General features: G+C 45.7%; 36 protein-coding genes, 2 long non-coding RNA genes, 1 other non-coding gene and 2 pseudogenes across 57 annotated transcripts; 25 read left to right on the forward strand and 16 right to left on the reverse strand.

Annotated features, from left to right (window-relative positions):
* Positions 1-8,771: 8,771 nt before the first annotated feature.
* On the forward strand, positions 8,772-12,901 carry LOC4325802 (uncharacterized). Its single transcript, XM_015770499.3, has 3 exons — positions 8,772-11,265; positions 11,632-11,761; positions 11,929-12,901. Exons 1-3 carry the CDS (start codon positions 9,424-9,426, stop codon positions 12,612-12,614), a joined length of 2,658 nt encoding a protein of 885 aa, XP_015625985.1. The 5' UTR covers positions 8,772-9,423; the 3' UTR covers positions 12,615-12,901.
* Positions 12,902-13,482: 581 nt separating this feature from the next.
* LOC4325803 (uncharacterized) lies at positions 13,483-14,401 on the reverse strand. The gene has a single exon (XM_015788761.3). It carries the CDS (start codon positions 14,307-14,309, stop codon positions 13,725-13,727), a length of 585 nt encoding a protein of 194 aa, XP_015644247.1. The 5' UTR covers positions 14,310-14,401; the 3' UTR covers positions 13,483-13,724.
* A 4,670-nt stretch (positions 14,402-19,071) lies between these two features.
* On the forward strand, positions 19,072-24,307 carry LOC4325804 (plastidic glucose transporter 4). 6 transcript variants are annotated; one of them, XM_066310833.1, is made up of 14 exons: positions 19,072-19,273; positions 19,389-19,712; positions 20,786-20,897; positions 21,044-21,111; positions 21,368-21,500; positions 21,607-21,706; positions 21,813-21,925; positions 22,298-22,391; positions 22,476-22,629; positions 22,800-22,946; positions 23,022-23,095; positions 23,188-23,276; positions 23,364-23,478; positions 23,772-24,307. In XM_066310833.1, the coding sequence occupies exons 2-14, from the start codon at positions 19,415-19,417 to the stop codon at positions 23,952-23,954; spliced, it is 1,680 nt and encodes a 559-aa protein (XP_066166930.1). In that variant the 5' UTR covers positions 19,072-19,273; positions 19,389-19,414; the 3' UTR covers positions 23,955-24,307. The 6 variants fall into 6 exon arrangements, with proteins under 6 accessions (XP_066166930.1, XP_066166931.1, XP_066166932.1 ...); XM_066310834.1 differs by having other exon boundaries at positions 19,411-19,712; XM_066310835.1 differs by having other exon boundaries at positions 19,422-19,712.
* Positions 24,308-25,089: 782 nt separating this feature from the next.
* On the forward strand, positions 25,090-31,464 carry LOC4325805 (uncharacterized). 5 transcript variants are annotated; one of them, XR_010741607.1, is made up of 14 exons: positions 25,090-25,454; positions 25,622-25,769; positions 25,841-25,992; positions 26,349-26,531; positions 26,893-26,968; positions 27,159-27,236; positions 27,787-27,872; positions 28,883-28,956; positions 29,123-29,168; positions 29,414-29,523; positions 29,803-29,977; positions 30,361-30,718; positions 30,782-30,967; positions 31,237-31,464. XR_010741607.1 is itself a non-coding variant. In XM_015766316.3 (13 exons), exons 1-12 carry the CDS (start codon positions 25,173-25,175, stop codon positions 30,950-30,952), a joined length of 1,581 nt encoding a protein of 526 aa, XP_015621802.1. In that variant the 5' UTR covers positions 25,090-25,172; the 3' UTR covers positions 30,953-30,967; positions 31,237-31,464. The 5 variants fall into 5 exon arrangements, 2 of the variants coding, with proteins under 2 accessions (XP_015621802.1, XP_015621804.1); XR_010741608.1 differs by having other exon boundaries at positions 30,361-30,642; positions 30,782-31,464; XM_015766316.3 differs by lacking the exon at positions 30,361-30,718.
* A 321-nt stretch (positions 31,465-31,785) lies between these two features.
* On the forward strand, positions 31,786-33,852 carry LOC107277037 (glycosyltransferase BC10-like). Its single transcript, XM_015766322.3, has 2 exons — positions 31,786-32,903; positions 33,017-33,852. The coding sequence occupies exons 1-2, from the start codon at positions 32,286-32,288 to the stop codon at positions 33,653-33,655; spliced, it is 1,257 nt and encodes a 418-aa protein (XP_015621808.1). The 5' UTR covers positions 31,786-32,285; the 3' UTR covers positions 33,656-33,852.
* Positions 33,853-39,636: 5,784 nt separating this feature from the next.
* On the forward strand, positions 39,637-41,496 carry LOC4325806 (glycosyltransferase BC10-like). The gene is made up of 2 exons (XM_066304425.1): positions 39,637-40,245; positions 40,549-41,496. The coding sequence occupies exons 1-2, from the start codon at positions 39,637-39,639 to the stop codon at positions 41,311-41,313; spliced, it is 1,374 nt and encodes a 457-aa protein (XP_066160522.1). The 3' UTR covers positions 41,314-41,496.
* TRNAF-GAA (transfer RNA phenylalanine (anticodon GAA)) lies at positions 40,439-40,511 on the reverse strand. Its single transcript has one exon. It is a non-coding gene; the product is annotated as a tRNA-Phe (tRNA).
* Positions 41,497-43,130: 1,634 nt separating the features above from the next.
* On the forward strand, positions 43,131-45,628 carry LOC4325808 (probable leucine-rich repeat receptor-like protein kinase At1g68400). The gene is made up of 2 exons (XM_015779316.3): positions 43,131-44,597; positions 44,669-45,628. The coding sequence occupies exons 1-2, from the start codon at positions 43,193-43,195 to the stop codon at positions 45,355-45,357; spliced, it is 2,094 nt and encodes a 697-aa protein (XP_015634802.1). The 5' UTR covers positions 43,131-43,192; the 3' UTR covers positions 45,358-45,628.
* A 6,377-nt stretch (positions 45,629-52,005) lies between these two features.
* Positions 52,006-55,093, forward strand: LOC9268840 (uncharacterized). Its single transcript, XM_026022575.2, has one exon. The coding sequence runs from the start codon at positions 52,676-52,678 to the stop codon at positions 54,959-54,961; it is 2,286 nt and encodes a 761-aa protein (XP_025878360.1). The 5' UTR covers positions 52,006-52,675; the 3' UTR covers positions 54,962-55,093.
* Positions 55,094-63,728: 8,635 nt separating this feature from the next.
* On the forward strand, positions 63,729-67,464 carry LOC4325687 (delta(7)-sterol-C5(6)-desaturase). Its single transcript, XM_015765414.3, has 3 exons — positions 63,729-64,042; positions 66,162-66,467; positions 66,835-67,464. The coding sequence occupies exons 1-3, from the start codon at positions 63,814-63,816 to the stop codon at positions 67,122-67,124; spliced, it is 825 nt and encodes a 274-aa protein (XP_015620900.1). The 5' UTR covers positions 63,729-63,813; the 3' UTR covers positions 67,125-67,464.
* A 10,480-nt stretch (positions 67,465-77,944) lies between these two features.
* LOC4325688 (protein SAR DEFICIENT 1) lies at positions 77,945-80,445 on the forward strand. Its single transcript, XM_015769934.3, has 7 exons — positions 77,945-78,187; positions 78,283-78,358; positions 78,460-78,512; positions 78,604-79,091; positions 79,187-79,347; positions 79,438-79,735; positions 79,823-80,445. Exons 1-7 carry the CDS (start codon positions 78,102-78,104, stop codon positions 79,975-79,977), a joined length of 1,317 nt encoding a protein of 438 aa, XP_015625420.1. The 5' UTR covers positions 77,945-78,101; the 3' UTR covers positions 79,978-80,445.
* Positions 80,446-81,919: 1,474 nt separating this feature from the next.
* Positions 81,920-84,982, reverse strand: LOC4325689 (endo-1,4-beta-xylanase 3). The gene is made up of 3 exons (XM_015786160.3): positions 84,857-84,982; positions 83,693-84,274; positions 81,920-83,288 (listed from the first exon to the last, which is right to left on the reverse strand). Exons 1-3 carry the CDS (start codon positions 84,869-84,871, stop codon positions 82,182-82,184), a joined length of 1,704 nt encoding a protein of 567 aa, XP_015641646.1. The 5' UTR covers positions 84,872-84,982; the 3' UTR covers positions 81,920-82,181.
* Positions 84,983-87,819: 2,837 nt separating this feature from the next.
* On the reverse strand, positions 87,820-102,776 carry LOC4325690 (endo-1,4-beta-xylanase 1). The gene is made up of 4 exons (XM_015771242.3): positions 102,298-102,776; positions 90,214-92,406; positions 89,549-90,097; positions 87,820-89,133 (listed from the first exon to the last, which is right to left on the reverse strand). The coding sequence occupies exons 2-4, from the start codon at positions 90,226-90,228 to the stop codon at positions 88,024-88,026; spliced, it is 1,674 nt and encodes a 557-aa protein (XP_015626728.1). The 5' UTR covers positions 90,229-92,406; positions 102,298-102,776; the 3' UTR covers positions 87,820-88,023.
* A 3,439-nt stretch (positions 102,777-106,215) lies between these two features.
* Positions 106,216-107,107, reverse strand: LOC4325693 (probable calcium-binding protein CML16). Its single transcript, NM_001409787.1, has one exon. The coding sequence runs from the start codon at positions 107,022-107,024 to the stop codon at positions 106,479-106,481; it is 546 nt and encodes a 181-aa protein (NP_001396716.1). The 5' UTR covers positions 107,025-107,107; the 3' UTR covers positions 106,216-106,478.
* Positions 107,108-109,323: 2,216 nt separating this feature from the next.
* LOC4325694 (16.6 kDa heat shock protein-like) lies at positions 109,324-110,251 on the forward strand. Its single transcript, NM_001401474.1, has one exon. The coding sequence runs from the start codon at positions 109,450-109,452 to the stop codon at positions 109,900-109,902; it is 453 nt and encodes a 150-aa protein (NP_001388403.1). The 5' UTR covers positions 109,324-109,449; the 3' UTR covers positions 109,903-110,251.
* Positions 110,252-116,214: 5,963 nt separating this feature from the next.
* Positions 116,215-117,130, forward strand: LOC4325695 (17.9 kDa heat shock protein 2-like). The gene has a single exon (NM_001401475.1). It carries the CDS (start codon positions 116,352-116,354, stop codon positions 116,850-116,852), a length of 501 nt encoding a protein of 166 aa, NP_001388404.1. The 5' UTR covers positions 116,215-116,351; the 3' UTR covers positions 116,853-117,130.
* A 2,331-nt stretch (positions 117,131-119,461) lies between these two features.
* On the reverse strand, positions 119,462-120,238 carry LOC4325696 (16.9 kDa class I heat shock protein 3-like). Its single transcript, NM_001401476.1, has one exon. It carries the CDS (start codon positions 120,123-120,125, stop codon positions 119,676-119,678), a length of 450 nt encoding a protein of 149 aa, NP_001388405.1. The 5' UTR covers positions 120,126-120,238; the 3' UTR covers positions 119,462-119,675.
* Positions 120,239-123,967: 3,729 nt separating this feature from the next.
* On the reverse strand, positions 123,968-124,790 carry LOC4325697 (16.9 kDa class I heat shock protein 1-like). Its single transcript, NM_001401477.1, has one exon. The coding sequence runs from the start codon at positions 124,658-124,660 to the stop codon at positions 124,208-124,210; it is 453 nt and encodes a 150-aa protein (NP_001388406.1). The 5' UTR covers positions 124,661-124,790; the 3' UTR covers positions 123,968-124,207.
* Positions 124,791-127,133: 2,343 nt separating this feature from the next.
* On the forward strand, positions 127,134-127,888 carry LOC4325698 (16.9 kDa class I heat shock protein 2-like). Its single transcript, NM_001401478.1, has one exon. It carries the CDS (start codon positions 127,251-127,253, stop codon positions 127,701-127,703), a length of 453 nt encoding a protein of 150 aa, NP_001388407.1. The 5' UTR covers positions 127,134-127,250; the 3' UTR covers positions 127,704-127,888.
* Positions 127,889-130,404: 2,516 nt separating this feature from the next.
* Positions 130,405-131,118, reverse strand: LOC4325699 (uncharacterized). The gene has a single exon (XM_015787029.3). It carries the CDS (start codon positions 131,086-131,088, stop codon positions 130,618-130,620), a length of 471 nt encoding a protein of 156 aa, XP_015642515.1. The 5' UTR covers positions 131,089-131,118; the 3' UTR covers positions 130,405-130,617.
* Positions 131,119-133,215: 2,097 nt separating this feature from the next.
* On the reverse strand, positions 133,216-150,733 carry LOC4325700 (LEAF RUST 10 DISEASE-RESISTANCE LOCUS RECEPTOR-LIKE PROTEIN KINASE-like 1.2). 6 transcript variants are annotated; one of them, XM_066308969.1, is made up of 4 exons: positions 149,822-150,733; positions 134,791-134,823; positions 134,417-134,671; positions 133,216-134,245 (listed from the first exon to the last, which is right to left on the reverse strand). In XM_066308969.1, the coding sequence occupies exons 1-4, from the start codon at positions 150,729-150,731 to the stop codon at positions 133,308-133,310; spliced, it is 2,136 nt and encodes a 711-aa protein (XP_066165066.1). In that variant the 5' UTR covers positions 150,732-150,733; the 3' UTR covers positions 133,216-133,307. The 6 variants fall into 6 exon arrangements, with proteins under 6 accessions (XP_066165066.1, XP_066165071.1, XP_015642171.1 ...); XM_066308974.1 differs by lacking the exon at positions 149,822-150,733 and adding an exon at positions 143,624-144,476; XM_015786685.3 differs by lacking the exon at positions 149,822-150,733 and adding an exon at positions 141,749-142,704.
* An 810-nt stretch (positions 150,734-151,543) lies between these two features.
* LOC107280788 (LEAF RUST 10 DISEASE-RESISTANCE LOCUS RECEPTOR-LIKE PROTEIN KINASE-like 1.2) lies at positions 151,544-152,458 on the reverse strand. Its single transcript, XM_026022607.2, has one exon. It carries the CDS (start codon positions 152,393-152,395, stop codon positions 151,544-151,546), a length of 852 nt encoding a protein of 283 aa, XP_025878392.1. The 5' UTR covers positions 152,396-152,458.
* A 113-nt stretch (positions 152,459-152,571) lies between these two features.
* Positions 152,572-162,312, reverse strand: LOC4325670 (LEAF RUST 10 DISEASE-RESISTANCE LOCUS RECEPTOR-LIKE PROTEIN KINASE-like 1.2). 2 transcript variants are annotated; one of them, XM_026022596.2, is made up of 8 exons: positions 161,997-162,312; positions 160,467-160,582; positions 158,508-158,617; positions 158,316-158,437; positions 156,760-157,802; positions 154,447-154,479; positions 153,853-154,113; positions 152,572-153,765 (listed from the first exon to the last, which is right to left on the reverse strand). In XM_026022596.2, exons 5-8 carry the CDS (start codon positions 157,547-157,549, stop codon positions 152,849-152,851), a joined length of 2,001 nt encoding a protein of 666 aa, XP_025878381.1. In that variant the 5' UTR covers positions 157,550-157,802; positions 158,316-158,437; positions 158,508-158,617; positions 160,467-160,582; positions 161,997-162,312; the 3' UTR covers positions 152,572-152,848. The 2 variants fall into 2 exon arrangements, with proteins under 2 accessions (XP_025878381.1, XP_015642222.1); XM_015786736.3 differs by having other exon boundaries at positions 160,461-160,582.
* On the forward strand, positions 159,365-161,755 carry LOC107276391 (LEAF RUST 10 DISEASE-RESISTANCE LOCUS RECEPTOR-LIKE PROTEIN KINASE-like 2.5). The gene is made up of 3 exons (XM_015786748.3): positions 159,365-160,212; positions 160,352-160,384; positions 160,484-161,755. Exons 1-3 carry the CDS (start codon positions 159,471-159,473, stop codon positions 161,596-161,598), a joined length of 1,890 nt encoding a protein of 629 aa, XP_015642234.1. The 5' UTR covers positions 159,365-159,470; the 3' UTR covers positions 161,599-161,755.
* Positions 162,313-163,776: 1,464 nt separating the features above from the next.
* LOC107278584 (uncharacterized) lies at positions 163,777-172,234 on the forward strand. The gene is made up of 4 exons (XM_026022519.2): positions 163,777-164,621; positions 168,751-169,435; positions 170,815-170,853; positions 171,010-172,234. Exons 1-4 carry the CDS (start codon positions 163,920-163,922, stop codon positions 172,059-172,061), a joined length of 2,478 nt encoding a protein of 825 aa, XP_025878304.1. The 5' UTR covers positions 163,777-163,919; the 3' UTR covers positions 172,062-172,234.
* Positions 172,235-174,060: 1,826 nt separating this feature from the next.
* Positions 174,061-178,360, forward strand: LOC4325673 (LEAF RUST 10 DISEASE-RESISTANCE LOCUS RECEPTOR-LIKE PROTEIN KINASE-like 2.1). Its single transcript, XM_026022592.2, has 4 exons — positions 174,061-174,784; positions 176,403-176,438; positions 176,990-178,055; positions 178,144-178,360. Exons 1-4 carry the CDS (start codon positions 174,076-174,078, stop codon positions 178,265-178,267), a joined length of 1,935 nt encoding a protein of 644 aa, XP_025878377.2. The 5' UTR covers positions 174,061-174,075; the 3' UTR covers positions 178,268-178,360.
* On the reverse strand, positions 175,898-179,120 carry LOC107281247 (uncharacterized). The gene is made up of 2 exons (XR_003240397.2): positions 178,787-179,120; positions 175,898-176,061 (listed from the first exon to the last, which is right to left on the reverse strand). It is a non-coding gene; the product is annotated as an uncharacterized lncRNA (long non-coding RNA).
* A 10,799-nt stretch (positions 179,121-189,919) lies between these two features.
* Positions 189,920-193,475, forward strand: LOC4325676 (LEAF RUST 10 DISEASE-RESISTANCE LOCUS RECEPTOR-LIKE PROTEIN KINASE-like 2.1; annotated as a pseudogene). The gene is made up of 3 exons (XR_010738940.1): positions 189,920-190,875; positions 191,951-191,992; positions 192,282-193,475. The product of XR_010738940.1 is annotated as an LEAF RUST 10 DISEASE-RESISTANCE proteinUS RECEPTOR-LIKE PROTEIN KINASE-like 2.1 (transcript).
* Positions 190,996-194,033, reverse strand: LOC9269282 (uncharacterized). The gene is made up of 3 exons (XR_010738941.1): positions 193,890-194,033; positions 193,625-193,739; positions 190,996-191,635 (listed from the first exon to the last, which is right to left on the reverse strand). It is a non-coding gene; the product is annotated as an uncharacterized lncRNA (long non-coding RNA).
* Positions 194,034-196,660: 2,627 nt separating this feature from the next.
* Positions 196,661-197,371, forward strand: LOC107276971 (uncharacterized). Its single transcript, XM_026022520.2, has one exon. The coding sequence runs from the start codon at positions 196,661-196,663 to the stop codon at positions 197,369-197,371; it is 711 nt and encodes a 236-aa protein (XP_025878305.2).
* Positions 197,372-199,075: 1,704 nt separating this feature from the next.
* On the forward strand, positions 199,076-213,393 carry LOC4325677 (LEAF RUST 10 DISEASE-RESISTANCE LOCUS RECEPTOR-LIKE PROTEIN KINASE-like 2.4; annotated as a pseudogene).
* Positions 213,394-217,218: 3,825 nt separating this feature from the next.
* On the forward strand, positions 217,219-217,974 carry LOC107280790 (LEAF RUST 10 DISEASE-RESISTANCE LOCUS RECEPTOR-LIKE PROTEIN KINASE-like 1.2). Its single transcript, XM_015780903.1, has one exon. The coding sequence runs from the start codon at positions 217,219-217,221 to the stop codon at positions 217,972-217,974; it is 756 nt and encodes a 251-aa protein (XP_015636389.1).
* Positions 217,975-223,872: 5,898 nt separating this feature from the next.
* LOC4325680 (LEAF RUST 10 DISEASE-RESISTANCE LOCUS RECEPTOR-LIKE PROTEIN KINASE-like 2.1) lies at positions 223,873-227,771 on the forward strand. Its single transcript, XM_015766257.3, has 4 exons — positions 223,873-224,765; positions 226,065-226,100; positions 226,272-227,337; positions 227,419-227,771. Exons 1-4 carry the CDS (start codon positions 223,997-223,999, stop codon positions 227,570-227,572), a joined length of 2,025 nt encoding a protein of 674 aa, XP_015621743.1. The 5' UTR covers positions 223,873-223,996; the 3' UTR covers positions 227,573-227,771.
* A 950-nt stretch (positions 227,772-228,721) lies between these two features.
* On the forward strand, positions 228,722-232,842 carry LOC4325681 (LEAF RUST 10 DISEASE-RESISTANCE LOCUS RECEPTOR-LIKE PROTEIN KINASE-like 2.4). The gene is made up of 4 exons (XM_015766255.3): positions 228,722-229,562; positions 231,017-231,052; positions 231,251-232,472; positions 232,585-232,842. The coding sequence occupies exons 1-4, from the start codon at positions 228,803-228,805 to the stop codon at positions 232,616-232,618; spliced, it is 2,052 nt and encodes a 683-aa protein (XP_015621741.1). The 5' UTR covers positions 228,722-228,802; the 3' UTR covers positions 232,619-232,842.
* Positions 232,843-234,514: 1,672 nt separating this feature from the next.
* Positions 234,515-237,449, forward strand: LOC4325682 (uncharacterized). The gene is made up of 6 exons (XM_015777421.3): positions 234,515-234,769; positions 235,074-235,291; positions 236,166-236,412; positions 236,507-236,592; positions 236,703-236,794; positions 236,901-237,449. The coding sequence occupies exons 1-6, from the start codon at positions 234,647-234,649 to the stop codon at positions 237,140-237,142; spliced, it is 1,008 nt and encodes a 335-aa protein (XP_015632907.1). The 5' UTR covers positions 234,515-234,646; the 3' UTR covers positions 237,143-237,449.
* Positions 237,450-238,817: 1,368 nt separating this feature from the next.
* Positions 238,818-241,307, reverse strand: LOC4325683 (uncharacterized). The gene is made up of 8 exons (XM_015777366.3): positions 241,086-241,307; positions 240,914-240,980; positions 240,705-240,762; positions 240,511-240,572; positions 240,049-240,281; positions 239,907-239,940; positions 239,714-239,842; positions 238,818-239,253 (listed from the first exon to the last, which is right to left on the reverse strand). The coding sequence occupies exons 1-8, from the start codon at positions 241,131-241,133 to the stop codon at positions 239,072-239,074; spliced, it is 813 nt and encodes a 270-aa protein (XP_015632852.1). The 5' UTR covers positions 241,134-241,307; the 3' UTR covers positions 238,818-239,071.
* Positions 241,308-246,930: 5,623 nt separating this feature from the next.
* On the forward strand, positions 246,931-248,795 carry LOC4325684 (putative glutamine amidotransferase GAT1_2.1). 2 transcript variants are annotated; one of them, XM_015765491.3, is made up of 3 exons: positions 246,931-247,268; positions 247,373-248,322; positions 248,425-248,795. In XM_015765491.3, the coding sequence occupies exons 1-3, from the start codon at positions 247,175-247,177 to the stop codon at positions 248,671-248,673; spliced, it is 1,293 nt and encodes a 430-aa protein (XP_015620977.1). In that variant the 5' UTR covers positions 246,931-247,174; the 3' UTR covers positions 248,674-248,795. The 2 variants fall into 2 exon arrangements, with proteins under 2 accessions (XP_015620977.1, XP_015620976.1); XM_015765490.3 differs by having other exon boundaries at positions 246,981-247,268; positions 248,422-248,795.
* A 1,161-nt stretch (positions 248,796-249,956) lies between these two features.
* On the reverse strand, positions 249,957-253,331 carry LOC4325471 (L-Ala-D/L-amino acid epimerase). Its single transcript, XM_015765488.2, has 7 exons — positions 252,509-253,331; positions 251,780-251,890; positions 251,476-251,692; positions 250,995-251,328; positions 250,777-250,838; positions 250,594-250,667; positions 249,957-250,305 (listed from the first exon to the last, which is right to left on the reverse strand). Exons 1-7 carry the CDS (start codon positions 253,295-253,297, stop codon positions 250,300-250,302), a joined length of 1,593 nt encoding a protein of 530 aa, XP_015620974.2. The 5' UTR covers positions 253,298-253,331; the 3' UTR covers positions 249,957-250,299.
* Positions 253,332-255,227: 1,896 nt separating this feature from the next.
* LOC4325472 (reticulon-like protein B9) lies at positions 255,228-256,731 on the forward strand. Its single transcript, XM_015786824.3, has 5 exons — positions 255,228-255,401; positions 255,539-255,719; positions 255,917-256,058; positions 256,139-256,208; positions 256,345-256,731. Exons 1-5 carry the CDS (start codon positions 255,317-255,319, stop codon positions 256,506-256,508), a joined length of 642 nt encoding a protein of 213 aa, XP_015642310.1. The 5' UTR covers positions 255,228-255,316; the 3' UTR covers positions 256,509-256,731.
* Positions 256,732-259,694: 2,963 nt separating this feature from the next.
* LOC4325473 (leucine-rich repeat extensin-like protein 2) lies at positions 259,695-262,372 on the reverse strand. Its single transcript, XM_015760918.3, has 2 exons — positions 261,127-262,372; positions 259,695-261,021 (listed from the first exon to the last, which is right to left on the reverse strand). The coding sequence occupies exons 1-2, from the start codon at positions 262,296-262,298 to the stop codon at positions 260,178-260,180; spliced, it is 2,016 nt and encodes a 671-aa protein (XP_015616404.1). The 5' UTR covers positions 262,299-262,372; the 3' UTR covers positions 259,695-260,177.
* A 10,168-nt stretch (positions 262,373-272,540) lies between these two features.
* On the forward strand, positions 272,541-275,900 carry LOC4325474 (putative lipid phosphate phosphatase 3, chloroplastic). Of its 2 annotated transcripts, none has more exons than XM_015777344.3 (9): positions 272,541-272,577; positions 272,731-272,899; positions 273,765-274,002; positions 274,094-274,181; positions 274,285-274,394; positions 274,504-274,597; positions 274,991-275,179; positions 275,266-275,325; positions 275,436-275,900. In XM_015777344.3, the coding sequence occupies exons 3-9, from the start codon at positions 273,943-273,945 to the stop codon at positions 275,594-275,596; spliced, it is 762 nt and encodes a 253-aa protein (XP_015632830.1). In that variant the 5' UTR covers positions 272,541-272,577; positions 272,731-272,899; positions 273,765-273,942; the 3' UTR covers positions 275,597-275,900. The 2 variants fall into 2 exon arrangements, with proteins under 2 accessions (XP_015632830.1, XP_015632821.1); XM_015777335.3 differs by having other exon boundaries at positions 273,781-274,002.
* The last annotated feature ends 690 nt before the right edge of the window (positions 275,901-276,590 follow it).

A 276,590-nucleotide genomic window follows, 5' to 3' on the forward strand; every position in this document is an offset into this window, starting at 1 on the left:
CGGCGGCGGCGCGCGGCGGCCGCGGCGTGGCGAGCTCGAGGCGGTGGCGGCGGAGTGGCAGGGGCGACGGCGTGGCGTCGCAGCGGCGTGGCGTAGCAGCCCGGCGGCGTGGCGAGCTCGAGGCGGGGGTGGCGTTCGTGGTAGTGGCGACGGCGTCGTCGGCAGTGGCGGCCGCGTCGAAGTCGGTCGTCGGCCGTGGAGAGACAGGGAGATCAAGATCGAGATCGAGAGAGAGAGAGAGAGAGAGGCAGCGACGGCTCTCACCCAATTGATGCGGCGGCGGCGTCTGCGGCGGAGGCGGCGAGGACCGCCAAGCGACGGCGAGAAACGACGGCGGTGTCGGCGCGGGGTTGCCCTAGGCACGGTGGCGGCGAAGGAGAAGCCGAGATCGAAAAACGTCTAAGTGTTGGTGGAGAAGACGAGGGCGCACCAGGAATATATATACCCCCGGATCTTTAGTCCCGGTTGGTGAGAACAACCGGGAGTACAAATATCTTTATTCCCGGTTGATAACAACAACCGGGACTAAAGAATCTAGTCCCGGTTGTTGTTACCAACCGGGAGTAAAGATATTTTTACTCCCGGTTGTTCTCACCAACCGGGACTAAAGATCTTTTCCCGCTATTTCCAAATTCTTTTTAAACCCGGTTAGGGTTAGGAACCGGGACTAAAGATAATAGCAGCTGTGTCTTGAATTTCATTGCATATGTGTTTCTAAAATAGTAAATAATACATTACAATTATTTAAAGTCAAACAATTCATGATAAAACCTTCGAAAAATTATTGTTATACGTAGTAGAATACGTGGATAATATATAATAAGCACATGAATGATTTAAAATTGTTAAAAATTCTAATAATCATATATAATTAGCATATGCATGATATTAAATTGTTGAAAATTCTAATTAACATATGTAAATAGCACATGCATGATTTAAAATTAATACAAAATCTAATATCATATATAATTAGCATATCATGATATTAAATTGTTAAAAATTCTAATTAACATATGTAAATAGCACATGCATGATTTAAAATTAATACAAAATCTAATAATCATATATAATTAGCATATCATGATATTAAATTGTTGAAAATTCTAATTAACATATGTAAATACCACATGCATTATTTTAATAAAAAATCTAATAATCATATATAACTAGCATATCATGATATTAAATTGTTGAAAATTATAATTAACATATGTAAATACCACGTGCATGATTTAAAACCTTTAAAAATTCTAATAATCATATATAACTAGCATATGGATGATTTCAATTTGATTAAAATTCTAATAATCGTACATAATTAACAAAAAAATCTAATAATCATATATAACTAGCATATGGATGATTTCAATTTGATAAAAATTCTAATAATCATACATATTTAACATATGCCATATAACAATTGATTTGTATGGATATTCAGTACATCCAACATAGTTTATATCGTGTACAGAACAATTACGGCAATACATCGGCGGTGACGGTTGACCGCACGTACTTTCTCCTCACTATTGTTCCTTCCTTGTGATCGCTACATGAGTAAGGGGTGTCTTCATTTGATAGGAGGATGCTAGGGTCAATCGTCACCGTGAAAGGGGGTTGCCCATCAAACTGATCGTAATCCTCGTTAGTCTTGTCCTCTACTCCGACGATTTTTCTTTTTCCTGGGAGAACCACGTGGCGCTTCGGCTCGTCAGGCCCTTTGCCCTTTTTTCCTTTGCTAGACATGTCATTGACGTAAAAAACTTGGGTTACATCATTGGCAAGGACAAAAGGTTCGTCCGAGTATCCAACCTTGTTAAGGTCAACCGTTTTCATCCCACTGTCATCAATCGTTATGTATCCACCAGTCAACCTAACCCATTAGCACCGGAACAGAGGGACCTTGAGAGGTCCATAGTCAAGTTCCCCATATGTCTTCGATTGCACCGTAATACGTGCCAGTTATACCATCGTGTCCCATGGCATCGATACGAACAACATTGTTCTGGTTCGTGCTTTTCATGTCTTGGGCCCTCGTGTAGAATGTGTACCCATTGATTTTATATCCCTGGAATGTCGCGATCGAGCCAGATGGTCCCCTCGCCAGGAAGGCCAGTTGTTGGTTAATCGTCTCGTTACCCATGAGATGTTGTCGCAGCCACGTGGAGAAAGTATCAATGTTATGCCTTGTAATCCATGCATCGGACTTACTGATGTTTCTGACGCGAACTAGAGCCAAGTGCTCCTCGATGTAGGGAGCCACCAATGAAGATTGTTGCAGAACCGTGAAATGGGTTTTACGGAATAAATTGTTGTCTACCGTCATTATTGCTTTCCTTCCGAGAGTCCCCTTTCCCCGTAGTCTCCCTTTATGGCGTGATTCAGGTACCCCGATTGGGCGAAGGTCTTCGATAAATTCTACGCAGAATTCAATGACCTCCTCTGTTCCATACCCCTTGGCGATGCTTGCCTCTGGACGAGCACGGTTACGAACGTACTTCTTCAGAACGCCCATGTACCTCTCGAAAGGAAACATGTTGTGTAGGTACACAGGACCGAGAATACCGATCTCTTTGACAAGGTGACAAAGCAGATGCGTCATTATATTGAAAAATGAAGATGGAAATATCAACTCAAAGCTGACAAGACATTGCACCACATCATTCTGCAGGGCTTCTAATCTATCAGGATCGATGACCTTCTGCGAAATTGCGTTCATGAAAGCACATAGCTTTGTTATTGTTGCCTAGACATTGTTTGGGAGGATACCCCTTATTACAACTGGTAGCAGCTGTGTCATCAACACGTGACAGTCATGAGACTTTAGATTTGTGAACTTCTTCTCCTTCGTGCTTATTATTCGCTTTATATTCGTGGAGTATCCAAACGGTACCTTGATGCTCTCCAAGCATTCAAACATACTTTCCTTCTCTGCCTTGCTAAGAGTGTAGCTGGCTGGACTCAAGTAATGGCTTCCTTTCTCCTTTGTTTCCGGGTGAAGGTCACCGCGTTGTTCCATATACTTCAGATCATTACGTGCTTCCAGTGTATCTTTCGACTTTCTATATACACCTAGGAAGCCAAGAAGGTTTACGCAAAGATTCTTAGTGAGGTGCATCACGTCGATTGCGTGGCGGACGTCCAAGAATTCCCAATAGGGTAACTCCCAAAATATAGAATTATTTTTCCACATCGCCGCATGACCATCTTCGCTCTCTATAGGTTGGCTGCCAGGCCCCTTTCCAAACACTACTTTAAGATCTTTAACCATAGCAAACACTATTTTCCTGCTGCAATGTTTAGGATTCGTACGGTGGTCCGCCTTATGTTCAAAGTGCTTGCCTTTCTTCCGTACCGAGTGGTTTGCTGCAAGGAATCGACGATGACCCATGTAAATAACCTTCCTACAGTGCTTAAGATACGTACTTTCTGTTTCATCCATACAGTGGGTGCAAGCCTTGTACCCCTTGTTGCACTGCCCGGATAGGTTGCTAAGTGCAGGCCAATCGTTGATGGTTACGAACAGCAGCGCTCGTAAGTTAAACTCCTCCTGTTTGTCCTCATCCCACACGGGGACACCTTCCTTCTTCCACAACAGTTTAAGATCTTCGACCAGTGGTCTTAGGTACACATCGATGTCATTACCAGGTTGCTTGGGGCCTTGAATTATAATCGGCATTATTATGTACTTCCTCTTCATGCATAGCCACGGGGGGAGGTTGTAGATACACATCGTAACGGGCCAAGTGCTATGGCCGCTGCTCATCTCTCCAAAAGGATTCATGCCATCCGTACTTAAACCAAACCGTATGTTTCGTGTGTCCTTTCCAAAGTCTTTAAATTTTCTGTCGATGTTTCGCCACTGCGAACCATCGGCGGGGTGTCTCAGCATCCCGTCCTGTTGACGCTCTTCAGCGTGCCATCGCATCATTCTAGCATTCTCCTTGTTCCTAAACAAACGCCTTAGCCGTGGTATTATAGGGAAATATCACATCACCTTAGCAGGAATTCTCTTCTTCGTTAGCTGCCCGTCAACTTCTCCTGGATCATCTCGTCTAATCTTGTATCGTAGTGCTTTGCAAACAGGACATGCTTCTAGGTTCTCGTACTCCTCACCGTGATATAGGATACAATCATTCGGACATGCGTCAATCTTCTGAACTTCCAGTCCTAGAGGGCAGACTATCTTCTTAGCCTCGTACGTTGTCTCGGGCAACTTGTTTCCCTCCGGAAGAATGTTCTTGACGAGTTTCAATAAATCGCCAAATGCCTTGTCACTAACACCATTTTTTGCCTTCCATTGCAAGAACTCCAGAGTGGTAACCAACTTTTTGTGCCCCTGCTCGCAACCTAGGTACAACGACGTTCTGTGATCCTCTGACATCTTGTCCAATTTATTGGCCCCCTTTTCACTTTTGCAATCCTCCTTGGCGTCCTGCAACATCTGACCAAGATCATCCGCAACGTTGTTACCATCAGCATCCCTTTCCTCCTCGCCCATTTGATTTCCTTCAAATCCAGCGTACTGAGCATAGTCCGGAATATTGTCGTCTTCCACTTCATCTTCTTCCATTTCAACACCTTGCTCTCCATGGGATGTCCAACAATTATAGCTTGGCATGAACCCTGACTCAAACAAGTGGAAATGAATAGTTCTGGATGCAGAATACTCCTTCTGATTCTTACACTTATTGCATGGACAACAAATAAAACCCTTTTACCTGTTAGCTTCGGCCACTCTCAAAAAATAATGCACGCCGTCAATAAACTCTTTGTACCGCCGGTCAGCGTACATCCATTGCCGATCCATCTACATGACATGAAAAAAAATCGTACACACATAATTATTCGTACAATAATAACAGTCATACAATAATTACAAAATAATTACAAACTCTTTCAACAGTAACACAATAATGACATATCATTATTCATACAAATATTATGAAATATTACACTAAATAATTATATATTTACTATTTATAAAGTTTTAAACTAATATTAATGTGTTGTACTTATTTTAATTTTTCATTTTACTTTGTTTTCTATTATTCAAGATTAACTTTCACTATATTTTCCTTCTCAACTATTTTATAAAACCTTCTTTAGCAAATAAACTAAATTTCTATATATTCTTTCTTCTCCACACAAATTTTCTCTCTCATCAACTAACAACAAAATTTTGGAGACAAAAAAGTGTGCAAAACATAGTTCCAAATGTAATATAAAAAAACATTGGAGGATGAAGTTGCTAACCTTTTAGGCATCTCCGATTTGTATATAATCACCAAAATAAATTCATTAGAAATTTGGCATGACCTCCCCTCTTTTTTGAAGAAATTTTGAAGCTTGCTCGGGCTGGAGGAGGAAGAAGACATATATATAGGGGTGGGACTTTAGTCCCGGTTGATGTTATGAACCGGGGCTAAAGATCGCCGGGATCTTTAGTCCCGATTAATAACACCAACCGCGACTAAAGATACGATCTTTAGTCGCGGTTGGTGTTATTAATCGGGACTAAAGATCCCGGGGGGGGGGGGGGCTTGACAGGCCCTGGCAGCATTTGAACCGGGACTATAGATGATCTTACCAACCGGGACTAAAGATCAAATATACCCGTTACCCTTTTTAACCGGGACTAAAGATCATCTTTAGTCCCGGTTTTTGTTGCAACCGGGACTATTGTGGAATTAGTCCGACCGACAAAAGATGGTTTCTCCACTAGTGTTTTCACTTTTAACAAGCCTAAACTTCATGCGATTATCAATGAAACCGGGATTTAATGACACAGCTAGAAATTGCAGGCTGTGGTGCCAAACACATACTTATATTAGCCCCTAATCTTTTTACTCACCAGATCGCTATCGTCGTGTGACCGTGATCAAAGTGATGACTCGTAGATTAACTAAAGATAGGCAGACTTGTCAATCACGATGACTCACTTAACGTTATTTACATATGGTTCCGTCGAGTCACCTTCAAGTATTGTCATGTTGCGCCATTCTGCTTTTAGTTCGAGCTTATATTCTACTTGTGCCGTTAATTTAGTATATACTTATTATCAACAAATTTTACTTATACAGCTAATTAAATGGGCTAGTCTAATTTAATCCTAGTAAATTCTATGAGCCCACATTTAATGTTAAGAGAATAACATCATCTTGGAAACCAATGTTGAGGGACCTCCATTTAAATAGGTTGCTAATTGAGAGCATTTGTTGATCAGTTGAGGTGGAGGTGGAACTGCCGTGAAAGGCAATAAGAGAAGGTGGCAATATTTATTGAGACTTCTAATTAATCAGATAATTAGCAAGGGTAATAATTCCTCCATCCCAAACTTATCATCATGTAAGCAAAGAACACTGAGATAAAGATTACACAACTTTTATGGTTCTGAAATTAATTGTTATCGATCAAGATGCTCTATGCTTCGTGTCCCATGGATAGTATCACTCTTTAAAGTGATGTCCATTTACTCTTTACGTAAATAAATGAAGAAACACTTAGCATATGATGATTGTGTTTGAAAGAACTATGAAAAAATCTTTTATTTTTGAAAGAACTATAATTTTTTTTTGTGATACTCAAATTGAAATGGAGGAGTAAGGTTTTAACTAACTAGAAAAATGCTCGTGCGTTACAACGGGTGAAGACTATTTTAATAATATTATTATTATATGGTTTAGTTAATGTAAAATTCATTGTGTTAAATTCGCTTTGATATATATTTTGTTAGAAAAACATGTGTTGTAATTAGGAGTCCAATCATCTCAAGCTAGGATGCGAGTTTTTTTTTAAAAAAATTCTTATACGATTTCTTCTATACTTTCAAAAGTGAACGGGTTTAAAAGCCGATCTGTGTTTACAAAAGCGAACGAACTTAAAAACCGACTCATACACGAATGACGTACCAAAGTACCGGTAAAAACATATTTAATTTTTGTAATAGTAGAGAAATGTGAAGTCATTTTGCCGGACCTGAAATGCGATGTCATGGAACTCATTTTTTTTTTGAGAAGAAGTCATGGAACTCATGAGTCATGAAGGACGGATGGAAGAATTTGGGATTGTTTTTTGACTGTGTAACAAACATTAAAATTAATTGAGTATCAACTATTACCAATTTAAAAATTAATATGTTTGATTTTGTAGGAAAATTCGGTATAAAATATTTTTTTATATGAAACGCACCACTTTAACCGTTGGAGAAATATGCTCGAAAGTAGCCGAATTCCTGTTTAGAAATCATCCGAACAAAAATAAATTACTACTACAACAACTGACCCAAGCTTCGGTCCTTTTCCATCACATTAACCTGTCATACACACGCAACTTTTCAGTCACATCATTTTCAATTTCAACCAAAATCCAAACTTTACGCTGAACTAAACACAGCCTACAAGTTGTCTCAATTTACCGAACAAACGTCACATCAAATTTTAAACACATGTATGTAGACATTAAATATAAATAAAAACAAAAACTAATTGCACAGTTTGCGAGGAAATCATGAGACGAATCTTTTGAGCCTAATCAGTCAATAATCAACCATAAGTGCTACAATAATCCACATGTGCTAATAACGGCTTAATTAGACTCAAAAATTCGTCTCGCGGTTTTCAGACAAGCTATAAAATTAGTTTTTTTCATTCATGTCAAAAACCTCTTCCGACATCGGTCAAATATTTAATGTGACACCCAGATATATTCTTTTCGCGATATAAACAGAACCTGAGATTCCCAGCTGCTGCGACTTTCACTTCCCGATCTGAAAACACAGAATGCAGAGGAGCACTGCTCCGCTGCAAAAACACTGCAAAAACATTGCTTTGCTTGCCGAGGCAGCAAACGACGGCAATGGGCCAATAGCCAGGCCAGGGGCTCGGGTAAACCACGGCAATGGGCCAATACTAGTACTAGCGGCAGCGGCCCGGTCGTCGGTGCAAAGCAAAACCCATCGATCTGAACCGACAACGAGTCGTACTGTTCGCCCGTGTCAAGACCCTGTGCGCGGCTGTCCGCCCGGCAGGCGTGCAGCGATATGATACGGCTCGACTTTGACCAATATCCCATCCACGCGGCACAGGGAGCCCGCTAGATCCCACACCTGCACGGACGTGACAGGGCGACTAGTGAAAACGCCAGCGGGGACACCGACTCCCCCACGTACGTACTCCAGTACGATCCGCCGCCCCGGTGGGAGCCTCGGCCCGTGCACACGCGGAAGCCGGAGCCCGTCTCGTAGCGCAGTCGCCGTACTCTCTCTCGTGTCGTGTCGTTTCGCGGCCGCGCGCTAGAGTAGATCTCGTCTCACCTACCACCAACCGGACACCTCTCGCCTCTCTCGTCTCTACTCCGTGGACGCTACGGCTTGTCGCGTTTCCCCAGCGACTAACCGTTGCTTAAGGAGTACAGTACGTAGAGTCCCCGGATCGATAACATCTATGCAGGCATATGCATGCAGCCATCTGCTGCCGATGATTAGCGATGGATTATTATATCGTGACAGTAGCAATGTGCACAGAGAGCGGACGAGTTTGCTCGTGTCGGTGATCCGACAGGTAGCTTTTTATCACTTGGTCAGTGGTTTTTTCTTTTCCATTTTTTTGTTGCTTTCCGAAAGAGAGATAATTTGACCGGTCACCGCACGAAGAAAAGAGAAACAGAAAATGGAGAGAGAAAAAAAAACCGCATATTTCGCACGTACTAGGCCACACACTAACCGTGCAGCGAGCTTAAATTAGCAGCTCCAAGCGTTCCACATCTTTGATCACTTCTTCCATCCATTTTGCTTCCCCCTTGGCTCCCTCCACACCGTCCGGCGAACTCCACGGCCACCTCCGGTCAAACCGCAGTGCTCACCGGAGCTACGACCACCAGCTGCCTCACCGTCGAGTGGGCCCCAGCACCAGCCACACACCGTAGCAGCCCCTCTTGCTCAGGTCCGGTCGCCTCGCTTCCCGCGCGGAGCTTTGCGAGCGGAGGAAGGCTGGCTTCCGCGCGACGCGTTCTTCCTTTCCGCGTTCGTGTGCAGCCCCACAGTCACTGACAACCGGGGCCTGCTGCCGTCGGCCCCACCTGTCATCACCTACCCCTGGTCGACAACTTTTTAACGCTCATTGACAGGCGGGACCACCGCTCGATCCTGCTGCTCCTGCCTCCTCCTGGACTGGACCTTCCTCCTCGCCGCGCGTGCCGAGGTGGAGGAGGACGACGAAGCTCTCTATAGCTAGCTGCCGTTGCGTGCCAGCTACTACAACACCCCTCCACGCCCTCGCTTTTTACTCCCAAATCGAAGCGCAGGTCGGTAAAAACAACAAGTGGATCGATCGATCGAGTAAAAGAAGCAACGATCACTAGTGTCTCTCCACGGAGGAGGAGGAGGTTTGACAAGGTGGCAGAGACGGAGGGAGGAGGAGGATGAGTAGCCTGGCCATTGTGGAGAAGAGGCCGGCGCCGTTCGTCGGCGGCGGCGGCGGGTGCGCGGGCGGCGTGCTGCTCCACCTCCTGGACTGGCACCGCCGCCTCGCCCGCAAGCGCCGCCTCTTCTCGCCGCGCAGGCTCCTCCCCACCTCGCTCCGCTCTTCCCCGCGCAGGCTCCCGTCCCCGCCTCAGGCCTCGCATCCTCCTCCCGCGCCTCGCTTGTCCTCCGCCGCAACCGCCGCCGGTGTCGCCGCTCCGGGCGTGGGCGTCGTCGCGCGCCTCATGGGTCTCGAGTCGTGGCCCGCCACTGGCCCCGTCGGCGCGCCCCCGGCGGCGCGGAGGCCGCAGAAGCAGAGGAAGGTGGAGGTGGCATCACCGACGCCGCGGGCCGACGAGCCAGACGTGGTCCTGGTGTTGCCTCCGAGCCAGCGTCCGCCGCCGCTATCGCCTGCGGCAAGGAACCATCACGGCGCCGACCTGCCGGCGAGGAGCCCGAGGCGGAGCCGACTCGTGCATGCCGCGGCGACCAAGCTGTTGGAGCCTAGCGCTCGCGCGAGCTCGAGGGCGAGTGCCAGGTTGGCCCTCGCGTACGCCTGCTCCTCCCCGCAGCATCGCATGGATGGCCATTCCAATGCGTTGCAAAGCTCAAGTATGCCTGATGACTTCCTGTCTCGCTCTGATAGCCTGCCATTAGAGCGTTCGTCCAGATTGCAGCCGGTCGTTGCCCAGCCTCCTGTTCTTCCGGCGGAGACAGAATGGGACAATGTCATTACTTCCAGTAGGCATGAGAAGCATTCCATTGACACAATAAGCAGCTCTGATGCTGCAGATGTAGTAAGTGGTGATGCAATAGTGGTGCTAAGATCGGGTTTTGATGATGCAAATGTGAGTAGAAGCAGCTCTGGTGCGGACGCCATGCCCAAGGATCACAAGGCAAGAACTGACAGACTGAGCAACTGTTCAAGAATGAGATCGAGTGGTGCTGGCGTTCGAGCTGGAGAAGAGAGGTCATTGCGCAAGCGAGGAACTCACTCTCTGCAAGATGTTGAGGGGAATATTGGATCTCGGAGCTTGGTTAGTTCCACTCATCCTGCTGCTGGTAGTGCTCGCGAACTGATGTCTGGCAGTAGGAGAGCTGCACACCATGGTTCTGGTCAAAGAAGGGAGTTGATGGGTACAATCACTCCACAAAGAAGCAGTCGCAGGGAGGTAATGGGTTCAAGCAATCCACAAAGAAACACTCGCCGAAGCTCGATTGACCGGAGTGGATTGACATCCACAACCACAAGTAGGATTGCAGTCAGTACTGTATCTGGGCAAAAAAGGGGATCACGGAAGAATGTAGGCCGTGACAATGCAGCCTGTAACAGAGAAGTTAATAATCCAGTTGCATTTGCATCTAGTTCATCTGTGAACCCAGTGACAAGGAATTCATCGCAAAGCAAAGTTTCAGAGAAGAGAGGGTGCAGAAGGACACAAGTTATTAGTACCAGTTGTAGTACAAGATTGCCGGTAGTTGAATCTTCACCTTCTGTTGTGGGTAGTTCTGAGAAAGAGGAGTTTAGCAGGCTACTGAAAGCAAAAATTAATGAGCTTGGTTTGTCTGATAGGATTGAATCAAGTGATGCTCTTTCAGGAAAATTAACTGCATCAGTGCTTCAAGAGCTCATTTCTGCCCTCACTAATGATACAAACACTTCAGATTCTCAACATAGTAACTATTCCAATGCATACAATTCTCAGCATAGCAACTACTCTGATGCAGTAGACTGTCTAAACAACAATATGAGTGCATGCAATTCCAATGATCAGTCGCATGACTTTCAGAACTGTTACCAGGTCAGTTTAAAATATCAGCATGCTGCTGCAATGTCAACTGTTAAATTTATGGTTTTTGCCATTTGCCTTTACATCATAAATGTAATCTTGTTAAATTGTAGCAACACCTCTTTCAACAATAAACATGTGATGGTTATACATAGTACCATTTTTTCAAACAGTGAACTCTGCTGCTGAATCTGTTCTATAAACCTATACCTGGTTTGCCATGAAAATCTAATGGTGAACCAAGTTGGTATCTGTCAGAAGCCATTTTTATTTTTACCACTACTTTAATGACTTGACATTCGTTGTAAGGTCGGAGTAGCTTAGTACATGCTGTTTTGTTAACCCCTGAAATTTGGACTTCTTTTGTTCTGTTTCAAGAGGGACAGAGAGGTTGAATCTTCTGCTACTTGCATGAACAATGAGCCCAACCAACCAAGTCCAACTTCAGTCCTCGAAGCATGCTTCTCGAATGATACTTCATCGTTAGGAAGTCCAACCGAAAAAAATGGTAAATTATTTGTATCATCTTGAATTCTAAACTAGAAAGTAGTTACTTATTCATACACTCAGGGATGCCTGCTGAACTTTGAAATGCATTGATCAATGGGTACTACTTTTACTTCGATAGAATGAACCATAATCGGTTCTTTATTATTGTTTTTTCTGTCCCTGCAGAGGGTAAAGAATACTTTGTGTCAATTGAAAACAAAATGGAAGATCTCTTTAATTTGGAGTCTGACATTGTGGATTTGGCAATATCTATTGACAAAACGAAGACCGATGCTGAAGAAATATTTCATGGAATTGATAAAATGTCTTCTGTACATAATTTGATGGCGCGTGATTTCAAGCTGTTAGAAGCTAGGCTCCACAGCATCGGAGAAGCCATTTCAAATGCTGAATTGCTGTTAGGCAATAGCCCCTTGTCTACCAAAACATCAAATCTATCACTCCATTGTTTTATCATTGAAATGCTTGAAGTTATTATGGATTTATTTGGTGGGTCAAAGAGCTTAGGTCTCACAGAAGAAAAGAAGTATCAACAAACCAACTTCATATTCGACTGCATTATTGAATCAGTGAATTCAAAATTCTGCGATTTCGGCAAATGCGGATACAAGGCATGGTTGAGACTGCCTCTCAGTTTGACTGAAGATCTGTTGAAGAGGGAGATATCGAAGGAGATCTGCAATTGGAGGGAAACTAGAGAAACTACACCCAATCGAGTTGCTGAGAAAGAGTTGGACCAAATGACTCCCAGGTGGGATGCATGTCAAGTGGAAGCATTTGATATCAGCATTGCAATTGAGCATGACATACTTGAGGCTCTTGTTGATGAGTTTGCATTTGACCAATGGTGAAAGGCCTGTACATGGTTCCAGTTGATCTAAAGGTCTGGACAACTTCAGAGTTCAGACTTCTGGTTCACATGATGATCACCTATAAATAATACTCTGCTGATATGTTTGTATTCCTCTCAAGGAAATTTTGTACAGACTCATGTAAGATCGTAGCGCCCCCAGACTTTCTTTTGTTGCCTAATTGAAACATGTTAAAAGTACCATCCCTATTTTCAACCCTTTGTAACCCTGCTGGACCTTGATGATGACTGAATAAAGGTGTTAGAACCTGAAGGAATTGTACGGCACAGACTTGCAACATGCAGAAAGTCACTTTTGCTGGATCTATCAAATACACATATTATACGTAGTACTTGGTACTCTAGATCGTTATGTCGTTGACATACCGAGGATTGTACTCATCCTTTGTTGTCAATGCGCGTCTTGTAGCATGTAGGTGGGTTTTCTGAATAAATTTCCTTGCGAACAACATGCAATTGTTATTTCTACATTAGCACATGTTCAACTTGTTTAAATAGTTGTACTAACTACAGCTCTGCAGGAAACATGCAAGAATTAGAGAACAAAATAGTGCCAGTTCTCGGAGCAACATTTTCCCCAAAATCCTTCCTCGATGAACTTATTTTACACTGCACGGGAGATCAGGCTCTGCCCCATGGAGTGTCTCTGAACTTTTCCATGATTTGCTCCCACCTATTGTAGCTATTCCTTGTTTATCTTTTACCAAGATTCCTTGCAATTTTGAGACAAACAAATGTAGGAACAATTCTGACAGAAACCATGGTATTACTGAATGTGCCATCAGAGTAAAAAGAAAGATAGCACAGGACAAATATTCAAGCTCAACAAGGGTAGTACACAAAACACATGGAAATGTAAAGACTGAATTGAAGCAGGGAAAAGAAAGTTCTCCCCACAGACTGATAAACAGATACAGCAGCAACGGTAAAACGATGCAACGAAGTAACAAGAACATGAAGAAGCTGCAGCTAAGATAGCGACAATTTAATCCTACCAAGAAGCTACGGCAGCAGAAGAGGCAGTGAAGCGATCCAACGCAGCGAAGGCAGAGCAGAGGCCATTGAGCAGAGCAGAGCTGGATGGCTCGATTCAGAGGAGACGCTGGACCAGAGAGCGCTGCCTCTGCAGCCTCATCTCCTCGTAGAACCTCTCGATGAACCGCTCCGCCCGGCCGTCGACCCCCTCGTCGTCCTCCTCCTCTTCCTCCTCCTCGTACTGATCACCCTCGCCGTACGCGCCGCCGCCGTCGCGGCGGCACTCTTCCCACTCCACGGCGGCGCGCGGCTCGTCGGCTCGAGGCAAGCCGTCGAGCACGGCGACGTCGAGGTCGCCGTCGCCGCCGCAGAGGAGGGAGGCGAGGATCATCCTGGCCTTGCTCCTCCGCTTCTTGGTGGCCCTCCGCCACGACGAGACGCCCGGAGGGTACGCGATGAGCGGGGAGCTGGAGGGGGAGAACTGGTACTCCCCGACGTAGTCGTAGTTGTAGTGGCGGTGCGGCTTGTACCCGTACGACGACAGCATCCGGCGAGCCTTCCCGGCGGCGCCGCGCTTCTTGAAGAGCAGCAGGTTCCTGGCGATGGGGCCCTTGGCCTTGGATATCGGGGTCAGCGGGAGCGCCAGGATCGCCATGGCCCTCCCGAGAATCGGCTTGGAGGAGGACGACGACCTCGGCATTGCCCTCTCCTGGTTGGGTTTCCCTCTCTTTCTCACATTCAAAAATGGCGTGTGCAGCAGCAGCAGCAGCGGGCCAGCGGCCGAGTCGGTTTGTGCTGGGGTGTGGAGGCGATGGGGTTTTATGGTAGTGGGGTTTGGGGCGCAGCGGCACGGGTTCGGTGCAGCCGCTGCCTGGCCTGCCTGACCGGCCGCTTGGATCGTGCAGGAAAGTAGCCGTAGATGGATGGAAAAAGGCGCGTGTACCTTTTCGATTTATTAACACGTTAAATCGCATGTAAATGCTGCTTGCTGGTGTTGTCTTTGGATCTGGAGTGGCTGGTCACTGTGATTTTATATGGGGTGTTATTAATTTTTGTGATTTTGTGCGTGTAGGAGCTCTAGTAGATGGGAGACCGTGTGACTCTGAAACGTTCTCAGTTTCTGGCCTGTGCGGCTTGTGCGTCGATCGAGTTGATCACCGTGCTCGTATCCCGCGTAGGCTCCCTTTTTGCCGTTACTATTCAACTGCCACTTGATCGTGCCCGTAGTAACGATCGAGTCAGTATACGATTTATAGTCCATGTGATGCGGTTGATCGATCTGATGATACACAGAGAGTACTGGAGTATCAATGTATCATCATGCAAATGTAGGAGACGCGCGCGCTCTTCCCCGTCTTCCGCTCCTCCGTGGACGAGACGCTGCCGCTGGTGGGCTGGTGGTGGTGGTGGGGTAGCAGCTGGAAAGCGGTCGCCGAGGTCGGTGGTTTTGTCGCTCCGTCTGAGCTGGAAAACGCCCTTTTCCCAGCTTCAAACCCAACCTAGCCGTTGGCGACTTCGCGCCCACGCATCCGCCCGCGCCTCACATCTCAACTTCTCAACCAACCCCCACGACGCGGCCACGCTAGACTGCAGCTGTGCGCAACGCGAGCACATCACCTTGTCACCCCCTCTCCTGATCCACTGTTGGGGGGCCAGCCTGTTGACTACAGTGAAGGTACGGCTGACGCAGCCACCTGACGCCATTAACTATTCCAGACCTCACTCTCACAGTGAGTACGAGTGATTTTACTGCTCGTGTGGTTATTTATTTCCTCATCAGCGGCCTGGCTATCTGCTCGATCTGCATTCATTTCTTTATCCGATCCGTCGAGTACTGCAGTGCAATACGTAGGTCTTGTTTAGTTCACGAAATCAAAATTTTTAGATATCACATTAAACGTTTGATCAGATATCGGAAGGGGTTTTTAAACACGAATAAAAATAATAATTTTATAACTCACCTAGAAACCGCGAGACAAATTTATTAAGCCTAATTAATCCATCATTAGCACATGTGTGTTACTGTAGTACTTATGGCTAATCATAGATTAATTAGGCTCAAAAGATTCGTCTCGCGATTTCTATGCAAACTGTGCAATTATTTTTTCTTTTTATCTATATTTAGTACTCCATGCATATGTCCAAAGATTCGATGTAACGTTTTTGAGAAAAAAAATTAGGAACTATCTGTACTTTGCATTTTAGGCCGGGTAGCGACCTAGGCTGTGTTTAGTTCACATCAAAATTGGAAGTTTAGTTGAAATTGGAACGATGTGACGAAAAAGTTGAAAGTTTGTGTATCTAGAAAAGTTTTGATGTGATGTAAAAGTTGGTAATTTAAAGAAAAATTTTGTAACTAAACACGGCCCTATACTAATGGAAACAATTGAGGCCATTCACTGCTACTAGCAGATGATGGATCCGATCAAATTTCCGGCCAGTGCTGTTCATGCACGCTCGCGTATTGCTACGAAGATACACCCCAGATTTGGCATCGACGGCTCAAGATTTGCTGCAGCTGGATACACTCACGATACGGCGTACAGTTTACATGCCTATACCAGCTTCCAGCTGCTAGTAGCTTGCATGTGCATTCGACGTCTACTTGCGCCGAAATGATGTGAACTGCCAGTCGGAACGATTCCTCTGTCGAAACTTCCTACTGGAATTTGCTGCCATTGAAACTTCGGCTGAGTTTAGTTCAGCGCAAAGTTTAGCGTGTGTTTGGTTTCGGGACTAGGTGGGATGGGATGAAACCATTCCTAATTTTGGGGTTGGGATGATTCCATTTACATGTTTGGTTTATAGGATGGGACAATCCCAATTTTTTGTTTGGTTGAAGGGATGAGCTACAGATGGGATGAGTGCCGTTTGCTATCACTGTCAGCGAGAAAGAGGAGAGCGAGCGGAGGTGCGACGATGGCTGGCGGCGAGGAGGAGGAGCGGCGCAATATTGCGAGCAGGCGGACGAACAGAGGAGGAGCACGGACAGGCGAGCAGGGGTGCGGTTGGAGGAGCAGGCCGGCGGCGAGCAGGCAGAGGACGCGGATCCGCCTCCAACGCCATCCCCACCACTAGATCCGCCGTCGTCGTCGCTGAGCCCTCCGCGGTCGCCGTCGCTGAGCCTCCGCCGGTCGCCGTCGTCCAGTCCCCCGCGGTCACCGAGCCGAGTCCCCCACGACCGCGGTCGCCGTCGCCGAGTCAAGCCCTCTGCGGTCGCCGTCATCGAGCCTCCACAGTCGCTGTCGCCGAGCCCCCCGCGGTCGCCGAGCCGAGCCCCCACGGCCGCGGTCGCCGTCGCCGAGCCCGCCGTGGCCGCGGCCGCCATCGCCGAGCCCGCTGCGGTCGCCGTCGACGTCGCTGAGCCCGCCACGGCCACGGTCGCTGTCATCGAGCCCGCCGGTGTCTACCGCTGCTCCTGAGGGCGAGTAGGGCGAGCACGCAGGCTGGCCTCGAGCTCGAGCGGGTCACGCTGTTCGCTCGTCCTAATTGGGACGAGTTCGTCCGCCAGAATTTGCCGGATCAGTTGGTCCGGATCTGAGAGGAATATTCCTCTCCAGGGAACAACTCATCCCACTCACCCCTCAACCAAACAACCTCAAAAATGGGTTCGTCCCATCCCATCCCATTCCATCCTTGCAACCAAACACACCTTAGATTTTGGTTGAAATTGGAGATGATGTGACTGATAAGTTGTGTGTATGACAGGTTGATGTGATGGAAAATGACTGAAGTTTGGATCCAAACTTTAGATCTAAATACAGCCTTCGTCCTACTGAACTGAACTAGCTCTCGGATTTCCATCCCAATGTCTTCTTTTCTCCTGGAGTGTTTGGCTACATGCAAATAAAAAGATATACTCCAATACGGAGTGGTAGTAGTATATTGTTTTCTTTATTTTTCCTCTAAAGATTTGGACCTGTGCGTGTCTCCTGGTGGTTTGTTTGACTATTGTCCATCGATGCCGCACTCTGACCACCGCCCAACGACCGTATCAGCAATTCAGCATTCCGAGGCAAATGCGTCGTGCAGGGACAAGCAGAGAAGAACAGGAATTTCTAGGAGAAATACGAGGGATCACGACGTCAGGCATTCAGATTTTAAATTAGGTTGTATTTAAATTAGGTTGTATTTAAATTAGGTTGTATTTAGTTCCACGTTAAAATTATTTTTTTAAAAAAAAATTAAAACGATGCGATATAAAAGTTAGAAGTTTATGTGTATAGGAAAGTTCGATGTAATAAAAGTTAAAAGTTTAAAGAAAAAAAAAGTTAGAATCTAAACCGGGCTTTAATAGAATCACTTATGTAATACTAGTAGGGCTCCCGCCTTCTTCCCGGCAGACGTATCTGAAGAATCATGCAAGACAATAGCGCTGCTTCAAATTAGATTGCAGCTGTCCTGCTTAAATTAGATTGTTACTGTCCCTTATTATGAACTCAGGCAGTACGTACCTCACTCTGACAGCCCCATTGAGCTGGGTAAATTTAATTTGCATGTTACTATCAACTTGAGACGGATACTATAAGCCATTTACCCTGAGTATCCGGAGAATAAGGATCCCAGAGCATTGCAGCAACACGCTGGCATTCATCTCAAAACACACACACACACACACACACAGGAATACATTTTCTTTTTTCAGAGAGAATTGAAGCGAAGAGCTTCATCAGTTTCTGGCATCAAAGACATGAACAGGCCTGAGCAAAAGATCCATGGGCCGACCGTTCTAAAAGTTCCGGAATGGCCCAACAGACGTGGACAATGTTGGGCCTGGCCCATTGTTTAGTCGAAAATACCTCTCACAACTATGGGCCAGAATTCGCAGACAGAGATGGGCCAGTCATTGGGTTTATTTGGGGAGCTTTATATTCTAAGAAGCAGCTGTTTGTTAGCCAGTTTCTAAGAATCTAAAAAAACTCTGAAATCCAGCTTCTCCAGCTTCTGGCTTTTTAGTTCATATTTTAGAATCTGTAACTACATATTCTCATAAGTTGTGGACTGTTTGGGACAGCTTCTATCAGAAGCAGCTTTTGAAAAAAGCTGCAGCTAAAACAAGCTCCCCAAACAGGACCATTATCTGTTTGATAACAGTGTACTCTATCAACCCGTCACCCTATCACACGTCATCGACAAAGGTGGTTCTCGCTTTTCGCCGCTTCCTATCCGAAGTGCTTTTAACTATTTGTGCTTAACGATTTGCTAATAGGCCCACATGTCATAGACACATGAGGATCCACGTGTTATAAATACAGTGTGGCAAATCGTTAATTGACATGTCAAGAGAGTGGCAAATAGTTAAATTTCCCCCTATCCGATGACACGTGGTTGCCAGCACGGCAACTTCTCCCCTCGCTTGGACGCATCCGCATCCCAAACCCAAAGTGCCCAAAAGGAAAAAAAAAGTGAAAAAAAGCGAAGAATTCCAACTAGAAATCCGATCTCATCCCGTCCCGTCATCTGCTTCCTCTCTCGGAACTATCGGATCTCGTGAAAGGCATCTTCCTCCGTACTCTTCTTCTCCTTTCCTCTTCATCTTCTTCCTCCTCCTCTCCCCCACCTGCAATAGACTAGAAGCAAAGGAGATCAAATCGAAACCTCATCCCGGAAATTTTTCAATCGAAGCTTCCACTCGAAGGTATGATGGCGAGCTCCCGGTCTCAGGTTTATTATTAAACTCGTTTTCCCAATCTCCAACTGCGAGTTTATCAGTCACATAGTCAACGCCGAATTATGACGACTTTTTTCTCTCCGGGTTTTTTTTTTGGGTCTAAAAAAGCAAGTGGTTTTGTGTGGTGGAGTGCGATGGCAGGGACGGGAGCCTCCGTTAAGATGATTCGTTGCGTTGTAAAGTGCGGCGGGCAGCAGCAGCACGTCGTCGTCGCTGCGCGCGGTGATCGGAAGTCGCCGGCGATCGCGGCGCCACCACCAGCGACCGTGCGGATGCCGGGCCGCGTGCTCTGCTGCGGCATGAGGTCGCGCGGGGCGGATCTCGCCGGCGTCGAGATGGCGGCGGGGCCGCAGCCGCAGGGCGGCGTCTCGGGGCTCTTCCGCGGCCCGCGCTCGAGCCCGCGCTACTCCCGCGTGCGCGCCACCGCCACAGGTGCGTCCTCCCTCGTCACCGATTGATTGGGGGTGGCAGTGAGCTTTTGGTTGTTGGGATGGCGTGGTAGGGTGATTCGGTTTTAGGAGAGAGGATCAATGGGGCACTGTAACTACCGGTAGATTCTGTGCAAGAGGGCGTGTTTTTGCAGGGATTATTGTGGATTTGGTCAAGGATGTTGTGTTCCATACACTGTTTTTGTGAATTACATCAGGTGTTGATGGAAATTAGATAGCATTTTGTATGATCGTGCTTGGTGGTTATTGCTGGCTGCAGACTTGTCATACTTATTGTTACATTTAGCTTGCCAAAACATCTTAATATATATGAGTGTGATGTGGTCCTTGTTACATTATTTGAGCCAAAATGTAAGTAGTGGTGAGGAACTGGCTCATTTTTACCCTCGCATTATGTACTTCAACTGGCTCCTTTTTACCCTCGCAGTATGTATTTCAGAGGTGATTAGCTGTACCAGATGACCATGATGATAGTGTATAGTTCTGTGACTATTTTGTCTAGTGTTCAGCTTCTCTTTTTGGGGTTATCAATTGGGTTTGTTGCTAACTAGCTTGGCCTTTGAATAATTTATTCAGTGTAAAGTTGTGTTATATTTGGTGCTTGACTGTTCAAAGTGCAGGAATTGCGAACATATGTTGTCATATAACCCCAACATATAACTGTGCATCAAGATATTTGTAGGAGTGTCTCAAACTAGCATTTTTCCTATAATACTTAACACAGACAGTGACATCAGAGTTGTTTGTTTTGTCCTTTCGTGACATTTTCATGTTAGTACTATGTTTGAGCTTCAATCGCAAGGGAGTATAGAGAAAATGCCAAAAAAAGAGGGGGGAAGTGATTAAAGAAAAAGTGAGCAGGAGTTTTGCTAGATGCAATTTTTTTTAATGCTCTACATTTTTTTTGAAACCTCTATATTAGCATTATCTATGATGCATGTTGTATAATTGTGGGCTTATAGTGCTCATGCGCTCATGCTTAGTTTTGCAAGCCAAAACTGGAATGTAGTTTAACTATATCTGCTGATCTTGATTTCTAATACTATTTATTTCCAGTTGATCCTGAGGATATTCCATTGGAGAAGGTTCAAGCTAAATCTTCTGGAAGTGTTCTGCCATATGTGGGCGTTGCTTGTTTGGGGGCTATTTTATTTGGTTATCATCTTGGGTATGTATTGTGTTGCTGTTTCCAATTTGTCATAATTGCATAGATTTTCTGTCACCACCCACACATTCCTTGTAACCTGAATTTAAATTGATGAATAACAATACCTGGTAAATCTGAATATCTCATTTTGAATTTGTGTTCTGCAGAGTGGTCAACGGCGCTCTTGAATATCTTGCAAAGGACCTTGGAATTTCTGAGAATGCTGTGTTACAAGGTGGGACATCCATTTACTTGGTCTATAAAATCCATGCTTTATTTTTAGTATATATTCCTTCTTTGGTCTCTGTAAAAGGCACATCTCAAATTTTAGATCAATTACTCACAAACCGTTGCCAAGGATTATCTAAATATTATTTTTGAAGGAGGAAAGGTCTAAGAAAAACAGCTAAATCAAACATAGAAAGTTGATAGTATGATTCTATGAGATATTCGTTTGCAATATTTCACAATGCATTTTGTTTGTCTCTTAGGATGGGTGGTTAGCACAACCCTGGCTGGTGCGACAGCAGGTTCTTTTACTGGAGGTGCTTTAGCTGACAAATTTGGACGAACACGGACGTTCATCCTGGATGCAATCCCTCTCGCTGTAGGTGCATTCCTGAGGTGTGTCTATAGATTCGATTAATTGTGTTTTAACTAGGAATGTACACTTGCTTAAGAAAACCGCTATTGTCATCCAACGGAAACCTAACACATGAAAGATTTGCAGTGCAACAGCTCATGATGTTCGCACAATGATTATTGGCCGATTACTTGCTGGGATTGGTATTGGCATATCTTCTGCTCTTGTGCCCCTTTACATATCTGAGGTTGTGATAACTGATAAATTCAAATTGTTGAAATGATTGTTCAGCTACTACTGGCTAGGTTCTTGAACATGCCCAACAACTGAGCTATTTACGCTTGCGCCTGCAGATTTCACCCACTGAAATACGTGGAGCACTTGGTTCTGTTAATCAGCTTTTTATCTGCATTGGAATTCTTGCTGCTCTGGTAGCTGGATTACCTCTGGCAGGAAACCCTGCTTGGTGAGTTTTTGTCCTAGTTCTTTTCTCCTGCTTCTGCTTCATTTAGTGCCTTTTACATTCTTATCTGGTTGCACAAACAATCATTTTGGTTTATCGTCTTCGCAAACCACGATTGTACTTTGGAGCAATGGCATGCTAGATTAGAAAGGGGTAATCTGTCTCTTTGGTTATTCATGAACAAAGTTAAATTACATGAGAGGAGGATGGAGGCAACAAACATGTTTTTCCAACACGTACCGTATAGATAAGTAAAAATTCAGACATGCATACCAGAACAGCATTGTGCTGAAAAAAGATGGCAACAAACTTTGTATGACATGCAGGTTGTTATATTCACATTGTTTTCATATGTATGTGTCTGTATGTAATAAGGTGGAGGACAATGTTCGGAATTTCAATTGTTCCATCCATTTTGCTTGCTCTTGGGATGGCTGTTTCACCTGAAAGCCCTCGTTGGCTATTCCAGGTTTGTACATGGCAAATCCCTTATCTATGTTTCTACCTCAAACTTAAGCCCGACACTTACTGATTCTTCTGTGATTAACTGCAGCAAGGAAAACTTTCTCAGGCAGAAACAGCTATTAAAAAACTATATGGAAGAGAAAAAGTTGCTGAAGTTATGTATGACCTAAAAGCTGCCAGCCAAGGTTCTTCTGAGCCAGATGCTGGCTGGTTGGATCTTTTCAGCAAACGCTATTGGAAAGGTAGTTTTGTTTTCTCTGTTTCAGATCTGACTATTTTGATTCCTCAAATTGCATCATGAAATCTTCCCTGATTGTTATTTCCTACTCTTGTGTTGCTAAAATAAAAACCCAACATTTAACCAAAACATCAGTTTGGTGATTTGTTGCTGACATATTTTTTCATACCGCAGTTGTTAGTGTGGGCGCAGCTATGTTCTTGTTCCAACAGCTTGCCGGTATAAATGCTGTTGTATATTACTCTACATCGGTGTTCCGCAGTGCAGGCATTGCATCTGATGTTGCAGCGAGTGCCCTTGTTGGAGCAGCCAATGTTTTTGGTTAGTCCATGCTTAGAAAGTATTCTAGAATCAATTTTGAAATGGCCTTTCTGATGGTATATATATTTCTGATAGGTACAATGATTGCATCTTCTCTGATGGACAAGCAAGGAAGGAAGAGCCTTCTGATAACAAGCTTTTCTGGCATGGTATACCATTATCTAGGATAAACCATGTTTTTGTCTTTCACAATATTGAAACGAAAGTTTGCTTAAAAGTTCACTGCTTCTCCCTTTTGAAGGCTGCCTCAATGTTACTTCTATCATTGTCCTTCACGTGGAAGGCTTTGGCACCTTATTCAGGCCCTCTTGCTGTTGCTGGCACTGTTTTGTAAGTGGTTTGTCATACGCTTTAGTCAGGCCTTTTGCTGATTGTCATTGTTAACTGTTAATATAACTTGAATATAATTTTATTTAGGTATGTGCTGTCTTTTGCTCTTGGAGCTGGCCCAGTTCCAGCATTGCTCCTTCCTGAAATATTTGCCTCCAGAATAAGGGCTAAAGCTGTTGCATTATCTCTGGGCATGCACTGGGTAAGTTATGCTTGGTGTGTTGGATGAAGTTTGACAGATTTGTGATGTGGTTAGCTATAATATTAGTTTAACTGCTTTTCTATATAATTGAAAATATTTTAATTTGTGTGAAAGTGAATATAAACAATAATTGTTTAAAGATCATAGATTTGCAATTACCAAACAAATTTCTGATGTATATAAACTCCTTTCATCTAGCTAAGGCGATCATCGTTGTAGGATAAGTGCAGTGTTGTTTTATTGCCTTACCTACTGTCACCAGTGAATCATCGTCTGCTTTTTTTTTTGGGCAGGTTTCGAACTTCTTTATTGGCCTCTACTTCTTGAGCGTCGTCAACAAATTCGGAATCAGCACTGTGTATTTGGGATTTGCATCTGTTTGCGCTCTTGCTGTTGTCTACATAGCTGGAAATGTGGTTGAGACCAAGGGGCGTTCTCTGGAAGAGATTGAGCGGGCTCTAAGTTCAGCAAGCTGATCTGCAACTCCAGCAGGTGACTGGATGGGCATTCAAGAAAACATCCTCTGGCTTTCCGTCCAGTAGATGTTCATTCTAGTCTTGAAATAAACGAGTGGCTACTTGGCAAGTGAACTTCTTCTTCTTCTTCTTCTTCTTCTTGTTTTTTTTTTTTTTTGAACTGGAGTGGCAAGTAAAGTTGGTATCTGTGAATTGGTTGGAGCTTCGAGGGTTGTGAATTCTGACATTTGTCAGAATAAAAGAAGTTCATACTGTAGCAATTAGATGCCAGTATGCCACCGCTTCTAGTGTATAGAGGAACTTTTCTTCCATCTGTTGGAAATAATAAAAGCAGCTCGTCGAATTTACAGCAATCCGTTGCTGTGTTGATACTGGTATACTACCAGTGTGTTATCTGCTCTGAATCTCTGAAATCTTATTACCGCTGTTATTCCCTTTGTTGTTTTTTCTCAAGTAAATTTCATAAAACTACATATACTTTGCACGATCTATCACAAAACTACAGATTTAAGAACTTATTTCACAAAACTACAGTTCAATATCATCGTTTATCACAAAACTATAGTTATTTTGTACAATATATCGTAAAACTACAGATTTAAGAACTTGCTTCACAAAATTACAGATTTAATATCTTCATTTATCACAAAACTATAGATTTAGTGTCTCTATTATCACAAAACTATAGGTTTTAGCATTGTTAAAATCTGTAGTTTTGTGATAATGGAGACACTAAACCTTTAGTTTTGTGATAAATGAAAACACTAAATGTGTAGTTCTGTGATAAACGAATACACTAATTCTATAGTTTTGTGAAACAAGTTCTTAAATCTATAGTTTTTTTTTATAGATTGTACAAAGTACTTATAGTTTTGTGATAAACGGACATACTAAATATGTAGTTTTATAAAACAAGCTTTTAAATCTTTAGTTTTATAATAAATTGTGTAAAATAACTATAGTTTTGTGAAATTTACTCTTTTTTTCTCTCTTGGTCCACGTGCTGATGTTTTTTCTCCATAATCACTGCACGAATTGCCGGCCGCACAAGTAGAAATCCATCGCCCTCACAGATGGCCTGTTTCGTACTGGAAGCTACTAGAGCATAAATAGGCTGGCGGCTGGCCCCTTCTGCAGCTACCCGCCTGGCGCCTAGTGCCCTGGCCAGTATACAGCGAGGACATCGTCACCTCGCAGCGCCACAACGCCGGGGCGGAGATGGGCTCCCCCTCCTACCGTCTCGCGGCGGCGATCACGATCCCTTCCACCGACGAGTTCCTCCTCGTCCGCCAGCCGCCGCCGCCGTCCCCAGCGCCCGCACCGGAGGAGGAGGAATACCTATACCGGGGCTACGTCGACAGCGAGCTCTACGACCTCCCGTCGGCACCCCTGCGGCCCCTGGCGGGTGAGCTCCGGTCGGATGTGGCCATCCGCGGCGCGGACTCCGTCGCCGGCCGGCTCGACATCTCGCGCCTCGACGTGTCCGCCTCCCTCGACCAGGTGAAGCTTCTCCGCTGCTGCAGTTCTGCATACACTTAGGTGTTGCTTACGAGAATTGCCCTCAATTCGACTGGTAGTTTTGGGGAAATTGCTGCTTACTTGTGCTAGGCTGCTAGCATCAGTTTGGCGAACCTAATAACTCTTCTAGACGATGGATTTCTCACTAGATTTGCGATCAATTCGGTTTGCCGAGTGGAATTTGCGGGGAGTGGAGGCTCCTGAAGTATGTGGAGGAAGCGGAGTTTGGCCCAGATGCTGGGCTCAACACGGTGCTCATCATCGGTTCATTGGAGTCAAAACTGGAGGCGTTGCAAGGTCAAATTCCTAGGTTCTCAGACTTCGTGCATATAGCATTTCGCTTAACCATCCTATATTGCTCGATGCAGACTCCTGGAGGTGGATGTCCAAGGAATGTGCTTCGGGATTGCTCTCTGGAGCAAAGTCCGGTGGTACTCGCATAGGGCCCTATGCGTATATTGGACTTCTGAAGCCAGAGCTGCCATCAAACTGGACAGTTGCCCCTGCATTGCCTTGCCAGGTCTCTACATTTTTCACTTGCATAAAAATAAAGCTAGTATATACTTCCTCCGTTTCATATTATAAGATGTTTAACTTTTTTTCAAGTTGAACTTGTGTAAGTTTGACCAAGTTTATAGAAAAAACATTGCAATATTTTCGACACTAAACAAAAATACTATCAAAAATATATTCAATGCTAGATTTGATGAAACAAATTTGGTATCGTAAGAGTTGCTACATTTTCCTGTGAACTTAGTCAAACTTAGAAAAATGTCAAAGCGTTTTATAATATGAAACGGAGGGAGTACTAGATTACTATCATGCCACTATGCCAGATTGTCTCCTTTTCCTTTCCTGAAATGCATAATTTGTTAGGAGTACCCTCCTGGAATAAAACTTGTGCCGATGAAGAGTAACACATTACAGCCCTTCCGTACAACTAATCTTGTGGTAGTAGTAGCAACCGATACTCCTGGTGGATCAACATGTTCTGATTGTGTTGTTTATGGGGATGCTCTACTAATAGATCCTGGATGCTGCTCACAAGTTCATGGAAAGGTATTAACTTATTCTCCAAATCGTATCATAATGTAGTGCTATAGAGTTCCATGGAAATCCTATTATCTTATTCATACATTTTTTATCTTCATCATATGTGGCTTTTTCTGGAAGGCCTCTGAACTTACCTACAAAACAGCTACATGAATAGTATTTATCTACTACTATTACAATAGAATTAGCAGGGTCTACCATAAACTGACTCTAGGGGACAAAACCATCTCAAGACTTCTTTTTAGAATTTTACTTATGCAAAAGTGTGCTTATTTTATATGCTAGTTCATACAGTAGCTATGTGTTTACATGGATTTGTTCCTCTATTCGTATGAATGACTACATCTTTAATTCTTACCATGTTCAGCTTGCAGAACTTGTTAATTCCCTTCCAAAGAAGTTAGTGGTCCTTGTTACACATCATCATCATGATCATGTTGATGGTATGGTTACAAATGTTCTTTCCAGCACTTCTTCAATTGCTATATGCTCTTACCTAGTGATTGAGATTTCATCTTGGAAGATTGAAACATGTGTTGCACTATAGTAGTTGTTTTTGGGTTAATTACTACCATACCGATTTGTTCATCAAGGACCAGCACAAGCGCTGACTGCATTTCCTTAAATATGCAGGTCTCTCTGTTGTTCAGAGATGCAACCCTGATGCTGTTCTTTTGACACACAAAAATACAATGAGTCGCATTGGGAAAGGTAATGTTCTTTTCTTGGCAATGTAAAGCTTATCATCCACTTGGGCAAAACATATCTATCTTCCCTTTTTTAAGAAGCACTTGAATCAGTTGGGCAAATGTATACTTAGCAAGTCAAGTTTCAAATCAAGTAAAAGAAAACTGTGACCTCAGCTAAAATTGACCTTCGGGATCACCTCTGCTAGATCTCCTTATATCCTGTTTGAATAGTGGGAAAATTTCGAGAAACTCCTAATCTGCAACTTGCATCAAATCCTTCAAAAGATATGGTCCCAAAGTTTCCAAGAAAAAAAGGACCAATGCATTTAACATAGAATCTTACGCTCAGATATCTTTGACCAGAATCTCTAGATTAGTAGTTCATTTTAGTTCTGGTTGTTTTACACTATTAATTTAATTTGGACTATAACTGTCGTTTATTACCTTCAACTGCTTTACACCAAGCACATTAAATTCCTAAATTTCCTTGTATTTTAAAATATATCATTATTTGTATGTATCATTTCAGAATTGCCCACACCCACCTTACTATTTTATCCGCAACTGTTCAGGAAATTGGTCAATTGGCTATACTGCAGTAGCTGGGGGAGAAAATATATGCATAGGTGACCAACAACTGCAAGTTGTTTTTGCTCCTGTAAGACTGTCTTTCCCTAGGAAGATTTGGTAGAAAGTTTCTGAAAATTTTATTTTATTTGCTGTATCAAGCTCTATTTAATGAAAGGACAACTCTAGGAAAGGTTCTTAGTAGCAGTCCAGAATAATACATCTATAATGCTTGTTGCTTGGTGGCTACAAAACATTGTTTCTTCTAGTTCAAATGTAGATACATGATAAATAGTCCATGCTGATGTTTGTGGTAGTTCAAATTTATGTCCACCGATATTTGTGATGATTGCTTGAATAAACAGCAGTGGTGATACCTGGAGCTAAAAACAGCACTTTTAAATGGAAATACATAATGTAGCCTTCCCGACTTTATTCAGAGGCAAACCAGCAGCAACACTGTGGCATGACCACGACCTGTATACTGTCTAGAAAATACTTTCTAGGAAATCTTTAATCTCATGCTGCAATTGTAGGTCTTTCTTTGAAACAGGCTACTTCCTCCATTTTATATTATAAGACTTTCTAGCATTGCCCGTATTCATATATATGTTAATGAATCTAGACATATATGTGTGTCTAGATTCATTAACATCTATATGAATGTAGGCAATGCTAGAAAGTCTTATAACCTAAAACGGAGGTAGTATATTTCTGCTAGTTGTGTCAAATCTTCCATGTAAAGTCATGATAGCCAAAACATGTCACTGGTATATTTCAATTTTTTTTCTGTGTCCACTCATTTCCTGTTATGATCTTAAGGGCAGTGCTTGTCTGATGTTCTATGCCATATACTGAGCGAAAACTATTTAGTTATGTCAAATAAAAGTGCAGCAACTACATCTGTGAATTCTGTTTACCTTTTTTTTTTTTAAAAAAAGTAGGGAGACATGTTGGTCAAATTTAGAAAAACTCTATTTGGAGAAATATAGAAAATATTTATCCCATCATAAATAGGACAAAGGTGCATCCTGTGTAATTTTAGTTTCGTTATATTCTTTCTTTAGTCCCATTTAATTTTTCTTCCTTTCTGTATCTTAGGGTCATACAGATGGTCACATGGGGGTTTTACATGTTAATACCAATGCATTAATTGTTGGAGATCACTGTGTAGGGTAAGTATTCTTCAACATATTACTGGTAGCTTATCACTTGTCAGGTACTTCATGACCTTATGTTATATAAGTTATCTGCAATTATGGGATCACACTAGTGTTAAACTGTTAGCATAATGGTACTATGTTGGCATATCTGCAATTAAGTTAGTTTTACTCTTATCAGGCAAGGAAGTGCAACATTGGACAATAGAGCTGGTGGCAACATGAAGGTAATTGTCATTCCTTTTGTTTAAAAGGCCACATAGTATTGCTCATCAAGACTCTGAAGCTCACATGGAGATTTCTCGTTTTTGGGGCTATACCTTTTTATGCGTATTTCCTCCTTTCCTCTTGTATTTCAGTCTTTAACAAGTTTTATTCTTGTTCATATGTCCAGAACAATGTTGTCTCACCTGAGTTCCATTAGCACAAGTTTGTTCTGAGTTCTGTGACTTCTGAGTTCTGACATATGCAGGACTACTTTCAAACTACATACAATTTCTTGGACATGTCACCGCACGTGCTGATTCCAATGCATGGAAGAATCAACCTATGGCCCAAACATATGCTTTGTGGATACCTCAGGTATGATACTAATTACCTCTGTAGACTTCATCTATAGATTACAATTATTAATCTGAGAAGGTGGAATCTGTACCTCAGGATTTTGTTTCTTGTCACAATTTCCTGTTCCGAAAAAAACATCTTACTACCATTTGTTTGCATTTATGCGGTCCCATCTCAAGACCATAGATGCCAACATGTGACTAAACTATACTTGTTTTTGTTCCTATATATGATTTGCCCCTTGTTTGGGGCACTGAAGACATTGATGATGCTGATTTAGTGTGTTTTACTTTTCAGGCACCGAAGGGCAAGGGAAGTGTCCATTCTACAGTCTATAGAGAATGGGGCTCGGACTCTGTTTGACATAGTTTCAAAAACTTATGCTGATGTAGATAGGAAATTATGGATTCCTGCTTCTTTCAATGTTCGCCTTCATGTTGATCATCTGAACTCCCAAAATAAACTACCTAAGGTGAGAGTTTTTTTGAATCATTTTGAGAGTATACTCCATTTGAACTTAATAGAACCTAAAGGACATATTATATGTCTGAGTGATATGTTCTCTTTAGTATTGTAGACATTTACATAAACTATCTTGGTGTATTGAAGTACTGTGGGATGAATATCAACCAAATAGCAAATCAGTATATATATAATAGATGATTTGGTTTGAATGATTGGGCTGTGGGAAGCTAGTTTGATGTCTTGGGCATATGATAAATGACATAATGACAGGACGATACTTCTTGTTATGACATTCTTGTGTAGGTTGGGGAACTACAATCATATTAGAACCAATTATTCATTATAGTGAAGATTTAGTTTAATATAAGTTTCTTGGGGATCATCTTGCAGGATTTCTCCTTACAAATGTTCAACCGAAGTTGTGATGAATTCGTTCCTAGCCTATCATGAGTTATGTCCATGAGTGGGAAAAGGCCCATCAAATGCTGCTTTGAGTTTGGATTCAGTTTAGGTGTGATTGTGATGTTTTAGCATGAAGTTAAGCAGCAGTCATGGGGTACTCATAATTGATTCGACCAAACTCCAAACATTGTAATTTATCAGATATGTGTATTAAAAGCCCTTGCCAATCTGCAATGCTTGGAATTTTTCCATCTGATGCTCAAACTGAACGCAAGTGAAATCCTTCTCGCCAGATGATTTATCATTACGTCTGGCCTTTATATATTTGTAGATTTGTTATACCAAGGTAACACTTTCTATTGCTTCATATGATATTTCTCAGATTATCGGCCTCATTTACTGTATGCAGAGCTTTTCGATGGACAAGTTTGAAGTGAGCTGTGGAACAAACTTCATGCTGTGGTGGGCGGTGGCGTATGTGCAAGCCAGGAGCTCACCAGCTATCCTTGCGGCAACTGCCCTTGCCGGTGGTTTGGCAATTGCTTACGCTCTCAAAAGGAACAGCGGCAACGAACCGTAAGGATTCTCCGATACGGTAATGTCCATCTGCGTTAACCCTTTTTTTTTCCCTAAGCTTATGTCTCCGGTATGCGGGGCCAACTTGCAACTTCCATAATTGTTACTATAGGGATTCCATTCGTGAACTTTTCCTCGTCTATACACAAGAGCGGGGGTCCAAAATAAGTAGCTTGAGTCAACGCATGATACTGGTGCAAAATTAGGACGTAATAAGTTCTTTGTTCTTGCAACTCACGCTTTCGCATAGAGTGATGATGTCTAACCTTTGCGCAATTGCTCTTGCAGACTTCAAAGCACGAAGTATCTATTTTAATGCAGAAAGGAAGCTTTTCTCAAAATAAAATAAAATAAAGTTTGATCTTATAATTAATTTTAGAGTTTCTTTGCCACTTTCAATAGGGATGAGAAGTTGTCTTTTTCCTTTTTCATGGAGGGAGTACTCCATACTGTACACTACAGTGCTACCCATTTCATTGAATATATTGACCCGGATTCTGATCCTGATGTATAAAACCAGAGGCGAGAAGTCCCCGCAAGCTATTGGTCATTGTTACTTTGTTTCTAGTGTTCTCCAGTTGACTAGGACACCAGGCTTTAGCTACGTACTCCTACTGAAGTCGAATGCAGATACTTCTGCTAAACTGAAAAACCACGTTGTAACCTCGGTTTTGGCACTGCGCACTTGTATCCATATATTGGCACAGATATCAACCGCCCTAGAATGTACACACGAAATTTGTAAAATTGCTTAGTATATACTACTAGGTATTATTTGCTTCTATACCCAGAATGTATTTGCATTTCTAGGTGCGTGTTAGGTAGGACGCATCGATTTATGTTACTGCCATTACGAATTGTCGTGTTTTGTTACTTTGATGACGATATCTTCCTAAGTATGAGTAAATCATTAAGGACCTTAATGTTTAGAACACCACCTTCGTCTCTCCTCGGGAGAGCATTGATCCTTGGTCTCTTGGATCATGCTCTAATATTTTTGTAAGATCCATACGTACATGTGGGCATTAGATTCGTATTTTTTTTACCGAGAATTTTCCACGGTACACGCCCACTTGGGTAATCTTAAACGGAACAATAGAAGAACCTACGACTAATAGATTGCTTCCTAATTACAGTTCCTAGTTCTCAGTGGTGATGAAGAAATTAATCAATAGGTACAAACTTTTGCACGAACAAGCCACATCAATTTTAAGTAGAAACCAACGCGCAGAGTTGCATGCGTGGCCTTGTAGCTTGTAACGCATGGGCTCATGTTCGAGGTAGAGGTGTAACGAGCAGCTGCATATCTCCCTCTCCAGCTTGAGGCAAGCTAGGCCATGAACAGTACGAACAAGCCCATGGCTGCCTCATCTCATTCAGGTAGTAGGCTCCTCAAAGCTGTGCTTTTCCTGCTCATCTTCTCGTTAGGATTTATCATGGGCATGATCTCCATGGCCAACTTCCCTAATTTCTACGGGTCGCCTTTACTGTCACCAATGCTGCTATCAGTATCCTCCCTTGCGCCATCATCAACGCCAATGCCAACGCCAACGGCGCCATCACCATCGCCGGAGACACCGTGCGTGTGGCCACCATCGCCGCCTAGTCCTACTGATCCGTCGGCGTCAATGCCATCACCAACGGAAAGACCGGCGGCGCCGATGGGTTTGACGGCGTTTCTTGCGCCGACCAGCGTCGTGCACACCATGACCGACGAGGAGCTCCTGTGGAGGGCGTCCATGGCGCCGAAGGTGTCTCGCACGCCGTACAGCCGCGTGCCCAAGGTGGCCTTCCTGTTCCTTGTGAGGAACCAGCTGCCACTGCGGCCACTCTGGGAGAAATTCTTCGCCGGGCACAACCAGTCTCTCTACTCCATCTACGTCCACTCGTATCCCCCTTTTGCTGCCTCGCTGCCCACTGACTCCGTCTTCTACGGCCGCATGATTCCAAGCCAGGTATACCACACCACTGTATAGATAGATTGTTTGATGTTTCTGTCACCGTGTCACGTCACGATCTGACGATGGAATTGTGCGTGCGTTGCGATGTATGTCGTCCATGCATGCAGAAGACGACCTGGGGCGACTCGAACCTGGTAGAGGCGGAGCGGCGGCTGCTGGCGAACGCGCTGCTGGACATGTCGAACGAGCGGTTCGCGCTGCTGTCCGAGTCGTGCATCCCAATCTTCGACTTCCCCACCGTGTACGCGCACCTGACGGGCTCCAACGACAGCTTCGTCGACTGCTTCGACAACAACGGCGCCATGGCGCGGTACAGGCAGGACGTGTTCGCGCCCCACAACATCACGCAGGCGCAGTGGCGCAAGGGCTCCCAGTGGTTCGAGATGGACCGCGCCCTCGCCGTCGAGGTCGTCTCCGACGAGGCCTACTTCCCGGCGTTCCGGGGATGCAGGCACTGCGTCATCGACGAGCACTACATCCCGACGCTGGTGAGCCTTCTCCGGTGGCGCCGCAACGCCAACCGGACGCTCACGTACATGGAGTGGCGGCCGAGGTCGCCGCACCCGAGGAGCCACGGCGCACGGGACGTCACCGAGGAGCTTTTGAGGAAGATGAGGAGCAGCGCCGCCAACTGCACCTACAACGGCGCGCCCAGTGATATCTGCTTCGTGTTCGCGCGCAAGTTCACGCCGGACACGCTTGGCCCGCTGCTCGACCTGGCTCCCAAGGTTATGGGCTTCGGCTGAGATACAAATTTAGATCGATCGGTCGTCTGTGGATGCATATCATGCATGATGCACGCTTCATCAGGTACATGTTACCAGTCGGAATGTCGCATGGCACATTCTAAGGTCATGTTACATTAGGATGTAGGTGAAAATCCTACGGAGCAAATGAGAAATTTTACGGCCTAAAATTTTCATTGAAGATTTTGAAATCTAAAGATAACAGGTTTTACAGTAGAAAATATAGTATCTCCTGATATCTTTTCAAGTACGGTGAAATTACCCGGAGTATACATCTCCTACCTCACCTGTACACGCTACTGTGCATGCTTGTAGCTGTGTAGTGTTCAGAAGAATTTGGTACCGAATAGTTATCGATATATTTACTTTGTGCGAAAATGCTCTCCATCGAGCATCTGACTGGAAGTAAAACATTGGATGCTTCCTCGATATGATTCACCTTTTTTTTTCCAAAGGACATGCTAATTTCTCCTCCTCTCTATGTTATGCTAAGTACTCGGGCGCTATTGTGAGATACATGGTACCCGGGTATCCAAGGAGAGGCCTTTAGGCCGTGCGGCATGGGGGTGGGCCAAGAGCCCTAGGCCCATGCGATGCACTTGTAAATTAAGTAAGAAATATTCTCAGGATAAGATATAAATCCCGAGAATCACGTATATCTTTTATAGATATAATAATGAGATCTAGTTGCAATCAACTAGATATTTTTCTTGTAATTCTCTGTTGATGTAAAAGCACGAGGCCTGGGAGATCTGCTTAACTCCAGTGCAGGTCCAAAACTTGCCTTTGGGTGTGTGAGCGTGCTAATTGATTTGATCCTGCAATCAACAAGAAACAAAGACAAAGAAACCACGATTAAATCCATAAACGATAGCCGATCGGCTAGATGCCGATGACATATCATTTATCTCTGAGCCGATGTCATAAGTAGATCGATCGACGATCATGAATAAGTGATTAAAGAACTAAATCTACTCAATCGGCTGTAGATATTAACAATATGTAATCTTTATATCGATATATACTTAAATCAAGTGGTTGGGATAGATCAGTCGCCATGCCGAGACAGTATAAATCACTTAGATCGAAATATATATTAACAATGAGACTACATATGTTCATAGCATAGCCAATCTGACGGAGCGTGGGGCTCCTCACCGGGAGACCGCGCGGGCCCCCCTTTGCCGGTTCGGCCGGGGGCGCTGGGTGAGGTTCTAAGCCCTTGATTTGTGGAATGGTTCGCGAGAGAGCAAATGCGCAAGACACGGGCGATGTAGACAGGTTCGGGCCGCTGAGAAGCGTAATACCCTACTCCTGTGTTCTGGTGGATCTGTGTATGAAGGAGTTACAAAGAGCTGGAGAGCAAGAGAGTTCAAACTCTAGAGACCCTCTCACTCCTCTTTTTTCCAGTCCCCTCTTTTTGGTAGGCATGGTCCTCCTTTTATATCTCAAGGGGATACCACATACACCATTTCTACCTACCCTTCTTTTGAGTGGGGACCCATCCTACTTTGACCAAAACTTGGCTCGTACCTTCGCCTGACACCGGGATAACCCTGTCCTCCCTCATTAATGGGCGGAGATTTGCAATGGCTGCTGTCCGAATGACCCTCCGATGGGATGGGTCATACCAACCTCCACTCCGCCGGAAGCAGGTGCAACGTGGAAACATGGTTGTTTGCTGATGACGTGACCGGCGTCAGACCAGTCACAAACTGGTCATTCTTGTCTACCACGTGTCAGTTTAGCATGCCACACGTCAGCCCTTCTTCATAAAATGACTTCCTTGTAATGGTTGCGATGAAGCCTGGTATGAATCTAGCCGGGACCGACGTGCTAACTCCAGGAGTTCCCACGCCGGCTCCGTCTAGGGACGAGTGCCTAGAGGCTCTCATCATTCCGACGGGACGGGGCGAGGCGTGCGAAAGGCCGCCTGTTGCCACCTAACCCGCGATCTGACCGGTCTGTGACCGGTCACACACTGTGACTTGTCACGGACCGAACGAGTGTGCTGCGCTGCATTAAATGCGGCGTGGGGCGCTCGTCCAACCCGCAATAAACGCGGTTAGGTGAGCGCCGCTGTGCTCACCTAACCCACACACGTGGCGCCAAACCCTCAGGGGGTCGGAGCGCCCCAGCCCTCGGGGACGAAACGGGAGCGGCCCGACCCCTCGGGGAGATAGAGGGAGGGGCGGCCTCATCACCCTCGGGCCCGCCCCCCCCCCCCCCCCCCCCGAGTGGGTCAGGCCACGTGGGTGATCGCGGCTGCCCCAAACCTCTAGTCAAGATATCCCCGGTCCCATGTCACCGACACAATCAGATAGATCTAGCGTGTATCGGCTAATACCCCGATACTACTCTATATTAAGATATCAAAACAAGTAGAATATACCAAACAAAAGCCTAATATACTTAAATGTGACGAGATCTTAACATAAATGGCAGATTTAACATGTCAATCAAGCATATAAGAAAAATGTAGTTAAATCAGGTAAGATCGGCTGAAACCCCGATACTACCCTAATCGGCAACCAAAGACAGGCTAGAGATTGAGATTCTAATCATGACTCATAAGATCAAACTCAACTGATGCAGCTATAAGTATGAAAAGAAGGACAATATCTAGACAATCAAGCCGTTGGATGTTTCATAGAGTGGTAGATATCCTATATAATTTAAGTCAACGTCGATATTTAACCTAATCGGCTGCTTTCTAGTAACAGACGTTAGCCGATTAGAAGTTAGATAGTGATATTGCCAGAAATTATATAAGATATATGATAACTCGACGAATTACATAAACGAGATTAGAGTATCATAAAGATGGAAGTACTAATCCTGAGAACGCAAGCCGCCATAACAAGTTTTACCTCTAGTTGAAGATCGGAACCGATGTAGCTCAACCCGAAAGTAAGAACTCGTCGAAACAAAACAAAAGTAAAAGGGTGGCGATGCGCCGAGATTATATTGAACGTGTGTTAGTTTGATTACATGGGGTTCGGGGTCTATTTATACCCGAGATTACAAAATATGTCCATATCAGACACGACTCTTATCTCTAACAAACTCTAAGATACCATAAGTCTTTGCGGATGCCCAAACATATCTCTAAGTAAATTACATAAAATATCCTAATTAATAGATACAATTGCCTTCTCAGGACTCTATTCATGTGTGGCAATCACCATGAAGCTTATTAACTCAACCCGACAACGTATTCCTTGTCATATTGTCGGATTTGGCTCAATCGGCTAACCCTGTCCAACTCAGACTCTGCCGATCCTGATCACAGCCGATTCGGACTTCAGCCGATTCTTGCTTTGTCTCTGAAACGATCTTGGATTTAGATTCCGCTTCGATCTGATCTCTATCTTTGATACTCAGATTACCAAATTTGGTCGTTAACATTCTCCCCTTCATCTTATATAAGAGAGGGTTAGCGGTCCCGAGATTAGGGCATCTCCACAACTCGGTTAGACATTCCATTATTCATACGCGCTGTCGGCTATCTCATTGCTGACATGCGCACACGCACACCGGCATAGATCCAATCTACACCATCTGTAGTAGGGTATTACCTTATCCTAAGGGTATGAACCAGTATAAATCTATATCACCATCTCTCCTCGATCTAGTGCACCCCGTAAATAATATTGCTGATACTAGAAATCGACACTAGGAATTGACAAAAAAGTAACTAATAGAATCCAAATCATTTATAAATTGTCTCAAATTGCCATGTATTTTTAGAGAAAAACAACAATCCATTAGCTGGGCTCTAGGTTTGTTAGTGTTTAACAATTTCTGGCCGAGCTACTATCGGTTTCCATACTATAGCTAGTAGTGTATTTACACAGATGGAGCTACTGTTAGTTTAGTTCATGGGTGAACAGTTTTTGCGTGTCACATCAGATATACTAACATATATTTAAAGTATTAAACGTAGTCTAAGAACAAAACAAATTACAAATTCCGCCTGTACAAACTACGAGATAAATTTATTTAGCCTAATTAATCCGTCATTAGTAAATGTTTACTGTAGCACCACATTGTCAAATCATGGTGCAATTAGGCTTAAAAGATTTGTCTTGCAATTTACACGTAATCTGTGTAATTAGTTTTTTTCTATATTTAATACTCTATGCATATATCTAAACATTAGATGTGATAGGGTGAAAAGTTTTTGTGTGGGAAGGTCTTACATAAGATTCTGATAGGTGATGCCTGCCTTCCTAGGCCCGCATGTCAGTCACGTACATCCGATGAACCTCTTCCGTATCACACCCTTTTGTTGAGTGTTTTGACCCGGATTCTTCTGATCCTGGTGTATTAAACCGGAGGCGAACAATCCTGGCAAGCTAAAACTATCTGTCATCGTCACTGTGCTTGTACTGTTCTCCAGTTCTACTCCTACGTTGTATTCTTAAGCTTCCAAAGTTGACCGGGACAGCACACGGCTTGAGCTACGTAAGCCGAATGCAGAAAGTTCTGCTAGACTGACGAAACCACACGCTAAGTCCCTAACCTGTCGGTGTTAAACATTCGATCAATTGTAGTTTGGAACAAAAATAGTTTTATCTGATACAAAATCCTAACTAAAATAGTGAGTATATTTCACAGGAAATGATTATACAGTATTCCAGGGAGTGAAGAATCCTTCTAATAATGTTACGCAATAGGAAGAAAAAAAATAAAACATCGTGGTGTGTCATCAGATCCAATGACAACAATGATCAAGATGATTATCTACAAGACTTCACTCATGTTGGAAATATTAAGAATCTCAAAAGCTCAATAACGAAGAAGCATTAACGAACAAGAGACGGGATTTTTTCTTAGAGAAGAATCATTAATAAATAGGAGGTGTAAATTTTCTAATTAAAAAGTTGGCTATAAATTACCCAGCATGAACAAGGATGGTGTGTCATCTAAAACATCACTAGAGATGTTAGTATAGATGTCAAAGCAGTAAACTGATCAAACTATAAGAAAGTGCAACAAAAATAATACAGATTTAGAAATCAACAAAAGAATAAAATGTGGATACCACATAACAAGTAATATCTACGCGAACAGAAATTATTAGACATAATAAAACAACCTACAAAAAAGATTTCAAACAGAGAAAGAAGGTAATGAGGAGATGATGTTGAAATAGGAGATTGAAAAATTAATCAGAGTAAGGCAGCATTTTAGCCGATATCAACATTAAGGCCCTATCTAGTATGGCTCCAACTCCTGAATTCTTTTAGAAATTAATTTCATATAGTAAACTAAAGTAGCTTTATTAATCCCCTTATTTTGGTCCAAAATATGAACACAAATGTTTCAACCTAATAACCTTAATCTACCAGCATCTGTAACTCTAATAATTACTGAAGCTAGAAAGAAAAACCAGGCAAGAGAACATTCAAGTTTGATTTGTGCTAAACAAGACCAATGTGCTAGATCTTTTGCATTGCCCACATGTTCTCTCTTATCATATTGGTACAATTTGGTTCCAAACCAAATTTTTCCTTACCACAAGTACCCTATTAAAATTTTTGCAGTGATAAAGCTTGTAGTACATCACACCAGACTAGCCCTAATAGCACTTGGTTGTGTGTATGATCTCGTAATATTATTAAGGTATTGTTGTTATAATTAAAGACACTAAAGATAAATATTTAATCGAGTTACATAGGAAGGAATACCAATCAAGAGAAACTAAAAAAAATTAAATGTCATATTGGAGGGGGAAGAAGAAAAGTGTAGTAGACACATATCACTTGTAGTACTAGTTATTAAACAGAGCAAGAGAATTCCCTCAAAAAATAAACAGAGGAAGAGAAGAATCTACAGCTAATATATATTGCTTCCTTGGTACAGTTCCTAGTTCCCACAAATGAGGAAATTAATTAATCAATCGATGCGAACTTTTGCATCTACAAGCTACGTTAATTTTAAGTAGAGATAGATCAAAGCGGTGAGTTGCATGACTCATGTTCGACACAGATCAAATCGCCACGAACAACATGAACAAGCCTATGGCTGCCACTCACTCAGGCAGCAGCCTCCTCAAAGCAGTGCCAATGCTGCTCCTCTTCTCTTCAGGATTTATCCTGGGCATGATCTCCATCGCCAACTTCCCTAAATTCTACGAATCGCCTTTGCTATCGCCGATGTTACACTCCCTTGTACCATCATCATCACGGCCAATAATGCAGCCATCGCCATCGCCGGAGACACCGTGCGTGTGGCCACCACCATTGCCGTCGTCTACTCCAACTCCGGCGCCGTCACCGCCATCGACACCGACAGGGTTGATGGGGTTCCTTGCGCCGAGCGGCGTGACGCACAACATGACCGACGAGGAGCTCCTGTGGAGGGCGTCCATGGCGCCGAGGGTGTCTCGCGCGCCGTACAGCCGCGTGCCCAAGGTGGCGTTCCTGTTCCTGGTGAGAGCGAAGCTGCCGTTGCGGCTACTGTGGGAGAAGTTCTTCGCGGGGCACGGGAAGGAGCTCTACTCCATCTACGTCCACTCCGATCCTCATTTTGCTGCCTCGCTGCCGACCGACTCTGTCTTCTATGGCCGCATGATTCCAAGCCAGGTTCGTAACACTGTAACAGAGCATGCAAATTGACCTCGATTATTTTGTTCTTCCAAGTTGATTTCGTTCTTTGCATGGAAACAATTCGTAATAGAGAGCAAAACTAATCCAGGTTCGTAATAACACAGTGACAGATCAAATTTTGTTTTATTTAGTTGTTTGCATGAATTTTTTTTTTCAAAAAATAGAATAATGCGGTGAGCGTGGATCGAACACGCGACCTTCAGATCTTCAGTCTGACGCTCTCCCAACTGAGCTATCCCCGCTTACGTTGTTTAACGTTGATTACACCTGAATCATTAGTTAATTACTTTCACTAGCCGGTTAGTTGTGGTAGGTAAATATCGTTCTGACGATCTCAAGCTAGTAACTGTGCGTGCGTTGCGATTAAAATTTTGTGCACGCGTGCATTTGCAGAGGACGACCTGGGGCGACGCGAACCTGGTGGAAGCGGAGCGTCGGCTGCTAGCGAACGCGCTGCTGGACCTATCAAACGAGCGCTTCGCGCTGCTGTCCGAGTCGTGCATCCCCATCTTCGACTTCCCCACCTTGTACGCTCACCTCACCGGATCCAACGACAGCTTCGTCGACTGCTTCGACAACGCCGGCGCCCGCGCGCGCTACAGGCCGGCGCTGTTCGCGCCGCACAACATCACGGCGGCGCAGTGGCGCAAGGGGTCCCAGTTCTTCGAGATGGACCGCGCCCTCGCCGTCGAGGTCGTCTCCGACGAGCGCTACTTCCCGGCGTTCCGCGACTCCTGCGCCGGGCGCAGGGGCTGCCTCATCGACGAGCACTACATCCCGACGCTGGTCAGCCTGCTCCGGTGGCGCCGCAACGCCAACCGGACGCTCACGTACACGGAGTGGCGGCCGAGGAGGCCTCACCCGAGGAGCCACGGCGCACGGGACGTCACCGAGGAGCTCTTCGGGAAGATGAGGGGCGGCGCCGGCAACTGCACGTACAACGGCAAGGCTAGCGACGTTTGCTTCGTGTTCGCGCGCAAGTTCTCGCCCGACGCGCTGGCGCCGCTGCTCGAGCTGGCTCCCAAGGTTATTGGCTTCGGCTGAGATGCAGAGATCGATCGGTTTTTTTCGTTCGTTTCTAGTACGTATTTTGTGGTGGATGCGTGCATATGTCTGCATGCTTCATCAGGCATCCGGTACATATACTTGTCAATTTCTACTGTCTTTCCAATTTTCAATTGTATCATTCTATTACCAAAAAAATAAATAAATAAAAACTTTGCGACCGATACTGGCGATTCTGACCATCTCGGCAATACTTGTACTGCCCAAGAAAAGAAAAGAGAAGAAACAAGCAACGCGTCATCTTTTGTTGTCCTTTGAAGTAATAGTCTTTCCACTTGTGCATCTTCGAATACGGAATTGACCCCCGAGGTTTACTGTCACATGGTGATCGCACACGTAGCTTTGGTTCGCAGTTTTGCACCGACATCATATCGAATCGTGCACGTTCGGTGATCCATGCAGCACACCCCAGCGAGCCGCGCGGCGCGGCGCCGCGCCACGGCAAGGAAACCTTGCGAGGAATTCCCTCCGTACCCAAAAAAAGGAGTTTTCGTGTCTAATTTTAATTGTCCGTCTTATATGAATTTTTTTTATAATTTGTATTTTCATTATTGTTAGATGATAAAACATGATTAATATTTCATGCGTGACTTGTGTTTTTACTTTTTTTCATAATTTTTTTAAATAAGACGGACGGTCAAACGTTGGGCACGAAAATCAGGTTTGTTTTTTTTGACGTACTCCGGCGCGTGTACGTGTTTGCCCGCGCCGCGCGACGCGAGGCGACGCACACGGTACGACGCGTACACCGAGGCCGGATCGCGCTTTTGGCACGTGTTAATGCTCGAGAGTCGTGTGGGCTTGGTGTCGAAACTGGACCGAAATTGGGGAGTCGATGATTAGGCCCATGGACGAACATATATAATCTCCCTTTTTCTTCCTCTCTCCTCAGAGAAACACTTTAAAAAAGGCCCAATTAGCAATCTGCTCCGTACGATCTCCTAAAAGAACTGCCACCCCGTACGATGGATTTGGCGCACTCACCTCTGCAGCTCTGCAAGGCTGCATATAGTATTCCCACTGACAACCTCTCATACTTGTCTCTCTCGCGCACTTCCACCCAAAGCTAAAAAACATCCATCCCCATATACTGTAGGAGTACTCCATAGGAGGAGTATGTACATAATGGAATCAAGACTCCAAAAGGTACTCCTAAATTGATAATCGTCGTGAACAAATAGCCACCGGTAATCTGAATGGAGGACTACATATATAGCCGCCGGTAATGCTAGAAATTTCATCCTCTCGGCAAATAAAATACACCCAGTCCCAAAGGTAAAACCCCAACACTCCGTTGTCACGTGCGCGTGCGCCGCTAGTATAGCTGCGGTGCGCGCCTATTCTTGGCGCCATAATGAAGCCCAGATTGCACATAATCGCCGCTAATCCTAAAAAAAGCTCACCTTCATCGCTCACATCCCGAGAGTCTCGCCAATCTATGCAGCAATAATTACAACGAGCAAAAGCCCACCCGAGTAAAAAGGGGCCCACTGAATTCCGACCGGACATGATGCCCAAACATTTCCGCATTTCCGCTCCTCTCTTTTTTACCCTTGACATGTCCCCATCAACCAGCATGGCCCCACCCGTCATCCACACCTTCACCTGCTCCCCAAATCCATCCATGGCGCCACACGTCACCACCTTCTCACACCCTCGTCTTCGCGAGAGCTCGTCACTGTCACTGAGTTGTGGGCCCCTTCTGTGTGTGAGTATCACTGTGCGTGCGGTGGTGAAGCTGTGGAGGAGGGGGAGCGTCAGACAAGAACCCCCTTCGTCTCGCCGCTGTCACGACCGTCGCCGCACACAAGCCAAACGCGAGGTCAAGCTCGAACAAAAGAAACGCATAGGGAGCAGCATGCCTCGCAACAGCGGCGGCGGCGCCAGCGCCATTCTGCTGCCGCTCTTCTTGTCGGCACTGCTGCTTCGATGCTTCGTGTGTTATGCCGACGGCGGCGGCGGCGGCTCGCTGGACGCCGACGTCGCGGCGCTGTCGGACTTCCGGCTGGCCGCCGACCGGTCAGGCGCGCTGGCGAGCTGGGACCTGGCAGCCAACCCAGCGCCGTGCGGGACGTGGCGGGGTGTCAGCTGCGCGGGTGGGCGGGTGACGAGGCTGGTGCTCGAGGGTTTCGGCCTGTCCGGCGACGCCGCGCTCCCGGCGCTCGCGAGGCTTGACGGCCTCCGCGTGCTTAGTCTCAAGGGGAACGGCCTCACCGGCGCCATTCCCGACCTCTCGCCGCTCGCGGGGCTCAAGCTGCTGTTCCTCGCCGGCAACTCGCTGTCCGGCCCGATACCGCCGTCGATTGGGGCGCTGTACCGGCTGTATCGCCTCGACCTGTCGTTCAACAACTTGTCCGGCGTCGTGCCACCGGAGCTCAACCGGCTCGACAGGTTGCTCACGCTGCGGCTGGACTCCAACCGGCTCAGCGGCGGGATTGACGGCATTGCGCTCCCTGTGCTGCAAGACTTCAATGTCTCCAACAATCTTTTGACGGGGAGGATTCCGGTGGCGATGGCCAAGTTTCCGGTTGGGGCGTTCGGCGGGAATGCTGGTCTCTGCAGCGCGCCGCTGCCGCCGTGCAAGGACGAGGCGCAGCAGCCGAACGCGTCGGCGGCTGTCAACGCGTCCGCGACGCCGCCGTGCCCACCGGCTGCGGCCATGGTGGCGTCGTCGCCGTCAGCGAAGCCAGCGGGCGCGGCAACCAGCGGCAAGGGAAAGATGAGCTGCGCGGCCGTGGTGGCAATTGTGGCCGGGGACTTCGCCGTGGTCGGGCTCGTGGCCGGGCTGCTGTTCTGCTACTTCTGGCCACGCCTCTCCGGCCGGCGAAGCGCCAGGCGTCTCCGGGAAGGGGAGAAGATCGTGTACTCCTCCAGCCCCTATGGCGCCACCGGAGTGGTCACTGCAGCTGGCGGCACGTTTGAGCGGGGGAAAATGGTGTTTCTGGAGGACGTCAGCAGCGGCGGCGGGAAGCGGTTTGAGCTCGACGACCTGCTGCGCGCATCAGCAGAGATGCTCGGCAAGGGCGGGTGCGGCACGGCGTACAAGGCCGTGCTTGGCGACGGCAGCGTCGTGGCCGTCAAGCGGCTGCGCGACGCCACGGCGGCGGCGGCGTCCAAGAAGGATTTCGAGCACCACATGGCCGTGCTTGGCCGTCTCCGTCACCCGAACATCGTGCCACTCAACGCCTACTACTACGCCCGCGACGAGAAGCTGCTCGTCTACGAGTTCATGCCCAACGGCAGCCTCTTCTCCCTCCTGCACGGTGAGTTCTCTAATTGTTGCATCTCGACATTGATTTCGTCGAACACCTGTTGCTGAAACATGTTATTATAGGTAACCGTGGCCCTGGGCGCACGCCGCTGGACTGGGCGGCGCGGATGCGCATCGCCTCCGCCGCCGCGCGCGGCCTAGCATACATCCACCACGCGAGCCGCCGGGGCAGCGGGACGCCGAGGCTGGCGCACGGCAACATCAAGAGCACGAACATACTGCTCGACAAAGCCGGCGTGGGGCGGCTCGCGGACTGCGGCCTGGCGCAGCTGGGCTCGTCCCCGGCGGCCGCCGCGGCGCGCTCGGCGGGGTACCGCGCCCCCGAGGCGCCCCCGCCGCCGCGGCCGTGGGCGTCGCAGAAGGGCGACGTGTACGCGTTCGGCGTGGTGCTACTCGAGCTGCTGACGGGGCGGTGCCCGGGCAGCGAGCTTCCCAACGGCGGCGTGGTGGTGGAGCTGCCGCGGTGGGTGCAGTCGGTGGTGAGGGAGGAGTGGACGTCGGAGGTGTTCGACCTGGAGCTGATGAAGGACAAGGGCATCGAGGAGGAGATGGTGGCGATGCTGCAGCTCGCCCTGAGCTGCGCGTCGGCGGCGCCCGACCAGCGGCCGAAGATCGGGTACGTGGTGAAGATGATCGAGGAGATCCGCGCGTGCGGGGAGGCGTCGCCGTCGCACGAGTCGATGGACGAGTCCTCCGGCGTGTCCGTGTCCGACTCGCCCGCCGTGTCAGAAGGTGGCGCCATTAGCCAGTGATTAATTTGTCTGTGCCTTTGTGATTTGCGGTTTGGTTTACTTTGGGATTGCTTTTGGTGTGCAGCCGATCTGATTAGCGTCTGCTGTTGGATGGTGTTAAGAGTTCTTTCTGTACATGCATGATTGCTCTGGTTCTGATTCGTTTTGCTGTGTTTTTTAGTAGCACCCGTTTTAGAATGATGAAACTTAGAATTTCTGCAGAGCCGTTCCCTGTGAAAGAAAAAGTCATTCTTCGAATGAATCTTTGTCTCCATTTGGACTTTCGGTGCTAGTATATTTCTTTCTTTTTTTTTCTGGCAGCAGCAGCATTGCTCTGATGCATGACTGATGCTCTGATGCATTGGAGTACTGTATGACTGTTGATTAGTACTGCATGACTGTTGATTAGTGGTACTTACACGTAGGAGAAGAAATGGGAGAGGTAGAGACCGTTGGGTCAGCGAGAGAGACCGGTACGAATGGGTGATGATGGCATGTACAGCACGGGAGGGGGAAGAGAGCCGACCGTTTGCGACGCGATATGGTCCTCGGCTCGTCCGTCGTCCTGTCGCGCCCGTGCCATGGCATCATGGCAACGGGATGCATGATCCCAGCTCGATCCGGCGCCCGCGCCACATGCCGATGGTTTTCAGGGCTGCATCTGCTCCGACGTTGGCTAGGGCAAGTGACTGCAGGAAGAGAGGAAGGCAAGTGAGAGCCTGTGCCTGTCTCGACACCGGTGTCTCGTGCTGTGTCTGTGTGGTTGTGCCAGTCCAGAGATGGAAATGCAGCGAGGCAGGCAGGCTGTGGCTCTGCACTGATCTGCATCGCCTGGGAAAAAGTTCTCCCGCCTTCATGCTGCACGACGTGGGCCTAGCGCCATTGGATTACTCGATGCTATAGCTATACTACTACTCCCCGCTGACCAACGAGTACTACCACTAGTAGTACCTTTTCTGGCTTGTCACCGTGCACGAAGCAGTTTGTCCCTTTCAGCTAGCCTCACTCGCTCTTGCGTGTAAAATTCAGATGTTTCAACTTGCTCTTTGCAGCTTTTGGAGTATCGAGATTACTGGTAAGAGTTCTATACAACCGCTCTTTGCCTTTGCACCGTGTTTAGGCTGTGACCCTGTTTAGTTCACACCAAACTCCCCTCAACTCTCAACTTTCCATCACATCCAAAATTTTTCTACACACATAGTTCTTGAAAAAAGTTAGAAGTTTACAGAAAGTTAGAAGTTTGAAAAAAAAGTTAGAAGTTTATGTGTGTAGGAAAGTTTTGGATGTGATGCGATGAGATGGAAAGTTGAAAGTTTGAGGTAGTTGGGGTGAACTAAACATGACCTTTAAGATTGTGTTTAGTTAACACTGAAGATTGGAAGTTTGGTTGAAATTGATACGATGTGATAGAAAAGTTGTGTGTATATGAAAGGTTTGATGTGATGGAAAGTTGAAAGTTTGGAAAAAAAACTTTGGAACTAAACAGGGCTCGTTCCAAAAAAAATTCTTCAAACTTCCAACTTTTCTATCACATCAAAATTTTCCCACACATATGGTTGTGTTTAGTTCACACTGAAGTTTAGAAGTTTGGTTGAAATTGGTACGATGTGATAGAAAAATTGTGTGTGTATGAAAGGTTTGATGTGATGAAAAGTTGAAAATTTGGAAAAAAAAAAACTTTGGAACTAAACAGGGCCAAACTTCCTACTTTTCCGTCTCATCGTTTCAATTTCAATCAAACACCCCGTGAACTAAGCACAGCCTTGGACGAAGGAAAAAGTAATGAACCTATATAAATTACTAGGAACTTTAATATTCGTGCAAACCCCCTCCTAAAATCTATCTTTTATTCTTTCCCTCATCAGCTAACACAATCCTCTTTCTCCTGCTGATCCTGGGACATGTGAAAACGGTACACTAGAGTCCATCCTTTCGAAGAGATCGGCTGTGTTCGTTAGCGGACGTTGCTTTTTTGGATTTGTTGGGAGTGTAGCGTGGTTCTGCCCCGTCCCATTGTTTAGAGTAGTGTTACCCGTCGTACGAGTGTTTATTTTTCTTCCTTGTTTTTGGCTTTATTTTCTTCCTTGCCCTGGCATAGGCCGGTCTACCCGAGTGCGATGTGTAACGAAAACTCTATTCTCTAATATATTGATGTGCAATATTTTCGTGTTGGTATACAATTTTTTTTGGCCGTATCGATATCGTTCCCCTAAAATTAATATAATAATATTATCTTTACTACTTTTAAATTTTAACTTTTTTATTTTCTATCAATATTGTATTGAAGTTGACACTAAAAAATTAAATTTATAAATATATTTTTTTTCTGACCATTTTATAAAAGTAATAAAAAATAATATCGTTTCCGACCATTCCCAGCCGTTTCCATCCCCCTTCCCAATTCACTGCCTCGCTAGCATCGGAAGACACTAGCAGCACTGATAATCCATGCAAGTGCTATACCAGTCTCCGCCGCTCCGAACGACAACGGCTGTGTTCGTTTGGACGTTTTCCCAGCGCGCTACAGTGTTTTGCCCCCGCGCACGCTTTTCAAACTACTACACGGTGTACTTTTTTGTAAAAAGTTTCTATACAAAAGTTGCTTAAAAAAATCAAATTAATTTATTTTTGAAAAAAAATTAGCTAATACTTAATTAATCACGTGTTAATGGACCGTTCCGTTTTCCGTGTTACTGTAGCGCGCTGTGAAAACGTCCAAACGAACACAGCCAACAAGATTCGATCTCCCGCCCGACTGTCTTCCCTGTGTTCCAGCAGCTGGTGGCCGTAGACACCGCCGTAGATCAGATGCCCTTGCCATCGATCCTGCCCACCATTCTCCTCCAACCGACGAGGCCATGGACTTGGACGGACGACGAACGAAGGGATCATCAAGGAGCTCGTCACTGGTCCGTGATGCCGCTGTTGCCAAAGAGGAGGTGCTCAGCAGATAGTAGTAGGAATTTGACTGAAACATGTTTAAATTTTAGGTGACTGAAATCTCAATTCCCATTGGTAAAATTGAGTTTTGCACTCGTGCAAACGTATCACGTGGTGATCGCTGTCCCACCGTAAAACTGGGAATAAATTGAGAAGTAGTGCCCCCCTGAAAGCCTGAACTGAACAAGCTGCGAGCCTGCACTTTACTCTGATCCAGTAATAAGGTGTGTTGCCCATTAACGCATTGATGAGTTTGATGTCGCGGACTGGATTTGGCCAAATCCAATTCACCTCAGCACAATAAATGGTTCCGGTGCCCGGGCATATGTTTTGATTGAATTAGTTAAGTACTAGTCTTAATCATTACTCCATGTTTTCGATTGCATTAGTACTGGTCTTAATGATCACATTATGTTTTCGATTGCCTTAGTACTAGTCGTAATCAACTAATCATCACAATGTATCACGATGTAATCGTATAGGACTCTAATTGCTCACAATATCTCTGTAATCATCATTAGGGTAGCATATGCAACGAAAATCGCATCACAAATAGTATATAGGTATATCGCAGTTTTATCGTCATGAATCTTGATGTTGTGTACCAGAGGGTCAATTCAAAAAAAAAATGTTGTGTACTCCGTACATGAATGAGGTAAGTAGATAAGACCGCCATAGACACACACACAGAGTAGGAGTACAGTACGACCTACCGGCCGGTAGCCGGTAGATGGAGGGATCAGTTGTGTGGACCAAACAGTAACTGCACACTGTGGCCCGGTAGATGTAGATCAGTGTCGTACGTAATAATGTACATTGGCAACTTGGCATCGCCAGTTCGCCGGCCCCCAAGTGGTCCATCGGTAGCATGCAGCAGCGCATGCAACGGCTCCATCGCTTTCGATCAATCGATCAATGAGTTGCTGCACAATGAGTTTGCTGCAGGCCATGCTGCTGGTCGTGGTGGTGGTACACATGAACGGAAAGGCGTTACAAGATGAGGTTGTATACAGTGAAGTGGTTAGGAGGAGACGACCTGATGGCAGCTATGGCCAGGCCAACACAATGGGTTGGGTACTTGGGTTGCTCCTCGCATCTGCCAAAAGGAAAAAGACTGGCTCTCCTCTGTTCATGCTGGGCGGCATCTCCTGCGCCAGTGCATCCCTGCACTTCGTTATTGCAAGTTCAGTTCCAGATGATGCATCAGTTCTAGGTAAGTATTACTACCAGCTAGGCTATGCAGTTGCATACGCACTTTACTCCTCCCGTGTGCTACACATGTCTCTGGCTGTAGTAATGGCCAGTCTAGCTACAGCAGCAGTGAATGTTCGCAAGTACTCCGTATGCGTGTACTCCCCAACACTCGATTCGATTTCGACGCAAGTTGAGGCAAAACACCCGAGATCGATGGCTGCCCTTATTCACGATAGACGAAGCATATGCACATACTATGTATGCAATCATTGAAGGCTGTGTTTAGTTTCTGAAATTGGGGAGAAGTTTGAAAAAAGTTGTTAGTTTGGAAAAAAAGTTAGGAATTTATGTGAGTAGGAAAATTTTATATGTGACGTGATGTGATGAAAAGCTGAGAGTTTGAGAAAAATTTGGTGTGAACTAAACATGGCTGAAGTATACATACGAGATTACCGGTAGCAACAGTTGAGTAGGTGACGAGTATTGATGTGCGCTTCTGTTCCTCCACATGAGGCTAAGCAGATCCCTGGCGTAGGGGGCGTAGTAGCCGGTCGGTGACATTGTGTGGAGGAGTTGCGGTGATCGGTCCCCGTCCGGGAGTGTAGCAGCTGTAGGGTGTATAGAGAGTGCACGTTGTTGCTGGCAGGTGTACAGGCGCGAAAGATAGGGGTAATCTCGCTGGCCAGGAAACGTACAGTGGCCCAAAACCCAAAAGGCGTGCGCGCTGCAGAGAAAGAGAAGTTGTGCGCTTGTGCGGAGCGGAGAGACGAGAGGCGCGCGAATTCCGATTTGGCTACGTGAGGTCCGCGCAAATCTACAGCGATGACGATTGTTCAGAGTTCGGCCGCGGAGGCGCGGAGCGCCCAACTGTGTATTTCCTAAGCGAAACAGGTCAGGGCCGGAACGGAGTGATTGGAGTACAGCTGCAGGCAATCGCCGTGTTTTTGCTAAGTTGAAATGAAGATACTGTTTTGGCTATTCACAGAGATGAGCTGCAGGCAATCGCTGTTTTTCGCTAAGTTGAAATGAAGTTATTGTTTTGGCTATTCACAGAGTTTTTGTCACAACCTTGTGACCGAAATCTGTGATAGGAGGAGAATTGGTTTGTTTTTTAGGAGCGAGGGATGCACACGACTCAGACACTTGGCCCTAAACACACGTACTAAACTTTGTGAGAGAACTCTTCTGGGTGCCAAATTGTGGTCTTCTATCTCAGCCCAATAGGCCAGAGTATGACGGATTGATGGTCTGGATAGCATTTCGAGATAAAATATCAGCCCATACATGGCGATGGGCCCAGGCTTGACAGTACTACAAGCCTAAAAAAGATGCCGATTAATTTGATGAGGAATAAGTTCACTTTGGATCCCTCTATTTGTCGTCCAGTCTAGTTTTCGTCCCTTGATCGCAAAACCGGAAACGACAGGTCCCCCAACTTACGAAACCGTTTAAATAAGGTCCCTCAGTAGTATTTGACCTAGTTTAAGTTGAGGTGACACCTACGTGGCTAATTTGACTCGGTATTCATCTGACGTGGCATTGACGTGGCGCTTACGTGGTAATTTGATCCAAAAATAGTAAAACCTATGGGACCCACATGTCAGTTTCACACACAAAATAATAAAAAATGGTGAGGCCCACGTGGACCCCACCTGTCATCCTCACTACCCTTCTCTCTATCCCCCTCCCTCTATCCTCTCTCTCCCTCTTCTCTCTCCCGCCGGACCGGCGGGCCAAGCGGTGCCGGCGGCGAAGCGGCGGGGAAGGAGAGGCGGCGGCCGGAGTGGTGCGGGAAAGAGCGGGCCGGGCACCCCGACGATGAGGCCGAAGAACAGGAGGTGCGCGGCCACGGCGACAGAGGTGGCCGCCGCGGCGTCGCACGCCACGACGAGCACGCCCGGGAGACCTTCCTGATGGCCCTCGCCACCTTCCCGTGGCTCGACTTGATGGCGTGGAGAATGGACGAGTACCTGTCGTGGATCCGCCGGAGGCTACTCCGCGTCGCCACGTCACTGAACGGGTTGCTCCGCACGGCGGCGAGCGGCGCCGCCGCCGTCATCGCCGCGGCACCACCGGTAGCGGCGACGCTGTCGGAGTTGGTGGCGAGGAAGCTGTCCATGGACAGGTAGTTGCTCTGCGCGTTCTTGATGTTTGTCAGCAGCTACTTGCAGATCTCCGACGCCTCGTCGCTGGCATTGAAGTAGCCCGCCATCGCCAGCTCGATCTCCGACGACGTCCTCCGGTGCATCATTCGCTGCAATTCCATGGGGACGACGTCTTCGGTGCAGCGTGCTGATGTACTCCTCAATGCTCATGGATTCCATGGCTGTGTTCCAATATAAACCAGAATTTCTCAGCATTTGATGGCAAAATGAACTGACACACAAGAACATACAAACAGATGACGAAAAGCTCAATGTTTGTTAGGAATTGGGCCGGCTGCACTACGACCCAACACAGTGAGTAGCCCAATCCTTGGCCCAAGCAAGCCCAACAAAGAGCTAGAAAGGAAGGGATGCTACACTCTCAGGAAAAGGAACAGAACAGAGATCAAACAGGCATCGGCGGCTTCGGCGGCGGCGGCGACTTGGTTTAGGCTGAACCTTGTCGATCTTCATCTCTTCCTCTACTACCTCTCTTGCTACTATCTCTACTGCAGCTACTAGGGCAATCCAGTCTCTCTATTAGCTTGTATCCCTATTCTTATTCTACCTTGTTCTAGTCAAACACTTCCAAGTTGTATTGAGAAGTACCGTTGTTTGATTCTAGTGAAGAAGGTTGCTAACAATCTGGTATCAGAGCTACTCGGTTCGTGGGATTTCTCATCATGGAGGTCTTAGGAAGGCAGCGGTGCAAGGTGGAGGAAGAATTGGGCAAGGGGGGTGTTCAAGAATCTAGCACACACAACCTGTTCGACAGAATGCCAAGCCAACATAAGGTGTTCAAGGATGATGAAAGGATAGCAGAGCCCGTTCCCATCAAGTCCACCATGAACAAGGAGGGAATATCCATGGACGAAGCTTTAGATCGGATTCTTGAGAGGTTTGAGTTGATGGAGGCCAACCGTAGACAAGAGGAGAAGTTCAATCAAATACTATAGAAGTTGGAGGAGGTAGAGGCTCGTAGGAGCAAGGCTGCCGAGGAGACAATTGCAGCCATCAGGGCAACCACCGCTGTCCTCAAGGCTAAATCACCTACAGCACCCATGGCACCACCTACTCCAGCGCCTACCAAGTGTTTGACTGAATGCCCCAACAACAACCTCACTTGGGCGACGGCGAGTTCAAGTCACATTACTGAGGATACTGCTCCAACAGCTGCCTGGGAGCTAGGAAACAACAAGCACAAGGGCCACGCCTCATGCGTCGTCACCAAGGACTCACCCGAGGTCACACCCACCATGTGTTCAACGAAATGCTCCGGTCCTACCGTCGAGCCTGATCTCACTGTGGCTGCAGTGGTTACGTCCGCCACCACTGTCGTGGCCTCTATGGAGTTGGTAGCTGCTGGGAACGCAATCGGTGCCACTTACATCAACAATCTTGACCACCCCAAGGTGACGCATGCTAAGTGTTCGATGTCTGGCTCCGGCGTCAAACGGGGCACTGAACAAGTTGTGCTTGCATTCCCACTCATGGCTAGCCCTGTGGAGTTCACGACATCATTGGTGGAACCATCTCCACCCACGGGGCTGAAGCTTGGTGCTGCCATCTGCGTGGGAGATCAGGTGCCTATGAAGTGTTCGATGAAATGTACTGAGAGTGACAACAAGCCACTGATGGAACACCCCAAGAGAAACCCATGGCCACCTGCTTGGTTAGGATGGAAGAAGTGGTATGTGTCCTGGACTGTAGTCAATTATTCTGATATGAGATTTTATTTCATTCCACCGTGGCCACCGCCACTTAAAGTAGGTTGGCTTGCATTGGTATTTTCTAAATTTGGAGCAGCTCATACTGACATGATGGATATAATGTTGCATTGGACTGATATGAAACCATGGCCTCCACCAAATCAAAATTTGAGAAGTATCATGGTGCATCTATTTGCTTGGAAGCATTGGAAAGTTAGTGTAGAAGTGAGTCTCTTTGCTTGGAACACTAAACAATACATGAATAGTGTGCTACTTATTACAGTTGGCACCAAATGGTTGATTCACTCTGCAGTCAAGGACTGTTTTCTCCAAGGCAAGCCATTCAAACTTGTGGACCCATTGGAACTCATGCAAGTAATTTTTGTGCTATTAGTGCGGGATCCAGATGTTGAGATGTTTCAGATTGGCAGCTACTCTCTACAACCAGAAAATTATCAATTAACTAACTACTTGGTGGCAAGACTATTGAAGCAAGGTAATCTGAAAAAGGTACTCGATGGTGTGGATCATAGCAAAAACATTAAGAAGAGTGATGTTGATGTTGGCGAGGACAATCCTGGTAATATTAGTACTGCAGCAAAAATGTTCATTGATGGTCTTGGTATCAAGGAAGATTCAGACATGCTATGTCCATCAGCCCAGTACATTGATAATTGGTCTACTAAGCTGCTGGATGAGATAAGAAACGGGTGCAATATATATCTGTTAGTAGCACTAATAGATGATGAGCTTAATCCATGGTGTTTCCTCATAGATAAGATATGGTATGATATTTTGGTGCTTCTATTTTTTACTGGGGCTACATGGAAGGTTGAAAGCTATGCACTTCCAATTAAAGATGTTATCCATATGGTTGTTTATTTTGTGCAACCTTTGCAAGGTATTCTGCTCCAAACAAGGCAAGGAAAAATAGAGAATCCTGTCATTTTGGACATAACTTCAGCAACTCAAACTGTCAAGTTTTTGCTCTGTTACAAGTCAACTATTAAGATCTACCCAAGTTGTTCTTCCATGGTACAAATTTCTGCCAGTAAATTCAGAGCTTGTGGGAAGGAGAACATATGCTACATGCTTCTATTGCTTGTATTGAATATTGGTGACTGCACTTTTCTGAGGTCCACTTCCTATATGCTACATGCTTCTATTGCTTGTGCTGAATATTGGTGCCTGCACTTCTCTGAGGTTGTCCAACATGCAATTTGTATTGGATGGATTATCAATTGGGCTATTCTTTTTTGGATGGAGCAAGCTGTATGTTCACCAAGGATTATTTTGCAAATGCCATGGGATCCAGGTGGTGGTAAACTTTTCATAGCTTCAGGCTGCCGGCTTGGGGACAAGCCGGATTCAAAGGAAGGGGTATTGTTAGGAATTGGGCCGGCTGCACTACGACCCAACACAGTGAGTAGCCCAATCCTTGGCCCAAGCAAGCCCAACAGAGAGCTAGAAAGGAAGGGATGCTGCACTCTCAGGAAAAGGAATAGAACAGAGATCAAACATGCATCGGCGGCTTCGGCCACGACGGCGGCGGCGGCGACTTGGTTCAGGCTGAACCTTGTCGATCTTCCTCTCTTCCTCTACTACCTCTCTTGCTACTATCTCTACTGCAGCTACTAGGGCAATCCAGTCTCTCTATTAGCTTGTATCCCTATTATTATTCTACCTTGCTCTAGTCAAACACTTCCAAGTTGTATTGAGAACTACCGTTGTTTGATTCTAGTGAAGAAGGTTGCTAACAATGTTCTATCTCTTTTTTTCTTCTCCCGACTGATCTCACCTTGGTGTGATGGGCACATGAATTGCCCCGATTCCAAAACTCAATTTCTTCGAGTTTCTTAATCTTTTGGGACAAGCACTGTTTCCTTTCTTGGAGTTCCTTGATCTTTTTGGGACAAGCATTGTTGAATTGCCTCTCTTATCCAGATGTGGCTTTGGGAGGCAGTCGGCGCAGATGGGTGGCTCTGGCTGCGTTGGCGGGAGCAGCGACGACGCTGGCGGCGGCAGCTAGGCATCGGCTCCGAGGTGGTCACGCGGTGCCTCGTCGGGCTTCTTGGGTCGCTGCCCCATCCTGCCCGCCAGCGAGAGGCTGTCCTGGGAGAGGCTCAAGAAGGCGATATGCGACGGCGAGGCGCTGTCATTGCCGGCGAGCGCGGAGGCATCGGCAGAGTTGTGCGGGTTCATGAAGGTGACGACGGCGGCGGCGGCAGTCGCAAGGCCGGCGAGGCGGTGACGGTCCATGACGAGGTCGTTGCTGCGGCTGCAGGAGCAGCTCGATACGGCGGCCAAGGGGACGTATGTGCTGGAGCGTGACCTCGACACGGTGAGCCACCCGCCACCCCTCTGTTCCACTCGCCGCTCGCCGCCGCCCCTCTGCACCACCCGCCGCCGCTCGCCATTCTCAGGGTAGAGAGAGAGGGGGGGATAGAGAGAGAGAAGAGGGAGAGAGAGGATAGAGAGAGAGGGGATAGAGAGAAGGGTAGTGAGATGATAGGTGGGGTCCACGTGGGCCCCACCATTTTCTATTATTGTGTGGGTGAAACTGACATGTGGGCCTCATAGGTTTTATTATTTTTGGAATCAAATTGACATGTAAGCGCCACGTCAATGCCACGTCAGATGAAGACCGAGTCAACTTAGTCACGTAGGCGCCACCTCAGCCAAAACCGGGGTCAAATACTGCCGAGGGATCCTATTTAAATGGTTTCGTAAGTTGGGGGACCTATCTTATCCGATTTTGCGATCGAGGGACGAAAATCAGATTGGACGACAAATAGAGGGAGCCAAAGTGAACTTATTCCATTTGATGATGGACTTAAATCCCAGTTACAGTGCTGAGCAGTGTGAGCTGCGCCGAAGCGGGCCAAGCTGCCACTGCATCAGTTTGTGTTCGGTTCGTCTCTCGTTAGTCGTGACTCTCCGCCTTCAACCGGGTAGTTCTAATGGGCGATCGATCGCCCTACCTACCTGGTAGCGATCGGGTAGCCCCCCTCCTCCCCCTCCCTCCCTCCATCTGGTTTCCTTTTTTGGCACCACATTACTTTTCTATTTTAGTAAATTTATGCATCTAAAGTTTATACACCTCAAGTTTACACATCTAAAGTTTAGAGACCAAAAGTTTATAAGTCAAAAGTTTATATATCCGATTCAAATTTGAATTTGAATTCAAATATTTTTTATATATATAGCATTTCTATACATCTAAAGTTTATACACCTAAAGTTTATAAGTCAAAAGTTTATATATCCGATTCAAATTTAAATTTGAATTATATCCGATTTAAATTTGAATTTGAATTCAAATATCCGATTCAAATTTGAATTTGAATTCAAATATTTTTCATATATAGTATTTCTATACATCTAAAGTTTATAGACCTAAAGTTTATATACCCGATTCAAATTTGAATTTGAATTCAAATATTTTCTATATATAGTATTTCTATACATCTAAAGTTTATACACCTAAAGTTTATAGATCCAAAATTTATAAGTCAAAAGTTTACATGCCCAATTCAAATTTGAATTTGAATTCAAATTTTTTATATATAATATTTCTATAAATAAATTTTTCTAACTTTTGTTTTTAAAAATATTTTGTGTGGTGTACTGCAGTAGAAAGAGAAGAAGGGGAGGAGGAAGGGGGAGAGGAGGGAGGAGTATATAGGATAGGAGAGAGGCATGAGGTGATCGCTGGGCAGCGATCACCCGCCCAATAGGAATTCCGCCTTCAACCATGCCGTTTAGAATCTTTCCTACACCTTCGCCAATTGCCAAACGAATATTAGCTGTACTCCATGTAGTCTGTAGAGATCAAGAAGAACGTGAGGGGTGGATCCGACGAACGCATCAATCATAGGATATTTACAAGTCCTTGGCCAATACTCGTTTGAAATAATATTGTAGGCGCATTTGGATTTGGGACGGACCCAAATGGTTGAGGCCTTCTTGTTTGGGGAGTACCGGAGTAGCATATCAGTTTGGTGTTCTCTGGTTCCGTTGCCGCCCTACAACGAGCTAATCCTAATGCTAGCATCAACCGAACAAGTGGATTATCGCGTACGAAGTTTTGTACTGTAAGACTAGATAAAAATAGAAGGGGCCAATTTGCCTACTAACATCACAAAAATCACGGAGTTGGAAGAACTAGATTTGGTCTTTTCATTCTATAAATATAATTTTAATTTATAAACAACATGTTTCTAAAGTTACATTGAATTTAATTTACGCCTCTTAACACATATTTCCATGGTACAGTCAGAGACGAATACGGTCCGACGGATGTTCATTTATGATGTTGTACCAACTGAACCATTTGACAATGATACTCCGTACCCGTAACATAAATATGGAAAATGGAAACAATTAAAAAAACAGAAACAAGAACAGAATTTTTTTTAGGAACTACTTACCGTTTCCTTATTTTATCCTATTTTGTGATAATTATCATTTCTATATCACCCCTTTTCTAAATATTCTAGTATTTGTGGCCTGGTCGATATCTCTATTTAGTTAATAGTTTAGAGAGCCATCATCAACCGAAATCGTGCATGGCTAAAGAGAGATAAATTGTAACTTACATAGTTCAACCTGAATTTATGTGGTCATATTATATTATATTATATATGGTCAAGTTAATTTACATATGTGATTTTATACTTCAATTTTTCCTTCACAAACTACCAGTTTTTTTACCGATATCAGCATGTTTCCATTTGTATAGTCATGGTTTTTATATTATTTGTCCATAAATACTATCTTATTTTTTTTCATATATCTATGTCAATTGATTTATACCATTATAATTAGATATACCATGATTGAATGGTTAATGTATTTACCCTTTTTATGGATTAATATGAGATTTTGTAGTCTTCGTAGTGAATAAGATGCATTTTCTTTAAGTAAATTAGAGTTGGTGTACAATTCTTAACTTTTAGTTACACAAATGATATTATATATATAATTTTTAGATAATGGATGAAAATCTGGTTTCTATATCCGCAGTGGATATACACAATCAGAAGTTACATAAATACTTAAGACCCTGTTTGATTCAGCTTAGAATTATTATAATCTAACTTATTAGTAGTAAGCTGAAACAAACAAATAGATTATTATAGCAGATTATTATAATCTATAAGCCAGATTATTATAATCTAATAAGCTGTTCTAGAGGAGCTTTTTTCAGATTATTGAGTGGCTAAAGACCCACTACCCCTACATACTTGAGAAAAATTACCCACCTATGCCATTAACCGAACAGATAGCTGAGGGCATTATAGACTTTAGCCTTTCAAACCTAATAATCCATACCTCCAATAATCCAGACAAACAAACAACTCACAGCTTATTATATGTCAGCTTATTATAATTCAGCTTATAGTAATCTGGTTTAATAATCTAGATTATAATAATCATAAGCTGAAACAAACAGGGCCTTAGATTCCAAATCTCATAACCGATAAACAAGAGAAAAAGATGAGGGGGAGGGGGGGGGGGCATAAAATAGAAATCTACTCCAGCTTCGAACTGCTGTTGCATCAATCCATGCCGCGTCAAAACATCTCGCATTGAGTTGATCTTGATACGCAGGCTGAACTCCTGCATCCCTGTCTCCTTTGCTACGCGGCTCCTACCTCCTACCAGTGGTGGATCCAACGTGGAGTTTATAGGGTCTCGAGACTCCACTACCTGTATTGTAACCATGAAAGACCCTACTAAAATTTTTTGTCATGCATCTATTAAAAAAAAGGCTATAATTTTATATAGTTTGTTTAAGCCCTCTTGGTAATCTTTTCTGATCCGCCCCTGCCTCCTTGCATTGGCCGGATCCAACCGAACCCAAATTGGCAACTCCAACCGCTAGAGCTAGCATTCGCTCACCGATACCATCCATTACGCACAGAAGCACCTCTAACGCAACTTGCCCCAAGCTGAAAGCATTCGAGCACAAACACATCAGATGCAACAGCGGTTGGACCATCAAGTGTCGTGCCTCAGTTATCACGGTCACTGTTGTAATCTTTATATAATACTCCATCCGTCTCAAAATATAAGTATTTTTAGCATAGTTACAAGTCAAATATCTGTAACTTTAACTTTTAATAGCAAAAATATAAAAAAGATCAATCATTAAAATTGATGTTATTAGATTTTTCATTAAACAAACTATCACAATATACAACTCTTTTTATTTAAAATATCTTGGTCAAAGACATCTCGAAAACTGTGCCGAAGTCTAAAAGTGCTTATATTTTAGTACAGAGAGAGTAGATTGCAAAATCTAATTGAATTTAATATACAACCCTTAGCATATATAGATACAATTGTTTCTTCTAAAGGTATGACTCGATTTCTTATATGACTCTCAACGTTGAAGTGTTCTGTACGGGCCAAGCAGGGGCGGAGGTAGAGTATCTCAGGGGTGCCAGCAACCCGGTTAAGAAATTTTTTTAAGTTATACCTTACTCAATATAAACTTAGGCATCCATGTCAGCTTAAACTCGATGTAAAGTAGAGTAAATTAAGCAAGTGGCACCTCTTTATATTTCGTTCTAACTCCACCCCTGGCCATGACAGCAAATCTGTTGACAAATACTCCCTCCGTTTTTTAATAGATGACACCGTTGACTTTTTCTCACATGACCATTCGTCTTATTCAAAAAACGTAATTATAATTTATTTTGTTATGAGTTGTTTTATCACTCATAGTACTTTAAGTGTGATTTATATCTTATACATATACATAAAATTTTTAAATAAGACGAATGGTCAAACATGTGAGAAAAAATTAACGGCGTCATCTATTAGAAAACGGAGGTAGTATATATCAGCATGTTGCACGCGTAGTATGGCCATGAATATAATAGGAAATTCTTGAAACCTACAGATCAGCACGCCTGTGGACAAAACTCAGGCAATTGGCATGGCGTGCACATCAGCGCACCACTGTACCGCTGCCCGTAAGTGAACAGTACCCCAACGTGCGTGTGGTACGTGCGATCGTCTGCAGATCGATAAGCATTTGCATGTCCAATAATTGTCCATGCGCCGTCGGATTACGTACGTACGTACGTACGTGCTGCTAGCCAGGGGCGGAATCAGGCATAGGGCAGCTAGGGCTTGGGCCCATACCTAGCTCCATAATTTTCATTATAATCTTGAAAAATTCTATGTAATTTATAAAACGATTTTGCTATATATTTATCGACAAATTTTCTCCCAAAAATTTGACAGGTGTAATTACAGTACAATCATAGTGTAATTACACTGTAACTTGCATATAATTACACGGTAACTATAGTGTAACTTGTATGTAACTTTTAAAAATCTCTACGTAATATGTTATTTCGGTAAAATAGAGGTTGTGGGAACAAATCCTTACACATATATGTGTGCTGTGATTTTATTTTTCTTCCTCACCAAAACAAATCTTGTAATAGATCTAAAGATTTAAAATTACATGAAACTTATATACAAGTTACACTGTATTTACGTGCAAGTTACAGTGTAATTACATATAAGAATTACATTACGATTGTACTATAATTATATCTGTCAAATTTTTAGGAGAAAATTTGTCGACAAATGTATAGGTGGTCCCTTTATAAAAATATTTGATATCCCATTAGTTAGTCTTAAGCGTGAAAATTTTGCTCCGCCACTGTGCTAGATCGTGCATATGCACTGTTCACGTACTATCCCAAATCCCAAGTACACAACTCCAAAGTCCAAACTTCCATATCATCCGGCAACAGAAATGGCTCTCGGGAGATGTAATGTTGACCCGTTGTGTTGTAACTTGTACGGAGTACGTACGTCTGTACATTTTCAGTATGCAAAACGTGACGAGATTTTGCTCCATGGTCTCGATCGGTCTTCTTACGGTGCTATTCGATCGATTCATTGGTGGTAAGGCATAATTTGCCCACAGTTTCGTACATACCATACCAGCTTGTTAAGGCCAGTTGGGTGATATGAGGTTAGGGGTATTTTAACGGGGTTGCTTGTATTTTAAGAGTGTTTTCTCTTTTTTTTTATTTTGTCAATGTGGTCCTAATAATATGATCTGGTAATACTATATTTACTGAGGCTGGACCGGCAATTGAACCGACAAGACCATCAGTTCACTGGTTTGACCGTCAGACCACTAGTTCAAAACGGTTCAATAATCCATAAATAAATAATGGATTCCATTCAATCAACATAGAGAGCATAGCCTATTGGTAGGTGTCCTTTCTTGTATGCAGACTATTTTGAAACCCAAAAAGATCCATGTGGACTGAATTAGGCTGTGTTTAATTCCTGAAAAAGTTAGAAGTTTAGGAAAAGTTAAAAATTTATGTGTGTAGGAAAGTTTTGGATGTGATGTGATGGAAAGCTGGAAGTTTAGGGTAGTTGGGGGTGAACTAAACACGGCCTTACTATTTTTCATGTACCTTTGAAAAGGAATAGATAACTTTGGTAAACAAGAGTTATACTACTTAACTATTTAATTTTTGGTGCCAGATTAAAATTTAAACGAATGAGTACTTGAGTAGAGCCGTACGTTCATGGATATATCAATACGGCAACACACCAACGTACTTCCCTAGTATAGTGCTCCATATCGGAAAAAAATGGATCATCGGGCGTTTTGATCAGGTGGAAATGTGCGATCGGATCCATGCTCGGTACTGTTTTAAATAAGCGAACTGTTTTTCTTTTCTTTTCTCAAACAGGCTGTGGCCTGTGGGGCACATACCGAAACGATGCCACTCGCATGTTGTCGCACTGAAACACTGCCCGGTTATTAGTAGAGTATACATACTTGTGCTTTTTTTTTTGTAGCAGGCGCAGGGCACAACTTGCCTATACACAGGTAAAATACGGAATGTTTGGACGTGCACGTGTTCAGTCCGTCCCAGTAATACCTACGGCGCACAACGTTTTCCCGTGTATTTTCTATATAGTCAATGGGGTCCACATGCCAGTGGGCAGAAAAAAACAGGGGTCCACGGGACCGGTAGTCAGACGTACGTACGGTCCGAGTGTAAAACTCTACTCTTTTCATCCCATAATAAACAACTATAGTAAGTAAAACGTCTATTCTTTTAATTACATAAAAAAATCTAGTACGAAATAAATATTCGTAATACTGTGGACTACAATATATCACCATCTCGTATTGTATTTGTTTTTAAGAGACGGAGGAGGTAGCGATGAGTTTTTATGGTGCGTGTGAGAAGTGATTATGCACCAATTATTTAAGGCCATAAACAAATATCTTTTTTTTTTGAAAATTGGACTTAGAAAAGTATCCTAAGAAACTTAGTTTTAATTTTTCAAAACTACTCGAGTTAATAGTTTAGAAAACGTGTACTCAGTAATGTAGTAGCTGAAAAGAACGCAGCTGAGGAGTATAAGCATAAAAAAAATCCCGTCCTAAAATTATTTTTTCCCTTGGCTACTTGCAACGATAACCTTGTTTGGAGAGTGTCTGGTAGCTGCAACTTGATTTTCTAGCTTCTCTGAAAAGCACAGGTTCTCACTTATATGCTGAGAATATATAGTCGTAGAATTAAAAAAAATAAACTATAAATCAGAAACCGATAAATCTAACTTCTCTATATTCTCCTGTGCTTACAACTCATACAGTATGCTCCTCAGAACACAAAGCCAATATCTCAGCCAAGCAGATCCCTCCCGCCAAGATGAATACACTTGTGGCTGGCTGAGCCAAAGGACCTGGTTGAAGGAACTTAAGATTCTAAAAGGCTACTGGTTTTTAGCCAGTTTTTGTGAATCTTTAAAAAAAATATTTCGTAGCTTCTAACATTTAATTGATTTTCTGAATTCTACAACGGCATCTTTTCTAAATCTGATTAAAACCGAATTATTCAGCACTCCCTCTGTCAAAAAAAACCAATCTAGTATTAGATGGGTTATTTTCTAGTACAATAAATCTGAATAAGGGTAAATATCTAATCCAATACTAAGTTATTTTTTTTGGTACGAGTGGAGTAAGCTTTTAATTCTTAGAGAAGACACATCTACCAGAAGCTCCCCTGGGCTGTGTTTAGTTCCTAAAATTAGGAAGAAGTTTGGGAAAAGTTGGTAGTTTTGAAAAAAAGTTAAGAGTTTATATGTGTAGAAAAGTTTTAGATGTGATGAATGTGATAGAAAGTTAGAAGTTAAGGGAAGTTTGGTGTGAACTAACCATGACCTTGAATAGGCCCATAGTAACTACAGCCCACTGGCCTCCACCCAAAGGCTTAAACCGGCCCGTGAATCGGTGGGTTTTAGCCCTATATATTTCCACCTGGCAGGCTGGCATTACCTGCAACTCCCCACGCACTACTGTCTGTCTCTCCTTTAAAACCCACAAACGAAGGTTGGGTCTCCCTACTCTCTCTCTCCACGCTTTACAACTCAACCCCCGCACCACCACCAGTCCACCACCACAATCCCAGGGCGGCGCCGCGGCCGGCAATGGCGGGCGGCGGCGGCGAGTACCTGCGCCAGTTCGTCGAGGAGACGGCCTGGTACAACGAGATCTTCCTCAGCCATGTGGTCCCGGGCGACTGGTGGCGCGCCCTCCCCCACCCGCTCCAGTCGTGGCTCCGCAACGGCCTCGGCGGCTACCTCATCTACTTCGCCTGCGGCTTCCTCTGGTGCTTCGTCATCTACTACTGGAAGCGCCACGCCTACATCCCCAAAGGTCCGCGCTTCTCCTATCCTCCTCCTCTGCTACTGCTTCTTGATTTTGATTTGTGGATTTTTACAGGGAGGGTTTTTCCCCCCTATGTTTAACAGGGAGGAGTTGTTGTTCCTCTCTTTTTGAGAATTTATTAGTGGAACATGCCTGATGCCATTAGAGGGAAAAGGGCATTCCAAAAAAATTGATATTTTTGGGTGTGTCTGTGTGTGACGTGAGGTTGGCCACACGGCCGCTTTCATTAATGAGGTGTAAGGGATTTGGACTTGAAGATTTTCAGTGGTTTCGGCGCTTCAGAGGGATAACGATGGCGATAGATTTGTAGCTAGTGCTGAGAACGAACGAAAGATTCCAGCTTTGCTTCCAACTGTCCGTCCTCCCTTCGGATTTTGTTTGGTGGGTTGGGGAGAAATTGCTGTACATGACACATGATCTACAATGTTTTACTGCAGCTGTGGGTATCATTCACTTCGTACTATCCGTGGGCTCGTCTACGCCTTCTATTTTGGTTGAGAATTGATTTCCCTTTGGGGATTGCCTCTCTCTTTGGATCATAGATAGTGAAGATAGATATCTGGAAATATATGCTAAGTGGGAGACTGTGGTTTATACTCCATTCTTGTGTAGATGTTTGCGGCATTCTGCTTGTTAAAATAAAATCTGCATAACCGTCTAGTGATTCTTTTCGTAAGGATTTTAGGTTTCTGCTATCACATTGTTTGAAGCATTGAGAGTTACAAACTTGGTATGACGGTTCAGTAGAAGCATATCAAGACCTTAGCGATCCCACCGAAGAGCTTTAGTAACCAAACATGACCTATTATGGGCCAACAAAAGAGAAGAAAAATAGCTAGATGAACTGACATTCTGAAAAATAAAAACATTAGATGCGCTAACAGATAAATGGAAGTGCGCATGACTGCATGTTACTCATGTATTAGATCTGTTCCAATGTCTTGTAAGGGTAGGTGCATAGTTAATTGACTAGTTTGGCTGGCTTCTGACCCCAGTCACATGTTACTAGTTAGACGTTGTTGTCAAGTTTTTTAAGAGCCAGGGGGAGATCACATGGTTCACTAAACAAACCATGATAACAAAGTTAAAACCTTAATTTGTTTTTTGGGAGCATATCATCCCACAAACGGACACATTCTCAGAGATAAGCCTGAAATCATAAGTAATCAGCCAGCATCCCGCATCCCAGAAAGAGCTTTTTTACAAAACACATTGTTTAAAATCCAGAAATCAGACTTGGATGGCCTTCTTGTTGTCATCCTTCCATTTAACTTCTTGTTCTGTTCAAGTGGTCATTATTCATTTTGCTTATGCATAAATAGTTCACACATTTCTTGTTCTTTCTATGATGTTAGGCATGCTTTCTACAACTTCAGGTACTAGATATTTAGGCAGCTTGTTCCAAAACGCACACCACACAGACACCTGTGTAGTAAATATCAAGGCCATGCAGCAAGATGCGCATGATTGTGTTATCTTTTGAGTTCATCACTTTCTGGATTTCTTGGCACAAAGCCTGAAATGGTGTCTAGCCTGTCTTCTTATGAACTGTGAACCAGTGATTGTTGACTAACCTCTCCTGTGGGACCAAGATACCTTTAGTTTGTTCCTTGTGGCTCAGGCTCAGCACAGTTGGACAAGTGGGATGGAACCTTTTGAGCTGGTTTTTTCCCCCTTGTTTTGGGATCAAGTTCCATTTTGCTGTATGACAGCTATTACATGCAAATGATGTTAGCGCAGTTTGTCACCATCATTCATGTATTCGATATGATTTGGTGTGCTGTAGCCTGAGCAGGCATTGTTTCAGCTCTAGGCCATTTGTTGAAACTAACCTGGCAGTATAGAAACTATAGCTAGATCATTGTTTTTCATGCAAACCATTTTATACCCATTAATCATGTATCAAATATTGCATATCCATACATACTAGCAGTGGAGACTCTGACCTTCCCAATAGATGTCTCTTGTTTCTTAATATAGCAATGTTGCTTATAATGGTTATTGAAATGAGTTAGTCCACGATGATGAGCACATTAAACAATGTGTATGTAATATGTGATAAGGTTTGATGGAAGCTGATGCTGAAATCTTATGACACTTGATGCAGATTCTATACCTACAATCGAAGCTATGAAGAAGCAAATAATTGTTGCATCAAAGGCTATGCCTCTCTATTGTGCCCTTCCAACCTTATCTGAGTACATGGTTGAGAATGGATGGACACAGTGTTATGTTAATATCAGTGAAGTTGGTTGGCCAATGTACCTGGTTTATCTGGCTTTATATCTTATCTTTGTTGAGTTTGGAATTTACTGGATGCACAGAGAGTTGCATGACATAAAGCCATTGTACAAGTACCTGCACACATACCACCATATTTACAACAAGGAGAATACCCTATCACCATTTGCAGGTAAGTTTTTTATGGAGCCGTTTAATATTGCAAATTCACTTTTTATGTTTCGCTGTGCATAGATATATAATGAGAACAGATTCCATATTCCGAATGCTTATTTTTACCATGCTTCCAGCTTTTTAGTATAATTCTGTGTATTAGTTATATATATTTTCCTGCTAATTAAATGTGCTTAAACACTAGGATACCTTATTTAAGGCTCCTAAACCTGTTACCCGTAGGCCATACCATAATAAAAAAAAAATGCCATGGCGCTCCAATGTACATTTTTAAACAATACAATTTTCTTTAGTTAACTCCTTTGGTGCTGAGAATTGTGTATTCTTCCACCAAGCTTCTGATTTATGCCTTGCATGCTTTCCAGGACTAGCATTCCATCCACTGGATGGGATTTTGCAAGCCATACCGCATGTGTTTGCGCTCTACCTTATCCCAACACACTTCAGGACACACATTGCTCTCTTGTTCATAGAGGCCGTGTGGACAACTAACATCCATGACTGCATTCACGGCAAGGTTTGGCCGGTCATGGGTGCTGGCTATCACACCATTCACCATACAACATACCGTCACAACTATGGCCACTACACCGTGTGGATGGACTGGATGTTCGGCACCCTTCGAGAGCCAGAAGATATCTTGAAGAAGGATTAGGATCGAATTGTTAAGCACGGCGCGACGTTCGCCTCTCGTCTTTGTAGCAGTCGGAAGAAGGGGGTTCTATGTATTTATCCTGCTCGATGCTATCTGTTATCTTTCATGTACCAATGTGCTGTTTCAGTATGCTAGGTGAACATAAAAGTGAACTTTAGTGAGTTCATCATCCCTGGAATGCAATGGAATCGAGAGATATATCCTGGGTAGGTTCCAGGTGTTTGTACCATTCCTGAATTTCTCTGTACTTCTTTGTGTCAAAGAACATGATGAACAGTTGTGGCCAGCTTTTGTACAGCAATAACTGTTTTATTGTAACTGCTGCCATCCTTTTGTATCATGAATTTTTCTCCGTTTGTTAGTCTGGTAGTAAAATTTCTTGAAAGCTTATATTGGGCTTTAGCCTTTAGAGAGTTAGAGATGAATTTTTGTGATGGGTTTAAATTAGGGCCCAATACGAACTGGCCCTGAAATTGAAGCCTTGAGGCCCAAACAGTCTGCTGGATTGCCGGCCTGTTTAAGGCAGGGAAAGAACTCAAGCAGTGCAGTGCAAAATGAAAAAAGGAGCCAGAAAATCATCTCCCAGTCAAAAATTCACCTTCTCATGACTCATGAACTGTGAAATTTCCGATCGAAACGTGTGAAACTTTCTCCAATTTAGAACTCCAAACCATTAATCCTAGGTAACCTTGTTCAGCTGTTCAAAACAAACAGCAGCCATATAATCACGTCGAGTCGCACTGCTCGTGTAAGTCGCGTTATATTACGGGAGGGAAATTTGGGCAAAGATATTGCTGTCTCGATTGATGTCTATCACTCACAATCTTTCTCTGTCGTACTAGCACGACGGTGGAGTGACATGCTTTTTCCCAGTTGCTGCTGCTTGGTCGGTCCAGTAACGTGCACACCAAAACCTCGTTAATTAGGTTGTTACACCCGACAGTCAAAATTAAATACAGGTTAATGAGTCATCAGGTCATGCAGTATGTTTGGTAAAAGTCTAGCTTTCCTGTAATTGCACGCTCGAAAGTGGCATGCCATGATTCAAGTGAATTCGTCTTTTTTGTTAATTCAGTACTACTCCCAGGAATATAATTGCTGCCGAATCCGTTGAATCAGGAAATGCTAAATATGATTAAATTGTTGTAGATTACTAGATTTGAGAGGAGTTTGTATGTTGCATCTGAATGCAAGATAATTACCGGTGGACAAACTTCATATAGGTCTAGGTCGGTCTCGTGCAAGTGACAAAATCAACGCGTTTTGTAGCGTGTCATGCATATATGATAGGATTAGGATGGGTCTGCTTGCTCGTCCTGACGAAAGAAATGAAAGAGATACATATCCAATGGCTACTGGCTAGTATTATCTCTTTTTCAAAATGCATGACGATACTATTCATTTTTCACGCAACGTTTGATTATTATCTTTTCAAAAATTTAGTTAAAGATATAAAAATATAAGTTAAGATTATATTTTATTTGATAATAAAACAAGGCACAACAAAATAAATAATATTGATATATTTTTTAATAAGACGAATGGTTAAATGTTATAGAACAACGTTATAAATTTAAAAATGGAGGGAGTATATATTTTCAGTCTAAGAGTTAACCTCTTTTGTTTCCTCTGCTTGTACCCAAAAGGAAGTTTGGCATGAACTGGTGATCATTGGTTGCTAAAGAAGCTGTAGCTTTGTTCCAAGCTATTAGTATACAAAAGTAGCGTCCTTTTCTCCTCCTGTTTTGTTGGTTACCACCAACAGTATATTCCATGCACCTTTGTTCATGCTAACCCCTCGATCGATCCGACGTGGTTGATTTGGTAGGTCTCATAAAAGAATTAACGCTAGCTTTTGATTTGTCTACATGTATGTGTCGCTGTTAATCTCAGTATTAGCAAGATCAATGGCAAGTCTACACGCGGAGATGGAGCGAATGACACCGACGTCGGCGAAGAATTAACGCTGCATGCCTTGATTTCTTCGCCTGCGTGTGACAGGGACATGAACACGATGTGCATATCCTTTTCTGAACTTTTACGCTGAGAAATACTGTAGTAAACAAGACCTGATTCGATCGGAGATATTTAACCATTTGTCACATTTAAATGTGGCAATTAACATTTTATCAATAGAACCACATATCATAGATATATGTGGATCCACATGTCATTGTGATAGAGGTGATAAATAGTTATTTGCTAAATTTAAAAGTGACAGATAGTTAAAAGCCCGATCGGATCGATCGATGGAAACGACCTACTGCATCGTCGCCGTGAGCTTTTTGCTGCGACATGTTTGGGGAAAAACTTGTCCCATCGATCAACACAAGACGACGCGTTTGTGGTTTGGTTTTTTGTATGGTTCGGTGGAATCTCGTAACACGGATTGTTCCGGTAATATTCCACTGCTAATTACAGTACAGCCGAATACACGCTTTTGAGTGTTTCTGAAAGGCCACCGTGATGCTAACAGAACATTATCTTCAGTGTTTGCCTATTTTCTTTAGATAATGAAATAAATTTCGGCTTTTCTTGTAACGGAGCTATAATCACTTATTACACAATTCGTCCGAGAGCATATATAATCTAGTAACTCACGATGTAAAGACTAATACTCCCTTCTTCCCTAAATGTTTGACGCCGTTGACTTTTTTAAACATGTTTGACCGTTCGTTTTATTCAAAAACTTTTGTGAATATTATTCAAAAACTTAGAGTAGTAGTATATTTAACAATGAATTAAATGATAAAAAAGAATTAATAATTGCTTAAATTTTTTGAATAAGACGAACGGTCAAATATATTTAAAAAAGTCAACAGTGTCAAATATTTAGGGACGGAGGGAGTACTTTATCATTTAATGAGACTAGCATTTATTCGGTGTTTGCTTATGGATCGGCGATAATTTTGTTAAGTTTGCACACTATCGCACTATGATTTGGTTCGATCTTCTTTTACCGCCGCTATTTTTAGGCTTGTTGGGAGTGTAGTGGAGCTCCGCCACCACTTTTCCTCTTTAGAGGTGTAGCGTTTTTTAAGTAATAGTTTCTTTACCTTAGCAGTCTTTTTTTTCTCCTTTTTTTTCTCCTAGGCAATTATGTTTTCTTCTAATATATTGACGTGTAGTTTTATTTACGTGTGCACAAAAGAAATGAGAATGTTCTACATGCATCAGGCCGACTTTAGTTCCAAACTTTTTCTTTAAACTTCCAACTTTTCCATCACATCGAAACTTTTCTACACACAAACTTCCAACTTTTCCATCACATCGTTTCAATTTTAGTGTGAACTAAACACATCCTCAATCATTTACTGTCTTCAAGTAGGCATAGTAATAAGCCTCCAATGGTCCAATATTCCAAGCTAGCTAGGCACATCGGCCGTATCGCGGTCGGAGAATTTGCGAGCCAGCGAAGAGAACTTTTTCTTCGTGCGATGCGATGAACTGCTGCTGCGTCGTACGTTCCGGGCCGGACAAGTACGCCTCAAGCGGATGACCAAACTGGTTAATTAGTCTTTGGACTCTAGATCCGTCCGCTCAATTTCATTTCGCCGTACAAGTCACCGCACCTTCCATGTGCAAAGTTTGATTTGAATTACGAAAAGTCGGGAGAAAACAGACCGTGGTACGTTGAATGCCGAATGAAAAAAAAAACCTATACTTTAATGGTTGATATGATATGAAGTTTTTCTTGATCTGTTTGACAATCAAGAAGCATGCCTATTTTCACCGTTGAAAGAAAAAATAATTCCTTTTACCTTTGCGTAAGGTGAGGCTTTAGTCATCTGGACTTTGTTTGTTCGGTCTGTGTGGAGGCCAGGTTTTTAATTATTTTTTAAAAAAAATACTCCCTTCATTAATAAAAATAACTCCTTTGTGGAAGCTCATTGAAACTATATCAAGACAAACATTTCTAAATGCTACTTTACTCACATTAACCATCCATCATTTTTCTTATCTCATCTTACCTTCCACTCTAACCCTCTCTAAATGAGGTGCATGATAGTCTTCTAGTTTGATCTTTATTTTTGCAGAAACCCATGAAAGTGCTTATATTTTTAACGAAGGGGAGTAGGAAGGAAGTCTACCTGTTGCATATGTGGACACCTTGTTTACCGTTTCATGAAATTTCATTACCTTTAAATATGTAAATTTTATTTATAAAGGGTGATATTTTATAATTTTTATTTATTTGATTCTCTTTCTTTGCTTGGCCCTACTCCCTTCGTCCCAAAAAGACTCAATTCCTGGGTTTCCGTGTCCAACGTTTGACCGTCCGTCCTATTTAAAAAAAATATGAAAAAAATTAAAAAGATAAGTCACACATAAAGTATTATTTATGTTTTATCATCTAACAATAATGAAAATATTAATTATAAAGAAAATTCATATAAGACGGATAGTCAAACGTTGGACACGGAAACCCATGAATTGAGTCTTTTTGGGACGGAGGGAGTAATTGGCACCTCGTCGGCTCCTTTTGAATTGATACAAACAATAGAAATATATAAAAATATATAAGTCATGTACTAAAATTATTTTTTCGGTGCTTTGATCACGTGTCTCGGCTTGAAGGTCTGTGCGGATTGTTTGACTCGATGAGTAAAAGCCTTAGGATTGCTTGAAGGAACTTCATGAGTAAAATCCTCAATGTGTGCTCTCCATTTCTAGAGATTACCATGTTATTAGTGGGATAAAAAGAGAGATAAGTAGGCATAAAACTTATCCAATGTAGGAAATAATAAAAAAAACAAAGCTATAGAAAAAGGCACAATACACATCCATACTAACTTTCATGTTTTTATATTATGTATGTTTATAGTACACTATATGTATATATTAGTTTTCACTACTACATAAATTTTAATAGGAAACACCCTTAAATGTGCCAGTTTAACTAAAACCGGCATGCATATAAGGCTTTCCCTGTCCTTTTAATTCGTCATATGGATCTAAAATTTAAAACCGACACATATAACCCACTATAAGTTTGTTTTTTTTAGAAAAACGACACCAATAATATTTCTAACATCTAGGGGATATAAGTGTCGGTTTTTTTTAAAAAAAACAACTGACACTTTAGGATGCTGAGCCGAGCCAAGAGCCAGTTGGGCCAGGTGTGGAGCACGAGAAAGAAGAGAAAAACAAATATTTTAAGTCTCGTGACTCTCATCCTTATCCTCTTTGTCCTCCCGCCTTGTTTCCTTCCCTCTGCACTTCTCTCTCCGCACCTCTCTCCCATCTTTCAACACAGCGGTGGTAGATGTGGCTCCTCGACATGGCGGCAGCACGGTGGCCATGCAGTGGCGGGCACGTCTCCTCAGCATTGTGGTGGCCACTAGCACAACGACGCAGCAGAGGCCGGGTCTCCCTGGCGCAGCGGCGGATGCCATATCCGAAGCAGTAGATTTTGATTGGATTAATCTGGGCATCTCATGTACTTGATTATTTTGTGATGATTTTGATTGGATTGGGATTTAGTTTTGTGTTAGATTTGTGATGCATCGAGTCTTATTTTTTTTCATTCCTATAACCTTAAAGGTGCTAGTTTCTAAACAAACACTCTTAATTCTTCACATCAACCTGTAAGGTGTCGATTGGGAAATGCGATAACTATGCCAGGTTTCCAATCGACATCTATGTTTATGTCGTAGTGTTTTGATGAAGAATTAAGTCAAGTGACCACTAACCAATAAACAGCAAAAACATTTTAAGATAAAAATACATATCAGTTCAAGTGGGCTGTGCTTGTACCTAAGCGTATCTGGTCAAACCCAAGAAACAAAATTTAATCGGTTACACATAGACCATACGTAGCAGGCGTATCTTGCTTGTACAGCACGCCGAGCCATCCATCAGACGTGCCGAGTGTTTGGTTACACATGTCGCCGTCGATCCTACACATGATTTGGACAATCTGAGATAGGTTAAATTCACGCACTTTACGGTCGCAAAAGCTCCCAACTTTATATCTTTGTTTCGCTGTCATTAGAGTACAGGTGTAGCACTGAAAGTACCTGCAGCCACATGTTGCTCACACTGCCGTGGCTGCTCGGCAGTTATTTCTCCCCAATTGAAAAATGGTGTACTTCTGAGTTGCTTGCCAATGGCATCATATCATATGGACTAACCTATCTGTATATTGAAAGCGACAACTAATTTGGAAGATAGTATTAAGCAGACATGGCCTATTGCCCTGCTTTATAACTTGCCATGTTTACCTTCCGTTTTCGAAGTTAAAACCGCTCCCAACCAAAATCCAACAAAACCGATCAAAATTTCATACATAAACAAGCTAAAAACAATATATTTTCATAAACCTCCAACCATCATCTGTGAACCCTGGAACTTACTAGCATTTTGGGGACGGTGGTCTATATATAAGTTGATCATGCCACTTGACCGAAGTAATGAAAAATAATTTTAATGGACATAAATTAAAAAACCTCCCCAAATTAGTTTCAAATTAGGTTTTAAAATTCAAAATTACGCAGTAAAATTAACTGGTGGATCACAGCGTTGAAGTTAAATGCTCCCGGTGCCTGCATTGCATCTGAATGTTTCGGTACTTGCGTGGGACTGAGGTGGTGGTTGCTGCATGGACAGCAATGGCGGCTTGCTGATTTTGTTCGCCGCAGGTGAGTCTCTATCGCTCAGTACTGCGTTTGGAGTGAGTGCGAGAAACTTCTTTGCAGTATTCACCATGAGTCATTAAGAAAAGTTTAACCCTTTAGTAGCAAGTCCTAATCATAGATTAGTAACCGAGCAAAGTAGTGTTTGCTTTACTACTGGCTACTGAATATTGAGCTTAAGCATACCGGGGGAATCAAGCCGTACTAACAGTACATCAAATTATGGCTGGCTACCTGTAAAGTTCAGAAAACAGGCATCAGAAAAATGGTTGTGAAATAGTATTTTGTTAGTTTAGAGGAGTATAATTAATAGTACTAGAGGATATGATTGTATTTCTCTGTATTTTTCAGTAGTGAAAACTTTACCTATATCTGAAGTGGCACATAAGTATTCAAGAACTACTCATTTCAAAATTTTGTATTTTAGAACGGAGGAAGTAACATTCATCGGTTCATCTTCGCCCTAATAGTATTCAATGAAGACGGTCTTGGGCTCTTGGCAAACAGAAGGGTCACTGAAGTACTGAACACTAGCTTCAGACCAAGACCGCTGTACCCTGCTTAGGCTTCATAATTTAATCCTACCAAATTTGCGTCCTTGCCAAATTGTTAAATGTTATCTTAAGATGACCTTAGCGTTCTCTGAAGTATCCAGATTCCTGAATTCCTCTTCTTGTTTAAATTGACCAAAAAAGCATGAGAGTTTGAATGCCTTTTTCTTGTCCTTTTTGTTGGATGGATGCGCACCTTTGAGATACCTACTTCACTAGTTTGTTTGTTTTTAATGGTGTTAGCCAAATGGTCATATTTGAGACACGAATTTTCCCCTGATTAGTTCTTGAGAAAAAGCCCAAACGTCTAATGAACCTTAAATCTAGAAATTCTCCTAACAACATATAATTTGTGGATAATACTTCTATACCTGTGTTATTCATGATTAAAAAGACATTGCTAACAAATAAACTAGGATGAAAAAATTCTAAAAGTAATTTAAAAATTAAGCTTTAAAATTAAAATTTTTACAGCGGCTTGTGAGCTGAAAGACAGACGATAGGAAGCATTCCATATGTCGCTTTTTTGCTGTTAAATGTTATCTTAAGATGACCTTAGCGTTCTCTGAAGTATCCAGATTCCTGAATTCCTCTTCTTGTTTAAATTGACCAAAAAAGCATGAGAGTTTGAATGCCTTTTTCTTGTCCTTTTTGTTGGATGGATGCGCACCTTTGAGATACCTACTTCACTAGTTTGTTTGTTTTTAATGGTGTTAGCCAAATGGTCATATTTGAGACACGAATTTTCCCCTGATTAGTTCTTGAGAAAAAGCTCAAACGTCTAATGAACCTTAAATCTAGAAATTCTCCTAACAACATATAATTTGTGGATAATACTTCTATACCTGTGTTATTCATGATTAAAAAGACATTGCTAACAAATAAACTAGGATGAAAAAATTCTAAAAGTAATTTAAAAATTAAGCTTTAAAATTAAAATTTTTACAGCGGCTTGTGAGCTGAAAGACAGACGATAGGAAGCATTCCATATGTCGCTTTTTTGCTGTTAAGTCATTTTGGATATATTTTTTTTGGACAATCATTTTGGATTTATGAATCTAACAAAACAAACAAGAGGGAAGATGTGCACACCAATGAAAATGATAGATGCCCATCAAGTCTACACGCGTCGTAAGACTGACATGGAGATTCTGAGCAAGACAGCGATCGGCATATGAGCATGGCTGCAATTTAAACTACCCCCCCCCCCCCCCCCCACCGATGAAAACGACTTTGTCACATGAATAAATCCAAACCGCAGATATGTTCACTATATGCATCCATATATTAATTTAAGAAAGAAATTGTTTAAAACTTTGGCACGATGCATTTATATATGTGATCATTTTTCAGATCTTGACTAGAGGGATATTACAAGTCTCGGTACGCGTTTTCATGACAGGAGCACCTTGGCTCTTAGATCTTCTGTTCGTTAAGAAAATATGGTTTGCTCAACAATGCCATTAACACAGACAAAATCCAAAGTTTCAGTTTTGTCACATTGGTATAGCATACTAATTGCTCCCTTCATCACTCCACAAAATTTCAAATCTAAACTCGATTTACAAATTTAGAAACCTAAATGATTTCCAACCTAAACATAGCTCACATTCGTTGGCTATGGTTAATAACGTAGAAAATAAACGAGACAACTAACAAAATTTTATGGTAGGATTTTTATATTTTTCACTATTGAAAAGCCAAATCTGTAAAAAAGATAACGACGAAAAAACAACTAGAATCATTTAAAATTTATAATTTTAGCTGTGGATCATAAACCAGCAAGCAAACAAATGATGGTTTCATCATCAAATTGATCAAGTGCAGGGCAGCACAACTGATGAACTGATGGCCAACCACACCGCGGGCTACAAAGTGGGGATCTCTAATTTCACAGCGTTAGTACGTGACTACGTGCTAACTATCTTGAGATTTGGAGCATTTGGCCCAAGTCAAGGTCTTTTCCTACGTGTAACGCGTACTCCCATGCCAATCAGCCGCCGATGCGCCATGGCAAGTAACCGCGTGGCCCACCATGCAGGTTACTACTTGTACTGATTTCATTTTTATTCTGGTCTTTCTCGAGGACTTGTATTTTATACTACCAGCAAACTACTAAAATCATTGTTGTTTAGTTAAATCCATCTTGAGAGAGAGAGAGAGAGAGAGAGGTCCATCTCTGCGATTGTCATGGCTACAGGTCTAGTCATGCTTCCAAGTTCCAACTGTAGCGTAGACTGGAGTGTTATTTTTTTTAATTAGATGATGAAGTGTTGTTTGGGGTTGTACTTGCAATGGGCTAGTTGCATTAACAAAAGACATTTCAAAGATCAAAGAGTGATCGAGATACTAAAATGGCGGTTAAAACGCGTCTTTCATGCGCCACTTGCATCACCAGAATATGAGGAAGATGCCTACCACGACATGCTTGTTCTAGATTTCAGAAATTTAAACCAAATCTCAGTATTTGATCACTATCCCTCTTTAGCACAAGTTGACACAACCACACAGCAATGATGATGGATTATGGAATATTCAGATTGTAGAGTTAGTACTCCAAATGAGTACTAACATGCTTCACTAGATCATGTTATTGCTTAAAACATGCTTTATTTTTAATGGTCATTTGTGATTCAACGGTTCAGGCATATCATACCACCGGTAGTAGTTGCATGTAGATGGAGCAGACTTTTGTGAGGCTGTCAGTTACTCCATCTTTGTCTGTTGACAAGACCATCAGTTAGTTTAGTTAAATCGGTAGCAGATCCAGAATATGCCATAATGAACCTTAATTGAAAACACTTGTTAATTTACCAGGAAATGGGTCCTGCTTCAGGAGCAGCATTTTTTGTCAACTGCTCTAGCCGAAATTCCACCTCCAAATTCAAAAGTTTTCTTGCTTGGACACCTTCTTGACAATTTACCAGTTTTGGTGTTTGTGTGCTTGGACTCATGTTTGTTATTGTCCATTTTAAATGTCGACTACATCAGCCCCTGTAATCGCCAAATTTTCAACTCTGTTTAGAGAGACAGACAGTTTGCTTCTCTGTATCACAGAAATAAGGTTCATGTATATGCAGATGTACAAATGTAGGAGTACAATGCAAGTAGCGAACAGTTTACACAAAGAGAAACATTTGTTTACCAATCATTACGATGGTTTCTTATCATATTCAACACCCAAATCCCATCGTTCTTGTATTCTCCACTAGTCTTGGGTCATCCATTCTTCAGACAGTTTTGTCAGAAAAGCAACAAAGCTAAGAACAAATACTAATGCAATCCAGAGACAAATTTAATTTTCCTAGAATCATCAATAAAAGTACATTAGGAATCCTGTTCTTTCTGTACTGTCTACATGACGGCGGACGGCCGCCTGTCACATAATCTTTCGGCGCCGGAGAGGAGCGAGACGACGACGCGACGACGGGAGAGCGACGTTGACCTCTGCGAGCCCATGACATGGCACCATTACATCACTCTCTCTCTCTCGCTCGCTCGCTACTCCAGACTGAAGCAACCTCCTTCGTCTCGCCTTCCCGGAATCTTCCTCCCAACTTCCATCCTCTCACTGTTCGAACCGCCATTGCGGCTGCAGTATAAATCGAGCCGTCCGCACACTGCAACTCCTCCTACGCAAACCACCCCAACCTGCACAACCTCTCCTCACCGAACCAAAATCTCACAGCTTCGCTTCTCTCTCGCCTCCCGAAGAAAATAGCTAGAGAAAAAATTCGCGGATCAAGAAGGAAAAAGAAAAGGAACACTTGAGCTTGTTTGGACTGACAACAATGGCGGCGAAGCGGCTTCACGACGGCTACGGACAGGAGGACCAGCCCGACGACAAGCGTGTGCGCCGCATGCCGTCCTTCTCGACGTGAGCTAGCTTTCTTCTCCTTCGCTATTGCTCTGCTTGTGATCGTTCAAGGGGAGATTGGTTCTAATTAACATGTGTTTGCTTTTCGATTCCAGGGTGATCCGTGAGGCCTTGATGGTGAAGCAGATGCAGACTCTGTTCGTCGCACTGGAGCCACTTCTCCGTAGAGTGGTAAGCAGGCAGGAGATGATCGATTTGCAGTTGCACAGAGCTTGTTCCAACTGTTCTTGGATTGCAGTGTGCTAATTGCTCTGTTTCTTTGTTACTTGCAGGTGCAGGAGGAGCTCCAGGCAGGTCTCGTGCGCAGCCCGCGTTACATCGAGAGGTGAGAATTCACAACGAAATCCGCAAGAACAGCGTCGAACAGCAGCAAGAAATCCGAATGATGTATAACATTGTTTGATCTGTATTGTCAGGATGTCGCCTGAGACGCCGCCGGCTCAGCCGCCGATGTGGAAGCTGGCGTTCCGGTTCAAGCCGCAGCTCCCGATCTTCACCGGGAGCAAGATCGAGGACGTGAACGGCAACCCACTGGAGATCATCCTCGTCGACGTCGACACCGGCGCGCCGGCGACGATCTCGCAGCCTCTGCGCGTCGAGGTCGTCCCGGTCCTGGGCGACTTCCCGCCGGACGACCGCGAGCACTGGACGGCGGAGGAGTTCCAGCAGAGGGGCATCGTGAAGGAGCGCTCCGGCAAGCGCCCGCTCCTCACCGGCGACGTCAGCCTCACCATGCGCGACGGCTGCGTCGTCGTGAACGAGCTCCAGTTCACGGACAACTCCTCCTGGGTTCGCTGCCGCAGGTTCCGCATCGGCGTCCGCGTCGTGCCGGGCAGCTACGACGGCCCAAGAATAGGCGAGGCCATGACCGAGCCCTTCGTCGTCAGAGACCACCGCGGCGAACGTACGTTTCGTCAGAGACCATCACGAGTTCACCACACTACATCTCTCTCCTCTTCTCTGAATTGTTTCCCTGACGATTTGGCGTGTGATTTGCAGTGTACAGGAAGCACTACCCTCCCGTTCTTGGCGACGATGTCTGGAGGCTTGAGAAGATTGGCAAGGAGGGTGCCTTCCACAGGAAGCTGACGCAGCACAACGTCAGGAACGTGCAGGAGTTCTTGCGGCTGCTCACGGTTAAGCCGGACGAGCTGCGCGCTGTAAGCTTCCACCGCATTTGATCTCGCAAATCACAATGCTTCTCCAACGCATGGGTGGATTCTGAACATTGCTCTGTTCTTTGTGTTCAGATCATGGGCGACGGCATGACCGATCGCATGTGGGAGGTGACGACGAGCCACGCCAAGAAGTGCGTCCCCGGCGACAAGGTGTACATGTACAGCACGCAGCACGGCACCGTCTACGTCAACTCCATCTTCGAGCTCGTGAAGGTCGAGCTCGCCGGCGTGGAGTACCAGCTGCACCAGCTGAACAGGGGTCAGAAGGCGTTCGTGCATCAGCTGCTGCTGGCGGCGTACGAGCAGCGAAACAACCTCCAAGAGGCCGACGCCATGGCGCTCCACTGCAACGACGTTCCTCTGCTGCAGAGTAAGTATCGGTTACTACAGATTTGCTCAACATCGAGCGTTAGTTTCGCAGTGTTCTCATCTGTTCTTGTGCTTGAACAATCTGCAGATGCAGCGGAGATAACTATCCCGGCGCTTGGAGACACGCAGCTGTGGATTCAGAACAGTCTCAACAGCCAAGAAATCGACTTCCAGGTCGACGAGATCCCCCAAGCTAACTTTGCGCTTCAGTGGACTGGCCAAATGTACAACATTTCAGGCTAAGAACAGTCACTGATGAACAGTAACTAAGGCTGGGGACTTTAAAAGGTTTCAGAAATAGGGTGTACATTGTCTTTTCAAGTTCGCGTCTGTATAACTGTGTTCAAGTGACACGAAGGTTAAGGGTAGGTGAACAACAGCTTGAGCGGCCCTCACTGTCTCGCAGAGAATGTGGCCAATTTGGCCAGCATCGGCGAGAGCAAGAAGAGGCGAGCAAGTTAATTCTTTGGTTTAATTGGTATCCTTTGTTGCAGTTTTTCTTCTTCGTGTTTAGTCAAGTAGTAGTGTTCTTCTCCCAAAGGTTGCATTGTTAATGTTGGGGTGTCGCAACATGGAGAAGGAGAACATGTATGATGATAATGCAGAACCTGTAAGAGCAAACCGGTCGTTCTGCGATGTTAACATTTTGCTGAAGTTTTTGTGTCTGTAACATCAAGTCCCAGTAAATAAATAACTCATTTTTTTTTTGTACACAGAGTCCACTTTGTCTTCAGATTTCTTTAGCAGTGGTGCCTGAAGCCTGAAACTGAAACACAAGCTTGACTTGCATTGCATATCTGAATCTCTTTATTTCCCCGTTTCTGAACTTAGCTTGGCATGCACATGCATAGTTTCAGTGGGTGATATACGGGGAAAAATGAACGAAACGTCTAAAACCAAAATTAATGTATGAATAAAAAAATATACCAGTATTATTAACGGTTCAAAATCTAATACTGTAAAATAGACTTACGATGAAAGAAACCACAACTCCAACTAGTTTCAAAATTTAAACTGTAACTCTAAAATTAAGTTTCAAAATTAAAATATTGATTACAATTGACAGGTCTTTGTTTTTTTTTAAAAAAAAGTTTACAATTGGCAGGTGAAAGGTAACTGTGGGGCCATCCTCTATTCCTGACCCGCCCAAAGCCCCACAAACAACAAACAATTTGGAGCAAGAAAGACTGGGTGCCAGGCGAGTAGGCGACGTGGCCTGAGAAGTCAAGTCAAGAGATAGAGAGAGAGAGAGATAGTTTGCGCGTTAAACATCAGACGTGGGCGCAAAACTGTACTGCGACAAGCAACCCTAGGAAATGAAAGCAGAGGGCAGAGCAAACTCCGGGATCTCTTCCCAACTCCGGGATTCAACAAAAGCAAACCGCGTTGCACTCTTTTTTTCTTCTTCTTTTGTTTTTTTGGCGATTGACTATACACTAGAGGACGAGGAGGAGCATAAGTAAGTCAATTGTTGTTATCTAAAACACATATTGTTCCAATTATCTTCACAATGTATCGTAGCCGATTTTTGACCGTCGGATATTTGGATCTATATCCGGCTCCTCCTTATCCTACAATTAATTAGGTATTAGCAAAAAGTTTTTTAAAAATGATTAATATGCTTTTTATAACAACTTTTCTATAGATTTTTTTTTAAAAAAATGTAGAAGTACACGTATGAAACCGTTCAAAAAAAAGTACACGTATGGAAAACAATAGAGTAGACGCTGGGAAACTGTACCATAGAATACACCCGAATCCTCGATCTTCAGTTCATCAGATCACCCACGGCCAATAATCCGGCAATTTCCTACTTTTCTGGGCTTTATCTAAACCTGATTGTCATCCCTCGAAAACGTAATTGTGCAAAAAAAAAATATTATCTTTGATGTCGATCAAATGGTGAAAAATATCGATTGGGATTACGCTAAAAGCGATAAGTATGCATTATTTATCTTTAGCAATTTTGTTATGCTTAATAGGCCGGCTCTATCAGGTCAGTTCAGATTGAAGGGACGTGCAGGCCCAGAGAAAAGTATCCAACCTCAAGGCCCGAACTTCCGATATCTCCACTGCACTGGGCCGCTCAAAGCCCAGTTCAATTTAGCACATGAAAACCCACAAAAGTAACAACAGAACGGGCCGAAATCGGTATGCTCATGCATGATCATATACACACGAGACATGGTACTTTAAATTGGTCGTTTATTTACTGCAAATCTGTAGGTAGCAAATACAAATCCAATACCCTCTTTTACGGTTTAAATTACCACACACGGACACGCCAAGGCCCTATAATCACAACATAAAACAACATCACATCTCTTCTGATCGATCTAAAAAATAATCCCAATCCCAATATAATCCGTATATATGCAATGCACTTAACCGTTCTATGTACTACACGTATGAACGTATGAATCCCCCCCGATGATGGAGTTGGCTGGCTAGAGATCCATGTCGAGCACGAGTGGGCCATCTCCCTTGCCGACGTCGAACTGCTGGTACTTCATCTCGCCGGCGCCGGTGGTGAGCTGCACGACGTACTTGCCGTGGAACCCCCTGAACTTGAAGTGGCCGCTGCCGTCGACCTGCCCCCGCGCGTGCGACGTCCACTCCTGCCGGAGACCCACGTAGCGGTGGCCGGCCTCGTTGAGCTTCCCGTCGGCGTCGACGAGGTGCGCGTGGGAGCGCCACATGTTGCCCTGCATGAACCCCCACAGCATGATCCCCTCCACCGCCGGGTGCGCGAACGCCTCCCGGAGCACGATCTCCAGGTCGTCGGCGCGCACCGCCTCGTCCGCCGCCGACACGTCCAGCTCCGTGATCCACACGGGGAGACCCGTGACGGCGAGCCTGTCCAGCGCGTCGCAGATCACGTCGCCCACCGGGTGCGTCACGTGGCCCTGCACGCCGATGCCGCCCACCGCCGCGCCGCGCTTCTGCAGGTCGGTGACCAGCTCCACGTACCGCTCCGGCGTCGCGTTCGGGTCGTTGGCGCTCTCCACGTTGTAGTCGTTGACGAACAGCGCCGGCGACGGGTCCATCTGCGCCGTCTCCCGGAACATGCGCGCGTTGATGTCGTCGCCCAGCCTCTGCTGGAAGAAGGCGCCGTGGAGCATCTCGTTGTTCACCTCGTAGTGCGGGAACCTGCCGCCGTACCGCGTCACGAGGCTGCGGAGGCGGCCCTCCACGGCGGCGCGGAGCTGATCGCCGTTGAGCGCGCGGACCCACGGCTGCACGACGTTCTCGACGGCCCAGAAGATGCAGTGGCCGCGCACGGGCTTGCCGTGGCGGTCGCAGAAGGCGATGAGCTCGTCGGCGTCGGAGTAGCTGACCTGCCCCTGCACCGCCTCGGTGTAGTACCACTTGAGCTCGTTCTCGAGCACCGCCCAGTCGAAGTGCTTGGTGAAGAAGTCCACGAACGCCGGGTTCTGGATCGCCGTCTTGTTGATGCACGCGCCGATGGGGAAGCTGTTCTCCACCTGCACCACGCGGATCGCCGTGCCGCCCGTTCGCCGCCCCAGCTTGAGCACCACATCACGCTTGCGCACCTATGTAGTAGTTTTTGCAGAAATTTCGAGTGTTATGATATTTTGTTACTATATTGGGAGAAAGAAATTCGTGTATGATTGGGTGGATCTTTGATTAGATGGGGTGAAAATTTTTGTGCTTGAGTGAGTGTGAAGCAAATGAAGCAAAGTGTAATGTTTTCCTTTCATTTTACAATGTTCCTATGCAAATTTTATGGTCATTTGCTCAACGCAATGATCATGTACGTGAATTGTCATGTGGGCCATTGCTTTTGCATGCGCTTGAGTGCAACGTACTACTCACTTTTTGTTGAGGCAGTTCATAGCTCGTCATGTTGCTTATGTCATTCATGTGATCACGTTGCGTAGTGCTAGATTTTTTTTTATGTAAAAAGTGCTATAGATTATAGTTATGTTTTTCATACCTTGTCAGTTTTCTTCCTGAGGTGCCTGAGCCTCGCGATCTTGTTCACGGCGAATACCTGCAGGTCCATCACCTTGAGATCCACCCCGGCCGGCGGTCCATGGACGAACACCTTGGCGCAGCGCGGCGGCTCGTCGTCGTCCACCCGGAAAGAGCCCATGATCTCGCCCCATTTCCCCGCTTCCGCCACGACCACGCCGCCGCCGACCGGGCGACCGTCGTCCGTGCAAACCTCGACGCGCACGGCGTGGCAGCACCCGTCCGCCGCCCCCGCGCCCTGCAGGCCGACCCACCCGGCCACGCGGTACGTGACTTTGGCCGCCGGCGCGCGCGAGAGCTCCCGGCAGAGGCCGTCCCTCTCGCCGGCACGGTGCGCCGCCAGCACGTACCGCCCGCTGGGCCTCGGCCTGGGCTCGTCGGCGTCGTCTTCCGTAGCGGACAGAGGATGCGGCGGTGGCGTCTCCGGCGCCGGGTCGTCGTGCACGGACAGTGTGCAGGAGCCAGACGGGGTCCAGCCGGCCACTGCCAGGCCGCCGCCATCCTCGCAGTGCTCGACATGGTTCATGACCAAGTGCGTTGTCTCCTGCGGGCGCCAACAACACATGGTGTACACTAGTGTCAGAGAAAGACACATGTCGCGGAACACCATTCAGAGATTGCTGGCGCGAAATGGGTGTGGTTGAAGAAGAAATCCTATAGCAGTTCGATATGGGTGACGCACTGGCTAGCTTATTGTCACTTGTCAGGATCAGACAGCTAATTTATGTGAGACATCTGTAACGAGCTACTCCAGCTCGTGTAGTTTTGCTTGGCTTTAAAGCAGAGAATTGGAATGCACCTACAAGGGCATAACTACTCTGAATTCTCAAGAGAATTGGAATGCACCTACAATGCACCTACTTTTGTGCCATGAATTCACAAGACCATTGAAGTTGCAATAAAGTTTTAATTTTCAGGTTGCCAGAGTCCCAGAGAAGAACTAAACAACAAGCAGGTTTGCCAGTGAGCTCTCAGCTCTGGCAGTAATATTGCAAACTTTGCCACCAACCACTGTAAGAATTGGTGTGTTACAATCTAGTAGAGAGCAGTCAGACATGGTAATTAAGCTCTAATTAAGCTGAGTAGCTGACAGTTGAGAACTTGCAAAGCTGAGAGCATCACATACCTCGGTGAACGCCATATGGACCGAAGGAGTGCGAGGGGAAAACTCTGAATCTGCAGCAAGTCTCAGCTAGCGTTTGTGCTTTTGGCTGCTGGGTTCCGGTGGCAAGTGAGACCGACTGTGTGAGAGATGAGACGCACGCAGGCGGGCAATTTATAAGGCTGCGTAGCTGCCGGTTTGGTCGGCAATCACACATCCATCGCGACACAGCGGAAAGGCAGAGTCACTAGCCAAAAACCGGTGTTTCATACAGCAGAGACTACTAAAACCAAGCTTAGCTACCTAACTCATATCTTTCTCCTATCTTTTGTACAAAACTGAAGATTGGGCAATGCAGATTAGTCGTCACACTGGACCGTACAAGTCGCTGACGAGTGGGGCCCGATTGTCTCGGATGATTAGTCGAGAAGATACCGTAGGTAATTCGGTCACTCTGATAAATTAGCTTCTTATTAATCTGTCATGGTAATGATCACTAGCAACATCCAAGCGTCTCCGGATCCTGACACTTTTCTTGGCTTTGGGAGGAGTAAAAGTGGATCAATCCTTCGGTCGTTGGTGGGACAATTGCATTTTATTATATTTTGCATGGATCGTTAACCTAAAGCTAAAAATGAAAGCCTGTCCATGGAAGAAAAAAAAAACAGAGATGTCCTCCTGATGGGCATGTACTTTCAACAGACAATCTTCTCGTCTCTGCTAGTACGACTCGTACTAGACAAACGTCGATGTGAACTGCAAAAGATTTCTACTAGCTTTTTTGTGAAAAAAAATGTGAACTGCATGTTTCACCATTGGAGTAGTGCTACTTGCAGCCGTCCCAACTGGATCTGTCTAGCTTTTCGGTGAACGAAGTTACAAGCCATAGCCATGGCGTCAAGCTACGAGAATCGGCCGACGCAAGATCGTGACACGTCTAGAAGAGCAGATCAGAATACAGCATATGCATATGGTTGCATCTCGTGTTCCAGACTTGCACACTTGAGCTTGCATAGCCTCATGTCTGAAGTCTGAACATCGAACGAATGGAACGAATTCAACGGATGAATCTTGACGGCACAAACAAGCCGCCGACCGGAGCAAACATTGTGAATCGTGATGCATTTTTACATGCAAATCCTTGCTTAGAAAGCATCGAAGCACGTCCACGAATTGATCACAAAAAATTATAGAAGTTAATGCGTAATGAACTTGCATATGCATGGAGATCGCACGATCTGTATATCTAGCTTTAATAAATATTTTCCTTGCAACATCCAACACATATCTTCATATCTCAAAAGACACTTAAACAGTACCTACTATTGCATTGGATAATCTAGAAGACCAATAGATCTAGAGGGATGAACTAATCTAGCAAAATACAGCGTGTGACGAAAATACGGTGATAGTAATGAATGCTATAATACTTTTTTGCAAGAACACCAGTAGGAGTATTTGTTTGGCAACAAATTTTACTCCATTTAATCGTCGCAAAAAAAAAGGTTTTGTTAAATTTCGTTGAGGGCCTTAATATATGTTGGGCCAATGCAATTTGGGCCTTTTAAGCCTTCGATCCAGAAGGCGGTGGACGCTGGTCATGTTTTCATTTGGAAGTGCCTCTGTTCAACGGTCAACCGCCATAACAATTTGTGGTTTGAATTATTTTCGAAGAGTTTTTATACCTTTTTTAAGAGATGCCATGTTTTTTTTACTCCTTTTAGGAAGTACTGTCAACCTCTCATCTCCAATCATTGACAGCGGTGGAAACAACCCCCGGACATGTTGGGGCTTCCAGAGACCTAGATAAATTGGGTGGCCACTCACGCTCTATTGTTGTCACTTTTACTATTGAGTGCTATCTATTTAAGTGAAATATTGGTCGATCATCGTGAAACGCTATTAATCGTTTAGACTTGCCGTTGGGAATTAACTGAACAAGCTCTAAATGAACCGTGTTTTAACTTTTAAGCTCTATAAAACAACAATTGAGACCATGTTTAGTACAACTCCTTGTCGCCTCCTCTAACCTCTAAACTTTACTATACGCCTGCGCGGACTATCTTTTTATCGGTTCAACACACCTAAAAGGAATATAAATGGCTGGAAATTGAGGGGGAAAAACATTTTCTGAACCTAACCAAATGTGGTAGTACAAAACATCGCATATTCGTTATATTATATTTAAAAAAAGAAAATCATGTTCTATAAAACGAGGATTAGCCCGTTTTTACCTTATTTCTTGATTAACTTTAACCAGTACAATACCTTACTTTTCTCATACAATACCCAAATGTTGAAAATGTAAAATTGTAGTTGTTGTATGTGAGGTACAAGTTGCTTTGCCCTCTGTCCGAAGTGGCCGTGCAATCTGTTCTCTGCTCTCACACAGCCAAGAGTGGAAGGAGGACTCATTCACCAGTAGACAATTAGGATGCCCAATGGTGGAGAAGCATCCACCACAGCTTCCTGGATTAGGGGCAGGCGACCACGATATGATCAATTCTCTCCTCATATTGCTCGTAGAGAACACAGAGATCCGGATGCGGTAAGCCTCTGGGGCACAGTCTGTCAGCCGTCCAACAACGCTTTAGGGCAACTAGCCAGGGGAAGTAATGACATCAAGGGGGTGCAAGAGACCTCCAGATAGGCTCTTGACTGAAAGGGGATTCGACCGAAGAAGAAAGCATTGTAGGCCGAGCTGGAAGAGTAGTGGCCAGAACTCTCCCACTTCCAGATAAAGCGATCAAGTCGATCCTCGAGCTGGATCGATTGCAACTATTTAAACTTTTAAGGTCTATTAAACAACGATTGAGACCCTGTTTAGCACAGCTCCTTGTCACCTTAGAAATATAAATAGCTGGAAACTGAAAGGAAAAAAAACATTTTCTGAACCTAATGAAATGTGGTAGTACAAAACATCGTATATATTGCACAGATAATCCCGTTATATTATATATATATATATTTTTAAAAAGATAATCATGTACTATAAAACGAGGAATAGCCCGTTTTTACTTTATTTCTTAATTAACTTTAACCAGTACAATACCTTACTTTTCTCATACAATAGTTGAAAATGTAAAATTGTAGTTGTTGTATGTGATCGAGGTAAAAGTTGCTTTGCCCTCTGTTCGATCAAATAATCATCAGTATAAACTGTATGGAGTATAAAATAATGGAAGTAATCGTCAGACGTCCATATCCAGCACAAGAGGGGTGTCCCCCTTCTCCACGGTGAACGTCTTGTGCATCTTCCCCGTCGCCGTCGCGAGCTGCACGACGTACGTGCCGTGGAAGCCCCTGAACTTGAAGTGGCCGTCGCCGTCGATGTGGCCGCGCGCGTGCGACGTCCACTCCCGCCGGAGATCTATGAACCTCTCGCCGGCGTCGTTGACGGTGCCGTCGGAGTTGACGAGGCAGGCGTCCTGGCGCCACATGTGGCCCTGCATGAAACCCCAGAACATGACGCCCTCGACGGCCGGGTGCGCGTACGCCTCCCGGAGCACCACCTCGAGGTCGTCGGCGCGGAGGTCGACGTCAGACTCGCAGACGTCGAGCTCGGTGAGCCAGACGGGGAGGTCGGTGGTGGCGAGCTTGTCGAGCGCGTCGCAGATGACCTCCCCGACGGGGTTGGTGACGTGGCCCTGGAGGCCGATGCCGCCGACGGCCGCGCCCTTCTGCTGCAGCGCGGTGATCTGCTCGATGTACTTCTCCGGCGTGGCGTTGGGGTCGTTGCCGCCCTCGACGTTGTAGTCGTTGACGAAGAGCGTGGCGCCCGGGTCGAGGCGCGCCGTCTCCCGGAACATGAAGGCGTTGATGTCGTCGCCGAGGCGGTCCTGGTAGAAGCTGCCGTGGAGCATCTCGTTGTTGACGTCGTAGTGCGGGAACCTGCCGGCGTAGCGGGTGAGGAGGCCGGTGAGGCGGCCCTGCACGGCGGCCGTCAGCTGGTCGTGGTCGAGCCCCTTGATCCACTGCTGCACCACGTTGTCGACGGCCCAGAAGATGCAGTGCCCGCGCACCGGCTTGCCGTAGCGGTCGCAGAAGTCGAGCAGCGCGTCGGCGTCGGCGTAGTTGAGCTGCCCCTGCTGCGCCTCCGTCCAGTACCACTTGAGCTCGTTCTCGAACACCGCCCAGTCGAAGTGCTTCGTGAAGAAGTCCACGAACGCCGGGTTCTGGATCACCCCGCCATTGATGCACGCCCCGAACGGGAAGCTGCTGTCCATCTGCATCACGCGTACGGACGCCCCCGATATGCTCCCCGCCCCACCGAACTTGAGAACGACGTCCCGCTTCCGCACCTGCAATTAACTCACCATCATCTCAATTAATTCACGTACGACGCATTGCATGGACTAATTAATCTTGCGTTAATTTGGCATACGTGGCCGCGAGAGTGACTTCTCGTTACGTGTCAATGATGCTCATCGATGTCACTATCTAAACAACGAATTATCCATTGTAGCCGTTTATCTACTCACTTGAAAATTCGATCATTTCGTACTGTACGTGGCACATCATGTGTCATGTGCCACGTCGAAAGTATGTTGGTCCCGCCTAATCATATATGGTATAGTAGGTGCTGATGCAATGGTGAATGGTGATTGCTCTTGAAACGTAAAAATGGAGATGAAACCAATCGCCTAGCTACTGATCGTTCTCACCAATAATAAACTGTTTTAAATTTGGTGCCCATCGGGTGATGTGAGTGCTCACCTTGTCAGTCTTCTTCCTGAGTTTCCTGAACCGTGCCCTGCGATCCGTGGCGAAGATTTGGAGATCCATCACCTTCACGTCGACGCCGTCGGGCGCGCCCTGGACGAACACCGTCGCGCCGCACGGGCTCGCCTTGAGCCGGAACGCGCCCTTGATCTCCGTCCACCTGCCGGCCTGGGCGCACACCGCGCCGCCCTCGACGACGCACTCGTCGTCGTCGTCGAGGCGGAGGTTGACGCGCACCGGGTGGCTCCCCTCGGCGCCGTCGCCGAGGCTGATCCACCCGGCCACGCGGTACGTGACGCGGGGCTTGAGCGCGCCGGCCACCGCCCGGCGCAGCCCGTCCTCCTCGCCGGCGCGGCCCGCCGCGAGGATGTACCGGCCGCTGGGCTTGTAGTCGTCGGCCACCGTGTTGATGGTCTCGGTCGGCACCTTCTCCGGCTCCTCATTGTGCACGGACAGCGCCGTGCACTCGCCGACCGCCGCCCAGCCGGCGAGCCCGTCCTCCAGCGTGCTGTTCTCGAGCAGGTTCACGTCGAAAACCACCCCCTGCAAACAAAAAGCTCAACCATAATCGATCACCGTAAATAATGCTGCTTTTGAAAAGGAGTGAGTACATAGCTGGCAAAGTGATCAATCAACCAATTTTGTTGATTGTGCCGTACCTTGGTGCAGGCCATGATCGTGGCAGCAGGAGCAGGTGATCGCCGGAGTCTGGAACGACTTGTTCGCCGTGGATTGGTGATTTGCGGTGGCGAGTCACGGCGATCGGACGAGACCGTATATAAAGGTCCGATCGGTCGGCCGTCAAAATCATTGCGACATAGTTCTAAAGCGTACCGACCGCCAAAAATATTGTGCAAACTCGAAGCAACCACCACCACAGCGAGAGACGACGACCTCTGCTTCTCCTTCTCTCTCTGGCTTTGCTGCGTTTGAGTAACAGTAAAGCTTGGGCAAGCAAGGCTGCAATTGCATGCGTGGCCGTCTCGTTGGGTCCAGGGAGCTGTGTGACTGGCAAAGTGGGACCCACATGAGACGTGCCCCACATGTCAGAGGGGGGTGCTTTGAGATAAGGTGTTCTTTTTAGTAAGCATCATTACCGGCACATCCAAGCATGTGTCAAGGCCGGGTCCGTGCTTTTCTTGGCTTTGGGAAGAGACAACTAAAAGCGATTTGTTTAGTCGCCGGTAACGCCAAACGTGGAATCATTAGGGCACAAACCAATCGGAGATTAGATTCGACATGGACTTTTTCTGTCCACGATAATCTCTCGTTTTTTTAGCACTGTTCGTTAGGAGGACTGAACTCGTCATGTACTGCTAATCTCATCATGCTACTGTGTTTGCTAATTAATTTACCGGTAATTAAGCAGAGGGCGCCTAGAGCTAGCCGGAATTGAGAACTTGGGATAAGAGGAGAGGAGAGTGCGACGGCGGCGTATCCAAGTTGCAGGCAGGCAGCCGCCCCACGACATGACTACGACGACGACGACGACGATAATGGAGGATCAATTAGGCGTAGGGAGTGGAAGTACGAAGCTTCAAGACACAAACATCGGCTACTAAAACGTGAGGTTTGGTGACGGATCGTGTGGCTGTCAATCCAATGAAGGAACTTTGTACTTCATAGCCGCAGGTCCATATGAACATGGATCCTTCTCGAATCTTTGTTTGAATCGATCGCATGATACTCTCTTTGCTACGAAAATACGCAATGGAAATGTACATGTTTACAACATTGAAAAAGTCCACTTTGACTCCCTTAATTATCGGCAGAATCTAATTCGTAACCCTCAACCGCAAAACCGGATAAGATGACTCCCCGAACTATTGAAACCGGTGCAATTTGACTCTCTCAGCGGTTTTGGAGGGCGGTTTTGCTGATGTGGCGCTGACGTGTTGATGTTGACCTAGTCTCCGTCTCACGTGGCATTCAAATTAAGAAAATATATGTGGGACCCATTTGTCATTCACACAAAGAAATATATTATGGGACCCACTGACATATGGAGCCCACATGTCATCCTCTCTCTCTCTCTTTTTCACCGGTCTGCAAGAGCGAGAGCTGGACAAGCGGCGGCGACCGACGGGAGGCAAGCGACACTAGGGATCTAGGGCAGCGGCAGCGGCGGTCGAGGGAGTGGTCGGCAGCGGCGGCGGCGAGGCCAGATCTTCCTCCTCCTTCTCTCTCCCTCATCTCTTTCTCCCCTGTTTGTGTGGCCAGCAGGAGTGGTCGGTGGCGGCGGGATGACGACGGGACGGCCGGCGGATGACGCCTCCGCCCTGCCGTGCAGCAGCCGGGCAACCTCATTGTGGCGCACCGGCAAGAAAGCCCTCGCCGCGCACGGCGACGACGCCGCAGGTGCCCATCTTGAGGTACATGATGGGCCCGTACTTGCGCGCTAGCGACGCCAGGTCGGTGTGCGGGGCCGGGCCGACGAGCGGGAGCGCGTCGAGGACAGGGACGCCCGGGGGTCCGGGGGGAGGCGGCGGCCGCCGCCAGGGGAGGGCGGGCGGTGTCACGCCCCGAACTAGTCCCGACCGGAACTAGCCCATGACGCTCCAAATTAACCTGTTAATCGATACCAGTCCCAGGAAACAGTGCTGGTATCACAGGAAGACAGATTATCACAGCAACAGAGGTCTCTTTATTATAGAGTAGGAGTACAATCAAGTCGGGCTGCGGACAGATCCCGAGCTCACAACTGCATTACAAAAGGGAGGCGGAAGCCAAGACTTGGACCAAACAACACAGGCGCGACTTGGGAACTAGGCCGAAACCCTAAAACTCATCGTAGCCGGCTTGCTCCTGGAAGAACTCCTCGTCAGCGGGATCCGCTTCATCTTCTTCAGCAACTGGGGGGATTATTTATATAGAGCAAGGGTGAGTACGGGAGTACTCAGCAAGCCATGGGAAATAAGTGTTTAATGCAGGCTTCAAAGAAAGGGCTGTTGTTTTTGCAATTGATTTTATTTGAACTCTTTTCTGAAAACAACTAAGTGAGTGCTTCTCAAACGACACGGATGAGACAGTGCGTCTCGTCCGGTCGGAGTATGTGCAATGTATCAGTCTTTAAAATTGATCAAGATTGGCACCCGGCCAACAACTTTCAAACGGCCACCCGGGCCAACAACTTTCAAACGGCCACCCGGGCCTAGCTGATCCCATCAGCTGCAGATTTTCCAAACAACGATCCCCTTTTCACGACAGCAATTTCACAAGGCAGTAGTCAAACAAAACTACGCTAGGAATCACCTCACATCCGCCCATGACCGTGGGCACGGCTGTTCGAACAGTTTGTTGACCTCTGCAGAGGGGGTACACTTTACCCACACGACATTACTAACCCGGATCACCCAGCCCGTGGGGATCAGCCACGTCGGGAGACCTCCAAGCTTTCATGACAAGGCATTTCCAAAGCCGACACAGGTTTACCATATGCCGATGAGAGGGGTCCCAGACCAACAACAGGTTAGGTCCCAGACCATACTGTGCCAAGAAGCCCAGAGGTCCTCCCCGACACCACCCCGGCGAATCCACATGTCTCTCGGCATCAAGGCTCCCCTGATAAGCTAGTTACTCAACCAGGGGTGTCCCATTCCACCCATGTGGTCGTACTTGTCTTATGTTCGGATGAAATTCCAAGGAAACGGTCCTTAAGTGCAAGAGCGGGAAACCGTACACCCGATACGTTCCCCGGTCCGCGGTTTTGGAAATTCATTTAGTTCGCAAGCACTGACCCAGGTGTCGGGTTTTCCAAGCCTTTTGTAAAACCCAAGTTTTACCCAAGAAGTTTTTCAGATTTTAAGTTTGAAGGCGACCGTCGATACTCGCATAGGGTGCACGAATATCGAGGCGCAACTAGATGGTTACAAGGGGACATGATATAACAATTAACAAAGGAAGGATCAAATGCAACAAATTAGGTAAGTCCGCCAATCTGCCTTGCAGACGGGACAAACAGATTAAGTGCGATCCTATCAATGCATAATATTTTTCAAGCAACATAATTAAATTCAAATATAGGCTCAAGATGTTCAAAGGTGGCTTGCCTTGCTCGAGATCTGGAGCTTGATCCTCGAAATCCTCGCACTGCGGGTCTTCGGACTCCAAAACTATACGCAAAACGGGACAACTCAACAAACGGCGAAAATAAAGCCCTATTAATGACCTCTAAGCGTGCCATTAGATAGATCTCGAGATTTGAGGAATTTTGGAAGTTGAACGGAGTCAAACGGACTTACGGTTGGGAAGATATTGAATTTCTAAGATTATTGGATTTTTGGTCTAAAGGAAAAGGATTTAATTAAATCCTTTTTGAAAAAGAAAAGAAAAGAAAAGAAAAGAGGGAGGGAAATTAGACTTCCCTCGGGCGGCTAGGGTGCGGCCCGGGAGAAAAGGGGCGGCTCGGCCGAGCTTAATGGGCCGGCCGGCCCAAAAGGCGGCCCAGAGCGCGCGCGGGAGGGGAGGAGAGAGGGAGCCGGTGGACCGGGCTCACCTCGCGTGGTCCCGGGTGGGACCCGCTTATCAGCGGCTCGGCTCACCGTGCGGAGGGAGTATGCAGCGTGCGCTAGGGTTTGGGGAAGGGACGCGGTGCACGCGCGCGGTTCATGGAGGACGCGGATGCGGCGGGCCCACGCGTAGCCTCACGGCTCGCGGTGGACCGCACCCGCGAGCGGGGCCGGAGGGAGCGGCTGACCGGGGTCGGCTCGACCCGGTCTTGGCCGAGCTGGCGCCGACGTGGCGCCTACGTGGCTGCCACGCGGGCCGGCGGGAGGTAGACGACGATGCCGGCCAGAACGGACGGCGGACGACAGCGGCGAGCGGCGGAGCAAACCACGGCGATACAGGCGAAAGCGAGCACACCGGGTGGTTGCACGAGACGAGGGGAGACGAGCCAACGGCTCGGATTCGCCGGAGGGAGCTTGATGGCGGCGAATTGCGGCGGCGGCAACCGGCGGCGGAAGAAGGGGGAAACAGCGACGAGGTCACGAGGGGCCGATTCCCGGCGGCAAAAGCATCTACGCGGCTACGGGAATCCGATGCTAGCGTTGGGTTAGGAGGAAACGCATCGAGGGAGGCCGGCGACGAGAGGCGCTTCCGAGCTCGGGCGGCGAGCACATGGCGAGCGGCGGCAACGGTCGGGGCGGCGCCGGCTAGCTACGGGGAGGCTACTTGTCACGACCGGAAATAACCCAACGGGCGTTCCTTACGTGCGTGCATTAATCCTTGTCCCAGGAGGCAAGGTACACCAAAAGTTAATACAATTCAGAGTTTAACAAGCGGAAGCGTAAATAGATAATTTATTACATGGGCAGCGAAGGCCCAGCACACCCAAAGACAAACGAGAAACAGCGGAAGACTAGGGCGACGACCACAGGCACTTGACGGCAGGCACGAGCTAGACACCAAAGCCTTCATCCTCCAGGAACTCCTCTTCTGGGTTTGGGAAGAATTGAGCAAGACTGAGTACAACCACCGTACTCAACAAGACACACCCACAAATGCAGAATAAATGCAAGGGAGTACAAAGGAGTTATACAATAAAGGGTTAGGGTTTGCAGTAAACAGCATTTAAAGGTAATTAGTTGCTCAAAGCTATTTTGTAAACGCGAATCTAGAACTATACCATATTGTTTATCAAGGCCGTGAACCCACACGAACCTGCCTTAACCCAAGGCCTACGATGATTCAGACCGAACTGGCAACCCGACCCTGGGTCCCAGCTCGTCCCAAGCCAACCCAGGCCAACCATTCCACATTTTAGTTGCTAAGCAGGTTTTAAGAATTAAAACACTAACTTGGGTACATTACTCGGCTTGCCCATAACCGAGGGCGCGGCTATTCGAATAGATTATACTCTGATCAGAGGTGTACATCTTTACCCACAAGACACATCTTCCTCACGTGTAACCACGTGCCACATACCACCACGGTATACAGACGGAAGACGTGACATAGTTTCCAACCCATCCTAGCCATAGACAAGAGTACCGACCCAATCCCACCTACGGCCGGAACCCCCGGGACAGGCAGGCAGGACTGAGCCCCTAGCAGCAGGACACCGGCCCTGTGCCATGACATCTCGACTACCGGGCCGCAGCTCGTGTAGCCTTCATTTGCCCTGGAGAATGTCCATCGACCCCCGACTTCATCCATCTCCATCCGTGTACTTTTGTTTATAACCAGACTGAGCCACAAACTAAGCCTTACCCACTAGACATGTGGAAGTACGGTAGTGCTTTGCAACAGAGGCCCGAAGACCGGTCCTTATATGGCCGAGGTGCTACTATCAAAACCATGCACCCCGAGCCCAGCCTAAAACCATTTTGGGGATTTTGAATAGAGGGGGCGGTGTGAATCCAATTCCACAATAATCCAACAGTTCCAAAATGTCAAGGTGATATGAATATTCCCAAAGTCTAGAGTTGTAAAACCACCTAATGTTACCTAATTAAATTGCGAAGCATCTACCTAAAATTAAACTAGTGGTGCCATGAGTAGAGTGTCCACTAGTTGGGGTTTTGTTTACTCTAGGGTGAACAAGGAAATAATAACAATAACAATAATAATAAGGTCGTAACAAAGGTAAATAGGCATGGCTAAACAAAACAATGATAACGCGGGAATTTAAATAAAGCGATAATGCGATAATTTAAATCAACATAATTTTGCAAACTGGGATTCAATATGTTCAAAGATGATGTGACTTGCCTTGCTCGCTTTCCCAAACGTCGGCTTCAACTTCCACGAAGAGCAGATCTTCCGAAGCTGCAGCGTCTACACGACCAACGGAAAAGAAAAGGCTTTTACTCTAATAAACTCCATATAACAAGCAGAAACAAAGCACAAAAATGGGTTCTTGACTTCTTAGGAAAAAATTAGAGACTTGAACGGTCCAATTCCGAGTTCAAATGGCCAAGTTATGGCCATTTGAAGTTTATATGCTCTTTAAATGAATATTTGCGAATTTCTTCATTTAAATTTTAATTTAAAATCGGATTTATTGCGTCAGCCGAGGGGAGGGGTGCGCGGACCGGGTCCACGGGAGTGGGGCCCACGTGTCAGCCTCACGGTCCACGGTGGACCGGGTGCACGCGGCTTGCGCCGGCCGGCGCCGTGGGTCCCACGCGTCAGCCGCACCCGAGGGCGCGGGCGGCTGACGGCCGGGCCCCACATGGCAGCCGCGGGGCGCGCCCGAAGACGGCCTCGCCGGCACGGCCGACGGGATGCGGCGCGCCCGCGCCCCTATGGTCGCCGGCGGCGGCCATAGGCACGGCGGAGCGGCGGCCGAGAGAGGGGAGGGAAGGGGGAAACGAAATGGGCGGTCCATGGCTCACCCCGGGTCGACGGCGACGACGGGAACGGCAACCGAAGCGGAGAGAGGCGGCGGCGCGGCTCGGGTCGACGAGGACGGCGGCGTTCCGGTGGTCGGCGGTCGAAACGAAGGGGTGGACGAGGTCGGCGAGGACGCGGCGAAGCCGAAGGAGGCGATGCCGAAGCGGGAGGAGGTCCGGTGCGACGACGGCGGCGGACCGGAGCTCGGCGGCGACGGCGGAGAGAGAGGACGACGGCGCGAGCTCGATTCCGACGGGGAGAGAGAGCGGCGAGCGGCGGAAACGGTGGAGATAGGCACGGGGAGTGTTTATATAGTGTTGGGAGTGAGAGAGGGCGACCGGATGAGGAGGAATCGGCCGCGGAAGATCCGGCCGCCATTGATGCGCCGGCGAAGTTCGCGGGAGGGTTTCCAAACGAATCCGAGGGAGAGAGAGAGGGAAAAGTGGGGGGGGAAAGAGAGAGGGAATCACGGGGAGTGATTTCCCCCTCTTTATTGCGCGCGGGGGCGGCGGGATGCGGCGAAATCTGCGGCGGCGGCGGCGCTAGGGCACGGGCGAGGCGGCGGGTGCGGCGCGAGGTAGGGGATGACGGGTGGGCCCCACCCGTCAGCGAAAAGAAAAGAAAAGAAAAGAGGGAGGGAAAATAGACTTTTCTCGGGCGGCTAGGGTGCGGCCCAGGAGAATTGGGGCGGACCGGCCGAGCTAAATGGGCCGGCCGGCCCAAGGCGGCCCAAGACGGTCGCGCGCGCGGGAGGGAGGAGAGAGAGCCGGTGGACCGGGTTCACCGCGCGCGGTCCCGGGTGGGACCCGCTTGTCGGTGACACGGTTCACCGTGCGGAGCGAGCACGCGGCGCACGCGCGCGGGCGGGGGAGGGACGCGGTGCATGTGCACGGTCTGCGGAGGAACGGATGCGGCGGGCCCACGCGCAGCCTCACGGCTCGCGGTGGAACGCGTGCACGGGAGGGGCTGACCGGGGTCGGCCCGACCCGACCTCGGCTGAGCTGGCGCCGACGTGGCGCCTACGTGGCTGCCACGTGGGCTGGCGGGAGGAAGACGAAGGCCCGGCCGCCAATGGACGGCGGGCGGCGGCGGTTTCTCCGGGGCGCCTTGCGACGATGAGGGGCGACGGGGCGTACACCGGGACGACGAGGAAGAAGGAGAGGGAGCGAGCCAACGGCTTGGATTCGCCGGAGGGAGTCTGTCGGCGGCGGATTTCGGCGGCGGCAACCGGCGGAGAGCAAAGGGGAAAACGGCGACGAGGTCACGAGGGGCCAATTCCCGGTGGTGAGAGCATCTACGCGGCCACGGGAATCCGTTGCTAGCGTCGGATTGAGCGGAGCTACGCCGAGCGAGGCCGGCGACGAGCGGGTGCTACGGAGCTCGGGCGGTGACGGCGGCGAGCACACTGCGAGCGGTGGCAACGGTCGGGGCGGCGCCGGCTAGCTACGGGGAGACTACTCGAGCTACTACCGAAAACTAAGGGGGGGAGATGGAGCGAGGAGGAAGAACGGAGGGAGGCATCACCGAGATGAGGAGGGGCGCTGTGACGAGAGGCCGACGGTGCGGGAGGGATCTCTCCGGCCTCGGGCCGGGGAAGAGGAAGGAGAGGACGCGCCCGGAGTCCCCTTCCGCGTCCTAGTGCGCACCGGCTCCTCCGGCACACACGCGACGGCTGCGGTCGGCGAGAGGGACGGCAATGGCGCGGGCGAGAAACAGGGAAGATTGGGAGGGGAAAAGGGGAAGGGAGGGCGCCTGGGTTTATAGGGGGCGGCAATGTCGGTTTGGAAACCGACTTTGGCGGTCAAGGCGCGAGCTGGCGCTCCGGCTAGCGGCCAAAATGGCGACAGGAGGGAGGGAGGATGACGCCGGCGGGAGGAAAAGGGGAAAAAGGAGGGGGAGAAAGGGGCTTGCCCCCTTGCCGATTTGGGAAAAAGGAGGAGGGGAGCGGGGGCGTCGCGGCAGAGGGAGGAGGGCTCTGCTTCCGTCCCTTGGCGGCTTGCGCGCGGAGTGGCGGGGCCGAGGCGATGACGACGGCGATGTCGGCGGGGCGGTTTGGAGCGGAGCGGTGACACGGGCGACAGGCGCGGGCAGGCGCTGACGACGGCGGCGACTAGGCGGTTGGCCACCACGGCACGCGCGCGCGGCTTGCAACAGGAGGCGCGACGGGTAGAGTGGCGCGGCTCGGGCACGCGCGCTGGCGCGGACGGCGCGTCACGGACGGCAACCACGCGGGCGCGCGCGCGCGAACGACGCGCGGGGAGCGGCAGCGAGGCAGCGGAAAGGAGGGCTCGGCTCGGCGCGGGCAGCTCACGCGCTCGCGCGCGGCAGAGCGAGGGGAAAGGGGGGGCGCTCGGCGCGAGCGGCTTACGCGCACGCGCGCGGCGCGCGGGCGGGGCGGAGCGGAGCGGAGGGGAGCGGAAGGGGAGAGCGAGAGAGAGAAAGGGAGAGCGAGCGCGGGAGGGAAGGGAGAGAGCCGGGGGAGAGGGGGAGATGGGCCGAGAGAAATTCGGCCCATCGACCCCGGGGGAGGCAAAATAGACTTTTGCGGAGGAATTTGATTTGGAAGGATTTGGATTCGGAATTGAACTCGACGATAGATTGGGGATTTGAGATCTTGAGAAGGCACGGACACTAGACGACAAGCAAAGAAACAAATTTCGCAATTAGGGTTTTTTTTTTTGGAGATAATTTTTCCGCTAGGCGCCACGACGGAACGGGCGCTACAGGGAGGAGCTTGGGTTTATAGGGGCGGCAATGTCGGTTTGGGAGAGGGGAACCGACATTGGACGGTCAAGCCGACGAGCTGGCGCTCCGGCTAGCGGCCAAAACGGCGACAGGAGGTGACGCCGGCGAGAGGGAAAAAGGGAGAAAAGGGGGAGAGAAAGGGGGCTTGTCCCTTGCCTCTTTGGGAAAAGGAGGAGGGGAGCGGGGGCGACGCGGCAGAGGGAGGAGGAGCTCTACCTCCGTCCCTTGGAGGCTAGCGCGTGGAGTGGCGGGGGCCGGGCGATGACGACGGCGATGACGGCGGGGCGGTGTGGAGCGGAGCGGCGACACGGGCGACAGGCGCGGGCAGGCGCGGCAGAGGCTGACGGCGGCAGCGACCAGGCGGTCGGCCACCACGGCGTGCGCGCGCGGGAAGCAACGGGCGGCGCGACGATTTGAGCGGCGCGGCTCGGGCACGCGTGCTGGCTCGCGGGGCTGAGCGGCTGCGCGGCTGCAGGCGCGGCAGGGCAGCGGGGCCGGGTGACGCAGACGGCGCAGGCGCGGCACGGACGGCGACTACGCGGGCGCGCGCACGCGAACAACAGCGCGCAGGGGTCGAGTCGGAGGGCTCGGCTCGGCGCCGCGCACGCGCGCGCGGCGCGCGGGCAGAGCGGAGAGTGAGCCCGGGAGGGAGAGAGAGAGAGAGAGCCGGGGAGGGAGGGGAAGATGGGCCGAGAGAGATTCGGCCCATCCAACCTGGGGGAGGCGAAATAGACTTTTGCGGAGGGACTTTCGGGAAGGATTTGGATTCGGGATTGAACTCAACAATAGATCGGGGATTTAAGATCTGAGATGACACGGACACTAGACAACAAGCAAAGAAACAGATTTCGCAAATAGGGTTTTTAAGAGATAGTTTTCCCGCTAGGCGCCACGATGGAACGGGCGCTACAGGCGGTAGGAGCAGAGGGAGAGGTGGAGGAGGAGGCAGAGGAAGGGGCCGGAGAGCACGACAGGGTCGGTGCAGAGCACGGCGAGCTCCATGGCATCTGGAGCGACGAGGCGGGGCGGCAACGGCGCCGTGGGGGAGGGATGGGCGAGGACGTCGACGACTCGCGGGGAGAGAGAAAGAGAGGCGGCGAGGGGGACTCCGCTCCGGGCTGGGTGAACTCTGGCCGGGATGGGGTTGGAGGAGGCGCCGGCCACCGCCGCTCCGGCCCCCGTCCGCCGCCGCCGACGATCTGGCCCCTGCTCCGGCCTTCGCCCGCCCGCCCTCCTGCCGCCGCTAGCCCCCATCCCACGCTCGTAAACAGAAAGAGAGAGAAAGAGAGGGGGAGGTTGAAGAAGGTAGATAAGAGGGGATGACACGTGGGCCCCACATGTCAGTGGGTCCCACAATATATTTTTGGGTGTGAATGACAGATGGGTCCCACATATTTTTTTAATTCGAATGCCACGTAAGCGCCACGTAAGATGAAGACTAGGTCAACATCGACACGTCAGCGCCACGTCAGCGAAACCGTCCTCTAAAACCACTGAGGGAGTCAAATTTCACCGGTTTCAATAGTTCGGGGAGTCGTCTTATCTGGTTTTGCGGTTGAGGGTTACGAATTAGATTCTGTCGATAATTAAGGGAGTCAAAGTGGACTTTTTCCTTACAACATCACGTATATGGAAACGATGGAATTAAAATGTAAGCCCAACCCAGCCCATCTCACACACAAAATGGAAGGGCTTTATGGGCCTGCTAATTAACTTGAGGAATAAGTTTACTACAGGTCCCTCCACTGTCAAAACCGTTGAGGATGTAAAATGAACTTGTATTGACAATTAAGGGATGTTGTATACCCGGTTTTGTTGTTGAAGGAAGTGAACCAAATTCATCAACAAGTTGAGGGACGTAATATGGATTTTCCTTCAGTTGATCGTCTGCTCTATTGGGCTAGGTCTACGTTTTACCTTGCGTTGGAAAAAGTACACCAAAGGTCACTCAACTTGTCATCGAGTTACAAAACCGTCCTCCTATCGCAAAACCAGATATCAGTCGTCTCTCAACTAATTAAAACCGGTTACAATAGGTCTGACCCGATTTTATTCTACATGGCGGCTGAGTGAGCGTGGAACCAACGTGGACCCCACATGTCAGGATGCCACATCATCTCTCTCTTCTCTTCATCGGTTCAGAGAATGCCGGGGAAGCGGAGCACGAGCACCACGCCGGTGGCCGGAGCTGGAGGAGCTCCTGCGGCTGCCTCTACATGAACTTAGTACGGGGTCATTGACTGCTTCATTTACCAATCTCCCCCCCCCCCCCCCCCCAAAACAAAAGCTGCGATGAACATTGCTACGCAAGGACATGCCGGGAAAAGGACTCATTGACCTCTAGTGAAGATGGAAAATGGTGATGAGAAATTGGAGATTGACGCTGTCTAGACATGAACTTAGTACGGGGCTACGGCGACAGTGGGCAGCCAGTACACCCGTGCAGAGGAGTAAACTGTTGCAACTCAACTTGGGTTTTTTTCGACAACAAACATCTCGTGGATTGAGAGTTCATATTGGTTTCTTGCACAGATTAATTGCAGAGCAACAAGAAGATTGGGGGAGAACATGGCACTATAATCGAATTAAAATATACCAAAAGATCAAATTAAAGAAAAGAACAGTCAAACCCACTAGATCCCTGAAAAAAAACTGAATCTCACCTAGCTGTCAGAATCTTCAGAGCCCCCTTGATTCTTCAGCTCGGCTTCTCAGACACGAGATAACTGAATCGAACCATGGAAGAAACAGGAGGAAATACGGAGAGGAAGAAAGAGTCTTGAGAGAGGAGTGGCGACGCGGAGAGAGGAAATACGGTGAGAGAGGAGTGGCGGCCGCTGAGGCAAGCCACCGCCGTCCTCGCCCGCCTCGGGACGTCGCCGAAGTCCAACTGCCTCCACGCTGAGTGCGCAAGCGCTGCTCTTCCAGCCCCCAGGACAGGAGCAAGCGAGCGGCGGCCCCGAGTCGTCGTCGTGCTCCGCGTCGCCAACCGCCGCCCGTCGCGCCAGCCCTCCTCTCAGCCGCGCTCCTCCCCTGCCGGCCGCCGGCACGCCCGCCGCGCCGGCACTCCTCCCCTGCCGAGTGCTGCTCGAGAGGAGAAAGAGAAAGAAAAGGAAGGGAAAGGAGGGGAAAGAGAGAGGATGCCGACGTGGCATCGTGACATGTGGGATATACATGGGTTTCATGACTTGGCCGTCACGTTGAATAAAATTGGTGTCAAAACCACCAAAGAATCTATTGTGACCGGTTTTGATCAGTCGAATGACGTGGGATATCTGGTTTTGTGGTTGGAGGATGATTTTGTAACTCGATAACAAGTTGAGCGACCTTCGGTGTACTTTTTCCCCTTGCGTTTGGTCTATTTTTACTAGGCCCAACTTGAGAGAGGCCCACTCAGAGTGAAGGCTAGTCTGGGCTGGGCAACCGAGTAGACAGTCCGGAATAAGTCCACTTTCCTTCCCTCAACTCATGCGCTTGGTTGAATCACATCCCTCAACTACAAAACCGGATATAACCCATCCCTAAACTCCGAAAACCGTTGCAAATCGACTCCTCGAACGGTTTTGGAGGCGGTTTTGTCCTACGTGACAGTTGACTTGCTGAGTCAACAAGCGGGTCTCACATGTCAGCAGTCTGAGTGCCCCTTGCAAGTGCCAATGATAAAAAAATAAAAAAAGGTAGGACCCACCAGTCAACCTCCTCCTCCTTCTCATTCTCCCTACCTTATCTCTCTCTATCTCTCTCTCTCGCAGGCAACGGCTGGCGAGCAGGCGGAGCCGCCGGAGTAGAAGGCTACCCGCGCGCGGCTGCCGCTGGCGACCTCCTCCCTGTTCCCGCGCACGGCCGATGACCCCCTCCACCCACGCGCGGCCGTGGCCGGCGACCTCGTCCCCACGCCTGCACCGAGGCCCGTGACAGCGGCGGCGGCCGGCGACCTCGTCCCCGCGAGCGTGCCGCGGCCGGCTACCCATTCCCCCGAGCGCGTCGTTGCTGGTGAGCTCCTAACCATGCCCGCGCGAGGCCTCCATCGGCGACCTCTTCCCCGCACCTATGCCGAGGCCAGCGACCCCTCACCCATGCGCGGTCGCGGCCAGCGACCTCCTCCCCGCGCACGTGCCGCAGCCGGCTATCCCTTTCCCCGAGCGCGCCGCTGCCGATAAGCTCCTAACCATGCTGGCGATGATCTCGTCCCCACGGCGGCGCCCATCAAGCGGAGGATGCCGGCGGAGCGATGGCGACGACAGGCTGCGGGCGGAGCAGAGGGGCGGGCGGAGCGGCGGCGGTGGAGGTGGCCAGAGGAGGAGGAGGTCGCCGGCGAGCACGGTAGCTGTGGCAGGTGCGACAGCGGTTGACGACGACGGTCTACTCCACTCCGTCGGCATGCTCCGTCCACCGCCGCTTGGCCTGCCCCGCTCTTCCCTGCCGCGGTGGGGTTCCAGACTGTGGCGAGGAGCGCGGAAGCGTGGTCGGGGAGGCCCATGGAGGAGAGGGAAAAGCTGCCGCCGCCCGCGGTTCCTCTCCTCCCACCAGCTGCCGGCGACCGCGCGCCGCTTCTGTCCCTTCTGATGCTTCCCGCGGTTCCTGTTCCACCGGCCGCCGCTCGTGTCTCCTCTCCCACCCGTCTCCGCCGCTCCTCTCCCGTCCCGGTGAGGTCAACGGGTGCGGCGACATCCTTCTTATCTGCCCGCCCTGCTCTGCCCTTCTACTTCCTCTCTCGCCGCCGCCGAAGACGACGACGGCGACGGGTTCGACAACGACCGCCCGCTGCCCTCTCCCGGCGGCAACCCGCCACTGCCCAGCTCCGCCCCTCTGCTCTGGCCACCGTCGCTCCGCCCGCCCCGCTCAGCCCCTCTGCTCCGCTCCGCCCGTGGCCTGCTGCTCCGTCCCTCTGCTCTGCTCCGCGCTTACTCAGCACCGGTGAGTTCATACTGCATAGACACTTACATGTGGGTCCCACCGTGCTGAGTCACGTCGCCAACCGAGTCAACGACGCCACGTCGGACGAAACCACCAGCCAAACCACCGAGGGGATTTGCCAAACCACCGAGGGAGGGGATTTGGTCTGGTTTTCAAAGCTGAAGGAGCCGATATACCAGGGACGTGATTTAACTAGGGACGAGAGTTGAGGGAGGTAAAGTGGACTTATCCCTTTCAGTCCAACGCAGAACAAACATTTCGGCCCAACGACAAGAGCTCAAGAAGCATTTCGGCGAACGGAAAATCATATTCCAAATTTAATTGGCACATCCGCACATGAAAGCATCTCACAACGAGGTGGTGCATTTCCCTCGTCAGCCACAGCATCTGACAGATAAGCAGATCACTTACCTGCATCACTGCATGTACATTGACAATCTGGGCAAACTGAATAAAATGTACTGGTAGTAGCTACAGATTACACTGCATCTTGAGATCAATATCTAACCAGAGAGGTTAATGACAGAAGTTATGCTGACAAGATTGCATACTACTTACTGCAGATAATTGACCAGGTACAAAACTATGTGGTTAAAGGAGTGGACGTGAAGAACCAAAATTCAGTAGTGATGGCCAGTCAAGTAGATGTAGCAGCCTTTTCTGGCCGGTGCCTGCATGCATATGCAATTGACATTGCTGCCTGAGATAGACTGAAGGTTTCAGAGGGCTAATGGATTTTGAGGCATAACAAATTGGACTCTGCTTTTTATGGTAGCCTTCTTCTAGATCATGGAAGCTGGTTGCTTTGAAAATTGTCGGATGGCGGTGATCCAACAGAGATGCAGAGTAACAGAAATCTACTCTGCCGTAGACTGTATAATCTCCCGTGTTTGTTGAACTAACTACCATATCTCAAATCTGAATGTATAATCTGCCAGTGTCAACTGCGTGCTTCCATTTCAACCCGAGGTGTAACATGTGCACACAAAAGCTCTTCTCTGAATTCCGCAAATAAACTCTGCTTAATTTGCAGATGAGTTCGTAGTTGTCACTGTTACCGCTATGAACCCCGTGTGGATGGTGGGGGAAATTGACAGGCGTCGTCACTCGTCAGTGCCGTGAAGAAGAATTAACCAAAACTCAATCTGCATGCAAGTGTCCATGGTTGCCTATTTGTTGCTCTTCTAGAAGTAGTGGCACTTGTTGCTCTTGCTTGCCAGTTGCCACCTCGATCCTCTAGTACAATGTTACTAGCATTGGTGCTTTGCTTACTTTTGAATCTTTTGTGGCTTCACAATGGCCGTCAAGATCATAAAAATAGAGGGCCGTTTTGGATTGAAGCCAAAACGGTGCCTTACCAAAATTTTAGTAATTTAAATAGTAAATATGTTAGTTTGGTTTGAAGCCAAACCCATACACAATTTGGCCATATTCTAGAATCTTCTTCACCATACTACTAAATTTTGGCTCCATGTTGGTATCAAACCAAAAGTAGGCTAATTAACTTTACCCTACCACCAAAATTTACCTAGATTTTGTCACACTACCAATAAATAGTTAGGGTACCAATAAATAGTTAGGGTAGAGAACCAAATAGGCCAAGAATCCACAAACCACACAAAGGAAATACTCAAACACAAAAACTGAAGTATGACGAGATGAGCTTTGTGGAAGAGAAGATGACCAGCAATTCTGTCATTAAAAGTTCGGCCAAATCTTAGCTGGTCCAGATCAAAGTAGCATACATCAGCAGATCGGTGTACACATAATCACATATAATAATATACACGGCGCTGCTAATTACACATGGAAGCATCAGTCATGGTCTCATGGATTCAGATCGATATTACTACCCTTTTATTACATCATTTCTAGGTCAAAATAATGACAAACAGAAGCGAGCACATCTAGATGACCTGACACTGTTTTACTCCGTCTTGGCCTTGTCAGCGCCGCCGGTTGCAGCGGCATCACGGCACATCATCTTCTTGAACTCCTCGAACCCGACGCAGCCATCGCCGTCGACGTCGACGGAGGCGATCATCCTCTCGCACTCCTCGGCGCTGCAGCCCTCGCCGATCCGGCCGAGGACCTTGCCGAGCTCGGCCGCCGTGATGCGGCCGTCGCCGTCGACGTCGTACACGTCGAACGCGGCGCGCAGCTCGGCCTCGTGCTCGGCGTCCCCGCGCCCGCGGCCGTGGAACGCCGCGAACTCGCCGAGGTCGACGAAGCCGTCGCGGTCGGTGTCGAGCTCGTTCATCATGGCGGCCACCTCGCGGCCGCCGGCGGACTCGCTGGGCGGCGGCGCGATGGCGCGCGTCACCGCGGCCAGCTCCGAGGGGGAGATCCTGCCGTCCCCGTCCGCGTCGAAGCGGGTGAAGACCCTCTCGATCTCCGCGTCCGCCGGCGCCAACGCCGTCGGCCTCTCAACCTGCTGCTGCTGCGGCATCTTCTTCTCGGTGGTGTTCGACATGGTTGCAAGACTTGCCGTAAGCAAAAGCTTGAGCTTAATTAGCTGAGTGAGCAGTGATCAGAAGTGTGGCTGTGGTGAGCTAGAGCTCGCAACAATGCAGAGGGGAGCTATTAATAGGGGTAGGTGCACGGCGCACGCGCCATTGACGCGCACCGACTTTTCATCTCTTTGGATAAAGAAATGCATAGTCGTACAGGAGAGAGTCTTTTTGTGGCCTTTCCCTGCTGCATAGGCCGGCGTGGCAAGCGCGTCTGCCACGAGTCGCCCTCGTGAACATGACACGTTGTCGGCTGATGGAAGTGGTGCGAATCTCGGGAGAATTGATGCAAATTTTTCGACCTTTTGCAGGCAGTTTCTTCGAAGGGGGTGCACATGTATGGAGAGTACGAATCACCGGCCACGTCTTCCGTGTGACCGTGCTGAAGTATGTATACTACGGAGTAGTATAGTCGGGCAACAGTTTGCTGTAGCTTTCATGGCCTATCAGTCCAGAAGAGCTGTGTACTTGGTGGATAGACTACACGTGTCCACGGAGGGAAGAAAAATGAGAGATCATAGTAGTATATAGCTAACTTTGCCATTTCAACTCAAAATGAAAAGTAAACTCATTCTCTTTTTGAATAAGTCCATTTTACCTCCCTCATCTCTTGTCCTTCGTCGAATAACATCCCTCAACCAAAAAAACCAGGTATAACGACTCACTCATCTCCGAAAACCAGTGCAAATCGACTCCCAAGACAGTATTGAGTTCAGTTTTAGCTTAGGTGCCATCTAAGTGGCATTCAAAGTAAAAAATTAGGTGGGACCCATGTGGGGCTCACCTATCACCCTTCCCCTCGCTCTTTCATCTCCTCCTCTCTCACAATCTCATGCCTTCAATCGGCTCGAGCAGCGGCGGCGGGTGTGGGGGAGGAGCTCGCCGGGAGGCCACGGCCGGCCGGGCGCAGGGGAGGAGGTCGCCGCCGGGTGGACGCGGGGGAGGAGGTCGCCGGGAGGTCACGGCCGGCGGAGCCCGGGGGAGGAGCTCGCCGGGAGGCCGCGGCCGGCCGGATGCGGGGGAGGAGGTCGCCGGGAGGCCGCGGCCGGCCGGGAGCAGGGGAGGAGGTCGCCGGGTGGTCGCGGCCGGCCGGACGCGGGGGAGGAGCTCGGCGGGTGACCGCGACTGGTCGGGAGTGCGGGACGAGGTCGCCGAGTGGCCACGGCCGGCCGGGAGCGGGGGAGGAGGTCGCCGGGTGGTCGCGGCCGGCCGGACGCGGGGGAGGAGCTCGCCGGGTGGCCGCGGCTGGTCGGGAGTGGGGGAGGAGCTCGCCGGGAGGCCATGGCCGGCTGAGCGCCGGGGAGGAGCTCGCCGGGTGGTCGCGGCGGGCCGAGCGCGTGGGAGGAGCTCGTCGGGAGGTCGCGGCCCGCCGGGCGCGGGGGAGGAGCTCGCCGGGTGGTCTTGGCCAGCCGGTCGCGAGGGGAGGACCTCGACGGGTGGTTGCGGCCGGTTGGGAGCGAGGGAGGACCTCTCCGGGAGTAGGAGTAGATGAGTCGTGTCTTCAAGCCCTCCGAGGCCCGCCCCCGACCGACGTTCGTCGCCACCGGCCGGCCGAATCAGCCTCTTGCATGTGCGGTTGCGAGAAAGAGATTGAAAGGAGGAAGAAGATAAGAAAAGGGGCTGACAAGTAGGCCCCACCATTTTTTTATTTTAGCATTTGTCACTTCCATGTGGGACCCACTTCTATTTTGGTGATATGGCCGCCACATCAGCATATTTGGACCAAGTCAACCTGCCACATCAGCATAAACCGCTTACAAAACCACCCGAGGAGTCGATTTACACCGGTTTTCGGAGATGAGGGAGTCGTTATACCTTTTGTGTGGTTGAGGGATGTTATTAGACGAAGGGCAAAAGATGAGTGAGGTAAAATGGACTTATTCCTTCTCTTTTTATACGAAGAAGAAATTCTAAGGTACTCCTTCACAAATAGTGCCAGCCCAGCAAAAGTCCAATCCAGCTCCGTGAATTGAATCCATTATCCATCTCGTATAGATTATCAGCCCATTGTGCAATCCTAACAGGCCCATTTAATTTTGAAGCCTGGTCCAGTCCACGCCACCAACGGACGCGCCGTCGATCAGCTCTAGAGATCTCGCGCCACACCCAGCACCCGCTGCTTGCCATATGCCGGTGACCTCCAGAACAAGCAGGAAACCTCATCACTCACCCACTCCTCGACCCTTCACGACGCATCCAACCCATCCTCACTTCTCAACTGATTCTCGTATAAATCCACCCCCCTCGAACACCGGATCATCGGTCGCCAAAAATCACACAAACCTGCGTGCAAAGCCATCTTGATCCAGCGAGCAAAACAAAACAAACGTTGGAATTAAACCGCGAAACCGAGAGCAACAAACTAACCAAGCAGTAACCAACAGCACAATGTCGCTAGTGCGGAGCGGCAACGTGTTGGACCCGATGTCGGTGGACTTCTGGGCGGACGCCGACCCGTTCGGCGCCGTGCGCTCCCTCGCGGAGCGGTGCCCCGTGCTCACCAACGTCCGCGTCGACTGGAAGGAGACGCCGACGGCGCACGTCTTCACGGCCGACCTCCCCGGCGTCCGGAAGGATCAGGCCAAGGTGGAGGTGGAGGACGGCGGCGTGCTCGTCATCAGCGGCGAGCGCGCCAGGGAGGAGGACGTCGACGGGAAGAACGACGAGCGGTGGCACCACGTGGAGCGCAGCAGCGGCAAGTTCCAGAGGCGGTTCCGCCTGCCGCGCGGCGCGCGGGTGGACCAGGTGAGCGCGTCCATGGACAATGGGGTGCTCACGGTCACCGTGCCCAAGGAGGAGACCAAGAAGCCGCAGCTGAAGGCTATCCCCATCTCGGGCTGATCATATCACCGTCCGTGTTCGGCTGTTTGCTGCGTGCATTTGGCATGATCACAAGGATATGCCAATAATAAACTGTGTTTCAAGCAAGGGAAAATAATATAATTGTCATATGTAGCCCGTACGTACGTGTCGCTCGTGTGTATGCATGTGTGTACTAGTAGTACGCACTACGTGTGTTACAGTATTGAACTGTCTTAATTTGTCGTTGATGATCAGTTCTTCGTCAGATATGCGATCATGTACCTGTCTACCGCGGATATGGGAATAAATCTGTATTGCTAGTCGTACAAGCTAGTTGATCGATTCATTTCACTAGTTAAAGAAATGGAGGACATGCGTGTATGGGTCAGGGGAGCGTAATGGTATTGGGACTAGCTATCCATCACACGACAGATTTTTGAGTCTAAATCACACAGATTTTAGATAGTTAGATTAGGCTCATTTAATCACTTGATTAGAAGAGTCTATGCATGTATCAACATATATTAATTATATATATTGCATATATTTTATTTATTAGATCTTTACATCGCAAAAAAAATATCACCAACTCATCTACTAAAAGTTAAAGTGTAATTACACTAACTATAATGTAATTACAGTGTAATTATAGTGTAATTACACTTACATGTCATATCAACTAAATTTACAAATGTAATTTTAGTTATATAGGACTGTAATTTTATATTTTAAAGGAAATAACAAATACACATTTACTTACACATTATTTTTTACTAAAATTATAGTACACTTATATATCGTATCAACTGAAATTACGAATGTAATTTTAGTTATATAGGATTGTATTTTTTTTCACTAATCAGCGAAATGAAAAACCACGTGTTTAGCTAAATCGAATAGGGAGGAGGAAGCGGAATAAGTGAGAAAACGGTTCCGGACACGGCGCACTAATCAAAAAATTCGCACGGAAACATGGGCCCACGCGGCCTCAACTCCCCCTTGCGCCCTAATCAGCACAAATCGTGGCGTAGATCATACGGTCGAAAAAACATCAAATACGAAGGAAAAAATCACGCGACAAATTAATATATAGCAAATTCATAATTTAAATATTTCAATTTTAGCATCACAGCGTTGGCCCGTAATGCATGCATGTTAATTTTCCTCACCCATCATCTGTGGGCCCATGTGCGAAGGGTCAGCTGGCCCATGAAAACACACAGATCTCAAAGCATATCGAACCGTCAAAAATTCTAGTGATATCTCACGAGAAATCTGTCGACAGACGTTTAGCAAAATCGAATGGTATTTTGTTTTTCTTTCTCAATTTCGCTTCGGCCCACGGGCCATGGCGAGAGAAGGCTGATCTCATACGAGGTGGTCTCCTTGTGGGAAGGCCCCAGAGTGGCTTGCATGAAGCCTTGGGTGGTCTTCGGAAAAAGTACATTGAAGATCTATCTCAACTTGTCATCGAATTACAAAATCGTCCCCCAATCGTAAAACTAGATATATGACATCTCTCAACTTACAAAATCGTTCACTTTAGATCTTTTGGTGGTTTTGACTCCGGTTTTATCCGGCGTGACGGCTAAGTCAGCATAGGACCCACGTAGGCCCCACATGTTAGGAAAGAGAGAGGGTGATGGCATGCCCTCCTAACATGTGGGGCCCACGTGGGTTCTACGCTGAGTCAGCCACCACGTTAGATAAAACCGGGGTCAAAACCATCGAAGGACATAAAGTGAACGATTTTGTAAGTTGAGAGATGTCATATATCTGGTTTTGCGGTTAGGGGGACGATTTTGTAACTCGATGACAAGTTGAGAGACCTTCGTTGAACTTTTTTCGTAACGGAATTGTCAGTAACGTGCTAGGTCGAAACCTCTCCTCCGGTAATAGCCCAAATATAGAGAAAACACCAACTAATTAGGTTTTAAGGTTAGGGTGGGTTTGGGAGGTGCTTAGGGGAAGACAGGGTTTCCCCGAACTTAATTAGAGGGATGGTTGGAGTGACGGTGGCCCATCGACAGGCAATGAAAAGGCAACGACGACAGCACCACTTGAACCATGGGCGAGGAGAGCCAGTTGGTAGGCGGGGGTCAAGTAGTTGACTAGTTAAAAGGAGAAGGAAGATGTCAACATATCCGACGACGTATGTTGTTGGAGCCGAGAAAGGCAAGACGGGGCTAGGAATGTCGCGGCTAGGGTAGGGTGGAGGAGGAAGGGAGGGGTGTAAGGAAGCTTCGGCAATGGTAGATCAGGTGAGGGATCGGGAGAAGGAAAGAGGGCTTGTGGCAGTGGCGGCGGGAGCGGGAGTGTAAGAAAGAAGTGAATGATATATCGCACAAAACTTAACTCGATCTTTGCCATTCAACATTTTATTCACTTTTTTTAAGACAATTGAGAAAAAGGTAATGAACATAAACAATGGTAAATAAGATTTGAGCCGAGTTTGAATCAGCCTTTTTGTTTGGCATTTCGAACTACTGAATGATGTTTTTTTTTTAAAAAAAAGTTATATGTAGAAATTTCTTTTTATAAATCAAATATTTTTTTCAAGTTTATTATGGTTAGCACTTAGTAATTATTAATGTGCTATTCCCTTATTGTGTGGTGCGAAAAAGCCCCGCCAGTCAGCCTTGTTTAATGAAGCCTCGGTTCTAAAAGATACTAAATCTATGTACTTTGAATCATCGTCAAATGAAACGTACGAACGAGTACTTAAAAAGGTGGTCGACCAATTGCTAAAAGCAAGTTCACAAACGAAAATTATGACCTTAACATCAGGTACGGCCGTATCCGCGTATATGGCCACTTTTAACGTCTGGTACGGCCGTTTTATTTCCTCGCACTGAACCGGTCCGGTGTTTCAAGTTTCAACACCACCCTGTCGATCTACAGTATACTGTAAGTGTGAAGATATTAACGACTTTCGATAAAATTTATGGTTAAACAACTTTTAATAAAACTTATAGACTGTGTTTAGTTCACACTAAAGTTTAAAAGTTTGGTTGAAATTGAAACGATGTGACTAAGTTGTGTGTATGAAAGGTTTAATGTGATAGAAAGTTGAAAGTTTGGAAAAAAGACTTTAGAACTAAACATGACCATAGTTAGACCCTGTGTAGATAGGACTAAAACTTTTAAGTTCCTATCACATCGAATGTTTGGACACTAATTATAAATATTAAAAGTAGACTATTAAAAAAACCCATCCATAATCTTGAACTAATTCACGAGACGAATCTATCGAACCTAATTAATCCATGATTAACCTATGTGATGCTACAGTAAACATTCTCTAATTATGGATTAATTAGGCTTAAAAAATTGTCTCGCAAATTATCTTTCATTTATGTAATTAGTTTTGTAAGTAGTTTATATTTAATACTCTAAATTAGTGTGTAAATACAGAGACTAAAGTTAATTCCCTGATCCAACCAACACCTTAAACTGTTTGTTCATAACTATAATCCGAGTACAATGCTGACTGTAGACACATGGAACGAACCAAATTTCTGAATCATCCGTCACTGACTGCTGCGTGCCACCTTCTCACTGGGTGGAGCCACCATCCACCGGTTTACTTTCACCATGCTAGCCTGATGCCCCCTAGTGCCCCGCCGCTCCACAAGTCAAACCGAAACGCCAACGCGTCTGTTCGCCGTACTGCGCGCCGACGACGTTCTCCCCTCGGTATGTTGATGGATCAAAGCACCAATGCCACGTTCGTTAGTTGCGGCCCAGTGTCGACGAAGATCGTCTATCAGCCATGCAGATGGCATCTGTTGCCGCGCGCAATTGTCATCGCAAATGGCTGTCAATCAAATCTATCAACTGACCACTCGTCGTCTTTTCTTTTTTTTTCTTTTTTTCCGTTCTGAAACTTTCACATTTTCGTGCAATGAGGTAATAAGATTGATGCTTTGTCCGGACCGTGAGGCGTCGAGGTTCAATTTTCTACTGATGATTTCCACGACTAGTATGCCGGCGCCGAAGCTAGAGTGCTAGACATCATTACACCAACCTTTTTTTTTCTCTGATCTGGTACTCACTTGTGGTGCAAAATCTGATAATTTTAGCATTGAAGTTGACATCTAGGAGAGGATATTTTGTGGATTTAAAGGTAAAGAGAGGCTCTTGGCTACTTGAGTGCTAATTATCCTGTGTCATGTTCCGCTGTTCGCTACTTCCAGAAGGAGCAGCACTATTGTCACGATAATATATCCACTTGCCCAAGAGCCTACCAAGCAGCCTCGCCAGATTGATATGCTTCCAATTGTCTGAAGTCTGAATCTTGGCCAAACAATCTTTTTCAATCGTTTTACCGCAACTCTTTCCAACCAAAGTTACAGTCACCGTATTCAATAGAGTTGTTTTCTCCGGGCAAAGCTTCTGAATTATGTCATGACTACATCATTAAGCGATGGCAAGTGATGTGACGAATTTCTTGGATAAGGCTCCATAAACCTACATCTCATCTCTTAAGTGCTAAGAAACCAACATAAAGCGCAATGAAATGGATTGACATGTGGTGGTGATAATTATTCCTTCGCGTGGCTGCCAAGTGACTTGTATGAACTAATCCGGTTTTTGCTAAGCACTGCAAAGAAGTCGAATATGGAAGTACGTTTCCTACTATCAAACTTAAATTCAGGATGTCACATTTGATCTGTCTGGCTAATGGCCACCAAGCATTCCTGAGGGCAAACCCCAACCAGAGGACTGAAAGCAAAGTCTTCACCTGCAAAACTCTAGAGTGCATTAATTAAGGAAGAAATTGAGGTCTCGACGTGCTGTCGATCGGTACCCGTCAGTGAGGAATGGTCTATTCTGCACATATTTTCATCGGAGTTTTTTTCGTGGCCCAAAACGTTTCCCCGGCACGGGGAATCTGTGATCTTTGTACCGACTTTTGTGTCCATTACAAACTTTGGTGAATCAGGGACGTACTAAACGTACGTGCCATCTGATCAAAGAATGGACAATTCGGACCGGGCACGGTGGAAAAACATGGCTGTCTGAAACCTACCGTTTTGGCTGAATTATTGGCTCTGTCTCCCTGTTTCTTTCTTGGACTCTCTAGGGCCTTCTACTACGGCTTTGTTTAGTTCAAGCTAAAGTTTAAAATTTGGTTGATATTGAAGACGATGTGACCGAAAAGTTATATGTGTATGACAGGTTGATGTGATGAAAAAAAAAGCAAAGTTTGGATCTAAACACAAACTACTACTCAGCTGCTTCCTGAGAGGGCCAGGAAGGTTCATGAATGAAAAACACATGCTACTTGCCTTACTTGCAGCTTGGACCAGCGTCGTCTTCTTTCTTCTACGAAGTATTCTCTTCTGAAAATTGTTGTTTGATTCGCATCATCTGAGTGTACTGAGTCCCTCCGATTCACCGAACAAGTCGCAATTTGCACATATCAGTCAAAACTTTGCAGCTGAACATATATTTTGCAGCGGTTTAGTACGTAACCGCAAGAGCAAGCTACTGAAACGGGGAGTTTGAAAACGATAAAGCAAGCAAGTGACGCAGATGATTACAAGACATTTACTGCTTTTCTGCCTAACACAAAATTGATGATGCACCTACCGGTCCGGTAACAATACTTTTCTGAAATGAAAGCTCCGGTAATACTACTACTCAAACAAGATAAGCTCAGAGACCAATAGCCCTAGAAATCTTCTGCAATAGTAACAAGGGAGATGTGATTGACGACGCAGGATTCAGACGCGCACGTGGTGACCGGAGCTTGCACAAGACGCCGGAGAGAAAGTGTGAACGAATTCGACATCACCCCCATCAAAACCCTTAACTGACGGAGAGCGACGCCGCAACACCACATCCATCACTTGCCTGCAGATTTGCATCTCATACTGTCCGGGGACACGAGGGGGGCACACCTATCAAATGTAGGGTAGTACTACCTTGCAGCTGAGCTACAGTACAGCGGAGATCGATATATCGCGACGTGTACGGCCACGTCACGACCGATCGATTCATCGAGAGGGCTAGATGACGCAGAAATGTGAACAAAAAACTTAATTAAACGTCGTCTTCGCGAGGGTCCAAAAGGCAGTATTTAGGTGCCGTACAGTGACTGCACGACTGTGGGGGCCTCGCTGTTTCGATCGTTTCACACGCTGGAGAAGAAGAAGGAATGGCGCCGATCGCCGCCGTCGATCGGTGGGAGGAAGGTGAAGCCGTGCCCGAGCTTTCGTCGTCTCTCGTTGGAAAGCTACTGTTTTGACCCGTTCACACCACTACGCTTCCAGCTATAGGCAGTATGTACGGTGCCACGCACGGCTCTCGTCCTTTATATAAACCAACTACCTCGCCATTGCCACCACCAGCAGCAGCTCGCCATCCAAGCATCAAAGCTTCTAAACTGAAGCTTAATCTATATATAAGGAGAGTTCATTTTGATTTTGGTGAGGAAGAAGTAGTAGAAGTGAATTAGTGATATCGATCAGAGTGTGAAGAAGATGTCTCTGGTGAAGCTGTTTGATACGTTGGCGTTCGACGCCTGGAACCCGTTCAGCATCTTTGGGACGACGGTGGCGGCGGACGCGTGGCTGGCGAGCGACACGTCGGCGTTCGCCAACACGTACATCGAGAGCCGGGAGACGGCGGAGGCGTACGTGTTCCGGGCGGACCTGCCGGCGGGGGTGAAGAAGGAGGAGGTGCGGGTGGAGGTGGACGAGGGGAACGTGCTGGTGATCACCGGCGAGCGCAGCGTCCGGCGGGAGGAGAAGGGCCAGCGGTCGCACCACATCGAGCGCAGCTGCGCCACCTTCTTCGGCAGGTTCCACCTCCCCGACGACGCCGTCGTCGACCTCGTCAGGGCGTCCATGGACGGCGGCATGCTCACCGTCACCGTGCCCAAGGTGGTCACTGACAAGCAGCCCGCCATCGCCGCCGCCGCACCCGTCCCCGCCGTCGTCGCACCCGCTGTCGAGGCGAAGGCAATCGAAGCCAGCCCGTAGTGATGCGATGAACACACACACACACACACAGACAGTCAGTCAATCCAACGATCCGTATGTATACGTTGTCGTCGATGATAAGTTCAAAGTGCTTGCGAGTAAGGTGCTTGCTGTACTTTTGGTTTAATTACCTTTGGTGTGAAATGCTTTCTCGATGTAAGACAAGAAAGCTAGTAGCAAAATCATACTATTTGCTTGATGCAATACATGTTCCATCTTAGTTCCCTTACGTATTTTGTGTGTTCCCATATGAACATTATCAATCATTCTTTTTTTTTTTTCTGAACGCGTAAAAAAATTACACGTCAACATATTAAAAGAAAAGAGTATACAGCACAATCAATCACACTGGTTTATATCAGGGAAAAAGAGAAAAAGCAAAAGAAGAAGCTTCAGCTTCTTCTTATCAATCAGGCTGCGTGGTGATCGATCAGTAGTCCCAGGTCCCCATTCTTTTCGTCTTACACGGTATTATTTTTTCAGAAAGTTTTTTAAATGAACTTTCTATACTCGAATATTTGGGAAATTTTCATGTGCCTTCGATAATATTCTAAGCTCAGTTTGATCCACGTCGGCTGTAAAGACTAAAGGAACGTGCCCGTGGGCCGTGGCTGAATAACAGTCCATGTTAGGCTGTTACTACGACCACTAATCTACTGGGGGTCAGCAATTCGGAACAGATACATCACGATTCACGAGCCCCCCAAAAAAATCTGAAGCTGCACCAGACAGACTGTTTGATGAAAAGCACTAGAGGTAGTTGGGTCGGGTCCCGTGAGGACTTGAGGTTGATGAATGGCCTCGCAACAAGTAGCACGACAATTGACAGGCTAAGGTCTGGAATTAATGGGTGAGGTAGCGACGCACAGTTGCAGACAGCAGACCATTTACACCACCAACTAGGAAGAGAGAAGCACGGATTGCCGGGGTAGCCAGCGTTGCTCCCACGAAATCTATCTATCGCACGAAACGGATTCCAGTGGCGGCAGAGACGTTTTGCCGATCGTGGGGTCAATCAATCAATCCGAACAAGTTGGGAACGAGTTGAAACACACAAGATGGGAAGAGGAGAGAGAGCCATAGAGGGGATCGTGGGTTGACCGACTGGATGCCGGCGTACTCTCCGTGGTGGCGCACCAACTTTTTGCACGCCTTGCCGGCTGTGCTCTGGCTGCAGGCGCACGGGGAGGGGGACTCGTCATCTGGCACGTCGGGGAATCATTTGGGCTGAAACTTTGATGGGCTGAATTTTGGGCCTTATTCTGGCGTAGTATTGGGTTGGGATCGCTTCGCTTAAGGATGGTTACGTTATAACCGGGCTGAAGATTTTTCGAAATTGCTAATCGGCGCAGTTGCGCTAGATAAATAACTAGCGCGCGTTTCCGTTTTGGCCCATCATTAGCCAGGCCTAAGGCCCAACCACACTTTTGACTTTTTTGTTTTTCTTCCTGAAAGCACCGACGCATGCATGTGCTAGTATAGATAGGAATTACCGCGAAGGGGCAGTTGGGCAAGTGAGACAAATCAATCTACAGCTTAATTAACGCTATAATTCTTCATTATTAGTTCTAATTTTTATTAGGTGCCGTGATTAACATGAGCACTCATATCTGAAAACTTTCAACCCATTTTTTAAAACTTTCAACTCGTTCTATCAAAAAAAAAACTTTCAACTCAAATTTGAAAATTTCAACTCTAAATTTTGAAAATTTCAACCTAAATTTTGAAACTTTCAACTCAAATTTTCGAAAACTTTCAATTAAAAATTCAAAACTTTCATCTAAAATTTTAAAACTTTCAACTCAAATTTTAAAAACTTTCAAATCAATTATTTGAAACTTTCAACATAAATTTGAAAACTTTCAATTCAAATTTTCAAAAACTTTCAACTAAAAATTAAAAACTTTCATCCGAATTTTCAAAACTTTCAAATCCAAAATTGAAAACTTTCAACTCCAATTTTTTTTTAAAAAAATCAATTCCTATTCTAGAACTTTCAAGTCCAAAATTCAAAACTTTTAGTTTCAAATTTCAAAAGTTTCAACTCCGAATCTAAAATTTAAATCTTCATGTTAGCTAGTACTGTATTTATTAGAGTTAATCATGCGATTAACTCTAATCACATTATTAGTATCAGTAGGAGGGGAGCACTTACATGGGTTGAACGTAGCAAAAGGGAAACAACTCCTAGTCAGCTCCACGCGCTCGCGACTTGATCTTCTGGCGCAAGCGCGCGCTAGGAGCCCCCAAGATTTTTTGCTGGGCCGATGATTTGGAAAACAAACAGGATGACGTACGGAGCACACACACGTCTAAAAAATTTAGCATTGTCAAACTTTGGGTTTATTTTGGCGATAAACCAAGCATACCCCATAATGAAACGGAAGTGAGGGCATATTCACTTTGATGCCATTTTTAACCTTATCAAATTTTGGTAAAGTTGCCAAAAAATATAGCTATATTTAGTTTGCTGCCAAATTTTAGTAACTATATAAAAATCCTACCAAAATTTTGATAAGTTATCAAAACTAAGGTTTTTTGGTATCAAAGTGAACAGGCCTTAAATAAAACATGCACGTCTCAGCGAAGGGAACGGAAGTGAATGACACTTGTGCAAATCGGCCGGACACTTTATTTACTCATTCATTCAGACGCCATGGGACAATTCCAAGGACCGAACCAATGTTGTGCTCCGGTCTAACCAGAATACATTACATTGGCGGAGGCCACGACACAACTGCCACACAGACACGAGACTCGCCACACATGGACCTGACACGACCGGACTCGAGCACAGCACGACGTATATAGCTTCTCTCCTTCTCAGCCAGAGATCTCAATGGCCTTCACCTCGGGCTTCTTGACCTCAGCCTTGGGCACGGTGACGGTGAGCACGCCGTTCTCCATGCTGGCCTTCACCTGGTCCACCTTGGCGTTCTCCGGCAGCCTGAACCGCCGCATGAACTGCCCGCTGCTGCGCTCCACGCGGTGCCACTTGTCGTTCTTGTCCTCCTTCTCCTTGCTGCGCTGCCCGCTGATCACCAGCACGTTGCCCTCCTCCACCTCCACCTTCACCTCCTCCTTCTTGACGCCGGGGAGGTCGGCCTTGAAGACGTGCGACTCCGGCGTCTCCTTCCAGTCGACGCGGGCGTTGGCGAAAGCGGCGGTGTCGCGGTCGGAGGTCGCCGGGACGAGGGAGCGGAAGACGCCGTCGAAGGGGTCCCAGAAGTCAGCGAAGGGGTCGAACACGTTGCTGCGCCTCACGAGCGACATTGTTGGTTTGTCGTGGATCGCTAGCTGCTTAGGTTTCTTTGTATGAAGTGGATTGGAGGAAGTTTGGAACGAGTGTTTGTTTGGAGCTCGATCAAATGCTTCAGTCTTGGCTCGATGGATGGAGGTTGGGGAATGAGGCAGGATATTTATAGGTTCACAACTAATCTGTCCTGAAATCTCTGGACTTCTCTGGTTCTTGCTCGTTTCGCTTTACAGCACACTCGATCTGCTTCGCTTCCGTCGCTCCAGTACTCCATCAGCCTCTACAAAGCGGGGCTCACCTTAATTTGCTCTAGAGTATTCATTTTTCCCCCACATATCTTGCTTCTTTGATGTAGGTTACTTTGATTGCGATCAAATCTTATCGTGTACTCCCTCAGTCTCAAAACAAAAGCAGCCATGAATTTCAGTGTTCAACTTTAATCGTCCATCTTATTTGAATTTTTTTTTATGATTAGTATTTATACTGTTATTAGATTATAAAACATGAATAGTACTTTATGCGTGACTTTTGTTTTTTAGTTTTTTAAAAAATATTTTAAATAAGACGAACGATTAAATTTGTACACGGAAACTCATTGTTGCATTTATTCTGTGATGGAGGGGATAGCGAGTATGGAATGATTGATTGAGAACGAGAAACTACGAGAACCAATTGCCCGCTAGTGTGGGCCCCAGGCAGATGGGCAGTACTGATCCTGAACCGTTTGGAAATATGTCGTGAAACTATGGAGTCCTTTTGGCATACCAAATTACACCAGTTTTGAAGTATTACTTCACTGTACATCGTAGAGTGAGTACTAGATCATTCCAGTGGGTTTCGGGAATGCTTCAATTCACTGCTTTCACTGGGAGCAGTGAGTCTCTTGCGAAACATATTTTTAACGGCAACTTGTGAAAGAAAAACACATTTGAGTTTGAATTCACAACCACGTTATTTTACAATGCAGGTCATGCCCATGACTGAAAGGTAAAAATCACTGCCAAAGCATTGCTTCGTTGGTAAGTTTTTTTTAGTGAATTACACTTTTTGGGTCACGTCTATTGCACTTTGGATCACCCCGATTTTTTTCTCTACCCATGTTCATCCTATACCGCGGCAAAGACATAGGTGGATGATTTCGCCAGCGTGTCAGAGTTGACATCCTCCAGGTCGTTTACATGTTAAAGAAGAGGTTTTGGGTGGTTCAAAGTACAACGGACGTAAATTTAGCTAGTCCAAAGTGATAAGACTGAACTAGTGATGATCCAATATAAAACTACAACAGTAACAGGTGGTCCAAAGTGTAATTCACTCTAAATTTTATATGTACTACCTTTCTTATTAGGGTTGTTTTTGGTTTGGTGCCATGAATTATATTGGTAGGGCCAATGTAATTGATGCATTTTTCTTCCTTTTCCTAACTTCTATTTTTTTTTTGAAACACAATACAATGCAGACGTCTACAACACGTACACACTGACCCGTATGAACATACACGCGAACACCCTACTCTATGAGCACCTTCAAAAGACTGGCCCTACATAAAGTCACCGTAGACATTTACGGGTATATCGTCTACCACTGAAAGAATAATTAGCCATAAATGTGAGCACCCGTATCAAATCTAGAATTTGAACTCGAGTTCCATCACAAGAAACCTAACCTAACCTGTTATGCTACGCTTATTTCACATCTCTTATAAATTTACAAAAATTGGTTGCTAAATATTCATGCATTGGTCAGAAGTGATAAAGGCCATATTTTTTTTATCCAACAATGTTTATACCGATACTAAAATTTGAATTTGAGGTTATATCGCTGTAGTTCTTTTTTCTAACATCGATATTTAAGTCATGAAGAACATATATGTATATAACGATACTAAAATTTGAATTTGAGGTTTTATCATTGTAGTTCTGTTCTAACATCGATATTTAAGTCATGAAGAACATATACATAGTTTAACCATAAATTATTTAATCGCTAATATATCGTTTGATGAATTATAAGTAAATGTAAACGGGTAAACATTTACCGCGTATCTACTAAACGTTTTTTTAAAAGGAGGGCAAAAGCTTTGCCTCGTATATTGATAGAGATGGAGAAAATACAGGGCGATAGAATTATGTACAGGGCTAGTCTAAAAAAGAACTAAGCCCGCAAAAGGTGATGGTTAAGTGATATCTCCCAAGATTCCGAACTCTTGAAGCTTATAGGCTCCTGCTTTGACCCATGCCCGACCTTCCTCTTTTATCTTGGCGAGGATGGATGCCAGTGGCGATGCAGAGTTTCGAAAAATTCTTGCATTTCGCTCACACCATATTTCCCAGGAGACCAAGATCACCAGAGTACGCAGGGGAATGCGGGGGTTGTTGAGAGAATCTACCACAAGGTTCCACCATTGTTCTACCGAGTCGCAATCGCTCCATTTGATCATTTGGAGGTTGGTTTGAGTCCACCTTTGTATTTCTGTCCAGACCCGCTTTGTAACTCTACAGTGTGCCAGCAGGTGGACTGCTGACTCGTCAATTATGCAGCACAACGGGCAAATCTTCTGGTTTTGCCATCCTCTTTTCTCAAGTCTGTCAACTGTCCAGAGCCTATTTTGGGTGGCGAGCCAGGAGAAGAATTTGCATTTTGGAGGGGCCCACGCTTTCCAGATAGTTTGATTGAAGGCAGACCTCGTGGCCCCCAGGAATTGGAGCCTGTAGGCAGACTTTGCTGAGTATTGACCATTGGCTGTCAAATCCCAGTGGATGCTATCTTGGTCTTCAGTCAGGGGGTTCATTCTTCTGATCATAGTCCATAGGCGGACGGACTGCTGAACGTGATCCGCCTCAGTGATGCGGAGGATGTCGATGTCTCTGACCCAGTTGCTTTCCTGCAGGGCATCATGGACATATCTGTTCTTTCGTTTTGAGGCCACATAGATGTCTGGGTGATTTTCTAAGGAGTTTGGTTCTCTAGCCACTTGGAGTCCCAAAAGCGAGCAGTTCTACCGTTGCCGATTGTTATGGTTGTTGCGGCCGAAAAAAGCTCCCTATCTTCCTGACTGCACGGAACCGCCGTTCCCACCCAAGGCTTCTCTGGGGCCGTCCATTCATACCATAGCCACCTAAGCCGCAAGGCGGAGGCGAAGCGCTGAAGGTCCATTATTCCTAGTCCTCCCAGGTCTTTGGGCCTGCAGACTCTTTTCCAGTTGACCTTGTATTTCCCCCTAGAAATGTTTTCCCCTCCTGCCCAGAGAAATTTCCTTCTTATTTTATCAATGTCCTCTAAGGTTCCATCCGGAAGCTTCAGGGAGGTTAAGTGGTAAATGGGCTGCGCTGTGAGAACTGTTTTGGTTAAACAGATCCTTGCGGCCGCTGACATCATTTTCCCTTGCCAGGGGGCCAGGCACGATTGACACTTGTCTAGCAGCGGTTGGAGATGGACTTTCTTCAGCCTTCCTACCACCAGTGGTAGTCCGAGATATTTCATGGGGAAATTTGTTAGCCCTGCCAAGAAGATGCTCGTGATGGTGCTGAGATCGATGGTGCTGCATCGGATTGGGATCTACTAAACGTTTCAAAATGTACTAAACGATAAGGTGTCAAAACTGATCTCTTAAAAGTTTTATGGTTGAAGTTGCATTCTAGGTATAATATGATGTTGTTTTTTGTAACTTAAACCTTATATAAATCGTGAGTTTTATTAAATTTACTTAAAAATATAGTGACCTGAAACTTATCGACTCTTATCACATTCCATTTCTTCGGCTGAAGTTTCAAATCAGACCACCGCACACCTAGGAGTATAACTGTTGTCAAAAGCTAGTATAACACAGTATATATAACATCGGAATTCAAAAACGTTTGCATGATGTTTGCAACCTGAAAAGCTCTTTATTTATTCCTCAACGAGCAAGAACTAAGAAGGCGATTACACAAGTACTCACAAAGGAATACATGAAACCGGCCGACTCAGCCACTCGGACTCCCAACGGGTACGACACACCAGCAGCAGACCATACTTGCACGACCAAACAAACACACACTGAAATACTGAATTACTGACACCAAACATGACTTCTTCCCTCACCGATCACATCTTCAGGAGCTTAACCGGAGATCTCAATGGCCTTCACCTCAGGCTTCTTGACCTCGGCCTTGGGCACGGTGACAGTGAGCACGCCGTTCTCCAGTCCGGCCTTCACCTGGTCCACCTTGGCGTTCTCCGGCAGCCTGAACCGCCGCATGAACTGCCCGCTGCTGCGCTCCACGCGGTGCCACTTGTCGTTCTTGTCCTCCTTCTCCTTGCTGCGCTGGCCGCTGATCACCAGCACGTTGCCTTCCTCCACCTCCACCTTCACCTCCTCCTTCTTGACGCCGGGGAGGTCGGCCTTGAAGACGTGCGACTCCGGCGTCTCCTTCCAGTCGATGCGGGCGTTGGCGAAGGCGGCGGTGTCGTTGTCGGAGGTGGCCGGGACGACGGAGCGGAACACGCTGTCGAAGGGGTCCCAGAGGTCGAGGGAGAATGGGTCGAACACGTTGCTGCGCCTCACCAGCGACATGGTTGCTCTATCTTTCGCTTTCTGATGCGAAGTTGTGGGCTACTGAAATGGAACGGAAGAAGCGATTGCAAAGAGGGCGATTTGGGAGTTTGGGACGTATGCAAGTCTTGTTTGTTGTGTGTTCCTCGGTGGGTTTCAGCACAAGAGCGGTGCACATATTTATAGGATTTGTCCGGGAGCTGCGCAATGGACGTTCTTGAGGCGTCTCGAGTCATCTACTTTTGTTTCGGTGCTCCTGATTTGATCTGCTCCCTTCTAGAAAAGGCTTTGCTTCCCAGTCCAGACTAGTCTCCACACTCCCAAGTGCTGGTCTGGATGAAATCAATGATTGCCTACTTAGATTTGATGTGTACTGTATTAAACTGGAGTATTTAGAAAGACCAGCCGGATTTAATTTTTGTTCCAGATTTGTCCAGTGTTAATCACATATACTTAATCAGGTAGCTGCAAGACGAGATGCTTCTGCACAACGACGAATGATTAATCAGCGACCCACTGCTTGCCAACCTATTTTTTTTTAAACACTTGCCAACCTATTCATTCAGCATGATAAATACGGACGTTTAAAGGATTTTGTATCACACCCCGTTACTACAAGCCTATAACACATTTGCAAACAGCATATTTGCCAAAAAAGAATAATTTATTAATAAAACTTGTATATACGTGTTTTTAGTGATCTTAAAGCAAAGACTGAAAAATGAATTTTGATCAAAACCCCCAAAATCAACTTCAAATTTAAAGTTGAAATTTTAAATTTTGATTGATAAATATAAGTATAAGTAAAAAGATAAGTAAACAGATATTCAACCGTGAATCGCGTAATAAGTTACTCCGTAGTATAAAATTTATTCCTCAAAAGAAAGGATAAAATTATGGCTCTGGCATAAAACAATTAGAGCAAGTTTAATAGTATAGCCCACTACTAACTTAAAATCATCTATAGCCAATGTAATAGTCAATTCATACAATAGTTGCTTACTGTACTATTAATACCTGGTCCCACCTATCATACATACATTACGTATTGAAGTCCGTGCTGCAGCTGACTACAGATCTGTAGCCCGCTGCTCTTCTCTATCTTTTTTTATCTCTTTAAAATATGTTTATAGCTGACTTAAGCTTGCTATTATACCTGCTCTTAAGGGCAAAACCATCTTTTCACCCCATAATAACGTTAGGGGTGGGCAACTGGGCATACATTTGGTTCGGTCTTGGGTCATGATCAAAATTTGAGGATACTAAAAGAAACGCAATCAACAATAAATCTTGTTTTAGGACATATTTCAAAAGTGAACAATCACAACAACAAATTATATATAACACCAAGTAACCAATATAGTGGTTTTAATTTTTTTTTTCAAGCATGATACTTCCTTCGTCTCATACATATATACCATCCCGTACTATTTTTTTTTGGGACGAAAAAATATTTATCTGAGTTTTAGCTAATGTTAATTCGGTTAAGAGACTCATGATTAAATTGACCGTATTAAATTCAGTTAGTAAGAAGGGTTAGAAAACGATAGGCAAATAAACGATAAATAGCAATAGATCAATCACATAAGACATAAGATTTAATGTGGAAAATCCTCTCAAAGCAAGAGAGAAAAAGCCACGGGTGCCAGGCAGCAAATATCTTCACTATAACGGGTTGAGGTTACAACGCCGAACGGCGGCTTACAAGAAGTATATATGAAGGTGAAACACTAAAGTGATAAGGATCCGTCCGAAGCTAGCCTTTATACATGTGGAAATGAATCCTTGAGACGAATTCCTTTTTTAGCATAAATGAATCCTTCAACCTAAACACAATAAAGAAAAATACTTTCGGTGCCAAATAACCTCTTGGGCTAAATCACTATACCAACTAAGTTTGAGCAAAAAGCAATAGAAAACTAGCTTTGTCATCATTTCCGCTTCGTTCCGGCTGAAGCCTCCGACGACGGGCCTCCGCTTCGCTCCGTTGGAAGCTAGACTTTATACGTGTGCAAATGAATTTAGATCACAACTCAACAAGAAAGAGACCGGAAATTTCGGTCTCATTTCTGTTAGTTCGGTTGGTTTTAATTTATTTTGTCCACCCCTAACTAACGTTAAATCGACGAAAACCTACTAAAACAACAAATAAATGATAAAAACAGTTCGAATGAGAGGCATTACAGCCTTACAGGAGAGTGAATTTTACAAGGGTAAATGTCTAGCTCGGTTAACTTTAGAGGATAAATAAATAATTTTCTTAAAAAGGAAAAAAGAGCACATACTAATTAATGAAAATCATAAAACAAGGAGCTCCAGGCTCCAGTAAGCGGGAGACTAGTCTAGAAAAGAGTGGGTCCTGCTGGACAGAGACAAGGGAAATAAGCTGATCTGGAAAGAAAAGAGAACATCAGAGAGTGGAGATCACTCGAGATGCTTCAAGACCAAGTTCTGAAGAACCTATAAATACGCCCACCTTGCATCGCATCTCCGCATTCAAGGCAGAGCTAGTAGTGGTCACATCGCCAATTCACAGTCGAATCAAGCAAACCATCCAAATCACACCCAACTCTTCTTCTTCCCATCCTCCAGAGATCCAAGCAGCTTAGCCATGTCGCTGGTGAGGCGCAGCAACGTGTTCGACCCCTTCTCCCTCGACCTCTGGGACCCCTTCGACAGCGTGTTCCGCTCCGTCGTCCCGGCCACCTCCGACAACGACACCGCCGCCTTCGCCAACGCCCGCATCGACTGGAAGGAGACGCCGGAGTCGCACGTCTTCAAGGCCGACCTCCCCGGCGTCAAGAAGGAGGAGGTGAAGGTGGAGGTGGAGGAAGGCAACGTGCTGGTGATCAGCGGCCAGCGCAGCAAGGAGAAGGAGGACAAGAACGACAAGTGGCACCGCGTGGAGCGCAGCAGCGGGCAGTTCATGCGGCGGTTCCGGCTGCCGGAGAACGCCAAGGTGGACCAGGTGAAGGCCGGCATGGAGAACGGCGTGCTCACCGTCACCGTGCCCAAGGCCGAGGTCAAGAAGCCCGAGGTGAAGGCCATTGAGATCTCTGGCTAAAATGGTGAAAACGGGAGTTTGTCAAGGTCAAGGCGTGTCATGCATGTTCACTCTGAACTGTTTGCGGTGTTTCACTCGGGTTTGATGGTTTTTACTAGTCCTATGAACTGTGTATTCTTTTGTACTCTGTTGTGAGCGCGTTTGCACGAAGCAATAAATAAAAATAAAATCAGCTTGTTTGTATATTGATCATGCATGTGTGCTCATGTCGATCGCCGCAGCCACGCAATGCGTGTGCACAGCTGCACAGGTCGAATAATTAGAGTGTACACGTTGCCGGCGATAACTAGCTAAACTCCAGTGGTGCGGTTATCTTCTCTGCTTGCGGTTTTATTGATCGTTGTTCTAGTGCCCTTGAAGCGGAACTGCTTGCTTGTAAGGAGGGTATTAATATGGCGCTCCAATGGACCTTACTCCCCATTATTGTTGTGGCGGATTGCTTGGTGGCTGTCTCTATGATCAGGATGCAAAGGAGGAGGCGCCAGGGGCGGAGCCAGGATTTTAGATCGATGGAGGATGCAAAGGAGGCGTCAACCAGGGGCAGAGCCAGGATATTAGATCGATGGTGTCACTATCAATGATAACAACTTAAGTAAAATAAAATTAGTGCTAATTGATAAAGTAAAATAGAATTTTCTTTTCAAAAATAATTCGACTTGTATTCATGCCAACTATCTAATTGGTGAAATTAAATTATAAAAGACTAAATTAAAATTGCTAGATATACATGTGCAAGTGAATAATAATATTCTTTCTAGGTTAATAATATTTGCCGTTTTGGATAAGAACATTGTCTCATAAAACAACTCTGACCACTAACTGTGAGTTTTAGGCTATCAAACAACTTTGACCACGAGTCAAATATTGTGAGTTTTGGGCTATCAATAGTTAATTAAGCTGCTAGCTACTGTCTGGCTGTCCATGCTCACATAGGATGGTGTCACAAAGCAAGTTAATTTGGTGTCACTCATTGCAAAGTAAAAGGAATAATGAAGACAAGACACAAGCCATTGGTGTCATGTGACACCAATGGTTGTACACTGGCTCCGCCCCTGGCGTCAGCGTTGGCTCATCTTGTCAGAGACATCGATACTCTGTTGAGAGGAAGAAGGGAGATCATACTGAAGAAAATTCATCGTTCTCAGAATTCTGTCAGTCATGTTTTAGCAAATAAAGCCCGTACTGAATATCTCACTAAGTTCTAGGCTGATGATAGTTGTAATCTTATTTTGCAACTTGTTTGTTCTGATTCTGAGTAATATATCTCCCTTTCCCCGCAAAAAAAAAAAACTAGCTAAACGCTGATGGGTTCGAAAAATAATTCTCCAACTCCCACCGGGTAAAGAAAACCGTTAGATGGAAGCCTGTGGCTAGGCTTCAAGGTTCTTCACGTAGCGTACGGCGGTACGGGCCAGGGTCCATGGCCGCGGCCCGTAGAGCCACGTCAATTTAAATCTTAGCCGCACAATCGTCTCCATCCAGCGGTTGTATTTGTCTGATTGGGGTTCGGAGAATTCTTTGCCGAACCCCTACGAGCCACTGTTTCCCAATTACGGGATAACACTACCGATCGGTGTGACTACATGTACTACTCCCTCTCTACTCTATCCACAATACATGTATGAATCTCTAATATATTTTTTTCTCCTAAACTAATTATCTCTAAAATATTTTTTCTCCTATAATTATCTGATCTACGATTCAATTACATTATTTTAATTGTTGATTTTTTCTGTCCGATTTTCTTGAGGACTCTCGATTTGGAGTTCCCTTCAAGTTTACCGGCTGCCTGGCAAATGTTCCACCTTTCCCCGCAATCTTGGACCATTTTTTTTTGTTTTGTAGCTCATATATTTGAGGCTGGAGTTGGTAGGGAGAGCTCAGAGCTCCCACGAAAGCCCATGAAAATGGGCATTTGTCTTGCATGTTAGCCTGTTAAGGCGACTCGGGTTCGGAAAAGAATTCCCCGAACCCCACTTGGTCCAAAGCAACCGTTGGATGGAGGCGCGTTTGCGGCTACGATTCAAGCTGACGCCGTAGGGTCTATGGACCGTGGGCGAGGCCCAGTTACGTGAGCCCAGTTTCCGTTTAGGCCAAATAATGTCAGCCCAACGAAACGAGGGCTGGCCATTCCAATGGTATCGTTTGTGTCACTGAAACGAACCTGGATTTGGTCTAAACGAAATCATCAGGTGAAACTGGCATTTTGTGCTAGCTGCTGCCTAATAGCTCAGTCAAGGTCCAGCCGAAAGCAGTTGGAGCATGCAGGCAAATCCAAACAGACATGACCCAGATTTCCTGCCATCCTTGGCAGTTCTCGTGCTAAAAGCAAAGCTAGCCAGCATAGCTTTTGGTTGTATAGCACATTGCCAAGGTGCCAAGGTGCTACGTCACATCATTTTGAAAATTTTAAATTCAATCTAAGAATATCTCGAGAGTATCAAAAGCTCCCAATGATCAATTGGATTTGTCAAAGACCGAGCAGCAGATCGCTTCACTGTACTTCGTTTCCTTTTTCTACGAATCTGTGCCGCGAAAAATTTTAAAATTTAGCTTCCTTTTACTTTAAAACTATCCGTAGATTTTTTTTAAAAAAAATATTTTTTAGATTTATTTCTAGAGATGCTTTCATAATTTCAACGATAAGTGAAAAACAGAGTAGCAGGGTTGCAATTTTGCTTCACAGCAAAGACACTGGACATGTTCAAGTATGCTGTTATGCACCGACATCGTTGATGATTACAGAACAGTGATAGAAGCATCAATAGCTAGTATAGTCACATACTGCAGCAAGCAACGAACAAAGAAAGAAACCGAGCAACACGCAAAGCTACACTAGAGTATATGCATACTGCAATCGATTGATTCAATTCCAACGGATTTTACCGGAATGTCATTTCTGGTTTGTCCATGCTCACTCCGGGATGGCGACGAGCACCGGCCGCCACGGTCTCCTCATCATCAGCCGCCGCCGGAGCCCGCCGAACATGAACCGCCGCCGGCACTGCACGGCCGCACCATCACGGCCGCCGCCCGACGACGTCGTCACCATGCCGTGCGCCGGCCGAGCCATCACTGGGTGATGCAGCCCCGGTGGTGGTAGCACGACCACCGGCGCCTGACCATCTTTCTTGGCGCACAGCGACGCGTTCCGGCAGGTCACGGCGGCGTCGTCGATGGCGCCGTCGTCGTCGGCGTCGTCCGACACCAGGAGCTCCTCCAAAGAGCTTCTGCTGGTCAAGAGGAGGCTGCTCTTCTCGCCGTCGTCCTCCTCCCCGGCAGCCGCATAATCCGGCCTGTAACTCTTGCGGCGGCAGCAGAGAAGGCGGCGCACGAGCACCCAGAAGCTCTTCACCCTTGGCCTGTAGAGCGTCGTCCTGGCCATCTATCCTCCAGCCTCCAGGTCGCTCCTGCTGCCGATCTCAGCTAGGACAGTACAGTTATATACTACTCCTAGCAGCTAGCTAGTAGTACTAGTATTCTCTCTCACTTAATTTTTCAGCTGGTTGGTAGCCCTGAGATACTGTTGCTCACTTGGAGATGATCTGGGATTCTGGAGCTAATCCTCGAATTGTGCTTTACCGTCTTTAAAATTTGCCATATGGAATTCTTTTATTATTCCTATGTCATCTGTCCGTGCTAGACCTCAACTTCAGGAATAATGTTATCACGCCACCCCTGAATGTATAGCTTCACACTTTCTTAGACACCTTTCTTATGCCAAGGTGAAATCTGTAAAATCAGTCATGAAATATACTGTATTCTACGTGACGATTTCATAGTTTAGGAGTGGCTTGTGAGAGCCGCAATACGCAGCAGGCTGCCATATGGAGGCTACGAGAGGAAGACGCGGGAGTTGTCTGCTGATCCAGCGTCCAAAAAGAAAGAAAGAAAAATGCGCGGGAGAGTACGTCGCATCAGCATCACCGTCAGGCGCTAACTGCCCGGGCGCTAAAAGACGCGCGAAATTTGGTGCGATACTGTTCGAATCATCGGGGGAGTCTCCCCCTCTGCTTATTACACCAGTGTATGCATGTCATCTTCGGATCCCAGTGAGATTTGGACGAAACAAAAGCATCGATTTATGCGTTGGGGGGTGATGGGGTGATTTGACGCGTTCATTCGAGCAAGTCGCTCTGTGACTTTGTTCCCATGTGACATGGGAATGGTGTGTCGTCTTAATGAAAGAACTTGTCTGATAATGTTGAAGTGGGGACCATGGAAGATGTGCTTAGTACTATTATCATTATCTACATGGATAAAATCACTGATATTTAGAGATAGAGATAATTGTACAATATCATAGTCCACTATACGTGAACAAAATCGAAAAAGGCAAGCTCGCAAGTTAGCGAAATAGTGAAAACTTTATCCTGTAATTAAGGCCCACCAATACCTCTTCTCCCATTCCCGTTCAACGTCGACGAAGTGGCTAGCCGTCACCCATCCTTGTCCATGGCCACCCTCCATCCCTCCCTCTTCATCTTCTTTTTTACTCATGCAGCGCTACCTCTAGCTCCGTCGAAGCTCCGGTATCAATAGTCGACTGATATTCCCCTTGCAGGAACTCCGTCTATTTGTTATTGTTGCTCCAGCCACCACGCGCCGCATTGGGCTCATGCTGACCTCTCTAGAGCAGGAGCAGTGGCACGGCACACACGATGTCATTGTGCCTATGGTGGTGATAGTTGATGTCGAAGGAGAAGAGAGGATTTGAGTATATAGCTAAAAGTTTTTAATTTTGAATTGGGAGGATTTATATTTGAATTGGAAGTTTTCGTAATCTCAAGGTGAAAGTTCCAGATATTCAATTGAAAATTTTGTGATTTAGAGAAGAAAGTTTTAGATTTGTATTGAAGGTCTTTGACATCTGGCTAACTTCGTCTATGATTTGCCGGCCTAGTGAAAAGGCCATAATGTTAACAGCACCTGGCCCACTTAATCGAAGGCGTTGTAATGGGCCTAGAAGTAAGTCCATCCAGCCCACGGATTACAGCAAGCGCTTCAAAGCGCCGCCGCGTCGTCTCCACGCCTCGGGCCTAGGGCACGCGCCGACTCGCCGCCGGGGAGACCGGGCGGCCGGCGAATCCCCCACCCCAAAACGGAGGCGAAATTTAGCACGGGCTGTGCGCGGTCGAGCGTCCCCGGACTCATCGGCGTGGAGAGACGAGGACGCCGCGCGCGGCGCGGCAGGTTAGATTTGGATCCGCGCCTGCCGGGGGATCAGACGAGAATCGGTTGCATCTGCCACTGCATTCTTGCAGCCAGGTACGCTTTGCCCGCAATTCCAAATGTTTGTGTTGCAAATTCGTACATGCAGTTCATAGGAAAAAGGGGAGGAATGCTTGCAAAATTGCAACCTCTAGTTAGGGTAACAATGGGATGTGTTCTCCCTGATACCACTCGCTAACCTGAAATCATGAACACACTGAACACTAGATTACACGAGATTGTTTGAACCCTGTATTTCTCCTACCGCATTCACCAATTGTCTGAATTTCTGCCAAGCTCATAGTCAAACACTTGTAGTATTAATTAGTCCATCAACCAAGAGGGGACAACTTAGTTATCCTTATTTCATCAGAATCAATACAAAGTTTCTCATCATCCGCTAGAGTTTGATGCTACCGAGTGGTTAGTAGATTGGCTATGAAATCTATGGATTACTGAGTCAGGCGAATACTGTAGGCTGTCCTTCAGCAGATGCGAATCTTCCTTTGGAGACGCATTCTTGTTCATCTTTTCCGCTGGACATTCCCCGTTCTTGATACAATTCAGGACCTCCACTACCTCCTTAATTGGTGGCCTGCTCTCTCTGTCCATCTGCAAGCACTGAAAGGCCAGCTCGGCCACCAGATCTACCATCCTCTTTGTTTCACTGTCAGTCTCATAGCCGATCTCTGGATCAACCAACTGATCAACTTCATGGTTCTGAATTCTGTTGAGAGCCATGTTAGCCAAGTTAATGTCACTGTGGCTCCTGGACATGTCCACAGCTGGTTTTGAGGAAATTAGCTCTATCAACACAACACCAAAGCTATACACATCACTCTTATCGGTTAGCTTGTAGCACTGGTGGTACACTGGGTCAACATACCCTGGTGTGCCCTGTGGAACAGTTGATACATGGGTGACTTCAAGCGGGAACAGGCGCGATAGTCCAAAGTCCGCAACTTTGACATGGAAGTTGTTGTCCAGCAATATGTTGTTGGTCTTGACATCACGGTGTATGATTTCAACTGCATGAAGGTATGCCAGTGCCTCAGCCGTTTCTATCGCAATTGTCATTCTTACAGGCCATGTGAGGCCTCGTTCTCCTGCACGGGGTCCATGTAGATGGTCTGCAACTGTCCCATTTGGGATGTACTCATAGACCAAGAGAAGGTCACGGCTAGAACGAGACGTGCAGCCATATAGGATAACAAGGTTCTGGTGCAGTAGGCGGGACAAAATGTCTACCTCATTTAGGAATTGCTCTACTCGTCTGTAGTTGTTCTTGTAAAGGCGCTTCACTGCAACTACTCTCCCATCCCGGAGCTTTCCTGAATGGCAGAAAGGAAGAATTGTAACTGCTAAGTTAATAGGGGAAGTTATCTATTATGGAACAAAGTTCAACGGAGCCCCTGTCGCATGCAATTAGGCATGCTAATGAGGAAGTGATTAGATGAGAAATCTATTAACAACAAGGGAGTTGTGCAAACATATTCTCCTACCTTTGTAAACAGTTCCAAAACCACCATCACCAAGTTCCCTCGAGGCACTAAATCCAGCAGTAGCCTCTTCAAGTTCCTCGTAAGTGAATATATGGGGAGAACCACCCAACTCAAGGTCTTTGCTGTATGATTGCATTGAAGATGAACTATGCATGAGATCTTTCAAATCTCGGGTTTGTTTCCTCTTCTTGCGTTTGTGCCAAGCAAAAATGAATATAGATACAATCAATAATATTCCGCCGCTTGATCCACATGCTGCAATAACAGAGACAGAGCACTATCAATATGTGAGAACCAAGGATCTGAAGCATATCTTCATAATTACATTTTGAATGGTTGGGGAAGTCCAAGAAACAAGAATGAATTATACTCACCTATTCCTATTATGTGACTCTTGCTTCTTGAACCTGCAGAAGAACAGACTTTTAATACCTTGCACAAATATGCCATGAACAAATAGAATGATCATTCATAATCACATTGTTAGGGTATCATTGCTCCCCTAACCCCCTGTTGAAACGAAGGACAGTGCTTATACAACTTTTCAGCCTAATTCAACAGAAATACAGATGCAATTTATGCTTTCCACATGTTTGGAACACACTAATTAAGGATTAGAAAATGAAAGGGTATTTGCTGTCAATCAGATGAGGGATTTCTTCGTCAGTCAGCAATCAGCAGAAGAAAAATTGGAACATGGTATTGGTATGATATCTTTATCAGATAGTGTAGTTGAATACTTCAAACTACACGTAACACGTTTGACTAGGATTCCATAAGCTGCCAAATGCCAATGTTCCCATCAGTGAAATAATTGTTTGATGAGAAACTAACAACCAAAACAGCAGGAACTTGAAGCAAACACTCATAATTCAAAACAAAAATATCAATATCCACTTTGCATTTTATATTCTTATGAACATTGCTGTGACAATGCTGTGTTTAATTTCTTTCCTCGATAGCAAAACTAGATGTCACGCGCATTATTATAATAAGAGTTTATCTAGTGGACATTAGGCCACAGTAGCATGGAAATCTTCCTGTATAACGAAATGATGTGTCATTCTTTTCTATATATATAAAGAAAACTATCAACTAGATGAACACACTTTGGATGCATTGAATCGGTTAGGATGGCCTAGGCTGCATGTTCACAGAACTATGTTAAAATTTTTATTCTAATTGATAATTGACTGGACAAATTTACCGTGCTCTTCCGATTTTCTGAACTCTCTACACTTGTCAGGGTGCATCCCGTCGGGGCAATTGCAGGCGAACTCCAGGTCGTCGCTGTACGTGCAATTCCCGCCGCTTACTTGACATTTGGGACAATCCCCTGAAACCACCGCCCACTCTAGTAGAAACCCACTCCTCATGCTGGCAATATAGCCGGCCATACTCCCATTGTGACGCTGAACGATCGGCACAACCGTGAAGTTACAGCCCGGTGGAATCCCATCCTCGTGTAAATGGTGGTCGCTGACGAGCCGGACGGAGGAGTTTTGGTCATCACAAGGCAGGCTATGGAAGCCGGGAGGAGCAGCCGCCGCCGGAAGTGACTTGTTACACGAGAGGAAGCGCAGCTCTGCGTTGGCTTCGCTGATGACGAACGGCGCCTGCCAGATGCCATCGGAGATGTTGAACGGCGGCGCCGGGCAGCCGGTGGCGAGCGGGAGATTCTCGTCCACCACATGGACGGTGTGGTTTCCGGTGAAGATATCAACAACGCGATACGCCTCGTAGATGGTGTGCGTGAGGTATGCGCCGGTGGCGTTGCACTTGAGCTGGAAGGGCGGCGACCCGCACGGCGGCCGGCCGGGCTCCTCCAGCCAGAACGGGTAGGAGATGGTCAGCTTGCCGCATGGCGTGGGCAAGCAGCCAGGACTAGACGAGCTCGCCGGTGCCGGCAACTCGAGGAAGGAAGCTACCAGCAGTAGCAGTATGAGCGGAGGCATATCTGGTGGACTTGGGTACGCAAATCAACTACGGAATGCAGTGGTGAAATGGATTATATGAGAGAGAAGAAGGGGACGAGAGATCGAGGGATGGGATATGAGGCGTGGGGCAAAAGGACGGTGGCGAAGCGGTTTTGACCGGTCAAAGTCTACGGATTGAACATACTGCTACATTGCTACTACTCTCTCTGCTGCTACAGCTTCTTGACGAAGTACTCCGTACTATTTTCTCCGTTTCATCACTATAGTATTTTTCACGTTTATATTGATGTTAATAAATCTAGATAGGTATATATGTCTAGATTAATTAACATCAATATTAACGTAAGAAACGCTAAAATGATTTACATCGTGAAACGAAGGGAGTATAGTTTTTGCATATATTTCTCTGATTTCGATATCCAAAGGTCGGAGATGGATTAGCGATGACGACTGCCTTATCAACCAATAAACAAGTCACTGATTGATTAACGGATTCGATAAAGTTGACACCATAAATTTTACGCATTTCCTCCTCCCGAAAGTGATGATTAAATGGATAATTTCGCGAACGAACTTACCAGATGACGGCGTCTCTTGCCATGTCAAGAGGAAGCCGTCGCGGATGAGCTGCTCATAGCTCCTCGCGTCCGTGCCCAGCACCGGCACGACGGTAGCATTGCAGCCTTCCATGTAAAACGCCGGGTAGTCGCCCGAATCACTGTAATTCCCTCCTACGCGAGCAAACGTCTTGTTGCCGCACCTCGTCTCCACGAGGTCGTCGTCTCCGTCCCGCGGCACAAGCGCCTTATTGCAACTGTACAGGAAGAGGTTGAGATTGGTGGTGCTGATGGAGAACGGGAGGCCGACCTTGGAGGAGGTGTTGGTCCTCGGAACATGGCAGGAGTATTCTTTGCTGACGCCGGAGAAGACAATGAAGTCACCGAGCTTGTGGATGTCAGAGACGAGCAATGAATTGTTGCCGTAGAAGATGTCGAGGATCTGGATCCGATATCTGGGCTTGTAGTAGCCGAGGTATGGAGTGTCGTTGTGGCAGATAACCTGGAATCCAAGCCAGCCGCATTTGCTCTCCGTTGCCTGCTCCGGCACGACGGCGAACGGCGACGAGATGGTCACCTTGCCACATACAGTACTGGCCGCGCAGCCTTCTTGTGGACGATTGTCTGCCGCCGTATTCGCTGCTTGACTCGCCCAGGCGAGGCAGGCGAACAAGAGGAACAAGGAAGGAGAGGGCATCGAAAACGAAGAGGATGAATTGGTGATGTGTTGTTGATGAGGATTGAGGAAGACATGAGAGAATTAATACTGCTACTTCTTCTTCTAGTACGATACATTTAACTTTGGGAATTCTCTGTAGTGGCCGAAAAAATTGACTGGATAATGGCTGTCTACGGCCTCATCGTCTTGCCGTATCGGTTCCAATTCCAACAGATGTGCATGGTCTTCTCAGTCATGTACCAGAACAGGATCGAAGATTGGAAGGAATGGCACCGGAGTGAGATGGAATGCGAAAGGACGGTCATGGTCCACTGCTTTGATCACTTTAATTCTAGTTTAATTCTTGCTCATCCCTGTTGCCCAGCCGCCACGATTGGGCAAGATGACGACCCTATCAGCCAATCGACAGATTCCCTGTCCTACACGCTGATGAGCGAGAACCGTATTCTACTAGTACTCGCTTGGAGATCGGAAGTATCAGGATATACAGTGGATTTTCTATACGAACTTGATCCTAATAGTTTCAGGGAGGGTGAACTTACCAGAAGATGTCACTGGCGGTGGCAGGTCCCATGTTATGAGGAAGCCTCCACCCACGAGCTCCACATACCTGCTGGCGTTCGCCTTGCCATCAGGCGGTTCCAGCACCGGCAAGAAGACGGTGCTGTTTCTGCTGCAGCCTTCCAAATAGTACTTGTCGTAGTCGCCCTCCCCGTGGAAACGCCCTCCCAGGCGAGCAAACGTGTTGTTACCGCATCTCGTCTCCACGAGCCCCAGTTGTTGCTGCTGCTCCGCCGGCGGCGCCTCGGTGCAGTTGTAGAAGACGAGGTTGTGATTGGAAGGGCTGATTGTAAACGTGATGGGCAGCTTGGCGAAGGTGTTAAACACTGGGATACTGCAGCCGGTGGAGTTATTCAGGCGAGCTAGCTTATGGACATCAAAGACGAGCATAGTACGGTCCCCATATGATATGTTGATGATATCAAACCCGCTGTCTGTAGAGCTTCGAAGAGTTGCGACGCCGGTGGAGTTGTTGCAATATACCTGGTAATCCAGAGGACCACACGGCTTATCCGCCTGGCCCTGGATGATCCAGAACGGAGAGGAGATATTCAGGTCGCCGCATTTCTGGCTGCCCAGGCAGCCTCCTCCTCCTTCCTCCTCGGCTCCCCTCGCCGCCGCGGCGAGCATCAGCGCTAGCGACCAGGCCGAGACGACGACAAAGAAGAAGCTCGGGGACATCGAGACAGAAAGAGGAGGAGGGGGATAGGGGATTTCTGAAGGAGATGGAAGTTTGTGGGGGAGATGGAAGTAAGAAACTTTGCACACGGGAACTATTCCTCTGTGTCGAAATGTTTGACCTGATACACGAACGATCGTCGTCCACGCGTGCGAGTTTCCGGGGTGCCCTATGGGCAGCTAGCTGTTATAACCGCCCTGATGTGACTGGACCAGTTTGTCCGGACTCATCGTCGTGTACTCCTATTAACCCTCTTCCAGCTAGCTAGTGCACGCTGCTGTCCACCATTGTTTTCTACCTGTTGTATAACAGGCTACTACGCCCTTTGTTCCACACCTACTCTTGCCGGTAAGCAGAGACTAGTCCACTTTCCAACCGGTCAACGCTTACCTGTACGGATGTAACTAAAACTAAAAAAAAACTCCTACAGAATACTTCATGTGTTTAATAAAAACCTACCTAATTTGACATATCCTAATATTATGAGAACTTGTAGATACATTTTTCTGAACCTAATAATATAGGACAGAAGGAGTACTTTCTGATAAAAACGTGTTAATATCTAGTATCTTCTCTCTAACCAAAAACCTAATGCAGATTGAACACATATGTGCTGCGTTGCTAGTTCCTACCACTAACCAGTACTCCCTCCGTTTTAGATTATAAGTTGTTTTGATTTTTGGTCAGTCAAACTGTCTCATGTTTAACTATGTTTATAGATAAATATAATAAAGTAATACTCAATTCATATAGTTTCAAATTTAAAACAGTTAATACTCAATTCATATAAGCTAATGACTCATCTTGTTTGTTGTATCTTCTTAATTTTCTCATTTCATCACTCAAACACAATCTAAGGATTATTAAGTGGATTGTTGTACAGATTATCTACTTGATTGTAGTTATAAATTAAACATTTAATAAATGAACTTAAAACAAGTGTGCAATACAATAGAATATTTTTTTGAGAAAATATATTTTAGGAGCGTAGAGCACAAAATTCATTTCAACAATTTGGAAAGTAATTTTGAAAAAAAAGTAAGCCTAAAAATTATGTAGGTATCTATCAACTCCTAGAATCAGAATCTTTGCAGGAAAGGCATTAGCATTTGGTACCATATTTTGCCGAAATCTATGTCATTATCAGCAAAGCTCACAATGCTCTTTTATGTAAAAGCACTTGGATAGACTCATAGACCGGAATTAGCTTAGTGGTGGCAATCTCTAGTACTATCGTTAATGGGGGCACCAAGGTAGTATATTGTTTTGCATTTTCTATATATTTTTTATTTTTATATAAGCTTTCATTCCCCATTGTATTAAAATTTCAATACAAACTACACTGATTAAAGTTCATAATTTCATATTTCTAGCACTACCGCATTTCCTGTTTTGAATTTTTCATATATTTTTTGAGGGAACAGTTTTTCATATCTGTTTATTGCATTTTAAAGTTTTCTTTTTGGAAATAGTAGCGTTTAAAAGTTGAGAAGGGCAGTGTGTACTCCTTCCAGTTTCAAAATTATTGATGTTTTGAACATGATCTCACATACCAAGAAGTGATTTACTCCATATTACAGTATCAATTTACTATTTTACCATATTAAATATAGTATTGTACTCATGGTAATCACTACACTGCTGCCGTTGGTTTGAATTAATCACCTGTATCGGTGCGAGCTAAAGGTCCAATTCCCTAGCTTTTTTACTTGGTTTTTACTTCCAAGCATGTAGGGCAAAGCGGTCCAATATAACATGCTAAGATAGAAGCATTAACAATTCGCAATCACCATTTACAAGGTTAAAACATCAAGATTTTTGTACCGGAGGGAGCAGTAACTAAGGTTAAGAAGCCAATAGATCGCACCATTATGATGTCTTATATGTTGAGCTTTCCATTGTGTTTCCAATTATGTCTGCGTATATGTTGGGCTCCAAAAATTTGAGAAACGTCCAGGGTCTTCCGGCTAGCTCCACAAGATGGTGAACGAGACGATCTGGGTTCAAAGTATCAACCCTTCTAATTATTTGATATTAGGTCTTTCCTTAATATTCGCTTCTTTCGGCTCCAAAAATTCATGGCCCGCCACTTCTAACAACTCCGATTGACCGCTTTCGAAAGATATAAAGCGTAACTTATCCCGTTAGCCTTATCAGTTCAAAGAAAGCCCCTGGTAGCGGCTGGTGCGCCGTGCACGATGCCAAATTTAGCCCGTGCCCATCTGTCCCCACTATTTTGGTACTTCTACGCAGAATGCCACTTGGTGATCATGTACTAATGATTTACATTGTCACCTACTATGAGCATTAGTTTATGGACCAGCTCAACACACTCGAAGCTTCAGGCAACTACTGCTAACGTCTTATTTGTCCTAATAATGAACCAGTTCACTAATGAGAATGGTGAATTTTCGGGGGAAAAAGAAGAGGGGGAAGCAGAAGGATCAGAAGGATCTCTGCCCTGGGAAGTTGGGAGACAGAGACAAAGGAAAGGACGGAATTCATGCGTTTACCCAAGAATCAATCACGCTGGGTGGTCAATGGAAGAACCAGTGACTAGCCGCCCATGTCAACTCCTGCCTGCAGCCTGCTTGATAAGTCGTCGTCAACGTCACCACCGAGGCAAACCCTCCCAAAATTTACCACCATCTCTGCAGCTGACTAGCCAGCCGCCCATGTAACTACCCGAGACCGCGAGCGAGCGAGAGGTTGAGTAAAATCCAAGGACATTGACGTGGGCCAGTAATTCAACTCCAAATCCACATGGGACCTACGAGAGATTGCAACTTTGGGATCGGAGTACATGGCTACCGATCGCAACGCGCCAATTTGGCCGTCCAGTTAACCGTACACCGAGCCAAAATCTTCAACTAGCTAACACATGCGTCAGATTGGGCGATAGGCAAGTGTGGTACTCACCGGGGCATGTCGAGCGGCGCAGCTTGCCGTCGGAGCAGAGGCACGCGAACGCCGCCGCGGAATCGTTGATGTACCGGCACTGACCGCCGCTCCCGTTACAGGCGTCGCAGTCGCCGAACCCGTTCTTCTGCCACTCCAACACGAACCCCTTCTTGAACTGCGGGCTGTAGTTTGTCCCCGCCGTCAAGTTCGCCGGCGAGTCCGGCCACAGCACCGGCAGGTACGAGTACGTGCAGTTCCCGGCTTTGATCGCCGGTGGATTATCACGGTCGTAGATCCCGCCGAGGTACGCGTAGATAGGCTTACTGCAGCTGGAGATGGTGGCGTTCACAAGGCCGTCGATCTCCGGTGGCTCCGTGCCGTTGCAGCTGTAGAGGAAGCAGATGGCCCGGTTGCTGCTGCTGATCGTGAACGGGCTGAGGGCTAGGCTGGACGATATGTTGAAGTCGGTGCGGCACACGCCGTCGCCGCCGTCGGCGACCCTTTTGTGTGCCGCGACGAATGAGCTGCTGTTGTAGTCGATGCTGAGGACGAGGATTTGCGAGCCCCTCAACGACGCCACGCCGCCGTTACACCACACCTCGAAAGCCGGATGGCCACAGGAGGCCAGAGCTGACGACGGCGACGACTGGTTGGACTGGTTGAAGTTGGGGCCGCCTAGCCAGAATGGGTACCTGACGGTGAGGTTGCCGCATGTCGCCGGCTCGCACTCGGCGCGCGCGCGGTGGCACAGGAGGAGCAAGGAGGCCAAGAGTGGCAAGCACAACAAGGTCGGGTGCATCTTGCCGCTCGTGGAGCTAGCTGCTACACAATGGAGGCCGGATTGGAGAGCAGCAGAATGCTGGAAAGGGAGGGGAAGGTCTAATGCTCGAGAAATGCTATTGCCATTGCCTTGTTTTTCTTGACTAGTCTTTCCGATTTGTTAGACTTTTTTTTTATCAGCAGAAATAATGGGGAAGTCAGCATCGTCTCTGACTTGTGAGGAGGGAGACAAGGACAGTTTTAATCTTCTAATCGCGATGTAAATAAACTAGTGGTGCAGGTCAATTGTCGACAGCGTTATGTCATTCATGCCGTATGAATCACTAGTGACTATTCCTTCTTTTTCTCCGGGGTAAGTGAAAACTTGGTGATGGGTCACTCATGTCGTAGTGACTAGATGGAATTATCTGAGCACCGACTTGGAAATCAATTTAGACCTTACAACTTGCAAACTACTCGTGTGCTAATTAAACTTCAGTATTTTAAAGAAACGGATGAACAACTCTGAGGGCTTCAGCTGAAAAATATTTGCACCTAACATAGCGTGTTATATATCTGTTTGAATACGACTGGAATTCCCCGAAAAAAGAAGAATACGACTAGATTTACCAGGGGATGAAAGATAAGTTAGTAGGTTAGTAATTTTAGACCAACCGTTTCTCCTGATTTTGACTTTTGCAGGGAGTAAAAAGGCCGTGATGGTAAGTAACTCTGATTAACGGACATTGGTTTGGATCAACGGTCAAGATCGGCTGGTGGAATCACCTGTCACGATTCTGTCCTCTTGTGTGGGTTGGTTCTACCGGCCTACAAGTAACCTACCACTAAAAAAGAGTTTTCGAGGAATATATTATCTGAATCCATCACTAACACGTCGATTATTTTTAGTTCCTTTTGAATTTATACTAATGACACGTGTGTGCGTACTATTGGCACTCCCCAGTTGACAATGCTAGTCAAACTGATTCGGTATGTTTTATCAACGGTTGAGCTGAAATGGTCAAACTGATCATAGTCTACTCATTTCGGCTGCTACGAGCAGATGATTTTTCGGCTGCATGCGCGGCAAAAGAAATGCAGAGGTTTCAACGAGTCGCGGGACAAATCACTCACCGCATGTCGCCGGCTGCAGGCGGCCGCCGGGGCAGGAGCACCCGAACCCCATGGCGCCGGCGTCGTAGCGGCACTCCCCGCCGCTGGCGTTGCACGCCGCGCAGTCGACCGGCACCGACGTCCACTCGAGCAGAAATCCGCGCCTCACGAGCCCCGCGTAGTCACGCGCCGATCTCAGCTCCGACCATGGCAGCACGGGCACCACCGAGTACTGGCAACCCACCGTGTCCACCGCCCGCGCGGGGCCGCCGGGATCGTACATCCGATTCAGGGACAGGAACCACTCGCCGCCGCCGCTGAAACCGGTGCAGTTCACCGGGAGCGACCCCGTCGGCGGCGTCCGCGAGCAGTTCGCGGAGAAGAGGAGGCCCGCGTTGGCGCGGCTGACGGCGAGCAGCGAGAGCGCGAGGCTGCTGGACATGTTGAACCGGGTGGCGCGGCAGGCGGAGCTCTCGACCAGGTTGGCATGGAAGGCCACGACGGAGCTGTTGCCGTAGTGGATGGCGAGGACGCGGAGGTAGGAGCCGTTCAGGCTGGGCGGCGGCGACGCGGTCGCGCCGGTGGGGTCGTCGTCGTCGTCGCAGGTGACGGCGAAGGTAGGGTGGCCGCAGTAGGCAGGCTGCCGGCCGCGCAGCCAGAACGGGTACTTGATGGTCAGGTTGCCGCATGCCGCCGGCGCGCAGCTCTCGCCGACCAGCTGCGCGTGCGTCGCGGTGGCGAATACAGCCAGGAGCACCAGTACTAGCGAGGTGTTTTGAAACATTTTCTTTTACGGTGTATGTGTATCGATACCCAAAAAGAATTCTAAATCCCCCGCGTCGCTCTCGCGCGAGCGGCTTGGGGGGCGAAACCCTAGCCGCCCATGCCGCCACTCCCCCTCCTCTTTCTTCACCCCGCCGCCGAAGGCGGCGGCGAGGCCTTCCACTGTAGCAACCCTTTCCTTGGCGCGAGGAGGACAGAGTTGGGCTGACGATGTCTACCACCACGGCCGGAGGCGACGACGGCGGGGCAGCTCGGGGTGGCGGCGGATCCGGCACTTCTTTGGCCAAATCTGGCCGCCCCACGTCCGGATCGGGAGCGCGCGACGGCCAGGGCTCGCCGGCGGCGCGCGGTCGGCCGCGGGGCGTCGCGGGCAAGCGCGGGGTGGCGGCGCGGCGCGGCCTGGTGACGGCGGCGGATCCGGTGGTGGTCGGATCTGGCCGCCCTACCCCCGGCGCGACGGCCGGGGCTCAGAGGCGGCGCGCGTGTCGCGGCTCGGCGCGGGCGGCCGTGGGACACCATGGTCCAGCACGGGGCGGCGGCCGGGGGTCGGCGCGGCGGCAGCAGCCCTCACGGAGGGCGGGGCCAACTGCATCCAGCGGCGGCCTGGGCGGATGGACGGCGGCGGCGACCCTCCCGGAGGGTGCGGCCAGATCGTGGCCCGTGGTCGGCGCGGCGCGGCATGGGCGGTCGGACGGCGGCGGTCTGGCCTTCTGGTGCAGCGGTGGTGGCGTTGGGGTGGGCATGGCGGCTCGTAGGCACTGAGGCAGGGCGTGAAGGGAGTGATGGCAGTGCTAAGGGAGCTGGCGGCAGTGGGTCGTCTTCCTCGCTGCCGGCCTGCACCCTCGCCCTTCCTGAAGCTCATCCCCTTCTCTGTGGGGAGTTTCTATGTTGGATTGAGGCGGCAGCCGGTTAGCGAGGGGAGCTCAGACCGCCAACGCGACGCCGTCCAATTCCGGGTTCTCCTTCGGCCAAAGCTGGCAAGGAGGCTGGCGGGTGGCGGGACGGAGGAGGTCTGGGCCAGTTCCCAGGGTAGCGGCAGCTCTATGCAGCAAGTGTGGTGGTCGGCCGGTGGAGGGGCGCCGGCGCGGTGTGGTGGAGGCCTCGTGCTGATCTGCTTGTGAGGTGGTTCCTGAGTTGATGGGCGACGAACCTCAAGCAAGGTTGAAAGGTTTCCGGGTGAAAGCCTCGCCTGATGATTCATCGGGCTGGCAGCGGCTACGCTTTTGGGCGTCGTAACCTCCTTGAGGGCGCTGGCAAGGATACCTTTCTCCCTTGGCGAGTTTTCTCTAGGTGAAAACCACATCTCCTTAGATGGGCGATGGCGGCATCCTTGATGTCGTGACCTCCTTGGGGGCATCGCTTTTAGAGTCTCGTCTTTGTGGTGTTGTCGTTGGCCCGGCGGCGATCGGCCACGCATAGCGGGGGTCGTCTCGGTGCTAGGTTTTTCTCTCAGTGGGTTGTGCTTGTGTGATTAGCATGTGGCTTTGGTTGTGCATTTCGATGCACCTTCGACCTCGACAGTCTCTGTCGAGTTTTTTCTTGTAACTTTATTTCTTCTTAATATACTTGGATGGCCTCCTTCGGCCTTCCCGGCGATACCCAAAAAGAGGTATAAATGTTTATTTATGGGATTTTATCATCTTAAGGTTGGAGTCTCAATCAAGTTGAATGCAGGGATGAATATGATCGATGAGGTAGCGGTACAAGAAAAGTGCCGATTTTTCTGACATCTGACACTTTCTACCATGTTCCATTTACACACTGCGTGGTCACTGGTTAGCAGGCAGCTGTTAATTAGAATCTAATTTTGATCCTTTTTATTTTCAACAAAATGATTTTGATCAATTCAGCCAGCATCTTTTACAAGCATTGCTCAGCTGACATTGATGCTTGCCGACCAAGGGGAATGTATAAAAAAATGCAGAGAGTATTCAGAGGTCTAATTAATTAAACTAATGGAGGTGGCGACTGGCGACGGCTTTGGCAGGAGCAAAATGGGTAATTGTGGGAGGATCCGTAGAGTTTTTCCCTTTTCTTTTTTTTTTAGCTCTATAGGGTTTCTTATGAAGTCTTAAAAAATTAAACTCGAAACATTTGTTTAGGAGTATCATGATGTATTCTATCAACAACATAACTGCTACATATGCGTACCATAATAAGTGCATTTCTAGCATTTAGAAATCAAAATATCTGGAAGAAAATTGACCTTTATGTTCATCATTAAGGCTGAGTTCTTTCCCCAAATTTCCCAACTCAACTCCTTCGTGTTCCACATGTATGCTTTTCAAACTGATAAATGGCGTGTTTTTTTAAAAAAAAGTTGCTTAAATCATATTGTTCTATTTTTGAAAAAAATAACTAGTTAATACTTAATTAATCACGTGCTAATGGACCGCACCATTTTCCGTATGCTGGAAATGTGTTCCCAACACACAACAACGAAAACAACCTAAATAGGGGAGTGATTGGGAGTTGAGGGTGTTTGGGGTTAAAATAGGAAGAAATCCGAACAAGATGTGATTGATAAGACAACAAATAATCTAGAACACTATTTTATGAGACGTTTGAATTCTAAAAATCAATGTTTTAAATAGCGGGCTAAGGTATTTAGCGGTTAACTTCTCAAATAGCTATAGCGGGCTAAATGGAGCTATAACGGCTAAATTGTACATGAGAGCAAATAGCTAGAACCCTTCTCAAACAGCTATAGCGGGAAATAGCGGCCGTTTAGCGGGAGATTAAAACCCTGAAAAATGCACTTATTATGGAGCGAAGGCGGTACAAAATTAATATACTAGTGTGAAAGCACTTTTTGAAGTATTATTGTACTTGTAAAATACTTACTAAACATCTTATGATTTGAACAACTGCTGAAAAAGGTGGAGTTTTTATATATAATTGTTGGATAGAGAAAACATTTTGATTGTGTTAATTTGTAGTCCGTCTAGTTTGTAGGGATATTATTGGTTGGTAAAATTAAATTGGTCGGATACATATTATAAAATGTTAATGATATGTAAAATAAAATATAGAACCACATGTGTGATAATATTCTTACTTTAGCCCGCGCCCAACCACATGAAGTTCGGGGCACTAATAAAACAACCATAGTGATGTTCTTTATATGTGGACTATAGACACATGTTAAGTTCTTTTCAAATTCATTTGCAAAAAAATCAGGTACCAAAATGTTTCTATGCAAAAATTTTCCATTTATAAAGTTCTATATGAATAAAAAAATATGTATAAACTTTTCATGTACATTTCTTTATAGGCCGAAACATTGCTCGTTGGACCGAAAGCAATATATTTGTGTTGGTGACAACTGACACACACTGCTGTGCATGCATTAGACCTATCCGATGAATATATTACACTCCAGAATTTTAGCACCAAACTAAGCTATACCATATTTATGGATGTGTGTATTATAAAATGTTAACAATACTTCAACTAAATAAAATATTGAGACATATTTAATTTGTAGTCATTTTTGTGTCAAGATTTATTCTTGTCCTAACCAAAGGTTTGGTGCTGGTATATATAGAAACCATGGTGATAGTTAATTTTTATGGGCTAAAGTGTGTCAATGATTTAGGCTACTTAACCCCTAGGAGTGTTAGACAAGAATAGCAATCTTGGTCATTGACTCAACGTTGCCACATGAACTCCCTCAATGGTAAAAAATGCCATCAGTCCTACTGACATTTTTTCTCGATAAAAAAAGTATAGCTGATAAAATCATTTGGCTAATGAGTACTCTAACGTCCCTCCAGAATTTTAGCATCTCAAATTGAGTTCTACCACGTTGATGGATGACATAAAGGTGAACACTATAATAATGCGAATTAAATTTAGAAATATACTGTTCATTCATTTTATTTTTAGAAATATTCGGAATTCAAAACTTTTTACAAAAATATACCGTCGATCTCGCACAACCGTTGCGCGAAAGTGACGTGGACGTGACATCATAGGCGGTATCGCGCTGGGAAAAAGCGAGACCGCGCGGTCTCGCGAAATGGAAGAGCGAGACCGTCCGGTCTCGCTTAACCAATCAGCGATACAAGATTTCAAAATGGTTAATTAGTGATTAATTACCATGATTAATGGTTAATTAATTATTAATTAATCGCTAATTATTATTAGTTAAATAATTAATTAGGTCATTAGTCACTAACCTAATGTAGTTTAGGATGGTGTCGCTCTCTGCTTGAGCGAGACCGCTCGTCCTTACCGCGCTCTTGCGCCGTCACCGCGCGAGACCGCACGGTCTCGCGCCCTAGCAGCACGAGTCCGCGGGGTCTCACGCTTTCTCCGCGCGATACCGTCCTCAACGTCACCTCTGCGTCATTTTCGCTCAACGGTAGAGCGAGATCGATGGTATATTTCTACAATAAAATTTACATCCCGAATATTTTTAAAAATAAATTAAATAAATAGTATATTTTTAAATTTAATTCATAATAATGCTTCCCCATTGACTGTAGAATTGCACGTGGTTATTATTCACTTATTCAGAAAACAGAGTTAGGTTCCGAGAACAAGGATAGCTTTTCCTGAACACTAACCAATGCATCACCACCGATAATATTGATTGAGCTAAGTGTACCAACTGTGATTGAGAAGAGAGATAGAGAAAAATGAGAAGATAAGTAAAACTACGAGGTAAACTATTAATACATAATTAATTAAATATGCTTATTTTAAACTTGAAAAATCTATTAATATGTTTTTTAAAACAACTTTTCTATATAAAGCTTTTTTTAAAAAACACAACGTCTAATAGTTCGGGAAACTTGTGCGTGAAAAACGATGCTCTTTCTTTCTCTCTGTACATCATTTGTTGAGTTGTGATCCAAATTCATTTGCACTTAATAAAGACCAAACTGACCCATTGGGTTGTGCACCTGGGGACGCCTAGGGGTGCGGGGGCGGAGTCCCCGCGGTACGAATCGTCATCCCTTTTAGGGTTCCACTTCATATATATACCTCTTGTAAGCTGCCGTGCAGCGCTGTAACCTCACCCCGATATAGTGAAGATATTTTGTTGGCTGGCGTCCGTGGTTTTTTTCTCACCCCGATATAGTGAAGGGTTTTCCACGTTAAATCTCGTGTCTTCTGTGATTGATATATTATTTTTTATCGTTTATTTGCATATCGTTTTCTAACATGATTCGCTGGCCAAGTCGATGTTTTGTTCGTTTTGGATAGCCTATGTAACTGTAGATGGTCAGCTAATTGGGTTGGTAAATCATGCCCGTGAACAACCATTTTTCTCCCAACAAGGGTACGATTTGTCGATATGATCATCTATCATTCCATCTCGTTAGGGCTAGCGAATCGAAATCACCGCAAAACAGAAACGAAGGGAATGCTGATGAAAAAAAAAACGGAACGGGGAAGAAATGGGATCGTAAGCGGAAACGAACTTACCACACGTGAATCCGGAGGACGTCAGGCCTTCGGGGCATTGGCACTCTAGCCCATCGTAGGTGACATTCACCCGACACCAGCCGCCGCTCCTCGAGCAATCTTCGCAATCGTCCGGCCCCGCCGCGGCCGTGTAGTCGAGAAGAAATCCACCCTTGATGAGCCGCTCGTAGTTCTTCGCCACCGCACCGTCGTACCCCAGCACCGGGATCATTGACACCGTGCAGTTCCCCGGCAGTTGTCTGAAATCGTCATCAGGCTTGTACTTCCCCGCAAGCCAGGCATACGAGTTGGACGATTCATTTTTCGCACAACTCACGGGCGCCCAAGAGATTGGAAGCTGCCGTCGACTCTGGCTGCAGTTGTAGAGGAAGACGAGCTCCCGGTTTATGGGGCTAATCTTGAACTGCGTGAGGCCGAGGTCGGAGGAGGCGTTGACAAAACTCTCGATGACGCACTGGCCGTCCGTCAGCTGCTCGTTGGTGACCATGAAGGAGCTGTTGTGGTAGAAGATGCGCTGGATTTGGTACGTCCAGATGCCGTTCTTGAGGGAAGCATTTCTATGGTCGCACGTGACCTGAAAAGTTCGGTAGCCACACTCCGGCGGATGCTTGCCGGCGAGCCAGAATGGATAGCCGATGGTAAGGTTCCCGCACCTCGCCGGCTCGCAGAACGGCGATGTGGTGTTGGTCGTGTTTATGGCATCAACGGTGGAGCTAGCTATTGGGAGAGTGATCAGCAGTAGCATGGCTAAACAGATCATGGCAGTTGCAGGAGCACGAAACGGATGCATGCTGCAGTGGAAGCGATCGATCACGCAGCAGATTTGGGCGAGACGAAGAAGGCGAGGAAATGATGATGCATGCATCGGGGAAGAAGATAACGGATTGGTCAGGCAGGCAGCGCGAAACATGTTGCTTGCCGAATGTGTTGACCATTCCTCAGTCTCCTTGTTGGACCATTCTTCTCCGGTAGCTGATGCTGCTTATTGGTCACTGATGTGGACATCAGCGAGTGCCGCCCAGTGGCACAGTGGCAGCTCACCAACATGTGGGGTCCTCGCTAAATCGGGCCCACCTTCCAGTGACCGCAGAGGATTAGGACTACCCACGGTGGAGACCTATTCGATTCAGACTTGGTTTTGGAAAATTCGGGGGTAACCCATCCGACGCGAGAAAAATAACGGTCCTTCAATTCGTTCTAACTGAAACGATGATGACTGAGCAGTAGCAGACTAGCAGTCTCACGTCGCTGGAGAAAATATGGTCTCAAGAACTCTCAGCTGGATTATTCTACGTGTTACTACGTAGTATGTGCGTGTGGATTTTTGTTACGCATTCTGAACAGTGTCCTTTTTTTTTTCTTTGAGAGAGTATGAGACCGCGTAGTAGTACGTACTTGGCTGCTAAGTTTCTGCACATCCGCGTTGTGATTTGGGTTGAGCGCACTACTCCACGAGAGAAGCGCACATCGGTAGAAACGACGGTACGACGCGTACTATTTTTCTTCTTCCAACCAATCCAGTCCGTCCAGAATAAGTTTTACCGATCCATGTCGGCTTATCCAAATTAGGTTATGGTTAATTGTACCTGGTCGCCTGATCGCGTCACTTTACGCGTGAAATTTCGTAATAAAGGTTGGGCGACAGAGGCGTATACTACGTCACGGGATTTATCATTATTGGGCTGGGAAAAACCCTGGCCTTTCTTGGGCCGGCCCAAAACATCACGAAACGGAACAAACAATGTATACGTGTACTCGAGTGGGCGTACCTGGAGATTTCGTATCAGCCCGCGCGGTGATTGTCACGGTCCGGAAGCACGCGAAGGTCCAGGGCTCGTGCGCCGCGCGCCGGCGGTGGCCGCACCAGCCGCCGGCCTTCTCGCAGTCGCCGCACTCGCCGTCCTCCAGTGGCCTCCAGCCGAGCTCGAACCCCATGTTGAGCGCCGGCACGACGGCGGCGTCGAGCGGGCTGCTGTAATTCCCTCCGAGGAGGGACCGCCTGAGCACCGGCATGCCGACGACGTCCTGGCACAGCGCCGCGTACCCGTACGGCGTGCGGTCGTCGCCGTCGCGGAAGACGTAGGAGTGGTGGCGGCCGTCGCCCTCGAGGCAGGCGACGAGGTGGGCCGGCATGCCCATGAAGGAGCAGTGGATGAAGAAGGTGAGGTTGGCGTCCCTGTCCGTCAGCGACAGCGGCGACCCCGCCGGGAGGGACAGGTTGCGGCCGACGAGCGGGCAGGTGTTCGACCGGGAGAACACCCCGAGGTCGAACAGGGACACCGTCCTGTCGCCGTACAGGATGTGCGTCACGGCGTACTCCCCCGACGGGAGCGCCAGCACCGGCGTGTCGCGGCGGCACTCCAGGCGCAGGCTCGGGTACCCGCAGTAGTAGGCGCCGCCGCCGCTCGTGTTGTCGTCGATCCAGAACGGGTACCGGATGTCGACGGCGTGGCCGCACCGGTACGACGGGCACGACGGCGTGGTGGCGTTCGGGATGATCTCTGCGGCTTCATGGGTGGTGATGAGGTTGCTTAGGAACAGCAAGAGCCAAAGAGGAGAGCTTGATGTTGGCATTGTTGCATTCTGCGAGATTGCACACTCTGCTGCACGACTTTGGTGAGAATCTTCAGTTGGTGAAACCACGCACAATTGCACATTTCAATTTTGCGTGAGTTATCCTTACGTGAATGACGGTTCATGCAAGATGTGTGAACCGTGAAGGTTGTTACTAGTTACAGAATTCTGTCAGGGGCATGCACAAAAAACTTGTTTTGTGACTGAATATGTTACACGTAGGCAAATTTTAACTTCTCTAACAGATCATCAAACTGCTTTTCTGAATGTGCCAAAGTAGCCAAACCACTGGCCAACAAGTTAACTCAGTTACAGCCAAAGACACATAAACCTCTATGTCTTTTTTCTTTTCATGGGAAACCTCTCTTTCTCTGACAAACAATAGCACACAACTCTGAATATTTACGGTGTCTGCAGTCAGTAGCCAGTATTTTCTGAACATCTTGTCAAGTCTCAGCTGCTGTTATTGGAAGTGGTGGATGGGCTAATCCACTGGTACATGACGCAGTCCGGAGAGCCGTCTCGGCTCTTCTTGACCAGCCCGGCGTCGTCCTTGACGTAGCCTACCTTGTCCATCCGCTGAGCTTCTCTCAGCGCGTCCAACACCTCACCGATCGGCGGCCTCACGTCCTGCTCCGGCTGCAAGCACCGGAACGCCACCTCGGCGACGAGATCGACCGTCCTCCTCGTCTCGCCGTCCGACGCGTACCCGAGCTGCGGGTCCACCAGCTGCTCCATCTCGTAGCTCTGGATCATGTGCACGGCCATGTTGGCCAGGTTGACGTCGCCGCCGCGCCGGTTCATGTCCACCGCCGGCTTGGAGGAGATGAGCTCGACGAGCACCACGCCGAAGCTGTACACGTCGCTCTTGTCCGTCAGCTGGTAGCACTGGTGGTACATCGGGTCGAGGTACCCCGGCGTGCCCTGCGGCGCCGTGGACACGTGCGTGGCGTCCGCCGGGAACAGCCGGGAGAGGCCGAAGTCGGCCACCTTCACGTGGAACCCTTCGTCGAGGAGGATGTTGTTCGTCTTCACGTCGCGGTGCACCACCTGCGGCTCCACCGTGTGGAGGTACTCCAGCGCGCTGGCCGTCTCGACGGCGATGCCGAGCCGCGTCGGCCAGTCGAGGGAGGACGACCGCGCCGCCGCGCCGCCGTGCAGGTGGTCGGCGAGCGTGCCGTTGGGGACGAACTCGTAGACGAGGAGCAGGTCGCGGCTGTTGGTCTGCGACGTGCAGCCGAAGAGCGTGACGAGGTTTGGGTGGCGCAGCCGCGACAGGATGCCCACCTCGTTCTGGAATTGCTCCACGCTCTTGTAGCTGTTCTTGTACAGCCGCTTCACCGCCACCGTGTCCCCATTCCGGAGTATCCCTGTAACAAGACATGTCAATGTTTTACTCTCAACTGATCAAGTCCGACATGGACAATGGGACACTGGCTTTGTGTATGATCTTGTACCTTTGTACACTGTGCCGAAGCCGCCGACGCCGAGCTCCCGGGCGTCGCTGAAGCCGTCGGTAGCCTCGTCGAGCTCCTCGTAGGTGAAGATGTGGGTATATGCCAAGCCGGCGAGGCTGAATTCTTTCGTGAGTGATGGCAATGGCGTCCCTCCATGGATGAGACCTTCAAAGGATGCAGATCTTTTCCTCTTCCTCCGGGTATACAACACAGTGGAGCCAACGCCAAGTATACCGAGACATACAACAGCCGCTGCGGTTCCTGGTTGTGACAGTGGTTGAATCACAAGAACAGATCAGGAGATGTCATATACTCCCTCTTTTTCAAAATGTTTGACACCGTTGACTTTTTAGTACGTGTTTGACTATTTGTCTTATTCAAAAAATTTAAGTAATTATTTGTTCTTTTCAAATCATTTGATTCATTGTTAAATATACTTTCATGTACACATATAGTTTTACATATTTCACAAATTTTTTGAATAAAACGAACGGTCAAACATGTGCTAAAAAGTCAACGGTGTCAAACATTTTGAAACGGAGGGATTACCATACTAGCCTATCTTGGTAAATGTTTAATTGAAATCAGCATTACCTGCGGCAATCTTGATTCCTCGATTAACCTTGCCTGCATGTAAAGAGCGCAGAGGAGGAGAATTAGCATATTATGAGAGGGAACAAATAAAGGGGGCTATAGCTTGGTTTGCTACCCTACTAAAATTTATACTTTATAAAAAAAATTGAGGTTGCACACAAATTGTTTCTTATAGGACATTATTGGCTTTATCTTGTACCTTTTCAACTCTACCCGCCAAAGTTTTGGTAGTGGACATCAAACCAAACAGACCATAAAATTTGCCCATGACGAAGAAACCAGAAATGACAAATTAGTAACCAGATGGTGTATCTTATCACTAACTAAAAATATTGACTATTTAAAGCTTGTATTTATAGTGCCACTTTAGTAAAGCTTTATCGCAACATTTAGTTTTTTTAATTATAATTTTGTATTAGTTTATCTGGATATTTTCTTTTTGTGCTCGTCTAGATTAGAGTTTGCTTGTTTTGTACTTTAAAATTCGTAGAAAAAGCTCTATTTTACTCCCCTAACTATTTCATTGGTTCACTTAACCCACAAAACTATTTTTAACTCATTTTACCCCTTAAACTATTAATAGCATTTCTCTTTATACGAGTTGTACTTTAATCTGAAATTTTATAGAGCCATAGATAACACCATTATCAAAGTTTCAAAAATACTTTCAAAAAAAAATCATGACTATCTGTTTAAAATTTAAAACCTCGATGTTTAAATCAAGCCTAGTGCTTTAAATATATGTATACAATGATAAAAGAAATTCTAAAAAATGTTGGGAGATAGGTTATGATATATCTATCAGTCCTTCCAAATTTCATTGCAAAATACAATTTATTTGGAGAGAAACAGAGAAGAGAAATACCATTAGAGAGCAAGATGATCTGTTTTCAATAATTTGGGGTGTAAAACAGTGGCTGAGCCATGTTAAAACTGTGGGGTCAGCTGACCCCACAGGTATTTGCAAGATATATATTGATAATATGAAAAATAGTGAAAAGTACATGAAACAATGAAAATTTGTATAGATTGACCCCCCACATTGTTATATATTTATGCATTTTGACCCCCACTGGGTTGAGAACCTAGCTCCGCCATTGGTGTAAAATGAGTCAAAAAAATAATTTAGAGGGTTAAGTGAACTAATGAAATAATCCGTAGGGAGTAAAATGGACCCTTTTCATTTTATTTTGAGCTATAACAATTTTTGTTTTACCCCTAAAGAAGTAAACATGTGAGCAGATAGATCTAATGGTTTAAAAAAATGATTATAGATGGGCCCAAAAGATTGGTTAGGTAATAATTAGCATAATCTATCTTATGATATGGATTAACCGAACTAATGAAAGCATAAAGTTTCACAGTAACAACAGTATGAACATTACAGGACTAACACACATCATTTTCTTCTTTTAAACAAAGAAGACTTCTAGGTCGTCCTAGTCCCTTTCACCTTTCCCCTGGATTTCATTTGTTCCTTGCCGGGTCTTAGTTCATGTGCCAGCCCCTTTCAGCTGATTAATTTACTCTATTCCCTAACATCAAAGGCATCATTTATCGACAAATGTAACTCTTATAGATGCATGCATATGCTACAATCCGATGTGGATGACATGACACATCGCACATTTTGATGAACTGAAGTAGTACTTGGCAGTTGACACAAGGTTTGCACAGACATATATGAAAACGATATGCTGTCACAACTGACTGCTCAACTTGATAGAGCGACTAACTGCTACCCTCTGCCTTTTTGTTGATTCCACTGCTAACGTTTGTTTTGAACAGTGCAGTAGGTGCTATAGGAGAACGAAAGAAAGAGGTTCAATGAAACAGTTTGCCATCAAAGATGAAACCGAAGCAATTCAAGGGAAGTTTCAGTCAAAAACAAAACGAAAGGAAGTTAAAAGAAATCAAATACACGAATTGACCATTTCAAATGATGAAAGTGCATTGTTATATTATAGTCAAGGGGAAGTGCCATTCATAGTTTCAGACCAGAGGTGGCGTCTTAATGTTAGCAGCCTTTGAATTTCTATTATCTCTACTCTTTATGAAAAACGAATAGCCAGCAATCTCTTAGCTCTAAGAAATAATGACCAACAAAATTTGCAGACTCGCAGTTTCCTAAGCTTGTTTGGAATTCTTATACGAACTTTTTCCCTCAAGGTTTGCATACAAAAAGCACAACCTAAGTGATAAGTAGGAACATGTATCTCAATGCGTGTAATATGCATAATGTATTCATTCTCACGCCAATGCAAAAGTATTTCTTCAAAAAAATTTTTTGCAAAGGTAGCAAACGCTCCTTACCTGATGGATGGCTTGACGTTGTGTTGGTACGGGTTGAATTGGAGCAGAGCAACCCGTCGGGGCAGAAGCACTGGAACGAAAGCTGTTCGAACCTGCACTCCCCGCCTCTCCTTCTGCACCCATCGCAGTCTTGATCTCCCATTACCGACCTCATCCATTCCAAGACGAACCCATCTTTGATCAATTGCTCGTAGTGTCCACTCACCGGCTTCATTCCATCATAGTACCCACGCACCGGCACGCTGACAGAGTTGCAGTTCCCTCGAACCCCGGACGGTGGTGTGCTGTTCCACTTGTCGGAGATGTAAGCTCCCATCGTCCGGTTTCCACATGGCCGTTGCAGCTGCCCAACGTGTTCAGGAATCGAGCAGTCATAGATGAATGCGAGATACTTGTTGGTGTTGCTGATGATGAACGGGTAGGGACTGAGGCTGGATGTCACGTTGAAATCCGGGACGGGGCAGTCGGCGTCGCCGGCGAAGGTGGTCTCTACGGCCGCCACCAGCGAGTTATTCTCGTAGAAAATACTGTCCACGCGAAACAGGTGGTCCCTGAACGTCCTGCTGAGGAACGCGCGGCCGGTTCGGTTGTCGCAGGTGAGGTCCAACACCGGGTAGCCGCAGGACACCGGCTGCACGCCGCTGAGCGAGAAGGGGTAACTGATGGTCAGGTTCCCGCATCTCGCCGGCGTGCAGCTTGTGTTGCCACTGGTGCTGGTCTCGTTGTGGCCAATTGCTGCCGCGGCATGCAGCAAGGAGGCGAGGGGGAGCAGTAGCAAAGCAGGATGCATCGCATCGGAGGAGAGAAAGAAGATATCAACGAGACAACAAGGAAGGAGAGGGTGGTTAAGGTTGCCGGCAGATTCTTGTTTGCATCCGTGCAAGCGGAGGGTGGAGTGGACTTTGGAGAGATGAAGAGAGCGAACCACCGCTGCTGCTGCTTCGGTCACAACTCGCGGCCATATACTTTGACCGTGAATTCATTCGCTCCCTGTTTTTGTTCGCACCTAAGCTAGCTCTCTCCATCCTCTGTGGTGAGTTTGCCTGAAACGATAGGTAAAGGTAGAAGTTAATGGACCATATTATCATTGACCGACCCTTAGAACATGGCTCGACAAATTCTAGCCAGGCACTCCAAGCTCCAAGAGAAAGTCCGACGCAAGTTCCACGGCATCAATTCTTGGTCTTCTGGTTTCCATTTCAGCATTCAACACACAGGCTGTATATGTGACCACTTTTTGAATGGATGAGTATTTGAATATGATTGATGAAAATTCTATGCTGCTACCAGTAAATTAGACCTAAAAGTTTTCGATCATATCCTTTTGCTGGCCCTTTTGCTAAAGCAAGGTACTGCTTCGAAACTAATCATTGTGAAAAACTGAAGATGCTCACAAGGCACAACTATTGTGTTCTCATCAAACTAGTCTGGAGACTTTGGTGTCGTCGGCGTCAACAGAGAAAAATGATGCACCGGAATTTCTCTTTCTGCAGATAAAATGGCTATCTGAAACTGAAAAAGGTTCAGAGGCTGAAAACTATGTACGCGAAGCTTACGTCGGAGGATGCAGTCTCCATCACTTCTTCCGTAGCTACGACGGCGCCATGGCATCGAAGTCCTTGTCCATCCATTCGCATGGCTCCATCCGCTCCAGCGAAAAATCTCTTCGCCGTGATCTCTGCAAGCGTGCATTATCCTAACTGCTACATGGAAATAATACAATAGTGTTGGATCGACTTTTTGTTTACCTGTGGAAAATCGAGCTTCGTTACAGAGAAAACTGGCATTTAGGAAGTAACTTGCATATGAGGTCACCTTCCGGCTCTGGCTTTCTTTCATGAAAGGTATACGCGTTGACCTGCTAGGCAGTGTAGTAAATTAAATAAATACCTGTATTTTCTTATTGAGCTCTTACAGGAGAGTGACACGTAAGAAGGCCTACATAAGCTAAAAAAGGAAGTACACTTGTTAATTACATAAATATTTGCCAAGCAAATAGGATAAAAACTATGCAGCAATAGGGCACACTACGGTTGCAAGTCTGGAAAGGAAGACAGATTGCCACTGAAAATACAGGCAAGTAGTGTCACAGAGTATTGAGTTGGCCACCAACCATTTCAGCTAAAAGATTGTTATTGATGAAAGGTGGAAACGGAAAATATTTCAACATAGCAAAAGGTTCATCTTTGAACTTGGTAGACTCTTACCATTAAACTACATCTAGAGCAGGCTTGAATTGTTAGAAAACGACAGGTAAACAACAAAGCTTTTTCAAGAACTAAACATGCAGATTTTTATGGTACAGAACCATTATAAGGAAAAAAAAAAGGTGCACCAACTATTCTAGTGTGGATTACATGAAGTATGCTATATATAAAGGTCTAAAACAACTAGAAGCACAGTAGGACAGTAAATTCAGGATTCCGAAGATGTGGCAACACTAGTATCTGTATCTTAGGCAAGAACAGTCTCACATGACGTCTCACTGTATGAAAACCTTGCTCAGCTATTCCCGTGTTAGAAACAAACATGTTAACGACGTATTTGTCATCAAATGCTAGAGTCCAATGCGCATGCGGCAAGACAAGTCCAAACAGCATCACATAAATTGCTAACCTTAACTTTCAAGCAGAACCAATTCACTTTCTTGTCTCAGATTTTTACAAGAAGCGTCAATTGCACAGAAGAAAAAAAGAATCCAACATTTTGCAATGCATACCAAGTTGCTCCTGTTGCCAATCTTGGCCTCTTTGCAGCTACTACCAGGCGCTGCCAATGGCGCCACCGTGGACCCAAGCTGCCCACCGGCGACATGCGGGAACCTGACTATCACCTACCCATTCTGGCTGGGCAGCCAGAACCAGTCGTCTTGCGGCCCACCGTCGTTCCAGCTCACGTGCAATGACAGAGCATCAGGTCCCTTCCTAAGAAACTCCTACATCAAGGTCCTCGGCTTCGATTATGGCCGCCGCTCCCTCGTGGCCGTGCACGCCCTCCTCGCTGCCGATGCTGCGTGCACCGTCATGTTCAACGTGTCCTCCGCCTTCGCGATCACTGACAGGTTCAGTATCAGCCAGAGCAACCGGGAGCTCTATGTGCTGTCCAGGTGCAGAGAGAGACTGCCACCGCCAGACGCTGTCCCGGTGACCAACTGCAGAGCCAACAGTAGTGGCATGTACGCCTACCTTGGGGGAAGCTATGGCACAGGCCAGACACCGGTGAACAATGGTGGTTGCGAGCTTTCAGTGTTCCTGGTGCTTGGGTCCAGCAACGCCGCCGACATGACAGCGGCAAATTACAGACAGCTTATAGCGGGCGGGTTTCTGTTGGAGTGGGAACCTGTTGGCGACTGCAACGCCTGCACAGCGAGCGGCGGGAGGTGCCGGTACGATGCCAGCACATCGGCGTTCGCATGCCTTTGCTCGGATGGTGGCATGAGACCATCGATTTGCGGTGAGCTAAGCATGCAGAAATGATAGTCTTGTGAAGCTGCATATATTCAGATTTCTGTTTTTCTTTCAGAACTAGCTAGTGACATATGCTGTGTGTGTGTGTGTGTGTGTGTGTGTTTTATAATCTTTTTGTCATGCAGATGGTAAGAACAGGGGCAAGTTGGCTTTGATAGGTAAACATTCTGCTTCATTTGTAACCTGGTTAAATTGTAGAACAGAATGCATTAACCAGAAGTTTAAGTTGCTTACCTGTACCTCTTCTTTACTTTCAGTATCTCTGTCTGCTGCGGCTGGCTTGGTTTTCGCCTTTCTTGCTTGGCTGATGTACCGTCAGAGGCAAAAGTTCAGATCAGCAATCTGCGGAGTTTACTCTGGCAATACGAAAAATGAAGAAGAAATGTTGAAAAAATGTGAATCTCTTGCTCTCAAAAGGTACAAGTACTCAGAGTTGAAGAAAATAACTAAATCATTTGAAGATAATTTAGGAGAAGGTGGCTATGGTGTAGTATTCAAGGGAAGACTACAAAATGGCAGAATGGTTGCAGTGAAGATCTTGACAGTATCAAAAGGCAATGGAGAGGATTTCCTAAATGAAGTTATGAGCATCAGTCGGACATCTCATGTTAACATTGTCACTCTACTCGGTTTTTGTTTAGAGGGACCAAAGCGAGCGCTTGTCTACGAGTACATGCCTAATGGTTCTTTGAAGAATTACATTCATTCAGAAAGTTCAAATCTAGCTACAGGATGGGAGATGCTGCTAAAAATTGTGATCGGCATCGCACGAGGACTGGAGTATCTGCACCAGGGCTGCAACACCCGCATCATCCATTTCGATATCAAGCCTCGCAACATCCTTCTTGATCATGAGTTTTGTCCAAAAATTGCAGATTTTGGATTAGCCAAGCTATGCCACCTCAACGAGAGCATCCTTTCGATGGCGGAAGCGAGAGGAACCATTGGTTTTATTGCTCCAGAAGTATTCTCCAGAGGATTCGGAGTTGTGTCAACCAAATCAGATGTCTATAGCTACGGGATGCTGCTTTTGGAAATAGTCAAAGTAAGAAAAAACATAAAAGGAATTGCAGATAATTTCAGTGAAACATTTTTCCCACATTGGGTTTATGACAGTCTGGTGAGTGAGATGCAATGTTGTGAAACGGCATATGGAACCGAAGAGATTGCAAGAAAGATGACCATAGTTGGACTGTGGTGCATACAAATGACACCTGAAACTCGTCCTTCGATGAGCAGGGTCATAGAGATGTTGGAAAGGAGTATCAGTGAACTAGAAATGCCGCCCAAACCATTCCTCTGCTCCCCCATCCACTCAACGAATGTTTCGTCTTATAAATCAGTCAATTTTACGATGTCTGCATCATCATGATATGTTGATATGCTGCATTATGCTACTATATTTGTAGTTCTTGTTTTTTAGCTGAGCACTTGTAATTATTTTCATTGTTAGTACCATATTAACATCAATGTATATATACATTCTATTTGAAAATCTAAGGATGTAAGTACGGATTCACGGTTATGAATCATGACTAGCACATAAAGGCGTTATACTGAAGAATTATCAGAGTTCAGATACTTCACTATCTCGACATCGTCAGATACAATTGGCCAAACGAACTTCACATGCAATTTCTATAAGGAACTAATTTTACAAAATGTTTAGCAGTCAATGCAACTATCTTAGAGGACAAAAAAAAAAACAAAGAAGAGTTTGCTTAAAAAAGGAACAGGGAATTCATGGCATGATAAAGATGCAGAACTTACTGGTAGTGGGCTAATCTGCAAAGCCGTCGGAGGAACACGCGCTTTCATCAGCACCCCTGCCTGCCTGCCTGGGTGGATGCCAATGCTCGTCCAGTTCCCCCGCCCCGCCGGCCACGGCAGTTCCCTTGCCCAAGGCACGACCGCATCGCCGCCACCCCAGTGCGGTTGACTTGACCAGTTTCCGCCGCGCACTCCGATGGCATAGCGCTGGAATCCGCTCAGGATTGGTCCTGCCGGTTGCCGCACTACCACCGCCGAGCCGTCACGGCGGCGGCCGGCGGCCGGGGCTGTGGCGGCGGCTCGAGGGGAGTGGAGCGAGAGAGAGAGAGAGAGAGTTGAGGCCCCGAAGAGTAGCATGACATGATACGGGCCCATGGGCCGTGGATAACCTGTAATGACGGGCCCAAACACCAAACTGAGATGGAAGAGAAGACGCTATGCAGAGATTTTTTTTCTAGTTTTAGACATTTTTAATTTTAAAAAAACTCTCTAAAAAGAATAATTAACTATTTGCCACTAGACCCACATGTCATATACACATGAGAGCCCACATATCATAGACAGCGAGTGACAAATAATCAATTGCCACAGCCCCCCCCCCCCAAAAAAAAAAGTTGATTCTAAATTTGAAGCACCACGCCAGTCTAATTGGCGGCGTCAGAAAAAACTGTCACGCCACATGATGCCGTTAACATATTTTAAAAATAGAGAGAATCCATTATATACCACTGACTTTATCATACGTCTACGATTTGCCACTGACTTTATCATGTTCTACAATATGCCATCGACTTTTGCTTAACTTCTACAATTTACCATCGCCGTCCGGTTAGTCTCCGTTAGTATTGTACAAATTTGTCGAAATGACCAAAATACCCCTGGGAGAAAAGGTTTCAAAATTTGGATAAAAATTATGAAATATCATATTTCAAGTTTTTGGTCAAATTTTGGATGTTTACAATCTTATGTTTATAATATAATATTTTGATAATTTTATCCAAATTTTGGAAGTTTTTGTCATAGGGGTATTTTGGTCATTTCGACAAATTTGTACAGTACTAACGGTGGCTAACCGGACGGTGATGGTAAATCGTAGAAGTTAAGCAAAAGTCGATGGCATATTGTAGAACGTGACAAAGTCAGTGGCAAATCGTAGACGTGCGACAAAGTCAGTGGCATATAATAAATTATCTCTTAAAAATAAGTCTTGGGAGGGGTCCGTTTTAAAAATAAAAATAAAAATATTAATAAAATAATAAAAATCCTTGTGCAGAAGACTTGAACGAGTGCAGTGTAAAAAAAAAGTCAAAAAATTACTATGGGTATGTTTAGTGCTTTAGATGTAAAGGCTTTGAAGTATACGGACACATTTAAAATATTAAACGTAGACTAATAATAAAACAAATTACATTTAAAATATTAAACGTAGACTAATAATAAAACAAATTACAGATTCCGCCTGTAAACTGTGAGACGAATTTATTAAGCTTAATTAATCCGTCATTAGCAAATATATACTGTAGCATCACATTGTTAAATCATGACGTAATTAGGCTCAAAAGATTCGTCTCGTAATTTACATGTAAATTGTGTAATGTTTTTGATTAATTTTTTTTATCTAAACAAGGCCTACAACGATTATTCTGAAGACATCCAAACACCAATCCAACATGGTACGAGCTGTTGACAGTTACAGAGACTGGAGTAAGCTGGACGGCATAATCATGTCCTTTTTGACAACCTACTTCTTCAGTTACATCGAACCTGGATGGTCAAGACTCAAGACTTGCCCTTCGGGCACTGCGACACTGAATGAATGGCCAATGTTGTTGAGACCATTTTGCCTGATTGTTTTCTATTCAGTTTTTTTTTTTGCCTGATTGTATTCATCTCTGTGCTCCACGCAGCTCATCACCTAGCTGCATGCCTGCATCCTCCATGTCCCCAGCCAGCTTGCTGCTGCTGTTCTCATCCCTCACCCTGGTAGCAGCAGCTATTTCAGCAGACGAGCAAGGCGGCGGATCATGCTCGCCGAGGACATGCGGCAACGTGACAATCTCACACCCGTTCGGGTTCGTCCCGGAGCAGGAGACGGACACGAAATGCGGCCGGCTGGGCTTCGAGGTTCACTGCAGCAACAACACCCCATACCTCGGCTACTACCGGCGGAAGTACCGGTTCCAGGTGCTCGACATCTTCTACGGCAACAGCTCCCTGCTCGTCGCCGACGTCCACAAGCTCGACGACTTCCGGAACTCCAGCTCCAAGGGCTGCCATGTCATGACAGCCAACACCTCCTCCAAGGTCGGGCAACCTTTCTCGGTCAGCTCCGCCAACCTGAACCTCATCTTCTACAACTGCACGGCGGAGACGGCGGCGGCGGCGGTGCGGCGAGACGGCGGGCTTGTGGAGACGAAATGCAGCGGCGGTGGCACGCTTGTTCGCGTCGGAGGGCATTACAGCGATTCTGGCAGCTATGAGGAGTACTCGGTGGAGGGATGCGGCGCCACCCTCGTGCCGGTGCTGGGGACATCATCTGGTGAGGCGAATGCGAGCAGCTATGAGGAACTGATCAGTGATGGATTCCTCTTGACATGGCAGCCGCCGTCCGGTAAGTTAGCTCACTCCTGACGTTACTGAATGCTGGGTGATTGCTTTCATTCCTTGGGACAAGACCTGAGCAATATGGAATATGGAAGTGGTCGGCCAAATTAACCGAGTTACCGCGTGTTACCTCGTACTCTTTACGTCGAAAAAAAAAGCCAACCTTAATATAGGTGGGACACTTCCTAGGACAACGAATCCAGACATACTTTATATACAGATTCGTTATTCTAGGAAGTGTCACATCCATATCAAGGTTGGCTTTTTTTTTTTTGACGAAGAGAGTAGCATCTACCAAAACACAGTCAGATACAAATGCAAATATTACCTCTGTCCTCATGGTATAAAAAGTTTTAGAGCTGAGCATGATTATTGAAAAAGTATATATAATTAAATAGGGGAGATTGTGATTGGTTGAGAAGAAGTGAAGTACCAATCTAAGCTATGTATACCATGCTAATTAGTATATTAGTCAATAATTATTCAATCTAAGCTAATTATACCATGTTGATTAGTATATTAGTCAATAATTAGATAATTAGTATGTATTGGACACCGATAATTTTTATTCTGGGTTCGCCAACACACCATTCACCATTTAACAGTTTGAAAAGCGTGCCACGAAAATCTTAACTTTCATCCATCTCTTGTTGAAGAAAAAAACAGGACCTACTTGTCAAACTAAAGTTGACGCGTCAGGCATCCCCATGCAGATTACAGCCACACTCTTTTGTCCCTTTCTACTTAGTCATACAGATCACTTCAGAAAATTGTATGAAAATCAAACAAGAAAACGTATGCGCTTTAGCAATAAAGCGCTCATCCCTTCTTCTTTCACTTAGAATCCCCTCGCTTCTTCTTTCGCTTCTATACTTGTGCTTTCAGCAAGTTCATACCAGTCGTCAGGAGCTCCAACCTCTGCGCCTAGCTGCAAGGAACCTAAACGCGGGTTCTATCTCGTGCAAAAGAAAGATTAGAGGAAAAAGCGGGGTAGAGAAATTGGTCAACTCATCATGTTCATGACCTGAAGACAGCATGTTCGAATCTGTCCCGGCCTAATCACGTCAGATATTTTTACGAGTCCTAATCATCTGGATGAAAGAATATATGTTCTAAGTCGTTTGCCTAACAAATAGACAACTACGTGTTCTAGTTGCTCTGTTCCGTTGGTCCTTACGGAAAGTGTTGTTGTGTCAAATTAAGATTGGGTGGGTGTTCAGGGTGTGGTTAGTTGGGGAAAAGGAAATTTTTGGGTGTCACATCGAACGTTTGACCAGATGTCGGAAGAGGTTTTCGGACACGAATGAAAAAACTAATTTCAGAACTCGCCTAGAAACCGCGTGACGAATCTTTTGAGACTAATTAAGCCGTCATTAGCACATGTGGGTTACTATAGTACTTATGGCTAATCATGGACTAATTAAGCTTAAAAGATTTGTCTCGCAATTTCCTCCATAACTGTGCAATTAGTTTTTCTTTTTATCTATATTTAATGCTTTATATATGTGTTCAAAGATTCGATGTGATGTTTTTGGGAAAAAATTTTAGGGAACTAAACGAGCCCTCAATCTATCGCTCATGTTCACGTTCTCAAAATCAAGGTTTCATTGGAAAAACGAACGCCGACCCCACTTTGCAGTATATCATTGACTCAGTAGTCAAGAGTCAAGACGTGCCCTTTGGGGCACTGCAGAATGACGGGCAGCTCAAGTACTTCGGCCTGGGGTTCATGATGGTTCACCCCATCTCTGCATCCTCGACAATTCGTCGCGACTTCCCGAGTCGGTCACCACTCACCACACGTTTTCCTACCGTTCAAATGTCCAGATTCCTGTGTTCATTCCTTATATAGTTATATTTTGACATTATGACCCTTTCAAAACCTTTTTTTACAAAGGAACCCTCAAGAAAACTAATTACTCACTCCGTTTCATATTGTAAGTTATTTTTCTAGTCAAATTTATTATGTTTGACTAAGTTTATAGAAAAATTTAGCAACATCTAAAATAGTAAATTAGTTTCATTAAATCTAACATTGCATATGTTTGAAAATACTACTATATTTTTCTATAAACTTGATCAAACTTAAATAAATTTGATTAGAAAAAAAAGTCAAACGACTTATAATATGCGGAGGGAGTACATAAATGAAACTTCTCCGTGTGATTTTGACGGTAAGATATAACGCGTCAAGCAACTAACATGGGCTTTTGTCCAAGGTAGCACGAGTTTACGCCATTAGAGGCTTAGAGCACAAACCTTAGTTATGGTGGGGCTGACTTTTTTACTACTGTATTTGTCCTAAAATATACTCCCTCTGTTTTTTAATAGATGACGCCGTTGACTTTTTCTTACATGTTTGACCATTCGTCTTATTCAAAAAATTTATGTAATTATAATTTATTTTGTTATGAGTTGTTTTATCACTCATAGTACTTTAATTGTGATTTATATCTTATACATTTGCATAAAATTTTTGAATAAGACGAATGGTCAAATATGTAAGAAAAAGTCAACGGCGTCATCTATTAAAAAACGGAGGTAGTAAGAACCTAAAGCTGAATTAGATATTTCCAATAATACGGGGCCTGTTCGGCTGGCTGGTACAGCCACTGTACGCAGCCGTTGCTGCTGCAGCTGCAGACTCAACTTACTGTTTGTGTTGGCTGCACAACAGTAAAGTTAAGTACAGCCGAACAGGCCCACGGTTACGGTGGCGATCACGGGGAGTCTATGTTATGGCTTGCGGGAGGGGCGAGACCACGAGATGGAGGCCCGCGGTCGATGTTTTTCCATAACCAGGTTTGCCCTCCTTGCATTAGGGCATCCACAATGTAAAGCAAAAGTAGTCCATAGATAATATTATATTCCATTCAGCTACCTATTACCATTGTGCAACTAGTCTATATGGAGAAAATAACAAAAGGTATCCATAAGCATATGGACTACCTATATGAAATAAATAATACTATCTCTATTTCTCTTTCATCTCCTAATGCTACCTTGTATCTACATACATGGTGGAGATTGCTATAGTTAAAGTCTCTTTATATGGGTCCTATCCATATGGATCACTTTTACCATATACATTGGTGATGCCCTTACTTTTGGTTGGTCGATGCTATGTTCGTTCATGTTCCATGCCAGTCCAGGTCCGTTTTTCTTTTTTCATACCCCGGTCCGCACTGTCCACCGTAGTTCCATCCCCAACCAAAATGCCAGAGTGCCCCGCTCCTACTGAGTTTGTGAGTGAGGGTTAGAAACCATCATTCTCAGCACGTAAAACAAAACGATAAATTAACACATGATTAATTAATTATAAACTAAAGTAACTTTAAAACTAAATTAATACTCTCTGTGATAGGTATATTTTTAAATCTGAAAAATTTATTTTTGATAGACATATTTCAATCCAACAATCTATTATCTTAATAACTTTCTCGGATTTAATGCATGACTCTTTATTCTTCCACGCATGATTGGCTACATGGGCATTGAGAAATGTAAATATTAATGAATCGTTTGTTTACGATGAATAATTAGTAGCATGTTTAAATGGATGATAAGTATAATTACTTATCCTTGGTCTGTGTGTCAAGATGAAATATGACTATCAAAAATAAACGGAGGGAGTATAATTTAGACCAACTTCTTTTATAATTTTTTTAAAAAAAACACACACCATTTAACTATTCAGAAAGTGTGTGTGCTAAAAAGCAAGAGGTAAAAGTTAAAGTTCTTTAGTTGAGGTTTTCAACTCACATCGTTTTTCCATGCACACGCTTCCTAAACTGCTAAACGGTATACTTTTTTAAAAAAAATTCTAGAAAGTTACTTTAAAATTATATTAATCTTTTTCAAAAAATAACTAATATTTAATTAATCATGCGCTAATCAATTGTGCAGTTTTACGTACACTAGTTGATTAGTTCCCAACTCGGAAAGCCGAACACAAGAAGTAAAAGTTGAGAAGGAAGAGTTTAGAACATAGCAGTAACCGGCGAACTCGCTCAGTTATGTTTCGGCCAATGCATAGGAATAGGAAGGATGTCGCCTCGCTCACTAGTACTAGTCCAAATGTGTCGTAGTACAAGTAGTAGTAGTGCTAAAATTCTCTCATGTCTTCCTCTGCAACATATCCTATTGTTAGTTTTCGATGCCGCCTCCTACCTTGTTGCTGTTATTCATCACCTACCTCGCTTGGGAGAGCCAAGCATTTAGGACGTCGGCAGATGCAAATCCAGAAGAAGGCTGCGCGGCCAGTACTGTATGTGGCAAGGTGACCATCTCGTCGCCGTTCGCCGTCGTGCCGGAGCAGGCAACGGAGAGCAAATGCGGCTGGCTTGGGTTCCAGGTTATCTGCCGCAACGACACTCCTTACCTCGGCTACTACAAGCTCGGTTACCGGATCCAGGTCCTCGACATCTTCTACGGCAACAATTCATTGCTCGTCTCTGACGTCCACAAGCTCGGTGGCTTCGATGTCTTCTCCGGCGCCAGCAAAGAATACTCCTGCCATGTTCCGAGGACCAACACCTCCTCCAAGGTCGCCCTCCCGTTCTCCATCAGCACCACCAATCTCAACCTCTTCCTGTACAGTTGCAGTAAGGCGCTTGTGCCGCGGGACGGAGACGGCGACCTCGTGGAGACGAGGTGCGGCAACAAGACGTTTGCTCGCGTAGGAGGGAATTACAGTGATTCGGGCGACTACCCGGCGTTTTACATGGAAGGCTGCAATGCTACCGTCGTGCCGGTGCTGGGCACGGACGCGAGGAGCTATGAGCAGCTCATCCGCGACGGCTTCCTCTTGACATGGCAAGGGCCGCCATCATCTGGTAAGTTCACCATCTACCTGATCACGTTCCTAGGAGGAACAATGCGTAAAAATTTCTGGTGTCAGCTTCTCAAAGATCCAACCTGTTAATCAATCCGGACTAGTTTATCTGTTGATAAGGCCGTCGTCATCAGTTCATCACTAGTCCACGCTAGTCCAGGTGACCAGGTCTGCCATTGGCCAACTGAAAAAACGATGGGTATCGATATTCAGGATAAATAAATTGGAGGTGCAAAACTACGAAGAAAGTGAAATAAAGAGAGAAAAAGGAGCAACCGAGCAAGTCCGTTCAATCCGTGGACCTCCGGTCAAAACCGGTTCCTCGGTCATTTTCCACTGTGCGCGTCATTAGTCATATCCCGTTCACCGTTCCCTTTCTTCCATCTCAATGAAAACTATATGTCTCATCTTTTCGCTTATGCTTATATTTATCAGTGAAAATTAGAATTCTCAACCTTAAATTAAAATTGAAGTTGATTTTCAGGTTTTTTTCCATCGAAGATTATTTTTCAGTCTCTGTTTTTACATCGCTAAGAACACGTACGTATAAAAGTTTTATTCACAAATTATTTTTCGTTTGCAAATATAGGAGCCGTATTTTACCGTTCTTTTCTGATCTCTCAAACTCTGCACACCTCCGAGGGTGCATCCCGTCGGAGCAGTTGCAGGAGAATCCCAGGTCGTTGCCGTACGTGACATATGGGTGACACCACAAGCCCACTATAGTAGAAACCCATTCCTCGTGCAGTCGTGCTGGCAACATAGCCGGCGCTGCTCCCATCAGGCCGCTCAAGGATCGGCACAACTGTCAAGTTGCAGCCCGGCGGGCGCAACTGCCTATTCGTATGCACAATAGTTCTCTCAACATGCAACGCAGGCGCTACTAGTGGATTCAGTGCATACAAAGTGTCCATTTAGCACATTTAGAAGAAATGAAAAGTGTGCCATCAATTCATTGTAGAACTGGAATGGGTCTCCTCTCAATTCTGCACACAGGCATTCCATGTCAGTTGCATTCTCCGCCATCATGACAGAATGCCAACTCGTCAATGTCATGTTTCACCGCCAGTGGCGGAGCCGGCAATTTTATCATGTGGGGTCAATTATCATTGTTTGATGCTTTAGTGAGGTTATTTACGTAAAATTCAATGAATTTACATGGAAAATTAGCTGTTGGGTCAGCCGACCCGACAGCTTGTTTGTGGCTCCACTACTGTTCACCACCATCAGGAATGCAAAAATACCATTTAATCTGTGCTACCATTTAAGTTATTATGTTTTTATAAAAACTGTCGTATCATTTTGTACACACATTCATTATGGGCATATCTTTGTCTTTGAGTCTGAAGGTTTTCATTGATACAACATTACATTTTGCAGGAAATAGCAGGAGGTCAAAGCTCAAGTTGATTGTGATTGGTATGTTCTGTGTTGTACATATTTTTGCTTAGTTATCTGTAACATATAAAGTTAGGAGGATAGCTAAAATTTCAAAATGCATAATTACATTTTTCTTTACATTGCCAGGGCATATCGATCAGTATCTAACTAAAACCTTATTCTTTTTTATTCCAGTTTCACTGTCTGCTACAACCAGCTTGATTCTCACATGTCTTGTTTGGATTACATGTCGTCAGAAGGAAAAGGGCAGTTTATTAACCCTCCAGAAGTATGTGGCCAATGAATCAAAAATAGAGGAAGCACTTAAAGAATATGATTCTCTCGCTCCAAAGAGGTATAACTACTCAGAGCTTAAGAAAATAACAAGATCTTTCAAGGATAAACTTGGACAAGGTGGCTATGGCATGGTATTCAAAGGCATCCTACAAGATGGCCGCATTGTAGCAGTGAAGCTCTTGACAGGAACAAAAGGCAACGGGGAGGAGTTTCTGAACGAGGTAATCAGTATAGGTAGGACATCTCATGTGAATATTGTCAGTCTGCTTGGTTTTTGTTTACAAGGATCTAAGCGAGCACTTGTTTATGAATATATGGCCAATGGTTCATTGGATAATTATATTTATTCAGAAGAATCAAAAATTGTCGTTGGATGGGGAAAATTGCAACAAATAGCAATTGGCATTGCACGTGGATTGGAATATTTGCATTGCAGGTGTAATACACGTATAATCCATTTTGATATCAAGCCCCAGAACATCCTTCTAGATGAGGACTTCTGCCCTAAAGTTGCGGATTTTGGATTGGCAAAACTGTGTCGCCTCAAGGATAGTGCCCTCTCAATGGCTGAAGCAAGAGGTACAGTTGGATTTATTGCCCCAGAAGTATTTTCTAGAGGTTTTGGAGTTGTGTCCACTAAATCAGATGTATACAGCTATGGTATGCTACTGCTAGAATTGGTAGGAGGAAGGAGGCATGCTAATGAATTAACTACCAGCCATTCCACTGGAAATTATTTTCCCAACAGGATTTATGATTGTTTAGTGAAAGATTTGCAAACTCATGCAATCATTACTGAGGAGGAAGAGATTGCCAAATTGATGACATTAGTTGGTTTATGGTGTATACAAACTAACCCAGGGAATCGCCCTTCCATTAGTAGGGTCATAGAAATGCTGGAGAAGAACATCAATGAAATGGAAGTGCCACCCAAACCATTCCTGTCATGACTCATGTCCCTACCATGTATCATTCTTTTTCTTTTTCTTTTTTGTCTTAACAATATATCTGTGCGGAACTGCGGATTATACATTGCATGTGTTCCATAACTGAAGTACTGAACGCATGAAGTATATTGTTGGTGGACAGAGTTTACTTCTAACAATCTTGTTGCTTCACAAGTCAATACTGCAGGTGAATGCTGCTTCACTTTTTACACGCAACATTAGGCAGTACTTTTCCACTATAAAATTCTTTTATGTGATACTAGTTTGCATTTATTAACATCCCTCTAGTTTTGTTTTTGTCCGACTATGAAGAGCACGTTTATGGTGCATCTTGGCATGTTATTGATGTCTTATATTAGGAGTTAAGAATACTCAATAATGTTCAAGCTGAAACGCAGTTCTATAGGGAACAAAAAATACCCCTTATTATGTTCATTCAATTCATTGGTTTTCATTATGGCTTTAGCACCTAACAAGCCGAATACTCTGTGAAGTTTGTAACACACCTAGGTATAAACAATAATCTTTGTTTGTGAAAATGGAGTTGCATTTTCTATAGCGCTTATTGCTGAAAAAACACCGTACTTCTGCAACTACTAGTGGAGGTAATCAACCAATGTATGTGTATGTTCCCTTGTTCCGGCAGAGCAACCGGACCCGGGTGTGGATCAGCCCCGTAAAAAACCAAACCCAAACGCATGAAAGAACCTAGTAATTACTCAGTATTAAGTAGCCACTAGCTAACATCTAGTATCAAGCATCTTAGTTTAGCACTTATCCACTAGGCATTCATCGCGTAATAAAAAAAAGATGCAGAACTTACTGGGATCCTCGTGCTGTGCTGAACTGCTGATCGATCTACAGCCTGCAGGGCCGTCGGGAAGGCGAGCTCCTCTTGCGCGGATGCTAGCGCACGTACTGTTTTCATGCCTCGCCTGCCTCCGGTGGGGGTGACCTGCCAGCGACGAGGAGTCACGGCGGCGGGGCGACGGCGGCTTGGGGAGGGGATCCCTGGGAGGAGAGAGAAGACAGTACAGAGGCCCTCAAGACTGACATGGCATGGCATGGGCTGATGGGCCATGGAGGCTTACGTTATGTGCCAATAAACAGTAGTACTTTAGGCCCACGCACTGTCAAGGGGACGGGCGTCAAACTTTGCTGGACCACACGTTGAAGAAACGGCCCATACGAACAATAGGGCCCAGTTTGGACAGTCCATACGAATCCCACTGACCTGACCATGACGCCTCGTCGTCAGTTCCACTTCCCTCGCCAATGACCGTAACCGGCGCCTCATCCACAGTCCTCGCATAAAAAGGCTAATCAACGAAACCATGGTCCAATATGTTGAGACTTTTCTCTGGGATGGATAAGATGAGTCGTATCCATGGTCAAAAACTGGCTTTGGTATCATCGGTATCTCACCAGATCGTGCTATCTCAAAGCTCCTGTTCGAATAGACCAAAAATTTTGGATGAATTTCTTTAAATTGTTTGAATTCTGTTCAAACTGCTTTAAGTTCAGTGAAAAGATATTTAGATTTAGATTTCTCGTGGTGTAATTTTGCCCGAGATGGTGAGATGAGATGTCTCACTAACGCCGGGTCTACAGTGACTGGTCAAAAGAGTACCAATCAGCCCCCACAAAAAAAAAAGAAAAGAAAAGAGTACCAATCAGCGTGTCAGACTCGATCGATCGTCGGCTATATTGTACTCCCTCCTTCCAAAAAAGACAAACCCTGGTTTCCGTGCCCAATATTTAACCGTTTGTCTTATTTGAAAAAATTACGAAAAAAATTAAAAAGACAAGTCACGCATAAAATATTAATCATGTTTTATCATCTAGCAACAATGAAAATACGAATTATAAAAAAATTTCATATAACACGAACAGTTAAAGTTGGACACGGAAACCCATGATTTGCTTTTTTTTTTGGGACAGAGGGAGTACAGTCCTACATCGTGTTTTCTTTTCCAGCTGTCCTTCAGAATTTCGTCAGCTAATCTGCAGATTGATCATGCATCAAACCTCATCGCAGCTAGTCTTGGCCTCGTTTCTGCTCCTTCTCTGCCACCACGCGCACGCCGACTGCGAGCCGGCGACATGCGGCAACCTCACCATCAATCCCCCGTTCTGGCTGGACGAGCCAGGCCGGCCGCCGTGCGGGCCGCCGACGTTCCAGCTCCAGTGCAGGGGCAGCGAAGCGTTCGTGGCGCACAGCTTCTTCCAGACCTACCAGGTGGTCCGCATCTTCACCGGCAACTCCTCCGTCGTCGTCGTCGACAGGAGCCTCCCGCTGGAGAGCGGCTGCCCGGTGCCGTGGTTCAACATCTCCATCGGCTTCGTCATGGGGCCATTCCTCATCAGCAGGGCCAACAAGGAGCTCGTCTTCGTCCACAACTGCACCACCACGAAGCGGCGGCCGCCGCAGGGGTTCCGCCGTATGCCCTGCAGCCCCGACGAGTCGTTCGTCTTCCTCGGCGACGGCCGCCCTCGTCTCTTGCTGCCGGGATGCTCCATGTCCGTCGTGCCGGTCCTTGGGTTGCAGGACGGGGACTACGTCGCGAGCATGAGGCGAGGGCTTCTGCTCGAGTGGATGCTGGTGCCGGGTGATTGCCAGAAGTGCTCGGCGAGTGGCGGGCAATGCGAGTACAGCAGCGACGGCATGGGGTTCTCGTGCAAATGTCCCAGCGGCGTCCACAACCCCACCAGCTGCGTTGCAGGCGGTGAGTTCTTCGCATCTCGCATGCCTCTGGCCCTCGGCCACGAAAACACTTTAATGGTACATACGTATGTATAAAGTACTCCTACGTATATACTTCCTCCGTCCCAAAACAAGTGCAGGCATGGTTTTCCGCATCCAACTTTGACCATTTGTCTTATTTAAAATTTTTTTAAGAAAATTAAAGACATACTGTTCATGTTTTATCATCTTATAACAACAAAAATGCTAATTATAAAAAAAATTCAAATAAGACGGACGATCAAAGTTGAGCGCGAAAACTTATGGCTGCACTTATTTTAAGACGGAGGTAGTATGTTAGAGCAGGTACAATAGCAGGCTATAAGCCAGCTGCAAACATATTTTAAAGAGATAAATCAGGAAAGAGAAGAGCAGCGGGCTACAGATTTATAGCCAGTTGTAGCGCGGACTCCAAGACGCAATGTGTCTATGACAGATGGGACTAGGTATTAATAGTGTAGAATGTAACTATTGTATAAATGAGCTATTAGATTGTCTATAAATGAATTGAAGTAAGTAGTTGGCTATACTATTGAACTTGCTCTTATATATACAGGAGAGAGACGAGTAGACAATACGGCCGTAAAAATCCTGAGAATAGTCAAGATTTTACAGTCACCGTTAGCCATTTCGCACCATGTTTTCTGTCACTAGTCACTACCTTAAGAAATCAAGTCAAATACTAATATTTTTAAGTCACAATCAGCACCGACGAAATCAGTGCCCTTTGAAATCAACCGAAGACACGGAAGATTCAAACGACAAACAATAAAGCTGTCAACTGGACCATGCAGAAGTTGGATTGGTTGAACAATGATCGTTTTTTAATAAATAACGTGTTGATAATTTTTTAAAGAAATAAGACGAACAAAACGATCAAACATTATTTCAAAAATCGTCAGCGTCGTCTATTAAAATGCGGATGTAGTAGTAGCATTGGCCACGCTCCAGCTGCACACCATCGATACACTCATACACCCCATTGTTGCGCTGCAGGATGCATATCGCCCATTCCTGGTACGTGTGTGTCCATGCTCGTAGTATTCACCGTGCTGATAAACCCCACAACTGGCACCATCAACATTCAACACTACTCTATGCAAATCTTTAATGATATTGATTACTTGGTAACATGACAGGACAATATTCAATACTTTCAGTGCACTATTATTACATTAGCTACGGTCAATCCTTTTGTTGAACAGTTCAGTCAAGTGTTGGACTGTTCTAGACAATCAGTTAGCTGTAAAGAAGTGAACTCTGCATGAATATCAATTTGTTATACAGTGCAGGGAAAAACACTAACAAAAACAAAGTAGTGTTACACAACTATATCGACAATCGATCAACCTAGTATGAGATAAAGAACATATAATTCCTATGGTTATATTAAATCGAGGTTTAATTGACATACTTCTTCAATCTTTCATCAAAAGAAAGACGAACGGCCCATGCTCCTCGCTATCTTGCAATATATTTCCCATCATTCATCTTCAAAATATTAAAATTTCTTCACACATTCTTCGTTTCTTTCTTTAACGAAATCATAAATATAGTTCTACTCAAAATGCGTTGACGATTAATGTTCTGTTCTATTCCAGATAGCAAGAGCAATGGCAGGAAGAAAACGCTAATAGGTATGTAAAATTTTATTCTTCTTTCATATCTAACCCATCCCTGTTTCAGCTATTATTCTTTAATGACTGCCATTTCAGAATCTATGCAGTCAAGCCTTAAAAATTTCAGTCACTAATATATACAATTTCTCACATGAAAATGACACCAGTGGACTGGCCTTTTTTTTTTTCATATCAGTGTAGTTTCAGTATTTCGTACTAGCATATAACTACAAATGTAGTGGCCATATGTGTGAATTGAAGACTATGTTGATGTCCAAAGTGACAACTAAAGTAGAACAAATAGAGTAGTTATTTTATATAACAAAAATTCTTTTCAAAATCTACCCTGCTATAATCATTTATGCTTTATTTCAATTGATGAATATTAAAAACAAGCAACCCTCAAAATTGTGTCAGATATGGAGCAAAATTTATGGCCTAGTGTAGTCCTACTTTTGCCGCCCTTATGCTTTTTAATTAGTTCTTTACTAAAAAAAAATCAAAATATTGATATCAATAATACGACTTATGATCTTGAAAAAGAATATAACTTCTCTTTTTTTTCTCAGTTTTGATACCAGTAGCTGTAAGCCTGCTCTTTCCATGTGCTTATGTGCTGATATGGCATAGAAAGGGGCAAATATTGTGCTATCTCCTATGCAACAAGACTCGCAGCAGAAATGAAAGTAACATTCAGAAATTAATAGTATCGTACGGATCCCTAGCTCCAAAAAGATACAAGTATTCGGAGGTAGCAAAGATAACATCATTTCTGAGTAATAAGCTTGGAGAAGGTGGTTATGGTGTGGTTTTCAAAGGAAAGCTACAAGATGGTCGTCTGGTTGCTGTGAAATTCTTGCATGACTCCAAAGGAAATGGGGAAGAATTCGTAAACGAGGTAATGAGCATTGGCAGGACATCACATGTTAATATTGTTAGCTTATTTGGATTTTGTTTGGAGGGCTCAAAACGAGCTCTTATATATGACTACATGCCCAACAGTTCTCTGGATAACTACATTTACTCAGAAAAACCCAAAGAAACTTTAGGATGGGAAAAGCTCTATGATATAGCAATTGGGATTGCTCGTGGGCTAGAATACTTGCACCATGGTTGTAATACACGAATCGTGCATTTTGATATCAAGCCTCAAAATATCCTTCTAGACCAGGATTTTTGCCCAAAGATTGCCGATTTTGGTTTAGCTAAATTGTGTTGTACCAAGGAGAGCAAGCTTTCAATGACCGGTGCTAGAGGAACAATTGGATTCATTGCTCCTGAAGTTTTGTATCGGTCTTTTGGGGTTGTTTCAATAAAGTCGGATGTTTATAGTTACGGAATGATGTTGCTTGAGATGATTGGAGGCCGGAAAAATGTGAAATCAATGGTTCAAAACTCTAGTGAAAAATATTTCCCAGACTGGATTTATGACCACTTTTATCAAGGTGATGGATTGCAAGCTTGTGAAGTCACAAGTGAGGTTGAGGAAATCGCCAAAAAGATGACTTTAATTGGCTTGTGGTGTGTACAAGTATTACCTATGCATCGCCCAACAATAACCCAGGTTTTAGATATGTTTGAGAAAGCTTTAGACGAACTGGACATGCCTCCAAAGCAAAGCTTCTGTGAATCACTGTAAGACACCTCATTATCTTCCCACTTTTTTGTGCTGTTTGGTACAAGCATTCTCCATGAAATTCACCGATGCCATTTCTTTTTGCAGAGAACATCCGGTTCACAAGTTAAATGCGGAAAGCACAAGCTCTGCTACTGACAAAGCATATGCTGTTAGTGAAATACTGAATGTTGAAGAGATTAGCCTTGTGAATTCAGAATTCCTACAATGACTACCAACTCTGTGAAAAAGATGACCTTCAGTATTCAGAATTAATACAAAACCATCGAAATTTGGCGTTTTGGCTTAACATCTCTCAGCTGTAGTCTTGTTGTTGAAGGCAGCTAAACAAGAAGGCTGAAGCTACTCTGGTTTCCTTATTATTTTAGAAAGACAAGGTTATGAATATCTTAAATTGCAGTCAGTCTTACTCTTACATACTAAGACTCCAAAAGGAATAAGAAAATATGCTCCAAATTCCATCAAAGTATGTTTGAAACGAAGAACTTCAATCTCAACTTATTTAATTTTCTATGGATCTATCCGGAAATTCAAGCCCCGGGGTCCAATCGCTTCTGAAGTATTCCCATTATTTCCTTCAGAAATTGACATATTGCAAACAATTCAATGGATAAATTAACATATGCTAGATTGACCCAATTAGATCTACGAGTGTCCAAACTAGCGAAATCACAGCAATTTGTGAGAGAATCTAGCACTCGAGCAAAGGCCAAAGGGGTAGGTTACTTACTGTCTCCTCTGGAGATGAAGCGGGCACCTCTCTCCGACCTCGATAAGCTTCTGCCCAACGTGCCGGGGCTACTCGTGTATGAACAACAGTAGCAGCCTCCCCTGCCGGCGCTGCTGCCGCTGCCGTAATTCCCCACAGTCACCGGCTCACCGCTGCCGCAATTCCCCATCCGCCGATCTAACTGCCGTCATCACCGAGCCGGACAGGGTGGGGACTATCCTTTGTTCGGCGACTCCCTTCGTGGCTAAGGCCGCGAAATCGGCGTTTACACCTGCGACTGAACTGTGGCCGGTCACGGCCATGGCGGCCGCTCGCCGGGCGCTTCGGCATCTACACGGCTTCCGGGTGGTGGTGCTGTTTGGTTGTGGGGGACGCTACGCATGGGCCGTGAAGGCCATTGGTCCCAAGGTCCGAAGAAGTGGGCTCGGCCCATCACAAAAGGAGGCCCAGTATCCAAAACCGAAAAATGTTGATGGGCCGGGAAGTTCACTTCATAGGCCGGGCCTTTTTAACCCAATGGAACACAAGTTACTACTAATAAGACCTTAGTTAGGTTAATCCCTTCCGCAGGAGATCGAGGGGAATTTAGAGATCATTTATTCTAGGGGCAATTGCTTATTTGACCTCGTTTTGAATTGTAATTGCCGATTTGACCCTATTTTTTGAACTTTGCTTATTTGACCCTCATTTTCGAGTACGAAGCTCCGGTCTGACCCTATTCCGTTTGTGTAAGGTGACGGTGTTAATTTTGGGGTAAATAGTCCATTTTGCCCTTGCTTATTTGGCCCTGTTATATCTTGTTTGTTTGCTTGTTTGACCCTGTTTTGTAAAGTTTGGATAATATAAAAAAAATCTCTTTCCCCGGCAGCGGCGGCGGCGCACCCGCGGAGGAAGACGGAGGCCGGCGCGTGCTGGGGGAGAGAGCGGCGCCCTGTGCTCTTCGCCACAGCGTCGTCGTCGTCGTCGTTGTCGTTGCTGACCGGCGGCGGCGCGCGTGGAAGAAGATTGAGGCCGACGCACGCGGGGAGGGAGGGAACGGCTCCCTGTGATCTTCGCCGTGGCATCGTCGTCGTCGTCGTTGCCGACCCGGCGGCGGCGCGCGCGCGGAGGAAGACAGAAGCCGGCACGCAGACGGAGGGAGGAAGGCGCTGGAGCTCGCCGGCGTGCGGAGGGCGGGCGGCGGCATCACGCGCGCGGAGAAAGGAGGAGGCTGGCGCGCGTGGAGTGGTGACGGCGCGGCGCCGAAGCTCACCAGCTCGCGGGAGAGAGGCGCCGCCGCCGCCAGATCTGCGGCTCATATACCCAGCAGCCACCGGATCCACCGCTTGCACACCGCCATGGCCTGAGCTCCACCACCACCGTTGCTCCTCCTCGTCATCGAGCTCACCGTCGCCGCCACGACAGCTCGGCGCCACCGCCCCCACAGCTCGGCGTTGCCGCTCCCACAAATCGGCGCCGCCCCGCGCCCCATCAGACCGCCGCCGCCGCCTCCTCAGCTCGCCGCCGCCGCCCCCACAGATCGTTGCCGCCGCCCCCTCAGATCGGCGCCGACTCGGACCCCCTCAGATCGCCGCCGCCGCCGCCCTCCACCACAACGAGTGGGCGCTGGCGGGGCAGTGCTTGACGCCGCCGCCGCCGCCCCCTCAGCTCGCCGCCGCCGCCCCCTTAGCTAGCCGCCGCCACACGCGTAGGTCGTCGCCGCCGCTGCACGCACGAGTGAGAGAGAGCTGAGACCGTGAGGCACGAGTGAGAGAGAGAGAGAGAGAGTCAAAATAGGGTTTGGAGGGTATTTTCGTCATTAGGAACTCTTGAAACATTTTCTTTTTTTAAAAAAAAATCGAACCCTAACGGAGTCATCAAAAGAAGGTCAGACGGAAGCTTCGTACTCGAAAAAGAGGGTCAAATAAGCAAAGTTTAAAAAGTAGGGCCAAATCGACAATTACAGTTCAAAATAGGGTCAAATAAGCAATTGTCCCTTTATTCTATACCTATTGTTATCTCCAAACAAGGTCTAAGGCGGCGTTCTTTCCCTTCTTTTCCAATTCACCTTCCTCTTTCATGTTTTTCAAACTGATAAACGATGTGTTTTTTTAAAGTTTGCTATAGGAAAGTTACTTTAAAAAGTCATATAATTCATTATTTTAAAAAATAGCTAATACCTAATTAATCATGTGTTAATGAGTCTCTCTATTTTGCGCGTGCACTAGGGATTAGTTTCCAACTGCCGCTGCCAAACACAACCTCAGTTAAGTCAGTTATAAGTAGGGACCGTAACTCCAAGCTACTCCCTCCATATTTTAATGTATGACGCCGTTGACTTTTTATCTAACGTTTGACCATTCGTCTTATTGAAAAAATTTATGTAACTATCATTTATTTTGTTGTAACTTGATTCGTCATCAAATGTTCTTTAAACATACATAAATATTTTCATATTTGCACAAACGTTTTAAATAAAACGAATGGTCAAACGTTGATCGAAAAGTCAACGACGTCATACATTAAACAGAAAATCTATTCCACGGCATCCTGTGGAGACGGGATAGTAATCCGGATCGATCCCCTCCTCCTACCTCACTCTTCTCCCCCAAATCATCAGAGCCAGTGGCCACCGTCGTCCCCATCGCTGTCGCCCCACCACTCGTCGGAGCCGGTGGCCGCCGTCGTCCCCGTTGCCCTCGCCCCACCCCTCGTCGGAGCCGGCGGCCACCGCCGCGGGGGAGGCGGCGACGACGAGGAGCTTGGCGACGGGTGCGGTGAACAAGAGGGAGAGCGGGAGCGGTGGCGCGGAGGCCGCTGCCGGCGCCGGGGAAGCCGCTGCTGGCTCAGGACCCCGGCCGCCGAGGAGGACGACGACGGCGCGGCCTCGGCAAGGGTCGTCCTCAAGCTCGCCTCCCTTGCAGCGCCGCTCTGGCTCCCCGCCCTTGTCGGTCTTCTCATCGGCTGCCCCGCCTCGCCGACCACCGGATTCGCCGCTGCCTCCTCCACGCTTCGCCTCGCCGACCACCGGATTCGCGCGCCTCCTCCTTCTCCTGCTCCACGCGGCTGCCTCCTTCTCTCTCTCTTCCTGCTCCAGGCACCAGGGTACCAGGTACCAGGCTACTAGGTACCAGGTATCACGGGTATCAGGTACCAGGCACCAAGCACCAGGGTACCAGGTACCAGGTATCACGGGTATCAGGTACCAGGTATCACGGGTACCAAGTATCACGGTACTAGATACTAGGTACTAGCCTGGTACCAGGTACCAAAGGTATCAGTCGGTACCAGAGGTACCAGGTACCAAAGGTACCAGATACCTTATACCCAAGGTACCAGGTATCAGAGTGGAGAGGAGGAGACCGCCGGCTTCTTCTGCTTCTGTGGCGGCGGAGGAGGAGCCACCTGCGCTCACCGGCAAGGAGGCGGCGGGAGTAGCGGACAAGGACGACGGCGACCTTGGCGAGGAGCGCGAGGGAGGAGGGGAGAGGCCCCGGCGCCGGCAGCGACGAGAGCGCTAGTGGAAGAAGCAGCGCCACAGCGTGTGGAGGCGGCGCCGCAGCGGGCGGAGGACGACGTCGTGGAGGTGCGGCGAGATCACCCTCGACGCCGCCCCTACCTCACCGACGCCGTGACGTCGTCATCCATGGCCGCCGGAGACGATGACGACCCCTTCCTCCTGTCCAGCTTCATCTCCGCGCTCTCGTTTTCTTCTCCTGTGTGAGAGAGAGTTTGTGGAGGGGAAAGGAAGGAGATAAGGTAATGGAGATCTTATCCCGTGGCTGCTACGTTGCAACGGAATCCCGTACGGTAGCTGCCCTATACGTTAAAATACGGAGGGAGTATTATGTCTTCCTAGCTCAAAAAGAAGCACTAGTATGTTGTCTTCTCTCTGCAGCCGTGCATTTGTAATGATTTTTTTTTCAGAATTACCGCCTGAACCACGTGTCTAATGTAGTTAAGGCAGTAATATATGACGAGTAGTCTCGATCGCGGAATGTGATTTTCTAGTCACAGTTATGGGTTCATTCTTCTTTGGAGAATTAGACTTAGAGTAGACTTGGAGAATTAGACTTGGTCAATTATGGGTTGCCCTCGTCCGAGGGCACTTCTCTAAAGCTTGAACCATACTCCCTCCGTCTCATATAAAATCAATTTAGGACTAGATATAACATATTCTAGTACTAATAATTTGGACATACCTGTGGAGATTATAGGTACCCCATACCCACATGGCATGGTTATTCGACTGGTTATATGGGATAACTTATATCTATGGAATATGTAACGGATCATGACTTGGGTATTACGTTTCCCTGTATATTATGGAACGGACTAAAGTCCTGATTTGATAATATTGTAAATTAGATTTAGGAAACCTATACCGTATTGGTTAAGGTTTCTATCTTGTAATCCTGCCCCCCATCCTATATAAGGTGGGCAGGAAACCCTCTAGGGGGCATGAGACAACTAGATCGTCAGATCTATATACACTCGGCGGATTCAAATCCCCAAACAGGAGTAGGGTATTACCTCTCATTGAGAGGGCCTGAACCTGTCTAAATCCTTTGTCTCCGCATCCATCCACTTTTAGGTTTCGTGCGCTACCCCCTTTTATTATTGCCGAATTCATATTTCGATAGTTGGCGCGTCAGGTAGGGGCTGCGTCGAATTACCCATCGAAAAGTGTGATGGAATCAACTACAGAAGAAACGGCGAGATTAATCTCGATGGCTCAAATCTTCAGTCGGGTTCGGCGTTTTGATCTAACTGTTATTAGATTAATTTCTAATTGTGATTTGCTCTTCTGGTGTTTTCCTTGCTTTCTATGGGGCTGGTCGGCTGAGGTTAAAACGGAGCTGTTGACGGCGATCGCCAGGAGCAGCGCCGACGGATGCGTTGCGGCCACCACGCCACCACGGGCACATGGGAGCAGCCGCCTATAGCTTGCTCGGAGAAATTTCATGCATGCATGAGTTGATTCAGCAGATCAACATACATGCACGATCTACCTAATCATGCATGCATATACTTCTAATTAATCTTCTAGTGTGTACTAACTAGATTAGATTAGATTAATTTTCTAATCTCAGTTTGATCTGTGATTCCTTATTTTGCATGCGCCATGGTCACCTGAGTCTGATTCCCATCACGTAAAGCCTCCAAGTTGGATTTGATCCGGACTCGGACCCGTGATCTGTACGCACGGATGGCAGCCTGCAATCTGTCTGGTGACGTGCATGTGTGGATGCGTGTACTGTTCATGCTACAGGAGATCAATCGGCCAATCAAAAAATATATGCATGCTTCATATATGCAGACATACGTACACAAGATTAATTTTCTTGATGCTAATTAGAGATTGCTTTTCTCTTTACATGTACTGCTGGAGCCATCGTCACCGACCGGTTTGCCTTCGCCGCCGCCGACTGGTGTCTCCGTCTACACGGCTGGCATATCAAGCCGCCGTTGTTGGGCGTCTACGTCTTCACCGACCGGCTTGCCTCCGCCGCCGCCGACTGGTGTCTCTGCCTACACGGCTGGCCTATTATGCCGCCGCTGTTGGGTGTCTACGACTTTACCGCCGGCCTGCCTCTGTCGCCGCCGACTAGTGTCCTCGTCTATACGGTTGGTTGGTCACACCACCGTTCATGGGCGTTCATGTCTTCACCGACCGGCTGGCCTTCGCCGCCGCCGACTGGTGTCTCCACCTATACGGCTGGCCTATTATGCCGCCGCTGTTGGGCGTCTACGACTTCACCGCCGGCCTGCCTCCGTCGCCGCCGACTGGTGTCCTCGCCTATACGGTTGGTTGGTCACACCACCGTTCATGGGCGTCCATGTCTTCACCGACCAGCTGGCCTTCGCCGCCGCCGACTGGTGTTTCCGCCTGCACGGCTGGCCTATTATGCCGCCGCTGTTGGGCGTCTACGACTTCACCGCCGGCCTGCCTCCGTCGCCGCGGACTGGTGTCCTCGCCTATACGGTTGGTTGGTCACACCACCGTTCATGGGCGTCCACGTCTTCACCGACCAGCTGGCCTTTGCCGCCGCCGACTGGTGTTTTCGTCTGCATAGCTGGCCTATTATGCCGCCGCTGTTGGGCGTCTACGACTTCACCGCCGGCCTGCCTCCATCGCCGCCGACTAGTGTCCTCGCCTATACGGTTGGTTGGTCACACCACCGTTCATAGACGTCCATCTCTTTACCGACCGGCTGGCCTTCGCCGCCGCCGACTAGTGTTTCCACCTGCATGGCTGGCCTATTATGCCACCGCTGTTGGGCGTCTATGACTTCACCGCTGGCCTGCCTCCGTCGCCGCTGACTGGTGTCCTTGCCTATACGATTGGTTGGTCACACTACCGTTCATGGGCATCCACGTCTTCACCGACCGGCTGGCCTTTGCCGCCGCTGACTGGTGTTTTCGCCTGCACGGCTGGCCTATTATGCCGCCGCTGTTGGGCGTCTACGACTTCACCGCCGGCCTGCCTCCGTCGCCGCCGACTGGTGTCCTCGCCTATACGATTGGTTGGTCACACCACCGTTCATGGGCATCCAAGTCTTCACCGACCGGCTGGCCTTTGCCACCGTCGACTGGTGTTTTCGCCTGCACGGCTGGCCTATTATGCCACCGCTATTGGACGTCTACGACTTCACCGCCGGCCTGCCTCCGTCGCCGCCGACTGGTGTCCTCGCCTATACGGTTGGTTGGTCACACCACCGTTCATGGGCGTCCACGTCTTCACCGACCGGCCTGCCTTCGCCGCCGCCGACTGGTGTCACCGCCTACACGGCTGGCCTATTATGCCGCCATTGTTGGGCGTCCACGTCTTCACCGACCGGCTGGCCTTTGCCGCCGCCGACTGGTGTCTTTGCCTACACGGCTGGCCTATTATGCCGCTGTTGGTGGGCATCGCTTTCACCGTCGACCGCCTCCGTCGCCGCCGATTGATTTCTTCATTGTCATTGATGGACGACTTTGATTCCACATTGGCCACCTCTGCCATCATCAAGGGGAATATTACAAAGCTAAGTCATCATCATTTTTCCTTATATGATATTTTCCTTTCCCTCTGCCTCACTACATCAACTGGTTCACCGTTGACTAGGGAGTCGGGGGGCTACAGATGTTATATCATATTTTTTAATAATTTCCATAATATTCATCTTGATTGCTTGCGACATAATCTGAGTACAAAAGTGCCTATCGAGTTATGGAGTTCCATTTTCCTATGCTTTCCGTTTGGTTTGCCAATGGATAGTTGCCTTTGGGCCGATTCCTAGCACCCGGGGGCTCGTTGGATGGACCGAGTAACACAAGGTGCTAAGTATTATTTGGAATAAATCAAAAGCATAGAGATAAGATAAATTTATTTTCTGCTCTTTATAATTGCAAAAGTACCCGAGTAGTAAACTCCGATCCGTGAAACTTTGTTCCATTAATGACGAACTCATATCACTCATATGCATGTTTGGGAAGTGCCTAGGCCGACTCCCGGTGCTTGATGGTTATGACTAGTCGGGCAGAGTGTTTAAACGTAATGAGTCATCTGCTCGGGGAAATCAAAATTGACGAGAGGAGAAATACATACTTATAAACATTTTAAAATACTTGAATTTTCCTCAAGTATTATATTTACATCAGATACTACTCATCCTATATATTTGTTCTGCAGGATCCAGATCCAGATATGCATAATAGGGATTAATGGCTTTAAGCTTATCTCCCACGCTTCAGGAATGGATCAGTCAGAACATCACCACCGGCTTGCCTCCGTCCGCCGCCGACTAGTGTTTTCGCCTGCACGGCTGGCCTTTATGCCACCGTTGTTGGGTGTCCACGTCTTCACCGACCGGCCGCCTCGTCCGCCGCCGACTGGTGTTTCCGCCTGCACGGCTGGCCTATTATGCCGCCGTTGTTGGGCGTCCACGTCTTCACCGACCGGCCGCCTCGTCCGCCGCCGACTGGTGTTTCCGCCTGCACGGCTGGCCTATTATGCCGCCGTTGTTGGGCGTCTTCACGGCTGCGCGTCGCCGCCACCGCAAATAAGCGTCATCACATTCAACGCAAGCTGTCTACGTCTGCTGCCGACTGGCTTGTTCACCTCCACGGCTGCGCGTTTTCGTCATCATTCTACTTCTTCCGTCGTTGATTGCTTTGTCACCATGGTAGAGCGATTTCATCTTTATTATCTTCGGCACCGGCAAACTCTATTGCCTCTACTTCGCAAGCCTTGCTACTTCACCAACCACGACGACTACAAGAGAATTCTACTCGGACATCTTCAACATGCATCTTCACTCAAGCAATGGTTACTTGACGACAAGAAACTATAGTTTTCGATTCTATGTTCAGTTGTTTCCCAACTAACCAAAGAGTCGGGGGGCTACACAAATACACGGCTCAAAATTCGACAAGCTTTATGTCAAGATGAAGCAATCAATCAATACGAGTCAACTCGGGGAGTTATTATCTTCGTCTTCACTTCAGAGCCGACATTTAATTTCAGCGACTCCGATTATTACACCAGAGTTTGGAGTTATCAACCAATCAACTCAGTTTTGACGAGTTGGACAACAACATCTACTTTCCTCCAAGTGAAGCATTTGCAGCAGCTATAACACCAAGTTCTACTGTCATCTTCATTAATCAAGGGGCGTTGCATCAGTCTTCTTTATGCACACGCTCACATCAAGGAAACTTCTCAAGCTTTGATATCTTCTCAACAGTTTGATAGATTATTGTCACTGACATCATCACCATCACCTCTGCTTCATCGGCCCTGACATCTCCGCTGTTGCTAATGGATGATTATGTCTTCACCGACTTATTATTTCACCTTCACGGTTGACCTACTATGCAAATGCTGATGAGCGTCTTCGTCATTATCATTGGTTGCGACACTACTATTGACTGGATCGCCGACATCGTCATCTTCATCATGTCACTTTATCACTGGGCGCCTTCCTATTCATTGCTGGCTGACCTGACTGTTGTCGACTGGTTTCTTCGCCTCCACGGCTGTGCAACTTCATCACTTTTGATTGGTATCACTATCTTCACTACCACCAATATTTTTGCCACCTCTGGTGGGCAATATTATCTCTATATTGGTCGTCTTGTCTCTATGCTAACTGCGTCAGCTACCTTCAATGGACAATTGTGACTACGATAGAAGGACAAACTATATGCTCAGGGGTTTACTAGCTCAAACACAAGTATCATACCTTCAATTTGGACTTATTCCGGATACATGCAACATGAATTTATGATCATGAGTTTATTTTCTATGCTCAAAGACTGGACTATTTATTATTCCCCGTCAGGGTTATCAACCGAATACTTGCGCCAGTCGGGATTCAATTACTATATCTATTTGGGAGTATCCCATAAGGGATAATCACTCAGATCAGAAGCTATTCATATGAGCTGTACTTGGTCTATATCACCCGGAAGATTTATCACTCGGGAGCATGTTACATGCGTCATCCTTTAAAGGGTGTCGAAAGCATATTTTTTTTTGGCTTAGGCCTAATATGTCTGCAGCTCATATTTTCAGGTGTGGCCTGTCACGTTCTTTTAGGGACTTAGGCACTTTTTGCTTAGGCCAAAGTGCGCGTGATCAAGTGCCCAATACCTTAAAATCCTTTTATACCGCAGTTACTCAACTTTTTAGGAGTTGGTACAATGCATTTTAAAAGGTGCCAAACAGTAATGCTTTATATAGCTGTTCGCTGACTTTTTTATATAAGTCAAGGCGTTGTTTGGGTTCGTAAAGCAATTGATTCGATACAATATCATTGCTTTTTGCCACGTAAGTGTGCACTTTTATTGACCAATATTATGGCTTAGGCTGATTATATATTTTGGTCATTTTCCAGGCGGTTGTTAAATCCTTTATGAGTTTATTTACTCGGATTTTATACCACATATGCCATATATTTTCAGGTGTGGTGAAACCATGTGTCTTTTAGGGACTTAAGCACATCTGTTAAAGTAGTGTGCGCATGGCGTATGCCCAATACTTTGGAAATTTCTTTATTCACAACATACAAGCTTCTTTATAGCTGTTTTGCTATGTGAATTTTCAATGATGTAGCCAACTTTAGGTTACACTTATCATATTTTACAAAGCAGTCGGTATATCACTCGGATCATGTTATTCAGGGATTCACACCGCATATGCTACATATTAATATCGAGTCGCTTGGTTGACTATAATTATCGAAGCCACTCGGTTGGTTGGATTATTTATTCCTTGACTATATGCTTTGTTTGTTCAATTAACCACACAGTCGAGGGCTACACCTATTAGGTGCATCTAGTCGATGCACCTGACTTTATTTTTCAGCCCTCCACAGTCTTCTGATTTGATTAAAGTACTCGAGAGATCAAGGCGAAGATGATTGAAGCACTCGGCTTTGGAATAATCTAGTTCGAGAGAAGATTATCTTTTCGACTGTGAAGGTCTCAGGGGCTACTGTGGAGATTATGGGTACCCCATACCCACATGGCATGGTTATTCGACTGGTTATAGGGGATAACTTATATCTATGGAATATGTAACGGATCATGACTTGGGTATTACGTTTCCCTGTATATTATGGAACGGCCTAAAGTCCTAGTTTGATAATATTGTAAATTAGATTTAGGAAACCTATACCGTATTGGTTAAGGTTTCTATCTTGTAATTCTGCCCCCCATCCTATATAAGGTGGGCAGGAAGCCCTCTAGGGGGCATGAGACAACTAGATCGTCAGATCTATATACACTCGGCGGATTCAAATCCCCAAACAGGAGTAGGGTATTACCTCTCATTGAGAGGGCCTGAACCTGTCTAAATCCTTTGTCTCCGCATCCATCCACTTTTAGGTTTCGTGCGCTACCCCTTTTATTATTGCCGAATTCATGTTTCGACAATACCTATATTTAGATTCGTTATACTAAATATGTCGTATTCAATATTAGATTCACTTTTTCTAGGATGGAGAAAGTACATTAGTCAGCAAATTCCACGCGCAGGATAGTTAATTCAACCAAAGATGGGTCAGTATGCGTTGGCACTAGTATTTGGTGATCAAGAGTTCCAGCAGAGCCGGACTTGAAATGTAGTAATTCCATGGAATGAATAGCGCCCAAACGGGTCCGCGTTGGAGAAATGTAAACCGATCCTCTTCTCATCTCACCAGCAAGAATAAGTAACAACTGATCACTCCAATCTCCAGTGATCCAGTCCCTAGTCCCTACCAAACACTTGAGATGGCCTTCCAGTTGTTACCAGCCATGATCATAGCAGCTTCCTTGCTGCATGTCGCAGCAGCAGTTGGCAACGAGACCAGCAGCAACAACAACACAAGCTGCGCGCCGGCGAGATGCGGGAACCTGACCATCACGTACCCCTTCTCGCTCAGCGGCGTGCAGCCGCTCTACTGCGGCTACCCGGTGTTGGACCTCACCTGCGACAACCGAACCGGCCACGCCTTCCTCAGCAGGACGTTCCGGGAGCACCTGTTCCGCATCGACAATATATTCTACGAGAATAGTTCGCTGGTGGCAGCCGTGCAGACCACCTTCGCCGGCGACGCCGACTGCCCCATCCCGGATTTCAACGTGACATCCAGCCTCACTCCGTACCCATTCATCATCAGCAACATCTGTCGTCTACAACTGCACGCTTCCTGATGACACTCGGCTGCAACGGCCATATGCAAACCAGACGACGATGGGAGCTTACATCTCCGATCGGTGGAACAGCACGCCGCCGTCGGGGATTCCAGGGAACTGCATCTCCGTGAGCTTGCCGGTGCGTGGTGGAGATGGAATGAAGCTGTTAGATCAACACTACGAGCAATTGATCGCTGATACGATCGGTGGTAGAACTATCATTCATGGTGATGGTGGTGGGTCCATTGGTGGAAATGGTAATGGGTCAATTCAACAGTACGAGCGATTGATCAGTGATGGGTTCGTCTTGGAGTGGCAGAGGGCGGTAACAAGAGATCCAGACTGCGACGCATGCAGAAGAAACGGCGGGGAGTGCAGGTTCCAACAACTTATGTTCCAGTGCGTCAGCTGCCACGGGTTGATCTGCTCGAATTCGACATCTCCATGTAAGAACGCTCTCCCAATTTTCGTTTTCAAGACAATGAAACTAATTTCAGTACTCTCCCACACTTGCTTCTAGTACATGTTCTGTTTGAATTCATTAGTAGCAGTCCAACATCTACAACTCTTACCAATCTAGTAACAAAATAGACCAGGCAAAAATATAGTGCTTCAAAGTTCAAATTACAAAACTGTACCGCTAGGCTTACCGAAGTCAGGAAGGTGTTTTTTTTTTCCCGAGAATGCACAAAAGGCTTGTGCATCTTTTGTATTAAGATTTAGAGAAGTTTGAGATAACAACGGTCAACACTTAAAAAAAGGAAAATGGAAATTAACAAGAAGCCTATCTCTTGCGATATTACTTAAACGACCGCCCCGGGGGGGGGGGGGGGGGCGCACAGCACTCATCAACTGCGTCCTTGGCCACTTCCCTCCACGAGCGCTGTCGATGTTTGAACACCCTGTTATTGCGCTCTTTCCAAATTGACCAGGCGACCAAGATGACGACTGTGTCAAAGCCTTTTCTCTACTTCTGAGGGAACTATTTTCTTGCATTCATCCACCAGTTGATGAAGGATGTCTCCGGAAGCTGGCTTGGCAGCCAATGACACTTAGTCAGGAAGGTGCTTCAATTTCTCCAAAGAGATGCCCTCAAATTCCTTCTCTCTCTTTTTCATCAATGCAAATATGCAATCCAGAGATCCACTACTGTTCTGAATTTCCAATGTCAGACAGCTTGTTGCCTTGTTGTTGCTGAGTTTCTCTCTGTGTCAGATAGTAGCCGTTGTTAATTTAGATGCAGTTATGTATATAAACTGTTCGTGGCCTTTTTTAGAAAAAAAAAAGTGCTTTTATTCATGAATAAGAACTGAGCCCAACACACATCAACTACACAACACCACGAACCGTCAGACATTAGAGCAGTACGGAGAACCGTTATATATCTCACAATTAAGCCTAGCTAGCTTACATAAAAATCGAATTGATATAAAAAAGAATGTGAGCTTTTCTTCAATCGGTATTCCTTTGCATGTTTTAACAGCTGAAATTTTTCATTGATTTAACCGTAATTTGTTGCAGATTGGAGTAATCGGAAGCTGAATGTCAGGGCAATTTTGATAGGTATGTCTTTTGTTGGTGAATAAGCTATGTGAACATACAGAGAATCACATGATTCCGCTGGCACCCCAGCTCCATTCCATGCTCTATTATTGTGATACTAAAATGACTAATTCTAGTGCTATTTATTTTTGCCTCAGATTGCTAAATGTCATATTTTGGAACACCGCTAACTAAATTTTTTGGTGTCCTGATATTTTTCAAGATTTTTCACATTTACAAAGGATAATGTACATAACACAAGCACATCTTGTATGACAAGGATTCACTCATTTTTTGTATAACTCTCCAGCTTCCTTGTCCGCTACAGCTGGCGTGGTTTTTATGTGTCTCGTTTGGATAATGCACCGACGGAAGCAAACACTTGGTTTTATCATTCACCACAAGTACACTGGAAATGAGTCAAATACAGAAGAGGAATTAAAGAGATACCAGTCTCTGTCTCCCAAAAGGTACAGGTACTCAGACCTGAAGAAAATAACGAAATGTTTCAAGGAAAAATTAGGAGAAGGTGGGTTTGGTACGGCATTCAAGGGTAATCTAAAAGATGGCCGTATGGTTGCTGTGAAACTTCTAAAAGGGGCTAAAGGCAATGGAGAGGAATTCCTAAATGAGGTTACTAGTATTGGTAGGACATCTCATGTCAACATTGTTAATTTACTTGGCTTTTGTTTAGAGAGATCTAAGCGAGCCCTCGTTTATGAGTACATGGCTAACGGTTCTTTGGGGAAGTATATTTATTCTGAGAGTTTGAGGTTAGCTATTGGATTGGAAAGTTTACAGAAAATAGCAATTGGCGTTGCACGAGGATTGGAGTATTTGCATCAGGGTTGCAGCACCCGGATCATCCATTTCGATATCAAGCCTCACAACGTCCTTCTTGATGAAGACTTATGTCCTAAAATTGCAGATTTTGGATTGGCAAAACTTTGCCACCTCAAGGATAGTGCCATCTCAATGGCTGAAGCAAGAGGTACCATCGGTTTCATTGCACCAGAAGTATTTTCAAGAGGCTTCGGAGTTGTGTCAACTAAGTCAGATGTTTACAGTTATGGAATGATGCTGTTAGAGATGGTAGAAGGAAGGAAAAATGTTAAAACAAATACTGATAATTCTAGTGCATATTTCCCCAACTGGATTTATGATCATTTAGCGAAAGATTTGCAAAGCCATGAAGTCACATGCGAGAATGAAGAGATTGCGAGGAAGATCACACTAGTTGGCCTGTGGTGCATACAAACTGCCCCCAGGAAATCGTCCTTCAATGAGTAAGGTCATAGAAATGCTGGAGAAGAACATCAACGAATTGGAGATGCCCCCGAAGCCGATCCTTTCATGTCATGCAGCGCCATCGTATTTTTCATCTTATTCTTAACTAAGAATTTTCTTTTGGGATGATTCATTCTATATATGTTCCGCCACTCAGCTAAAGTAAATGAATGGAAGTATGTTTTTGTTAAGCCATTAAATTTATTACTTATCGCAACAACTAAACTCACCCCCAAAAGCTCAACAGCCTGTTTGGCAAAGTTGCCCCAAAAGCTTAACAACCTGTTCGGCAAAGTTGTTTTAGCAGAGGTGCACAATTCAGTTCGATAGATAGATAGGTGTCCTCATCAAGAATTAATCACATACCTGGGGTCATCTGCAGCCAGCCCAGTCTGGAAGTTTGTTGCAGAAGCACACCACCTTCATCCGCCCCTTCTTGTCACGCGAGGAGACGGCGGTTGTCCTGCTTCCCTCACAGCCCCTACCTGCAACAGCACGACACTATCGGTATTGGTCTCATCAGCGAGGTCGATCTGAGCCAACGCCGCTGAAATCCGATGCCCTGATTCCCTAGACGACGGCAGCAGTGTCGCGCTGAAGAGACGGAGGCGGCGGATGGATAAAATAAAACCTACCGGCCGGCGGCCGCCGTCTTGATGCAACAATATACCCTCAAGAGCGTGTAAACCAAGCAAGAGGTGAGACGAGAGCCACCAAAACCTCGAGGGAGTTCGCCGACGGGAGAGGCCGCCGGCGGCGGCGGCGGCGGCGATGCAGGAATCAGCCGCCATCCATCGAGGGGGTTTTTAACTATTTGCCACTCTTACGAAGCGGCACTCTTGACATCGCCACTCTTCCAAATTTACAGAAATACCACAGGAGAGAATGAATTTTTACAAATTACCAATTTTATCTAAGGGAAGGGCCATGTCAGCTTTACCAGCACTAAAGGGGACTTCAAATGACTCTTTTGCCCCTGATTTGACCATTGTAGCAGTTGACTATACACCAAATATTTGAGAAATTATATATAGACGTATCTAAGAAAAATACGGTTTAGCATATAAAAAAGGGCTTATCATGGGCAAAAATACATTAATTTGAATCAGATCACCATAATATAAGGAATATTGTATATTATGGTATATAATTAATTTATAATTAATATTGTATATTATTTTTTTCTCAACTCCAAACTTTAACTTTCTTGTTCTTCGTTAGCATGTTTTTCAAACTCTTAAATTATACGTTTTTGATAAAAAAAATTTGTGTAAAAGTTGTTTAAAATATTCAAATAACTACATTTTTTAATTTTATAATAATTAATATTTAATTAGTTATGTGCTAATGAGATTTCTCGTTTTACGTGCACCGAAAATTTTTCTATCAATTGAGAGATCGAACGGGGCAAAATTATTATAACGGAATTGCTATAAAGATGGCGACAATTTTTTTTTCACAAATCTTAGTCGGTTTCCGTGTCCATTGGATTTGTTCACATGCAAACGCTGCGGCAGCTGCATCCACCTGATCTTCTGATTGGTTTTATATACGGAATTGTTATGTCTTAGTCGATAGTTTTCTTGAAAAAAAATACCACTTTTCACGATAATGCTCTACTCCGGGCGACCGGTGCGGGGGGGAGCCGGATCGGGCGCTCCCCCCGCGCGCCCCTTCCCCCACGTGCGTATCTGCTGGACCCACCTACTTCTCTCTCTTTTTTTCTACCAAAGATGTTTCATCTAGTATACTTACAATGTTTTACTATTTATAGATCTAATATTGCATTAAATTAAAATATTCTTTTGCAACAAAAAACCCACATATTTTGGAAACTCTCTATTAAGGGAATTTGGTTTATTTTTTGTTCCACTAAAAATGTTTCACCTAGTGTACTCACAATATTTCACTATGTATAGATCTAACGTTGCAGTGAACAAAACATTCCATTGCAACAAAAAAAACGCACATATTTTGGAAACCCCCTATTAAGAAAATTTGGTTTATTTTTTGTTCCACCGAAAAATGTTTCACATTGTGTACTCACAATGTTTCACTATGTATAGATCTAATGTTGCAGTGAACTGAAACATTCTTTCACTATTTGCTGAAACATTGTTTTTATATAAGGTGAAACAACACCCCGATTTAAACGAGTGAAACATTTTCGATCTACTTAGTGAAACAATTCCGATATATCTGGTGGAACATCGTGCAACATTTAAAAATAATTCAATAATAAGCTATTTTTTTTCGTCGTAATATATCCATATGTGGTCTTGTTTTGAAGATTTAATTGCAATGAATTTAATGGTGCAATCGGATTATGATTTGGATAAGTAATTTAGGAGAAAAAATCAGTTTAAAGTAGTTTTGCACGTAAATCGGGTGCTAGCGCCCGATTTCCCTAGCCCCGGATCGGTCCGGGGCGACCGATCCGTAGGCGTTCCCCACTTTTCATCATATATTTATATAAATTTACACAGTAGTTACATCCCACTTACATATGTAATTTTGAGACTTACATCGTAAATAAACTAAAATTACATATGTAATGTAGGGACTTACAATGTAAATACATGCCGACTATTTTTTGGTGAAAAATATGGCGCTATAAATATAGCTACTCCCTTATTATAAACTCTTATTAATACTAAATGTCACGCTGTGAGTACAGCTAAGTTATCTATAACTTTCATCTATTTAAATCAACCGATTGAGATTATTGTTTGTAAGAGTTTTGCAAAAAAAAGATTAGTACATGCAGTGATCTTGTTTAAATTCAGGCACCCCATCTCAAGGTCTCCGTTCCTCGTTTAGAAGACATTTGAGATTTCCTTTAAAAAAAGAAAGAAAGAAAGAAAACATGAGATATTTCCAATTCCCATGGCGCAAACTAAGGCCCTTTTTAGTTCCTACATCGAATGTTTGGATACATGTATGAAGTATTAAATATAGAAAAAAAACTAATTACACAGATTGCGTGTAAATTGCGAGACGAATCTTTTAAACCTAATTGTTCCATAATTTGACAATATGGTGTTACAGTAGATATTTACTTATAATGGATTAATTAGATTTAATAAATTCGTCTCCTAGTTTACAGGCGGAATCTGTAATTTGTTTTCTTATTAGTCTACGTTTAATACTTCAAAGTATTCGCATATCTAGTATGGCACGCCCGAACTTTTCGCGCCTGAATCTAAACACGGCCTAAACCAACGTGATCGAAGAAAAGGTCAGACTTGCGTCACCAGTACACAACGCGTCATCGATCGATTCAATAATTTATGAACTCCCTGTTCGTTACCAGTACAAATCTTCCGAATCTCATCTCATGCTCCAACCTCCAATAGTCCAATGGCCCCTACTTGCTTTTTCGCCTTATACTGGTTACCGCTGATGCTCGCCGCGGCGGCGAGGGGAGCCGAGGAGGAAGGAGGAGGAGGCTGCCTGGGCAGCCAGAAATGCGGCCACCTGAATATCTCCTCTCCGTTCTGGATCACCCAGGGCCAGGCGGATAAGCCGTGTGGTCGTCTGGATTTCCAGGTATATTGCAACTACTCCACCGGCGTCGCAACTCTTCGAAGCTCTACGGACACCGGGTTTGATATCATCAACATATCATATGGGGACCGTACTATGCTCGTCTTTGATGTCCATAAGCTAGCTCGCCTGAATAGCTCCACCGGCTGCAGTATCCCAGTGTTTAACACCTTCGCCAAGCTGCCCGTCACGTTTACAATCAGCCCTTCCAATCACAACCTCGTCTTCTACAACTGCACCAAGGCGCCGCCGGCGGAGCAGCAGCAAAAACTGGGGCTCGTGGAGACGAGATGCGGTAACAACACGTTTGCTCGGCTGGGAGGGCGTTACGACGGGGAGGGCGACTACGACAAGTACTATTTGGAAGGCTGCAGCAGAAACAGCACCGTCTTCTCGCCGGTGCTGAAGCCGCCTGATGGCAAGGCGAACGCCAGCAGGTATGTGGAGCTCGTGCGTGGAGGCTTCCTCATAACATGGGGGAACCTGCCACCGCCAGTGCCTCCACCGCCAGAGCTGCCAGTGACATCTTCTGGTAAGTTCACCCTCCCAGCCTCCCTGAAAGGCTGAAACTATTACTGAAACTATTACGAACACGTTTATTGGCATCTCTTCGATTCTTTCCTCCTGCCATTTCAAACAAGAAAACCACAGCGGTTGGAGACCAGCTAACCGGCCATGTCCTATAGACGAGCGAATAGATCAGTAACAAGTCACAATAAGAAGATGAGTTAGCTTCTTTAAGCACATGATATTAATTCATTATATACTCTATTCACAACCCCGTCCCTCTTCGCCCTTATCTCGGTTACCCTCAGAAGAACCGGCAGTTCAAGTTCCAGATCATCGACATCTTCTACAGCAACAGCTCCTTGCTTGTCACCGATGTCCGAAAGATGGACGACTTCGACAACTCCAGTGGCTGCCATGTCCCGAGGTCCAATACCTCCTCCAAGCTTCGGTTGGCCATTCTCGATTAGCCGTGTCAACCATAATCTTATCTTCTACAACTGCACCAAGCCTCCGACGGCGGCGGTGCGGCGTCTCCTCGGTCTCGTCGAGACGAAATGAAGCAACAACACGTTCGCTCGCCTCGAGGAGAGTTACAACGAGTCTGTACACTTACTAGAGGGCTGCGACGCCGTGATCGTGCCGGTGAGGGGCAGAGATGGCGAGGCAAACGCGAGCAACTACGAGCAGCTCATCAGTGATATGGTTTCCTCTTGACATGGCAGCCGCCGCCGCCGCAGAAGTCTGGTAAGTTCGTTCGTGAGCTTATCCATTTGATCAAGTATCTTCATTCATGAGCTCATCCATTTGAGCAAGTATCCAACAGTGCACGCGCTTAGTCTACATGAACCTCCAAATAATATGGTGGCAACTTGGAACCAAGTGGTAAACCAGTCAGTACTAATAATGAAAATCGAAGCATCTATTAAAAAAGTTTGAAACAAATATGGAAAAAAAAAGTTTTACCAACCAACACCGGACTTTGGCAGCTCGCCTTGCTCCACGTCGGAACTTCCAAGGTACTTTCTCCGTTTCATAAAAAACCAATCTAGTATCGAATATGACATATTTTAGTAGAATGAATCTGGACATATGTCATAGAATATATCATATCCGGTTCTAGATTCGTTTTTTATAGGACGGAGAAAGTATATGCAGCACAGTCAAGCATGATAAGGTAATGGAAGACAGGAAGAGAAAATAGTAGTATTACGCACTAGTGAATTGTTTTTTGTCTTTCCTAAAAGGCAGAGCTGCTAACGTCTTGATCTGAGCTAGTGCGTGACTTGCCGTAGCTCTAAATGCGGTCACCGCTTGTGGACCAGTGTGTTGGCGGCCTCCTTCCAAGTGGTGTCAAACTGTCAATACTGCTATAGTCTACAGACGACACGGTCTACTCTAGTTTTGGCTGTGTTTAGTTCAGCGTAAAGTTTAGATTTTGGTTGAAATTGAAGATGATATAACTGAAAAGTTGTGTGTGTATGACAGGTTGATGTGATAGAAAAGGACTGAAGTTTGGATCCAAACTTTGAATCTAAACACAGCCTTTGTTCATGGCCTGAACACACAAATTTAGAGACCAAATTCCGAGTTTTTTCAGGCGGTGCAAGTTGAGCCAAATAAGTGGCAATCCACACGCGCAATAGTGTTATTTCGCTAAAATGAACCGATATGCACGCGGAAGTTTCCACACGTCAAACAATAACAGAGCTTTCAACTCGGACTAGCTGTTCTACTGCATAAGGCACCATCTCCGCATATAGTACTAGCCAGTAGCAGCCACGCTCAATCAGCTGCACATCTTCAGTATACTCGTGGCATCAATTATCTTCTCGACTAGCGTCGCCCAAATCTGCTCCGCGTCGATCGAGGAGTAGTACACCGTGGTCTTGATCACTTGCACTACAGGAGATGCATCTGTTTCCTGCCCCTGCATCTGTCGTGCTCTGCTTAGCCATGCTACTGCTCACTCTCCCAATAGCTAGCTCCACTGTTGATGCCATAAACACGACCAACACCACATCGCCGTTCTGCGAGCCGGCGAGGTGTGGGAACCTTACCATCGGCTATCCGTTCTGGCTCGCCGGCAAGCATCCGCCGGAGTGTGGCTACCGAGCTTTTCAGGTCACGTGCGACCACAGAAATGCTTCCCTCAAGAACGGGTTCTGGACGTACCAAATCCAGCACATCTTCTACCACAACAGCTCCTTCATGGTCACAAACGAGCAGTTGACGGACGGCCAGTGCGTCATCGAGAGCTTTGTCAACGCCTCCTCCGACCTCGGCCTCACGCCGTTCAAGATTAGCCCCATAAACCGGGAGCTCATCTTCCTCTACAACTGCAACCAGAGTCGGTTGCAGCAGCTTCCACCTTCTTGGGCGCCCGTGAGTTGTGCGGAAAATGAATCGCCCAACTCGTATGCCTGGCTTGCGGGGAGGTACAAGCCTGACGACGATTTGAGACAACAGCCGGGGAACTGCACGGTGTCGATGATCCCGGTGCTGGGGTACGACGGTGCAGCGGCCAAGGACTACGAGCGGCTCATCAAGGGTGGGTTTCTTCTCGACTACACGGCAGGGCCGGACGACTGCGAAGATTGCTCGAGGAGCGGCCGCTGGTGTCGGGTGAATGTCACCTACGATGGGCTAGACTGCCAATGCCCCGAAGGCATAACGTCCTCCGGGTTCATGTGCGGTAAGTTCGTTTATAAGCTGCCGTTTCCTGGCAGATATTGAGCCATGTGTGGAAGTACTGTGAATTTCTCTGATATCCTGCTTCCAAATAGGGCCATATTCATTTCTTACCCAGCACCAGCAGCGGCTTTCTTGGTTCCAAATTGCATACTGCCCATTCAGACGACATAAAGCCCATGGCCATAACCTATCATAAGGCTGCATCTGGAACACAAGATAAGTTTCACTTCAAAACAAAATAGAGGAATCTATCTATCTATCTATTATATTATTAAAGGAATAGAAAAAGGAGCCTCCACGTTCGCTCTCATGGCCTAGAAATTCTCACATTAATCAGAGAAAAAGAAAAGGCAGAGTCCATATAGAAATACAATTTAGAAATAGATGAAATTCGGAATTAAAAAATAAGGAATATTAGAAGAGGAGACTAGAGTCCATATAGAAATACAATTTAGAAATAGTTAAAATTCGGAATTAAAAAATAAGGAATATTAGAAGAGAAGACTAGAGTCCATATAGAAATACAATTAGAAAATTACTGAAATTCGGAATTAAAAATAAGGAATATTAGAAGAGTAGACTAGAGTCCATATAGACAATTAGGAAATAACTGAAATTCGGAATTAAAAATAAGGAATGTTAGAAGTAGAGTATAGAGTCCATATAGAAATACAATTAAGAAAAAAAATCGGAATTAAAAAATAAGGAATATTAGAAGTATAGTACAGAGTCCATATAGAAATACAATTAAGAAAAAAAATTCGGAATTAAAAAATAAGGAATATTAGAAGTATAGTATAGAGTCCATATAGGAATTTAAAACTAACTAAAATTTAGAACAAACATAATAAAATTAAAAGTAGAGTTTAGAGTCCGTATAAAAATACAATTTACAAATAACTAAAATTCGAAATTAAGAAAAACATAGGAAGAAGAGTTTAAAGTCAATATAGGAATACAATTTAGAAGTAACTGAAATTCGAAAATAAAAATTAAAGAATATCGAAAGATGAGTTTAGAGTCCACATAGAAATACAATTAGAAATAATAAAAATTCAGAAATAAAAATAAATAATATTGGAAGGAGAGCATAGAGTCCATATAGAAATACAATTTAGAAATAGTTGAAATTCGGAATTAAAAAATAAGGAATATTAGAAGAGGAGACTAGAGTACATATAGAAATACAATTAGGAAATAACTGAAATTCGGAATTAAAAATAAGGAATATTAGAAGTAGAGTATAGAGTTCATATAGAAATACAATTAGAAAATAAATGAATTTCGGAATTAAAAATAAGGAATATTAGAAGTAGAGTATAGAGTCCATATAGAAATACAATTAGGAAATAACTAGAAATTCTCATATTAATCGGAGAAAAAGAAAAAAACATAGTCCATATAGAAATACATTTAGAAATAGCTGAAATTCGGAATTAAAAGATAAGAAATATTAAAAGAGGAGACTAGAGTCCATATAGAAATACAATTTAGAAATAGTTGAAATTCGGAATAAAAAAATAAAGAATATTAGAAGAGGTGACTAGAGTCCATATAGAAATACAATTAGGAAATAACTGAAATTTGAAATTAAAAATAAGGAATATTAGAAGTAGAGTATAGAGTCCATATAGAAATACAATTAGGAAATAATAGAAATTCGGAATTAAAAATAAGGAATATTAGAAGTAGACTATAGAGTCCATATATATAAATACAATTATGAAATAATAGAAATTCGGAATTAAAAATAAGGAATATTAGAAGTAGACTATAGAGTCCATATATAAATACAATTAAGAAATAATAGAAATTCGAAATTAAAAATAAGAAATATTAGAAGTAGAGTATATAGTCCATATAGGAATTTAAAACTAACTAAAATTCAGAATAAACATAATAAAATTAAAAGTAGAGTTTAGAGTTCATATAAAAATACAATTTACAAATAACTAAAATTCAAAATTAAAAAAAATATGGGAAGAAGTGTCTAAATTAATATAGGAATACAATTTAGAAGTAACTGAAATTCGAAATTAAACATTAAAGAATATTGAAAGATTAGTTTAGAGTCCACATAAAAATACAATAAAAAATAATAAAAATTCAGAATTAAAAATAAATAATATTGGAAGAAGAGGCTAGAGTCTACATAGAAGTACAATTTACAGTTAGCGAAAATTCGGATTTAAAAAAAAGAAATATTAAAAGACGAGTCTAGAGTCAATATAGGAATATAATTTACAAATAACTAAAATTTAATATTAAAAATAATTAATAACTAACATGTATATAAAATACAATATGAATATTACACATCAGTAGTTTCGTAAAGTTAGTTCAAAATTTAAAATTATGTTGTCATTTTAATATATTTGAATAATACATTGAGAAAATATATATGCTATTATATGAAAGAAAATATAATGATGCTAGCCGCGCAATCTGCGCGGGCCACCATGCTAGTTATATTATTAAAGGAATAGAAAAAGGAGCCTCCACGTTCGCTCTCATGGCCTAGAAATTCCCACATTAATCGGAGAAAAAAAATGCAGAGTTCATATAGAAACACAATTTAGAAACAACTGAAATTCGGAATTAAAAAATAAGGAATATTATAAGAGGAAACTATAGTCCATATAGAAATACAATTTAGAAATAGTTGAAATTCGGAATTAATAAATAAGGAATATTAGAAGAGAAGACTAGAGTCCATATAGAAATACAATTAGGAAATAACTAGAATTCGAAATTAAAAATAAAGAATATCAGAAGTAGAGTATAGTGTTCATATAGAAATACAATTAAGAAAAAAAATAGAAATTCGGAATTAAAATATTAGGAATATTAGAAGTAGAGTATAGAGTCCATATAGGAATTTAAAACTAACTAAAATTCGGAATAAACATAATAAAATTAAAAGTAGAGTTTAGAGTCCGTATAAAAATATAATTTACAAATAACTAAAATTCGAAATTAAGAAAAACATGGGAAGAAGAGTTTAAAGTCAATATAGGAATACAATTTAGAAGTAACAGAAATTTGAAATTAAAAATTAAAGAATATTGAAAGATGAGTTTATATAGAAATACAATTTAGAAATAGATGAAATTCAGAATTAAAAAATAAGAAATATTAGAAGATGAGACTAGAGTCTATATTGAAATACAATTTAGAAATAGTTGAAATTCGGAATTAGAAAATAAGGAATATTAGAAGAGGAGACTAGAGTTCATATAGAAATACAATTAGAAAATAACTGAAATTTAGAATTAAAAATAAGGAATATTAGAAGTAGAGTATAGAGTCCATATAGAAATATAATTAGGAAATAATAGAAATTCGGAATTAAAAATAAAGAATATTAGAAGTAGAGTATAGAGTTCATATAGAAATACAATTAGGAAAAAATAGAAATTCGGAATTAAAAAAAAGAAATATTAGAAGTAGAGTATAGAGTTCATATAGGAATTTAAAACTAATTAAAATTCGGAATAAAGATAATAAAATTAAAAGTAGTGTTTAGAGTCTGTATAAAAATACAATTTACAAATAACTAAAATTAAAAATTAAGAATAACATGGGAAGAAGAGTTTAAAGTCAATATAGGAATACAATCTGAAATTTGAAATTAAAAATTAAAGAATATTGAAAGATGAGTTTAGAGTACACATAGAAATACAATTAAAAATAATAAAAATTCAGAATTAAAAAAAATAAATATTAAAAGACGAGTATAGAGTTCATATAGGAATATATATAATTTACAAATAACTAAAATTTGATATTAAAAATAATTAATAACTAACACGTATATAAAATACAATATGAATATTACACATTAGTAGTTTCGTAAAGTTATTGTAAAATTCAAAATTTTGTTGTCATTTTAATATATTTGAATAATATAATGAGAAAACATATATGCTATTATATGAGATAAAATATAATGATGCTAGCCGCGCAATCTGCGCGGGCTACCATGCTAGTTATATTATTAAAACAGCCTTGAAAGAAGGCACCACGTTCGCTGTGGAGGTTAAAAATTTCCACGTTAATTGGAAAAAAAAAAGAGAAATATATGTGTCGTTGGATTGTATTTGTGTAGATTTTGATGGTCCAGATCAACCAGCAAAATACGTGAGTCCAAAAGAAAAACATATAGAGAGATTGACTAGGAATCGGACACGCATGTATTTGGACTAATTTGACTAGGAGTCGGACATGCATGTATTTGCATGCATGCGTATGGCCTTTTGAGCCTGTAAATCTTTAGTGAGATTTGCAATTGGAATCGGATATTCATATGGCGTGGAAGTAATTAGAGTCATGCACGTTCATCCACGAAAGAACAAGCAAATATTATGTTAATTATTAAGCGCTCAAAGGTAGATTAAAATCTATTCCAATAGATTATGGTAGGACTAAATTACAATGCTACAATTTTATCTATAAAACAGAAGATAAGAGTTATACACTAAATCTAATTATACATGCATGTATAATAAAATATTTATGCACTTAAATTGTACTATATTCGCTCTAAAGAAATTATCACGTTATCTCTATCTATATAGTCCTTAAAAAACAAGAGGTGTTTCCGTCGTCCGTAAATCTGACCGAGAAAAAAAACGGGCGAAAAAAAATCCGATTCTGTGTAAAAAAGGGCAAAAAAAAAATAAAAGAATCAGTCCTATTATAAAAAAAGGAATTGGACGAAAAAAAATCAGGCGTCTGATTCCAAATAAAAAAGGCGAAAAAAATAAAAAAAAGAATCGTTCCGATTAAAAAAAGGAACCGGGCAAAAAAAAAACCGGGGAAAAATCGGGTGAAAAAACCGGGCAAAAAAATGAATCGAATTCTGTGGACGCGGTAAAAAAGGGACGAAAAAATAAAAAACAAATCTGTCTGATTCCAAAATAAAGAAATTATATGTGACGCGGAAAAAAATCGAATCCTATCATATTATATGTGACACGATACTATATATCTCTATCTTCTCTATCTCTATATCTACTTACTTACAAAATTGAAAGCGTTTCCTCTACTTACTTACAAAATTGAAAGCGTTTCCTCTACTTACAAAATTGAAAGCGTTTCCGTTGTCCGTAACAAGTAATAACGAAAAAAAGGCGAAAAAACATTAAAACAAAAAAAATAATCCGATTCAATTTACTTCCGTCGTCCTTGAAAATTTTATCTTATCTTAATCTTAATCTAAATCTTTCCGAGGGGACCGAGCGGCGCCTTCCGTCCCCACCCGCACGATGAAACGCTTGCCAAAGCAAAAAAAGGAAAAACCAAAATTGAGCAAAGGGATAAACTAGATTGAAGTTCCTAAAATTAAAAGAGGATAAACAATATTAAAACTCCCCTAACTCGAAAAGAGGGAATAAAATAGATTGAAATTTCCCGACAAAATTCCCAAAATTCGAAGAACCCTAATTTCAGGTTAGAACCCTAAGAGTTAAAATCCAAATCAATTAACCTAAAGGTTTGGGTTACTTAACGGACTTAAAGCCCCTAAGTTCACCGGAGCTTTCTGGGAAGCGGCACCGCCGCACCTTCACCTCCTCGCAGTCGCCTTGGGTTCCCCGTGCGCGCGCTGACCTGGAGCACCCCTCCACTGTCCTTGGCGTCGGCCCTCCCGCCGACGAGGTCTAGGCCGAGCTTTGAAAGGAGACACCACGTTCGCTGTGGGGCTAGAAATTCCCACATTAATTGGAGAAAAGAAAAGGAGAGTCCAAGTAGAAATACAATTCAAAAATAGCTGAATTCGGGATTAAAAAAAGCAATATGGAAAGAAGAGTCCATATAATAACCCAATATGAGATTAATCAAAATTAATAATAAAAATAAAATAAAATTGGAAATTTGAAAATAAAAGGAGAGTCCAAATAGGAATACAATTTAAAAATAACTGAAATTAGTAATTAAAAATAAGGAATATTGAGAGGAGAGTCCATATAAGAACCCAATACGATATTAGTTAATATTTGGAATAAAATAAATATTAAATCCAAAATTAGCAAAAAAAGAAAATAAGAGTTCAAGTAGGATTACAATTTAAAATTAACTGAAATTCAGAATTAAAAATAAGCAATATTGAAACAAGAATCCATATAAAAACCCAATACGAGATTAATTAAAATTCAGAATAAAAAAATAAAATAATATCCAAAATTAGAAAAACTAAAAGAGAGTTCAAGTAGGAATACAATTTTGAAACAACTTAAATTCAAAAAAATAAAAAATAAAAATATTAAAAGAACACTATATGGTATTAATTAAAATTTGGAAAAAATAAATTCTGAAATTAGAAAAAGAAATAAATCAATTAGGAATACAATTTATAAATAACAAAAATTGATGATAAAAAATAAAGACTATTGAAAAAAGACCATCTAAAACACACGACGAGATAAATTAATTAACAGGCCTATAAAAGAGTAAAGTGTGGCGGTTAATACGACATATAAAATTTTTAGTAAAACACCAAACAGAATCCTAATGATGATTAAAAGGAGGGACGACAGGCAGGCCGTGAAGCAAACGGGTAAGGCGGTTGCCGGGACTTTTAGAATGTAAAAGAAAAAAACCCCATTGATAATCCTATTCGATTTTTAAAATCTCAATGACAATAAAAAGGAGAAGTAGCGTGCGGGGTGTATAGGAGGAGTACAGTTGCATAGCCGCCGACGGTTGGCGAGACTTCTAGAAAATAAAAAAATGAATTCCAACAATAGTTATATTCAATTTTTAAACACGAACCGCCGCAGGAGGCTCATCATCGAAACTCTTCAAGGTTTATCGTTTATTTCGGCGACAATCTCTCCTACTTATCTATCTATCTATATATCTATTATATTATTAAAACAACCTTGAAAGGAGGCACCACGTTCGCTGCGGGGGTTAGAAATTCCCACATTAATCTAAGAAAAAGAAAAGGAGAGTCCAAGTAGAAATATAATTTAAAAATAGCTGAAATTCGGAATTAAAAATAAGCACTATTGAAAGAAGAGTCCATATAAGAACCCAATACGAGATTAATTAAAATTCAGAATAAAAATAAAATAAAATGTGAAAATAGCAAAGAAAAGGAAAAGAAGAGTTCGAGTAGAAATATAATTTTAAAATAACTAAAATTCGGAATTAAAATTAAACAATATTGAAAGAAGAGTCCATATAAAAACCCAATACGAGATTATTAAAATTCGGAATAAAAAATAAAAAAAATTGAAATTTGAAAAAAAGAAAAGGAATGAAGAGTTCAGGTAGGAATACAATTTAAAATCAACTAAAAGTCGGAATTAAATATAAGCAATATTGAAATAAGAGTACATATAAGAACCCAATAGTAGATTAATTAAAATTCGGAATAAAAAATAAAATAAATTCTGAAATTGGACAAATTAAAAAGAGAGTTCAAGTAGTAATACAATTTTAAAACAACTGATATTGAAAATAAAAAATGAAAATATTAAAAGAACACAATACAATATTATTTGAAATTCAAAAAAAATCTGAAATTAGAACAAGAAAAATAAGATTTCAACTTGGAATACAATTTATAAATAACTAAAATTAGTGATAAAAATAAAAACTATTAAAAGAAAAGACCATCTCAAACACATTACGAGATTAATTAAGTTACGGACCTATAAAGGAGAAAAGTGGTGGCAGTTGATGGGACATGTAAAAGCTATTAATAAAACATCAAATAGAATCCTAATGATGATTAAAAGGAAGGACGATGGGCAAGTCGTGAAGCAATCAGTTAAGGCGTTTGGCAGGACTTCTAGAAAGTAAAAAAGATAAACCCCAATGATAATTATATTTGATTTTTAAAATTTCAATGACAATAAAAATGAGAGGCAACAGGTGGGTCGTACAAGAGTACAATGGCAAAGCCACCGATGGTTGGTGAGATTTCTAGAAAGTAAAAAAAATAAATTCCAATTATAGTTATCTTCGATTTTTATAATCCTAATGACAATAAAAATTAGGTGGCGGACAGGTTGTAAGGGAGAATAGTGGCAGGGTTTGACGGGATTTCTAAAAATTATAAAAAAATAAAACCCAATGAGACAATAAACTCAAAAAATATAAGGTCCAATTTTTAAAGGTTCGGGCTTCTAAAAAGTAAAATAAATAAACCCCAATGATAATTATGTTTGATCTTAAAATCTCAATGACAATAAAGAAAGGCGGTAGCTGGCAAGCCGTAGAGGAGTACTGCAACAACGTCGCCGACGTTTTGCTGGAACTTATAGAAAGTAAAAATAAATGAATCAAAACGATAATTATGTTCGATTTTTAAAATAACAATGACAATAAAAAGAAGATGCAGTGGATGGCCGTAGAGGAGTATAATGGCGGCAGCGTTTTACGGGACTTCTAGAAATTATAAAAATAAAACCCAACAGGACAATAAACTCTAAAAACTATAAGATCCAATTTTTAAAGGTTCCAAAGAGATTGAATAGAAACAGTGGTAGACCGAGCAAGCAAATAAAGAAGGATATGACAGAAGTAAGGGGTAGCAACTGATGTGGCTTTTAAAAACTATAAAATTAGAAACACGATGATGATAAGGTTTGGTCTTTCAAAGTCTTAAGACAACGAGATAACTATTTAATAAACTTTGAGTAAAGGTATTAAAAATATAAATTTTATATGGGTGCTAGCCGCGCAATTGCGCGGGCCACTCAGCTAGTTATATTATTAAAACAGCTTTGAAAGGAGTCACCACGTTCGCTGTGGGGGCTAGAAATTCCCACGTTAATCAGAGAAAAAAGAAAAATCTAGACTGTTAGATTATACTGGGACTAGACTTTGATGGTGTAGATTAACTTTGATAATAGAAGTCTGAATAGAAAACAACTGCTAGATCAAACGGACAACACTGATCAAGTTCTAGAATACAAGTCCAAATAGGTGGACGTACTCCTACTTTGATTCTTTCCTTATCCTAGATGGATACTAAGGATCAATCAACAGATCAGGTGATTAGGATTCAAACACAGTGCGTGCATATATATTTTGGAGCCGGTATAATTAGAATTAAAATGTGATATTTTTTTTTACCTATGGATGAAAAAAAGAGTAAATAGACCAGAAAACTTATGCATCGGTAGAGATACATCTCTCCGTCCAACTCGCTAAGGCGTGTTCAAATTTAGTACGGTCTTAAAAACTAAACTTTAACTTTAAATTTTTCATTGTAGCAACAAAATCATAATCATATAAAATTAAATTTAAATGAATATCCAATGATATTATTTTTAACAACTAAAATTTAATTTATAATAAAATACAGCTTTGAAAGAAGGCACCACGTTCGCTGTGGGGGCTAGAAATTCCCACATTAATCGGAGAAAAAAAAAGAAAAGGAGAGTCCAAGTAGAAATACAATCTAAAAATAGCTGAAATTCGAAATTAAAAATAAGCAATATTGAAAGAAGTTTCCATATAAGAACCCAATACGAGATTAATCAAAATTCGAAATAAAAATAAAATAAAATCCAAAATTAGAAAGAAAAAAAGAGACCCAAGTAGAAATACAATTTTAAAATAGCTGAAATTCGGAATTAAAAATAAGCAATATTGAAAGAAGTTTCCATATAAGAACCTAATACTAGATTAATCAAAATTTAAAATAAAAATAAAATAAAATAAAAATTAGAAAAGAAAAGGATAGTCCAATTAGGAATACAATTATAAAATAGCTGAAAATCGGAATTAAAATAAGGAATATTAAAAAAAGAGTCCATATAAGAACCCAATTACGAGATTAATTAAAATTGGGAATAAAAAAATAAAATCCAAAATTAGAAAAAAAAGAAGAGTTCAAGTAGGAATACAATTTAAAATTAGCTGAAATTTGGAATTAAAAATAAGCAATATTCAAATAAGAATCCATATAAGAACCCAATACGAGATTAGATAAAATTCAGAATAAAAAATAAAATAATATTCAAAATTAGAAAAATTAAAAGAGAGTTCAAGTAGGAATACAATTTTGAAACAACTGAAATTGAAAATAAAAAATAAAAATAAAAATACTAAAAGAACACAATACGATATTAATTAAAATTTGAAAAAAAATAAGTTCTGAAATTAGAAAAAGAAAAATAAGATTTCAATTAGGAATACAATTTATAAATAACTAAAACTTGTGATAAAAATAAAGACTATTGAAAGAAAAGACCATCTAAAACACATGACGAGATAAATTAAGTAATAGGCCTATAAAGGAGTAGAGCGGTGGCGGTTGATACGAAATAGAATCCTAATGACGATTAAAAGGATGGACGACAGGCAGGCCGTGAAGCAAACGAGCAATGCGATTGCCGGGACTACTAGAAAGTAAAAAATAAAAAATAAACCCCATTGATAATCATATTCAATTTTTAAAATCTCAATGGCAATAAAAATGAGAAGCAGTGGGCGGGGTGTATAGTAGTATAGTTTCAGAGCCGCTGATGTTTGACGTGACTTCTAGAAAATAAAAAATGAATTCCAACGATAGTTATGCTCAATTTTTAGAATCACAATGATAATAAAGAAAGAGTAGGCGGCGGACGAACCATAGAGGAGCATAGTGGCATCGTTTGACGAGACTTCTAAAAAATTATAAAAAATGAAACCCAACGAGACAATAAACTCTAAAAACTACAAGGTTCAATTTTTAAAGGTTCCGAACTTCTAAAAAGTAAAAAAAAACAATGATAATCATGTTCGATTTTAAAATCTCAATGACAATAAAGAAGGGACGCAGCGGGCGAGCCGTAGAGAAGTACAATGGCAAAGCCGCTGACGGTTTGGCGGGATTTCTAGAAAGCAAAAATGAACCGAAACGATAATTATGTTCGATTTTTAAAATCTCAATGACAATTAAGAAAAGAGACAGTGGACGAGCCATAGAGAAGTATAATGGCAACGTTTGACGAGACGTCTGAAAATTATAAAAACGAAACCCAACATGATAATAAACTCTAAAAACTATAAGATACAATTTTTAAAGGTTTCAAGGAGAATGAATAGAAATAGTGGTAGATCGAACAAGCAAATAAAGAAGGAGATGTCATAAGGGGTAGCAACTGGTGTGACTATTAAAAAAATATATATAATTAGAAACACGGGGATGATAAGGTTTAATCTTTCAAACTCTTAAGACATGAGATAGCTATTTAATAAATTTTAAGTAAAATCATGCTAAAAAATATATGATTTTATTTGGGTGCTAGCCGCGCAATTGCGCGGGCCACCCAGCTAGTTGAATTTCAAAACAGGGTATTACTTCTGTCCATCATGTTAAGTTTCACAAGGAACGCAATGAAATAGAGGAGTTGTTCTCCACATAGAATGTTCATCCAGACAAGATGACCTACGTAATTGTTAATTATCCCTTGTATCAAACCTAGGATTTATCGTTCAAAGGATTAGTTCACTAACTTGAAGATATGTATAGATCATCTAAAGAATGTGAACTTCCAACGTGATACTTCATTTGTTTTGGGACAATATCAAATGTTCTACTATATTACTTTTGTTAATTAAGTTCGTGGTTATTGCAGGAACCAAGAAAACTGGCAGGAAGATCATACTAATAGGTATGTTAAAAACATTTACCATTGAATCAGAAGCCATAATAACCTAAAATATTACGCAAACACATATCCTTAATTTGTGTAATCTTATAAATGACTGGTTGATTTGGATAAAATATAGAAGCCCTTTTACCTTGTTTGTAGCTTTTGTCACCTTGCACTTTTTTTAGATTAATAGGAAAAGCTAATGATGTTCATGCAAATTAAATGGCCATGATATACCATTATGATCTTGTAAAAGGAAATAACATGAGTTTTAATCTCAGTTTTGACAGCAGCAGCAGCAGGCTTGCTCTTACCATGTCTATATGTGCTGATATGGCATAGGAAGGGGAAAAAACTACGGCATCTCCTTTGCACAAAGACTAGCAGCACCAGTGAAAGGAACATTGAGGCCCTCATAGAATCTTATGGATCCATAGCTCCAACAAGATACAAGTATTCAGAGGTAACAAAGATAACATCATTTCTTAATTATAAGCTTGGAGAAGGAGGTTATGGTGTCGTATTCAAAGGAAGGTTACAAGATGGTCGTATGGTTGCTGTGAAATTCTTGCATGACTCAAAAGGAAATGGAGAGGAGTTTGTGAATGAGGTTATGAGCATTGGCAGGACCTCTCATATTAATATCGTTAGCTTATTTGGGTTTTGTTTGGAGGGCTCAAAACGAGCTCTTGTTTATGAGTACATGCCCAATGGTTCTTTGGACAACTATATTTATTCAGAAAATCCCAAAGAAATTCTAGGGTGGGAAAAACTTTACGGAATTGCAATCAGGGTTGCCCGTGGGCTAGAATACTTGCACCATAGTTGTAACACACGAATCATCCATTTCGATATAAAGCCTCAAAACATCCTTCTAGACCAGGATTTTTGCCCAAAGATTGCTGATTTTGGTTTAGCCAAACTGTGCCGTACCAAGGAGAGCAAGCTTTCAATGACAGGTGCTAGAGGAACAATTGGATTCATCGCTCCTGAAGTTATCTATCGAACCTTTGGAGTTGTTTCAACAAAGTCAGATGTTTACAGTTATGGAATGATGCTGCTAGAGATGGTCGGAGGCCGGAAAAATGCGAAACAAATGGTTGAAAATTCAAGTGAAAAGTATTTTCCAGATTGGATTTATGATCACTTTGCTCTGGATGACGGATTACAAGCTTGTCAAGTCACAAGTGAGGTTGAGCAAATTGCCAAAAAGATGACTTTAATTGGTTTGTGGTGTGTACAAGTATTACCTATGCATCGACCAACAATAACCCAGGTTTTAGATATGTTCGAGAGAGGTTTGGATGAACTGGAAATGCCACCAAAACAAAATTTCAGTGAATTACTGTAAGACACTTTCTCTACACATTTTTATGTGGACTGGTAATATTTTCAGTGAAGTTCATCTATGCTATTTCTGTTTTTCAGAGACCATTCAGTTCATGAGCTGAATACAGAAAGTAAGAGTTCTACTGGAAATACCAAAGCTGCACAAGCTTAGTGGAGTGCTAAAGGTTGAGGAGACAAGCCTCGTGAATTCAAAAGACCCTACAGTGACTACCAACTATGCAACAAGATGATCTGCAGTATACAGAAAGTAAGACACAAGTCAAATTTTGGTATTGTATCATCACACATTCATGGCATTGCCTAGTGTAGTAGTGTCTTTAAGGGAGCTGAATCGAAGATATTTCTGAATTCCGTTTATCCCCCCCTAATTGCTTCATAAGCAATTCAACAATTTGATCAATCCATGGCTACGATTTAGAGCTAAGTGCCAAAATTATCACATTTTCCTCGATTGATCTTGGAGCTCGACAACTACCATCGTCACAGGCTCACAGCACCAAACTTTTCCAGGGAAAATAGTGCACAATCAAAGAGCAATTTATTTACTTTTACCTTAAGGTCTTCTCTGATTCTCTGAAGAAACAAAGTAGCGGGAGCCCCTCTTCAATCTTCGAACTCTTGATAAGCTTCTGGCCAAATCAAGATCTCCTCTATCGCTCACTACCTCTCTTCAGCGACACCATCCCCAATCCGCCATCCTAACCAGTAACCAGTAACCACCGCCACCATCGCGGCTTGGGGCGGAAGCTGGCTTTGTTCACCGACTCCCTCCGTTCCTACGGGCGGCCGGCGTTTACTGCTGCCGCTCACGAGGCGAGACGGCAGGACTGCAGCAGCCGCAATCCTAGCGACACGCCGCGCCGCCGTGGTGACCAAGGGCACTAGGCAGCACGGCTCGGTCCAAATCTCCAGAAAATAGGGTGCGACCCCATCATAGAAATTGAGGCCCATAAGATAGAGTGGGCCAGAATTTACGCCTTGACAAAAGAGACCGAAAAGAAAAGGAATAAGTTCACTTTGTGACCCTCAAAACTGATCAAAATTTAATCCGTGGCCCTAAACTACAAAACCGGATATTTTGAAACCCCCCCCAACTCTTAAAACTGGAGCAATTTGACTCCCTCGATGGTTTTGGAGGGCGGTTTCGCTGACATGGCTCCTACGTGGCAGTATTGACCAGTCTTCTTTCCACGTGACGTTAACGTGGCGCTTAGTTGGCGTTAGAAATAAAAAAATATGTGTGGGACCCATTTGTCATCCACCAAAAGTGTGGGTGGGATCCACCGACATGTGGGGACCACATAAATCATGCTCTCTTCATCCTCCCCCTCTCTCTTTCTCTTCCCTTCGGCGAGCGGCGGCTGTGTGACGGCTGACGGGGGCCAGTGGCGGCGGCAGCGACACGCGGGAGCCGGCGGCGGCAAGAGGGCGGGCAAGCAAGGGCAGGTGGAGGCGCAGGAGGGGACCCTGGTGATGACACCGTCGGCGTTGCGCTAGTCGTCGGCGACGGGTAGTAGACGAGGCTCATCTGCTCGGCGAGGCAGGGGGCTTGGTCGGGGTCGCTCGCCACCGCGTCGTTCAGCCACAGCTAGAACCACTCATCCTTCCCCTCTCGCGCGCCGCAGTGACACGCCGCCAGTTTCCCCCCGCCGCCGTTCCCCTCGAGGACGTCCTCGCCCCACTACCCGGTGCCGGCCTACGCAGGGGAAGGGCTCCTATGCCTTTCTCGAGCTCAAGGGCGGTGCCATGTTCGTGCGGGGAGCCGGAGCGACGGAGGCGAAGATGGGCGGCGCGGCAGGCGACGGTGATGAGGGGCTCCATCACCACCGCCACAACCAGGCCGTGTAGAGCACGACGGCGACGGCGGGCGCGGCGGCGGAAGGGAGGCGGCGACGGCGGGCAACGTCCGCCGCCACGCTGCTGTCGCGGCTGCCATCGCCGCCGCTCCGGCCCTCATTTGCCGCCGCCGCCAAACCCGACCCCCGTCTGTCGCTGCTGCTCCCGTCAGGGGCGGATCTAGAAAAAAAATAGTAGTGGGGACTGAATAAAGTACATCAGCATAAATCGAACCTCCAGTCCCCACATCCTATGGATCTATGGAAAAAAAATTAGTGGGGCCTTAGGGGGGTCTCCACTGTCCTAGGGGCGGTACTGGAGTCTCAAGACCCCCCCTCCCGCCCCCATTGTGAATCTACCCCTAGCTCCCGTGAAGAGAAACAGGGGAGAAAGAGATGAGGGAGGGAGAAAGGGAGGAGGAAGATCTGGCCCCACCGACCACTGCCGCCACCGCCGCCTGCTCTAATGTGCCGGCCTCCCTCGACCGCCACCGCTTGTGAAGGGAAGAGAACACTTGTGAAGGGAAGAGAAAGAGTTAGAGTATGACATGTGGGCCCCACATGTCAATGGGTCCCACAATATATTTTTGTGCGAGAATAACAAATAGTTCCCACACACATTTTTTATTTCTAACGTCACGTAAGCGCCACGTCAACGCCACATGGAAAGAAGACCGAGTCAATACTGTCACATAGGCGCCACGTCAGCGAAACCGCCCTCCAAAACCGCCTAGGGAGTCAAATTGCACTGATTTTAAAAGTTAGGGGGTCGAGATATCCGGTTTTGTGGTTTAGGGCCGTGGATTAGATTTCGATCACTTTTTGAAGGTCACGAAGTGAACTTGTTCCAAAAGAAAACGACGCGGAAAAGGCCTAGTTGATCAACGGCCCAAATTGCAATGGAAGTTCAATGCACTGGTAGGAGCCGAATCTCTTGCTGGATGTAGTCATCACTCATCACGTGACAAACAAGGCCTTTTTTTTCCTTTAAAAAAGAAATCAAGTATGCTGGTATCTACTACTACCTCTTTCTTTAAAAGACCGGCCGTCTGTATGGGAAGACACGTTTCCCCCACCAGCGAAAATGCTTTTTCCAGTAGTGTAATATGCTAGTATATTGTAACGGATGAAGGCCGTATTATTAGAGATGAACTAAAAGTATTACAGAGAATAATATATTGGATCTGGTGGTTACACACTGAAGATACAAATGTGTTGCGCGTGGTGGGATAAGAGAATGTAAGGAGAATTTATAGTAGTAGAGATAATAAAAGAAAAGGAGGGAAATTAACAGGCAAAATCGAAAATGCACGTATTAGGCCCTGTTGTTCGATCGGTGGTTTGGTCAGGCCGGCAGCAAAGCATACAATTCAACGTGAATTGGCGATTTGAGACTTTCAGGCGTTCCGGCGACGCAGCAGTCGCAGCCAGCTGGTACTGCTGCGGATGCTATATTTTTCGTCGGTCAACGCTAATGTAGATTGAAAAAATACGGTCGTAGAAGCCCTATCCCTCCGGATTGTATTTGTACACAGTACACTCTCCATGAAAATATATAGTCTACTCAAGCTTTTGGTATTTGCTCCAATCTCATACGAACTACGGAGCAATAAGATATGCGAAACAAAATTGAAAATATACTTTATTTTTTCATATTTTGCGTTTATATACCTGGCTGTGATTAATTTGCAAAAATATACCTAATCCGCGGAACGGATGCGCGGGAGCGAGGACGAACCGCAGACTGAGGATGCGGGAGCGGAACCCGAGCCGGTCACGCGGAACCGGGATGCGCGACCGAGCCGGTCCCGCACTACTGGACTGCGGGACCGAGTCGGTACCGCGACGCCATTGCGCGGGAGCGATGGAGCCCACGGGATAGCGAGTCGGTGCCGCAGAACAGCGGCGCGGGACCGAGGCTGTCCCGAGGTTCCAACGCGCGGAACCGAACAGGCCGCGTGTTGTTGGAGATGTATTCTTCCCCTAATTTTTCCAACTCATCCGCGCGCACGCTTTTCAAACTCCTAAACGGTGTACTTTTTGTAAAAAGTTTCTATATAAAAGTTGTTTAAAAAAATCATATTAATCCATTTTTGAAAAAAAATTTACCTAATACTTAATTAATTATGTGCTAATGGCTTGCTCCGTTTTCCGTGCATAGGAGATTGGATCCAATTCGGGAACCGAGATGGCTGGCGGCATGTGGGAGCGCCGGTCCCGCACATCCGGCATGCGGGAGCGTTGCAGCGCTCACCCAGCCCGCGGGACCGGCGCGGTACCGCGTCCCCGGCCAGCGGGACCGGCTGGTTTATCCTCGCTCCCGCGCAACCGTTCCGCGGATTGGGTATATTTTTGCAAATTAATCACAGCCAGGTATATAAACGCAAAATATAAAAAAAATAAAGTATATTTTCAAATTTTTTCCTAAGATATGCTACTAGTGGTGGTAGCGCTCTTCACTTTGCTTGCCACCGCGACGCGCGCGCAGCCGGTGGTCGGCGAGAGCTGCGCGCCGGCGGCATGCGGCGGCCTGACCATCAAGTACCCGTTCTGGCTGCGCGGCCGGCAGCCTGCATACTGTGGCCACCCTACCTTCGCCGTCACCTGCGACGACGACCCCACCGGCGCGACCGCGACGCCGCCCAGCCTGAACGGCTCCTACCTCCGCGTCCTCGCCATCCACTACGGCAACAGCTCCGTAATGGCCTTCCATGCCAACCTGGTCGACAGCTCAGCATGCGCCGCCACCCGGTTCAACATGTCCAGCATCCTCGTGCTCTCGCTGCTCGCCGTCAGCCGCGCCAACTCGGAGCTCCTCTTCTCCGCGAACTGCTCGCGGACGCCGCCGACGGGGTCGCTTCCGGTGAACTGCACCGGTTTCAGCGGCGGCGGCGAGTGGTTCATGTCCCTGAACCGGATGTATGATCCCGGTGGCCCCAAGCGGGCGGTGGACACGGTGGGTTGCCTGTACTCGGTGGTGCCCGTGCTGCCATGGTCGGAGCTGAGATCGGCGGGAGACTACGCGGGGTTCGTGAGGCGCGGGTTTCTGCTCGAGTGGGCGGCGGTGCCGGGCGACTGCGCGGCGTGCAACGGCAGCGGCGGGGAGTGCCGCTACGACGCCGGCGCCATGGCGTTCGGGTGCTTCTGCCCCGGTGGCCGCCTGCAGCCGGCGACATGCGGTGAGTAATTTGTCCCGCGACTCGTTGAAACCTCTGTATTTCTTTTACCGCGCATAAGCAGCCGAAATGAATATACTATCAGTTTGACCATTTCGTACTCATTTGGGCTGAACCGTAGATAAAACATACCGATCGGTATTCGCGAATCAGTTTAACCAGCATTGTCAACTGGTGAGTGCCGATAGTACTCACACAATACCAAGTGTCATCTCTAAAAGGGTCCATCAACTACATACAAATTCATTATACTGCGTTCAAAAGGAACTTAAAAATAATGGACGTGTTAGTGATGGATTCAGATAATATTCCTCTAGTAGTTTTTAGTGGTAAGATCGCTTGATACTTGTAGGGCAGAAGAACCAGAAACACAAGATGACAGAATGGTGAGAGGTGAGTAGGTGACTCCACCAGGCTGGACCATTGATCGCAACCGATATCCGTTAATCAGAATCATTTACCGACATTGCCTTTTTACTCCATGTAAAAGTCAAAATCAAGGAAAAGGAATGATCAATATTTAACCCACCTGCTAATCTTTCCTCCCCTTCTCTGGTTTGAATGACTTCATCCCGTGGCAATTCCTTTGCGTGTTCAAACTCAAATAACAGAATATCTTAGGTGCAAATACAGTATTTTGCAGCAAAGGTCTTTAGCGTTGCTCATCTGTTTCAAATTGAAGTTTAAGGGAGCACATTAGAGCTCCGCGTTGTCCTCACGTGGGCGGCTCGGGGCGAAACCCTAGCCATCCGACGCCGCCCCTCTTCCCCCTCTCCTTTGCCTCACCGCCGCCGGAGCACGTCGCCCGGAAAGCCGGGCGGCGAGTCGTGATGGTGGCAGCGGGGCTAAGCCCCAGCGACGCTCCGCCTCTTGCGTGAGAAGGAGGAGCTCCGTGAAGACGGCGGCGGCGCCGGCGAGTCTCCGGCTTGGAGATGCAAATCTGGTGCCGCCGCGACCGGATCCGGCGTCCCCACGACCGGATCTAGCGCCGCCTCGACGGATTCAGTCGGGGGCACACAGCTGACGCGACGAAGGGCGACGGGAGGCTGTAGCGGGAGACGGCGCGAGCAGTGGCGGGCGACGGGCCGGATGCGTCGTCGTTTGGCGCGACTGAGGGAGGCCGGCGCCGATAGTAGCTGGAGGTGGTGTCCACGGCTTCGGCATGCACGGGCGACGGGCCGGACGGCGACCGTGGACGGGAGGAGGAGGACGACGACGACCGGCGATCGTGGACCGTGGGCGACTGGCAGTCACGACAGCCCACGACAGGAGGATGCGTGCTGCGGTGGTAGGTGCAGGAGCTGTGCGTGTGGTGCCAGGCGCGGCAACCACGTGGGAGTAGGCGCGGGAGCGGCTGGCGGAGGAGGAGGGCGTTGTGGGAGATGACAGGGAGGTCGTCACGTCCCGCAAGAGGCCGGCACGCCCGGCGGCAGGGAGAGGGAGGCCGGCGCGTCCCGGCAGGTTGATGGCAGCGGGTGCTGCTGATGGCGGCATGCGGCGACTGGCCGGCGAGGGGCGTCGATGCAGTGATGCGTGCGCGCCGGCAGAGGATTTGATGGCGGTGGAGCATCGGGGCGTCAACGGTGGATAGGTAGGTGTGGATGGTGGGTGCAAACCCAGCCAGGCCGGCAACGATGGCGCTCGAGCGTCACTACCCTCCTAAGGGCGTTGTCGTGCCGTCTCACCTCCTCTAGTGGGGTTGTCGGGCGAAAGCCCAGTCAAGATTCTTCTAACCTCGACGGTCGGCGGCGGCGGTACTTTCGTCGTTTCTCTCCCTGGAGACGTCGTCTAGGCAACGCCCTTGCCGAAACCACCCAAACAATTGTTGCAAGCTCGTTCTAGAGTCTCTTCCTCTTTTATCGACGTCCTAGTTTGTACAAGTTGGTCACATCGGAGGGCCTACGGGGAGAGCGGTTCCATTCTTCTCTCTCACCCTCTCTCCCTGAATCCCTGAGATGTGGATAGAGTGAGGTTTTGTGTCGGTTGTAAGGATTGGGTTTTGGGCGATCCCTTTTGTAGCTCCTTTGTTGGCCTTGCGGCGATTGATCACGCTTAGCGGCGGCCAGTCCGGTGCTGGTTTTTTCCTGGGTTTGTGTTTGGTGCTGTCGGTGTGTGGGAGACGGTATACTTTTTTCTTTTCCTGGTTACGGTCTTCTAGGGTTGTAATCTTGAATTTTTTTTTCTGCTCTATCAATATGAACTTTGCACTGTCTTGTGTGAGTCATTAAAAAAAATTGAAGTTTAATCGGTTTAAGAGCAGTTGGAAGGCCTGAAACAGTTGTGATGATTTGCCGAGAGATGGCTAATATCTGAACTGTGTGTGTAAAGCTGGTTATACCAAAGTTAATCTGTACTTATTTGTTTTCTATGAAAATTTGCAAGTCGGTGCCAAGATAATTCCATCTACCACGCGCTCCTGCTCAGAACCATCACCGACTTTTCGCTTAGCCTGGAGGAGACAAAAAAATTGAAAGGAGGGCACACTGCTGCACAAACCTTTTTTTAAGTCCCGGTTTGCAACCCTCTATAGTCCCGAGTAGCAAATCTGGACTACGAATCTGGAACTAAAGATCGCTATCAGTTCCGGTTAAAATACCCGGAGTAAAGATGCATCCTTAGTCCCGATTGATACCAACCGGAACTATTTTTTTTTCCTCCGTTTTTTTTCCTCCTTTCATATTGATTCACAACACATATCACAAATTCATCCACAACATCACAAATTCATTCACACAGATCATGACAAGTTCATTCACAACATCACAAATTCATTCACAACACATCATCACAAATTTATTCACATAAACATTCACAAACACATTCACATATATATTCACAAATCAACAACATCCACAAATCATCAAAAAATCAAGAGAAACTCAAACAAATCAAACCGGGCCGGCCTCCCATCCCGCCGCCGGCCGGCCACCCATCCCGTCGCCTCCCCTTAGGCCGGGCGAGGCCCCACGCCCGGTTGCCGACGGCCGGCCTCTATCCCACCGTCCCACATCTGGCCGTTGCCGGCCGGTCTCCCATCCCGCCGCCCCGCGCCGAGCCGCCGCCGGCCGGCCTCCATCTCGCCGCCCCCACCCCCGGCCGGCCGCCTACCCTCCCAGCTCCGCCGACCTCGCTCGCTCACTCTGAGAAAGAGGATAAGGATAAGAGAGAGGAGTTTGGGAGGATAAGAAGGAATATGAAGATGAGGAGTTTGGGAGGATAAGTCATAGGGATTATATACTGTATAGCCTCGGACAAAAAATGAACCGAGACTAAAGATCATCTAGGGCCTATAAAGTTTAAAACCGGGACAAAAAATCATCTTTAGTCCCGGTTTCTATTCAAACCGGGGCCATTGTAGTTTTTGGCCAACCCAGCAAAGATGGTTTCTCCAATAGTGGCAAAAGCTTTGCCTCCTATCAATATAGAGTAGGAGAAAAATATACAAAGATATATACAGAGCTTGTAAAGAATGATAGACCCAGAAAAAGAAACCTTAGATGATATCTCCTAAAATTCCAAACTCTTAGAGTCTAGTTGCTTCTACTTTCGCCTATGCTCCAGCTTCCTCCTTAATCTCTTGGCTAGGATTGAGGCCGGCGTTGAGGCTTTGTGGCGGAAGATTGTTGCATTACGCTTGCACCATACTTCCCAAGATACTAGGATCACCGGAGTTCGAAATGGTAGACGGGGTTATTAGGGGACTCAAGCACTAGGTTCCACCAGTGTTTGACTGAGTAACGGTCATCCCACTTATCCAATTGTATGTCAGTGTGGCCCTATATTTCGCCAGTAGATGATCCGCATACTCGTCGGCCATATAGCATAACGGGCAAACCTTCTGATTTTGCCACCCTCTTCGTTCCAATCTGTCCGTCGTCCACACTGTATTTTGAATGACGAGTCATGAGAATAACTTGCACTTTCGGAGGCGCCAACAATTTCCATATTGACTAGGTGAAACCCTGCGCATTGCTGTGGGAGTTTACTATGATGATAATAAGTCAAAAAAATAATGTGTAAGATACCTTAAACAATATAAACATTAAAAAATGATGGAGATATATACTGAAATATTATGTGAATTATGTGGGATGATTTAACATGCTTGTATTTTATATCTCTAAAATTTAATAAATTATAAAATTATAGATAATATAGCATGTTTGTATGATGCTTAAATAATAATTGTTAATGGATAATGATGTGACATTTTACCTGTTAAGATTTAGAATTTAGTGGGTTATAATAAGAGATGATTGGTTGAGGGCGGTTCTATCGGCCTACAGACTACACTAGAGAAGAAAATAGTTTGCTAGTAACTGATTACGGCATGTACCATAAATTAATCAGGCATCGCGATTAGGCCATTCACAATGCTCCCATGTGGCATTCAGCCTCACCCCTAGAAACCGAATATTCGTCCCCACGTCGGCAATCCGCGTGGCTTGCCCAAGACCGCGAAGCCAACTTTGGCTCTCCATTCCTCCTTTGTTTCGCAGGTGGGGCCCACACTCGTGGGCCGCGTCGTCCTGCCGCCCCCAACCCTGCCTCGCTTCCACCGCCCGATGCCGCCGGGGAGAGGAGAGCATCGCCGGAGAGGGCATGGCCCCGTGCAAGGGGGCGGCGGTCGTCGCCGGCGAGGCCACCACCCGAGCTCGCCAGAGAGAAGGGAGGAAGGAAAGATGGACCACTACCATCGTCGTCGTCGCTGCCGACCGAGGACGGATCTGGCGAGCTCGGTGCCGTCACTGTCCGAGGGCGGATCTGGCGAGCTCGACGGCGCCGCCATCGTCGTCCGCCGGGGAGAGGAGAGGGTGACGCCCGTGCCCAGCGCCGCCGGAGGGGACGGGGAGGGGAGGGAGCCGAGGGAGGTGGCCGGAGCGGGGATGGAGGGAGTGGTTGTGGTGGGCGGCGGCTCGATCTGCGCCGCGCCGCCGTGCCACCAGGGGCTCCTAGACCGCCGCCCGGTGCCGCGTAGCTCAGGCCGCCGCTCGACCACCCCGCCGCCGCTGCCGCCGCTCGACGCCACAACTCGGTGGCGCGGCACCGCCGCCGCGCCGGAGGAGGAAGGGGAGGCGCGCGGGCGGAGATGGAGAAGCGCTCGAACAGCCCCGCCGTCGGCCGAGCCGCCCCTCGATCTAGGGTGGCCGGAAGAGGAGGAGGAGGGGAGGCGCTCGAGCCGCCCTGCTGACCAGCATCGACGTCACCGCTCGGGCCGTTCGTGCTGCCACCCGTCCGCCGCGCCGCTCCACGCCACCGCCGTCGTCCGCCGCGCCGCTCCACGCCGCAGCTGGGTGGCTCGACGCCGCCGCCGCGCCGGAGGAGGAAGGGGAGGCGCGGCGAGAGGAGAAGGGGCGAGGCGCGTGGGCGGAGATGGTTGGGAGCGGACTGAGGATAAGGGAGAGAGAAACGATTTTTTTTATTTGTGTGGCTACTCTTTGAGACTACATAGCACTGTGAGACTTGTGGCAAGTATTATTCTTCTTGTGTCTTCATCCTATGTGGTAGCCCCAAGCTGAGTAAAATGGGTGGCGCACTATTAATGCCCTTAGAAGATTGAAATTGTCATTTCCCCCCTCCTCAGAAGTTAAGAGGCGATGGTGACTTTTCCACAACTGCATTCAGGATGCTAGGCTCTGGGTTAATCGTTTCAACCCATGTGACCACTTTGTTCTGCCTATCTGGCTTTCGATCCTCTCCTCCCCCCTCCAACTGCTGTAACTCTGTATCTCCTCTTGCTGTTCTTGTACTTGTACAGTTTGGATTGTGGTTTTATTTAATTTAATTCAGGTGTGGAGTCCCCACCGGTGTTCCCTCAAAAAAAAAAAAAAAAAAGAGGCGACGGCGACTTTTCCACTTGTGTTGATTAAAATGACGTCTAACTGATCGGAAAAAGGTCAAGCAAAACAAGGCAATGGCAATGTTATTTCTCAAGCTAGACCTTTTCCTCCCCTTCCAGTTTTCTGCTTTTCTCCACTCCTCCATGTGTAGTAGCCTGCAGGCAGCTGCTAGCTCCACCATTTGAGTGGCTAGATGAACCCGAAGTTGCTGTTCTTCCCGCTCTTGGCTACGTTGCTCCTCCTGTGCCACCACGCACACGCCGTCTGCGAGCCGGCAACATGCGGCGACCTCACCATCAAGTACCCATTCTGGCTAAGCGGTCCCGACCTCAACCGGTCGTCGTTGGCCATTGCCGCCTGTGGCCACCCGTCCTTCGAGTTGTGGTGTAGCCGCGATGGCGTGGCGTCGTTGAGGGGCTCGCAAATCCTCGTCCTCGGCATCGACTACACCAACAGTTCATTCGTTGCTGGACACAAAAGGGTCGCCGACGGCGGCGACGGCGTGTGCCGCACCGACTTCAACATATCGTCCAGTCTAGCTCTCAGCCCGTTCACGATTAGCAGCAGCAACCGGGCCATCTGCTTCCTCTACAGCTGCAACGGCACGGAGCCACCGGAGATCGACGGCCTTGTGAACGCCACCATCTCCAACTGCAGTAAGCCTATCTACGCGTACCTCGGCGGGAGCTACGACCGTGACAAGCCACCGGCGATCAAAGCCGGGAACTGCACGTACTCGTACCTGCCGGTGCTGTGGCCGGAGTCGCCGGTGAACTTGACGGCGGGGACCAACTACAGCCCGCTCTTCAAGAAGGGGTTCGTGTTGGAGTGGCAGAAGAATGGGTTCGGCGACTGCGACGCCTGTAACGCGAGCGGCGGGCAGTGCCGGTACAACAACGATTCCGCGGCGGCGTTCGCGTGCCTCTGCTCCGACGGAGAGCTGCGAGGGACGATATGCGCCGGTGAGCTCCTATTCCAGTTTCCACTACTTTCGAAAACATAAAATGATCTTTAAACATTGTTACACGTTCGTCCATATGGCTTACTCCCTCCGTCCCAAAAAAAAACGCAATCCTGAGTTTGAACCTGGACACATAAGATTAGGTTTTTTTTTTTGGGACGAATGGAGTAATTCGTAGTACCCAAGTATGATATTGAGAGGAGTAATTTTACAGTGTCTCCTAATTTTGATACTTCTACCTCCTAATTCGTAGTACGAATAATAATTTTAGCGCAATTTTTGGTATCTCCTAATTGATATCTTCTAGTACTACAGGTACATAGAGATACCAAATTTTACAATAGAAAATACGATACCTCCCGGTAACTTATCAATGACTATAAATTTACTCATATATATGCTAATGGCATAATATTTTCTCAATCTTCTCTTTTCCTCCCATTTCAAATACACATGTGTTTAAAGTCTCTCAATCGAGTATGTTTGAGATGAGAGAAAAAAAGATTGAGAAAATACATAAAACGATATGCTATTAGCGTATAGTTAATTCAATATGAATTATTTTAAGTTTAAAAAATAAATTAATACGATTTTAAAACAATTTTGCTATAGAATTTTTCTAGAGAAACATATCACGTCCCGGTCAATATATGCTATAATCTACATAGAGACGACTGCAAAGTGCGAGAGGACTTTGAACGTAGTCACGTAGACGACCCAGTCATAGAAGTTTGTCCTTCTCCGTAGCCAGAAATCGCGCAAATCTACACATAAGTCAATATTTTACAGATGCCAGCCGGCAAATTAGGCCAGAAATCTTGAAGTGGCAATCAACACCAAGGAAACGCACCCCACTGTTGCTGAGGAAAATATACTAATATACTACTTTTTTTTTGTGGGAAAAGAGAGGTATATTACTCAGCTATAGAGTCAGTACCAACAAGGTGAGATACGAAATTACAAGAATCATCTGGCCAGAAGGGTTCAGATCCCCTGAAGCTGGGGCCAACTCCACCGAGTGGATTTGGCCGAATCTGAGCCGTTCTTTTACTTCTACGGCTGGGATCATGGCACATACCTTTCTTCTAATTAACTATCTTTATCATATAGATTTGAAGGAAAAAAAATACTTGGTATTCTAGCTAACCGTAACTGTGATTATTCTCCAGCCAACACAATCAACAAATCAGGCATCATCTAAAGAATATTGAACTTCAAACGTGATGCTTCATTTGTTTTGAGACAACATCAAATATTCTACTCTTGACATTACTTTTGCTGATAAAATCTGTTGTTTCAGGCAGCAAGAAAACTGGCAGGAGAACCATATTAATAGGTATGTCAAAAACATTTACCACAATACCATTGAATCATAAACCATAATAACAAAATAAAAACTTAAGGAAATAATATCCTTAATAGGAAAAGCCAATGATATCGCAAAATAAATGGTCGTAGTATACCATTATGATTTTGTAAAAGGAAATAACATGTGTTTTAATCTCAGTTTTGACAGCAGCAGCTGCAGGCTTGCTCTTGCCATGTATATATGTGCTAATATGGCATGGGAAGGGGAAACAACTACGGTATTTCCTTTACACAAAGACTAGCAGCACCAGTGAAAGGAACATTGAGGCCCTCATAATATCTTATGGATCAATAGCTCCAACAAGATACAAGTATTCAGAAGTAACAAAGATAACATCATTTCTTAATTATAAGCTTGGAGAAGGAGGTTATGGTGTTGTATTCAAAGGAAGGTTACAAGATGGTCGTCTGGTTGCGGTGAAATTCTTACATGACTCAAAAGGAAATGGAGAGGAATTTGTGAATGAGGTTATGAGCATTGGCAGGACCTCTCATATTAATATTGTTAGCTTATTTGGGTTTTGTTTGGAGGGGTCAAAACGAGCTCTTCTTTACGAGTACATGCCCAATGGTTCACTAGACGATTATATCTATTCAGAAAATCCCAAAGAAATTCTAGGGTGGGAAAAACTTTACGGAATCGCAATCGGGATTGCTCGTGGGCTAGAATACTTGCACCATAGTTGTAACACACGAATCATCCATTTCGATATAAAGCCTCAGAATATCCTTCTAGACCAGGATTTTTGCCCAAAGATTGCTGATTTTGGTTTAGCCAAACTGTGCCGCACCAAGGAGAGCAAGCTTTCAATGACAGGTGCTAGAGGAACAATTGGATTTATCGCTCCTGAAGTGATCTATCGATCCTTTGGAATTGTTTCAACAAAGTCAGATGTTTATAGTTACGGAATGATGTTGCTAGAGATGGTCGGAGGCCGGAAGAATGCTAAGTCAATGGTTGAAAATTCAAGTGAAAAGTATTTTCCAGATTGGATTTATGACCACTTTGCTCTGGATGATGGATTACAAGCTTGTGAAGTCACAAGTGAGGTTGAGCAAATAGCCAAAAAGATGACTTTAATTGGTTTGTGGTGTGTACAAGTATTGCCTATGCATCGGCCGACAATAACCCAGGTTTTAGATATGTTCGAGAGAAGTTTGGATGAACTGGAAATGCCACCAAAACAAAATTTCAGTGAATTACTGTAAGATACTTTCTCTACACATTATGATTTGGACTGGTAATATTTTCAGTGAATTTCATCTATGCTATTTCTGTTTTTCAGAGAACATCCAGCTCAGGAGATTAACACAGAAAGTACGAGTTCTACTATAAATACCAAAGCTGCACAAGCTCTAAGTGAAGTGCTAAGGGTTGAGGAGACAAGCCTCGTTAATTCAAAGGATCCTACAGTGACTACCAACTATGCAAAAAGATGATCTGCAGTCAAATTTTGGCATAGTATCATCACACATTCATGGGTCATGGCATTGACTAGTGTGTTTAAGGTAGCTGAATCGAAGATATTTCTGAATTCTGTCCATCCCCCTAACTTGTTTCATAATTTAATTCAACAATTTGATCTACCAGAAGCTACGATTTACGATTCCGTGCCAATAATTATCACATTTTCCCACTTCCCTAGTTTGATCTATGGGCTCAAAAACTAGCATCATCATAGTGCCAAAATTTTCACGGAAAAGTAGTACGCAAAAGAGCAAAGAGCAAGTTACTTACTGGATTCCTCCACGGTTCCTCTGAAGAAACGAAGAAGCAGCGGGCACCTCTACTCAGCCTTCGAACTTTTGATGAGTTCATCTGCTCGATCTATGCCTCGCCCAACGCAGAAAGTACAGGACAGGATGCCCATCTCCCCGGCTCCCCGTTGCTTGTGTTTGTAATCCATCCCCAATCCGCCGCCCTAACCAGTCACCACCGCCACCAACGCAGCGGAGGAGAACACTAGCGTTGTTCGGCGACTCCCTCAATGCCTACGGCCGAGCAGCTGGCGTTTACTGCTGCGGCTCACGAAGCGAGACGGCAGCGGCCGCAATCCTGCACGGTTGCACCGCCGCCGACGGCGACGCCGCGGCGGCGCCGGGGAGAAGGGAACAACCGAACAAGGGCTGCACGGACGCATCACAAAATTCTGGCCCGTACTATGTGATGGGTCAGAATTTAGGCCCATAGTTTGGGCTGTAAAGCCTATTCTGGCCCTCTTCAGCTAACGGCCCAGTGAGACAAGTACCTGCATTCCTCTGCGCTTTTCTTTATCCAACTTGCATTTGAAATATTTTGAAGTTCCGTACGCTGGTATCAACGAAGGTGCACACTCACCAAACACTGCGTGCTGACGTAATCAGCACGTACTATAATATGCACCAATCGCGGTTTAACTTTAACTCGCATGCAGATTAATATGAGCAGTGGCAACTGCCAACCCCAACGAACTCTCCTTACCGATCTTCGTTTCGTTTCATACTCCGTACTACTCCAGAAGAAGAGAGAATGGTCCAAGAAAGTGACCAAGCAAATGACGCAAGTGGTGCACGAAACCAAGTCAACTACACACATGTAAAATTCCTCGTCTCCTCGATCCATCCATCGATCGCTTCGCCTATAATACAACGCCTCTTCCTCGCCGCATCGCGCCACCAACCGTCGTCGCGATGGACACGCCATTGCTGCTGCTGCTTCCCTTCCTGGCGGCATGTCTGCTCGCGCCGCGGCACGCGGCGGAGGCGGCCGTCACGAGCTGCGCGCCGAGGAGGTGCGGGAACGTGACCATCGCCTACCCGTTCTGGCTGCCGGACTCATCGCCGCCGCCGTCGTCGTCGTCCGCGCCGTGCGGCCCCGCGGCGTTCCAGGTGAACTGCGACAACGGCAGCCGCGCGTCGCTGGCCCGCTCCTTCCGCAGCGGGTACAAGATCCTCGGCGTGTCGTACGCCAACCGCACCGTCGTCGTCGCCAACGACAACGTCCAGACCGACGCCAGCGGCTGCCCGGTGCCCAAGATCGACGTCTCCGCCAGCCTCACCCTCGCGCCGTTCACCGCCAGCCCGGCCAACAGCCAGCTCGTCTTCCTCTTCAACTGCACCAGCAGCAGCAGGCCGCCGCCGGCAGGGTTCGTCAACGTCACGTGCCCGGGAGCGAAGGCCGTGGTCCGGCTCGACACGAGCTACAACAACACCGCCGCCAGAGTGGTCGCCGGAGGCTGCGACTACGCGGCCGTTCCGGTGGTCGGCGTGCCGGGGGCGAGCCCGACGGACTACCCGCAGCTGCTCCGGGGAGGCTACATGCTGGAGTGGAGGGCGCCCGCCGGCGACTGCATGGCGTGCAATGCCAGCGGCGGCCAGTGTGGCTACGACGCCGACACGGAGGCGTTCGCCTGCATCTGCTCCGACGGCTCATCGCGCCCGGGGATATGTGGTAAGTGTAAATCTATCTGTTCTTTGTGCTAAATTCGTTCAGTTTTTTTCCCTGAATTTGATTATTGGGAAATACATAACTATTACTCAAATTAAATTAGTTAGAGACTTGAGAGTATTAAAATTCAAATTAACTATTTATTGATTGATCAGCACAAGCAGTAGTTAGGATCAACGAACATGTAGTAGTAGTTCGTATTTGCGTGGTCGTGCCAAAAACCAGGGTGGTTAGAACTGACAAAAGGAAGTAAGTAGATTAAGCTATTTTGACTTTTGAACGTGATTTATATGGAGGGTAACAATCTAACAATGGTTGTCAATCGGTGACCGTTCACGTTATCCAAAATTCTTTAAAATTTCCTAATGATGCTCCCTTTTTCTGATGAGCAATTTTATGGTTCTTGAAGAGGTACCATGAGGTACCGAAAATTTAGTGTAAAATTTGGCACCTCATAGTATCTAGGTACCAAGAGGTACTAAATTTACAATACAAAAAGTGGTACCTCATGGTACCTTCTCAAGGACCGTAAAATTGCTCTTTTTTAATAAGAAAAAAAAGTGTAGATTGTGATTCTGGAACTGAAAAAAAGGTGATCTCTTTATGCATGTTTTAATTAGGTGAAGTGTACTTTCAGGACAAGGCTCTTGATAGGACTAGCAATAGTGGAAGTACAATAGAACTGGAATGACTTTTTGCACGGGCTTGGACTAATTAAATTACTGAATCAACATATGGTGGCTGTCACGATCTCATCGTATGAAACAATCTTTTGCCGAGAACCAATAATGGACTCCACATAAGCCCCAGTGTGATCTGTGAAGCTATACTTTAGCTACAAGTAGCCGGAATTTCACGTTCTCCGATCTCAGCAACGTTTACATGTAGAATACGTATACAGCCAGCACGTGTGGTTGGTTAGTTGTTAGTGCTTACTTATCGACTTTGACTTTGAAATCACAATGATAGGAGCAAAATGGTCAACTAAAACTAACTTTTGTGTCCGAAAAGAGACGATTTTGTTTGATTTCATCTGATTATTTTGATCATTTTGTTCATCATGTCTGAATCAAACGAGATATGTTGCTGCTCGCGGCGGCTGTTGCTGCACTCTCCTGTAGCTGGTTAGGTCAGATACATGTTGGTCTCTGTCCACTGTACAAATACTTCGAATAAAGCAACGTCGTACATATGTACAAATTTACGATGATATCTGTTGTCTGAATTGTTCCTAAGTAATAGTTCAGACACCTTAATTGGTCCAACCAGTTTCAATTAGTCATCAGGAAATCAATGACGCAACTGTGTGTGGAACAATTAGTCTTTGATCAGGAACTGTTTCTTTGATTAATCTCGGAAATAAATTAATGCTCGTTCAATGTATTTCAATTGGTTGGAATAGACTGGCGATATTTTGTACATATGTTGACTAAAATGAAATGATTCTTCCCTTTCAGATGCAAAGAAGTCCGGGAACAAGGTCATCCTGATAGGTATGCATCCGCTTCAGTCTTCAATTCTTGCTTAACTAATCCAACAAAATAATATAATTCAACTTGTTTTTATTCTTCGTATATGTCATGATGATCAATTGTTTCTTCAATAATGATGTCATGATCAATTATCTAGATAAATTTACCACTTGGTAGTAATTACTAATCTATACTAATTGTTTGCTTCGTCGCTTTCAGTGTCACTGTCGATCTGTGCGACTGGGTTGGTGCTATTGGCATGCATCGCCATCGTCTACAAGTGTCGCCGACGTATGCAAAATCGTTTCAGTTTTCTGAACGCCATGGACGGTGCAAGCAGAACGGATACTGCAAAGGTGGAGAAGCTGCTGCAGAGTTACGGATCCCTAGCTCCCCGGAGGTTCAGGTACTCGGAGCTGAAGAAGATAACGAAGTCCTTCAGCCAGCGGCTCGGCGAGGGCGGCTACGGCACGGTGTTCAGCGGCACGCTCGCCGACGGCCGCGCCGTCGCCGTCAAGTTCCTCCACCACTCCAAGCCCAACGGCGAGGAGTTCCTCAACGAGGTGGTCAGCATTGGCCGGACGAGCCATGTCAACATCGTCTCCCTGCTCGGCTTCTGCCTCGAGGGCTCCAAGCGAGCCCTCGTCTACGAGTACATGCCCAATGGCTCGCTGGACAAGTACATCTACTCGACGTCGGCGGCGGCGGCGGCGGAGGCGGAGGAGGCGGAGGCGACGGCGAGCCCTGACAGGGATGTTCTGGGGTGGAAGGTGCTGCAGGAGATCGCCGTCGGCGTGGCGCGGGGGCTGGAGTACCTGCACGACGGGTGCAACACGCGGATCATCCACTTCGACATCAAGCCGCACAACGTGCTCCTCGACGAGGGATTCCGGCCCAAGATCGCCGACTTCGGGATGGCGAAGCTGTGCAACCCAAAGGAGAGCATCCTGTCGATGGCGGACACGAGGGGGACGATAGGGTTCATCGCGCCGGAGGTGTTCTCCCGCGGGTTCGGCGACATCTCGACCAAGTCCGACGTGTACAGCTACGGGATGCTGCTGCTGGAGATGGTCGGCGGCGGGAGCAACGTCAAGGCCTACGCCGAGAAGGGCGCCAGCGGCACGTTCTTCCCGCTCTGGGTCTACGACCACCTGCTCGAGGACGGCGGCGTGCTGCAGAGCGTCGCCGCCGCCGCCGCCGCCACGGCCGGCGGCGGCGCCGGATCACCGGGAGGCGAGGAGATCGCGAGGAAGATGGCGCTGATCGGGCTGTGGTGCATACAGACCGTGCCGGCGAACAGGCCGTCGATGGGCAAGGTGCTGGAGATGCTGGAGAGAAGCGTCCACGAGCTCGCCATGCCGCCGCGGCCGTACCACTCGAACTCGTCGTCCCCGTCGCGGCCGTCGAGCTACCCCTCCTCTGCCTCGGATTTCACGCAGCGGTCAGTGTCGTGTTGATCAGTTGCTGATCACTCTGTTTTTTTTTTTTCTGATAACGCTGAATTCCATATGATCAATCGCTGACGAAGATCGATATGCGTTTTTGTCGAGCAGATCAAGGTTATCAACACCGGGAAGCACAGCGTGAAAAGTGGCGATGGAATGACTATACTTGAAGCAGACAACTGGCTAGTAGACTGTAAATTAAAGAAAACCAGAGTGGGAGCTTTGGTTTTGTATGTAGAGCAGATTAGCAAGAACAACAAAATTAGACGTTATTACTGTTTGAATCATTAATTCGTTCTCTTATGGTTTTCTGTGGAAATCATGTACTACTCCTATTCAGTTTTAGTTTAACTTGTGCTTGACGAATGTTCCACGGAAAAAAATTTGGTGGAGACCGGATGTAACCGGCCTCCTTTGCAGCCCCTCTCTGGATGTATGCCACGTGCAAACCCCAACGATCGAACGGATCGCTCGACTCAGCTCCACCCCCAGGCCCTAGCACGGCCAGGGCGTAGGCTCGGCTCAGAGTCCGACGCGGCTTTTAGGTTCATCGTCGGCTCCGCGCAGCCGTCTTCTCGTTTTCGTGGCCGACGCCGACGAACCGGCGCCTGTGCCGATCGGGGTGGCGGCCGTCGCGGACGAACCCCGAGACATCGGCGACTACGGCTGATTCCGGCGATGACGCCGGATTCCGGTTCTTCTCCAATTTATGAATCAATCGATCTATCTTGTTTGCTACGCATCATATCGATTGTTCTCGGATCGTGATGAAGTGGCCGTCGGCTATGCACCACCACCAGCTGCTGGAATCAGAACGTTTCAAGCTCCAGAAACAAATCTTCAAGAATTCCATCTGGATCCAAATTAATTAGGAACACCAACAAATTCTTATTCCTCGCCGCGTGTTGGTCACCTGGCAGCTGCGGAGCTCGGCACGTCCGCTGTGGTTCTGAGGTGCTCCCATGGATTATGGATACGTCAGTCTCAGGGACGCCGTCGGCGCCGGATCGGAGGATTAGAGTCGCCAGGCTATGTCGAAAATTCTCCGCGTCTCGAATCGATCGAGCCGATAGGGAGCCTGAAAGGAGAATCAGCGTGTGCCCTCGAGCCGAGCCTACGCTCTCCTAGTGCTGCGCTTTGGGCCGAGACGAGCGATCCGTTCGATGGCTGGGGTTTCCACGTGGCATCCATCCAAAGCGGGGCTGCAAAGGAGGCCGGTTACATCCGGCCTGCCAGACGGACAATAGCTGGGCCTCCGTTTTTGGATAGAGAAAGACCCATCTTTAGAGGCAGGCAGGCCGTTGTTTTCTGCTTGGGCTATCACGGACTGTACGGCCCAAATACATCAGCTCGTGGATCAGCTGGTTCAGCACTCCACTGCTCCATGAGACCATGACTTAACAGCAGCATAGCCTGCGTTACTTCGACATTGCCCGACGTGTTGACTGTGTTGCTACCAGCCTAGTACCATCACAGGGCCAGGTCTAACGGAGACGAAAGCGAGGTAGCAAGACGAGCAGTCGAGCAGATCGTCGACAAAGTCCGGTTCCGAATGAAACATGCTGCCGCATGCATCGACATTTCGCATGTAGGGAGTACTCCACTGCTACTATCTTTGTCCTGCAGCAATCTCAAATGCTTGTGGTTGCTGCTCCCCGGCTAATCCGCCTCGTGCAGTGCAACGCACGGCCCATAAAAATCTAGGTGAAGTCGTCTCGTCTCGTGACGAAGTTGTACGAGGTGACGTAGCTAGTAGTAGTAGCTAGTGGCGCCGGCCGGCCAAGGACTCCGCTGATGGAGCATCACCGGCTTAATTAATTACGCGTCACTTGCCCCATAAACGACACCGTCCATGGGTGCCCAGCCAGCTCCCACCGCCCAAATTAAGGCCGGTCCACCCATCGTTCTCATGACCTGCCAACCCCATCCCAGCCCTACACGTGTCCATCCTCAACCACGCGTCGGCACCTCCAACGCACTTCTGGAAGGAAGCCAAAACGGCAGCTTATTAATAGCGTAGCCGTTACCTGCTTTATATGGTCTTCTCAATTAAACTCCACTAAACCTCCCTATGGCCTATGCCATCCACCAAACAAGCAACTGAATCGGAATCGCGTATTGCTTTCGAGCTCCAATTCAACAGATTAGCAGAACACAGGGCGCTGAGCTGATGGCGAATTGTGGCCGGAGGTTTGCCGCCGCCGGCGCTCCGGCGACGGCGAGACGGTGTAATCTGGAGCTGTTCCTCGAGGCCACCACGCCGGTTGTCCCGACGACAGCCTGCTCCTCCAAGGTGATACGCTTTTCATCCCATGCATCGATCTGTTGCATTTCCTGATTTCCCCCATTTCTGAATTCTGATACTACTATCCAAGATGATCTTTCAAGAGTATTAGTTGCCTCACTGCTAATACGGAATTATGTATGTTCCAAAACAGATGTTGTTTTTTTTTTCATTTTTGTTTCTATAACTCAATTTCTGACTAAGAAGAAACAGAAAACAACTGCCTTAATTCATTTCGGTAACAATTTCTGACTAAGTAGAGGTTCTTTTCAGCTTCTGTGACATGAAAAAATTCGTATGGTTATCTTTGCAGAAGAGCATGAATGGTTGGAAGCAATCTGATGAAGAAAATGCGCTGCCATTCTTCAGTTTGGGCGACCTCTGGGATGGGTTCAGAGAGAGCAGCGCATATGGTATCGCTGTGCCAATTGTTCTGAATGGTTGCAGTGACGGTGTGGTGCAGTATTACGTCCCTTACTTATCTGCAATCCAGCTTTATGGAAGATTAAGGAGGCATTTCTACCATTCCAGGTAATACATCCTCAAATCACCGTTGAATCACTTCTTGTAGATGTTCTTAAGACAAATGGTTTATTAGCTATGGTGGCATTGTGTTCATAGTTACTTCAGCACAATGCTCAACCTTAGAAATAGAACAACACTTCAGGTTGTAATGTAGTTCATAATTACAGAATTACAGAACAAGTACATTTGCCAATACATTCCTTGAGAAGTACTCCTACATTTTGCGTCTCCTATGAGAGGACAGGAAAATAAAATGAATTTTAGGTGCTTAAGTGACCATTGCATCAGGAGAAAGGAACATAAAGAATTCTCAAAAAAAAGAGAGAGGAACATAAAGACAAAACAAGTCTTGTAAAGCCATCTGAACTCTGAAGAGTGAGTTTGCGAGCATTGACTTAAAGTGTCAGGGCCAATCAGTATTCAGTAGTACGAGTTACTATAGGTCCCTATCTCTGTTTCTACACTTCTCCATTGAGGCTGCACTATCTTCAGTAACAATTTGGATTTCTCATACGCAAAGTTCGTATCCTGAATGCACTTAAGAAACTTCATTAGGAAGGCAAAACCCATAGTGATTACAATACGTCTCCAATTCATCGTATACAAATCACAAATGTAATCCAAGGAGCGGTTACTGTTAGTATATGCAATTTTGTTCCCACTGGATCCAAGGCAACCGTTGGATGGAGGCGCGCGTGCGGCTACGATTCAAGCTGACGCAGTCACGCAACTGCTGGGAGCACCGTACGGGTACAGATAACTAACAGAAACAGATAGGAGAGTAGGAGAGAGGGTTAACCTGAGGATCACTAAAACGGAATCAGCTTATGTTAATCCCTAGTGTTGTTTCTGATATGGTGTTTGTTCAATCCAATCGTAGGCCAAGTGGAGAAGACAGCGACGGCGACTACTGTCAAGACACAGGCAGTGAAGAGATGAGCGACCTTGAGCACGACTCATGTCCAAGCAGCACGGATGCGTTCTCAGTCCAAGATACCACCTGCGAAACCTCCACCAGCGAAGCATCGAGCGACGAAAGCGAATCAACGAGAATTTCCCACGAGCAGCTCATCTTCGAGTTTCTGGAATCCGAGCCTCCCTACCAGCGTGAACCGCTAGCTGACAAGGCATGCCAACAATTACTCCAAGAACTCTTATCGTTTCTCCCTGATGAAAATGACTGTGTTTTTGTCACTCCTCTGAATCAAAAAACTCGTGCAGATTTGTAGTCTTGCCAGGGGATTTCCGGAGCTGAATACTCTCAGGAGCTGTGATTTGTCGCCAACCAGTTGGATGTCCGTCGCATGGTACTAGCAGAATACTGTCCTTGTGTTGAATAATGTTTACCATTCAGAGTTCAGACTAACTGGAGTAAAATATTTGACTCTGAATTCTTCGTTCCTGATGATCGCTGCAGGTATCCAATATACCGAATTCCGACGGGACCAACACTATGCGATCTGGACGCCTGCTTCCTCACATATCATCCCCTCTCCACGCAGCTCACAGGTGCACAAACACTTCACAGAAAAAACACCGAACAACTGGACCATCTTTCCTTGGGTTGCTGTACGCTTTGAGCCTGTGACACATGACGTTGAAACTGATCTTTCAGGCGGCATCTGCCCGGAGCCAAAAGGCAACAACAGCGGCGTCCCCGTGACGACGGCGATGTGCCTCCCGACGTTCGCCATGGCGTCGTACAGACTCAAGGTCGCGGCGTGGGCACCGGGCGGGCGAGACAGGCAGCTGGTCGCCTCCCTCTCGCACGCCGCCGACGCCTGGCTCGGCCTCCTCGGAGTTCACCACCCGGATCACCGCTTCTTCGCCGCTCGCCGCGTCGTGTCCAGAAGATGATGAGTCGATGGAGATCGCCTGCCAACCTGAGAGTGCAGAGAAGTTCTCTGTGTTCTTTTTTTTTTTTTTTGTGTGTCTCATTCAGTTCGTATATTGTCAGGGTTCAGACTGTACTCGGATAGTTGGATCACAAAGCGTGCATCCTGTTTTTGTTTTCCAGTAATGGTTTCAGAGAAAGATTAACCAAGAATGTATATAGAATTAGAAGACAATTAAAAATGTGTTTTCTTTTATGCCAGCTGGTCTAGTGTTTATGTTTAAACGTGATATTTTGTTGTACCAAAACTCAGATACGAGTAACACTCAAGCAGCTGTGTACTTCTGTTGTACTGCTTCTAACTTGTGAGTGACAGACAACAACGAAGTCCATCGTAGCATTTGGAATACAAGTGTACGAAGATCAGTGTGATTCTGTGAACTCGTGATAATTAATCCTTTCCATGATGGTTGTGTTGTGCACAGTTGCATGATGGTTAAAGAAGTTGAAGCAAAGTTTTGTTTGTTGAGAAATTTGACTGAACTCTGTACCGCTTGCTTCCCTTCTTAATATAAAAAAAAGAGAGACAGAACTCATGCCTTTCTACTAAAAAAACAACAGATATGGTTGGCATTGTGTTCATAGTTACTTCAGCAAAATACTGAACCTTCAGCAAAATACGCTGATAAACCCTTTTTGTTTTGTTTCCTCCGGGAGGCTTGTCCCTTGTAGTCACCAATCCAACAGTCTATGCTGGTGTTCCACCTCAGGATGATGTGCCCTTGTCGTAGCCATTTTAGGATGCCAAACCATATTTACTTCGAGATTGGACATTCAAACAACAGATGGTCAATTGTTCTGAAGCAAAGCTGAAAAATAATAGTTATTTGGCCATCCCCTGAGTTGCAACCGGTCTGCTGTCTACACCCGGTTTTGCAGTGCGAGCTAGCTGAAGATCTTACATTTTGCTGGAGCCCACACCTCCCACCTCCCAAGTCAGCTTTGCCGTGGAAATGGTAGGCGGATTTTCCGTTATATTCCATATTGGGTGTCCATTTCTGGACAATTGAGTCCTTCACACCCTCCGTTAGTGGGGGGGGGGGGGGGGTTCACGTGCTAGGACCACCCAAATTCGCAGATACTATGTAAAAAGGGTCACGGTGAGGGTATGGCGGATGTCATTGATCCATCTTCCTTGTTGCATTGTATCTTGGACAGTGCAGTTCTTCCTCTTGGAGTGCCGATAGAGGTTTGACGCCAGGCTCTTTAGGCTTTGGCCACCAATCCAATTTGATTCCCATAATCTCGCCTTTCGCCCATCACCAATAAGGAATTTAGTCGACACCACAAACAAGTCCTTATCCAATTCATCATAGGGTGTTTCAGTTCCGATCCAAGGTTTGTTTGGTGCTCTTTATTCAAACCCTAGCCATCTCAGACGTAAGGCTCTAATAAATTATTCTTAAGTCGGTAACTCTAAGGCCACCATACCGAACCGAATGGGGGACCAGACCTTAGGCCAGTTGACCTGGCACTTGCCTACGTGAAATCCTCATTACCTGCCCAAACGACTCCTTGCTTGGTTAAATTCTTGAAGGGTTCAGTAACAATTTGGACGTCTTACTCTCATACGCAAAGTTTGTATTCCGAATCATTTTCCACAGGCACCCATTCAAAATTCACACCGAGTATGATATATTGGACAGCAATGTCGAAGCTCTTATTTTCAGAACCATCAGAGTTCAAATCAGGGGCTATACATAAAGACATACGGCAACCAGGCGACCAACATCTCGAATCACTTGCTAATTGTTATGTTCACAACAGGAACAACAAAGGCCAAACGAAAGGATACATAAAGCCTCGTGTCACTCCTAAAACAAGTCAGTTTCAGTCCACTGTCTAGCAAAAGTCAGGACCTCTAAAATCCAAACTAAGCTTCCCAGTTGAGCTTAGCCTTGTCTGAGGATGCGCGATATCTGCTGAAAGAATACAGGACACATGGCCCTGCTGAATTTTATGTCCTCCTTCATCCAGCCCATAGCAATCCTGTCCAGGGTGCCCAACGACGAGTACTGATATGACCATTCACCGCCACCAGGTTGGTCTACCCATGTCAGGGTGAAACTGTAGCCTACAACAGTTTAAAAAATTCAGTTAGAAATGTAATTCGTTCCTTACACTTGATTATGATCTTTACAAATCAAATGTTCTAACATTGGTGACATGATCCTCAGGTTCTGCACCCAACATGTAACTACACTGTATGCTGGTATACAAGTTCTGCTACAAACGGCTAAGCTCCAAAGAGATGTGTACATGCTTGACAAAGATATTAAAGCATTAAAATATGTATTCACACAACTCTTCTGGTGGTTTAAAGGACATTTTTCAGGTTGAAGATTGTTCTTTGCATAACTGTTTGCTTGAATACTCAGCTAGCTTGGCAAACATGGAGGTGGCTATATGCAAAATCAAATGAATGTGAAAGAGAAATGAACACAAGTAAAACATGATGAATAATAACTATGATGAGATATTCCAGTACTATGCTGTGGCTAAAATAATAGCATAAAATTTGATGTTCCAAATACCACTAGCTTCATGGGAGACTGAAAGTGAAAATCCTTCTGTTTGGTTCTTCACTGAAAATTTCATCCCAACTACTGATTCAGCCAGCATATGAAACATACAGGTACTGGAGCTTTCTTCTGTCGCACTCCCTGCAAACAACATACTTTTAAGTTCAAACAATTCACTACTGCATGTGTGTATATTACCACTAACCTGAGATGCTCATATGCCTTCTACAGGAATCAAGCTACAAAACCAATCCAAATCATAAACAGAAATTAGAAGAGCTCAACACACTCATTCTATTGCATACTTGTACTTCACTAATAAGTAGTTCCTGTTACGGAAAACTTACATCTCTTCCTTCCTCCTGAAAGCCATTACAAGGAACAGTCGCTTTTTCAATGAAGTGGATATTTCTCTCCCTGCTCTTTGACTTTGGTGTCTTCTTTGCAGGTGGAATTGGAGTTTGATTTTCTATAATCATTTCAGCGGTTGTGTCAGGAGACCCTGTAGCTATATGGTTTGCATCATTCTTCTCAGCCAGGAGACACTGAAGCTTCAATATTTCACTATTGAGCTCCTTTGCTGCATGTTTTGTAAACAAAATTGAATTAAGTCAACTTCATTAATACCAAAGTAAATGGAAGACAGAACTCAGACCAAATAGTGCTTTCAATCAGCAACAGATTGTTTCCCTCCATTTCCAAAGACGCACATCAGTTCCACCTCCACCCAATCATGGTTTATACTTTATACTTGCATACTACCAACCATTTCCTTATAAAATTATAATCTTAGCAAAAAGAATTCTTACTCTTCCTAGTCTCATCGAGCAAAAGTGTCTGGACCTCCACAAGCTGCTGCTCCTTTTGGGTCCTGGCATCATCAAGAAATTAACAAAAGAAGAGAAAGCAACGGATCAGGCATCATTTCCCCGAAACAGCGGAAGCCCAAAACAGCACGAACGCGTGAAACCCTATCGCCGCAGGAGCAGCATTTGAATCTTACAGCTTGGCAATGAGGCGCTCGTTCTCGCCCTGGAGGTCGGCGACCCAATCTTTCATGGCTGCATCATCAGAAACAACAAAACGGAGCGAAGTCAACAACCTAACAGAAATTCCTCCCAATTCCAAAAGATGTGCATTTCTCTCCCTCCCAGGTCTTAAACCCTCCTCCCTTCGAAAAACCGACGAAATACATCCGCCTCCTCGGTTTACCTTGCTGGAGCTCCTTGATGTCGGCAGCCCGCTTCTGGTCCAGCCCCTCGTCGAGCAGCTTCCGCTTCTACGCGCATCAAGAGCGGCAGTGCGAAACGTATTGAGAAGAAATCAAATCCGTGTCCATGGGTAGGGTTACAGAATGGGGGAAGAGACGAGGCGGTATGTATACCTTGAGGGCGGTGTACTTGTCGTAGAGCTTGGCGTTGAGCTGCTCCATCGGCGCGGGCGAGGTGGGAGGAGAAGGATCGGCGGCGGCGGCGGCGGCTCGACGAAGGGTCGACGACGAGCGGCGGAGACGGAGACGAGACGGTGACGGTGACGGTGACGGGGAGGAGGGGGACGAGCCGTTTGGGGAAATTCTCCGACCCCTGCTGGGTCCAAGGCAACCGTTGGATGGTGGCGCGCGTGCGGCTACGATTCAGAAGGTGACGCAGGCGGCTGGGATTACCGTATGGGCCGCAGCCATGGGCCATGTGGCGGCCCAATATCGTTCATCTGCACTGGTGTCTTTACTGCTCACTGTTAGAGATATATTGTATTGTATCCGGTTCGGTTTAATCATATCCCAATTCTGTTTTTATAAGTTGGTTATAGATATAAGAATGTACCGTCCCTATATGTAGTCATGTCTATAATCAATCTAATTATCGGGCTTACTCACCTACGCTTTCATGGTATCAGATTAATCTCGCTTCCGCCTATTCTCCACCGCGTCCCACGCGCTTCCCACATCAAGAAAATCTTCGGAATCATATAATTAAAATGGAATCGGCTATGTTTTTTTTTTAAGAAAGAAAAAAGAATAAGCTAACCTCTACTGTTGGAGGTACTTGTGTTGAATGATGTTTAGGAGTCGTCTTCTTCAGATAATGATCACTGAGACTAGCTCAAAAGTTTAAAGCTTCTGATGCTAAATTGCAGAACTGTAAACGTCTGATGATGATTTGCAGGTACTATCCAATATACAGGATTTCGACAGGACCAACACTGCGTGATCTGGACGGCTGCAGGCTGCTTCCTCACACATCATCCTCTCTCCACGCAGCTCGCACGTGCACAAAAACTTCAGAAAATCTCTGAAGAAGCTACACTTGCTTTCTTCAGTTGCTTTCCTGCTGATGCTTGAGCCGTGACGCGTGACGTGACGTTGAAACTGATCTTTCTCAGGCGGCGAAACCCAGGAGCCAAAAAGGCAACAGCGGCGATCCGCGATAGCGCGGCGTCCCCGTGACGACGGCGATGTGCCTCCCATCGTACAGGCTCAAGGTTGCCGCGTCGTGTACAGAAGATGACTCAACGGTGATCACCTGCTTCAGTTTAGTGATCTCCATTGAGACCCGGTTTAGTTCCCAAAATCTTTTTCCCAAAAACATCACATCAAATTTTTGACACATGCATAAAGTATTAAATATAGGTAAAAACAAAAACTAATCACGAGACGAATCTTTTGAGACTAATCATTTCATGATTAACCATAAATGCTACAGTAACTCACATGTACTAATTACGGCTTAATTAGGTTAAAAAAATTTGTCTTGCGGTTTCCAGGCGAGTTATGAAATTAGTTTTTTCATTTGTGTTTGAAAACCCTTTCTAACATCCGGTTAAACATCCAATGTGACACCTGAAAAATTTCTTTTCGCGAACTAAACACAGCCCATCGATGCAGCCCGAGAATGCGGAGCAGTTCTCTGCTTTTTTTTTTCTGTCTCGTTCAGTTTGTAGATTGTCAGGGTTCAGAATGTACTTGGATAGTTGGATCACATAGGGTAAATGTCTGCATGATGTTTTTGTTTTGTTCCTGCAATGGTTTCAGCAAAAGCTTAAGATATTGTTTGGATCCATGGACTTAATTTAATCTCTGTATTTAGATACTAATTTAGAGTATTAAATATAGACTACTTATAAAACTAATTACATAAATAAAAGCTAATTCGCGAGACAAATTTTTTAAGCCTAATTAATCCATAACTAGAGATTATTTACTGTAGCATCACATAGGCTAATCATGGATTAATTAGGCTCAATAGATTCGTCCTGCGAGTTAGTCCAAGTTTATGGATGGGTTTTATTAATAGTATATGTTTAATATTTATAATTAGTGTCCAAACCGATGTGATAGGGACTTGAAAGCTTTAGTCCCATCTAAACAGGTTCAGCCAATAATGTACTGTATATATAAGAAATTTTTTTTACCAGAATTCAGAAAACACACAAGCAGCTGTGTACTTCTGTGCCGCTTCGAACTTGCGAGTGACAGAGCGAAATCGGCCGTAGCATTTAGAAATAAAGCGTACAACGATTAGTGTGATTCTGTGAACACGTGAAGGTACTCTAAAAAAAACTCGATAATTAACCCTTTCCAGGACGGTTGTTGTTGTGCGCAGTTGCATGATGGTTACAGAAGTTGAAGCAAAGCTTTTGTTTGTTGAGAAATGGCGTCACCGGTGACGCCCAATGGGCTCTTCAGACTCCAACGCGCTGCACGATGTGCACATTGCTACTAGCTCTGTTCCTGTGGATCCATGATTCAGCACAGTCTTCATTACTACTTGTTCGTAGACTCGAACTTAAAGAAACTGAAACGAGGATCATATATACATTGTTGTGTTTTGTTTGATTAGGAAATGCTGGGATTCTCAAAATCAACCGACATATCACAGCTGATTTTGAGAACAAACACAATTAGGACGAAATGTTTTTTTTCTTTTTTGGGGGGTTCACTTCTTCCGTTCTCCGGCTTCTCAGGTGCATCAGAGTTGATGGCCCCTTTGGGCTGTGTTAACTCTGAATTTTGCAGGTGGTAAAAACTGGTCCATGAACCATGATCAATCCTAGAATATTCAGCATTAGGTAGTGATCTTGCTAGAAAAAGAATGGCTCTTCTGGTAGAAGAAGAGGAGGTAGGTAGGTGACTTCTCCGGTGAGTAGTGACTAGTGAGCCACTGTCTGCACTGCACAAATTATGACAATTCAACCATTTTCGAAAACTAATTTTATAAATAAACCGTAGCCAAAACTTATTTCAGAGACGCTGAATTTAGACACCTCAGCGCCACGTCAACTGGTGCTGAATGTCGTGTCATCGCGGATGAGAAGCTGAGTCGGCGTGCCAATGTCAGCGCCGGCTATTTGGCGCTGAGGTGTCTAAGTTCAGCGCCATACGATTTGGCGCTGAAAAAAATGGTCATTTTTAAAATAAGTTTTGGCCACGGTTCATTTGTAAAATTAGTTTTCAGAAAAGATCGCATTGTTAAAATTTGTGGTCTGCAGTTCTGCACTGAGCAAGTGAGGATTCAGGCAAGCAGACAGAGACAGGAGTGCGTGCTCCAAATGATTTGGAGCGTCCAAGTCCAGGAGTCACCTCCCCTGGATGGCAACCGGTCGGCTCGCGACGCGGCAAGCCAAGCCGCCGGCAGGCGGCAGTTCAGAGCACCCCAGATACCACCTGCATCTGCATCTATCGTGTACGTGACCGATCTGCCCGTAGTTCGTCGTTGGATTCGCACTTTGCAGCACCCGATGCTTCCATGCATCCCCGCCTCCCCATAGATCACCTGACACACCCCCACTCTGTAACACTGCATCCATCCGCACTGATTTTCTCTCCCGTTTCAAAATAAACAAATATTAGTGCTACAATTCTAGACGTAGATTTTTTTTATTATGATACGCTATAAATTTGTTTATTTTAAAATAGAATACTCCACTCATACGTGCGATCTCCGAATGAAGCCACAAACACAATGTATGGGCAGCGCGAGTCTCAAGCGTGCATCGCATGGGCTGGCCGAAATCGCGTTCCCTATGCACTGTGTACACAGCTGCTAGTCTCTGTACTCTACTGGACCTAACCAATCAGCTACTATAAAAGACAAGCGAGTATCTTTTCGAGCTTAATATGAGTTTGGCGTGCCCCATGCTTGCATATGTTTACAAATGCTCTTCAATTTCTTTAGTTTATCCTAGAAGAGAAGGTTTAACCTGATAGAAAGATTTAGTCTTTATTTAATTATAAGCTGTGCACGCCGTTCATTCCTGTAGAATAAAATGACCGGTCACTCGAGTCTATTCTCCCATAGTCTTGCAGATAGACGAATAATATATTTATAATCACGTCACTAGTGATCACTATTGTCCGTGTAAATTAACGTGGCAAAATAAATAAACGTGTATGAAATGGTTCTAATTTTATTAGGGCTATTTAAACGCACACGCACTCAGACCGACACATCAGACGCTTGTCACTGGCCGCATCAGCCTCCCTTGGATAACCACCAAACACGTCGGCACTGAGTACTCCATTCCCATTCCTAGAGGTCAAACCTACTGGAGTAGTACTAGTAATCATATCGCAGAATTTGTCAAATTTTACATAAACAACGCAACTAATTGTCACAATCAAACCCAAGACAGTAGTACATGCTTCTTGCTAATAGGCATATGCTGATCTTCTACTTAGAGATGAGTATGCTTATCAAGTACATACACGTTGTATATCCGAATTTTGGTCCAACAGTTATCCGGCCACTTACTACTGAAATTTTAAATCGGCAAATTGCATGGACCAGCTGTACGGCTTCATCCATATATTGCTGACGCCATACTCCATGCACAATTTAATTTGTTTTGTTTAACAAGAGGTTGTATATTAGTTTACAATATTTAAATTTGAGCTCTAGCAATTTCTTCCTTAAATATCTTCTTACCCATATTTTCGGTTATGTGGCACACTTAAAAGTTCCCTCCATAAATTTGTTGTCAATTGGTTGAGATATAGTTCACTAGTGCATATATTAATATTTAACTTCGCTTAAAATACATTGATAACGGGTCAAAACAAGAGGTGTACCTAGAAATTTTTCTAGTGCAAAGATAAAACACATATAAGCTAGCAATGCAGACTATAAAACCCTTGGGACAAAGAGCTAGCATTTGAATCTATCAAAGGTGAGCCAATAAGCCCAATAGAATGTCAAGGGTCACCGAGCAGTAGATCTATAAATGAACCAAATCATAGAGAACTCAATGAATAAACGCCCACATAAAAACCATCATGTATTTGTGTTCAGCGTAGTACAGAATAACTAGGATAATCAACCAAAGCAAAGAGATAGTTGCCACATCAATAGACAAGCATCGGGGCATATGATATGGGTTGTTACTTCTATTGTTGTGAATTATGGACCTAAAAAAATCCATAATATCCACAGAGATAAAATGATGTAGCATATTTATTAAAAACCATATGGTTCCTTTTATTCTTTTGTTAGCTTGTATGTCCTAGCACACGTTTATCTTGTTTCCATGATGGCATCCAGCACTAGTTTAACATGTCCCTTTCAGGGTTGTCACGGATTGCAAACGATTTAATCACTTAATCTCCTCGACCATTTTTTCCCTCATAGTTGTGATGATTAGTTCAACTTTGATTTATGCAATATTCACCGTTTATCCTAGAACTAAAGAAATTATTGTGTGTATTTTGTATATATATCCCAACTAATAACATCCTCACAAGTTGTTTGCTTGTTTTTCAACATTTTAGTGAAATTTAGTCGGATTTTAGTATATGTATCAATTTGATATGGGAGATTCATGTCCCGGCCATCTTCTTCTCAAAGTCTCTAACTCTAATAAGTTCATCCTCTTTTCCGGTGAGCGACTACTGGAGCAAAGTTTGTAATGAAGTTAGACTTATACAATATTAAAAGGAGACGCCAAACCAGCTATAAGTACTTGTAATATTAAACGGAGCAATTATATTTGTGGATTATAGCTACAAAAAGATAATCCGAATTATATAGTTTCATCACAATTAAATAGAAATTTAATAGTACTGCTGGATTAGCATAGCCAGTACTAGTACTGATGAAATCAGTCCGACAAGGCATAGACATCTCTTGGGGACATGTAGCAATTTCCAGTCATTTGCCCCTTTGACCTTGGTAGCTGTAACGCGGCGCCCAGACATAGTCGCACTAGCTCTCGCACTCACATGCGCATCCGCTTCATCAAAGCAAAAAAGATTAAATTAATTCGGTGATAAGATCGATTCCGTCTAGTAATCCAAGCTGCAATTCCGATTGATTACCTTCTATAAATACCTCACCCCACCCCTGAGCCCTCCCAAATCCGAGCAAATCAACAACACACGATCAATCGATCGATTAATCCTCTCGAGTAATCGCCTTGAAATCATCGGTTGATTTCTTGCAGAGATTAAGTAGCAGCAGGTGTTCGTCGAGCCGAGCGGCGATGTCTCCCTCCCCTGATCTCGCCCGGATCCTCCCCCGCGTGCTCATCGTCTCCCGCCGCACCGTCCGCAAGAACAAGTTCGTCGACTTCGTCGGTGAGCTCTCGTCATCTCCTCCTCCTCCTCCTCCATGGATTTTTCTTTTTTTGTTGGTTAGGACGTTGGCTGAAATGCGCTGCATGGCGCATGCATGTTCGCAGGGGAGTACCACCTCGACCTCATCGTGGGATACGGCGCAGTGCCGGTGATCGTGCCGCGGGTCGCCGGCGTGCACACGCTGCTCGACTCGTTCGAGCCCATCCATGGCGTGCTGCTGTGCGAGGGCGAGGACGTCGACCCGTCGCTGTACGGCGGCGGCGGTGCGGGGTCGGGGGGGCTCTCGGCGGAGCAGCTCGACGCTGTGCGGAGCCTCCACCCGAGCGACGCCGCCATCGACCACGAGAAGGACTCCATCGAGCTCCGCCTCGCGCGCCGCTGCCTCGAGCGCAACATCCCCTTCCTCGGCATCTGCCGCGGCTCGCAGGTGCTCAACGTCGCCTGCGGCGGCACGCTCTACCAGGACGTCGACCACGAGCTCCCCGCCGCCGCCGCCGCCGTTCGCCACATCAACTACGACAACTACGACGGGCACCGCCACCCGGTGCGCGTCCTCCCCGGCACGCCGCTGCACGAGTGGTTCGCGGAGTCGCTCGACGGCGAGGACAGCCGGCTGACGGTGAACAGCTACCACCACCAGGGCGTGCGGCGGCTGGCGGAGCGGTTCGTGCCCATGGCGTTCGCGCCGGACGGCCTCGTCGAGGGGTTCTACGACCCCGACGCGTACAACCCCGGCGAGGGCAAGTTCATCATGGGGCTCCAGTTCCACCCGGAGCGCATGCGGAAGGCCGGCTCCGACGAGTTCGACTACCCGGGCTGCCCCATGGCCTACCAGGCGTTCGTCCGCGCCGTCGTCGCGTACCAGGAGAAGCTGGCCGCCGCCGCCGCCGCCATGCCCGCCTCGCCGAAGCTGAACCAGGAGATGGAGAAGCAGCGCAAGGTGCTCGTCCGGAGCTTCTCGCTCGCCAAGAACCTGTACGTCTCCGGCGCCGAAGCTGGCACGCCGCGGCCGGCCGAGCAGCGCGACCTCGACGCCGGCGCCGAGTTCCTCGAGGTAAAAACCCAGCCCAACCACCGCACCTCCACCGGCGCGCACGGATGCCAGCCGCCGGACTTCAAAGCTAACCGCCGTGGCGTGGTGTGTGTGGTGCAGCAGTCGAACACGGCGGCGCTGAGCGTGCAGCAGGAGAAGCGGCTGAAGCAGATGGGCGCGACGGTGAGGAACGCGTCGGGGTACATCAACCGGCTGAAGCTGAACGAGGAGCGGGAGGCGGCGGCGAGGGCGCTCATGGCGAAGATGTCCATCGACCAGCTCTCCGACCTCGCCTCCTTCTACCACATCATGGGGACCATCTGCTCCGAGGTGCTCGACAGGAAGCTGCACTCCGCTGCTCCCGCTCCATGAATCTCTCTTGCCTCGCTCTCCATCACACCATGCTGTGTGCTCCTGCTTGTTTGTTTGTTTGATCATTCTCATGACGACATGATTGATATTATCAAATGTTAATGCAAATGTTTACGAGATAATATTATCGTGTTTCTGTTCTTCATTTGCTCATGCTTGTTTGACTTCGCGTCTGTCTAAGTGCAATGCATCTGCAGGAGCAGCTCACTGACTTAACGTCATCTTCCTGAACTGAAAGGGAAGAAGATAATAAGAACTGGATATATGTTGGTCGTTTTCGTTATTGAGGTGTCAATGTGCCATTCTGATCCACAGATTTTTATGGTCCAAACAAACAAGAGACGAGTAGAGGAGTACAGCAAAAGCAAAAACGATTACAAGAACTAGACAAAAAAACAAATCAAATCTCGGCCGTGGACACCTTCTTGGTCAATCGGGAAGTGGCAAAAGAAACAAAGGTGTAAGAGGAGAACCGCTTCTAGCACCCAGGTTTTCTGGAGGAAGCACACAGTGGGTGACACCACGGCCGCAATACCTGTCCAAATGAACCACTTCAGGCTGATCTTCCCAGCTGCCTCAGTAGACAGGAGGAAGAAGAAGAATTGCTCCTCTGCTATGTAAGAACAAATTTGAGATCAAATTTCTGTGTCCGGGGCTCCGGGCTAATTGGATTCATGTACATCAGTACAGACCTAAGGTCAAAGTTTAATCGCATAAAACTGAGGCTGTCTCGTGCAATGTCCAGCCGGATTATGAATAATTGATTGGGCCGCTCCCCGGAGGCTCGCCGTCAGTTGGGCCCAACATTATAGGCCGGAGTGCCAGACGTACTCCGCTTCCCCTTTCCCGCCCAACTGTATATGGAGAGAGATCGGATGACATGACGGGCCGTTTGAGCTCTCTTCCGGAGAGATGGCGCAGGCCTAATCAGGTCACATAAACATGGATGGCTGTCAATTGTGGAAAATAAGTCCACTCTTAGTACCTTAAATTATAGGTCTCATCTGATTCGTATCTGTCAATCACAATACCGGATATTTTGACTGTCCAATTCGCTAACGTGATGCCCATGTGTCATCTCAGTCATAAAAAAAATTAAAAAAAATAAAGTGAGGCCCACTTGTCATACTCTCCTCGGTCTCTTCCTTCTTTACCACTCTCTCCTCCCATGTCTTCTTGACGGCAGCAGGGGGGCGCACGGCGACGAGCGGCAGCAGGGCGACGGTGGCAAGGGAGCTAGGCGGCGGCAGCAACTTGTCAAGTATGAGTAGCACTGAAGCAGGTAACACCAAAAGTAAGCATAATACATTGTACTTGAGCATATTTGAGGCTGCATACATAAGGTCTTTTATACCATATTTAGTAATTTATTTATCGAACAGAACAACAAGGCCAGCTGAAAATGCCTCATTATTTTATCCATCTACAGACTGATCAAATATTTCAGGCCTAACTGGACTGGCAACAATAATTAGCCTCTTCAAGGTCATATAGGATTACAAGTTTACAACTGCTCCTTTGGTTTCAACTCCAATTGATTATTGTTGAAGGTAAATAATGAACAATTAATTGTTCATTGAACGTGTCACCGTTGTCTGTGAAGCTCCCAAAGGGCTAGGGCATTCCTTATTTCTGTAAAATAAAATGATATACCAATCAGTTATACATCTTTTTAGTCACTGAGGAGACCATTTGCATTAAAATAAGAACACCATTTTATACTGGTCAATCTGAATAGGTGCCTCTGGTTGTTACCATGTTTGATAGGTAAATTTGATTATAATTTGGTTCCAAACTGTTTCGTTCATGCTTTTGAAGGAAAAACTGTTTTCTTCATTTTATTACATTTGGATACTAGAAACAATGCTATTGCAGGACATGAAGATTTAACTTAAACAGCAAGAGTGAAATGCTTCTTACCAAGCCGTTGTTGTCTAAGTGAAGGAAACCACCATGGCCTCGAGCATTTGTAAACTTGTATACAGGTCCAGAAACTGATGAAAGAAGTTTAGTTGAGTAAGTCATATGAACTACATTCAACAGTTTTTTTCACTTAACCATCGAACATTGTACAAAGGAGATTGAAATAAAATGTTTTTGTACCTTCATAGCCACCGAACACTGGATCTTCAGACAGTAAAAGAGGTGTGTCCAGGTCAACAAAACTGAATTCACAAGAGGGGGGAAAACATCAGTGGCTATTTTGACAGAAGTAAGGTCTAGAAACCCAGGAAAATGTGACATTTTTTTTTTCATTTTAATCATACTGGTGGCAATGTCTTTGGCTGGAAAAAAAATGATTATATAATTATCACACAAACCTGAAACAACCAAGACCAGCTGCAAGATGACCAGCAAAGCCCATAGCGATCCTAGTCTCAACCATACCGCCTATCATCAGCGCAATGCGGGCTTTTCTTGCAGCATCAATTACTTCAAGGGCTCCAAGAATCCCTAGCTTTGCTAGCTTGATGTTAATAACATGAGCAAGATTTCCATCCATTATTTTCTGAGCATCAAGCAAACTACGACAACTTTCATCAGCTGCAACAGCAACTCTGTATTTCTCCTTGGCAACAATGCTAACATCGCGGAGACCTTCCCAGTCATCTCGATGAACTGGTTGCTCAAACAATACTGGAGTCACTCCCATTTCTGAAACCAATGGCAGTAACAAAAAAATAGCTTAATAGGAGAAGATTGGACGGCTCAGATATTAAATAGCTAAGATTTTTTCCCCGCAAAAAAAAAAGCAAAGATTTTCAGAATATAGGAAGCTTTACAATTTACAGGGGTACAAACCGTTTAGTCTATCAAGAGCTTCAATTGCTTGATTAGCTGTGTATCCTTCATTTGCATCCAAGATAAATGAACAATCTGGATGGGCAAGCCGTATAGCCTTCAAAACTTCTATATCTGAGTTTAAGTTCTTCCCGACTTTGAGCTTCAGAGTCTGAAATCCCTGTCCTCGATATTTTGCGGCTAACTGAGCAGCTTCATTTGGTGTCACGATTGGAATCTAAATTCAAAAGTAGAAGAAATTAACGATTTTCATAAGAAAGAATGCTTTCTGTAATCAATGCAGAGGATGCTGAGATGGCCATACCGTGATATCTGTTGTGACACTGTCTGACGCCCCTCCAAATAATCTCCACAAAGGGATGCGGATACTGTTAGCAATTGCATCAATCAAAGCCATCTCCACTCCTGCTCTAGCCTTCATTGGAGAAGAGCACAATTGAATAGACATCAATGGATAAATCTTGTACCAAACAAACAACGAAATAGTGTAGTCCTAAAAGAAAGGCCAGAACCATTTGATGATGCCTTACATTATTGCACTTGTATGTGAATTAAAAAAGAACAGGTGAACCTGATTTTGGATGTGAAACCTCTGTTATTGTAGGCTTGTAATTCATGGTTCTTTACAGGTAACTTTTTTTTTCCCAAAAGGGTCTTTACAGGAGTAACTTGGATTGTTCATCTAGGATTTATCTCATGTGCGATTATGAATTACGAGTCGTGTTGCCATATGATGGGCATGAGCCTGTATTATCACTTAGCAACCACATATTTGTAGCAAAACTATCTTTTGCTTTCAAGGAAATATCGGCAGTATCCAACACTCCAATTACCAGAGAGAATGACCTCTCACAAAATTCCAGCACACAAATTAGGCAGCTACTGCAGAGAAAACGCCAAGAAAGAAAGGCACAGTTGTGACTCATCAACGTGAATCCCGTGACAGTAATTATCTTAGATCAGAGTATCAGACTACGACGATTAAGGTGAAATTGGAGTCAGGTGTTCGACGGGATTGCGTGAAATGTCTCACCGAGGCGAAGTCGTGTCCCGGGAGGGCACTGGCGACGTCCTGGAGCACGGCGCCGAGGGGCGCGGCGGGCGCGCCGGCCAGAGCGCCGCACGCCCGGGTGGCCGCGGCGAGCGCGCCGGGCTGGTCCTCGGCGGTGACGGAGGGGAGCACGGGCGCCTCCCCCCACCCGACCGCGCCGCTCCGGAGCTCCACCCGGACGGCAACGTTGGACACGGCGTCCAGCCGCGACGACGCGATGGTGAAGGGCGCGGCCAGGGGCACGTTGAGCGGCCGCGCCTCGGCCGCCACCACGTCGACGGAGAAGGCCTCCTTGAGGGCATCGAACCCGAACGTCTCCGCCGGCTGCGGCGCGGGCGGTGTCGGCGACGGCGACGGCGAGACGGCGCGGAGGCGGGTGGCGCCGCCGGCGGGTGGCTGCTGCTGCTGCCTGCCCACCGGGAGCACCTGAGCCCTGGTGCTACCGCTCATGATGCTCCCATGATTCTGAGACAACCTGAGAGGCGAGAAGGACGAGGAGGTGGAGATGGCGGAGTCCATGGCCACTGCCACTGCCACTGACTGGAGCACTGGATTTTGCCGAATTTTGTGGAATGGCTCGAGGAGGAAGACGACCACGAGTTTTTCCTTTATAGAGTAGGAGTTGGTGCGCAGGTTTGACATGGTACACTGACATGTGGGCCCACGTGATCTGTCCCCGTCACTGCTACTGGGCCCCACATGCCAGGACAAGATGCCCGCTACAGCCAAGTACTGTATACTGTTCGTGAACAGGTGTGTTCGCATGAACATGTTCCCAACCCAAAAATGAAAACGGAGCGGTACATTAATAATTGCTATAATTTTTTAAAAAATAAATTAATATAATTTTTTAAACAATTTTCGTATAAAAACTTATTAAAAATTTAATATTTAGCAGTTTTAAAAGCGTGCAGAAAACAAAATTAGGAAGCCGGCAACAATGTCTTGCAAACAGTGCCATGGGACCTCCTGCGGGTCCCACCTGTAATTGTGGTGGGCCCCGATCGATGCCGTCGAGGACACGTGGGCCACGCGGATGACAGGTGGGCCCGCGCTGCCTGTGACCTACAGGGCCATCTGACGTGGCCTTTGTCCGTCGCGCGTTTCGTCGTGGAGCGAGCCGAACCTGACGTCCGGGTTACCGTCGAAACGTGGCGATTAGCCCTGAACAGCTCGATGACAGGTGGGCCCTCCCGTGATACTCCCGCCAAAACGTCCGTCTCAGTTGACGGCAAGTCGGCAACCACCTCCTCCTCCGCGGCCAGTCGCCGTCGGCCGAAACAAATAATTAGCAGTTTAGCACTAACAAAGTGTAATTAAGTACTCGGGAGAGAAAAAACAGTGTGATTAAGTCGTTAATTACGCTGTCACTGGCACTGTGCCTGTGTAAAACCTGCCCCTTGCAAACGCCCAAGGCCAGATTAAGGGATAAGCAGATAAGAACGCACTGATCAACGATATACTAGTAGTACTGCAACTATACAATGCAAATGACCCATTAGACTTACTAAACAACATGATTTACAAAGCAAAAAAGCATCGTTTTCTCCACGACGCAACAACCGCACCCTACACCTTAATGTGGGACCAAAGAGACGAACTATTTCTGCTACTACTACTGCTATACAGTGAGTGATTATGAGGTTAGATGCGGATATTTGACGCTGCGGCCGTCTGCTCTAACGTGTATCATGTGATTGGCACCATAGTATACTCCTACTTTTGCTAATGGGGAAAGGCATTGTGTCTTTGTCAATTTGTCATGGTGGTTTAATAATTTAAGCAGGCCAAAAGCCACCATATAAGCATCTTGGCCAGGTCATGTCACTCCAAAGAATATCATTCTGGATCTAATCTCTTGCAAATTGCTTGTGAGTTGACATGTTAAATAGTATGTAAGGACAGACGCGGTAGATGAAAACGCTTACTGTCCGTTGTTTGAAGATCTGAATGTTCAATCAGGCTGTTGTCAGATTTGATCATTCGAACGACACTATGTAGTACTCCAGTGGAACTTTTGTTTCATTGGGATGAACAATAGGACGATAGCAAAACATAAAGGTGTGCTTGGTTTCAACAAAAATATAAAATCGTTTGAAATTATTCAAATCATCAACAACAGGTCACAGTCACAGTACAAAAAGAGTGAAATTCTGTTCAGTTCTTACTTGAATCATGCAAGTATTCTGAATTTCTGATCACTCCACTGAAGAGTAGTAGTACAGTAGTAACAGTATTTCTGAATCAATAGTTCTACACAAGTATACTGTATATGTTTACAAACGTACCTGCTGAAAGAACCTTGTACTTTTTTTAGTTGTTTAAAGGTTTAATGCCGAATCTTTCTCACTTGCACAAACTTTATTCTCAAGTTTTCAAGTTGATCGCTAAGAATTTTCAAGCACCAAATCTGAAATCCAGAGGTTGCATTTGTAAGAAGTCTTTGAGAGATGCTCGTACAGAAGCTCCCAAGTTTGCTCATTTTACTCCACAGAATTTCAACTGAAAAGTCTCATTCTCCAATACAAGTAACGCACATTTCAACAACCAAACAAAAAAACGCGATCATACAGAATCCAAAATCACAAGAATTGGATCAGATCCCAACCCCAAACAATCACACTTGGACACCAAAGGATCAATACCGATAACAGAAGCCAGGAGCCAAAGTTATGCCTTGCTTTTCCCAGGCAATGGACGCCTTGTTCATTGACAATGCAATGGCGAAGCCGATTATAAGAACAAATCCTGGGCAGTTGTATTGCCACATCAAATTCGGATATCAACAGAATGGCTATAACTGTACGAACTCACAGGACAACCAAGCTCTTCGGCAGGGAAAGGCCACTGCATGACGCCCTAGGTGGACACAAAGGTGACTAATTTTGATAATTCTGATCAGTTCTTGCGAGCTAGTACATTATTCATGGATTTGCTTAAACGAGCTCATTGCAATCGATGTGAATCACTCGAAGTGTATCTGTTCTGAATTTGCATTGGTGATGAATGCAGCTGCAGACATCATCCTGTGGAGGGAGAGGAGGGTGTCGGCGTCCATCGTCGCCGGAGCGACGGTGGCATGGTATCTGTTCGAGGTGGCGGAGTACCATTTCCTGTCGCTGGCATGCTACCTCGCCATGCTCGGCATGCTCGTCGTCTTCATATGGGCCAATGCTTCTGCTTTCTTCAACCTGTAAGCCACTCACTCTTCCTCCCTCTCTCTGTTCTTCCATTTTATCTGAAAATCTGGGCCTCATCAAGGATAAAGCCCATTTAATTTACACAAAGCACGGCCATTTGATACTACCAAATTAGCCCAAGATTTCGTTTTTCATGGGCTGTATCGTTCTCAATCCTGGAAAGTTCTAAGTTTTGAGATGGTAACTGCAGGCCGGCTCCAAGAATCCCTGAAATTTTTGTGTCGGAGAGAACCACCAGGCAAGTGATCCTGGCCTTGCACAGCAGGCTAACTTGGTTCGTGCACAGGCTCTACGACATTGCTTGTGGAAAGGACATCAAAATGTTCATCTTGGTGAGTGTCTGCTACTGCACACAAAGATTGATACTTCCTGTATCAATATGATACGTTATCTGCTCCTGTGCATGTTTCAGACGGTGTTCTCCCTGTTCATAGCGTCAGTGATCGCAAGCTGCTTCAGCTCCCTGACTCTCCTGTACCTAGGTAACTGATACCCATTTCTTCAGAAACTCCCAGTTAATTCTTCAGAGAACTCCATTTCTGATTGATCTCTTGATCATGCGTCAGAGATATATAAGCTCATGGTAGTTTTCTGATCATGGCTGTGTTCTGTTCGCAGTTGTGCTAGGCACCATGACGCTGCCTGTGATGTACGAGAATTACGAGAGCGAGGTCGACCACCTGGTGTCGACGGCGGTGCACGATCTCCGGAGCCACGTCGGCGACATCGATTCTGGTGTTTTCAAGAAGATCCCAAGAGGGAGAGGAGCCACTGCAAATTGAATCAATTGATCAGCAACTAATCAACCAAGGAGATCGATCGATCGAGACCAATTAAGATTGCAGCATCGATCGACCGTGCATGACCTAACATCACATGCATGTGATGTGTACATATAACGCTCTTTAAACCGGATTAAGAATATGATCCGTGCATGTACATCCGAAAGGAAAGAAAAGGCTGTTACAAAGCTGTTCTTCCATTAATATTGTTCATAGTAACATACACAGCTTTCGTTCTCCGTTCTTTTCGCTTTCACGATCGCCTTTGATCTTGTCTGATCTGATCACCATGGGAAGAAGATCAAGAGGACAGTACTACTAGGCATGGCAATATTGACCGACTGCGAAACACATGGGCTCCACCCATTAATGGCGAGGCCGGACAGGACAGAGACACACACCTATCCGGTAAAAGATTATATTCCCTCTGCCTGAGGGTAATGACCAACAGCCATGATCTTCCCTTGGACGATCATCTCATATCCATCTCTCTCATTCTCCCCTAGGGGTTAAGATATTTGGATGTGATCTCGCAAAACTCCAATGTATATATATACATGTACCTAATACCTACTCATTCCTTAAGTATCTCCATATATCGATCACGCCAAGAAGAACAAGATGCAGACACATCATGATGCACCATGACATAGGCCACAAAGTGTATATGTGATGAAGGACAGCACCATGTGTGTTTCTTTATGACTAGCTCGCTCACCCGTCTATCTGCTATCTACCGGTACTACCAGAGTCGGCTACAGTATATATATAGAAACTGATCTATGGATATCAGCAGTTTTCAGCAAGGATTAGATCAACCAAACCATATGTACTCTACTGGTAGTAGCAATTAAGGCCAGGTATGGAGTATGTGATGCGTGGTCCGTCCAGCTGAAAGCCTGAAGAACAGGAAGCAGGATTAGGTAGGCCGATCGCACGACGGTCTGCCTGTCAGAATTGAGATGAGAGGTAGGTCGCCGAAACCGCCGGTCAAAATGTACATACACGTAGTACAGTACGTCGTAGTGGGTGATGATCAATGATGATTATTGATTGATTAAGCTGATGGATGGATCCCCTAGCTCCAGCTTGATGTCACAGCAGCTGGTAATACTTGGCGCAGGCACACAGTATGTATATCTCTCCTCCGACAAATGGAGCCAGCCAGCCAGCCAGCCAGGTTTTTGGCCTTTGGGCAGGCAGTCAAAAGAGGAGAGATGCAATGGTGGCAATGTACCCATCTAAAGCCATGTATGATTGCTGCTGTTGCTGCGCCGGGGAGGAGAGGAGAGGAAAACCATGCACACGCATCTGGGCTTTTGGGAGGCACGCTTGCCTGGCTTTCCCCTTGCATCGCAGTACTGCACTACTGGTCTCTCTGCCTGCCAATCTGCCATGTCGAGTAGCAGTAGTAGTAGTAGTACCCCCCATGTGGGCAAAGGCACGGCACGCAGCGGCAGCGTGGCGTTGGCCCCTACCTCACCTGCGTGTACTGGAGTTCTCGGACACGGCGAGAAGCCGGAGAATGGATACGGCGCACCGTCCAAAACTCCATGTTTCCCGACTCACGATGCGATGGTGGCGCAGCAGGAGAATCACCCGATCCACCGTCCACACACACATGCGCTTGTTCACTTGCTCCTCGTCGTCGGCGTCGGCGTCGGCTCCGCCCGAGACGCGCGCACCTCTCGTCGATCTGCTCAGGTGGGCATCAGTTTGACGACGCAGCAGCAGCAGCAGGGGAGCGAGGGTGTGGGAGGGCGCAGACGCCACGTGCAAGTGTGTGGCGCCCATCTCCAGCTTGGATTGCGTACCCGGGCCTCGTGCCGCGTCCTCCTGGATTCCCCGGATCCAACGCCTCCTCCCACAGTTCGATCGTGCGCCTCACCCAAAACAACTCGCGCAGTTTTGTAGGAACCACCATACACACAGCGGTAATCCCATGTCAAGAACACTGCACACCCAAACAAGTTTCTGAAACGAGAACTGAGAGGAGAGGAAGGAATTGCAAGTGGAGAGGAGAGGTGAGTTTCTGAAACGAGAACCAGAAAGAGGAAGGGATTGCGAGTTTGCAAGTGGAGAGATTGATTAATGGGCATAGATCTCCCTTTGGATTGAATATACTGTACTCAAGAGTAGAAAGATAGCCGTAAAGTGGTGTTCGTGAGATCATTTTATCGTACCAAACTAATTGCGCATGGGCAGAGCTGTGCTTCGACTTGGCCACCGAGAGATACACATGTAATCATATACTACACACAACGCTTAAATTATTTAGCAGACAAGCCGTAAAGGCAAGGGCGAGATCAATGATCATCCCATCGATCAACCACCTAGCATTACCCTATATCTTAAGCTAGCGTGGCTCCAAAAGAAAGAAAAGAAAGTGTTGCCTCTTTAGTCCAAGCAATCGATTACAACCATCGCTTCGAGATCGCAAAGCGGCACTGGGATCTCGCTACCGAAAAAGAATATGATCCCCGGCAAATCACACCACATTAGAAACGCATAATTATGTGCTAAAATAACAGGCCAGGTGCAACCTAGGAGTACCATGGTGGCGTATCAACAGATTATCTCGTGCCAAATATATGCGCGGCTTCAGCGGATGCGAAAATCAACTGAGAAAGACCTAGCAACTCTTACAAATACCCCCCACTGAATTAGTGCATCCATCATATTGGCAAATCATAGCAGGGTGAATTCCTCCTTGCAAGAAAATCAGGATTACTTATACAAATTTTGCAAGAAAATCAGGATTACTTATACAAATTAGAAATCCACAGTAAAAAAAGTAATGAATTAGCAGCTAAGCAAATATGCTCATTTTTTGCGTCAAAAAATATATATGCTCATTTGATAACCTAGTAATACATGGGACTGATACTGAAGGCTCGCAGTCCATATAAATGCACAATCTTCTGTCTCCGTGCCCGTAACATTACGTTATAGAATGAACAGGATAGATGTTCATGCTGACTTGATTTGCAAGCGGGCAGTCTACAGAAAGCGATATACATTGAAAAGAAACAAATCACCTGGACTTGCGAGCCAATAAGTTCCAATTCAAAAGCAACTGGCCCAAAGGAAAAACACACACGGAACTGTGATGACCCAATAGCAGCAAGATTCAAGTCAATGTAATAAACCATAAGAAACATATCAACATCAATGGCAAAATACAGAGACAGGAATGATGTATATATATGATATTTAACTCAAATGAAGTTTCTACAAGCAAAGTAATGACACTTTTATCTGACATTTCAACCTCAATAACTTCCAGGTTCAAATATACAAAGGGCTACACAAATGATGAGTTCTTGATTCAGAATTTGTACCGAGTTCTTTAGACACTATATATTTATTTTTTTAAAAAATAAGAAGACGGCAATTGGAATTGGAAGCCACTCCCCGCCACTTGCTCCAGCATTGGCGATTGGCATCTCCAGAACCAATCACAAACACCCTCTTGAGTTTCACCCAACACAAGAACTACCATCCCATTTTCATCTTATTTTGATCCCAAATGCACAGCTGCCTAATGCCATCATCCATCCACTGGTTGCCAACTGACTCATGTAACATGTAATAACAATAGTGATAATTAACGGCAGGATAACTACACTTCTAGGATTCTCAACATACCAGAGTTCACAAATCCTTGAGCTATGAAGCCCGGGCCTGTTTCAGGTCAGCCTGGCCAGCATCGGGCGAGCCCATGGGCTGATACTGAGGTGGCAATGTTGGTGGTGCCGCTGCCTGCGAGTAGAAGACCTGTGCTCGCGTGGGATCACCATAGTCATATCCAAAATTGCCTGCCACAGTCGCTGCAGGCTGTGGCGCTGGATGATGGTGTGTTTGAATAACATGGTGGTAGCCCATCCCAGCATACGCAGGAGCATTAGACGCTGGTACAGGGGTAGGTGCTGCGGTAGTTCGGTACAAACCAGGTTGCTGCAGTTCAGGCTGCTTCACGGCCATCTGAGGAATTGGCACGGTTGGTTTTGGTGTAGTGTCAACAAGGGTGGGAGGCGGCACAGCAGCGGCACCAGGAGGCATGCTATATGCCTGAGGCGCATTCGTGCGCATGGGAATGTAATACATGCCAGTATTTGGGTCGAAAGCGTGTGATTGTTGTGGCTGTGGCACAGGCTGCGGCATGGGCGGCTGTGGTGCTTGCTGAGGGACCGGATGGTGGTAATAGGATTGGATTGGGATGAATGTGCCAGTAGCTGGATTGTGAATGAAATGCTGATTTTGTGCAGTGACATATTGCTGTGGGACTGGCTGTTGCTGCTGTGGTGGTGGGGGTTGCTGCTGCGGTGGCGGCGCATGCATCTGTGCATACACATACCCAGCTGGGGGTTGCTGGGCAGCAGCAGCCGCAGCGGCGGCGGCGGCAGCAGCATCTTGGGCTGGCACAGGCACACGATAGCTGGCAGCATCAGTTCCAACCGGCATGTCACGCTTCAATTCAGCAGGAGGCGATCTATCGTTGTAGTACATGGCTCTGAAACATTTGATCGAACACATAGCCAGCATAAGGTTTCCTTCCATACAGCCAATCCAAGCATATTACTAATCCAGTATAAGAATCGAAAAACAAATGGCTTACCTGTTGGTGGGGTCAGCGACAGGTGGAACCTCCGGCTTGGGTGGCTGCGGCTTCCGACCTCCGCCGCCGCCGTGATCGGACTTGTCATCGTCGGAGAACACTCGGCTGGACGCATCCGAGGGGGAGATGCTGGGGACAGCCATGTTGGGGATCGGCACCTGTGGCGGCGGCTGCATGTATCCCCCAATTACAGGCTGCACCGGCTGATCGGAGATCCCCATCTGGGCGAAGTGATCCTCAACGGGAACCTGCGGGGCGAGTCGGCTATCCGGCGGGCGATCCTCGGGCCGCACCCGTATCGGCGGTAGATTCGACAGCGATGGCGCAGAGGACGTTGATCCGAACGAGGAGTTCTTGTCAATCATCGGCGAGTCCGGCACGGACTGCACGTCGTGCGGGTGCCTCGCCGCAGCAACGGCCGCGGCCGCGGCGAGCTTCTGCTGGTTGGCGCGCTGTTCCTCGGCGGGAGAAGAGTTAGGCGGGCCGCCGCGGGAGTGCGTGGAGGAGTCGTCCTCGAGGCCGAGGAGGCAGTTGACTGAGGCGGAGTCGGTGGAGATCCCGCGCGGGATGCCGTCGAGGGAGCCGGAGATGGCGCTGTTGAGGGCGTCGACGAACCATGACTCGGACTTGGAGGAGTCGTCGAGGAGGGAGCCGAGGGAGGAGGATGACTCGGGCTTGGCCGGGAAGAGGAAGAGGCGGATCCGCGACGTGCGGGAGGAGCCGCCGCCGGAGGAGGTGGCGGCGATGCGGTCGTACTCGTCGACGAGGTTATCGAGGTCCTCGTCGGTGGAGACCGAGATGAGCGAGTCGAGGTCCTCGTTGGGGAGCTGGTACTTGAGAGTAAACGGCTGGCCGCCGAGGAGCGAGCGGGAGAGCCGCGCGTGGACGTCGGCCAGCGAGGCGTTCCGCTCGACGGCCACGATCCGGGTCTCCCCGCCGAGGTAGCACAGCGACTTGTCCGTGGGGCGCGGCACGATCCGCCCGCCGAAGCTGCACATGAGGCGGAGCCTCCCTCCCCCGGCAGCCGCGGCCGCCGCCGCGGCGGAGGAAGGGAAGGGCTCGTCCCACGAGTCGCCGCCCCGGCTGCGTGGGGATGACTCCGTGGACTCCGGGTAGCCCGCGCCCGCGCCGCCGCCGCCGACGCCGACTCCGGCGGCCGGCACCGAGTCCATGAGGAAATTCGGGTGAGAGGGGTTTTTGGGGGAGGGGATTTTAATTAGATTTTTGGGGGAAGAAGAAGAAGATCGGAAGAGGGGCTTTTGGCGGAGTGGACGGGGAATATAAACGCGGAGGAGGCTGAGGAAAGGGGGAAGACGAAGGTGGTGGGGCCCACTTGAAGGAAATATCGCGAATTATTGTTTGCGGCCCTGTGATCTAGCTGCCGCACGGCGGCTCACCTGGAGCGGTTTTCTTTCCCTATTCCTCCGTTAACCAAAAGGAAAGGCTCAACCATTTCTGTTTTATTTTAGATGACAGACCTTCTAGGTTCTAGCAGTGAAATGAATCTTTTAGATTTAGGAGGATCTAAGATTTATTTTGGCTTCGAATTTTAGGGTTTAGTTACAATGATAATGGTTGTTTTTTTTTCTCATTGATAACTCTTGATATAAAATACATTATAATTCGGATGAGAGAGATAGACTCGAAGAAAATTTTCTAAGGGCTTTAAGCTCTTGCTAATAGGATTGGATATGGTTCAAAGTGATTTATATGAATTTTTCATGTAAGATTGAAATCCTTCAAAATTCATATATTTTTCCTCCAAATCAAAGAAGCCCTTAATATTTATTGAGATACCATTAAATTGTACTTGTAAGGGAAAAGTGAGACTGAGCTATTTAACCTGTTTTAAAATAGTTGAATTACTAAGTGAAAGTCCCTAAACAAGACAGCATTTTTTTTTTCAAATTCGAGCTTCAGTATGTACTGTATTTGTTACTTGTCAACACAAAATTGAAAGAATATCAGTGTAGATGATGCCCTTTGCCAATGGTATTAGTCTGATTTCCACGGCAACGACTTTATTTTCTCTCTGAGAATATAAATCTAAAGCAATAAGATGTTGAGAAAACAACAAAGCAAAGAATTTTATTCCTTTCTTCTTACTAAGGGCATGTTTACTTTGATGAAAAAAAACATTACCAAATTTTAGCATTGACAAAATTTTAGCATATTTACCAAAATTTTGGCAAGATTTCTTATATAGTTACCAAAATTAATTTGGCAGCAAATTAAATACAACCACTATTTTGGTAACTTTACCAAAATTTAGTAAGGTTAAAAATGGCATTAAAATGAACATGCTCTAAGATCATCGGATGACTTAATATATTCGTGACAGCTTGAAACAACAAATTAGCAAGGTTCATTGCATTTGACACCGATGGAACAGTAGAATCGTACTGGTACAATTTTTTTAAAAAAGGAACTGAGCAATGGAAACCTGCCGAAGAATTACAAAAGTAATGCTACAAATGCAAGATCCAAGATTTGTGATTGGCCGTTGGACAAGCAGAAACGTTAACCTTCTTGGGAATTGAACAACCGGGCTGACAGCCAGGCTGATCACATCAACAGATCAAATCGACTTTACTGTATCAGTAAAAGAAAAAAAAATGTTTTTCGAGTATGGATTAATCAGAAATATTTTTACATATACAGATATACTCCGTACATGTCGTAGAGGATATCAAACGAAAAATGATGGAGACATTGAGAGCAACTAATTTCTGTCGAGATAAATGAAGTAGACTCCAAGCTTACGTACAGTGCAGGCCAGCTGATCGAAACGCCTAATTTCCGATCGAGCAGCATTCTTATATAAATTGCGTACTTTTAAAATCTTTTGATATTGATATAATTTGACGTATAAGTTAGGTATCGCGTATAGAGTAATAGCAAGCACCAGCTGGAGAAAAAGCTAAGGTAGTTCTTGCGTGGCAAAAGGGTACGCACCAGAAGAACTGAACTAACTTAGTTAATTAACAACGGATGTGCTTTTGTTGGAGAAGGGTATCTTAACCGGTTAATTAATTATGTGTTGGTGCTGCTATATGTTGAGACATAGTAAAAGATAGTAGGTACAATCGATAGATCATCATGATGGATCAATGCAATGGGTTGCAGATTAGAGCAACCTAAAACGCTAGCAATCGATTGGTCAACGAGAGCTTGGGTGATGTACGTATGTACGTGCTGGAGTAGGAGAGGAAAATAACAATATCATGTGTCGCGCTGTTTCAGGATGATTACATCAGATGGAAATATTGGACTACATGAATGCATGACTGATGACGAATTAATAAAATGAATTAATAAAATGGAACTGATTTTTTTTGAACGACTCGCACGAGACGGTGCGAAGTTATATTGATAAAGCAGAAAAAAATTACAAGATTACAACCCTGAAGGGTCGTAACCAGGAAAAAGGAAAAAAATTCCACCACACACCGACAGCACCAACACACAAGCCGGAAGAAGGTTAGTACCGGACCGGCCGCCGCTAAGCGTGACCAACCGCCGCTAGACCAATAAAGGAACACAAACGGGATCGCCCAAGCCCTCACAACCAACACAAAGCCCAACTCCTAGAGCGAGCTTGGACCAATCGATCTAGAGGTTTCAGCTAGGGGATGCCAAAACGACGTCTTCAAGAAGAGAAGCGACGGAAAACTGCTGCCGCCGTCCGTCGAGGCTCAAAGAAGCTCCGACTGGGCTTTCACCCGGCAAACACCCTTAAGGGGGTGAGACAGCACGACAACGCCCTCAGGAGGGGGAATTAACTATCGTTGCCGGTCCGGCCAAGGCCGGGCTAGGTTTTCACCCGCCGTTCACCACCTGCAAATCCACGGCTAACGCACCGATGCTCCTCCACCACTCAACCTCTACCGACATGTGGGACCACTGCACCGACGCCCCCCGCCGGCTAGTCTTCGTGCACCGAAGACCGCGCCACACCCACCGGCAGCTCCTCCTTACACTGAGGTCGCCTCCTCCACCGCCGGCCGCGCCTCTCGCGCCAAGCCGGCCTCCATCTCCGTCGCCCGCGCCTCTCGCGCTGAGCCGGCCTCCGCTGCCATCGGCTGCGCCACTCTGCGCCAAGCCGGATCCGACCCCTCCTCCAAACGTTGCCGTGCCGGCCAGATGCAGCCGTCTGCCACGCCCTCGGCTAGCCGTCCAAGGCCGCCATGCCTCGCCCCACCTTAGCCATGGTTGTGTAGCCACGGTCACCACAACCGTGCCTCCTACCACCGCACCACGGTCGCCTCCACACCAGCAAGCCGCCCGAGGCCGTCAGGCCTGCGCGCCGTGCATCTCACCGGTAGACTCCTTCCCCGCCTCCACTTGCTGCCGCCCACACCCACGCCGACTATTTCCACAACAGCCGCGACGGTCGCCGCCCTAGCCACAGCCACGCAGCCGCCATAGACGTCGTCGCCGTCGCCACACGGGAGTCGGCCTCCCCGTTCCCTCCATGCAGCCGCACCCTGTTGCATGACCACCGCTGCTACAACCGCCGCCGTGCACTGAGCCTGGGTAGGGAGGCGGATCTAGCCACCTCGCCCCCCAACCCCTACGCCACCGCCGCCGGCTGAGGTCGCCAGCAGCATGCATGCCGCCGCCGCGAAACCTCGTCCATGCCGCCGCCTCGTCCGGCTCGCCACCGAACGCCTCGTGTACAACCCCGCTAGCAGCATGCATGCCACCGGCCGCCAACCACACCGCTGATGCCGCCCACGCGCTAGCTCGGCTCCCCGCCGCCCGGAGCAACAAATCCGGCCATGGGGGGCCTGGATCCATGTTTCCCAGCGCCGGATCTGGACGCCGCCGGCGGCTTCCCTTGGCGCCGGCGTCTTGCCCTCCGCTCCGATTTTGCCGACGCCCCGACCATGAAGACCGCGAGCGAGGGAGGGAGTGCCTCGCCGCTGCCGTCCTTGCGGCTTGGGCAGCGGCGAGGCGGGAGGGGGGAGGAGAGGGGCAGGGGCGGCACGGCTTGTTTCGCCGCCCGCGTCGCCCCCGGGGCAGGGCGACCGAGCGGTGTGGAGGCTGAACTGAATATTTTTCGGCAGGCAATAAAATGATGAGATGGATATTGTTAAAGATGACTCGTGATACAGATAGCGTGTTGTTCATATCTCATTTTTTGTTTCTCTCTATCGATCCTATGTCATCATGTATAATCGATCCATTGATGGATGCACAGCTAGCACGGACGCACTGATCGATCACGTATGTAGAGTAGTACAGTAGAGAGTGTTCCTTTTCCGTGACTGGGCCGACACGATGAATCGATGGGCGGATTTTGCTCGAAGCGAACGCCTCGCCCAATCCAATCCAATAATCCAACCCATCACCCGGCTGCCGGGTCCTACATGTGCGGATCAGAGTCGGACGCGGGGGCGAGGCGAGTGCCCCTCGTCCGCCCGGAGAGGCAGCGCACACGGCGTCTGCCACGACATCCGATGACTGACGCAGCGGATGGAAAAGGAGAACGTCGCGTCAAACGGCCGATCTATCCAGCGAATTCCCCCGTACTCCGCGCTAGGAAGCCGCACGTCTCGCTCGACTCCCCCGCGCGCGCATCCACGGCGTCCCCGCCCGCGTGCCGAGCCGTGGAGCGGCCGCGCGCGAGGGCCTCTCCGCGTTCGTGACGCTGCGTGCGTGCGTGCGTGGTCGTGTCTCGCTCTCGCGAGTACGTGCTGCCGCGCTGTGTGTCCAGCTGCTACCTGGCAACGTACGCCTTCGTGCTGGCCGGCCGGGCAGCTTCGATTCTTCACTCCTCACACAACTGATGCACCAACCGGTGAGAGACGTACGCCGCGATACTAGTTAATACTAGTGCATTAGCTAGCTGCTTTTATGCTCTTCTGCACTAGTAGTGTGTAGTAGTTCCCCGTCTTGACAGACTTGACTGAATAATTGGTCTCCGCGAACATGGCTGCGATCAGGTCTTGACTGAATACTTTGGATCGATCGATCGAATCGACGATTATGCATGCGCAGGCCGGTCGTCGCATGGATTCACCGTCTTTTTTCTCACTTTCCACCGATCGGCGTGTGTGTTCGTTGAACAAATCAATACGGATTGTCCCCCCTAGTGCTGGATGATGATGGTGCGCTCGTACGTAGTATGCCTTACTACGTTGCTGACGAATTTACTTACTGACAAGCGCAACAAATTACTACTAATTAATTTAATTAATTCGCAGTTAGGGATAACCCTAACACGTACTACTGTACTAGTACGCTAGATAGTACTGGTACGAGTACTTGTGAAGAACTGTCGACGATTGAAGATTGATAGATTTATCTATCTGCTTTGTTTTTCTGGCAGAGATCGAGCCATGACCTTTTTAATTTGGAGCTAGCAATCAGCGATTGCTGATGCAACAACCCCTCTCCTCTTGTCGCTTGAATGCGTAGGCAACTCGTATATTTATCAAGTTGTCGTTCATGTACGCATAAAGCGAAAAAAACATCGTCAGAAAGCAACTCTATAACTGAATAAGAATTAAGGAAACTAGCAAGCGTTAGTATATATCAAGGAGGACAAACCCATCGCCATCCGAGTTACCTCATGTCCATGAAAGAACACATTTCATATCCACAAGCAAATTAAAGATGAAAGATAATTAATCATCTACTCATGCCCCATTTCAGTGAAATCTTGTTTCATGCATAACTAGTGCTACATCAGTATATATAGCATAACCCCAATAAGAAGATATGAGCAAAACACTCACCAATTCGACATGGACATCCACAAGTCCCCAATGGCGGCTGAATTCAAGCACGATGGGAATTGTCCAATACCATAGTCGATCGGTCATGTTCACAACTTCACATCCGATGCGCATGCAAGTGATCATTGAACAGCAACAACAGTAACAGACAAATAAACAGATGGAAATATAGTCTCGTGTGAAATTTCTTGCGACGTGAGAGATATATGCATGTGACAATGTTACCGTGCCGTCCGATCGTTATCCAACGGCGACAAATTAGTGTGAGTTTGTGTATCCCTCGGTCAAAAGTCGCTAGCTGCCGATTAAATAGTCCGGCAATTGCAGAGGTGGTTGGTGTTGATCCTATGATAGAAAAGACTCAGCATTTTGATGGTGAATGGCGATTATGACCAGCCACCTGCTTTCTCCTACACGTCCCAGTTTCTCTCTCGAGCTGAAAGCTACCTCTGCTTTTTTTTTTCTAAAAAAAAAATTTGGTGCAGATATCTGATTGCTTGATCTCTTATAGGGAAAGGTCATATCATTATGCACTTTGTGCAAGAACTTTGATCGTGTAAAAAAGAAGCCATTTATCTCGTATTGCATTTGTTAGGTACTCCAATTAGCAGAACCTACATGTGCTTAGTGAATGTTTTTACCAGCAGCAAAATTAGGTAAAGAGACATACAGGTTGCTCTGCTGATGCACACAACAGCTGATCGATCTCCTGGTGCAGCTAACACTTCCATCCAACTGTTTTAACTGACGCGATAATTAGCCTCAGTAATACATGACTCCTCTGTCCAAATATAAATGCATCATAATACAAATTCATAGTCGTAATCAATACTATGTAGAATTGTTTTTCTGATCTTTAGTATTACGTGATTTATAGTATTATAGTATCCTAGGATCAGGATACCATTAGATTGTAGAAATTACATATTTTTATATAAAATATATACTATTTGTATAAATTAAAGTATATATATTGTTTTTTATAAATTTAATTGGTTTTTAGGTAAACTTGAGCATATTTATTTACATTATTTTTAATCCACCTTATTTTAAATAATATTTAGTAGGATCGTAGTATCAGGATACTATCTAAGATTTCGTAAAATCGTGTGGAAATGAATAGTTAGATCGAGATGCTATGAAAATTATGATACGAAGGGATCAGTATCATTTCTTCTTCGTGAATCGTAGTATCATAAGATACTAGAATACTAATTGAGATATTGACAATCTTAATCTTAGATATATCACGTCTATATTAGGTTGAACTAAGGAGTATTATTTACTACGCCCATTTATTTGTGAAGTTGATGAGATGCATGTGGGGCCCACCATCCGACATGGGCCAATAGGATTGGGTGACCGGGCCATCATGGTATCAGCTGATCAGGGTGATGGACCAAATGGATTAGTCAGAGTGGGCCATAACAACGGGAGGGCCCCACCCCAATGTTCCTTCTCCAATATCCAGCATTATCCATGGCGACAATTGCTACACCTCTCCATCTCCATGAGTGCCAATTCGACCACCTCGAAGTCTCTCAAGTATGAAACGGAGAAGACGACGTATACGTGCATGCAGGATTGGGCTCATTCTAGGCAACACAACACAGGATTGTCGATTGCTCTGTGACAACGACGCATTCCTGTTGTTTTTTCATGCAACTGTTCTGTAGCATATTTCTCTTCACTACTGCCTATCCAATTTCTGAAATATTATCATTTCAATCATTCGAACCAAGGTGATGTTTGGTCTGCACCCCACCTTGTTTGGTTCAAATTAGAAAGAGCATAACTGGAGCAAAAGAAGGTCATCTCATATTCTCGTTTTCAGTCTATATTCAGCAACAGCAACAATAATAATCTGAAGATGCTTAATTAGCACTTTTGCAGAGTTTCGCTTTGATTTTACGCGCAAGAATGAATGCCGCTAAGTAAAACAGCTTACCTGCGTGCTAGACAAAGGTTTTGTTGATAAACTGCTGTGCACATGGCTAAACAGTGCACCATACTTTCTCTGCACCCTGTGTAATGCAAATTTGTACTTCTTTTTTGAAAAGACACTCCAAATTCGTACTCCTGGTGCCATCTAATGAACATAAACTCCTAGTTTAAAAAGAAGCTCAGTGTCAATAATTAATGGATGCTCATCATAATGGGAATCTTACCAGAACATGGGTGATGAGAGGCCCTTTGGTTTAGTAATTAGAAAAACAATTATATGAGGACATGTTTGGTGTACCAGCAAAAACTTATTTTTGGCAAGTGGGCTTAATGGACATCAGGTCATGCATGCATCTATGCTAATTTCTTAAGAACAAAGGGTAAAGCACCCACATATCATTTTCTTTCATGTTTTGTACTCCTTGCAAATCTGTTAGTACATTGTAATTAGATACCTGGAGGATATATATTAGGATGAGTATACAGTAACCATTAAATTTCCTTTGATTTAAGTAATGAAGCGATAGTATCAGGCACATGAGAAGAATTGTTCAGCTAAAAAGATTGTTCCTTTGTGATTCTTTTGGTGTCTAGTAGGCTCAACATAGGCTTTGTATGCACGACAGCCTTAGTCGTTGACTTAGTTTTCCATGTTAGTTCATACGACGTTGACATGGATTGGATAACATGATAAACTAATTAATCTTCTCCCTCACCATCTTCAGGAAACTGAGTGGAGTTCAATGTGCAGCTACCGTTTCTTCTCTCATCATTGCAGCACTCCATAAACCTACTTCTGAACCTTGTAGATCACTTAATCTATGTGTGTTAACTTGTGTGCAGAGTTGTATAATGGTGCTGAAAGTGACCGGTGTATATGGATGTGTGTAGAGAGCAATCAGGATAGCACAATAGGCTCTACTAGTTTTCTTGTCAACTGGATTAGAGTAGTCTTATGGACCCATCGATCTCTCAAGGAGAAACTCATGCATCCATGTGATGTCTCTGGCTGCATATACTCCATCAGGGCCCATGCCTTTTGCTGCTGAAACTGTTTAAGAAGCAGTTGATTTATCTCTACCGTCTGATCTGAGTTATGTGAAATTAACTCAGCTAATATGATCTGAGCCCATGGATATAAAACATTTTTATTATTTTCTTTTAAAAATGTAAGTTTGAGGTTTTATATATGTCCAAATTGGACAAACGAAGGACCGTTTTAAATAGTAGGAATGAAAAAAAAAATGAAGAAATAGAAAAAACACAGAATTCTAACATGAATGAAAGTGTAAAATAGAGAATTGTAAAATACAAGAAAACACAGATGAATGACCGTTTAATTGGACCGTAAGAAAAACATAGAAATCGAATAAGAGAGATAAACTCAAAAGAAATTTTCCAATAGCTTTGAGCTCTCGTTAAGTTTCCTCCAAAATCTCTATAGAATTGTCCATTCCATAGGAATATACTTTGATTCAAATGCATTCATAGCAATTTTTCCTATATAATTGAAATTCTCTAAAATTCCTATGTTTTTCCTCCAAAACGAAGGGACCCTAAAGCTATAGGTAAAATTTACAGGATACACACCATCCCAAAATAAATTTATTTTTCACCCATCCTATACATATCCATGTAAAGTTAGAGTACCTCATTTTCTTTAATTCATAATATAGTTATTCTTTTTAAATCTATTTTAATGTATTTATTCTCGTTTTGAAAAAAAAAACTTATTTTGAGATAGTCGGGGGAGAAGAAAATGAACTATTCTGAGGAGTGAGGATGTGATTCCAAGATGCAAACGTGCAAGCGACGGACTCTTGTTGTCTCAGCGAATCATGCAATGTCAAATTGATCCAACGATGAGGTGGATCCTACGAGGAGGAGCATATATTATGCGGGCCCCACATCCTGACAGGGCAACGAGCAGCTTAAAGAGAATCGAATCTCTCTTTGCTCCCCTGCAAAATTAGGCCGCGTCCTCTTCTCCATTTTCCAGCTAGACCTCGTCGTGATTTTGGATTTGGAAAAACCCCTTTCTTTTAAACAGATAAAATCAACAGTTCTATGACGAAGAAGAAACAGGATTAGTACGTATACTACAGTACTAAGGCTGTACTGTGTTTGCTGCAGTCTTGCACATGAAACGGCAGGCTGCCACGTCAGAGGCGTACGTGTGACGCTGTTCCGGCGTGTACGAAGCACGTGGCATCCTGCAGGAGCATCACCGCCGCAAGCCAATCCAAATCGGTTGATTTTTCTCTTTTTTTATATAAAGGATTTATTCTTTTCTTTTTTTCTTTGCGGGGATTTCATATAGGATTTTCTTTTGAGAGCAGCCGTCATTGTTGAAAGAACCAGTATGATTTTCTTTGCATTGCCATGTCAAAAAAGAAAAAGAAAAAGAAAGATAAGAGAGAGACTCTTTGCATTGGTAGGCTTAGTTGGCCCAGATTGTAAGCAGACCTAGTTATATTGTGGGCTTGGTTTCAGCCCATACGAAAGGAGAAGGCCATGATGATGCGGAATTCCCAGCCCATGTCGCCACCGCTTTAGGCGCAGCCGACCGGAATTCACTCTCTCACGATTCCCGATGCTCGCGAAGTTTCTTTTCTCCGTTTCTCGCCTCGTCCCCTTCCACACGACTCTACTAAAAAAACTCGATCGTCTCTCTCAAAAAAAAAGACTCGATCGAATGAAAAGAGGATTTTCTTCTTCTTCTTCCCCAATGAGCTCGTTGAGTTCTCGCTTCCATCGCTACTAGGTACGCACCACAACCATTGCATTCTTTTTTCGGTTTTTACAGTCCTGGTTATTCAGCTCGTATGCTAGGCAGTTAGGGTTTAGGAGCGGTTTAAACTTTAAAGCTGTCAATAAAAGTTTTTTTTTCTCTATCTAATTGTGCTTTTGGATTTAGGGATTTGGAATACGCTGCGAATGCAATACTGATGTCTTGAAGAAAATTCTGAGGAAGTTGGTTGCTTGGTTCAGTGGAAACCCGGGGAATTTGTACTGACTTGGGGCACAGGTTCGCATCCATCTGCGGTGATTTTGTTCTGCAGTCCTCAATGCGTGGAGAGAATACGGTGAGACCAATGAGCTCTTTGCATTCTGTTCAACTCTTGACTGCTCTGATGTGCTTTGCAAAAGGATGTTCGATTTGACAGATGTATAGTACTCTTTACATCTGAAATTCCTCGCACCATTGAGACGCATGAAATTCCTAAATCCTAATGCGCTTTACATTGATTGATCGGATACTTAGTTGGCGATGCTTGTGATTTCAGTGTTGCTTTTTGCCCCTAATGTGTAATCTGTATCTGACCTTCCTCTTGCATAGGGTGTTAGGCAATTAGTCTAATGCTGCTTCCTGTAAGAGCAAGGATAATAGTGGGCTATAAGCAAGCTATATGTTTATGTAGAAGAGAGAGATAAACAAAAGTGGGGAGTGTTGGCTCTCATGCAAGAGCTAACTGCACACAAACTCCAAGAAATATGCATTAAATTCATGGTGAGAGAAAGAGAGAGGATGAAAAAAATAAAGATAACCTTATAGCCAACCTACTATACATGTTAGCTTTAACATTGACTAATTGTAATTAGTGAGCTGTACTATTAAACTTGCTCTAATCTGTGGCCTGCAATTTTCCCCTTCGTCGTAAGTCTTGAGTAACGTGTTGGAATATTTATGATGCGATTATTACATGAAACCAAGTTTCGTTAGGATTTGCCTCAGAATCAAAATTGGGGCCAATACTCAATAGGACTCATGTTCAGATATGATGTTCACATTTAGATGTGAAGCAATATAATCTAATTAACATCCTAGTTGAACTTATCTCATGTTGCAGTAATGCAAGTTATGTTTACCTCCTGAAACTCAAATGCTGGTCATATCTAGGCTTAATTATGGTACGCCTGCTTGTAGAATACTGATGTTCTTGGTATAAGTATTAATTTTCAACAGGATGGGAGGAGGGAGGTTCAGCTGGGCCCTCACACGATTCAGACACATGGAGTTAGATTGGCCAGAAATCACCTGCATGATTGGGTCGTTCTTATTTTACTTGCTGCAGTTGTGATTGCCCTGCATTTCGCTCCTCCATTTAGCCGGTTTGTTGGGAAGGATATGATGACTTATGTTAGTTACCCGGTGAAACAAAGCACTGTACCAGCATGGGGTGTTCCTGTATGTATCCGAACCTCTGCATTTCCATTTCCTTATACAAACTCAATACACACATTCATCGCTGATATTGGATACCCGGTCCTCTTGGCAGATAATATCCATAGTTTGCCCTGTAATTATCTTTCTATCCGTTTATATCGCTAGGAGAGATGTCTATGATCTTCATCACGCAACATTAGGTGATTGTCGATGTCTCCATTTTCTTCTGATGGTTCACTACTTCTGAATACAAAGTTCTGAATTTCATATACCGAGAAACTCATCAGAATGTTAATTCTGCAGGTGTGCTTTACTCGGTGCTGATAACTGCAGTTGTAACTACTGTGGTAAAGAATGCAGTAGGAAGACCTAGGCCAGACTTCTTTTGGCGGTGTTTTCCTGATGGAAAGCAGGTAGAGTTTTCCTCAAATGTTTATGCACAAATAGTTCTACCATTTTATGTTGCTTGTTATTTGTCAATTTTGAAACTGACAAGGCACTGTTCTGGTAATTTTATCTCAGTTATATGATCAAGTGACAGGTGATGTGATTTGTCATGGAGAGAAAAGCTTCTTAAAGGATGGACGCAAGAGTTTTCCTAGTGGACACACGTCGTGTAAGTTTGTAACTTTAGTGCGTATCTACACTGGATGTGATTTTTGATGGATAAGTTTGCATTTCCTAGTAGCTGGTAGTTTGAGGTATCAAGCATCAATCACTGGTTAAAGGTTGTCAACAAGTGCTGCGTATCCTACCCGTAGCTCAGTTATTATAATGTTTTGTACCATTGTTTCAAAAATAATGTTTTGTACCTGGACGGCTGGACCTTGACTCGATAGTCTGGATCCTCGTGTTGTATGTCTTATTGTCTGTCTGGCATGATCATAGTTATGTCAGGTGAATACCATGTGAATACCACTTCCATTGTTACATGAAAAACTGTGAAGTAATTTGTACACTGATTTTCTAAATCCATGACTAGATTATTTTACACAAATAATGCTTCCAGGGTCTTTTGCTGGACTTGGATTTCTGTCACTCTACCTATCTGGCAAAATTAAGGTGTTTGATCGCCAAGGTCATGTTGCCAAACTTTGCATTATGATTCTTCCCCTTCTTATTGCTTCACTCGTCGGGATTTCTAGAATAGATGACTATCGACACCACTGGGAGGATGTGTTTGCTGGCGGCCTACTAGGTCTGTTCTTCTCCCCCTGTCCTTCTCCACATACGTATTGCACACTTTCATACTCATAATGATCACATTGAATTGATATGTTTCAGGATTTATCATGGCGATGCTCTGTTACTTGCACTTCTTTCCACCTCCATACCATCATCAAGGTTTTTCAGCTTTCTTAAGCAAATTCGTTCACCAAGGAATGGTTTCTCTCTTCCTTAAGCAAATTTGAATATTCCTTTTTGAAAGTGGCTCTCTTCCTTTTCATCTTAAGGTTGGGGACCGTATGCATACTTCCATATGCTTGAGGAGCTTCAAGTGGCCAACTCCCACAATGCAGAAAGCCAGCAGTCAGTGTGTGGGCATCATGTTGAGCTATCTAGACTACACAATAGCAGGACATCAAGAAATGATCTGGAAGCTGGTCGTGTGTAACATCCCTAGCATGTTGAAAACCGAGGAAGCGGCATGTACAGTAAGCATGACTAAACCTTCTATGCTTGTAATCAACAAATATTAGCAACTAGAGCTCAAGCCTCATACTGAATTATCCAACTATCATGTGTGAAATCATAAAGTTAGCATATGCTAGCGTAGTCGTCCCCAGGTCTACGTCTACCTGTTGCGTCCAAATCGTTTCCATGTCTTAGTGTGTTTTAGTTGCTAGTGGAAGTACTGATTGGGAACTTATTCCTGAGTTAAAAAACGAAACATAATGGAGGTCCGAAAATGACAGTCACATGGGCCTTCAACATGTCTTCCAGGTTGCACCGTCCAACGGTGTAGTGTTCCTAACTCTGTCAGTTCTTAGGCAAGAGCGCAATCTCCATCGAATAACCGCTTGATTCTCCATTCTTGGTCTTATTCCAAGCTAAAGAGAATAGATCAAGATCTTAATTGCTAAGTTAGAGGCTAAAGCACTAGGCTGAATTCTCTACTTTACACCATGAGTGCAAATGCGGTCTGTTGTATGTTTTGTTAATCTTGTCGAAAAAGCATGATTGGCATTATTAAATACACTTACCACATAAGAAATGTCGCATACTTTGGTGGTTTATTATGGATGGGATAGTAAACATGCGCCGTCTTTGCCTTTCTGGTAGAATCGCACCGAATTCTCTGTTTAGGTGTTCAGCCAGAAAGCAGTCTTTACTCTTTACCACTTCATGAACCTATGTTTGGAATATAATATACTAACACTTAATGATTTAGGGTATAACAGCTGTTAAAAAAAAAACTTACAGAAAGCAACTAATTCACTTTCACTGTTCCACAAACACAAATAAAAGGAGGAAAGAAGCACTCCTTTTCCATTTCCTGCACACGCAGACAAGTTGATGTGATGAATATGGATGATAGATTTTTACCTCAGTATCTATATCTGTATTCCGATGCTCTTCGGAAATGGTTAAACACAAGGCATAACAAA

This window comes from Oryza sativa, chromosome 1 (genome assembly GCF_034140825.1).
Source record: "Oryza sativa Japonica Group chromosome 1, ASM3414082v1".
In the NCBI taxonomy this organism is placed as follows: Eukaryota; Viridiplantae; Streptophyta; class Magnoliopsida; order Poales; family Poaceae; genus Oryza; species Oryza sativa.

Coding starts and splice junctions, on each gene's coding strand:
- LOC4325802 (XM_015770499.3), top strand. CDS start 9,424: ATGAGTAGCCTGGCCATTGTGGAGAAGAGGCCGGCGCCGTTCGTCGGC. Junction 11,266..11,631: donor ACTTTCAGAACTGTTACCAG/GTCAGTTTAAAA, acceptor TTCTGTTTCAAG/AGGGACAGAGAGGTTGAATC. Junction 11,762..11,928: donor AAGTCCAACCGAAAAAAATG/GTAAATTATTTG, acceptor CTGTCCCTGCAG/AGGGTAAAGAATACTTTGTG.
- LOC4325803 (XM_015788761.3), bottom strand. CDS start 14,309: ATGCCGAGGTCGTCGTCCTCCTCCAAGCCGATTCTCGGGAGGGCCATG.
- LOC4325804 (XM_066310833.1), top strand. CDS start 19,415: ATGGCAGGGACGGGAGCCTCCGTTAAGATGATTCGTTGCGTTGTAAAG. Junction 21,707..21,812: donor TGCCCCTTTACATATCTGAG/GTTGTGATAACT, acceptor TTGCGCCTGCAG/ATTTCACCCACTGAAATACG. Junction 23,096..23,187: donor TAACAAGCTTTTCTGGCATG/GTATACCATTAT, acceptor TCCCTTTTGAAG/GCTGCCTCAATGTTACTTCT.
- LOC4325805 (XM_015766316.3), top strand. CDS start 25,173: ATGGGCTCCCCCTCCTACCGTCTCGCGGCGGCGATCACGATCCCTTCC. Junction 25,455..25,621: donor TGTCCGCCTCCCTCGACCAG/GTGAAGCTTCTC, acceptor ATTTCTCACTAG/ATTTGCGATCAATTCGGTTT. Junction 29,524..29,802: donor ATGCTTTGTGGATACCTCAG/GTATGATACTAA, acceptor TTTACTTTTCAG/GCACCGAAGGGCAAGGGAAG.
- LOC107277037 (XM_015766322.3), top strand. CDS start 32,286: ATGAACAGTACGAACAAGCCCATGGCTGCCTCATCTCATTCAGGTAGT. Junction 32,904..33,016: donor GCCGCATGATTCCAAGCCAG/GTATACCACACC, acceptor CCATGCATGCAG/AAGACGACCTGGGGCGACTC.
- LOC4325806 (XM_066304425.1), top strand. CDS start 39,637: ATGTTCGACACAGATCAAATCGCCACGAACAACATGAACAAGCCTATG. Junction 40,246..40,548: donor GCCGCATGATTCCAAGCCAG/GTTCGTAACACT, acceptor CTGAATCATTAG/TTAATTACTTTCACTAGCCG.
- LOC4325808 (XM_015779316.3), top strand. CDS start 43,193: ATGCCTCGCAACAGCGGCGGCGGCGCCAGCGCCATTCTGCTGCCGCTC. Junction 44,598..44,668: donor CCTCTTCTCCCTCCTGCACG/GTGAGTTCTCTA, acceptor ATGTTATTATAG/GTAACCGTGGCCCTGGGCGC.
- LOC9268840 (XM_026022575.2), top strand. CDS start 52,676: ATGGCACCACCTACTCCAGCGCCTACCAAGTGTTTGACTGAATGCCCC.
- LOC4325687 (XM_015765414.3), top strand. CDS start 63,814: ATGGCGGGCGGCGGCGGCGAGTACCTGCGCCAGTTCGTCGAGGAGACG. Junction 64,043..66,161: donor CCACGCCTACATCCCCAAAG/GTCCGCGCTTCT, acceptor CACTTGATGCAG/ATTCTATACCTACAATCGAA. Junction 66,468..66,834: donor TACCCTATCACCATTTGCAG/GTAAGTTTTTTA, acceptor CATGCTTTCCAG/GACTAGCATTCCATCCACTG.
- LOC4325688 (XM_015769934.3), top strand. CDS start 78,102: ATGGCGGCGAAGCGGCTTCACGACGGCTACGGACAGGAGGACCAGCCC. Junction 78,188..78,282: donor CGCATGCCGTCCTTCTCGAC/GTGAGCTAGCTT, acceptor TTTCGATTCCAG/GGTGATCCGTGAGGCCTTGA. Junction 79,092..79,186: donor CAGAGACCACCGCGGCGAAC/GTACGTTTCGTC, acceptor TGTGATTTGCAG/TGTACAGGAAGCACTACCCT.
- LOC4325689 (XM_015786160.3), bottom strand. Junction 83,289..83,692: donor TCAGGAAGAAAACTGACAAG/GTATGAAAAACA, acceptor ACTACTACATAG/GTGCGCAAGCGTGATGTGGT.
- LOC4325690 (XM_015771242.3), bottom strand. Junction 89,134..89,548: donor TCAGGAAGAAGACTGACAAG/GTGAGCACTCAC, acceptor AGTTAATTGCAG/GTGCGGAAGCGGGACGTCGT.
- LOC4325693 (NM_001409787.1), bottom strand. CDS start 107,024: ATGTCGAACACCACCGAGAAGAAGATGCCGCAGCAGCAGCAGGTTGAG.
- LOC4325694 (NM_001401474.1), top strand. CDS start 109,450: ATGTCGCTAGTGCGGAGCGGCAACGTGTTGGACCCGATGTCGGTGGAC.
- LOC4325695 (NM_001401475.1), top strand. CDS start 116,352: ATGTCTCTGGTGAAGCTGTTTGATACGTTGGCGTTCGACGCCTGGAAC.
- LOC4325696 (NM_001401476.1), bottom strand. CDS start 120,125: ATGTCGCTCGTGAGGCGCAGCAACGTGTTCGACCCCTTCGCTGACTTC.
- LOC4325697 (NM_001401477.1), bottom strand. CDS start 124,660: ATGTCGCTGGTGAGGCGCAGCAACGTGTTCGACCCATTCTCCCTCGAC.
- LOC4325698 (NM_001401478.1), top strand. CDS start 127,251: ATGTCGCTGGTGAGGCGCAGCAACGTGTTCGACCCCTTCTCCCTCGAC.
- LOC4325699 (XM_015787029.3), bottom strand. CDS start 131,088: ATGGCCAGGACGACGCTCTACAGGCCAAGGGTGAAGAGCTTCTGGGTG.
- LOC4325700 (XM_066308969.1), bottom strand. CDS start 150,731: ATGTTTCGCGCTGCCTGCCTGACCAATCCGTTATCTTCTTCCCCGATG. Junction 134,824..149,821: donor GTCCTCCGGATTCACGTGTG/GTAAGTTCGTTT, acceptor GTTCTTCTGCAG/GTTCAAGAAGCAAGAGTCAC. Junction 134,672..134,790: donor GAGTCACATAATAGGAATAG/GTGAGTATAATT, acceptor CTGTTATTGCAG/CATGTGGATCAAGCGGCGGA.
- LOC107280788 (XM_026022607.2), bottom strand. CDS start 152,395: ATGCCAACATCAAGCTCTCCTCTTTGGCTCTTGCTGTTCCTAAGCAAC.
- LOC4325670 (XM_026022596.2), bottom strand. CDS start 157,549: ATGCATCCTGCTTTGCTACTGCTCCCCCTCGCCTCCTTGCTGCATGCC. Junction 154,480..156,759: donor AACGTCAAGCCATCCATCAG/GTAAGGAGCGTT, acceptor CTTTACATGCAG/GCAAGGTTAATCGAGGAATC. Junction 153,766..153,852: donor CTTCGGCACAGTGTACAAAG/GTACAAGATCAT, acceptor GTCTTGTTACAG/GGATACTCCGGAATGGGGAC.
- LOC107276391 (XM_015786748.3), top strand. CDS start 159,471: ATGCATACCAAGTTGCTCCTGTTGCCAATCTTGGCCTCTTTGCAGCTA. Junction 160,213..160,351: donor CATGAGACCATCGATTTGCG/GTGAGCTAAGCA, acceptor TTTGTCATGCAG/ATGGTAAGAACAGGGGCAAG. Junction 160,385..160,483: donor GGGCAAGTTGGCTTTGATAG/GTAAACATTCTG, acceptor CTTTACTTTCAG/TATCTCTGTCTGCTGCGGCT.
- LOC107278584 (XM_026022519.2), top strand. CDS start 163,920: ATGCCTGCATCCTCCATGTCCCCAGCCAGCTTGCTGCTGCTGTTCTCA. Junction 164,622..168,750: donor CGTCCGGTAAGTTAGCTCAC/TCCTGACGTTAC, acceptor TCCTATTGTTAG/TTTTCGATGCCGCCTCCTAC. Junction 169,436..170,814: donor GCAAGGGCCGCCATCATCTG/GTAAGTTCACCA, acceptor TACATTTTGCAG/GAAATAGCAGGAGGTCAAAG.
- LOC4325673 (XM_026022592.2), top strand. CDS start 174,076: ATGCATCAAACCTCATCGCAGCTAGTCTTGGCCTCGTTTCTGCTCCTT. Junction 174,785..176,402: donor CACCAGCTGCGTTGCAGGCG/GTGAGTTCTTCG, acceptor GTTCTATTCCAG/ATAGCAAGAGCAATGGCAGG. Junction 176,439..176,989: donor CAGGAAGAAAACGCTAATAG/GTATGTAAAATT, acceptor TTTTTTTCTCAG/TTTTGATACCAGTAGCTGTA.
- LOC107276971 (XM_026022520.2), top strand. CDS start 196,661: ATGCTCGCCGCGGCGGCGAGGGGAGCCGAGGAGGAAGGAGGAGGAGGC.
- LOC107280790 (XM_015780903.1), top strand. CDS start 217,219: ATGCTACTAGTGGTGGTAGCGCTCTTCACTTTGCTTGCCACCGCGACG.
- LOC4325680 (XM_015766257.3), top strand. CDS start 223,997: ATGAACCCGAAGTTGCTGTTCTTCCCGCTCTTGGCTACGTTGCTCCTC. Junction 224,766..226,064: donor GCGAGGGACGATATGCGCCG/GTGAGCTCCTAT, acceptor CTGTTGTTTCAG/GCAGCAAGAAAACTGGCAGG. Junction 226,101..226,271: donor CAGGAGAACCATATTAATAG/GTATGTCAAAAA, acceptor TTTTAATCTCAG/TTTTGACAGCAGCAGCTGCA.
- LOC4325681 (XM_015766255.3), top strand. CDS start 228,803: ATGGACACGCCATTGCTGCTGCTGCTTCCCTTCCTGGCGGCATGTCTG. Junction 229,563..231,016: donor ATCGCGCCCGGGGATATGTG/GTAAGTGTAAAT, acceptor CTTCCCTTTCAG/ATGCAAAGAAGTCCGGGAAC. Junction 232,473..232,584: donor GCCTCGGATTTCACGCAGCG/GTCAGTGTCGTG, acceptor TTTGTCGAGCAG/ATCAAGGTTATCAACACCGG.
- LOC4325682 (XM_015777421.3), top strand. CDS start 234,647: ATGGCGAATTGTGGCCGGAGGTTTGCCGCCGCCGGCGCTCCGGCGACG. Junction 234,770..235,073: donor CGACAGCCTGCTCCTCCAAG/GTGATACGCTTT, acceptor TTATCTTTGCAG/AAGAGCATGAATGGTTGGAA. Junction 236,413..236,506: donor GTGAACCGCTAGCTGACAAG/GCATGCCAACAA, acceptor AAACTCGTGCAG/ATTTGTAGTCTTGCCAGGGG.
- LOC4325683 (XM_015777366.3), bottom strand. CDS start 241,133: ATGGAGCAGCTCAACGCCAAGCTCTACGACAAGTACACCGCCCTCAAG. Junction 240,981..241,085: donor ACAAGTACACCGCCCTCAAG/GTATACATACCG, acceptor TGATGCGCGTAG/AAGCGGAAGCTGCTCGACGA. Junction 239,843..239,906: donor AAGGCATATGAGCATCTCAG/GTTAGTGGTAAT, acceptor TGTTGTTTGCAG/GGAGTGCGACAGAAGAAAGC.
- LOC4325684 (XM_015765490.3), top strand. CDS start 247,175: ATGTCTCCCTCCCCTGATCTCGCCCGGATCCTCCCCCGCGTGCTCATC. Junction 247,269..247,372: donor CAAGTTCGTCGACTTCGTCG/GTGAGCTCTCGT, acceptor GCATGTTCGCAG/GGGAGTACCACCTCGACCTC. Junction 248,323..248,421: donor CCGGCGCCGAGTTCCTCGAG/GTAAAAACCCAG, acceptor TGTGTGGTGCAG/CAGTCGAACACGGCGGCGCT.
- LOC4325471 (XM_015765488.2), bottom strand. CDS start 253,297: ATGTTCATGCGAACACACCTGTTCACGAACAGTATACAGTACTTGGCT. Junction 251,693..251,779: donor GTGTCACAACAGATATCACG/GTATGGCCATCT, acceptor TTTTGAATTTAG/ATTCCAATCGTGACACCAAA. Junction 250,668..250,776: donor AGTGTTCGGTGGCTATGAAG/GTACAAAAACAT, acceptor TTCTTTCATCAG/TTTCTGGACCTGTATACAAG.
- LOC4325472 (XM_015786824.3), top strand. CDS start 255,317: ATGGCTATAACTGTACGAACTCACAGGACAACCAAGCTCTTCGGCAGG. Junction 255,720..255,916: donor GCTTCTGCTTTCTTCAACCT/GTAAGCCACTCA, acceptor TGGTAACTGCAG/GCCGGCTCCAAGAATCCCTG. Junction 256,059..256,138: donor ACATCAAAATGTTCATCTTG/GTGAGTGTCTGC, acceptor TGCATGTTTCAG/ACGGTGTTCTCCCTGTTCAT.
- LOC4325473 (XM_015760918.3), bottom strand. CDS start 262,298: ATGGACTCGGTGCCGGCCGCCGGAGTCGGCGTCGGCGGCGGCGGCGCG. Junction 261,022..261,126: donor GTCGCTGACCCCACCAACAG/GTAAGCCATTTG, acceptor CAAATGTTTCAG/AGCCATGTACTACAACGATA.
- LOC4325474 (XM_015777335.3), top strand. Junction 274,598..274,990: donor TCCTAGTGGACACACGTCGT/GTAAGTTTGTAA, acceptor TAATGCTTCCAG/GGTCTTTTGCTGGACTTGGA. Junction 275,326..275,435: donor ACCTCCATACCATCATCAAG/GTTTTTCAGCTT, acceptor TTTCATCTTAAG/GTTGGGGACCGTATGCATAC.